This window comes from Physella acuta, unplaced genomic scaffold, assembly GCF_028476545.2.
Source record: "Physella acuta isolate Inbredline_101_S28 unplaced genomic scaffold, ASM2847654v3 ptg000607l, whole genome shotgun sequence".
Taxonomy (NCBI): Eukaryota; Metazoa; Mollusca; class Gastropoda; family Physidae; genus Physella; species Physella acuta.
The window spans coordinates 1,160,001-1,406,261 of NW_026732126.1; the positions used below are offsets into that span (position 1 = coordinate 1,160,001).

At 36.7% G+C, this 246,261-nt stretch overlaps 6 protein-coding genes and 1 long non-coding RNA gene across 9 annotated transcripts; all 7 read right to left on the reverse strand.

Annotated features, from left to right (window-relative positions):
- Nucleotides 1-3,222: 3,222 nt before the first annotated feature.
- On the reverse strand, nt 3,223-14,189 carry LOC131947772 (uncharacterized). The gene is made up of 22 exons (XM_059309072.1): nt 13,892-14,189; nt 13,407-13,466; nt 12,554-13,108; nt 11,697-11,959; nt 11,497-11,586; nt 11,163-11,323; nt 10,621-10,798; nt 10,300-10,409; nt 9,998-10,061; nt 8,772-8,866; nt 8,262-8,388; nt 7,855-7,957; nt 7,496-7,574; nt 7,175-7,305; nt 6,759-6,862; nt 5,947-6,096; nt 5,422-5,611; nt 5,083-5,267; nt 4,610-4,837; nt 4,177-4,291; nt 3,714-3,825; nt 3,223-3,415 (listed from the first exon to the last, which is right to left on the reverse strand). Exons 1-22 carry the CDS (start codon nt 14,172-14,174, stop codon nt 3,397-3,399), a joined length of 3,402 nt encoding a protein of 1,133 aa, XP_059165055.1. The 5' UTR covers nt 14,175-14,189; the 3' UTR covers nt 3,223-3,396.
- A 14,216-nt stretch (nt 14,190-28,405) lies between these two features.
- On the reverse strand, nt 28,406-73,346 carry LOC131947776 (uncharacterized). Its single transcript, XM_059309077.1, has 22 exons — nt 73,041-73,346; nt 72,557-72,616; nt 71,710-72,264; nt 70,856-71,118; nt 70,656-70,745; nt 70,322-70,482; nt 69,785-69,962; nt 69,464-69,573; nt 69,160-69,223; nt 68,713-68,807; nt 34,672-34,798; nt 34,261-34,363; nt 33,900-33,978; nt 33,594-33,724; nt 33,251-33,378; nt 32,385-32,534; nt 31,607-31,796; nt 31,272-31,456; nt 30,785-31,012; nt 30,339-30,453; nt 30,008-30,125; nt 28,406-29,680 (listed from the first exon to the last, which is right to left on the reverse strand). The coding sequence occupies exons 1-22, from the start codon at nt 73,321-73,323 to the stop codon at nt 29,638-29,640; spliced, it is 3,456 nt and encodes a 1,151-aa protein (XP_059165060.1). The 5' UTR covers nt 73,324-73,346; the 3' UTR covers nt 28,406-29,637.
- LOC131947777 (von Willebrand factor D and EGF domain-containing protein) lies at nt 62,841-64,830 on the reverse strand. Its single transcript, XM_059309079.1, has 5 exons — nt 64,488-64,830; nt 64,051-64,222; nt 63,587-63,701; nt 63,250-63,367; nt 62,841-62,924 (listed from the first exon to the last, which is right to left on the reverse strand). The coding sequence occupies exons 2-5, from the start codon at nt 64,216-64,218 to the stop codon at nt 62,906-62,908; spliced, it is 420 nt and encodes a 139-aa protein (XP_059165062.1). The 5' UTR covers nt 64,219-64,222; nt 64,488-64,830; the 3' UTR covers nt 62,841-62,905.
- Nucleotides 64,862-66,863, reverse strand: LOC131947778 (uncharacterized). The gene is made up of 3 exons (XR_009387922.1): nt 66,762-66,863; nt 65,893-66,042; nt 64,862-65,024 (listed from the first exon to the last, which is right to left on the reverse strand). It is a non-coding gene; the product is annotated as an uncharacterized LOC131947778 (long non-coding RNA).
- A 10,096-nt stretch (nt 73,347-83,442) lies between the features above and the next one.
- Nucleotides 83,443-121,755, reverse strand: LOC131947775 (uncharacterized). The gene is made up of 24 exons (XM_059309076.1): nt 121,563-121,755; nt 117,679-117,803; nt 116,567-117,127; nt 115,378-115,437; nt 114,542-115,093; nt 113,825-114,081; nt 113,624-113,713; nt 113,269-113,429; nt 112,732-112,909; nt 112,411-112,520; nt 110,557-110,620; nt 110,120-110,214; nt 109,634-109,760; nt 109,223-109,325; nt 108,862-108,940; nt 108,555-108,685; nt 108,212-108,339; nt 107,361-107,510; nt 106,668-106,857; nt 85,306-85,490; nt 84,855-85,082; nt 84,392-84,506; nt 84,059-84,176; nt 83,443-83,730 (listed from the first exon to the last, which is right to left on the reverse strand). The coding sequence occupies exons 2-24, from the start codon at nt 117,743-117,745 to the stop codon at nt 83,688-83,690; spliced, it is 3,792 nt and encodes a 1,263-aa protein (XP_059165059.1). The 5' UTR covers nt 117,746-117,803; nt 121,563-121,755; the 3' UTR covers nt 83,443-83,687.
- Nucleotides 103,292-195,427, reverse strand: LOC131947773 (von Willebrand factor D and EGF domain-containing protein). 3 transcript variants are annotated; one of them, XM_059309075.1, is made up of 24 exons: nt 195,421-195,427; nt 191,084-191,187; nt 189,758-190,327; nt 189,358-189,414; nt 188,624-189,175; nt 187,228-187,499; nt 187,059-187,142; nt 186,345-186,505; nt 185,165-185,342; nt 184,909-185,018; nt 183,984-184,047; nt 183,643-183,740; nt 182,851-182,971; nt 182,571-182,673; nt 182,375-182,453; nt 181,921-182,066; nt 181,519-181,601; nt 181,013-181,171; nt 179,641-179,830; nt 106,325-106,509; nt 105,838-106,065; nt 105,374-105,488; nt 105,040-105,157; nt 103,292-104,714 (listed from the first exon to the last, which is right to left on the reverse strand). In XM_059309075.1, exons 2-24 carry the CDS (start codon nt 191,154-191,156, stop codon nt 104,675-104,677), a joined length of 3,786 nt encoding a protein of 1,261 aa, XP_059165058.1. In that variant the 5' UTR covers nt 191,157-191,187; nt 195,421-195,427; the 3' UTR covers nt 103,292-104,674. The 3 variants fall into 3 exon arrangements, with proteins under 3 accessions (XP_059165058.1, XP_059165056.1, XP_059165057.1); XM_059309073.1 differs by lacking the exons at nt 103,292-104,714; nt 105,040-105,157; nt 105,374-105,488; nt 105,838-106,065; nt 106,325-106,509 and adding exons at nt 176,112-177,992; nt 178,207-178,321; nt 178,804-179,031; nt 179,279-179,463; XM_059309074.1 differs by lacking the exons at nt 103,292-104,714; nt 105,040-105,157; nt 105,374-105,488; ... (1 more) ...; nt 106,325-106,509; nt 195,421-195,427 and adding exons at nt 176,112-177,992; nt 178,207-178,321; nt 178,804-179,031; nt 179,279-179,463; nt 194,853-194,924.
- A 2,262-nt stretch (nt 195,428-197,689) lies between these two features.
- LOC131947791 (mucin-2) lies at nt 197,690-234,309 on the reverse strand. The gene is made up of 30 exons (XM_059309111.1): nt 234,260-234,309; nt 222,723-222,820; nt 222,236-222,349; nt 221,044-221,246; nt 219,995-220,142; nt 219,107-219,259; nt 218,476-218,621; nt 217,844-218,004; nt 217,176-217,323; nt 216,222-216,387; nt 214,537-214,683; nt 211,715-213,780; nt 211,527-211,616; nt 210,993-211,153; nt 210,273-210,474; nt 208,575-208,693; nt 207,917-207,980; nt 207,450-207,547; nt 207,102-207,228; nt 206,586-206,688; nt 204,533-204,620; nt 203,720-203,862; nt 203,179-203,264; nt 202,222-202,383; nt 201,948-202,137; nt 201,553-201,737; nt 200,664-200,894; nt 200,100-200,214; nt 199,486-199,639; nt 197,690-198,751 (listed from the first exon to the last, which is right to left on the reverse strand). The coding sequence occupies exons 2-30, from the start codon at nt 222,787-222,789 to the stop codon at nt 198,637-198,639; spliced, it is 5,952 nt and encodes a 1,983-aa protein (XP_059165094.1). The 5' UTR covers nt 222,790-222,820; nt 234,260-234,309; the 3' UTR covers nt 197,690-198,636.
- Between the last annotated feature and the right edge of the window lie 11,952 nt (nt 234,310-246,261).

Below are 246,261 nucleotides of genomic sequence, written 5' to 3' on the forward strand. Positions count from 1 at the left end.
CTTCCTAGATATCTAAATGTCATTCATTAGCCTCATAGAGCAAACACATGATGTGTCTTGTGTCTTTATTTCATGTACTTCCTAGATATCTAAATGTCATTCATTAGCCTCATAGAGCAAACAAATGATGTGTCTTGTGTATTAATTTAAAATAGTTGTTTACGTGTTGTCTCTACTTAACACAAGTATCAACTGCACTTGTAACAACAAAGAAACAAGTATAACCAATTATAGGACAACTGAAGTGCTTGTTAAGTGACTTATGAAGATTTATTTTGTTATTAATTGGGTTGCTTTTTAACCGTCCTATTATCACTCATGACATTTTTTAAATTACATATTTGTATGGTAGTCGGACCTTGGTGGAATTTACTCACTATCTCACTCCACCACATCCACACATCACTCCACCACATCCATACACCACACCACCAGATCCACACACCACCTTACCACATCCACACACCACCACACCACATCCACACACCACCCCCCATCCATACACTACCCCACCACATCCACATCTACACATCCCCACATCACCCTACTACATCCACACATCACCCTAACACATCCACACATCACCCTACTACATCCACACATCACCCTAGCACATCCAATAATCACCCCACAACACCACGCACCCCCTCCCACATATCACTGCACCACATCCACACATCACTCCACCACATCCACTAATCAATCCACTACTTCCACACATCACCTCACCCAATCCACCTTCCACCATACACCATTCACACATCATCCATTCCCGCATATCACTACATCAGTCACAAGCTCTACATAATCAGGGTCCACATAATAATGCACTTGAGTTTTTATCAAGTTAAAATCATTTATAATGCTAGGACTCTCAACAGATAGTATCGAGCAATTAAAAAAAAAATTTAATACTCGAACTTTGTGTTGGAAAAAACGAAACAATAAAGGCTCGTTTTCTGGAAAAATCCAGCTCGGTCAAACAACGACATAAACTCTATAAGGAAGTAAAACTATTGAAAGGGGGTGGGGGAGTAACAGGGAGTTAAGGGGAGGGGTAGAGTAACAGGGAGTTAAGGGGAGGGGTAGAGTAATAGGGAGTTAAGGGGAGGGGTAGAGTAACAGGGAGTTAAGGGGAGGGGTAGAGTAACATGGAGTTAGGGGGAGGGGTAGAGTAACAGGGAATTAGGGTGAGGGTTAGAATAACTGTTAGGTGAAGCCATAGAGTAACAATGAGTTAGTAGGCCTTGCAGAAGTGGTTGCTTTTGCCATGAAGGCTAATTTATCGTCGTTATTCCTTATCACGTAGACTACCTACTACAGCCTTTACCAGTCCGGGGTGGGGGAGAGAAGGAGTGGGATGAAAATTTTTGCGGGGGGGGGGATCTCTGTATCATTGGATTCAAATGTAAAACAATATTACATCTCATACTTACATTATCTTTCCAGTGGCGTAGCTAGGATTTCCGGGCACCTATGCAAAAATTACCAGTGGGCCCCTTCGTCAGCCGTTAAGTTACAATAGAGATGAACGAAGAGATCAACTGCTACTTACGATTGATAGTTTTAAATAATGTAAATATTCTGTACATTTTGTATTTTATATGTCCTGGTTATGTATTTATACTAAATTATTATGTTGGCCTACTACTGCTATTACCCCATTGTTTTGTAAAAATGTTACAGGCTTTTAGTTAATGTGTTGTTTTTGTAACCAAACACAGTAGCGACACAAGGCGGGGGCAGGGGTGCTGTATGCATCTGATGACAACATTTATGCCTGATACTTTGACAAAACATTTTAGAATTTACTAACAAAACTAAGCTGTATCAAGCTTAATAACAAAAGATTAGTGAGAGACAGAGGCGTAGCGACCCTTCCCGGCGCCCGGGGACATACTTTCAATTTGGCGCCCCCCTCGGGAGCAAATTTTCGATTTGCACCCCCCCCCCCCTTGAACTTTTCATTTGCACCCCCCCCCCCCTCAAACTTTCGATTTGCACCCCCCCTTGAACTTTTCATTTGCACCCCCCCTCAAACTTTCAATTTCGCGCCCCCCCCCTAAGGTCGGCGCCCGGGGACATATGTCCCCCCCCCCGCCCCCCCCCCCCCCTCGCTACGCCTCTGGTGAGAGAGGGGTGACACCCCACCGAAAATGCATTTTTTTATGTGGACGATGGTAACATCGCACAGGGTAACATCCGACCTTGTGACGCCACTTATCAAACACAATTTTTAAAAACATTTCACGTGATGGATTTAGATCTGGTTGTTTTTTTTTCAACATTTTAACTTTCTAAATGATAAAGATGTTCATTGAGATATATTCTAGTAGTTTATGTAAGTTCGATACCTGGATGGCTCCTGACACAATAGGCATATCAGTTCGGTTTAATCATCGAACGTAGAGGCCTACCGAGTCCCTTTGTGTAATATTCGTGTAATTGGTGTCATCCGTACGCCGGGAGTGTCGAAAGCCGCCACTGTTGCAGATTGACCTTTGTATCAGGTAGTACCCTTGACTCCGCGGGACGCGCAATCAACTGATCCTTTGATCTCAGGTAGCCGCTGGGTAACTCGGGACAACCAACCGTTACTACTGCTGTAGCGCTGGAAGACACCCCTTGTTCGATTTAGTAATCGATTTTAGTATCACTCCGTGTCCCTAGTGTATGGCGCTCATACGAATACCGGGTTACACAATAACTTTATCCATGGGGGATGGGGAAGCATTTGAAACTTCCTGTTTGCGGTGGGGTGTAGAAGCAGGTTAAATATATTTCCAATATAATTTTTTTTTCAATTTTTGTTCAAGGTTGGGTGGGGGGGGTTGCTTAGGAGAAATATCCAAAAGAAATCCTAATGATAGGTCAGTGCTTCTATACGTTAACAGCATTGATGTGATAGGTTAGTGCTAATCTAGTCAAGTGATATTTTTTCTACTTATTTGCCTTTTAGCTTAGGATTAAACAAGTTTAATCGAACAATCTGTTGAAAACCGTATTTTGATTAAAAAAGAAGTGTGTACAGATCACTCATAACACGAAGAATGGCATAATAATAAAAAATGAGAGAGACTAAAAGAAATGCTTTCTGAGAGCAAAATTTTGAATCACCTACCAAACTTTTTTATAGACAAGACATTATTTAAAGCTAACTAGGTATCGAATACAAAGGGTATTTAGACAAATGTAACTTTGGCATATTTAAAGTTATTATTACATTATATTTATTATAGATGTTGAATATACTGTGATTATTTATAAAAAAAATTACAAAAATTCAAATCCAAATAGAATCAATAAAAGGAAAATAATTTTGATATTAGTTCCAACTGTTACACTCCAGTACACAATTTAGATTGTAGTATTTTAGAAATTTGATTGGTAAGCATTCTATACTGATAGCCCTCCTCTGTTGAATATAAAAAATACATTTGTATCATAATTTGGTTCATTAAGTTTTAAAACATTTCCTTTAAAAACTACACTAGTTAATAACTAAATCCACATAGAAGTAGTTTAGGTTCCTAATAATGATTTATGAATTTTTTAAGGTATCAGCAAAGAAAGTTTTAATATATCTCAGGATTACAAATTATGACAAAATAATGTTACAACCCGCAGCATTTTAGAAAATTAAAAAAGTTTTTAAAAAGTATGATTTAAAATGTGACATTTTTTTCCTGTTTAAAAATTACCAAAGCCCTGACCTCTTTTTCTTACAGATCACTATGGTGATGACCAGGATGAGAACCAGCCCGACAACAGCACAAACAACGCTAATAGCGATAATGGCCCCTTGAGACAAGCCCTCATCACATGCTGAATTACAAGAAGATATTTTCAGAAGAACAGTATGTGCATTATTAGCATTGTTTTATCAATATTGATACAACAGAAATATTTTATATATATATATATATATATATATATATATATATATATATATATATATATATATATATATATATATATATATATATATATATATATAATGCACAATCTAAAAAATGCAATCAAATTATATTTTACAAATAAGTATATCTACATGTGTACGTATAATATTACAATTGCTTTCTAAATCTACTAAAAGTGCAATACTGTAATATTAAATATTAAAATAATAATATAAGTTATATATATCAAGTTCCTAGTCAAAAGTATCATGCTTACAAGTTTTCCTAGTCCACACAATGTTACTACTGTTAGGATCACAGAAATTACATGAGTCCCCGTTGTCTTCTTGTTGTTGTAAGTAACATTGTCCTTCTATCACACACACATTTGTCTAGGTTTTGGAATTTGCATAATAACACATTTTGTTAATATTAAAAATATGTTGTGTTTATAAACAGAAATTAGTTATAATTTTTTTAAACGTGAAATGTATTTTAAATTAATTTCAAATTAATGAGTGAAAAAAATTGTGAAATTTTAATCATGGCCTATTGCAAAAATAATTCAAATACACAAATTTTATAGTAACATTAAATAAGATTATCACCAAGAAATGGCAGATTAAAAATATTCAATTAAATGTCAATATATGATGAAATTGTAGAAATTTGAAACATTTTAATGTTGTTGAAGCTTTTTTTCTACTTACAATTATTTGACAGTCAACATCAGTTTTGTTATCATTGATGACACACGTCTGACAGCTGGAGTTGTGGACAACATGAAGGTAAACATTTTCGCTCTGACGGACGCCATCGTTTGTGACGGTGATGTAGGCGCTGCGTCGTGTAGGGAGTGTACATCCAACTTGGTACATGCTGATGTACTCTGCTCTCACTACAGCACTGCTCTCTGTTTTTCTTGCACGTGTGTCCACCTGTAGTTGAATAAAATTCCATTTATTTTTATTTGCTATGTTCTGAAAATAATTGCAGTACTATAGCACTGAGTAGATACATATTTTCCCAAAACATATATTAAAATATTCCTTCATGTCCTTATGGCATGAGTCTGTTGGACATCTCTGAGTTTACCCAACAACTCTGATGGGTACCGGATTTAATTTAAGGAAATTAAAGGCAACAGGGTATAGTGCAGAACACATTGTTTTGTTTTTCTTACCGCAGCAAAGTTTATATGGCAAGCAAGATTATCAGAAGATGTGAAAAAATCCCCATCTATCCTGACTGTTTCACAAGAAGATTCTTGAATATTACAAGTTTTCTCTGCTCCAAAAATGAGTGGCACAGTGTTGGGTCCAAACTGGCAACTTTCACCAAAGTAGCCGTCCTTACATCTGCAATAAGCTAAAAAAAACAATATACTGTAATTTAACTACAAGAAAATAAAATCTGCATTTAAGTGAATTCTTATCTTTAGTACAGTATTTTGAATGTTTGATTTTTTAATTTACCTATATGGCTACTAATCATAATTTAATAAATATTTAAGTCATATTACAGTTGTGACATTGTCCGTTATCCCCACAGTCCCTGACACACAGCTGGGTGACAATGGCTTGAGGAAGTACAGGTTCACCAGGTGTGTCACCTTCACCTGTCCATGAACTTTGGTTTTGTTCAGCTCGTGTGATACACTCCTCTGCCAGGTTGCTTACATGTGACACAGCCCAATCAAACAGTCCTGTGCTCTGTTGTTGATGAAATTTTAATTGATAACTTTTTTAAACTGCTAGAACTAACATGGGACACAGCCCAATCAAACAGTCCTGTGCTCTGTTGTTGATGAAATTTTAATTTATAACAATTTTAAACTTCTGGAACTAACATGTGACACAGCCCAATAAAATAGCACTCTGCTCTATACACAGGATTTAATAAAACAGGCATGTGCTCTGTACACAATTTACTTTGAACACATATTTGCAAATATGCAAATGAATTGAAATAAAAAATGAAAGAAAAAGCTTTTTTTTACTTTTGTTTTGATGTATAAAAGAATAAATAAATGCTTTCTTTTATTTACCACCAGATCATAAGCACAGTTGGTGACACTCTCCTTAACTCTGTCATCTGAAAGTTGATTTGTGCAGGCTTTGACTGTCCTACTATTCTTCAAGTAATCTGAACAGTTTCTTTCAGCCTCTTCTAATGTGTAGTTAACTGCACTTTTGCTCTTAGAAGGAAATCATATTTTTTAAAAAAAAAATGAAACACTAAATGTCATTTTATAATATTACTGTATTGAAATCTATTAACATTATTGTTATTATTTTTAAAATTATTATTTTTAAAGACTAAGAAAATATTTTGTTTCACTATAATAATAATAAATATACATTTTTAAAATTTAAATACAGCGATAGTTTGTCTTGTTCCTTTTTGTTTATAAAAACAATTGTTTATTAATAAAATGCAGACTAAATTCTTTTCTACTAGTCATGGTATAGTGACCCATATAGCTTTATTAGTTTGGTAAAGAAACATTTCTCTATGCTTACCAATAACAAATATTCCTGATTAGGGGGCTATACAAATTTGACCCATTTAGCTTAAGCTCACAAGTATGTATTATTGGTCATATTAAAAAATATATTCTCAAAGGGAGGCATTAAACTACTGCAAGCATATTCCAAAAATTAGTACCAGTTCATAAACCAAAATTCAATTAATTGTAAATTAACATTTCTACATTGGCCCTATAGATTTCCATTTGATTAGAAGGCACTGGTTTATAATATTTATTTAACATAAAATGGCAGAGAATTGGAAACCTCAAAATTTTATTTAGTGTTATTTAAAAGATTTGAAAATGCAATAGACAAAAGAAAAACTCACCCAAACAGAAGAGTTAGCAACTTGTCTTTTTTTCCTAGAAGCTTCTGGGGTACAACTGTTGCTAGTCTTGGATTGAAGCTTAAGAGCACTTGTTATATCATTATCTAATAGTGAAATAAAATACCAAAAACAAATTATAAAGTCCTAAAGATTTGGTTCATTTTGTGACAGCTATTTTGTGTACTGTTTATAATGTTAAGAAAGTGCAAGAACATGTTTTTTTAATAGGAGATAAACATCAAGAAACATCCATGCAGATTTCTTCCAGGCATCTCTTCGTGGGGGTGGAGCCCCCCCTCCCCCCCCCCCCCCCCCCCAGAGAAAAAAGTCTGGAAGAAACACTGCATCCATGCTAAGTTTACGTAACTGCTTTTAACATTAGTTTAGAACACTCTGGAAAAAATATTTAAATTTACTATCAGATGAGCATCTAGAAACATCCAATCCAGGCTTAGAGATGGGTGTAAAGCCTTGAGTACAGCTACTGTATGTTGCTGGTTCAGGATCTTGTTGTGCTGGCACACCACAGTAGATAGTTGTACTAGCTCTGTTAAAGGCACAGTTACAAGGTTTTGCTGAATCATGTATGTCGAAATGATTCAATTTAATCTTGTCTTTTAATTCCTTTTTATTGTCTGATTTTTCATAACATTTCATCTACTCTACTTTTTATAATTAATTTGATTGGGAAAACACTAAATTACTTTAAAGTAATAATTACATTTATTGGCACTAACCTCCAATGTGAGTTAAATGTGTCTTCATCCAAATTGCCCATATCATCATCTGTTCTACCATTAAAATTGCCACATAGACCTGTGACAACAATACATTTAGTAAAATATTATAACAAGAAAATAATCTCACATCACATCTGTGTTTTATATGTGACGATAAAATTAGTTTCCAGTTACTAGGATAAACTATTCAGTCAGGATTGTAAAATAATAAAAACACAGCCAAGCTTTATAATTTAACATAATTCAATATGAAACTTATATTTAATGTACAAAAAATATATATAATTAAAATATGACTAGTTAAGTAAGACTTTCAGACACACAGAATCATGTGGTTTAATAAAAATGTGTATCACCTTCTGTCTCATTAAAGTCAGATGGTGATGCTGTAATAAAAATGTTCATGAAAGTGTACATGCTAGGCATAACAGACACAACAGTTCCTGTTGGTAGAAGAACCTGAAACACATGTGCTCATTGGTTAATGCAAAATGTAATCATAATTTTAGACACAGAAAACAAATTTGCTACAATATAATAAATTAAGTATGTGCTATTCTAGTAAATCACCTGAACATATTTTATTATATTATGTTTATAGTTATTGAAATTAAATCATGATTTTAACATTACAAACAACAGCCTACATTATACTGTTTATAACTAATGAAACTAAATTGTTGATAATTCAAATAATAGTCAACATCATAGTGTTTATAGATAGCAATATTAAATTATGATTTTAATTGTTGACATAGCCTACATCATACTGTTGACCTCCACCAAGTTGTTTTATCTTAGTTCCAGGAGTCAACTCCCCATTGCGAATAATCTGGACATCCAGAGCTGCAGCATCTGACCGTAGATGGTTTTGTCTGACATCGCAAGAACTAAAATTCAAATAATTTTTTAAAAAGTAATTTGTTTTTTCGTGTAGAGGCCTAATTGAAAATGGTTTAAAATTGAGCGGAAACTTAAAAAAAAAACTAAACTTTATTTAACATCCAATTTTATAAAAAAACTTCAACAATATATATATTATTCAAGCTATTAATCTTTTTTTGCATAAATCTATATTTTTTCATTATAAATAAATAAAATTATTTTTCATGTTTTCCGTAGTTTAACTTTATTTATAACTTATAAGTAAGTAAAATAATGATAAATTTACAAAAGAGTTTTAAAATTGAAAACAGCACACTATTTGTTCAGGAAATGCAAAAAGTGAATATGCAATTCTTAATTTATGTTAAAATAAAAAATAAAAACTCACTTAAATACAATGACATCATCCCCTGACTGTATCGCAGTTTTACAGTTGCAAGTGGCAACTGGTGATGCTGAACATGGGCCGAAATTTACCTGAACCTGTTAGTTTAGATTTAACTGTTGTAACTTAATCAATTTAATCAAAAATGTGTTATTTTTTTTTTAATTTTTACTGGTGTATTTAATCTTTTTAATTGTAATAGAATTTTAAATATTTTTTAACTGTTTAGAAGTCTGCAAGCAGTTTTCAATATTGCCACACTTTTTGTACTAAATGTCAGCTGTGAAATGATAATTTTTACATTACTACTAGGCTTTCAAGAAACTAAGTATCAAATCCTGAATTAATTCTGTGACCTACTTAGGTCTAGTCATGTTTTATTTTTGGTTTGACTTTGTATAATACCTTATATGGATTGATGGTGCAACCACCGGGTTTTTTCCACTGTCTTATTAAGGGTGTCTAAGACTAAGAAATTTTCCATCAAGATCTGATTGATTGATTCAGATCAGATGACCACCCCAACCAATGGCTACAGGAGTTGAGGATAACCTCCCCTGTGGCCTAAGTCTTTAACTAGATCGCACACACGCGACACGAGGCAGTCCACCTTGATCAAGCGGTCTATTATGACCAGGCCGTCCATTTTGTCCGGCAATAGATTCTGACCATTTGAACGTGAGAGAACTTAAGTCCTGAGTGTGCTATGCTTTCTTAAGTTGTTTTAGTCTTCTAGTATAATATTACTTGTCGCCAAGTGATTCTTGAAGCTATAGCAGTGTTGTGTGACCTGTGGCTATTTTTATACAGTGTTAAAATCTGTGATAGTATTTTTTCTTACGCTTTGTAAGTTGGGTTTTGTTATTTTCTAAATTAAATATTTTATCTCGTTTAACTAAGTGTTCTGCCACAACTGTGTTCGCTTATTAAAGGTTGTATGCAGATTGAATGAGTTGTTAACTTCAATAGTATCACTAGTTTTCCCTAGACATCGAAATCGAGCCCTAGTGTGTTGTTGAGTTAGCGTTCATTCATTTAGGCTTTAAGTCATTTGCATATAACCCCGAAAAAAGAATCCGGGGGCGTTCACCATCTATCTGGCTGGTAGATAGGTAAACGTTACAATTCACTTAAATTAAGAAAATGCTAATTTATTTTCTGTATGTTTATCAGATATAAGTATATATTGAAATAGGATACAAGTTTATATCCTTTATAACATCTTTCACCTGATATGGAAGTGTCTTGTGTTTGTAGAGGATGAAGTCACCTGATAGGTGGTTGTCATAGTAACTGGGAAAATTGTAGGGTTAGTCAAAAATTAAATTTTAACGTAGGATAATAATGTAATACTATCACAATATTGTTAATAAAATCTTACTATTAAGTGCCAGAATCTAATTTAAAATAAAAAAAACAATTAGGCTACTAACATAGCTATGTAATATGTATGCATTGTGTCATAGCCTAAATTAAGAATTTATAGAATAGTATTCGTAATGTTAAATAAACATGTCCAGAAATTTAATACTTTTTATCAAAAGTTGAAATATGTGGATCATTGACAGAATAGCAGATATAAGTTCTGTCCTTATCAACAACAGTGGCTTGTATATCAACACAACTCTCCTGGGGGATTAGCTACAAGGTGAGAGAAACAATAAATTTATATATGTAGATCTACTTCTAAGTCATTCAAAAGCGAGTAAGTTAAAGCTAGAATTTTTGTAACCACTGATGCATTGATGTATAAAGCTTTTAGCTGTTATTAAAACATAAGTAGCATTCATAAGTTTCCCATTCTACAAACATTTAAAATTTAATTTATATCACGTTTATGATAGTGCCTTACATCACCACTGAATTTAATGTAGCTTTGTATGGTTAAATATCTGTCCCCATCTATGATTCTGTCTATTGTTGCCTTCACGGGAATAATGATTCCATCCTTCCAATCATCATGAGAAAATTTCTGGCCACAGCTTTTAGTTTCAAATACAACTTGAGGTATGATTTCAGTGTTAGAACAACTGGAATAACAGGAAAACGTCGTATACTGAGTTAGCTCCCTTCTAATTTAACTTTAAAAAATATCGCTATAATTACTGATCTGTCTTATAATTTATAACTACTTTAACGTTTATTTTCCAACGCTATTTTTGTAAATTGTAATATAAATTGAATAATATACTCTATGTTGACTGACCTCAGTCAACATGTTATAATTTGAAATATAATTTAAAATTGTAATTTTGAGTGCTGATGTACTTGTTTAGCTTTTTGTGACATTGTGTGACGGGGGGGGGGGGGAGAGAGGGGAGGTAAAACTCATCTTAAAAATGGTCTAAAAAAGCGTGAGATCAATAATGGATGACACCCTACAGTAAATCTTACTTGAGTTCATCACTGCCTGGAAGAATCTCTATGACGACCTCCACATCACACGGACTTCCTGGTCTAACAGTACAGTAAAGTTCTGGTGGTGCAGTCAATTTAAAAACCAGATTTACAGGAGCTTGACCTTCAACTAATCTTAAGGTAGTTTGTTGTGGACACTGTATTAAAAAATACATTGATTTGTAAAGAGCAGAAGAAATACTTCGTGCGTTATTACTACCAAACTTTTTTTATAAACATATCCTTCCATTTTCGAATCAAAGTATTTTGTATGGTTAAAAACGTTTCGTTAAAGCAAGAACAGTTATATTTCTCTACAGCTGCAACTTACCATGATGGATGGAGTGATAACATTGCTGCTTTCTTCGTGACAATTCTTTGATCCACTTGTCACATTTTGTACCACAGCCGAAAAGTAAATCTGAAAAAATAATAACAGTAGAAAAAGTCTTTCTGAAACATACTTTTCTTTCCCATATATTTTTAACGTTGCTATTATTATTTATCAGAAACAGTTTTTAAACTTTTTACCCTTTTGTTATACAAAGCTCGATTGACGTCAGTAAATGGAATAAGTCCCTCTTTTACTGATGAATTAATCTTCTTGTTGAGATGTTCAACTTCTCCCTCTACGTACAATGTAAACAAGATGTCCACACCTTCTGGTAGAAACTCTGACAGTGAGCAGACGAAATAGCCCTCACCAGATGGTTTGGTCCAGACGTCCAGTACCACGGCAGCAGGTTCTGGTGGACAATCTTTTCTTTCACTTCGTTTTTCCTTGACAGTTTTAACTTTTGAGAAACAAATATCATATCAATTATGCGCAGAGTTGTAATAAAATATACGAGCTGACCCGCGACGTAGTATACGTGAGGTGAGGATGAGGGTGGTGGCTAAGCTGCGTTGTGTTTTCTATGGTCTCCATGAAGAGAATTATATATATAGATATTTTTTTCTTTCAAACTAGAGTGGTTTTTGTTTTTGTTTACATTGGAAATGTTTGAATTAATCTGAGACTAACCCTTCATATGACGTGGTCACTGAAACAGGTGAAATCTAATTCCCCTGCCCATAGAACCTCAGGCTCCAAAGGTAAGTTTACTTTTTAATGGGACGGCGTGGTCGAATGGTAGTGCGTTTACATACTAGCCCGAAGGTCTGGAGTTTGGATCTCGGTCCGGACTGCAAGACGTCCCTCTGTCCATCTAATGCTTATGAATACCAGATTAACGTTGGGGAAAGTAAAGGCGGCCGGACATAGTGCTGACCACACCATCCCTTCATACGCCGAGGTCAAGAAACATACAAACTCTACTTCAAATAAAGACCTTTAGGGAAACAGAGAGCTTATATTCAATGAATGAAAACAGCTCTTAGCAACTTACACACAGCAGAAAAAACATTCTCCTTGAGGTCCTCAAGATCTGTAAAATCATTGACAGTAAATCTATTTTGGTCAACTGGTTTATTGGCGATAACATCCAACTGTGTGGTGTCCCTTAGACCAATGCCAACAACAAAGATATGAATGGCCTGTGTTCTAGCCGCATCAGATTCTGCCTGAATGTTTTGACTGTTGGAAACACCAGTTGTCAGTACTATGGCGATGTTATCAACTTCTAAACGATCCCCATTTGATTCAGTGAACATCTCTGTCCTCATTGTTCTAATGGCATCTGCTGTGTTGGTGTTGTCATTTGGTGGATAGGCTATGGCGTCTGTGTCATTGATGACGTCATGCTTAGTTATGTGCTTGTCAAGATGGAACTGGATATGACTGTTACTGCTTGTGACAACACCAATTCTAACATTTTCATTGTAAATATCGTCTTCATAGATGAAATCTTTGATGAATTTTTTCATCAGATCAAAGTTAGATTTGGACACACTGGAAGTGGCATCAAGTACAAACACTAGATCAAACCTGGTGTTCACACGTTCTGGTGAGATGAGAAGTCAAAGTGGATTGAAAACATACATTTTATACATCAACAATTGCCAATATTTTCAGTTTACTTATATTTATCGATGAATTTTTGTCTTTAGTCTAAATTCTAAACAAAGCTTAGCAGTCGTAAACTTATACTTCTCTGTATGCTTAAGTACAAAACATAAGCAAATTACATTTTTTTTAAAAACGGCTATCTGAGTACAATAGTAAGAAACATTAAAATTTAGCATATTAAACTACTTTATACTTTGAAAGATGAGCTGTGTGAGATGGGACATTTCACTTACTGATCACAACTGGTTTAGGTGTTGTAGGTGCAGGTGTTGGGGCTTCTGTCACGTACAAACCTGGTCAAACATCATAGCACGTCAAAACATTATTTAACTACCTGTAAGTTAATTACCTTTACTGTTGTGTAATTCATTGATATTTTAAAAAGGACAGTGGTGAAGGCTTAACTGTAACCACCCCCTAATTTTTGTTTTACATATTTTGGTTGTGACGTCGTTTATATGCAACCCCTTATTACTATGACAAGCAAATACAGTCAGTATAGTTGGATATTGAATTATTCATGCTTAGTTTCTTTAGTTGGATGCTTATTCTTTTGGAAATCCTTTCAAGAGGGTATCACTCCCCAACATTCTCCTTTTCAATGCAACAAGTGTGTATAACTCGTTAACAATATACATTTAAATGTACTAATGAGACGTTACAGAAAATATACATTGTTATGTACTAATTCGATGTTGTAGGAATTCATACTACTTACATATGGCGCTAAACAGTTTTTCTCTCAGACTTTTGAGTAAAGAATAATTTTCAACTTCAAATCTAAAATCATCAACGGGCGTGCTTGCGATCTTATTTAATTCTTCAGTAATGCCTGCGCCAACACCAATAGCATAGATCTGAATGCCTTGGGCTTTGGCAGCCTCAGCCTCTGGGATTGTCCTTTCACTGTTGGTGTTAGACTGACCATCTGTGATGACCACAGCAATGTTGGTGACATTGGGACGATCTCCGTGCTCTGGAGAGAACATTGTGGTTCTCATTGTTCTTAGACCATCAGCAGTGTTGGTGTAGCCTGTGATATAAGGGATGGCGGAGATGGCTTGAAACAGTTCAGCTTTGGTTTTGTACTTGTCCAAGTGGAACTGGATTGTATCTGCACTACTGAAGATGACGACTCCGACCCTGACATTGCCGTTGTCAATGTCAGCCTCAGCAAGCAGGTCTTTCATGAACTCTATCCCCAGCTTGTAGTTCGATGCTCCGATACTGCTAGACGAATCGACCACAAAGATCATGTCCATCTTCACGTTCTCACAGCCTGGGATAGAATGACATTGAATGTAGATAAGACATAGTGTGTGCCGAGACATGTGTGTTATCATTCTAATTGTAATGTATTGAAAACATATAAGGAAGATAACTCTGTCCTGCGCAAAAATAGTTTCTTTAGTTTTGCCTTTAAGAAGACTCGATAATGGTGTTGCTAATCAAGTGGTACTGATACACAGTTTTGTATGCGGTTTTCTTTTCTGATATTTCGATCTGAGATAGGGACAACTGAAACGTCCAGAGAAGGTGAGGAGGGGAAGAGAGATAGAAAGAGAGAGAGCAGCAATTTGAAAAATCGTTAAAGTTCATACTTTCTATTTAAATTTGACTTTTTTTAAAAATCAATTTCGTCGGTGGTGGAGGAGGTGGGGGGGGGGGGAGGGAAGAGCAGTGATTATAATTTGATTACAACTTTGAAGACAATATCAAAGAATAAAAAACTAACTTAATCTAATATTGGAGAAGTCGTGTGCGCTGTCTCAATGTTGCACTAATTTATATATCGGCTTGGATTTTTTTTTAAATAGAAGAATCCCTACAAACCATCAACTTGTGTCTGAAGGCTACACAGGGCAGCAAGTACAAGCAACACGGGGCGTGTCTTCATCTTGGGTTTGTTTTATTAACCGACTGGCACATACAAGCTGTTGTGGGAATGGTTTTATCTGTGAAATTATGGAAATACATACAACAAACTATATATATATATGTGAGCGGCTGGAGTGTGTTTATCTGTTATTATAATTATTTGTAACTAAGAAGGCGAATGTCGCTTTTTATGTTCCTTTGAGGATTGTTGTGGTCTTTAGTTAAGTAGTCCGCTATTATGGCGCTGATATGATTTTTATTTTAAAATGATTGATAGCCTGGTTATTGTGTCTTGCTTATATTTTGATGTTATTATTTATGCAAACTTTGTTTTGGAGTGTGGCTCCACTTTGCTTTATATCCTGAATGTAAGTTACTGATTATTGTATTAGGGACTATTTTCTTGTGCGTAGCATTGGTTTCTTTGTTCGTAGTATTGGTTTCTTTGTTCGTGAATGTGGTGTGTCGAAATGGAGGGACATTCTGCTGGAATGTCGAGGCCTGTGTGTTGAAGAGTTTCTGTGTCACGTTTATGTGGTGTATGGTAACGTAGGGTTATTTTTATAGTGTTTTATTATGTTTTCCATATTTTTGTTTGCTTATTTTGTATACAAAGTGACTATATACTAGATCTATTTAGTCTTGACTTTGAGAAGTTGCAAGGTTCGTTTTATCCAGACCACGTGGTAGCACGATGGCCTGGGTTTAGTCATGGATTATTGTAGATTTTACTTTCATTTATGAGAGCCTCTTGTTTAGGCTGACAATTGTGTCAGCTTACTGCTTTGTATATAACTTTTCTTTGTAAAGTAATTAATTTATTTGTTTTCCTTTTTCTAGGACGAAGTCCGAAATTGGGTGTTTTGTTTGATGTAAAAAGTTTGTTTCGTTTGGTTCTGTTTTGTCAGTTTTTATCTGTTCTTTTTTTATAACTTTTGGTTCCATATTTTGTTGAATAAATTTTATACTAGTCATTCTTGGTAAATAAATTTTATTAACTGTAAAAGTTTTTGTTTTATTTTAGTAGCTTATTATTTAGACTAAGGTTAGGGTTTAACCACTGTGGGTTCTACCACGGTTGCACTGACCGGACAGATTAGTTAGTTAAGCCTAGAAGGGTAGATTTTAGGTATCCCCCCCTAGCAGGGCTTACAAATTGGTAGCACGAGTGGGGTCAGTGCTTTAGTCTAGTTAAATTTTTGTTTTTTTTGCTAGGGCTAGGTGTAGCTTAGTTAAATTTTTTTCTTGATAGGCCCTTTATGGAACCATATGTGTTTAATTTTTGTTTAGTGTAGGAATCGTTTGTTGTTTAAAACACCCAATTCGGACGAGATGGCGGAGGTGGCACCAACCATCATCATCGTTCCACCCAGGGAGATCCTCATCAGGAAGTTTCATGGGGACAGCCATGGCTATGAGGTGGACCGGTTCATCAAAGAGGTCCAGTCCCTCTGGAGGGCCAGGGGAAACCTCTCAGTAGAAGAGAGGAAGGACCTCCTCTGGCAGTACCTGGGGGAAGCGGTGAGAGAGGAGCTGAGCTGCAGGGGTGATGACCTGCAGCATGACCCAGAAGCCACCCTCAGGCTCCTCAGAGAGGTGTACGGCGAGAAGAGGAGAGTACCGCAGCTAATGGCCCAGTTTCAGATGGTTGTACAGGGCCAACACGAGTCGGTGAGGGCCTACTCGCACCGACTGCACAGGGCCTTCAAGACCCTGGTTACGAGGCAGAGTGCCCTGCAGGTCCCACAGACTGATGCAGGGTTTCTTCGAGACCAGTTTGTGGAAAACCTGAGCCAGGCCACAGTCAGACGCCAACTGCACGAGCTGATTTTCCGGGACCCTAAGATCCCCTTCCTGGCCATACGGGATGCGGCCATTCGATGGTCTGGAGACGAGGACCCTCTTGCTGAACCTGCCTACGTGGCAGCAATAAATGCCAGTCTGATTGAAAAATGTTCGTTTAGGTCCAAGCTGGAGGACAAAGTCAACAGGCTCACCGAGCAGCTTGCTGCTCTGCTGAAGCACTTTACGCGGGACCCCAAATTTTCCAATGTGCGCCAAGCACCTCGCAAGCGCACGGAGGTCCAATCAAAGGGCTGCTATAACTGTCACCAGAGGGGTCACCTCGCCCGTCATTGCCATATGGCAAAGAAATATGAGACCAAAGGGAATCAAGCGACACCGAAGGTATGGCGAGGGGACAAGGTCCTACGCCCCCGCGAAAGGACTCTGGTGCCTGCCAAGGGTGTACCAACCATTCAGGCGACGGAAGGAGACCCCAGAATGAAGGACGACAAGGTGGTACAGCCATTAGACCAACCTTTTCACCCAGATCCGTCAGTGGTATCAGGCCCAACATCCTGCCTACGCGCCAGCATAACCAGTGTAAAGGTGGACCAATCTGAGGAACTAGAGGCAATGGTTCCACCTAACCCATCCTTAATTAATGCACCGGGTGGTGGTGCTGGGGCATGCCCCCAGACAGAGTCAGGCAAGAAGGACAAACTGGTCAAAAAGGCACCTGTAGCTGAACTGGCCATAGGCGACCTGGTCCTTCTGAGACAACCCCCACTAGGCAGACGCAAAAAGGCAGACCTGGACGGCCCGACAGTTTATGTCGTGGTCGAATTACCTCCGATCACCGGCGGGTGTTACACCATTAAAAAGAAAGATGGCCCTTCTGGCACCCGCCGGGTGGCCAGCACACAGATTAGGAGATATGTGCCTCCCAAGGCTCAACCGCCCTCCCCAAGGCCGGTCAAAGTTGTACCGCCGGCTGCTACAGCCACATCGTCTGATTTTTTTGCAAAATTTTGTTTTTTGTAAAATTTATGATTGTGCCCTGTGGGCTGATTTTTTTGCAAGTTCTTTTGCAAAATTGTGTTTTGCTGAAATTGTGATTGTGCCCTGTGGGCTGGTTTTTTTGCAAAGTTTTTGTTTTTGTAAAATTATGATTGTGCCCTGTGGGCTGATTTTTTTCAGGTTTGTTTGCTTGCGGTGACCGCAAGCTTTAAGGGGCGTGTATGTGAGCGGCTGGAGTGTGTTTATCTGTTATTATAATTATTTGTAACTAAGAAGGCGAATGTCGCTTTTTATGTTCCTTTGAGGATTGTTGTGGTCTTTAGTTAAGTAGTCCGCTATTATGGCGCTGATATGATTTTTATTTTAAAATGATTGATAGCCTGGTTATTGTGTCTTGCTTATATTTTGATGTTATTATTTATGCAAACTTTGTTTTGGAGTGTGGCTCCACTTTGCTTTATATCCTGAATGTAAGTTACTGATTATTGTATTAGGGACTATTTTCTTGTGCGTAGCATTGGTTTCTTTGTTCGTAGTATTGGTTTCTTTGTTCGTGAATGTGGTGTGTCGAAATGGAGGGACATTCTGCTGGAATGTCGAGGCCTGTGTGTTGAAGAGTTTCTGTGTCACGTTTATGTGGTGTATGGTAACGTAGGGTTATTTTTATAGTGTTTTATTATGTTTTCCATATTTTTGTTTGCTTATTTTGTATACAAAGTGACTATATACTAGATCTATTTAGTCTTGACTTTGAGAAGTTGCAAGGTTCGTTTTATCCAGACCACGTGGTAGCACGATGGCCTGGGTTTAGTCATGGATTATTGTAGATTTTACTTTCATTTATGAGAGCCTCTTGTTTAGGCTGACAATTGTGTCAGCTTACTGCTTTGTATATAACTTTTCTTTGTAAAGTAATTAATTTATTTGTTTTCCTTTTTCTAGGACGAAGTCCGAAATTGGGTGTTTTGTTTGATGTAAAAAGTTTGTTTCGTTTGGTTCTGTTTTGTCAGTTTTTATCTGTTCTTTTTTTATAACTTTTGGTTCCATATTTTGTTGAATAAATTTTATACTAGTCATTCTTGGTAAATAAATTTTATTAACTGTAAAAGTTTTTGTTTTATTTTAGTAGCTTATTATTTAGACTAAGGTTAGGGTTTAACCACTGTGGGTTCTACCACGGTTGCACTGACCGGACAGATTAGTTAGTTAAGCCTAGAAGGGTAGATTTTAGGTATCCCCCCCTAGCAGGGCTTACATATATATATATATATATATATATATATATATATATATATATATATATATATATATATATATATATATATATATATATATATATATTATACACATATTGTATCTTGCTAAGTTCACCGTCCAGGACAAATTTGTTTGGCCCCCGTTCCACGAAACATTTATTTTTTATACTAGGCATACTGCCTAGCTTCGCTTAGGTTTTCAATAAAATATGAGAATTTGATTGATAATTAATTAGTGATTGGCTGATATGTGGAACGCTTACTTATAAATAGTAATGCTTATTTTTAGAGAAATCGTTTTTGTTGTTGTTTGTTGTTTATAGTCCGATTTTAGAAAAAAAAGGAATGTTCGTAATTTATAATCCTAAAGTTAATTAGAAAAACAGAGGTTCCCTGAACAGTATAACCCATAATTAAAATACATTTACATTTAAAATTAATTTTACATTTAATTAGAGTACACACCTTAATTTAAAATTTAATTTTTTACTAAAATGAATGCTATACTTCTTGATTTTCTGTTTATGTTTAAAATAGTATACACGTGTTTGAAAAATAATTATTTTAAAAAGTTACCTCCCTTGATATTTTACCGAATGACGTAGTCTTTGTTTACTTTGTTTTAACAAACAGTTGCTATGCTTATAGAAGAAAATACGGCTTCTGGACAAATCTATCGACAATAATATTTTTTTTCGAAAGGAATATCGTATTTTTGTTACCCTCCATGGTCGGTCTACGGCCTCATAAAATATCAGGGGGATCGTACGGCATTTTTATATATAGCTCATATAAGAAAAATTTCACTCGTGGTCACTTTTTAGCCCTCACCTTGCAAGCAGAGGCTAACCGATAGTTTATCCAAAAGGCCGATTCATTTACTCAGCTCTATGCAAAAACTGAGCCAGATGTACAGAGCCAAATTTCCAAAACGCTGTATTGAAAAAGAGTCATCGTTTTTCAGAAAATTAACAATGTTTATAAAGGGAAAATTCGGACCGGTCAGTTCTAAAGGTCTTCCGGAGTTTTCCATAACATATCATAGTTTGTTTTTTTTTGCCACCCCCGAGGGTCGGTCCGACCTCAGGAGTTATGAAGAGGTTCCTACGTGGGAATTTGTTTTCGATATATAGCTCATATAAGGCGCCGGTCAGTCGAGGTCAGTTTTGACCCCCTGTTCGTGGACTTTTCGTCCAACCGGCACAGACCCTCGTGTTCTATCGCCCCAAGGCAGGTTCCTGGAAAATTTGAAGCGCGTGCGGCGCCGGAAAGTGCCCTGTCGGGCACCCGACAACTTTGCTTTATATATATAGACGAGCTGATCCTTCCTCCCCCCTCCCGCCAAGTAAAAGCAGCCGTTTACTGACAAAGAAACGATCAATCGGAAATTGTTACCTCCCCTTCGTTACAAATCGTTTAGTACTAAATTATCTGCCCCTAATAGCCGCCACTAACCCGGCTCTACGATTGTAAACTTTCGGGGTGAACCAAAGCTCACCTCACAGGTGGGGATGGGGGTGGTGGCTAAGTTGAGTGGTGTTTTCTCCATGAAGAGAATTATATATACGAGCCGACCCACGGCGTATCATATGCCGCTTTTTAGTTGTTTTGTTTTTTACTTTTCAGTTATACATAATTTGTGAATTCGACACTACTAACGCTGCCACTGAAACTATTTCTTTAAAACGCTATAAGTAGCTCGTTAAGAACGATAACCCCCCCCCCCCCCCTCCTTCCCCCCCCCCCTCCGTTAAAGTAAACTCCACTTAGTTACCCCCCCCCCACGTTGAAAATTGTTTCAAACTAAATTATCTGCCCCTAATTGTCCTCACCAAACCCGGCTCTATTTGTTAACATTTAGAGCTCACCAGACCATGTAGGGATGGGGTTGGTAGTGAGCGCGTTTACAGCTTGTTTTCTAGCGTCTTCCAGAAGAGAATTAATACTAATAGTTTCGCTGTCTGTCTATCTGACAAGAACGCTCTGTCTGACAAGAACGCTCTAGAGAAAACACAAGGAAATTAAAAACATGCATAGTATTTCGAAAAACGAAGTATGACGTCGACACATTTAGCACAGAGTAGAAAATAATCTCAAACCGGAGAGTAAACATTGAATAAAAAGGAAATTTTGTCTTATCTAAGTGGTTTGCGTGAATAGTTTCTTTCATACAATTCTTCGGGTAGGGGCGAAGCCACACCCCCGCGTAAGAACGTCTGAGCCCCCCCCCCCCCTCCCTAACTCAAAAGAAATTTCTTCATCGATACTCTATAATAAAATTACCGCCTAATTAAAGTGTCTAATCTAAAAAGTGGTTTTCTTGCAATTTCTTTAATGCAATTCTTCGGGTAGTGGCTAAGCGCGACACCAGTGTTTCTTTCAGACTATTTCCTCCCCGGAGAGGGGTGGAAGTACTTGAAATTTTCGGGGGCGGTATAGAATTTTCTGGGAGGGGGCGGACACTGGAAAAAGTATATAATTATATTTCGTTGAATGGGACGGTAGACATGTTTTTTTGGGAGTGGGGGGTGGGGGTGGGGGTGGTGTGTGTGTGTAGGGGGGTGGGGTGGGGTGGTTTCCTCATCGATACTCTATAATAAAATTACCGCCTAATTAATGTGTCTAATCTAAAAAAGTGGTTTTCTCGCAATTTCTTTAATGCAATTCTTCGCGTAGTGGCTAAGCGCAACACCAGTGTTTCTTTCAGACTTTTTCCTCCCCGGAGAGGGGTGGGGGTACTTGAAATTTTCGGGGGCGGGGGGTAGAATTTTCGGGGAGGGGGCGGACACTGGAAAAAGTATGTAATTATATTTCGTTGAATGGGACGGTAGACATGTTTTTTTTGGGGAGTGGGGGTGGGGTGGGTGGGTGGGGCTGGGGTGGGGGTGGGGGTGGGGTGTGTGGGGTGGGTGGGGGGGTAGGGTTGGGGGTTGGGGGTAGGTGTGTGTGGGGGTTGGTTGGTTTTAGTTTAGAGAAAAGAGACAGCACTATCAACCTAGCGCCCGGTGTATCCTTCCTCAACGGGCCATTTTTCTCGTTATATATATATAGATAGATATATAGATTTACATCATGTTGTAGTAATGATTTCATTTAAATTCAGTCCCAAACCTCTTAACTATAGACGAGTACATAGTTTATTTCGCCTCAATTTTGTCTAGAATTATATTTGCCTAAAAATAAACTAGAAGAAACTGCTGCCCCGAGTTAGCTATAAAATCTTATAATTATAATATGGCTCCACGTATGATTGCACATTGGATGGGTCAGATGTTGCCCATGTAACAGCCTCCCCCCCCCCCCCCCACACACACCCGGTTCCTATCCACACAGTTTATAGACCCAACACAGGACGTTGCTTATACAAATTGGAATTAACTATAAAATGGGTCTACGACAAATTTACGAAAGACACTTGCCAGAATGCCGTTTGCCCGAAGGCCGATTTCCCGAATGGACACTTGCCCGAATGCGACAAATGCTCGAAAGGACACTTGCTGAATGGGACGAATGCCCGAATGAACACTTGCCCGAATGCGACAAATGCTCGAAAGCCACTTCGGGAAAACGTTCCCTATAAAATAACTATATTTTTTTTTAAATATAGAGAAAGCAAGCAAACAAAAAAAGAAAGAAAAACAAACCTTTTCTGCTACAAATTATCCTTTTAAAGATGTCCAATCTAGTCGAGTCTTGAATCTCTGTCCTTTAAATACTTCGATGCGACGACTATAGCAATAGTTGACTTTTTGATCGTTTCATCAGACTGAAGGTTGTGGGTATTTTGGTGTTTTATCTAGACTACCGTCAACCAATCGTCTCGTGTTGAACCTTCCTCAGCTTTCCATCCGGGTTGTTTTATTCCAGCTCTGAATACATTGTTTATGCGTTACAGACATTTCAAAAATGAAGTTCGTGACACGCAATAAACAAGGTAGACGTAAATGTGATCGTGATTTAAATTTGTGTACTTGGGAATCAATTAGGCTATGTAGAATAGTTTTCTTTTTATAAATACATCCGGATTTTAAAACTTGAGCTGTTATTTTAGTAGCCATACCATTGTCCTGCTTCATTTTTTAGGAGCACAATTTAGGGTTTATTTTATGGACTGTGCGAGGGGCAACTGGTTCTTTATTTTGTTGTTGTTGTTGTTGCTCAAAGATTTAACCAAAACATCTGATATAAGTATGCGTCAAACGCTTTCTTAAAGAATTTTATTTTTATGTCCCAGAGTTTCTTCAAGCTCTGCTCCCCCTCCCCCGAACGAAATATAATTTATATAGAAAACATATACTTTCACCAGTGTCCACTCCCCTCCCGAAAAATGTAGTCCACCCCCACCCCACGAGAAAAAAGTCTGGAAGAAACAATGGCATATCCACTTCCTATTTCTACTACTCTTAGCGGCTTTCTCCTGGCGGCTGCAACGTCCGATCGTAACCACCCCTCCCCCACACATCAATGTTAACAAAAAAATACTTATGTTCATTGAACTCTAAACTAGACTTATGACTAGCTTGAAAAACAAATAGGCCGATCTGTAAAACCGATTGCTTTTCTATAAATGTTGTACACAGCACATCTAAGAATTATTATTATTTTTTTTATTATTATGTTGATTTTCTTATTTTTAGTTTATTTAAAAGTTTCTCATTTTAGGTTTTTTATTATTACTTTATTATTAAATACATTTAGAATGTGTTTTCCCCCCACTTAAGTAGACTACTAAACTGCGACTAGTTTACCCCTAGCTCCAGCAGCGCAATTCTACCACAAACAACTTCCTATTTACCCGCACACCGCTTAAGTTTTTAGTATTGAGTTTTTAACAGTAATTTCTCTTTTACTTTAACGCTGGAATTCCCGTCGTGCCACATTAGGACCTGGCCATGGAAATCTAGGCCAAGGCCATGGCCCTTATGGGATAAGACCTAGGTCACAGTTGTTAGACGGCGCAAATATTGAGAAACAAAACATCATGGGCCCTTATGGGATAAGACCTAGGTCACAGTTGTTAGACCGGGCGCAAATATTGAGAAACAAAACATAAACACCCAACTATTTACTTCACATAAGATATTATATATATAGATATATATATATATATATATATAAATATATAATATATATATATATATTATATATATATATATATACATATTATATATATACGTATACGTACACGTACCCACACACATACACATACACACACACACATACACACACCGCACATACACATACACATACACATACACATACACATACACATACACATACACATACACATACACATACACATACACATACACATACACATACACATACACATACACATACACATACACATACACATACACATACACATACACATACACATACACATACACATACACATACACATACACATACACATACACATACACATACACATACACATACACATACACATACACATACACATACACATACACAAACACAAACACAAACACATACACATACACATACACATACACATACACATACACATACACATACACATACACATACACATACACATACACATACACATACACATACACATACACATACACATACACATACACATACACATACACATACACATACACATACACATACACATACACATACACACACACACACATACACATACACACACACACACACATACACATACACATACACATACACATACACATACACATACACATACACATACACATACACATACACATACACATACACATACACATACACATACACATACACATACACATACACATACACATACACATACACATACACATACACATACACATACACATACACATACACATACACATACACATACACATACACATACACATACACATACACATACACATACACATACACATACACATACACATACACATACACATACACATACACATACACATACACATACACATACACATACACAAACACAAATACATACACATACACATACACATACACATACACATACACATACGCATACGCATACGCATACGCATACGCATACGCATACGCATACGCATACGCATACGCATACGCATACGCATACGCATACGCATACGCATACGCATACGCATACGCATACGCATACGCATACGCATACGCATACGCATACGCATACGCATACGCATACACATACACATTTCACATTTGACAACTCGGATAAAAGGATTTATACAAACAAACAACAGGACACCAATAATCTTCTTTCTCATGTCTTTTTTTTTCTAATTCCCTTTTATGTTCTGTCTACAATCATTTCCATGTATTCACTAAATACATTTCTCAATACATTTCTTACAAATTATTATCGCAATTTTTTTTGTCTCGCCAACTGTATTTCTCCTCTTCACTCTCCTATCCCTGTCTCTCTCTATCTTGTTGCTTTCCTTGTGTTCCTCTAACTCCTCCCCTCCTCTTCTATACCTCCCTCCTCCCCTACAAGTCTCCCCACAGATAAACCGGTTAGACGACAAGATTACTTAACAACTCGATAGATAGGCGAGGTTTTTTTTTTCGATGAACATTCACAGAATATCTGTTTCCCCAGAAAAGCGACATTAAGGGTATGTTGCTAGAATAGACATGTCAGGCGTTCACAGCTAGGTGTGAAGAAATTTGTTATATGTATGGGATTCATATATATTTACCACGAAAAGATGTGCCTGTAATTTACACAATTTTGAAATTGCAAGTTCCTAAAATAACTGGGGACAGCTGTCGTTTTGGGGATCTAAGGACACGGGTGGGGTCTAACAATCCCCATCCAGAATATATCACTGGCTGTTGATGTTTAACCTCCACATAGCAGTCTGATTTCTGTACTTCTTTTCCGTATTCTACAGCGTTAAGTTATATGCTAAAGATTCGCAAAATGTAGATCTAGGTTTTAGTTTTAATTAACGGTCAATTCTTTATGGAAAAAAATGAGCCTAGCGGAGATTTATTATATGGCTTAGGACTTAGCTCTTTGCAAAAGTTAAGATTTTAAGTACTGAGAATATGACCAGTGATGTTTGTGAGATGTAGTTTAAGCTGAAGCTGAGCACCGCGTGGTCGGATTGTAGAATGTACGACTGCTAACTCTCAACATCCAGAGCATGAAATAGTAGGACAATGTTGAGTCCACCCTGCCTTGATGGGTACCTGACTTGTGTTAGGGAAAGTAATGGCGGCTAGCCATAGTACTGACAACACTATACTATTAATATCTGGCAGTTATTCTGTAATCTTTACAGCACATGTGTTTTTGTATCTAATTCTTTTGGTTCACTCAGATAACTTATATAAAAATTCTTGTATGATGAGATTTGATGGCGATTCGCAACTCTCTTTTTTTTCCTTTTCAAGTGCTCCGTCATTCACGCTAAGGTATAATGCGTTTACATACAACAACCCGGAACTAGCGCCATTTCATTTTAGAGGCAATATGGGATTGGCTGACTGCTGTTTTGAAAACACCGACATACATTTAGTGGGGGGCGGACTAAAATTTCTGGATAGGCGAACACTGGGATAACCCCCCCCCCCCCTTACCTCCGAGGAGATGCCTCAAAGAAACTCGGTTCAAAACTGTGGTGCGGTTGGGTCGAATAGTAATTTTTCTGGTTTGAATCCTTATCTGGTCAGTGAATCCACGTATTTTTTGGCTACTGTACTCGAGTCGCGAGAAGTAGAAACTCTAGGCATAGTGCGACCCATTGCATGGGCCTTCAGGTTTGAAGGGATGTTTAGCTTCACCTTATACACCACACGATGAGTTTCAAAAATCGATAACTTTTTTGTGTGGGCACATAGGCTACAGTAATCTAGTAGTAGAGAAACATAATGTTTCTGCTTATTATTTCCCTTTGACTGCTTAGCTTGCGGGGAAAGTTTCGAATGTTCAATTCAATATTTTTTAAAAGCGTATGCAAAGTTATTAAAATAAATGTTATCTAATCACTTGATTGTAAGGTGTTTTTTTTTTTTGACTTTACTAAAGATTGGATGTATTTTGTGTTTTAACATTTTTGTTATTAATTAAAAACAATTTTCCTAAAAATGCCAAAAACATTTTTTTTTCAATCTCCCAAAGAAAATATAAATTAATATGGCATAAGTAGATGTGGTTTCAAAAAATATAATTTTACAAATAGGTGCATCAGTCGGAAAAAAAACATATACATAAAATTAAAGCTGCTAAAAGTAAAGGAAATTATATGTGAGTTTTCACAAATATTTAGGGTTTGTATATACAATTCACCTCTAGCAGGACTCGTAGATCTAGGTGTTATTGTTGGTTTGGTCTGAGATTATTTGTCTATGGTAACATGTGTTATTGAATGATGTTCTGTACAGAACGACACCATTTTTTTTGTACACTTGACAAAATGTAACGTGTTTGGAAACTTTTTTTGTAACACTATTATACAATCTTTACAGTTTATTGAACTTGTTCAATAAACTGTATAAACAATAAACTTGTTCAATAAACTGTATAAACAATAAACTTGTTCAATAAATTTCATATTGTTCGATATTTTACAATAGCTTCTATTATCCTAAAAAGGACTATACCTACATCTCTAAATTTTGAAGTTTTTCTTGGACGATGAGCATGATATCCACTGCATGCATACTGGTATGACACGGGTCTTACATTTTGTTTAATTTGACAAACCATGCTGTTCTTTTTATAAACCTCTCACTAGGGCATGGGACGTTATTGCATTTTTACTGCGAGGAACGCATCGCGAGGGAAACAGACTGGAATCCCCTGACCCCTCCCCCCCCCCCCCTCATCCACCTTCCCGTCACTCTCAGTAAAATATCTCTAGAAAATTAAAATTCAAGATTGGCACTCCTTTTCTAAATATTGAAACTGTATTGAGAGATTTTCTATAAAAATCTTTACACCCAAGCCAATGTGGACCATGGTGCTTGTCGCGGAAATAAGGGAAAAAAAAAGAAATCCACATAAAAAGCAACTTATATTTTCACAATTCTTTTGTTAAATAGTGTCATACAAAATGTGATGCTTTATATTGAAGGGTAAGTAGTTCATTGCTGTAATTCACTATTGCGTATTCCTTGGGCTACATAGTACAGAGAGTAGAGGGAAGTCTGATGATAAAACTCTGAGGAGGGGGGGGGGCGCGGTCACTGTATCTTTTGTAGGTTCAAGATCATTGTTACATTACCTTCATGTCAGGGCATGCTATCACTTAATAGCATTAACATAATAGACTGTGTTTCTTTCAGGCATTTTTCTCCGTGTGGGAAGGATAACTTGCAACTTCCTCTTGTGGGAGGGAGATGCGGTCGCTAACACTAGTTAGTCTTTTCAATACAATTTATTAACCGTTCCGACCAGGCCCTGCACTGGTATTTTAGAAAAAAATTTTTTAAGGAAAGCGAGGAAAAAGTTGAAAAGTGGTTATTGCCGTCACATTTTCTTAATGGTTTTTATTTTAAAGCGAAACAGTCAAAAATAAAAAGCAATTTTGGAAGCGGTAATTTTATATCAAGAAGACCTATTACATGAGCTGTGTCAAAACATGTACATCGTTCAATGATATAATATTAAAAATAGCCTACTTTTAAGAATACACAAAATGTAAAAATTGTGAAGTCCCTATCTTTGGCCTCTCTTCACCCCCAATCCACGCCTACCAGTTAACATGAGCTGTGTCAACACAAGTACATCGATCAATGATATAATATTACAAATAGCCTACTTTTAAGAATACACAAAATGTAAAATTGTGAAGTCCCTCTCGGTGACCTCTCCCACACCCATCCCACGCCTACCAGTTCACACATTGCTCTAAAATACAGTGTAAATATAGAATTTGTTAGACATCAATCTACATTTAAGTATAAAATAAACCTTAAGCATAGAGCACAAAATAGTACGCACCCTAGTACTCTAATGTTAATAAACAAAACTGGTATAATAAAGAATGAGAATAACTGAAAAGAAAATGTTTTCAGCGTAAGCACAATTTTAAATAATTTAGCAAATTTGTCTTGGGTCAAGAAATTATTTAAAAGTTGAAGTGTCAAATAAAAAAGTGGAGACTGTTTAGACACATATATTATTAAAATTATTATTTGATTATATTTATTATGAATTTGCATACAAGGATAGTCTTTTAAAGGCATAAAAACATTTACCAAATAAAATCAGTATATAATTTTTTTTTAAATTGTAAAAAAAAAATATTTTTGTTTTCATTTTTATTTTCAATTTGTCATTATCAATTTAAAAATTATTATTATATTATATTTATTATTTTTATTGCATACGTCTTTATAAAAATATAAAAATAATTAATAAAAAATTTTTGATTTTATTTTCGTTGCAAGGGCAAAACTTTACGATGATTCTTGCATACAACATATTATTATTTTTAAAACTGGTCAAAATTAATATATTGTTAAAAATGAATAAATAAAATTAAAACAATCGGTAAAAAGCTTTTTGATTTCATTTCACAGTAGAAGAAAAAGAAACAGCTGACTTCCCTGCTCTGTTGAATATAAAACATATTAAATTGATATTATATTTTTTTCTAATTAAAAAAAACAACATATTTTCAAAAATTAAATAAATAATTGCAATTCTCTTGAGCTAATAATTTCTAAATAAAGACTGAAATCGTTTCGGCTCAAAATTTTATTTTGTGAAAATGTTTTAGTATGAGCTTCAAAAACCTTCTAATAGATATCTCACTCCAATTTTGGATTAATTAATATTACATCTAGCAGAAATTCTAAAATATTTTGAAAAAGTTTTTATATAATATCAGTTTAATGGTAATGTTACATTGAACTCTAAAAATTGCCAAAATCCTCACCTCTTTTTCTTAAGGATAACTATGATGACGACTAGGATGAGAAGCAACCCAAAAACAGCACAACCAACACTGATGGCAATGATGGCCTTATTAGACAAGCCTTCCTTGCATGCTGAATCTATAAGAAGATAGAAACAGATAAATATGTTCCTTTTTTATATTGTTTAGCTAAATTGTTACATATATATTATGCGATCTAAAATAATGCAAACATATAATACTATTCATATATGTCTGTATCCTTATGTACATTGAAATCGCTTTTTTTTTACTTCTAAAGATATAATTTTATAATACTAACACTGTTTGTGATACTAAACAAAAGTGTTACCAGTTTTCCTGGTCCATACAGTGTTGCTGCTATCAAGATTACAGATGTTGCAAGAATCCACAGAGTCTTCTTGCTGTTGTAAGTAGCATTGTCCTTCTATCACACACACATTTGTCTAGGTTTTGGAATTTGCATAATTACACATTTTGTTAATATTAAAAATATGTTTATGTTCATAAACAGAAATCAAATATAAATTAATTAGTATATGTGGATGTGAACGTGAAATGATGACGTAATGTCAATTCAAAATGCATATAATATTTTATAGAAGCTTTCAAACTCTGACCATAGAGGGAACATTATTTGGCCAGATAGAATAACTTCATTGCCATAGATAAAAGCCACAAATAGCCTGTTAAAAAGATTCCAAAGAACGACAGTATTGGATATCATTGTGGGAATTCTGAATTGTATTAAAGTGTTTATGCTTTTTGTTAACTTACAATCATGTGACAGTCAACATCAGTTTTGTTGTCATTGATGACACAAGTCTGACAGCTGGAGTTGTGGACAACATGAAGGTAAACATTTTCACTCTGATGGACGCCATCGTTTGTGACGGTGATGTAGGCACTGCGTCGTGTAGGGAGTGTACATCCAACTTGGTAAATGCTGATGTACTCTGCTCTCACTACAGCACTGCTCTCTGTTTTTCTTGCACGTGTGTCCACCTTTAGTGAACAAAAAAGTCCATTTATTTATATTTGCCATGTTCTGAAAAAAAATGCAGTACTGTAGCACTGAGTAGATACATGTTTTCCAAAATTAATTAAAATATTCCTTCATGTCTCTATGGCATGAGTTTGTAGAATCCAGGCAGCTGGATATAGTGCAGACCACACTATTCACATGCTGAAGTCAAAGAAACAGGTGAACCCTATTTCATCTGCCAATGGACTGAATGGGTAGCTTTAATTTTGTTTTTCTTACCGCAGCAAAGTTTATATGGCAAGCAAGATTATCAGAAGATGTGAAAAAATCCCCATCTATCCTGACTGTTTCACAAGAAGATTCTTGAATATTACAAGTTTTCTCTGCTCCAAAAATAAGCGGCACAGTGTTGGGTCCAAACTGGCAACTTTCACCAAAGTAGCCGTCCTTACATCTGCAATAAGCTATAAAAAAACAATATACTGTAATTTAACTACAACAAAATAAAATCTTCATTTAAGTGAATTCTTATCTTTAGTACAGCTATTTTGAATGTTTTGGTTTTTTATATATGGCTACTGATCATAATTTAATAAATATTTAAGTCATATTACAGTTGACACAATGTCCGTTGTCCCCACAGTCCCTGACACACAGCTGGGTGACAATGGCTTGAGGAAGTACAGGTTCACCAGGTGTTTCACCTACACCTGTCCATGAACTTTGGTTTTGTTCAGCTCGTGTGATACACTCCTCTGCCAGGTTGCTTTCGTGTGACACAGCCCAATCAAACAGTCCTGTGCTCTGTTGTTGATGAAAATTTAATTTAGAACATTTTTAAAATGCTAGAACTAACATGGGACACAGCCCAATCAAACAGTCCTGTGCCTGTTGTTGATGAAATTTTAATTTATAACATTTTTAAACTGCTAGAACTAACATGGGACACAGCCCAATCAAACAGTCCTATGCTCTGTTGTTTAGGAAAATTTAATTTCTAACATTTTTAAACTGCTAGAACTAACATGGGACACAGCCCAATCAAACAGTCCTATGCTCTGTTGTTTAGGAAAATTTAATTTCTAACATTTTTAAACTGCTAGAACTAACATGTGACAAAGCCCAGTCAAACAGCCCTGTGCTCTGTTGTTGATGAAATTTTAATTTATAACATTTTTAAACTGCTAGAACTAACATGGGACACAGCCCAATCAAACAGTCCTATGCTCTGTTGTTTAGGAAAATTTAATTTCTAACATTTTTAAACTGCTAGAACTAACATGTGACAAAGCCGAGTCAAACAGCCCTGTGCTCTGTTGTTGATGAAATTTTAATTTATAACATTTTTAAACTGCTAGAACATTAGCATGAAAAAGAAATTGATATTTTTACCACCAGATCATAAGCACAGTTGGTGATACTCTCCTTAACTCTGTCATCTGAAAGTTGATTTGTGCAGGCTTTGACTGTACTGCTGTTCTTCAAGTAATCTGAACAGTTTCTCTCTGCTTCTGCAAATGTGTAGTTAACTGCACCTGTGGTCTAAGAATGATATACTTTTTAAACTAAATGAAACTCTAAATTTCATCTTAAAATATTGCTATATTAAAAAATATTATTTATTTTATTTTTTGTTTCACTATAATAATGTTAAATATACATTTGTTAAATATAAATTGTTTAGGCCTATCTTTAAGTATTTTCCACTTATACCTATAGGATCCGATATAAAAAAATCATTACAGAAATAGTTTGACTTGCTCCTTTTTGTTTATAAACACAACTGCTTCTTAATTAAAATGCAAGCTAACCTCTTTTCTTCTAGTCATGTTATGAGGATCCATATATGTATAGCTTTATTAGTTTGTTAAAGAGACTTTCCTCTAGACATACCAATAACAATTATTAATTTTTCTTCAGAAAAACTTATGATTAGGAGGCTATACAAAATGGACACATTTAGATTAAGCTCGAACATATGCATTATTGGTCAAATTAAAAAAAAATATAGGCCTACTCACAAAAGCATGCATTAAACTACTGCAAGCATATTCCAAAAATTAGTACCAGTTCATAAAACAAAATTCAATTAATTGTAAATTAACAATTCTACATTAGACCTATAGATTTACATTTTATTAGAAGGCGCTGGTTTATAATATTTATTTCATATAAAAAACCGGGACTTGGAAACCTCAAAGTTTTATTTAGTGTTATTAAAAAGATTTGAAAATGCAATAGACAAAAAAAAAACATACCCATTCAGAAGAGTTAGTAAGTTGTCTTTTTTTCCTAGAAGCTTCTGAGCCAGGGATGGGTCGTGGTACTGGGGTACAACTGCTGCTAGTCATGGATTGGAGCTTAAGAGCACTTGTTATATCATTATCTAATAGTGAAATAAAATACCAAAAACAAATTTTAAAGTCCTAAAGATTTGGTTCATTTTGTGACAGCTATTTTGTGTACTGTTTATAATGTTAAGAAAGTGCAGGAACAATTATTTTTTAATAGGAGATAAACATCGAGAAACATACATGCTTGGTTTACTTAACTGCTTTTAACATTAGTTTAGAACACTCAAGAAAAAATATTTATTTTTACTATCAGATGAGCATCTGGAAACATCCAGTCCAGGTTTAGAGATGGGTGTAAAGCCTTGAGTACAACTGCTGTATGTTGCTGGTTCAGGATCATTGTGTGCTGGCACACCACAGTAGATGGTTGTTTTGGCTCTGTTTAAAAAAAAACAGTTTTTTGTTGAATCATGTATGTCCAAATGATTCAGTTTAAACTTTTCTTTTAATTTCTTTTTAATATCACATTTTATATACTCAACTTTTAATAATTAATTTGATTGGGGAAAAACTACATTACTTTAAAGTAAAAATAACATTTATTTGCACTAACCTCCAATGCAAGTTAAATGTTTCTTCATTCAAATTGCCCATATCATCATCTGTTCTACCATTAAAATTGCCACATAGACCTGTGACAACAATACATTTAGTAAAATATTGTAGCAAGAAAATATCTCCCATCACATCTGTGTTTTATATGTGACGATAAAATTAGTTTCCAGAAACTAGGATAAACTATTCAGTCATAATTTCAAAATAATTAAAACACAGCCCAGCTTTATAATTAAACACAATTCAATATGAAACTTATATTTAATTTACAAAAAAATATAAAGATAATTAAAATATGACTAGTTAAAGTAAGACTTTCAGACACACAGAGGCATGTGGTTTGATAAAATGTGTATCACCTTCTGTCTCATTAAAGTCAGATGGTGATGCTGTAATAACAATGTTCATGAAGGTGTACATGCTAGGCATCACAGACACAACAGTTCCTGTTGGTAGAAGAACCTGAAACACATGTGCTCATTGATTAATGAAAATGTAATCATATTTTTAGACACAGAAAACAAATTTGCTACATTATAATAAATTCATTATGTGCTATTTTAGTAAATCACCTAAAATATTTTATTATATTATGTTTATAGTTACTGAAGTTAAATCATGATTTTAACATTACAAGCAATAGCCTTAAATATACTGTTTATTGATACTGAAATTAAATAATAATTTTTGATAATTCAAATAATAGTCAACATCATAGTGTTTATAGATAGCAATATTAAATTATTATTTTAATTGTTGAAATAGCCTACATCATACTGTTGACCTCCACCAAGTTGTTTTATCTTAGTTCCAGGAGTTAGCTCCCCATTTTGAATAATCTGGACATTCAGAGCTGCAGCATTGGACCGTAGACGGTTTTGTTTGGCATCACAAGAACTAAATTCAAATTATTATTTTTTTTTTAATTAATTTGTTTTTTGTGTAGAGGCCTAATTGAAAATGATTTAAAATTTAGTGGAAATTTTTAAAAAGTTAAACTTTAAAATCCAATTTTAGAAAAATTGTAACAATATATATATATATATATATATATATATATATATATATATATATATATATATATATATATATATATATATATACATATATAATTCAAGCTATTAACCTTTTATTTGCATAAATAATGATACATTTAAAGAATAGTTATAAAATTGAAAAAAGCACACTATTTTTTAGTAAATGCAAAAAGTGAATATGCAATTCTTAATTTATGTTAAAATAAAAAAATAAAAACTCACTTAAATACAATGACATCATCCCCTGACTGTATCGCAGTTTTACAGTTGCAGGTGGCAAGTGGTGATGCTGAGCATGGGCGGAAATTTACCTGAACCTGTTAGTTTAGATTTAGCTGTTGTAACTTAATTTAATCAAAAATGTGTTATTTTTTTTAACTGGTGTATTTAATCTTTTTAATTGTAATAGAATTTTAATATTTTTCAACTGTTTACAAGTTTGCAAGCAGCTTACGATATTGCCACACTTTTTGTACTAAATGTCAGCTGTCAAATGATAATTTTTACCCAACTACTAGGCTTTCAAGAAACTAAATATCAAATCATGAATTAATTCACTTGAATTAAGAAAATGCTAATTTTTTTTCTGCATGTTTATAGGATAAAAGTTTTATGTATTTAAATAGGATACAAGTGTAAATAATTTACAACATCTTTCACCTGATAAGGAAGTGTCTTGTGTTTGTAGAGAATGAAGTCACCTGATAGCTGGTTGTCATAGTAACTGGGAAAATGTAGGTTAAGTAAAAAATTAAATTTTAACGTAGGATAATAATGATGTTATACCATTACAATATTGTTTATAACATTTTACGGTGACAGGACAAATGATCTCAGACTAAATATCTCAGACAAAATATCTCACGGACAAATGATCTCAGGACAAATGATCTCAGGACAAATGATCTCAAGGACAAATGATCTCACGGACAAAAGATATCAGGACAAAATATATCACGACAAATGATACCATGGACAATTGATCTCAGAGAAAATATCTCAGACAAAATATCTCACCGCAAAATTGTAATAGTGTATTTGATAGTTGATGTGACTTTTTTTAATAGACTTTCATACGGTTTTGTTTACTATGTTAAATATTGTTTATAGGCCTATATACATTCGTCAGATTGCACTAAAGATTTTAAAATTGAGATTACTAATATAGTATTCGAGGTTAAAGAAATTTTTCAATAGACAGCGTAGGTGGGCTTGCCAAAAATGAGCAATCCTACCATGAAATAACAATAAAGACACTCATTCGTATCAAGGTGGCCGCCTGTTTTGATGGCAGAGACATGCCTTAAGGGAAAGACATCCGCCCTCCATGGACAATACAACTAGCATCAACAGTCAATAGTTATGTGTCGGTCACACCTTAGTGATCAGGCGACAATGCTTATTTAAACTACAGCGGTCATCACGGAGCTAAGTGTGTGTAGTGTGCATGCAAACAAAGCAGTATTAGTGGTGATTACTCAGCTATGGCCTCTTTTGTTATCTGGTGAATTTATAAAAGCCATTAGTGGAGCAGAAGGCAAAAAGATTTCGAAATGTGCAGTTAGAAAATGTCGCGCAAGAGTTCACATAGTATTAGAGAGGTGTGATCATACCTGCCAGCAAAGAAACGTAAACGTTATGTTTGTGTTGGTGATCCAATAAAAACAATAGTTTTTTGTTATGAAAATGAGGACCTATTCACATTTTAAAAAAAAATATTTCGCGTGTTTTTGAACATTAATGTTGTATAGCTACCGTTACTTTATTTGTTTACTGTACCTTTCAGGCTAAAGGTGTAATTTTGTTTCAATTTTTACTTTTTCAAATCAAATGCTATTACAAAGGTTAAGTTTAATAAATCTTTTGATGCTTTGTTAAGCTTAACAAATTCACTGTATTCACAATTTTCTTCGTAAAAAAGTAAACAAAACCATATTAACAGTCAATTTTTAAAAAAAAGTTCAATTCAACTAAAATCATCGTACATACTATTAAAATTTTGCTGTGAGATATTTTGTCTGAGATATTTTGTCTGAGATCATTTGTCTATGATATCATTTGTCCTGATATATTTTGTCCTGGTATCTTTTGTCCGTGAGATCATTTGTCCTTGAGATCATTTGTCCAGAGATCATTTGTCCTGAGATCATTTGTCCGTGAGATATTTTGTCTGAGATATTTTGTCTGAGATCATTTGTCCATGATATCATTTGTCCTGATATATTTTGTCCTGGTATCTTTTGTCCGTGAGATCATTTGTCCTTGAGATCATTTGTCCTGAGATCATTTGTCCTGAGATCATTTGTCCGTGAGATATTTTGTCTGAGATATTTTGTCTGAGATCATTTGTCCTGAGTACATTTGTTATTAAGTGCCAAAATCTACTTTAAAATACCAAAAAAAAAACAAATTATGATACTAACATAGCTATGTATGCAATGTGTCGTAGCTTAAATTCAGAATTTATGGAATAGTATTAGTAATATTAAATAAACTTGTTTCGAAATTTATTTACTTTTTATCAAAAGTTGAAATATGTGGATCATTGACAGAATAGCAGATATAAGTTCTGTCCTTATCAACAACAGTGGCTTGTATATCAGCACAACTCTCCTGGGGGATTAGCTACAAGATGACAGAAACAATAAATTTATGGATGTAGATCTACTTCTAAGTCATTCAAAAGCGATTAAGTTAAAGCTAGAATTTTTGTAACCACTGATGCATTGATGTATAAAGCTTTTAGCTGTTATTAAAACATAAGTAGCATTCATAACTTTCCCATTCTACAAACATTTAAAATTTAATTTATAAAACGTTTATGATAGTGCCTTACATCACCACTGAATTTAATGTAGCTTTGTATGGTTAAATATCTGTCCCCATCTATGATTCTGTCTATTGTTGCCTTCACGGGAATAATGATTCCATCCTTCCAATCATCATGAGAAAATTTCTGGCCACAGCTTTTAGTTTCAAATACAACTTGAGGTATGATTTCAGTGTTAGAACAACTGGAATAACAGGAAAACGTCGTATACTGAGTTAGCTCCCTTCTAATTTAACTTTAAAAAATATCGCTATAATTACTAATCTGTCTTATAATTTATAACTACTTTAACGTTTATTTTCCAACGCTATTTTTGTAAATTGTAATATAAATTGAATAATATACTCTATGTTGACTGACCTCAGTCAACATGTTATAATTTGAAATATAATTTAAAATTGTAATTTTGAGTGCTGATGTACTTGGTTGGCTTTTTGTGACATTGTGTGACGGAGGGGAGATGGGGGAGGTAAAACTCATCTTAAAACTCATCTTAAAACTCATCTTAAAAATGGTCTAAAAAGCGTGAGATCATTAATGGATGACACCCTACAGTAAATCTTACTTGAGTTCATCACTGCTTGGAATAATCTCTGTGACGACCTCCACATCACACGGACTTCCTGGTCTACTAGCACAGTAAAGTTCTGGTGGTGCAGTCAATTTAAAAACCAGATTTACAGGAGCTTGACCTTCAACTAATCTTAAGGTAGTTTGTTGTGGACACTGTATTAAAAAATACATTGATTTGTAAAGAGCAGAAGAAATACTTCGTGCGTTATTACTACCAAACTTTTTTTATAAACATATCCTTCCATTTTCGAATCAAAGTATTTTGTATGGTTAAAAACGTTTCGTTAAAGCAAGAACAGTTATATTTCTCTACAGCTGCAACTTACTATGATGGATGGAGTGATAACATTGCTGCTTTCTTCGTGACAATTCTTTGATCCACTTGTCACATCTTGTACCACAGCCGAACAGTAAGTCTGAAAATATAATAACAGTAGAAAAAGTCTTTCTGAAACATACTTTTCTTTCTCATATATTTTTAACGTTGCTATTATTATTTATCATAAACAGTTTTCAAACTTTTTACCCTTTTGTTATACAAAGCTCGATTGACGTCAGTAAATGGAATAAGTCCCTCTTTTACTGATGAATTTATCATCTTGTTGAGATGTTCAACTTCTCCCTCTACGTACAATGTAAACAAGATGTCCACACCTTCTGGTAGAAACTCTGACAGTGAGCAGACGAAATAGCCCTCACCAGATGGTTTGGTCCCGACCTCCAGTACCACGGCAGCAGGTTCTGGCGGACAATCTTTTCTTTCACTTCGTTTTTCATTGACAGTTTTTACTTGTGAGAAACAAATATATCAATTATGCGCAGAGTTGTAATAAAATATACGAGCTGACCCGCGACGTAGTATACGTGAGGTGAGGATGAGGGTGGTGGCTAAGCTGCGTTGTGTTTTCTATGGTCTCCATGAAGAGAATTATATATATAGATATTTTTTTCTTTCAAACTAGAGTGGTTTTTGTTTTTGTTTAAATTGGAAATGTTTGAATTAATCTGAGACTAACCCTTCATATGACGTGGACACTGAAACAGGTGAAATCCAATTCCCCTGCCCATAGAACCTCAGGCTCCAAAGGTTAGTTTACTTTTTAATGGAACGGCGTGGTCGAATGGTAGTGCGTTTACATACTAGCCCGAAGGTCTGGGGTTTGGATCTCGGTCCGGAATGCAGGACGTCCCTGTGTCCATCTAATGCTTATGAATACCAGATTACCGTTGGGGAAAGTAAATGCGGCTGGACATAGTGCTGACCACACCATCCCTTCATACGCCGAGGTTAAGAAACATACAAACTCTACTTCAAATAAAGAGCTTTAGGGAAACAGAGAGCTTATATTCAATGAATGAAAACAGCTCTTAGAAACTTACACACAGCAGAAAAAACATTCTCCTTGAGGTCCTCAAGATCTGTAAAATCATTGACAGTAAATCTATTTTGGTCAACTGGTTTATTGGCGATAACATCCAACTGTGTGGTGTCCGTTAGACCAATGCCAACAACAAAGATGTGAATGCCCTGTGTTCTGGCCGCATCAGATTCTGCCTGAATGTTTTGACTGTTGGAAACACCAGTTGTAAGTACTATGGCGATGTTATCAACATCTAAACGATCCCCATTTGATTCAGTGAACATTTCTGTCCTCATTGTTCTAATGGCATCTGCTGTGTTGGTGTTGTCATTTGGTGGATAGGCTATGGCGTCTGTGTCATTGATGATGTCATCTTTAGTTCTGTGTTTGTCAAGGTGGAACTGGATATGACTGTTACTGCTAGTGACAACACCAATTCTAACATTTTCATTGTAAATATCGTCTTCGTAGATGAAAACATTGATGAATTTTTTCATCAGATCAAAGTTAGATTTGGACACACTGGAAGTTGCATCAAGTACAAACACTAGATCAAACCTGGTGTTCACACGTCCTGGTGAGATGAGAAGTCAAAGTGGATTGAAAACATACATTTTATACATCAACAATTGCCAATATTGTTTAGTTTACTGATATTTATCGATGAATTTTTGTCTTTAGTCTAAAGTCTAAACAAAGCTTCGCAGTCGTAAACTTATACTTCTCTGTATGCTTAAGTACAAAACATAAGCAAATTACATTTTTTTAAAAACGACTATCTGAGTACAATAGTAAGAAACATTAAAATTTAGCATCTTAAAAATCCTATATACTTTGAAAGATGAGCAGTGTGAGATGGGACAATTCACTTACTGATCACAACTGGTTTAGGTGTTGTAGATGCAGGTGTTGGGGCTTCTGTCACGTACAAACCTGGTCAAACATCATAGCATGTCAAAACATTATTTAACTACATGAACGTTAATTACCTTTACTGTTGAGTAATTCATTGATATTTTAAAAGGGACAGTGGTGAAGGCCTAACTGTAACCACCCCCTAATTTTTGTTTTACATATTTTGGATGTGACGTCGTTTATATGCAACCCCTTAGTACTATGACAAGCAAATACAGTCAGTGTAGTTGGATATTGAATTATTCGTGCTTAGTTTCTTAGTTGGATGCCCATTCTTTTGGAAATCCTTTCAAGAGGGTATCCCTCCCCAACATTCTCCTTTTCAATGCAACAAGTGTGTATAACTCGTTTACAATATACATTTAAATGTACTAATGAGACGTTACAGACAATATACATTGTTATGTACTAATTCGACGTATTAGGAATTTATTCTACTTACATATGGCGCTAAACAGTTTTTCTCTCAGACTTTTGAGTAAAGAATAATTTTCAACTTTAAATCTAAAATCATCAACGGGCGTGCTTGCGATCTTATTTAATTCTTCGGTGATTCCTGCGCCAACACCAATAGCATAGATCTGAATGCCTTGGGCTTTGGCAGCCTCAGCCTCTGGGATTGTCCTTTCCCTGTTGGTGTTAGACTGACCATCTGTGATGACCACTGCAATGTTGGTGACATTAGGACGATCTCCGTGTGTAGGGCTGAACATTGTCGTCCTCATTGTTCTAAGACCATCAGCTGTGTTGGTGTAGCCTGATATATAAGGGATGGCAGAGATGGCTTGAAACAGTTCAGCTTTGGTTTTGTACTTGTCCAAATGGAACTGGATTGTATCTGCACTACTGAAGATGACGACTCCGACCCTGACATTGCCGTTGTCAATGTCGGCCGCAGCAAGCAGGTCTTTCATGAACTCTAACCCCAGCTTGTAGTTCGATGCTCCGATACTGCTAGACGAGTCAACCACAAAGATCATGTCCATCTTCACGTTCTCACAGCCTGGGATAGAATGACATTGAATGTAGATAAGACATAATGTGTGCCGAGACATGTGTGTTATCATTCTAATTGTAATGTATTGAAAACATATAAGGAAGATAACTCTGTCCTGCGCAAAAATAGTTTCTTTAGTTTTGCCTTTAAGAAGACTCGATAATGGTGTTGCTAATCACGTGGTACTGATACACAGTTGTGTATGCGGTTTTCTTCTCTGGTATTTCGATCTGAGATAGGGACAACTGAAACGTCCAGAGAAGGTGAGGAGGGCAAGGGAGATAGAAAGAGAGAGAGAGCAGCAATTTGAAAAATCGTTAAAGTTCATACTTTCTATTTAAATTTGACTTTTAAAAAAAATCAATTTCGTCGGTGGTGGAGGAGGTGGGGGGGGGGGGGGGGGGGGGAGGGAAGAGCAGTGATTATAATTTGATTACAACTTTGAAGACAATATCAAAGAATAAAAAAACTAACTTAATCTAATATTGGAGAAGTCGTGTGCGCTGTCTCAATGTTGCACTAATTTAAATATCGGCTTGGATTTTTTTTTTAAATAGAAGAATCCCTACAAACCATCAACTTGTGTCAGAAGGCTATACAGGGCAGCAAGTACAAGCAACACGGGGCGTGTCTTCATCTTGGGTTTGTTTTATTAACCGACTGGCACATACAAGCTGTTGTGGGAATGGTTTTATCTGTGAAATTATGGAAATACATACAACAAACTATATATATATATATATATATATATATATATATATATATATATATATATATATATATATATAAATATATATATATATATATATATATATATATATATATATATATATATATATATATTTATATATATATATATATATATATATATATATATATATATATATATTTATATATATATATATATTATACACATATTGTATCTTGCTAAGTTCACCGTCCAGGACAAATTTGTTTGGCCCCCGTTCCACGAAACATTTATTTTTTTATACTAGGCATACTGCCTAGCTTCGCTTAGGTTTTCAATAAAATATGAGAATTTGATTGCATAATTAATTAGTGATTGGCTGATATGTGGAACGCTTACTTTTAAATAGTAATGCTTATTTTTAGAGAAATCGTTTTTGTTGTTGTTTGTTGTTTATAGTCCGATTTTAGAAAAAAAAAGGAATGTTCGTAATTTATAATCCTAAAGTTAATAAGAAAAACAGAGGTTTCCTGAACAGTATAACCCATAATTTAAAATACATTTACATTTAAAATTAATTTTACATTTAATTAGAGTACACACCTTAATTTAAAATTTAATTTTTTACTAAAACGAATGCTATACTTCTTGATTTTCTGTTTATGTTTAAAAATAGTATACACGTGTTTGAAAAATAATTATTTTAAAAAGTTACCTCCCTTGTTATTTTACCGAATGACGTAGTCTTTGTTTATTTTGTTTTAACAAACAGTTGCTATGCTTATAGAAGTAAATACGGCTTCTGGACAAATCTATCGACCATAATATTTTTTTTCGAAAGGAATATCGTATTTTTGTTACCCTCCATGGTCGGTCTACGGCCTCATAAAATATCAGGGGGATCGTACGGCATTTTTATATATAGCTCATATAAGGAAAATTTCACTCGTGGTCACTTTTTAGCCCTCACCGTGCGAGGAGAGGCTAACCGATAGATTATCCAAAAGGCCGATTCATTTACTCAGCTCTATGCAAAAAATGAGCCAGATGTACAGAGCCAAATTTCCAAAACGCTGTATTGAAAAAGAGTCATCGTTTTTCAGAAAATTAACAATGTTTATATAGGGAAAATTCGGACCGGTCAGTTCTAAAGGTCTTCCGGAGTTTTCCGAAACATATCATGGTTTTTTTTGCCACCCCCGAGGGTCGGTCTACGACCTCAGGAGTTATGAAGAGGTTCCTATATGGGAATTTTTTTTCGATATATAGCTCATATAAGGCGCCGGTCAATCGAGGTCAGTTTGACCCCCTGCTCGTGGAATTTTCGTCCAACCGGCACAGACCCTCGTGTTCTATCGTCCCAAGGCAAGATCCTGCCAAATTTGAAGCAGCGCCGGAAAGTGCCCTATCGGGCACCCGACGACTTTGCTTTATATATATAGACGAGCTGATCCGCGACGTAGTACCTATACACCGCCAACCAATTATTTTATTTTTTGCTTATCAGCAATACATAATTTGTAAATTAAACACTACCCCCTCCCGCCCTCCCTCACCTCCCCCCCTCCCGCCAAGTAAAAGCAGCCGTTTACTGACAAAGAAACGATCAATCAGAAATTTTTACCTCCCCTTCGTTACAAATCGTTTAGTACTAAATTATCTGCCCCTAATAGCCGTCACTAACCCGGCTCTACGATTGTAAACATTCGGGGTGAACCGAACCACAGCTCACCTCACAGGTGGGGATGAGGGTGGTGGCTAAGTTGAGTGGTGTTTTCTCCATGAAGAGAATTATATATACGAGCCGACCCACGGCGTATCATATGCCGCTATTTAGTTGTTTTGTTTTCTACTTTTCAGTTATTCATAATTTGTGAATTCGACACTACCAATGCTGCCACTGAAACTATTTCTTTAAAACGCTATAAAAAGCTCGTTAAGAACGATAACCCCCCCCCCCCTCCTTCCCCCCCCCCCTCCGTTAAAGTAAACTCCACTTAGTTACCCCCCCCCCCCACGTTGAAAATTGTTTCAAACTAAATTATCTACCCCTAATTGTCCTCACCAAACCCGGCTCTGTTTGTTAACATTTAGAGTGAACCACAGCTCACCAGACCATATAGGGATGGGGTTGGTAGTGAGCGCGTTTACAGTTTGTTTTCTAGCGTCTTCCAGAAGAGAATTATATATATATATAGATAGATATATATATTTACATCATGTTGTAGTAATGATTTCATTGAAATTCAGTCCCAAACCTCTTAACTATAGACGAGTACATAGTTTATTTCGCCTCAATTTTGTCTAGAATTATATTTGCCTAAAAATAAACTAGAAGAAACTGCTGCCCCGAGTTAGCTATAAAATCTTATAATTATAATATGGCTCCACGGTCTAGCAGACCATTGGATGATTGCACATTGGATGGGTCAGATGTTGCCCATGTAACAGCCTCCCCATCCCCTCCACACACACACATCCGGTTCCTCTCCACACAGTTTATAGACCCAACACAGTGCTTATACAACTTGGAATTAACTATAAAATGGGTCTACGACAAATTTACGAAAGACACTTGCCAGAATGCCGTTTGCCCGAAGGCCGATTTCCCGAATGGACACTTGCCCGAATGCGACAAATGCTCGAAAGGACACTTGCTGAATGGGACGAATGCCCGAATGAACACTTGCCCGAATGCGACAAATGCTCGAAAGCCACTTCGGGAAAACGTCCCCTATAAAATAACTATAATTTTTTTTTAAATATAGAGAAAGCAAGCAAACAAAAAAAGAAAAACAAACCTTTTCTGCTTCAAATTATCCTTTTAAAGATGTCCAATCTAGTCGAGTCTTGAATCGCTGTCCTTTAAATACTTCGATGCGACGACTATAGCAATAGTTGACTTTTTGATCGTTTCATCAGACTGAAGGTTGTGGGTATTTTGGTGTTTTATCTAGACTACCGTCAACCAATCGTCTCGTGTTGTACCTTCCTTCGCTTTTCATCCGGGTTGTTTTATTCCAGCTCTGAATACATTGTTTATGCGTTACAGACAATTCAAAAATGAAGTTCGTGACACGCAATAAACAAGGTAGACGTAAATGTGATCGTGATTTAAATTTGTGTACTTGGGAATCAATTAGGCTATGTAGAATAGTTTTCTTTTTATAAATACATCCGGATTTTAAAACTTGAGCTGTTATTTTAGGAGCCATACCATTGTCCTGCTTCATTTTTTCCCACGTTTTCTTTAACTTGCTTTCTCTGTTTGTTTGTTTTTCCAATCAAATCTTGCGATCAAAATTTCTGGCACTTCCCAGTTAGCTAGCGCGCTGAAATTTTCAGGGAAGCTTTCTTTTGGATGACCATAGAATATTCAATTGTTATTATTACTAAATTGATCAATGGAAACATTTTATTGAGCATTTTAGACCGCTATATATAATTCTCCTCTGCGAGCCATTAGAAAAAAAACGAGCGACGCGTAGCTCGCCTCTCTCTTGCCGCGCGCAGTGACGCGAAACGATCCCACGTCGCGACAGGCTTAGGGGCAGATAATTTAGTTTGAACCGACTTTAAACTTACAGGAGGTAACTATTACCACTGGTGGTCAGTTTGGGGGAGACGATATGGTCGAGTGGTTGGGCACACGATTGCTATCCCACTCGACACGGGTTCAAATCTATGTGTTCTAGTCAGTAACCAGCCCTCGTCCTAACCGCTATCAACTAACCTCTGACAATCATTCACTTGCAATTGAGACCGAAGAAGAAAGGGTCTCTCGTTTTTTACGAGTTTTCTTTTTACGAGTTGTCTTCGTTTACCCAAAAAAAAGTGAAAAGATAAAATCGATAGCAAGATTTCAATGCAAACAAACAGACAAAGACTAAAAAGTAGAAAATAATAATCATTAAAAAAGTTTTTAAAAACCCACGTTTTCTGATTGAACTAAAAAGTAGAAAATAAATACTATACATCACAATAATGCAAGCGATCACTCTACTATAAGCGATGAAAAACGCGGGGCGCCGTGATTTTCTTACAGTTTCTAATACTGTTGAGTCTCTACAAGCTCCCTAATAAAAGTCAATAGTATTATCTAATCAATAGTAATATAAATTTTACTTCGGCGCCCCACGTTTTTCATCGCTTATAGTAGAGTGATCGCTTGCATTATTGTGATGTATAGTATTTATTTTCTACTTTTTAGTTCAATCAGAAAACGTGGGTTTTTTTAAACTTTTTTAATGATTATTATTAGGAGCACAATTTAGGGTTTATTTTATGGACTGTGCGAGGGGCAACTGGTTCTTTATTTTGTTGTTGTTGTTATTGCTCAAATATTTAACCAAAACATCTGATATAAGTATGCGTCAAACGCTTTCTTAAAGAATTTTATTTTTATGTCCCAGAGTTTCTTCAAGCTCTGCTCCCCCTCCCCCGAACGAAATATAATTTATATAGAAAACATATACTTTCACCAGTGTCCACTCCCCTCCCGAAAAATGTAGTCCACCCCACCCCCACCCCACGAGAAAAAAGTCTGGAAGAAACAATGGCATATCCACTTCCTATTTCTACTACTCTTAGCGGCTTTCCCCTGGCGGCTGCAAAGTACGATCGTAACCACCCCTCCCCCACACATCAATGTTAACAAAAAAATACTTATGTTCATTGAACTCTAAACCAGACGTATGACTAGCTTGAAAAACAAATAGGCCGATCTGTAAAACCGATTGCTTTTCTATAAATGTTGTACACAGCAGTAGTATATTAGGTCGCTTTTGGACCGATTTTTTGGCGGAGGTGGGGATGGTGAGGAACAATGACATATAGCAAAATACTCGGGAGCAGGATGTGGGGGTGGCGCAAAGACATATAGTAAAATACTCCCAGCCTGGCGCCGCGGGCTGGTGAGGGTGGGTGAGCAGGATGCAGGGGTGGCGCAAAGACATATAGTAAAATACTACGCCAACTGGGGTTGGCGGAGGTGGTGGGGAAGTAGGTCACCTTTTGGTGACCTTGTGACGTAATCTTTGACCTTGTGACGTAATTAGTAACATTATGACGTAATCATTGACCTAGTTACTTAATCACTGACCTAGTTACGTAATTTTAATGCGTTTTTTAATGAGTTTTTTAAATTTTAATTAATTTTTTTGACCTAGTTACGTAATTTTAATGCGTTTTTAAGGAGTTTTTAAATTTTTAATTAATTTTTATTATCGAGTTACGTAATTTAATTACTTTGATTGTATTTTTATTTTGTTTAATTTGTTTGTTTACTTGTTGTTTAATTTAATTACTTTGTTTATATTGTGTAATTTTTTTATTAACGAGTTACGTAATTTGATTATTTGTTTACTTTTTAATTATTTTTATTTTGTTTATTTTTAATTTTATTTTATTTTATAATTAGTTAAATTATTATTAACTAGTTACGTAATTTGATTTTAATTTTTTTAAATTTTTAAAATTTTTTTAAATTATTATTTTTAAATTTTATTTTTAATTGTTGTTTACTTGTTGTTTAATTTAATTACTTTGTATAATTTATTTGTTTGAAATTCATTTTAATTAGTTTGCTGTTAATTATTGGCGACAGATGTTACCAAGCGGGTGGTGGTGGTGGTGGTGGTGGTGGTGGTGGTAAATTTGCTTAAGATTATAAACTTCAAGTTTTAAAAATCAACAACGTTATGGACCATTCAGCAACACAACGAACGGTTACCGAAAATAGAACATCCATTTAACCACATCTGTTACTTATCGATCCGTGATCCTTTGTTGACACGCGCTGCGCTTTTAATGGGAATGTATTGATCGCACCCACGGGACCATCGGGACAACGGGCGCGTTAATATTGATTCCACACACGGCCATCAAATGATGGTCCGCCTAATTAATTTGGTCATGCATCGTGGGTTTATGTCGACTACAAACATCCATTAGAGACACCTGTTACTCGCTAATGGCACCCGACACGTATCGATCCACATGCGATCCTTTGTTCTTGTCAACCACCGTACAAGGGCCAAGTTAATATTGATCGAACCCACTGACCATCAGTATGATGGTCCACCTATGTGTAATTTTTATTAACGAGTTACGTAATTTGATTTTAATTTTTTTAAATTTTTAAATTTTTAATTTTATTTTATAATTAGTTTAATTATTATTAACGAGTTACGTAATTTGATTTTAATTTTTTAAATTTTTTAAATTTTTTTTTTTTTTTTAAATTATTATTTTTAAATTTTATTTTTAATTGTTGTTTACTTGTTGTTTAATTTAATTACTTTGTATAATTTATTTGTTTGAAATTCATTTTAATTAGTTTGCTTTTAATTTCTTTGTTGTACGCCGTTTGAAATAAAAGACTAACACTAGCGTGTACTAGAAAGTGTCATTGTGTATAACATCCATTTAACCACAGCTGTTACTTATTAGCGACAGCTTGTACTTATCGATCCGCCCGTAATCCTCCCAGGCGCTCCCCTTGGTTGCTTAATAGCGGGCTCACTGAAGCGATCACAACAGGTAATTAATCGAAGCCATTAAGTCCCTCTCCGCGTTAAGTGTGGCGACAGCTGGTGCTGTAATTAGTCACGGCTCTCGGCTTTTTTCATTAGACTACAGCTGTACATGAACTATGTTCACATATCGTACGCCCGGTCATTCTTTGATCAAATTAAAAAAATTTTGTTTCCACATGTCCTGCGAACCGTCCCTTGCTATGTATGAAAGATTAATGGTTGTAACTATTCGCTTATAGCGAGGGTCAGCGAAAACAAAAATATATTTAAGGGTCGGAATTTTCTTTCAACCACCGTTAAGTCAGGTTTTGAGACGAAACGAAGTCTCGGTAGGTTCGTGTTTTTTTTAATGGGCGACAGGGCGACTTGGTGCGTTGGTACGTAGGTACGCGTGGGTAGACATGTTTTTTACAAGTCTGGAAAAGTAATTAAGTTTTTTATGACCGTTCCGATTTTCTTTTGATCTGACCACCATTTGACCACACTGAGCCAGATAAATTTAACAATTGTCGCAGCGGGGTTTATTTTAAGTGCACCCCAGTGCACGCTTGTTTACATTTTAAAAGACGTGTCGCGTGTCTTCCCCTTACGGCTTCCCTAATAGAGAAACGAGAGGAAAGACAACTGTTCTAAAATTAGAACAGCCTTGTCTACAGACACGAGTATCGTCCCTTGTGAAAAAATTCGCGTCAGAATCCTTAACTAAACAGTCAATTTCTTTAAAAAGTTAAAAAATAATTTAGGAAGACAAGGGTTAACAAAATATATATCTTAGTCTTGCAGCAGATTACCTTCCCATGTTCGCTTTAGTATTACAGTTTTCATCAATCTTCTTTTTGACTTGAACTTCTTTAATTTTTAAGAAAGTTTACTTATACATAATACATTACGTCTAATGACAATTTTTTATTTTTACCACTCAATGTATTTTCTTTTTCTATATCTTACATTGTCATCTTAATTTTTGATCACCTTAGGTGGTGGTAAGGTGGTAAGGTGGTGGTAAGGTGGTGGTAAGGTGGTGGTAAATTTGCTTAAGATTATAAACTTCAAGTTTTAAAAATCAACAACGTTATAGTACGTCGTGTCAAATGACACACCGTTAAAATGTCTACATTTAAATTTCACCAAAATAATGATGTATAAACTAAATATGATATGACGTTAGCATACATATCATTCAATCTAATCACTCTAAAGTACAAATCAATAATTTTTATTGATTAAGGGGATGGGTGAGTTATTTTTATCACTATTCGCCCTTCCCCTTCCCTTTGTCCGCAACCCCTTTTCCCCTTCTCCCATCCAACCTTGCGTCATCACACTAACCTCAATACCAACCGCTAGATACAAAGATCCGTACCACTACCCATTCTATTCCATTTAAGAGACAAAGGCTGTATGACAATCTTACATTTATCTACACTCAACTAATATCACAACCCCTAGACACTACTCCAACAGACTGGTCTATGTAACTTGTAGACACTACTCCTCGTTGAATAGCTCTTGCACCCTAGCCACCTATGTCTGCCGCCCTCGCCCCCGTCCCTAAACACCCGCTTGATAAACAGATCGTACCTCTACCCACACTATTACTTGGACAGACAAAGTAACAGACAAACTTGTATCTGTATTCAACTAATGTTACAAGTGACAACGTTCCCATCCAACTCCAAAATATGCCTGTACTAACTTTGAAACCACCCTCGGTGAAATCTTCACCGACCCTAGTATGGACTCTACACCTACCGATTCCAAAACATGCATGTTCCGAGTTCAAAACCAACCTTCACCGACACTAGTATGAACTCGGCTACCAACAATTCCAAAACATGCATGTTCCGAGTTCAAAACCAACCTTCACCGAGACTAGTATGAACTCGGCTACCAACAATTCCCAAACATGCATGTACCAACTTTCCAACCTGCCTCAGTGCTAACAAAATTCACCGACCCTAGTATGAACACAGCCCCTGTTCATTCTTAAACATCCATGTAACAACTCTGAAACCTGCCTCGGTGAAAACTTCACCGACCTTAGTTTAACTCTCCCTAACAATTCCAATGATGCATGTACGAACTTTGTAGCCTGCTTCGGTGAAAACACCCCCGTCCCTAGTATGAACTCGGTTACCAACAATTTCAAAACATACATGTTCCGAGTTCAAAACCAACCTTCACCGACACTAGTATGAACTCGGCTACCAACAATTCCTAAACATGCATGTACCAACTTTGCAACCTACCTCGGTGTTAACAAAAACTCCCCTGACCCTAGTATGGATTCTACACCTACCGATTTCAAACCATGCATGTTCCGAGTTCAAAACCAACCTTCACCGACACTAGTATGAACTCGGCTACCAACAATTCTTAAACATGCATGTACCAACTTTGCAACCTACCTCGGTGTTAACAAAAACTCCCCTGACCCTAGTATGGACTCTACACCGACCGATTCCAAAACATGCATGTGCCGAGTTCAAAACCAACCTTCACCGACCCTAGTATGGACTCTACACCTACCGATTCCAAAACATGCATGTTCCGAGTTCAAAACCAATCTTCACCGACACTAGTATGAACTCGGCTACCAACAATTCCTAAACATGCATGTACCAACTTTCCAACCTGCCTCAGTGCTAACAAAACTCCCCGACCCTAGTATGAACTCGACTGCCAACAATTCCTAAACATGGATGTTCCAACTTTGTAACCTGCCTCGGTGAAAACCACCGACCCTAGGATGGACTCTCTACCTATCAATTCTAAAACATGGATGTACCAACTTCGAAACATCCCTCTGTGTTAACAAAACTCCCCCGACCCTACTATAGACTCGACCCCTACCAATTCCAAAACATTCATGGTCTAGCTTCGAACCCTGCCTCGGTGAAAACGTCACCGACTTGTGTATAAAATCTGTCCCAACCAACTCCAAAACCTTCCCTGGGCACTCGAATAAAAATAACTCACCCATCCCCTTAATCAATAAAAATTATTGATTTGTACTTTAGAGTGATTAGATTGAATGATATGTATGCTAACGTCATATCATATTTAGTTTATACATCATTATTTTGGTGAAATTTAAATGTAGACATTTTAACGGTGTGTCATTTGACACGACGTACTATAACGTTGTTGATTTTTAAAACTTGAAGTTTATAATCTTAAGCAAATTTACCACCACCTTACCACCACCTTACCACCACCTTACCACCTTACCACCACCTAAGGTGATCAAAAATTAAGATGACAATGTAAGATATAGAAAAAGAAAATACATTGAGTGGTAAAAATAAAAAATTGTCATTAGACGTAATGTATTATGTATAAGTAAACTTTCTTAAAAATTAAAGAAGTTCAAGTCAAAAAGAAGATTGATGAAAACTGTAATACTAAAGCGAACATGGGAAGGTAATCTGCTGCAAGACTAAGATATATATTTTGTTAACCCTTGTCTTCCTAAATTATTTTTTAACTTTTTAAAGAAATTGACTGTTTAGTTAAGGATTCTGACGCGAATTTTTTCACAAGGGACGATACTCGTGTCTGTAGACAAGGCTGTTCTAATTTTAGAACAGTTGTCTTTCCTCTCGTTTCTCTATTAGGGAAGCCGTAAGGGGAAGACACGCGACACGTCTTTTAAAATGTAAACAAGCGTGCACTGGGGTGCACTTAAAATAAACCCCGCTGCGACAATTGTTAAATTTATCTGGCTCAGTGTGGTCAAATGGTGGTCAGATCAAAAGAAAATCGGAACGGTCATAAAAAACTTAATTACTTTTCCAGACTTGTAAAAAACATGTCTACCCACGCGTACCTACGTACCAACGCACCAAGTCGCCCTGTCGCCCATTAAAAAAAACACGAACCTACCGAGACTTCGTTTCGTCTCAAAACCTGACTTAACGGTGGTTGAAAGAAAATTCCGACCCTTAAATATATTTTTGTTTTCGCTGACCCTCGCTATAAGCGAATAGTTACAACCATTAATCTTTCATACATAGCAAGGGACGGTTCGCAGGACATGTGGAAACAAAATTTTTTTAATTTGATCAAAGAATGACCGGGCGTACGATATGTGAACATAGTTCATGTACAGCTGTAGTCTAATGAAAAAAGCCGAGAGCCGTGACTAATTACAGCACCAGCTGTCGCCACACTTAACGCGGAGAGGGACTTAATGGCTTCGATTAATTACCTGTTGTGATCGCTTCAGTGAGCCCGCTATTAAGCAACCAAGGGGAGCGCCTGGGAGGATTACGGGCGGATCGATAAGTACAAGCTGTCGCTAATAAGTAACAGCTGTGGTTAAATGGATGTTATACACAATGACACTTTCTAGTACACGCTAGTGTTAGTCTTTTATTTCAAACGGCGTACAACAAAGAAATTAAAAGCAAACTAATTAAAATGAATTTCAAACAAATAAATTATACAAAGTAATTAAATTAAACAACAAGTAAACAACAATTAAAAATAAAATTTAAAAATAATAATTTAAAAAAAAAAAAAAAAATTTAAAAAATTTAAAAAATTAAAATCAAATTACGTAACTCGTTAATAATAATTAAACTAATTATAAAATAAAATTAAAAATTTAAAAATTTAAAAAAATTAAAATCAAATTACGTAACTCGTTAATAAAAATTACACATAGGTGGACCATCATACTGATGGTCAGTGGGTTCGATCAATATTAACTTGGCCCTTGTACGGTGGTTGACAAGAACAAAGGATCGCATGTGGATCGATACGTGTCGGGTGCCATTAGCGAGTAACAGGTGTCTCTAATGGATGTTTGTAGTCGACATAAACCCACGATGCATGACCAAATTAATTAGGCGGACCATCATTTGATGGCCGTGTGTGGAATCAATATTAACGCGCCCGTTGTCCCGATGGTCCCGTGGGTGCGATCAATACATTCCCATTAAAAGCGCAGCGCGTGTCAACAAAGGATCACGGATCGATAAGTAACAGATGTGGTTAAATGGATGTTCTATTTTCGGTAACCGTTCGTTGTGTTGCTGAATGGTCCATAACGTTGTTGATTTTTAAAACTTGAAGTTTATAATCTTAAGCAAATTTACCACCACCACCACCACCACCACCACCACCACCCGCTTGGTAACATCTGTCGCCAATAATTAACAGCAAACTAATTAAAATGAATTTCAAACAAATAAATTATACAAAGTAATTAAATTAAACAACAAGTAAACAACAATTAAAAATAAAATTTAAAAATAATAATTTAAAAAATTTTTAAAAATTTAAAAAAATTAAAATCAAATTACGTAACTAGTTAATAATAATTTAACTAATTATAAAATAAAATAAAATTAAAAATAAACAAAATAAAAATAATTAAAAAGTAAACAAATAATCAAATTACGTAACTCGTTAATAAAAAAATTACACAATATAAACAAAGTAATTAAATTAAACAACAAGTAAACAAACAAATTAAACAAAATAAAAATACAATCAAAGTAATTAAATTACGTAACTCGATAATAAAAATTAATTAAAAATTTAAAAACTCCTTAAAAACGCATTAAAATTACGTAACTAGGTCAAAAAAATTAATTAAAATTTAAAAAACTCATTAAAAAACGCATTAAAATTACGTAACTAGGTCAATGATTACGTAACTAGGTCAATGATTACGTCATAATGTTACTAATTACGTCACAAGGTCAAAGATTACGTCACAAGGTCACCAAAAGGTGACCTACTTCCCCACCACCTCCGCCAACCCCAGTTGGCGTAGTATTTTACTATATGTCTTTGCGCCACCCCTGCATCCTGCTCACCCACCCTCACCAGCCCGCGGCGCCAGGCTGGGAGTATTTTACTATATGTCTTTGCGCCACCCCCACATCCTGCTCCCGAGTATTTTGCTATATGTCATTGTTCCTCACCATCCCCACCTCCGCCAAAAAATCGGTCCAAAAGCGACCTAATATACTACTCACAGCACATCTAAGAATTATTATTATTTTTTTATTATTATGTTGATTTTCTTATTTTTAGTTTATTTAAAAGTTTCTCATTTTAGGTTTTTTATTATTACTTTATTATTAAATACATTTAGAATGTGTTCCCCCCCCCCCCCCCCCCCCCACTTAAGTAGACTACTAAACTGCGACTAGTTTACCCCTAGCTCCAGCAGCGCAATTCTACCACAAACAACTTCCTATTTACCCGCACACCGCTTAAGTTTTAGTATTGAGATCTTAACAGTAAGTTCTCTTTTACTTTAATGCTGGAATTCCCGTCGTGCCACATTAGGACCTGGCCATGGAAATCTAGGCCAAGGCCATGGCCCTTATGGGATAAGACCTAGGTCACAGTAGTTAGACGGCGCAAATATTGAGAAACAAAACACAAACACCAACTATTTACTTCACTATATATATATATATATATATATATATATATATATATATATATATATATATATATATATATATATATATATATATATATATATATACATATATATATATACATATACATATATATATATACATATATATATATATATATACATATATATATATACACGTACACGTACACGTACACGTACACGTACACGTACACGTACACGTACACGTACACGTACACGTACACGTACACGTACACGTACACGTACACGTACACGTACACGTACACGTACACGTACACGTACACGTACACGTACACGTACACGTACACGTACACGTACACGTACACGTACACGTACACGTACACGTACACGTACACGTACACGTACACATACACATACACATACACATACACATACACATACACATACACATACACATACGCATACGCATACGCATACGCATACGCATACGCATACACATTTCACATTTGACAACATGGATAAAAGGATTTATACAAATTTGAAAACAACAACAGGGCACCAATAATTTTCTTTCTCATGTCTTTTTTTTTCTAATTCCCTTTTATGTCCTGTCTCCAATCATTTCCATGTATTCACTCAATACATTTCTCACAAATTATTATCTCAATTTATTTCTCTCGCCAACTGTATTTCTCCTCTTCACTCTCCTATCCCTGTCTCTCTCTATCTTGTAGCTTTTCCTTGTGTTCCCCTAACCCCACCCCTACTCTTCTATACCTCTCTCCTCCCCTACAAGTCTCCCCACAGATAAACCGGTTAGTCGACAAGATTACTTAACAACTCGATAGATAGGCGAGGTTTTTTTTTCGATGAACATTCACAGAATATCTGTTTCCCCAGAAAGGCGACATTAAGGGTATGTTGCTAGAATAGACATGTCAGGCGTTCACAGCTGCGTGTGAAGAAATTTTTTATAGGTATGGGATTCATATATATTTGCCACGAAAAGATGTGCCTGTAATTTATACAATTTTGAAATTGTAAGTCCCTAAAAGAACTGAAGACAGCTGTCGTTTTTGGGATCTAAGGACGGGGTGGGGTCTAACAATTCCCATCCAGAATATACCACTGGCTGTTGATGTTTAACCTCCATATAGCAGTCTGATTTCTGTACTTTTTTTTCTGTATTCTACAGCGTTAAGTTATATGCTAAAGATTCGCAAGACGTAGATCTAGGTTTTAATTAACGGTCAATTCTTTCTGGAAAAAAATGAGCCTAGCGGAGATTTATTATATGGCTTAGGGCTTAGCTCTTTACAAAAGTTAAGATTTTAAGTACTGAGAATATGACCAGTGATGTTTGTGAGATGTTGTTTAAGCTGAAGCTGAGCACCGTGTGGTCGGATTGTAGAATGTACGACTGCTAACTCTCAACATCTAGAGCATGAAACAGTAGGACAATGTTGAGTCCACCCAGCCTTGATGGGTACCTGACTTGTGTTAGGGAAAGTAATGGCGGCTAGCCATAGTACTGACAACACTATACTATTAATATCTGGCAGTTATTCTGTAATCTTAAACAGCACATGTGTTTTTGTATCTAATTCTTTTGGTTCACTCAGATTACTTATATACAAATTCTTGTATGACGAGAGTGATGGCGATTCGCAAATCTCTTTTTTTTTTCCTTTTCAAGTGCTCCGTCATTCACGCAAACGTATAATGCAGAGGCGTAGCGATGGGGGGCAGGGGGGTGCATATGTCCCCGGGCGCCAACCTTAGGGGGCGCCTAAATTGGTTGTAAAAACAAATTAAAATGTCATTTTAGCTGCATTTTTGCATTATACATAGTTTGAGGGAGAGGGGGGGTGCAAATCGAAAATTTGCTCCCGAGCTGGGCGCCAAATTGAAAGTATGTCCCCGGGCGCCGGGAAGGGTCGCTATGCCTCTGGTATAATGCGTTGACATACAACAACCCGGAACTAAAGCCATTTCATTTTAGAGGCAATATGGGATTGCCTGACTGCTGTTTTGAAAACACCGACATATATTAAGTGGGGGGGGGGGGGGGGCGGACTAAAATTTCCGGATAGGCGAACACTGGGATAAACCCCACCCCCCTACCCCCCGAAGAGATACCTGAAAGAAACTCGGTTCAAAACTGTGGTTCGGCTGGGTCGAATAGTAATTTTTCTGGTTTGAATCCTTATCTGGTCAGTGAATCCACGTATTTTTTGGCTACTGTACTCGAGTCGCGAGAAATAGAAACTCTAGGCATAGTGCGACCCATTGCATGGGCCTTCAGGTTTGAAGGGATGTTTAGCTTCACCTTATACACCACACGATGAGTTTCAAAAATCGATAACTTTTTTGTGTGTGCACATAGGCTACAGTAATCTAGTAGTTGAGAAACATAATGTTTCTGCTTATTATTTCCCTTTGACTGCTTAGCTTGCGGGGAAAGTTTCGAATGTTCAATTCAATATTTTTTAAAAGCGTATGCAAAGTTATTAAAATAAATGTTATCTAATCACTTGATTGTAAGGTGTTTTTTTTTTGACTTTACTAAAGATTGGACTTATTTTGTGTTTTAACATTTTTGTTATTAATTAAAAACAATTTTCCTAAAAATGCCAAAAACATTTTTTTTCAATCTCCCAAAGAAAATATAAATTAATATGGCATAAGTAGATGTGGTTTCAAAAAATATAATTTTACAAATAGGTGCATCAGTCGGAAAAAAACATATACATAAAATTAAAGCTGCTAAAAGTAAAGGAAATTATATGTGAGTTTTCACAAATGTTTAGGGTTTGTATATACAATTCACCTCTAGCAGGACTCGTAGATCTAGGTGTTATTGTTGGTTTGGTCTGAGATTATTTGTCTATGGTAACATGTGTTATTGAATGATGTTCTGTACAGAACGACACCATTTTTTAGTACACTTGACAAAATGTAACGTGTTTTGGAAACTTTTTTTGTAACACTATTATACAATCTTTACAGTTTATTGAACTTGTTCAATAAACTGTATAAACAATAAACTTGTTCAATAAACTGTATAAACAATAAACTTGTTCAATAAATTTCATATTGTTCGATATTTTACAATAGCTTCTATTATCCCAAAAAGGACTATACCTACATCTCTAAATTTTGAAGTTTTTCTTGGACGATGAGCATGATATCCACTGCATGCATACTGGTATGACATGGGTCTTACATTTTGTTTAATTTGACAAACCATGCTGTTCTTTTTATAAACCTCTCACTAGGGCAGGGGACGTTATTGCATTTTTACTGCGAGGAACGCATCGCGAGGGAAACAGACTGGAATCCCCTGACCCCTCCCCCCCCCCCCTCATCCACCTTCCCGTCACTCTCAGTAAAATATCTCTAGAAAATTAAAATTCAAGATTGGCACTCCTTTTCTAAATATTGAAACCGTATTGAAAGATTTTCTATAAAAATGTTTACACCCAAGCCAATGTGGACCATGGTGCTTGTCGCGGAAATAAGGAAAAAAAAAGAAATCCACATAAAAAGCAACTTATATTTTCACAATTCTTTTGTTAAATAGTGTCATACAAAATGTGATGCTTTATATTGAAGGGTAAGTAGTTCATTGCTGTAATTCACTATTGCGTATTCCTTGGGCTACATAGTACAGAGAGTAGAGGGAAGTCTGATGATAAAACTCTGAGGAGGGGGGGGGGGGGGGACGGACGGTCACTGTATCTTTTGTAGGTTCAAGATCATTGTTACATTACCTTCATGTCAGGGCATGCTATCACTTAATAGCATTAACATGATAGACTGTGTTTCTTTCAGGCATTTTTCTCCGTGTGGGAAGGATAACTTGCAACTTCCTCTTGTGGGAGGGAGGTGCGGTCGCTAACACTAGTTAGAGTCTTTTCAATTTAATCTATTAACCGTTCCGACCAGGCCCTGCACTGGCATTTTAGAAAACCTTTTTTTTTGAGGAAAGCGTAGCCCCCCCCCCCCCCCCCCCCCCCTCTTACCAGCGAGGAAAAAGTTGAAAAGTGGTTATAGCCGTCGTCTTTTCTTAATGGTTTTTTTTTACAGCTACATAATCAAAAATAAAAAGCAGTTAAATCAGTATACCGGCAAAGCTGTAATTTTATATCAAGTAGACCTATTACACGAGCTGTGTCAACACAAGTACATCGATCAATGATATAATATTACAAATAGCCTACTTTTAAGAATACACCAAATTTAAAAATTGTAAACTCCCTCTCTTTGGCCTCTCCTCCACCCCCATCCACACCTACCAGTTCACACATTGCTCTACAATACAGTGTAAATATAGAATTTGTTAGACATCAATCTACATTTACGTATCAAATAAACCTTAAGCATAGAGCACAAAATAGTACGTACCCTGGTACTCTAATGTTAACAAACAAAACTGGTATAATAAAAGATGAGAATAACTAAAAAGAAAATGATTTCAGCGTAAGCATAATTTTAAATAATTTAGCAAATTTGTCTTGGGGCAAGTAATTATTTAAAAGTTGAAGTGTCAAATAAAAAAGTTGAGGCTATTTAGACACATATATAGTGGTCGGCGTGGTGGAGTCGGTAAAGCCCATGGTTGCTAAACCGAAAAGTCTCGAGTTCGAACCCTCGGGCAGATGAGGCTCGTTAGCTGGGGACAGCCACTCCTCTAGGAGAGACAACTCCAAAATTAAACAACTGCTGCCTTGTAGTTTGTTCTTGGTTGGACAAAGGCTATGGAAGCAAATCCAAAAAGAAAAGCAGGCTGAAATCGGAGTTAATGGCCTCAATGGCGCATAGTTCAGAGTTTCTTTCAGGCATCTCTTTGGGGGGGGGCTTCATCCCCCCCCTTCCATCCCACCCCCCGAAATTTTTTTACCGCCCCCCCCCCCCCCCGAACGAAATGGAATTTATATAATTTATATAGAAAATATATACTTTTAACAGTGTCCACCCCCCCCCCCCCGAAGAAAGTTTACCGCACCCCCCCCCCCCCGAAGATTTCAAGTGTCCCCCCCGGAGAAAAAAGTCTGGAAGAAACACTGAACCAGTTGACACGTAACGCTAAATTATGATGGAGGCGTGGTCGAGTCGGCTAAAAGCTCATGGTTGATAAATTCGAACAAAGTCACGAGTTTAAACACACTGGCAGATAAATCTCGATCCCCTTCAACACTAATAATTAAGAACGAAGAAGAAGAAAAGAAGACACATATATTATTAAAATTATTATTTGATTATATTTATTATGAATCAGCATATAAGGATAGTCTTTTTAAAGGCATGAAAACATTTTACCAAATAAAATCAGTAAATTAATTTTTTTTTAAATTGTAAAAAAAAAAAGATTTTTGTTTTCATTTTCATTTTTAACTTGTCAATATCAATTTAAAAATTATTATTATATTACGAGAAAAATGGCCCGTTGAGGAAGGATACAATGGGCGCTAGGTTGATAGTGCTGTCTATTTTCTCCGTACTTTAATTTATACAAAATATAGTCATAGGCACATCAATAAACCATGCACCTAATCTCATTCATGACAAAAGTCGCATTTAGAGTTTCTTTCAGGCAACTCTACTTGGGATGAGGGGGCTTCGCCCCCCTCACCCCCCCCCCCCCCCACACACACACACACTCCAAAACATGTCTACCGTCCCATTCAACGAAATATAATTATATACTTTTTCCAGTGTCCGCCCCCTCCCAGATAATTCTACCCCCGCCCCCGAAAATTTCAAGTACCCACACCCCTCTCCGGGGAGGAAAAAGTCTGAAAGAAACACTGGTGTCGCGCTTAGCCACTACCCGAAGAATTGCATTAAAGAAATTGCAAGAAAACCACTTTTTAGATTAAACATATGAATTAGGCTGTAATTTTATTATAGAGTATCGACGACGACATTTCTTTTTAGTTGGGGGGGGGGGCGGCTTAGACGTTCTTTCTCGAGGGTGGGGGCTTCGCCCCTACCCGAAGAGGTGTATGAAAGAAACTCTTCACGCAAACCACTTAGATTAGAAAAAATTTCCTTTTTATTCAATGTTTACTCGAGAATCAATGACGTCATATTACTGTGTGCACTCTCCGGCTTGATATTATTTTCTACTCTATGCTCAATACGACGTCATATTTCGTTTTTCTAATTACTATGCATGTTTTTAATTTGCTTGTGTTTTCTCTAGAGCGTTCTTGTCAGATAGATAGATAGATAGATACACAGACAGCGAAACTATTAGTATTAACGAGAAAAATGGCCCGTTGAGGAAGAATACAACGGGCGCTAGGTTGATAGTGCTGTCTATTTTCTCGGTACTTTAATTTATACAAAATGTAGTCATAGGCATATCCCTAAACCATGCACCTATTCTCATTCATGACAAAAGTCGCACTTAGAGTTTCTTTCAGGCAACTCTACTTGGGAGGAGGGGGCTTCGCCTCCCTCCCCACCCCACACCCCCCCCCCCACACACACACTCCAAAACATGTCCCATTCAACGAAATATAATTATATACTTTTTCCAGTGTCCGCCCCCTCCCAGAAAATTCTACCCCCGCCCCCGAAAATTTCAAGTACCCACACTCCTCTCCGGGGAGGAAAAAGTCTGAAAGAAACACTGGTCGCATTTGTAGATCATACAAACTAAAGGAAGAATCTGGGCGGGCTTCGCCCCTACCGGAAGAGATGCTTGAAAAAAAAAACTGCACGCTACACACTTTTTAGATTAGAAAAAATTCCCCCCTCCGGGGAGGAAAAAGTCTGAAAGAAACACTGGTGTCGCACTTAGCCACTACCAGAAGAATTGCATTAAAGAAATTGCAACAAAACCACTTTTTAGATTAGACACATTAATTAGGCGGTAATTTTATTACAGAGTATCGATGAAGAAATTTCTTTTGAGTTGGGGAGGGGGGCGGCCTCAGACGTTCTTACGCGGGAATGTGGCTTCGCCCCTACCCGAAGATTTGTATGAATGAAACTCTTCACGCAAACCACTTTTAAGATTAGACAAAATTGCCTTTTTATTCAATGTTTACTAGAGAATTAATGACGTCATTTTACTGTGTGCATTCTCCGGCTTGATATTATTTTCTACTATATGAAGTCATATTTCGCTTTCGTTTAACTATGCATGTTTTTAAATTGCTTGTGTTTTCTCTATAGCGTTCTTGTCAGATAGATAGATAGATAGATAGATAGATAGATAGATAGATAGATAGATAGATAGATAGATAGATAGATAGATAGATAGATAGATAGATAGATAGATAGATAGATAGATAGATAGATAGATAGATAGATAGATAGATAGATAGATAGATAGATAGATAGATAGATAGATAGATAGATAGATAGATAGATACATAGACAGACAGCAAAACTATTATTATAGATATTTATTACTTTTTATTGCATACGTCTTAATAAAAATATGAAAATAATTCACAAAAACTCTTTTTGATTTTATTTTCGTTGTAAGGACAAAGATTTACGATGATTCTTGCATACAACAATATTATTTTTTTAAAACTGGTCAAAATTAAAATATTTTTAAAAATCAATAAATAAAATTAAAATAATCGCTGAAAAGCTTCTTGATTTCATTTCACTGTAGTAGAAAGAGAAACAGCCCAGATTTAATAGCAATAGTGAACATTCTATGCTGACTTCCCTGTTCTGTTGAATATAAAACAAATCCAATTGATATTATATTTTTTCTAATTTAAAAAAACATATTTTCAAAAATTAAATAAATCATTGCAATTCTCTTGAGCTAATAATTTCTAAATAAAGACTGAAATCGTTTCGGCTCAAAAATATTATTTTGTGAAAATTTTTTAGTATGAGCTTCAAAAACCTTCTAATAGATATCTCACTACAATTCTGGACCAATTGATATTACATCTAGCAGAAATTCTAAAATATTTTGAAAACGTTTTTATATAATATCAGTTTGATTGTAATGTTTACATTGAACTCTAAAAATTGCCTAAATCCTCACCTCCTTTTCTTAAGGATAACTATGATGACGACTAGGATGAGAAGTAACCCAAAAACAGCACAACCCACGCTGATGGCAATGATGGCTTCATTAGACAAGCCTTCCTTGCATGCTGAATCTACAAGAAGATAGAAACAGATGAATATGTTCCTTTTTTATATTGTTTAGCTAAATTTTTACATACATATTATGCGAACCAAAATAATGCAAACATATAATACTATTCAAACATATATGTCTGTATTCTTATGTACATTGAAATCGCTTTTTTTTTAATCTTCTAAAGATATAATTTTATAATACTAACACTGTTTGTGATACTAAACAAAAGTGTTACCAGTTTTCCTGGTCCATACAGTGTTGCTGCTATCAAGATTACAGATGTTGCAAGAATCCACTGAGTCTTCTTGCTGTTGTAAGTAACATTGTCCTTCTATTACACACACATTTGTCTAGGTTTTGGAATTTGCATAATAACACATTTTGTTAATATTAAAAATACGGTTATGTTTATAAACAGAAATCAAATATAAATTAATTAGTATATTTGGATGTGAACGCGAAATGATGACGTAATGCAAATTCAAAATGCCTATAATATTTTATAGAATATAATATATTTTATAGAAGCTTTCAATCTCTGACCATAGAGGGAACATTATTTTGCCAGATAGAATAACTTCATTGCCATAGATAAAAGCCACACATAGCATTTTAAAAAGATTCCAAAGAACGACAGTATAGGATATCATTGTGGGCATTCTGAATTTTATATAGTGTTTATGCTTTTTGTTCACTTACAATCATGTGACAGTCAACATCAGTTTTGTTGTCATTGATGACACAAGTCTGACAGCTGGAGTTGTGGACAACATGAAGGTAAACATTTTCACTCTGACGGACGCCATCGTTTGTGACGGTGATGTAGGCGCTGCGTCGTGTAGGGAGTGTACATCCAACTTGGTACATCCACCTGTAGTTGAAAAAAAATCCATTTACTTGCATTTGTCATGTTCTGAAAAAAGTTGCAGTACTGTAGCACTGAGCAGAGACATGTTTTCCCAAAACAAATATTAAAATATTCCTTCATTTCTCTAAGGCGTGAGTCTGTAGGACATCTATGAGTTTACCCGCCAGCTCTGACCACACTATCCACATGATGAGGTCAAAGAAACAGATGAACTCTACCAACATCTGCCAATGGACTGAATGGGTAGCTTTAATTTTGTTTTTCTTACCGCAGCAAAGTTTATATGGCAAGCAAGATTATCAGAAGATGTGAAAAAATCCCTATTTATCCTGACTGTTTCACAAGAAGATTCTTGAATATTACAAGTTTTCTCTGCTCCAAAAATAAGTGGCACAGTGTTTGGTCCAAACTGGCAACTTTCACCAAAGTAGCCGTCCTTACATCTGCAATAAGCTAAAAAAAAAACAATATACTGTAATTTAACTACAAGAAAATAAAATCTACATTTAAGTGAAATCTTATCTTTAGTACAGCTATTTTGAATGTTTGATTTTTTTTTTATTTACCTATATGCATACAAATCATAATTTAATTTAAAAAATTAAGTCATATTACAGTTGACACATTGCCCGTTGTCCCAGCAGTCCCTGACACACAGCTGGGTGACAATGGCTTGAGGAAGTACAGGTTCACCAGGTGTGTCACCTTCACCTGTCCATGAACTTTGGTTTTGTTCAGCTCGTGTGATACACTCCTCTGCCAGGTTGCTTACATGTGACACAGCCCAATCAAACAGTCCTGTGCTCTGTTGTTTATAAAAAAAATTATTTGATAACATTTTTAAACTGCTAGAACTATCATGTGACACAGCCCAATCAAATAGTCCTGTGCTCTGTTGTTGATGAAATCTTAATTTATTACATTTTTAAACTGCTAGAACTAACATGAGACACAGCCCAATTAAACAGTCATATGCTGTGAATAAACGATTTCTTTCAAAAACGTATTTCAAATTTTCCTAAAACATTTTTTTTTAAATTTGTCATTTACAGTAAATTACTAAAATTAATTATAAAAATTAGCATAAAAAAAGAAATTGCGGTAATCTATCGTTTTGGGTACGTAAAATCGCCCGCGGTTATTTATGTACGAAAACGTTACCTCATTGTCAAGGCTTTAACTTTAATAGAAGTATATTGTCATACTTTTGTGTCAAATATTATAGATGAATGAATAATAAACCTAAATCAATGGCTAAATATATCGATATAGGCCAGAAATTAACTTTAAACAGCAGTGTCTGAGAGCAAGATTTGCTATATAATTATATAAACAGCAGCCATTTGTAAAATAGAGTGACTTCCCCCTGAATCTGGCGCTAAAAGCTTATAAAAATAAAACTTAGACAAGATGGCTGCTATAGTAAATGAGCATGATTGCATCTGTTGGAAACATCGTTAGTCTTCATTTATTACGGAAAAGTTTTAATTCAATTGTTTAAAAACAGGTACATAAATGAATCAAGGAAACATTTTTGAATTTTTTAAAACATAAATCCTCCTCAAAATGTGAAATAATTATTAAAATTTAAGGAGTCACCTGTTTTTCACATTACAAATCGCGGGCGATTTTACGTACCCAAAACGATAGATTACCGAAATTGCTATTTTTACCACCAGATCAAAAGCACAGTTGGTGACACTCTGCTAAACTCTGTCATCTGAAAGTTGATTTGTGAAGGCTTTGACTGTCCTACTGTTCTTCAAGTAATCTGAACAGTTACTCTCGGCTTCTTCAAATGTGTAGTTAACTGCACTTGTGGTCTTAGAAGGAAATAATATATTTTAATTTGAATGAAACACTGAATTTCATCTTAAAATATTGCTGTATTCAAATCTATTAACAAACATTATTACTACTTTTAAAAGAATTATTTTAAAGATTAAGAAAATCTTTTGTTTCACTATAATAATAATAAACATAAATTTGTTACATTTAAATTGTTTACATTTACATATTCTCCATTTATATGATCCCATTTTTTAAAAACAATACAGAAATAGTTTGACTTGTTCCTTTTTATTTATAAAACAATTGTTTATTAATAAAATGCAAGCTAACTTCTTTTCTACTAGTCATGGTATAAGGACCCATATATGTATAGCTTTATTAGTTTGGGAAAGAAACATTTCTCTATGCTAACCAATAACAAATATTAATGATTAGGGGCTATACAAATTTCACCAATTTAGCTTAAAAGCTCACAAGTATGGATTATTGGTCATATTAAAAATATATTCCCAAAGGGAGGCATTAAGCTACTGCAAGCATATTCCAAAAATTAGTACCAGTTCATAAAACAAAATTCAATTAATTGTAAATTAACAATTCTACATTGGCCCTATAGATTTCCATTTTATTATAAGGCACTGGTTTATAATATTTATTTTACATAAAATGCCAGAGACTTGGAAACCTCAAAATTGTATTAAGTGTTATTAAAAAGATTTGAAAATGTGATAGACAAAAAAAAACAACTCACCCCAACAGAAGTGTTAATAGATTCTCTTTTTTTCCTAGATATTTTTTGTGTAGGACTGGGTACTGGGTTACTACTGATGTTTGTTGATATGGATTGCAGCATAAGGGCACTTGTTATATCATTATCTAATAGTGAAATAAAATATCATAAAAATTGTTAAGTCCCAACAATTTGATTTAATTTTGTGACAGCCATTTTGTGTACTGTTTATAATGTAAGTTGTAAGTAATTTCAAGAAAAAATGTAAAAAAAATTTCAAGCAGATAAACATCTAGAAACATCCATGCTAGGTTTACTTAACTGCTTTTAAAATTTGTTTAGAACACTCAAGAAAAAATAGTTATTTTTACTATCAGATGAGCATCTAGAAACATCCAGTCCAGGTTTAGAGATGGGTGTAAAGCCTTGAGTACAGCTGCTGTATGTTGCTGGTTCAGGATATTTGTGTGCTGGCACACCAGAGTAGATGGTTGTACTAGCTCTGTTAAAGACACAGTTACAAGTTTTCGATGAATCACGATGTCTAAATGATTCAATTTAATCTTTTCTTTTAATTCCTTTTTAAAATCAGATCTTTTATAACATTTCATCTACTCTAAATTTTATAATTAATTTGATTGGGAAAAAATGACATTACTTTAAAGTAATAATAACATTTATTGGCACTAACCTCCAATGTGAGTTAAATGTGTCTTCATCCAAATTGCCCATATCATCATCTGTTCTACCATTAAAATTACCACATAGACCTGTGACAACAATACATCTAGTAAAATACTGTAACAAGAAAATATCTCACATCACATCTACGTTTTATTCGTGACGATAAAATTAGTTTCCAGTAACTATGATAAACTATTCAGTCATAATTTCAAAATAATAAAAACACAGCCCAGTTTTATAATTTAACATAATTCAATATGAAACTTATATTTAATGTACAAAAAATATTTATAATTAAAATACGACATGTTATATAAGACTTTAAGACACACAGAATCATGTGGTTTGATAAAAAATGTGTATCACCTTCTGTCTCATTAAAGTCAGATGGTGATGCTGTTATAAAGATGTTCATGAAGGTGTACATGCTTGGCATTACAGACACAACAGTTCCTGTTGGTAGAAGAACCTGAAACACATGTGCTCATTGGTTAATGCAAAATGTAATCATAGTTTTAGACACAGAAAACAAATTTGCTACAATATAATAAATTAAGTATGTGCTATTCTAGTAAATCACCTGAAAATATTTCATTATAATGTGTTTATAGTTACTGAAATTAAATCACGATTTTAACATTACAAGCAATAGCCTTAATTAATTTTACTGTTTATAGATACTGAAATTAAATCATAATTTTTGATAATTCAAATAATAGTCTATAGATAACAATATTTAATTATGATTTTAATTGTTCAAATAATTAATAGCCTACATCATACTGTTGACCTCCACCAAGTTGTTTTATCTTAGTTCCAGGAGTTAACTCCCCATTGCGAATAATCTGGACATCCAGAGCTGCAGCATCTAACCGTTGACGGTTTTGTTTGGCATAACAAGAACTAAAATTCAAATTATTTTTTTAAAAAGTCATTTGTTTTTCATGTAGAGATCTTATTGAATATGGTTTAAAATTGAGTGGAAACTTTAAAATAAAAACTTCAACTTTATTTAAAATCCAATGTTATAAAAACATCAACAATATATATATATATATATTATTCAAGCTATTAACCCTTTTTTTTTGCATAAAACTATATTTTTTCATTATAAATAAATAAAATTATTTTTCATGTTTTCCATAGTTTTACTTTATTTACAACTTACAATAATGATAAGTTTACAAAAGAGAGTTTAAAATTGAAAACAGCACACTATTTGTTTAGGAAATGCAAAAAGTGAATAGGCAATTCTTAATTTATGTTAAAATAAAAAATAAAAACTCACTTAAATACAATGACATCATCCCCTGACTGTATCGCAGTTTTACAGTTGCAGGTGGCAACTGGTGATGCTGAACATGGGCCGAAATTTACCTGAACCTGTTAGTTTAGATTTAACTGTTGTAACTTAATCAATTTAATCAAAAATGTGTTATTTTTTTTTATTTTTTACTGGTGTATTTAATCTTTTTAATTGTAAAAGAATTTTAAATATTTTTTAACTGTTTACAAGTCTGCAAGCAGTTTTCAATATTGCCACACTTTTTGTACTAAATGTCAGCTGTGAAATGATAATTTTTACATTACTACTAGGCTTTCAAGAAACTAAATATCAAATCCTGAATTAATTCACTTAAATTAAGAAAATGCTAATTTATTTTCTGTATGTTTATCAGATATAAGTATATATTGAAATAGGATACAAGTTTATATCCTTTATAACATCTTTCACCTGATATGGAAGTGTCTTGTGTTTGTAGAGGATGAAGTCACCTGATAGGTGGTTGTCATAGTAACTGGGAAAATTGTAGAGTTAGTCAAAAATTAAATTTTAACGTAGGATAATAATGTAATACTATCACAATATTGTTAATAAAATCTTACTATTAAGTGCCAGAATCTAATTTAAAATAAAAAAAAAACAATTAGGCTACTAACATAGCTATGTAATATGTATGCATTGTGTCATAGCCTAAATTAAGAATTGATAGAATAGTATTCGTAATATTAAATAAACCTGTCCAGAAATTTAATACTTTTTATCAAAAGTTGAAATATGTGGATCATTGACAGAATAGCAGATATAAGTTCTGTCCTTATCAACAACAGTGGCTTGTATATCAGCACAACTCTCCTGGGGGATTAGCTACAAGGTGAGAGAAACAATAAATTTATATATGTAGATCTACTTCTAAGTCATTCAAAAGCGAGTAAGTTAAAGCTAGAATTTTTGTAACCACTGATGCATTGACGTATAAAGCTTTTAGTTGTTATTAAAACATAAGTAGCATTCATAACTTTCCCATTCTACAAACATTTAAAATTTAATTTATAAAACGTTTATGATAGTGCCTTACATCACCACTGAATTTAATGTAGCTTTGTATGGTTAAATATCTGTCCCCATCTATGATCCTGTCTATTGTTGCCTTCACTGGAATGATGATTCCATCCTTCCAATTATGATGAGAAAATTTCTGGCCACAGCTTTTAGTTTCAAATACAACTTGGGGTATGATTTCAGTGTTAGAACAACTGGAATAACAGGAAAACGTCGTATACTGAGTTAGCTCCCTTCTAATTTAAATTTTTAAAAATATCGCTATAATTACTGATCTGTCTTAGAATTTTTAATTACTTTAACGTTTATTTTCCAACACTATTTTTGTAAATTGTAATATAAATTGAATAATATACTCTATGTTGACTGACCTCAGTCAACATGTTATAATTTGAAATATAATTTAAAATTGTAATTTTGAGTGCTGATGTACTTGGTTAGCTTTTTGTGACATTGTGTGACGGAAGGGAGATGGGGGAGGTAAAACTCATCTTAAAAATGGTCTAAAAAAGCGTGAGATCATTAATGGATGACACCCTACAGTAAATCTTACTTGAGTTCATCACTGCCTGGAAGAATCTCTATGACGACCTCCACATCACACGGACTTCCTGGTCTAACAGTACAGTAAAGTTCTGGTGGTGCAGTCAATTTAAAAACCAGATTTACAGGAGCTTGACCTTCAACTAATCTTAAGGTAGTTTGTTGTGGACACTGTATTAAAAAATACATTGATTTGTAAAGAGCAGAAGAAATACTTCGTGCGTTATTACTACCAAACTTTTTTTATAAACATATCCTTCCATTTTCGAATCAAAGTATTTTGTATGGTAAAAAACTTTTCGTTAAAGCAAGAACAGTTATATTTCTCTACAGCTGCAACTTACTATGATGGATGGAGTGATAACATTGCTGCTTTCTTCGTGACAATTCTTTGATCCACTTGTCACATTTTGTACCACAGCCGAACAGTAAATCTGAAAATATAATAACAGTAGAAAAAGTCTTTCTGAAACATACTTTTCTTTCACATATATTTTTAACGTTGCTATTATTATTTATCATAAACAGTTTTCAAACTTTTTACCCTTTTGTTATACAAAGCTCGATTGACGTCAGTAAATGGAATAAGTCCCTCTTTTACTGATGAATTAATCTTCTTGTTGAGATGTTCAACTTCTCCCTCTACGTGCAGTGTAAACAAGATGTCCACACCTTCTGGTAGAGGCTCTGACAGTGCGCAGACGAAATAGCCCTCACCAGATGGTTTGGTCCGGACGTCCAGTACCACGGCAGCAGGTTCTGGTGGACAATCTTTTCTTTCACTTCGTTTTTCATTGACAGTTTTTACTTGTGAGAAACAAATATATCAATTATGCGCAGAGTTGTAATAAAATATACGAGCTGACCCGCGACGTTGTATACGTGAGGTGAGGATGAGGGTGGTGGCTAAGCTGCGTTGTGTTTTCTATGGTCTCCATGAAGAGAATTATTGATATAGATATTTTTTTCTTTCAAACTAGAGTGGTTTTTGTTTTTGTTTACATTGGAAATGTTTGAATTAATCTGAGACTAACCCTTCATATGACGTGGTCACTGAAACAGGTGAAATCTAATTCCCCTGCCCATAGAACCTCAGGCTCCAAAGGTAAGTTTACTTTTTAATGGGACGGCGTGGTCGAATGGTAGTGCGTTTACATACTAGCCCGAAGGTCTGGAGTTTGGATCTCGGTCCGGACTGCAAGACGTCCCTCTGTCCATCTAATGCTTATGAATACCAGATTAACGTTGGGGAAAGTAAAGGCGGCCGGACATAGTGCTGACCACACCATCCCTTCATACGCCGAGGTAAAGAAACATACAAACTCTACTTCAAATAAAGACCTTTAGGGAAACAGAGAGCTTATATTCAATGAATGAAAACAGCTCTTAGCAACTTACAAACAGCAGAAAAAACATTCTCCTTGAGGTCCTCAAGATCTGTAAAATCATTGACAGTAAATCTATTTTGGTCAACTGGTTTATTGGCGATAACATCCAACTGTGTGGTGTCCCTTAGACCAATGCCAACAACAAAGATATGAATGGCCTGTGTTCTAGCCGCATCAGATTCTGCCTGAATGTTTTGACTGTTGGAAACACCAGTTGTCAGTACTATGGCGATGTTATCAACTTCTAAGCGATCCCCATTTGATTCAGTGAACATCTCTGTCCTCATTGTTCTAATGGCATCTGCTGTGTTGGTGTTGTCATTTGGTGGATAGGCTATGGCGTCTGTGTCATTGATGACGTCATCCTTAGTTATGTGCTTGTCAAGATGGAACTGGATATGACTGTTACTGCTTGTGACAACACCAATTCTAACATTTTCATTGTAAATATCGTCTTCATAGATGAAATCTTTGATGAATTTTTTCATCAGATCAAAGTTAGATTTGGACACACTGGAAGTGGCATCAAGTACAAACACTAGATCAAACCTGGTGTGAACACGTTCTGGTGAGATGAGAAGTCAAAGTGGATTGAAAACATACATTTTATACATCAACAATTGCCAATATTTTCAGTTTACTTATATTTATCGATGAATTTTTGTCTTTAGTCTAAATTCTAAACAAAGCTTAGCACTTATACTTCTCTGTATGCTTAAGTACAAAACATAAGCAAATTACTTTTTTTTTTTAAAAACGGCTATCTGAGTACAATAGTAAGAAACATTCAAATTTAGCATATTAAACTACTTTATACTTTGAAAGATGAGCTGTGTGAGATGGGACAATTCACTTACTGATCACAACTGGTTTAGGTGTTGTAGGTGCAGGTGTTGGGGCTTCTGTCACGTACAAACCTGGTCAAACATCATAGCACGTCAAAACATTATTTAACTACCTGTAAGTTAATTACCTTTACTGTTGTGTAATTCATTGATATTTTAAAAAGGACAGTGGTGAAGGCTTAACTGTAACCACCCCCTAATTTTTGTTTTACATATTTTGGTTGTGACGTCGTTTATATGCAACCCCTTAGTACTATGACAAGCAAATACAGTCAGTGTAGTTGGATATTGAATTATTCGTGCTTAGTTTCTTAGTTGGATGCCCATTCTTTTGGAAATCCTTTCAAGAGGGTATCCCTCCCCAACATTCTCCTTTTCAATGCAACAAGTGTGTATAACTCGTTTACAATATACATTTAAATGTACTAATGAGACGTTACAGACAATATACATTGTTATGTACTAATTCAAAGTATTAGGAATTTATTCTACTTACATATGGCGCTAAACAGTTTTTCTCTCAGACTTTTAAGTAAAGAATAATTTTCAACTTTGAATCTAAAATCATCAACGGGCGTGCTTGCGATTCTATTTAATTCTTCAGTAATGCCTGCGCCAACACCAATAGCATAGATCTGAATGCCTTGGGCTTTGGCAGCATCAGCCTCTGGGATTGTCCTTTCACTGTTTCTATTAGACTGACCATCTGTGATGACCACTGCAATGTTGGGGACATTAGGACGATCTCCGTGCTCAGGACTGAACATTGTCGTCCTCATTGTTCTAAGACCATCAGCTGTGTTAGTGTAGCCTGTGATATAAGGGATGGCGGAGATGGCTTGAAACAGTTCAGCTTTGGTTTTGTACTTGTCCAAGTGAAACTGGATTGTATCTGCACTACTGAAGATGACGACTCCGACCCTGACATTGCCGTTGTCAATGTCGGCCGCAGCAAGCAGGTCTTTCATGAACTCTATCCCCAGCTGGTAGTTCGATGCTCCGATACTGCTAGACGAGTCGACCACAAAGATCATGTCCATCTTCACATTATCACAGCCTGGGATAGAATGACATTGAATGTAGATAAGACATAATGTGTGCCGAGACATGTGTGTTATCATTCTAATTGTAATGTATTGAAAACATAGTTTCTTTAGTTTTGCCTTTAAGAAGACTCGATAATGGTGTTGCTAATCACGTGGTACTGATACACAGTTTTGTATGCGGTTTTCTTCTCTGATATTTCGATCTGAGATAGGGACAACTGAAACGTCCAGAGAAGGTGAGGAGGGCAAGGGAGATAGAAAGAGAGAGAGAGCAGCAATTTGAAAAATCGTTAAAGTTCATACTTTCTATTTAAATTTGACTTTTTAAAAAAATCAATTTCGTCGGTGGTGGAGGAGGTGGGGGGGGGGGGAGGGAAGAGCAGTGATTATAATTTGATTACAACTTTGAAGACAATATCAAAGAATAAAAAAACTAACTTAATCTAATATTGGAGAAGTCGTGTGCGCTGTCTCAATGTTGCACTAATTTAAATATCGGCTTGGATTTTTTTTAAATAGAAGAATCCCTACAAACCATCAACTTGTGTCTGAAGGCTACACAGGGCAGTAAGTACAAGCAACACTGGGTGTGTCTTCATCTTGGGTTTGTTTTATTAACCGACTGGCACATACAAGCTGTTGTGGGAATGGTTTTATCTGTGAAATTATGGAAATACATACAACAAACTATATATATATATATATATATATATATATATATATTATACACATATTGTATCTTGCTAAGTTCACCGTCCAGGACAAATTTGTTTGGCCCCCGTTCCACGAAACATTTATTTTTTTATACTAGGCATACTGCCTAGCTTCGCTTAGGTTTTCAATAAAATATGAGAATTTGATTGCATAATTAATTAGTGATTGGCTGATATGTGGAACGCTTACTTTTAAATAGTAATGCTTATTTTTAGAGAAATCGTTTTTGTTGTTGTTTGTTGTTTATAGTCCGATTTTAGAAAAAAAAGGAATGTTCGTAATTTATAATCCTAAAGTTAATTAGAACAACAGAGGTTTCCTGAACAGTATAACCCATAATTTAAAATACATTAACATATAAAATTAATTTTACATTTAATTAGAGTACACACCTTAATTTAAAATTTAATTTTTTACTAAAACGAATGCTATACATCTTGATTTTCTGTTTATGTTTAAAATAGTATACACGTGTTTGAAAAATAATTATTTTAAAAAGTTACCTCCCTTGTTATTTTACCGAATGACGTAGTCTTTGTTTATTTTGTTTTAACAGTTGCTATGCTTATAGAAGAAAATACGGCTTCTGGACAAATCTATCGACCATAATATTTTTTTTCGAAAGGAATATCATATTTTTGTTACCCTCCATGGTCGGTCTACGGCCTCATAAAATATCAGGGGGATCGTACGGCATTTTTATATATAGCTCATATAAGGAAAATTTCACTCGTGGTCACTTTTTAGCCCTCAAGGTGCGAGGAGAGGCTAACCGATAGTTTATCCAAAAGGCCGATTCATTTACTCAGCTCTATGCAAAAAATGAGCCAGATGTACAGAGCCAAATTTCCAAAACGCTGTATTGAAAAAGAGTCGTCGTTTTTCAGAAAATTAACAATGTTTATATAGGGAAAATTCGGACCGGTCAGTTCTAAAGGTCTTCCGGAGTTTTCCGAAACATATCATGTTTTTTTTGCCACCCCCTAGGGTCGGTCTACGACCTCAGGAGTTATGAAGAGGTTCCTATATGGGAATTTGTTTTCGATATATAGCTCATATAAGGCGCCGGTCAATCGAGGTCAGTTTGACCCCCTGTTCGTGGAATTTTCGTCCAACCGGCACAGACCCTCGTGTTCTATCGCCCCAAGGAAGGATCCTGCCAAATTTGAAACAGCGCCGGAAAGTGCCCTATCGGGCACACGACAACTTTGCTTTATATATATAGACGAGCTGATCCGCGACGTAGTACCTATACGCCGCCATCTAGTTATTTTATTTATTTCTTATCAGCAATACATAATTTGTGAATTAAACTCTACCCCCTCCCTCCCGCCCTCCCTCATCCTTCCCCCCTCCCGCCCAGTAAAAGCAGCAGTTTACTGACAAAGAAACGATCAATCAGAAATTGTTACCTCCCCTTCGTTACAAATCGTTTAGTACTAAATTATCTGCCCCTAATAGCCGTCACTAACCCGGCTCTACGATTGTAAACATTCGGGGTGAACCACAGCTCACCTCACAAGTGGGGATGAGGGTGGTGGCTAAGTTGAGTGGTGTTTTCTCCATGAAGAGAATTATATATTCGAGCCGACCCGCGGCGTATCATATGCTGCTATTTGGTTGTTTTGTTTTCTACTTTTCAGTTTTTCATAATTTGTGAATTCGACACTACCAACGCTGCCACTGAAAATATTTCTTTAAAACGCTATAAGTAGCTCGTTAAGGACGATACCCCCCTCCTCCTCCCCCCCCCCCTCCGTTAAAGTAAACTCCATTTAGTTACCCCCCCCCCCCCCCCCCACGTTGAAAATCGTTTCAAACTAAATTATCTGCCCCTAATTGTCCTCACCAAACTCGGCTCTGTTTGTTAACATTTAGAGCTCACCAGACCATGTAGGGATGGGGTTGGTAGTGAGCGCGTTTACAGCTTGTTTTCTAGCGTCTTCCAGAAGAGAATTATATATATATATAGATAGATATATAGATTTACATCATGTTGTAGTAATGATTTCATTGAAATTCAGTCCCAAACCTCTTAACTATAGACGAGTACATAGTTTATTTCGCCTCAATTTAGTCTAGAATTATATTTGCCTAAAAATAAACTAGAAGAAACTGCTGCCCCGAGTTAGCTATAAAATCTTATAATTAGCAGACCATGGGATGATTGCACATTGGATTGGTCAGATGTTGCCCATGTAACAGCCTCCCCCTCCCCTCCACACACACACATCCGGTTCCTCTCCACACAGTTTATAGACAGTGCTTATACAACTTGGAATTAACTATAAAATGGGTCTACGACAAATTTACGAAAGACACTTGCCAGAATGCCGTTTGCCCGAAGGCCGATTTCCCGAATGGACACTTGCCCGAATGCGACAAATGCTCGAAAGCCACTTCGGGAAAACGTCCCCTATAAAATAACTATATTTTTTTTTAAATATAGAGAAAGCAAGCAAACAAAAAAAAGAAAGAAAAACAAACCTTTTCTGCTACAAATTATCCTTTTAAAGATGTCCAATCTAGTCGAGTCTTGAATCGCTGTCCTTTAAATACTTCGATGCGACGACTATAGCAATAGTTGACTTTTTGATCGTTTCATCAGACTGAAGGTTGTGGGTATTTTGGTGTTTTATAGGGACAACCGTCGACCAATCGTCTCGTGTTGTACCTTCCTTCGCTTTTCATCCGGGTTGTTTTATTCCAGCTCTGAATACATTGTTTATGCGTTACAGACAATTCAAAAATGAAGTTCGTGACACGCAATAAACAAGGTAGACGTAAATGTGATCGTGATTTAAATTTGTGTACTTGGGAATCAATTAGGCTATGTAGAATATTTTTCTTTTTATAAATACATCCGGATTTTAAAACTTGAGAGGTTATTTTAGTAGCCATACCATTGTCCTGCTTCATTTTTTAAGAGCACAATTTAGGGTTTATTTTATGGACTGTGCGAGGGGCAACTGGTTCTTTATTTTGTTGTTGTTGTTGTTGCTCAAAGATTTAACCAAAACATCTGATATAAGTATGCGTCAAACGCTTTCTTAAAGAATTTTATTTTTATGTCCCAGAGTTTCTTCAAGCTCTGCTCCCCCTCCCCCGAACGAAATATAATTTATATAGAAAACATATACTTTCACCAGTGTCCACTCCCCTCCCGAAAAATGTAGTCCACCCCACCCCACGAGAAAAAAGTCTGGAAGAAACAATGGCATATCCACTTCCTATTTCTACTACTCTTAGCGGCTTTCTCATGGCGGCTGCAAAGTCCTATCGTAACCATCCCTCCCCCACACATCAATGTTAACAAAAATTATGTTCATTGAACTCTAAACCAGACTTATGACTAGCTTGAAAAACAAATAGGCCGATCTGTAAAACCGATTGCTTTTCTATAAATGTTGTACACAGCACATATAAGAATTATTATTATTTTTTGCGCAATTTCCATTCTGGAGAATTGCGTTTATTAACTCGTCTTTTCTGGGAATGGATGGATGTGTGTTCGCAGCTTTAAGTCGTATCTCCTCCTCAACGAAGCAATATCGAGGACTAGTTTGAAAGCAAATTTGTTAAGCAAGTTCCGAGGATGATAGTGGGCCAAAAACATTCCCGGAATTCCTTCCTGGATTTCACGGAAAAGCCAAAAAACCTCAAAAAAATGCAGTTTTTGGCCTATATCTCGGCAAACAGACCACTTAGCGACGTGAAACATTTACCAATCGATTCCTGCCATAATTTAGAACAATATTGCCGAAGAAAGTTTCCAAAAATATCCTTTCGTTCGGTCACAAATTTTAAAATTACATAAACACCTACAAACCGATCGTTCTCCTAGCTTGAACGCACCCCATCATTATACGCCAGAGCTATTTTTAGATAACATAAGGAAATTACGCTAAAATTGTCACTAGACTTTTTAATTCACTTGTTTTTATTATTATGTTGATTTTCTTATTTTTAGTTTATTTAAAAGTTTCTTATTTTAGGTTTTTTATGCTTACTATATTATTAAATACATTTAGAATCTGTTTTTCACCCACTTAAGTAGACTACTAAATTGCGACTAGATTACCCCCTAGCTCCAGCAGCGCAATTCTACAACAAACAACTTCCTATTTACCCGCACACCGCTTAAGTTTTAGTATTGAGATCTTAACAGTAATTTCTCTTTTACTTTTACGCTGGAATTCCCGTCGTGCCACATTAGGACCTGGCCATGGAAATCTAGGCCAAGGCCATGGCCCTTATGGGATAAGACCTAGGTCACAGTTGTTAGACGGCGCAAATATTGAGAAACAAAACATAAACACCAACTATTTACTTCACTATAGATATTATATATATATATATATATATATATATATATATATATATATATATATATATATATATATATATATATATATATACATATATATATATATACGTACACGTACACGTACACGTACACGTACACGTACACGCACACGCACATACACATACACATACACATACACACACACATACACATACACATACACATACACATACACATACACATACACATACACATACACACACACACACACACATACACATACACACACACATACACATACACATACACATACACATACACATACACATACACATACACATACACATACACATACACATACACATACACATACACATACACATACACATACACATACACATACACATACACATACACATACACATACACATACACATACACATACACATACACATACACATACACATACACATACACATACACATACACATACACATACACATACACATACACATACACATATACAAACACAAACACAAATACATACACATACACATACACATACACATACACATACGCATACGCATACGCATACGCATACGCATACGCATACGCATACGCATACGCATACGCATACGCATACGCATACGCATACGCATACGCATACGCATACGCATACGCATACGCATACGCATACGCATACGCATACGCATACGCATACGCATACGCATACGCATACGCATACACATACACATTTCACATTTGACAACTCGGATAAAAGGATTTATACAAACAAACAACAGGACACCAATAATCTTCTTTCTCATGTCTTTTTTTTTCTAATTCCCTTTTATGTTCTGTCTACAATCATTTCCATGTATTCACTAAATACATTTCTCAATACATTTCTTACAAATTATTATCGCAATTTTTTTTGTCTCGCCAACTGTATTTCTCCTCTTCACTCTCCTATCCCTGTCTCTCTCTATCTTGTTGCTTTCCTTGTGTTCCTCTAACTCCTCCCCTCCTCTTCTATACCTCCCTCCTCCCCTACAAGTCTCCCCACAGATAAACCGGTTAGACGACAAGATTACTTAACAACTCGATAGATAGGCGAGGTTTTTTTTTTCGATGAACATTCACAGAATATCTGTTTCCCCAGAAAAGCGACATTAAGGGTATGTTGCTAGAATAGACATGTCAGGCGTTCACAGCTAGGTGTGAAGAAATTTGTTATATGTATGGGATTCATATATATTTACCACGAAAAGATGTGCCTGTAATTTACACAATTTTGAAATTGCAAGTTCCTAAAATAACTGGGGACAGCTGTCGTTTTGGGGATCTAAGGACACGGGTGGGGGTCTAACAATCCCCATCCAGAATATACCACTGGCTGTTGATGTTTAACCTCCACATAGCAGTCTGATTTCTGTACTTCTTTTCCGTATTCTACAGCGTTAAGTTATATGCTAAAGATTCGCAAAATGTAGATCTAGGTTTTAGTTTTAATTAACGGTCAATTCTTTATGGAAAAAAATGAGCCTAGCGGAGATTTATTATATGGCTTAGGACTTAGCTCTTTGCAAAAGTTAAGATTTTAAGTACTGAGAATATGACCAGTGATGTTTGTGAGATGTGGTTTAAGCTGAAGCTGAGCACCGCGTGGTCGGATTGTAGAATGTACGACTGCTAACTCTCAACATCCAGAGCATGAAATAGTAGGACAATGTTGAGTCCACCCTGCCTTGATGGGTACCTGACTTGTGTTAGGGAAAGTAATGGCGGCTAGCCATAGTACTGACAACACTATACTATTAATATCTGGCAGTTATTCTGTAATCTTTACAGCACATGTGTTTTTGTATCTAATTCTTTTGGTTCACTCAGATAACTTATATAAAAATTCTTGTATGATGAGATTTGATGGCGATTCGCAACTCTCTTTTTTTTCCTTTTCAAGTGCTCCGTCATTCACGCTAAGGTATAATGCGTTGACATACAACAACCCGGAACTAGCGCCATTTCATTTTAGAGGCAATATGGGATTGGCTGACTGCTGTTTTGAAAACACCGACATACATTTAGTGGGGGGCGGACTAAAATTTCTGGATAGGCGAACACTGGGATAACCCCCCCCCCCCTACCTCCGAGGAGATGCCGCAAAGAAACTCGGTTCAAAACTGTGGTGCGGTTGGGTCGAATAGTAATTTTTCTGGTTTGAATCCTTATCTGGTCAGTGAATCCACGTATTTTTTGGCTACTGTACTCGAGTCGCGAGAAGTAGAAACTCTAGGCATAGTGCGACCCATTGCTTGGGCCTTCAGGTTTGAAGGGATGTTTAGCTTCACCTTATACACCACACGATGAGTTTCAAAAATCGATAACTTTTTTGTGTGGGCACATAGGCTACAGTAATCTAGTAGTAGAGAAACATAATGTTTCTGCTTATTATTTCCCTTTGACTGCTTAGCTTGCGGGGAAAGTTTCGAATGTTCAATTCAATATTTTTTAAAAGCGTATGCAAAGTTATTAAAATAAATGTTATCTAATCACTTGATTGTAAGGTGTTTTTTTTTTTTTTGACTTTACTAAAGATTGGATGTATTTTGTGTTTTAACATTTTTGTTATTAATTAAAAACAATTTTCCTAAAAATGCCAAAAACATTTTTTTTCAATCTCCCAAAGAAAATATAAATTAATATGGCATAAGTAGATGTGGTTTCAAAAAATATAATTTTACAAATAGGTGCATCAGTCGGAAAAAAACATATACATAAAATTAAAGCTGCTAAAAGTAAAGGAAATTATATGTGAGTTTTCACAAATATTTAGGGTTTGTATATACAATTCACCTCTAGCAGGACTCGTAGATCTAGGTGTTATTGTTGGTTTGGTCTGAGATTATTTGTCTATGGTAACATGTGTTATTGAATGATGTTCTGTACAGAACGACACCATTTTTTTTGTACACTTGACAAAATGTAACGTGTTTGGAAACTTTTTTTGTAACACTATTATACAATCTTTACAGTTTATTGAACTTGTTCAATAAACTGTATAAACAATAAACTTGTTCAATAAACTGTATAAACAATAAACTTGTTCAATAAATTTCATATTGTTCGATATTTTACAATAGCTTCTATTATCCTAAAAAGGACTATACCTACATCTCTAAATTTTGAAGTTTTTCTTGGACGATGAGCATGATATCCACTGCATGCATACTGGTATGACACGGGTCTTACATTTTGTTTAATTTGACAAACCATGCTGTTCTTTTTATAAACCTCTCACTAGGGCAGGGGACGTTATTGCATTTTTACTGCGAGGAACGCATCGCGAGGGAAACAGACTGGAATCCCCTGACCCCTCCCCCCCCCCCTCATCCACCTTCCCGTCACTCTCAGTAAAATATCTCTAGAAAATTAAAATTCAAGATTGGCACTCCTTTTCTAAATATTGAAACTGTATTGAGAGATTTTCTATAAAAATCTTTACACCCAAGCCAATGTGGACCATGGTGCTTGTCGCGGAAATAAGGGAAAAAAAAAGAAATCCACATAAAAAGCAACTTATATTTTCACAATTCTTTTGTTAAATAGTGTCATACAAAATGTGATGCTTTATATTGAAGGGTAAGTAGTTCATTGCTGTAATTCACTATTGCGTATTCCTTGGGCTACATAGTACAGAGAGTAGAGGGAAGTCTGATGATAAAACTCTGAGGAGGGGGGGGCGGTCACTGTATCTTTTGTAGGTTCAAGATCATTGTTACATTACCTTCATGTCAGGGCATGCTATCACTTAATAGCATTAACATAATAGACTGTGTTTCTTTCAGGCATTTTTCTCCGTGTGGGAAGGATAACTTGCAACTTCCTCTTGTGGGAGGGAGATGCGGTCGCTAACACTAGTTAGTCTTTTCAATACAATTTATTAACCGTTCCGACCAGGCCCTGCACTGGTATTTTAGAAAAAAAAATTTTAAGGAAAGCGAGGAAAAAGTTGAAAAGTGGTTATTGCCGTCACATTTTCTTAATGGTTTTTATTTTAAAGCGAAACAGTCAAAAATAAAAAGCAATTTTGGAAGCGGTAATTTTATATCAAGAAGACCTATTACATGAGCTGTGTCAAAACATGTACATCGTTCAATGATATAATATTAAAAATAGCCTACTTTTAAGAATACACAAAATGTAAAAATTGTGAAGTCCCTATCTTTGGCCTCTCTTCACCCCCAATCCACGCCTACCAGTTAACATGAGCTGTGTCAACACAAGTACATCGATCAATGATATAATATTACAAATAGCCTACTTTTAAGAATACACAAAATGTAAAATTGTGAAGTCCCTCTCGGTGACCTCTCCCACACCCATCCCACGCCTACCAGTTCACACATTGCTCTAAAATACAGTGTAAATATAGAATTTGTTAGACATCAATCTACATTTAAGTATAAAATGAACCTTAAGCATAGAGCACAAAATAGTACGCACCCTAGTACTCTAATGTTAATAAACAAAACTGGTATAATAAAGAATGAGAATAACTGAAAAGAAAATGTTTTCAGCGTAAGCACAATTTTAAATAATTTAGCAAATTTGTCTTGGGTCAAGAAATTATTTAAAAGTTGAAGTGTCAAATAAAAAAGTGGAGACTGTTTAGACACATATATTATTAAAATTATTATTTGATTATATTTATTATGAATTTGCATACAAGGATAGTCTTTTAAAGGCATAAAAACATTTACCAAATAAAATCAGTATATAATTTGTTTTTAAATTGTAAAAAAAAAAATATTTTTGTTTTCATTTTTATTTTCAATTTGTCATTATCAATTTAAAAATTATTATTATATTATATTTATTATTTTTATTGCATACGTCTTTATAAAAATATAAAAATAATTAATAAAAAATTTTTGATTTTATTTTCGTTGCAAGGGCAAAACTTTACGATGATTCTTGCATACAACATATTATTATTTTTAAAACTGGTCAAAATTAATATATTGTTAAAAATGAATAAATAAAATTAAAACAATCGGTAAAAAGCTTTTTGATTTCATTTCACAGTAGAAGAAAAAGAAACAGCTGACTTCCCTGCTCTGTTGAATATAAAACATATTAAATTGATATTATATTTTTTTCTAATTAAAAAAAACAACATATTTTCAAAAATTAAATAAATAATTGCAATTCTCTTGAGCTAATAATTTCTAAATAAAGACTGAAATCGTTTCGGCTCAAAATTTTATTTTGTGAAAATGTTTTAGTATGAGCTTCAAAAACCTTCTAATAGATATCTCACTCCAATTTTGGATTAATTAATATTACATCTAGCAGAAATTCTAAAATATTTTGAAAAAGTTTTTATATAATATCAGTTTAATGGTAATGTTTACATTGAACTCTAAAAATTGCCAAAATCCTCACCTCTTTTTCTTAAGGATAACTATGATGACGACTAGGATGAGAAGCAACCCAAAAACAGCACAACCAGTGCTGATGGCAATGATGGCTTCATTAGACAAGCCTTCCTTGCATGCTGAATCTACAAGAAGTTAGAAACAGATAAATATGTTCCTTTTTTATATTGTTTAGCTAAATTGTTACATATATATTATGCAAACCAAAATAATGCAAACATATAATACTATTCAAACATATTTCTCTGTATCTTTATGTACATTGAAATCGCTTTTTTAACTCCTAAAGATATAACTTTATAATACTAACACTGTTTGTGATACTAAACAAAAGTGTTACCTGTTTTCCTGGTCCATACAGTGTTGCTGCTATCAAGATTACAGATGTTGCAAGAATCCACTGAGTCTTCTTGCTGTTGTAAGTAACATTGTCCTTTTATCACACACACATTTGTCTAGGTTTTGGAATTTGCATAATAACACATTTTGTTAATTTTAAAAATATGTAGTGTTTATAAATAGAAATTAAATATAAATTAATTAGTATATGTGGATGTGAACGTGAAATGATGACGTAATGCAAATTCAAAATGGCCATAATATTTTATAGAATATAAAATATTTTATAGTAGCTTTCAAACTCTGACCATAGAGGGAACATTATTTGGCCAGATAGAATAACTTCATTGCCAAAGATAAAAGCCACAAATGGCATGTTAAAAAGATTCCAAAGAACGACAGTATATGATATCATTGTGGGAATTCTGAATGTTATATAGTGTTTATGCTTTTTGTTAACTTACAATAATGTGACAGTCAACATCAGTTTTGTTGTCATTGATGACACAAGTCTGACAGCTGGAGTTGTGGACAACATGAAGGTAAACATTTTCACTCTGATGGACGCCATCGTTTGTGACGGTGATGTAGGCACTGCGTCGTGTAGGGAGTGTACATCCAACTTGGTACATGCTGATGTACTCTGCTCTCACTACAGCACTGCTCTCTGTTTTTCTAGCACGTGTATCCACCTTTAGTTGAAAAAATGCAATTATTTTTATTTGCTATGTTCTGAAAATAATTGACAAAAAGTAAATACCAGTTTTTTCTCAAAACTTTTTGAAAAAAAAGTATTAAAATGTTCCTTTCTTTTTCTACAGCATGAGCCCATGAGTAATAGAAACAGCTGAACTCTACTTTATCTGGCCATGGATCGCTAGTTCGAATCGTTTTTTTAACTTGTTTTTTTCTTACCGCAGCAAAGTTTATATGGCAAGCAAGATTATCAGAAGATGTGAAAAAATCCCCATCTATCCTGACTGTTTCACAAGAAGATTCTTGAATATTACAAGTTTTGTCTGCTCCAAAAATAAGTGGCACAGTGTTGGGTCCAAACTGGCAACTTTCACCAAAGTAGCCGTCCTTACATCTGCAATAAGCTAAAAAAAACAATATACTGTAATTTAACTACAAGAAAATAAAATCTGCATTTAAGTGAATTCTTATCTTTAGTACAGTATTTTGAATGTTTGATTTTTTAATTTACCTATATGGCTACTAATCATAATTTAATAAATATTTAAGTCATATTACAGTTGTGACATTGCCCGTTGTCCCCACAGTCCCTGACACACAGCTGGGTGACAATGGCTTGAGGAAGTACAGGTTCACCAGGTGTGTCACCTTCACCTGTCCATGAACTTTGGTTTTGTTCAGCTCGTGTGATACACTCCTCTGCCAGGTTGCTTACATGTGCCACAGCCCAATCAAACAGTCCTGTGCTCTGTTGTTGATGAAATTTTAATTGATAACATTTTTAAACTGCTAGAACTAACATGGGACACAGCCCAATCAAACATTCCTGTGCTCTGTTGTTGATGAAATTTTAATTTATAACAATTTTAAACTTCTGGAACTAACATGTGACACAGCCCAATAAAATAGCACTCTGCTCTATACACAGGATTTAATAAAACAGGCATGTGCTCTGTACACAATTTACTTTGAACACATATTTGCAAATATGCAAATGAATTGACATAAAAAATGAAAGAAAACGCTTTTTTTTACTTTTGTTTTGATGTATAAAAGAATAAATAAATGTTTTCTTTTATTTACCACCAGATCATAAGCACAGTTGGTGACACTCTCCTTAACTCTGTCATCTGAAAGTTGATTTGTGCAGGCTTTGACTGTCCTACTATTCTTCAAGTAATCTGAACAGTTTCTTTCAGCCTCTTCTAATGTGTAGTTAACTGCACTTTTGCTCTTAGAAGGAAATCATATTTTTTAAAAAAAATGAAACACTGAATGTCATTTTATAATATTACTGTATTGAAATCTATTAACATTATTATTATTATTTTTAAAATTATTATTTTTAAAGACTAAGAAAATATTTTGTTTCACTATAATAATAATAAATATACATTTTTAAAATTTAAATACAGCGAAAGTTTGTCTTGTTCCTTTTTGTTTATAAAAACAATTGTTTATTAATAAAATGCAGACTAAATTCTTTTCTACTAGTCATGGTATAGTGACCCATATAGCTTTATTAGGTTGGTAAAGAAACATTTCTCTATGCTTACCAATAACAAATATTCCTGATTAGGGGGCTATACAAATTTAACATAAAATGCCAGAGACTTGGAAACCTCAAAATTTTATTTAGTGTTATTTAAAAGATTTGAAAATGCAATAGACAAAAGAAAAACTCACCCAAACAGAAGAGTTAGCAACTTGTCTTTTTTTCCTAGAAGCTTCTGGGGTACAACTGTTACTAGTCTTGGATTGAAGCTTAAGTGCACTTGTTATATCATTATCTAATAGTGAAATAAAATACCAAAAACAAATTATAAAGTCCTAAAGATTTGGTTCATTTTGTGACAGCTATTTTGTGTACTGTTTATAATGTTTAGAAAGTGCAAGAACATGTTTTTTTAATAGGAGATAAACATCAAGAAACATCCATGCAGATTTCTTCCAGGCATCTCTTCGTGGGGGTGAAGCCCCCCCCCCCCCCCCCAGAGAAAAAAGTCTGGAAGAAACACTGCATCCATGCTAGGTTTACTTAACTGCTTTTAACATTAGTTTAGAACACTCAGGAAAAAATATTTAAATTTACTTTCAGATGAGCATCTGGAAACATCCAATCCAGGCTTAGAGATGGATGTAAAGCCTTGAGTACAGCTACTGTATGTTGCTGGTTCAGGATCTTGTTGTGCTGGCACACCACAGTAGATGGTTGTACTAGCTCTGTTAAAGACACAGTCACAAGTATTTGCTGAATCATGTATGTCTAAATGATTCAATTTAATCTTGTCTTTTAATTCCTTTTTATCGTCAGATCTTTTATAACATTTCATCTACTCTACTTTTTATAATTAATTTGATTGGTAAAAAACTAAATTACTTTAAAGTAATAATAACATTTATTGGCACTAACCTCCAATGTGAGTTAAATGTGTCCTCATTCAAATTGCCCATATCATCATCTGTTCTACCATTAAAATTGCCACATAGACCTGTGACAACAATACATTTAGTAAAATATTGTAACAAGAAAATATCTCCCATTACATCTGTGTTTTATATGTGACGATAAAATTAGTTTCCAGTTACTAGGATAAACTATTCAGTCAGGATTTTAAAATAATAAAAACACAGCCAAGCTTTATAATTTAACATAATTCAATATGAAACTTATATTTAATGTACAAAAAATATATATAATTAAAATATGACTAGTTAAGTAAGACTTTAAGACACACAGAGGCATGTGGTTTGATAAAATGTGTATCACCTTCTGTCTCATTAAAGTCAGATGGTGATGCTGTTATAAAGATGTTCATGAAAGTGTACATGCTAGGCATAACAGACACAACAGTTCCTGTTGGTAGAAGAACCTGAAACACATGTGCTCATTGGTTAATGCAAAATGTAATCATAATTTTAGACACAGAAAACAAATTTGCTACAATATAATAAATTAAGTATGTGCTATTCTAGTAAATCACCTGAAAATATTTTATTATATTATGTTTATAGTTACTGAAATTAAATCATAATTTTAACATTACAAACAATAGCCTACATTATACTGTTTATAACTAATGAAACTAAATCATAATTGTTGATAATTCAAATAATAGTCAACATCATTGTTTTTATAGATAGCAATATTAAATTATGATTTTAATTGTTGAAATAGCCTACATCATACTGTTGACCTCCACCAAGTTGTTTTATCTTAGTTCCAGGAGTTAGCTCCCCATTGCGAATAATCTGGACATCCAGAGCTGCAGCATCTGACCGTAGATGGTTTTGTCTGACATCGCAAGAACTAAAATTCAAATAATTTTTTAAAAAGTAATTTGTTTTTTCGTGTAGAGGCCTAATTGAAAATGGTTTAAAATTGAGCGGAAACTTTAAAAAAAAACTAAACTTTATTTAACATCCAATTTTATAAAAAACTTCAACAATATGTATATTATTCAAGCTATTAACCTTTTTTTTTTTGCATAAAACTATATTTTTTCATTATAAATAAATAAAATTATTTTTCATGTTTTCCATAGTTTTACTTTTTTTATAACTTATAAGTGAGTACAATAATGATAAGTTTACAAAAGAGTTTTAAAATTGAAAACAGCACACTATTTGTTTAGGAAATGCAAAAAGTAAATATGCAATTATTAATTTATTTTAAAATAAAAAAATAAAAACTCACTTAAATACAATGACATCATCCCCTGACTGTATCGCAGTTTTACAGTTGCAGGTGGCAACTGGTGATGCTGAACAAGGGCGGAAATTTACCTGAACCTGTTAGTTTAGATTTAGCTGTTGTAACTTAATCAATTTAATCAAAAATGTATTATTTTTTTAAATTTTGTAATGGTGTATTTAATCTTTTTAATTGTAATAGAATTTTAATATTTTTTAACGGTTTACAAGTTTGCAAGCAGCTTTCGATATTGCCATACTTTTTGTACTAAATGTCAGCTGTCAAATGATAATTTTTACCCAACTACTAGCCTTTCAAGAAACTAAATATCAAATCCTGAATTAATTCACTTAAATTAAGAAATCGCTAATTTATTTTCTGCTTGTTTATAGGATAAAAGTTGTATGTATTTAAATACGATACAAGTGTAAATAATTTACAACATCTTTCACCTGATAAGGAAGTGTCTTGTGTTTGTAGAGAATGAAGTCACCTGATAGGTGGTTGTCATAGTAACTGGAAAAATGTAGGTTAAGTCAAAAATTAAATTTTAACTTAGGATTATAATGATGTTATACTATTACAAGATTCTTTACAAAATTTTACTACTACGTGCCACAATCTACTTTAAAATACCAAAAATTAATTATGATATTAACATAGCTATGTATACAATGTGTCATAGCCAATATTCAGAATGTATGCCAATTTTTGGAATAGTATTCGTGATATTAAATAAACCTGTTCAGAAATGTAATTACTTTTTATCAAAAGTTGAAATATGTGGATCATTGACAGAATAGCAGATATAAGTTCTGTCCTTATCAATAACAGTGGCTTGTATATCAGCACAACTCTCCTGGGGGATTAGCTACAAGGTGAGAGAAACAATAAATTTATGGATGTAGATCTACTTCTAAGTCATTCAAAAGCGATTAAGTTAAAGCTAGAATTTTTGTAACCACTGATGCATTGATGTATAAAGCTTTTAGTTGTTATTAAAACATAAGTAGCATTCATAACTTTCCCATTCTACAAACATTTAAAATTTAATTTATAAAACGTTTATGATAGTGCCTTACATAACCACTGAATTTAATGTAGCTTTGTATGGTTAAATATCTGTCCCCATCTATGATTCTGTCTATTGTTGCCTTCACGGGAATAATGATTCCATCCTTCCAATCATCATGAGAAAATTTCTGGCCACAGCTTTTAGTTTCAAATACAACTTGAGGTATGATTTCAGTGTTAGAACAACTGGAATAACAGGAAAACGTCGTATACTGAGTTAGCTCCCTTCTAATTTAACTTTTAAAAAATATCGCTATAATTACTAATCTGTCTTATAATTTATAACTACTTTAACGTTTATTTTCCAACGCTATTTTTGTAAATTGTAATATAAATTGAATAATATACTCTATGTTGACTGACCTCAGTCAACATGTTATAATTTGAAATATAATTTAAAATTGTAATTTTGAGTGCTGATGTACTTGGTTGGCTTTTTGTGACATTGTGTGACGGAGGGGAGATGGGGGAGGTAAAACTCATCTTAAAACTCATCTTAAAACTCATCTTAAAAATGGTCTAAAAAGCGTGAGATCATTAATGGATGACACCCTACAATAAATCTTACTTGAGTTCATCACTGCTTGGAATAATCTCTGTGACGACCTCCACATCACACGGACTTCCTGGTCTACTAGCACAGTAAAGTTCTGGTGGTGCAGTCAATTTAAAAACCAGATTTACAGGAGCTTGACCTTCAACTAATCTTAAGGTAGTTTGTTGTGGACACTGTATTAAAAAATACATTGATTTGTAAAGAGCAGAAGAAATACTTCGTGCGTTATTACTACCAAACTTTTTTTATAAACATATCCTTCCATTTTCGAATCAAAGTATTTTGTATGGTTAAAAACGTTTCGTTAAAGCAAGAACAGTTATATTTCTCTACAGCTGCAACTTACTATGATGGATGGAGTGATAACATTGCTGCTTTCTTCGTGACAATTCTTTGATCCACTTGTCACATCTTGTACCACAGCCGAACAGTAAATCTGAAAATATAATAACAGTAGAAAAAGTCTTTCTGAAACATACTTTTCTTTCTCATATATTTTTAACGTTGCTATTATTATTTATCATAAACAGTTTTCAAACTTTTTACCCTTTTGTTATACAAAGCTCGATTGACGTCAGTAAATGGAATAAGTCCCTCTTTTACTGATGAATTTATCATCTTGTTGAGATGTTCAACTTCTCCCTCTACGTACAATGTAAACAAGATGTCCACACCTTCTGGTAGAAACTCTGACAGTGAGCAGACGAAATAGCCCTCACCAGATGGTTCGGTCCGGACGTCCAGTACCACGGCAGCAGGTTCTGGCGGACAATCTTTTCTTTCACTTCGTTTTTCATTGACAGTTTTTACTTGTGAGAAACAAATATATCAATTATGCGCAGAGTTGTAATAAAATATACGAGCTGACCCGCGACGTAGTATACGTGAGGTGAGGATGAGGGTGGTGGCTAAGCTGCGTTGTGTTTTCTATGGTCTCCATGAAGAGAATTATATATATAGATATTTTTTTCTTTCAAACTAGAGTGGTTTTTGTTTTTGTTTAAATTGGAAATGTTTGAATTAATCTGAGACTAACCCTTCATATGACGTGGACACTGAAACAGGTGAAATCCAATTCCCCTGCCCATAGAACCTCAGGCTCCAAAGGTTAGTTTACTTTTTAATGGAACGGCGTGGTCGAATGGTAGTGCGTTTACATACTAGCCCGAAGGTCTGGGGTTTGGATCTCGGTCCGGAATGCAGGACGTCCCTGTGTCCATCTAATGCTTATGAATACCAGATTACCGTTGGGGAAAGTAAATGCGGCTGGACATAGTGCTGACCACACCATCCCTTCATACGCCGAGGTTAAGAAACATACAAACTCTACTTCAAATAAAGAGCTTTAGGGAAACAGAGAGCTTATATTCAATGAATGAAAACAGCTCTTAGAAACTTACACACAGCAGAAAAAACATTCTCCTTGAGGTCCTCAAGATCTGTAAAATCATTGACAGTAAATATATTTTGGTCAACTGGTTTATTGGCGATAACATCCAACTGAGTAGTGTCCCTTAGACCAATGCCAACAACAAAGATGTGAATGCCCTGTGTTCTGGCCGCGTCAGATTCTGCCTGAATGTTTTGACTGTTGGAAACACCAGTTGTAAGTACTATGGCGATGTTATCAACATCTAAACGATCCCCATTTGATTCAGTGAACATTTCTGTCCTCATTGTTCTAATGGCATCTGCTGTGTTGGTGTTGTCATTTGGTGGATAGGCTATGGCGTCTGTGTCATTGATGATGTCATCTTTAGTTCTGTGTTTGTCAAGGTGGAACTGGATATGACTGTTACTGCTAGTGACAACACCAATTCTAACATTTTCATTGTAAATATCGTCTTCGTAGATGAAAACATTGATGAATTTTATCATCAGATCAAAGTTAGATTTGGACACACTGGAAGTGGCATCAAGTACAAACACTAGATCAAACCTGGTGTTCACACGTCCTGGTGAGATGAGAAGTCAAAGTGGATTGAAAACATACATTTTATACATCAACAATTGCCAATATTGTTTAGTTTACTGATATTTATCGATGAATTTTTGTCTTTAGTCTAAAGTCTAAACAAAGCTTCGCAGTCGTAAACTTATACTTCTCTGTATGCTTAAGTACAAAACATAAGCAAATTACATTTTTTTAAAAACGACTATCTGAGTACAATAGTAAGAAACATTAAAATTTAGCATCTTAAAAATCCTATATACTTTGAAAGATGAGCAGTGTGAGATGGGACAATTCACTTACTGATCACAACTGGTTTAGGTGTTGTAGATGCAGGTGTTGGGGCTTCTGTCACGTACAAACCTGGTCAAACATCATAGCATGTCAAAACATTATTTAACTACATGAACGTTAATTACCTTTACTGTTGAGTAATTCATTGATATTTTAAAAGGGACAGTGGTGAAGGCCTAACTGTAACCACCCCCTAATTTTTGTTTTACATATTTTGGATGTGACGTCGTTTATATGCAACCCCTTAGTACTATGACAAGCAAATACAGTCAGTGTAGTTGGATATTGAATTATTCGTGCTTAGTTTCTTAGTTGGATGCCCATTCTTTTGGAAATCCTTTCAAGAGGGTATCCCTCCCCAACATTCTCCTTTTCAATGCAACAAGTGTGTATAACTCGTTTATAATATACATTTAAATGTACTAATGAGACGTTACAGACAATATACATTGTTATGTACTAATTCGACGTATTAGGAATTTATTCTACTTACATATGGCGCTAAACAGTTTTTCTCTCAGACTTTTGAGTAAAGAATAATTTTCAACTTTAAATCTAAAATCATCAACGGGCGTGCTTGCGATCTTATTTAATTCTTCGGTGATTCCTGCGCCAACACCAATAGCATAGATCTGAATGCCTTGGGCTTTGGCAGCCTCAGCCTCTGGGATTGTCCTTTCACTGTTGGTGTTAGACTGACCATCTGTGATGACCACTGCAATGTTGGTGACATTAGGACGATCTCCGTGTGCAGGGCTGAACATTGTCGTCCTCATTGTTCTAAGACCATCAGCAGTGTTAGTGTAGCCTGTGATATAAGGGATGGCAGAGATGGCTTGAAACAGTTCAGCTTTGGTTTTGTACTTGTCCAAGTGGAACTGGATTGTATCTGCACTACTGAAGATGACGACTCCGACCCTGACATTGCCGTTGTCAATGTCGGCCGCAGCAAGCAGGTCTTTCATGAACTCTAACCCCAGCTTGTAGTTCGATGCTCCGATACTGCTAGACGAGTCGACCACAAAGATCATGTCCATTTTCACATTATCACAGCCTGGGATAGAATGACATTGAATGTAGATAAGACATAGTGTGAGTCGAGACATGTGTGTTATCATTCTAATTGTAATGTATTGAAAACATATAAGGAAGATAACTCTGTCCTGCGCAAAAATAGTTTCTTTAGTTTTGCCTTTAAGAAGACTCGATAATGGTGTTGCTAATCACGTGGTACTGATACACAGTTTTGTAAGCGGTTTTCTTCTCTGATATTTCGATCTGAGATAGGGACAACTGAAACGTCCAGAGAAGGTGAGGAGGGGAAGGGAGATAGAAAGAGAGAGAGAGAGCAGCAATTTGAAAAATCGTTAAAGTTCATACTTTCTATTTAAATTTGACTTTTTAAAAAAATCAATTTCGTCGGTGTTGGAGGAGGTGGGAGGGGGGGGGGGGGGAAGGGAAGAGCAGTGATTATAATTTGATTACAACTTTGAAGACAATATCAAAGAATAAAAAAACTAACTTAATCTAATATTGGAGAAGTCGTGTGCGCTGTCTCAATGTTGCACTAATTTAAATATCGGCTTGGATTTTTTTTTAAATAGAAGAATCCCTACAAACCATCAACTTGTGTCTGAAGGCTACACAGGGCAGCAAGTACAAGCAACACGGGGCGTGTCTTCATCTTGGGTTTGTTTTATTAACCGACTGGCACATACAAGCTGTTGTGGGAATGATTTTATCTGTGAAATTATGAAAATACATACAACAAACTATATATATATATATATATATATATATATATATATATATATATATATATATATATATATATATTATACACATATTGCATCTTGCTTAATTCACCGTCCAGGACAAATTTGTTTGGCCCCCGTTCCACGAAACAATTGTTTTTTATACTAGGCATACTGCCTAGCTTTGCTTAGATTTTCAAAAACATGAGAATTTGATTGCATAATTAATTAGTGATTGGCTGATATGCGGAACGCTTACTTTTAAATAGTAATGCTTATTTTTAGAGAAATCGTTTTTGTTGTTGTTTGTTGTTTATAGTCCGATTTTAGAAAAAAAAGGAATGTTCGTAATTTATAATCCTAAAGTTAATTAGAACAACAGAGGTTTCCTGAACAGTATAACCCATAATTTAAAATACATTAACATATAAAATTAATTTTACATTTAATTAGAGTACACACCTTAATTTAAAATTTAATTTTTTACTAAAATGAATGCTATAAGGCCTACTTCTTGATTTTCTGTTTATGTTTAAAATAGTATACACGTGTTTGAAAAATAATTATTTTAAAAAGTTACCTCCCTTGATATTTTACCGAATGACGTAGTCTTTGTTTACTTTGTTTTAACAAACAGTTGCTATGCTTATAGAAAAAAAATACGGCTTCTGGACAAATCTATCGACCATAATATTTTTTTCGAAAGGAATATCGTATTTTTGTTACCCTCCATGGCCGGTCTACGGCCTCATAAAATATCAGGGGGATCGTACGGCATTTTTATATATAGCTCATATAAGGAAAATTTCACTCGTGGTCACTTTTTAGCCCTCATCGTGCGAGCAGAGGCTAACCGATAGTTTATCCAAAAGGCCGATTCATTTACTCAGCTCTATGCAAAAAATGAGCCAGATGTACAGAGCCAAATTTCCAAAACGCTGTATTGAAAAAGAGTCGTCGTTTTTCAGAAAATTAACAATGTTTATATAGGGAAAATTCGGACCGGTCAGTTCTAAAGGTTTTCCGAAACATATCATGGTTTTTTTTGCCACCCCCTAGGGTCGGTCTACGACCTCAGGAGTTATGAAGAGGTTCCTATATGGGAATTTTTTTTCGATATATAACTCATATAAGGCGCCGGTCAATCGAGGTCACTTTGACCCCCTGTTCGTGGAATTTTCGTCCAACCGGCACAGACCCTCGTGTTCTATCGCCCCAAGGCAGGATCCTGCCAAATTTGAAACAGCGCCGGAAAGTGCCCTGTCGGGCACCCGACAACTTTCCTTTATATATATAGACGAGCTGATCAGCGACGTATTACCTATACGCCGCCATCTAGTTATTTTATTTTTTGCTTATCAGCAATACATAATTTGTGAATTAAACACTACCCCCTCCCTCCCGCCCTCCCTCACCCCCAGCCCCCCCCCCTCCCGCCAAGTAAAAGCAGCCGTTTACTGACAAAGAAACGATCAATCAGAAATTGTTACCTCCCCTTCGTTACAAATCGCTTAGTACTAAATTATCTGCTCCTAATAGCCGTCACTAACCCGGCTCTACGATTGTAAACATTCGGGGTGAACCACAGCTCTCCTCACAGGTGGGGTTGAGGGTGGTGGCTAAGTTGAGTGGTGTTTTCTCCATGAAGAGAATTATATATTCGAGCCGACCCGCGGCGTATCATATGCCGCTATTTAGTTGTTTTGTTTTCTACTTTTCAGTTATTCATAATTTGTGAATTCGACACTACCAACGCTGCCACTGAAAATATTTCTTTAAAACGCTATAAGTAGCTCGTTAAGGACGCTAACCCCCCCCCCCCCCTCCTTTCCTCCTCCCCCCCCCCCCCCCTCCGCACGTTGAAAATCGTTTCAAACTAAATTATCTGCCCCTGATTGTCCTCACCAAACCCGGCTCTGTTTGTTAATATTTAGAGCTCACCAGACCATGTAGGGATGGGGTTGGTAGTGAGCGCGTTTACAGCTTGTTTTCTAGCGTCTTCCAGAAGAGAATTATATATATATATATAGATAGATAGATATATAGATTTACATCATGTTGTAGTAATGATTACATTGAAATTCAGTCCCAAACCTCTTAACTATAGACGAGTACATAGTTTATTTCGCCTCAATTTTGTCTAGAATTATATTTGCCTAAAAATAAATAGAAGAAAATGCTGCCCCGAATTAGCTATAAAATCTTATAATTATAATATGGCTCCACGGTCTAGCAGACCATTGGATGATTGCACATTGAATGGGTCGGATGTTGCCCATGTAACAGCCTCCCCCTCCACTCCACACACACATACATCCGGTTCCTCTCCACACAGTTTATAGACCCAACACAGTGCTTATACAACTTGGAATTAACTATAAAATGGGTCTGCGACAAATTTACGAAAGACACTTGCCAGAATGCCGTTTGCCCGAAGGCCGATTTCCCGAATGGACACTTGCCCGAATGCGACAAATGCTCGAAAGGACACTTGCTGAATGGGACGAATGCCCGAATGAACACTTGCCCGAATGCGACAAATGCTCGAAAGCCACTTCGGGAAAACGTCCAGCTCCCCTATAAAATAACTATAATTTTTTTTTAAATATAGAGAAAGCAAGCAAACAAAAAAAGAAAGAAAAACAAACCTTTTCTGCTACAAATAATCCTTTTAAAGATGTCCAATCTAGTCGAGTCTTGAATCGCTGTCCTTTAAATACTTCGATGCGACGACTATAGCAATAGTTGACTTTTTGATCGTTTCATCAGACTGAATGTTGTGGGTATTTTGGTGTTTTATAGGGACAACCGTCGACCAATCGTCTCGTGTTGTACCTTCCTTCGCTTTTCATCCGGGTTGTTTTATTCCAGCTCTGAATACATTGTTTATGCGTTACAGACAATTCAAAAATGAAGTTCGTGACACGCAATAAACAAGGTAGACGTAAATGTGATCGTGATTTAAATTTGTGTACTTGGGAATCAATTAGGCTATGTAGAATATTTTTCTTTTTATAAATACATCCGGATTTTAAAACTTGAGCGGTTATTTTAGTAGCCATACCATTGTCCTGCTTCATTTTTTAGGAGCACAATTTAGGGTTTATTTTATGGACTGTGCGAGGGGCAACTGGTTCTTTATTTTGTTGTTGTTGTTGTTGCTCAAAGATTTAACCAAAACATCTGATATAAGTATGCGTCAAACGCTTTCTTAAAGAATTTTTTTTTTATGTCCCAGAGTTTCTTCAAGCTCTGCTCCCCCTCCTCCGAACGAAATATAATTTATATAGAAAACATATACTTTCACCAGTGTCCACTCCCCTCCCGAAAAATGTAGTCCACCCCACCCCCACCCCACGAGAAAAAAGTCTGGAAGAAACAATGGCATATCCACTTCCTATTTCTACTACTCTTAGCGGCTTTCTCATGGCGGCTGCAAAGTCCTATCGTAACCATCCCTCCCCCACACATCAATGTTAAAAAAAATTATGTTCATTGAACTCTAAACCAGACTTATGACTAGCTTGAAAAACAAATTGGCCGATCTGTAAAACCGATTGCTTTTCTATAAATGTTGTACACAGCACATATAAGAATTATTATTATTTTTTGCGCAATTTCCATTCTGGAGAATTGCGTTTATTAACTCGTCTTTTCTGGGAATGGATGGATGTGTGTTCGCAGCTTTAAGTCGTATCTCCTCCTCAACGAAGCAATATCGAGGACTAGTTTCAAAAGCAAATTTGTTAAGCAAGTTCCGAGGATGATAGTGGGCTAAAAACATTCCGGAATTCCTTCCTGGATTTCACGGAAAAGCCAAAAAACCTCAAAAAAATGCAGTTTTTGGCCTATATCTCGGCAACCAGACCACTTAGCGACTTGAAACATTTACCAATCGATTCCTGCCATAATTTAGAACAATATTGCCGAAGAAAGTTTCCAAAAATATCCTTTCGTTCGGTCACAAATTTTAAAATTACATAAACACCTACAAACCGATCGTTCTCCTAGCTTGAACGCACGCCATCATTATACGCCAGAGCTATTTTTAGATAACATAAGGAAATTGCGCTGAAATTGTCACTAGACTTTTTAATTCACTTGTTTTTATTTTTATGTTGATTTTCTTATTTTTAGTTTATTTAAAAGTTTCTTATTTTAGGTTTTTTATGCTTACTATATTATTAAATACATTTAGAATCTGTTTTTCACCCACTTAAGTAGACTACTAAATTGCGACTAGATTACCCCCTAGCTCCAGCAGCGCAATTCTACAACAAACAACTTCCTATTTACCCGCACACCGCTTAAGTTTTAGTATTGAGATCTTAACAGTAATTTCTCTTTTACTTTAACGCTGGAATTCCCGTCGTGCCACATTAGGACCTGGCCATGGAAATCTAGGCCAAGGCCATGGCCCTTATGGGATAAGACCTAGGTCACAGTAGTTAGACGGCGCAAATATTGAGAAACAAAACATAAACACCAACTATTTACTTCACTATAGATATTATATATATATATATATATATATATATATATATATATATATATATATATATATATATATATATATATATATATATATATATATATATACATATATATATATATACGTACACGTACACGTACACGTACACGCACACGCACACGCACATGCACATACACATACACACACACACACATACACATACACACACACACACATACACATACACATACACATACACATACACATACACATACACAAACACATACACATACACATACACATACAAATACACATACACATACACATACACATACACATACACATACACATACACATACACATACACATACACATACACATACACATACACATACACATACACATACACATACACATACACATACACATACACATACACATACACATACACATACACATGCACATGCACATGCACATGCACATGCACATGCACATACACATACACATACACATACACATACACATACACATACACATACACATACACATACACATACACATACACATACACATACACATACACATACACATACACATACACATACACATACACATACACATACACATACACATACGCATACGCATACGCATACGCATACGCATACACATACACATTTCACATTTGACAACTCGGATAAAAGGATTTATACAAACAAACAACAGGACACCAATAATCTTCTTTCTCATGTCTTTTTTTTTCTAATTCCCTTTTATGTTCTGTCTACAATCATTTCCATGTATTCACTAAATACATTTCTCAATACATTTCTTACAAATTATTATCGCAATTTTTTTCTTTCGCCAACTGTATTTCTCCTCTTCACTCTCCTATCCCTGTCTCTCTCTATCTTGTTGCTTTCCTTGTGTTCCTCTAACTCCTCCCCTCCTCTTCTATACCTCCCTCCTCCCCTACAAGTCTCCCCACAGATAAACCGGTTAGACGACAAGATTACTTAACAACTCGATAGATAGGCGAGGTTTTTTTTTTCGATGAACATTCACAGAATATCTGTTTCCCCAGAAAAGCGACATTAAGGGTATGTTGCTAGAATAGACATGTCAGGCGTTCACAGCTAGGTGTGAAGAAATTTGTTATATGTATGGGATTCATATATATTTGCCACGAAAAGATGTGCCTGTAATTTACACAATTTTTAAATTGCAAGTTCCTAAAATAACTGGGGACAGCTGTCGTTTTGGGGATCTAAGGACACGGGTGGGGTCTAACCATCCCCATCCAGAATATACCACTGGCTGTTGATGTTTAACCTCCACATAGCAGTCTGATTTCTGTACTTCTTTTCCGTATTCTACAGCGTTAAGTTATATGCTAAAGATTCGCAAAATGTAGTTCTAGGTTTTAGTTTTAATTAACGGTCAATTCTTTATGGAAAAAAAATGAGCCTAGCGGAGATTTATTATATGGCTTAGGACTTAGCTCTTTGCAAAAGTTAAGATTTTAAGTACTGAGAATATGACCAGTGATGTTTGTGAGATGTTGTTTAAGCTGAAGCTGAGCACCGCGTGGTCGGATTGTAGAATGTACGACTGCTAACTCTCAACATCCAGAGCATGAAATAGTAGGACAATGTTGAGTCCACCCTGCCTTGATGGGTACCTGACTCGTGTTAGGGAAAGTAATGGCGGCTAGCCATAGTACTGACAACACTATACTATTAATATCTGGCAGTTATTCTGTAATCTTTACAGCACATGTGTTTTTGTATCTAATTCTTTTGGTTCACTCAGATAACTTATATAAAAATTCTTGTATGATGAGATTTGATGGCGATTCGCAACTCTCTTTTTTTTCCTTTTCAAGTGCTCCGTCATTCACGCTAAGGTATGATGCGTTTACATACAACAACCCGGAACTAGTGCATTTTATTTTAGAGGCAATATGGGATTGGCTGACTGCTGTTTTGAAAACACCGACATACATTTAGTGGGGGGCGGACTAAAATTTCCGGATAGGCGAACACTGGGATAACCTCCCCCCCCCCCCCCCCCACACCCGAAAGAAACTCGGTTCAAAACTGTGGTGCGGCTGGGTCGAATAGTAATTTTTCTAGTTTGAATCCTTATCTGGTCAGTGAATCCACATATTTTTTGGCCATTGTACTCGAGTCGTGAGAAATAGAAACGGCTAGGCATAGCGCTGACCCATTACATGGGCCTTCAGGTTTGAAAGAGTGTTTAGCTTCACCTTATACACCACACGATGAGTTTCAAAAATCGATAACTTTTTTGTGTGGGCACATAGGCTAGAGTAGTCTAGTAGTAGAGAAGCATAGTGTTTCTGCTTATTATTTCCCTTTGACTGCTTTAATAGCTTGCGGGGAAAGTTTCGAATGTTCAATTCAATATTTCTTAAAAGCGTATGCAAAGTTATTAAAATAAATGTTATCTAATCACTTGATTCTGAGGTTTTTTTTAGACTTTACTAAAAATTGGACTTATTTTGTGTTTTAACATTTTTGTTATTAATTAAAAACAATTTTCTTAAAAAATGCCAAAATCATTTTTTTTCAATCTCCCTATGAAAATAATAAATTAATATGGTTTAAGTAGATGTGGTTTCAAAAAATATAATTTTGCTGTTAATATTTACAAATAGGTGCATTAGTCGGAAATAAATTATTTAAATTATTTGTCTATGATAACATGTGTTATTGAAGGATGTTCTGTACAGAACGACACCATTTTTACTTTCTCGTATATACGAAGTATAGAGAAAGTCTTGTAATCGTGCAAAAAAAATCGAGATTTTTACAAATCTCGACGTTTTACACCTCACTGATACGGAAAAACATAATTTTGCAATCTTGTCCGAATGTGTCAATCTCTATGTGTGTGTGTGTAAACACGATCGGTTTCAACTTTTGAGCGATTTCCAATAACCAGAAGTACTTTGAATTTTTCAAAAGCCTATAACGTGAGTACTATTTCAGATAGATGAATGAAATTTCACATGTAAGTAAAAGATCTAATCCTCTACCTTCTGTTAAATTTTGAGTAATTTCCGTTGAACGGAAGTAGTAATTTACGCTATTTCCGATTTCTCAAAAAACGCTTGTAAATTTATAAAGTACTAATAATATTCCGCACTATTATGCACATTTTGTTTTGGCGTTCACTTGGTGCACAATTCTTTTTTCTATGAGATTCTCTTCTATTTTAAAAAGCTTAAGTATTTAAAATTGATTAAAAATCATAACTATATCCCGAGTTCTCATCCCCTGTTGTTTTATATATGAATATTCGAAAAAGTTTAGGGGAGATCACTCCCGGTTTATTTTACATCATTTTTTGTACACTTGATAAAATGTAACGTGCTTTGGAAAAAAAAAATGTGTAACACTATTATACAATCTTTACAGTTTATTAAACTTGTTCAATAAACTGTATAAACAATAAACTTGTTCAATAAATTTTAATATTGTTCGATATTTTACAATAGCTTCTATTATCCCAAAAATGACTATAGGCCTACATCTCTAAATTTTGAAGTTTTTTCTAGGACGATGAGCATGATCATTGATATCCACTTTATGCACGCTGGTATGACATGGGTCTTACATTTTGTTTAATTTGACAAACTTCATGCTGTCCTTTTTATACACCCCTCACTATGGCAGAGGACATTATTGCATTTTTACTGCGAGGAACGCATCACGAGGGAAACAGAATGGAATCCCCTGACACCCCCCCCCCCCTCACACACCCACCCGCCTTCCCGTCACTCTCAATAAAATATCTCTCAAAAAAAATAATTCAAGATTGGCACTCCTTTTCTAAATATTGAAACTGTATTGAGAGATTTTATATAAAAACGTTTACACCCTAGCCAATGTGGAACATAGTGCTTGTCGCGTCAATAAGGAAAAAAGAACAAAATCCACATGATAAGCAACTTATCAATGCTTTTGTTAAATAATGTCATACAAAATGTAATGTTTTATATTAAGTTTATATATTGCTGTAATTCCCTTTTGCGTATTCCTTAGGCTACATAGTACAGAGAGTATAGGGCAGGGGCGGAACTACAGTGCCGCCAGACCCCGCAGTGCGGGGGGGCCCAGGGCAGTTTAGGGGCCCACATCCGACCGACCTTAATTTATATATATATATGGTAGAGGTGTAGCAAGGGGGGGGGTGCAAATCGAAAGTTTGAGGGGGGTGCAAATCGAAATTTGAGGGGGGGGGGGGTGCAAATCGAAAGTTTGAGGGGGGGTGCAAATCGAAAGTTTGAGGGGGGGTGCAAATCGAAAGTTTGAGGGGGGGTGCAAATCGAAAGTTTGAGGGGGGTGTGCAAATCGAAAGTTTGAGGGGGGGGGGGTGTAAATCGAAAGTTTGTCCCCGGTCTACGGGAAGGGTCGCTACGCCTCTGCCATATGGGGGCCCAAAAGAATTTTTTGCGGGGTGGCCCTATTTTTCTAGTTCCGCCACTGGTATAGGGAAGTCTGATGATAAAACTCTGTAGGTTCAAGCTCATTGTTACATTACCTTCATGTCAGGGCATGCTATCACTTAATAGCATTAACATGATAGACTGTGTTTCTTTAGACATTTTTCTCTGTGGGTGAAGGATAACTTGCAACTTCCTGTTGTGGGAGGGAGATGCGGTCGCTATTACTAGTTAGAGTCTTTTCAATTTAATCTATTAACCGTTCCGACCAGGCCCTGCACTGGCATTTTAGAAAACCTTTTTTTTTAGGAAAGCGTAGCCCCCCCCCCCTCTCTTACCAGCGAGGAAAAAGTTGGAAAGTGGTTATTGCCGTCGTGTTTTCTTAATGGTTTTTTTTTACAGCTACATAATCAAAAATAAAAAGCAGTTAAATCAGTATGCCGGCAAAGCTGTAATTTTATATCAAGTAGACCTATTACACGAGCGGTGTCAACACAAGTACATCGATCAATGATATAATATTACAAATAGCCTACTTTTAAGAATACACAAAATTTAAAAATTGTGAAGTCCCTCTCTTTGGCCTCTCCTCCACCCCCATCCCACGCCTACCAGTTCACACATCGCTCTACAATACAGCATAAATATAGAATTTGTTAGACATTAATATACATTTACGTATAAAATAAACCTTAAGCATAGAGAACAAAATAGTACGCACCCTAGTACTCTAATGTTAACAAACAAAACTGGTATAATAAAGAATGAGAATAACTGAAAAAAAAATGATTTCATCGTAAGCATAATTTTAAATAATTTAGCACATTTGTCTTGGAGCAAGTAATTATTTAAAAGTTGAAGTGTCAAATAAAAAAAATTGAGGCTATTTAGACACATATATTATTAAAATTATTATTTGATTATATTTATTATGAATTTGCATAAAAGGATAGTCTTTTTAAAGGCATGAAAACATTTTACCAAATAAAATCAGTAAATAATTTTTTTTTAAAATTGTAAAAAAATATATTTCATTTTCAATTTGCCATTATCAATTTAAAAATTATTATTATATTATATTTATTATTGTTATTGCATACGTCTGTATACAAATATGAAAATAATTCATAAAAATCTTTTTGATTTTATTTTTGTTGTAAGGGCAAAGATTTACGATGATTCTTGCATACAACAATATTTTTTTTTCAAAACTGTTCAAAATTAAAATATTTTTAAAAATCAATAAATAAAATTAAAACAAATCGGTAAAAAGCTTTTTGATTTCATTCCACTGTAGAAGAAAAAGAAACAGCCCAGCCCAGAGATTTAATAGCAATGGTGAACATTGTATGCTGACTTCCCTGCTCTGTTGAATATAAAACAAATCCAATTAATATTATATTTTTTTCTGATTTAAAAAAACATATTTTCAAAAATTAAATAAATAATTGCAATTCTCTTGAGCTAATAATTTCTAAATAAAGACTGAAATCGTTTCGGCTCAAAATATTACTTTGTGAGATTTTTTTAGTATGAGCTTCAAAAACCTTCTAATAGATATCTCACTACAATTCTGGACCAATTAATATTACATCTAGCAGAAATTCTAAAATATTTTGAATTTTTTAAAATATAATATCAGTTTATTTGTAATGTTTACATTGAACTCTAAAAATTGCCAATATCCTCACCTCCTTTTCTTAATCATAACTATGATGACGACAAAGATGAGAAGCAACCCAAAAACAGCACAACCAACGCTGATGGCAATGATGGCTTCATTAGAGAAGACTTCCTTGCATGCTGAATCTACAAGAAAATAGAAACAGATGAATATGTTCCTTTTTAATATTGTTTAGCTAAATTGTTACATATATATTATGCGAACCAAAATAATGCAAACACATAATGCAATTCAAACATATTTCTCTGTATCCTTATGTACATTGAAATCGCTTTTTTTAACTTCTAAAGATATAACTTTATAATACTAACACTGTTTGTAATACTAAACAAAAGTGTTACCAGTTTTCCTTGTCCATACAATGTTGCTACTGTTAGGATCACAGAAATTACATGAGTCCCCATTGTCTTCTTGCTGTTGGAAGTAACATTGTCCTTCTATCACACACACATTTGTCTAGGTTTTGGAATTTGCATAATAACACATTTTGTTAATATTAAAAATACGGTTATGTTCATAAACAGAAATTAAATATAAATTAATTAGTATATTTGGATGTGAACGTGAAATGGTGACGTAATGCAAATTCAAAATGCCTATAATATTTTATAGAATATAAAATATTTTATAGAAGCTTTCAAACTCTGACCATAGAGGGAACATTATTTTGCCAGATAAAATAACTTCATTGCCAAAGATAAAAGGCACAAATAGCATGTTAAAAAGATTCCAAAGAACGACAGTGTAGGATATCATTGTGGAAATTCTGAATTTTATATAGTGTTTATGTTTTTTGTTAACTTACAATCATGTGACAGTCCACATCAGTTTTGTTGTCATTGATGACACAAGTCTGACAGCTGGAGTTGTGGACAACATGAAGGTAAACATTTTCACTCTGACGGACGCCATCGTTTGTGACAGTTATGTAGGCGCTGCGTCGTGTAGGGAGTGTACATCCAACTTGGTACATGCTGATGTACTCTGCTCTCACTACAGCACTGCTCTCTGTTTTTCTTGCACGTGTGTCCACCTGTAGTGAACAAAAAAGTCCATTTATTTATATTTGCTATGTTCTGAAAAAAATTGCAGTACTGTAGCACTGAGTAGATACATGTTTTCCAAAATTAATTAAAATATTCCTTCATGTCTCTATGGCATGAGTTTGTAGAATCCAGGCCTCTGGAGATAGTGCAGACCACACTATTCACATGCTGAAGTCAAAGAAACAGGTGAACTCTATTTCATCTGTCAATGGACTGAATGGGTAGCTTTAATTTTGTTTTTCTTACCGCAGCAAAGTTTATATGGCAAGCAAGATTATCAGAAGATGTGAAAAAATCCCCATCTATCCTGACTGCTTCACAAGAAGATTCTTGAATATTACAAGTTTTGTCTGCTCCAAAAATAAGTGGCACGGTGTTTGGTCCAAACTGGCAACTTTCACCAAAGTAGCCATTCTTACATCGGCAAAAAGCTGAAAAGAAAATGATATACCTTAATTTAACCACAAGAAAATAAAATCTGCATTTAAGTGAATTCTTATCTTTAGTACAGCTATTTTGAATGTTTTTTTTTTTAAATTTACCTATATGGCTACTGATCATAATTTAATAAATATTTAAGTCATATTACAGTTGTGACATTGTCCGTTGTCCCCACAGTCCCTGACACACAGCTGGGTGACAATGGCTTGAGGAAGTACAGGTTCACCAGGTGTTTCACCTACACCTGTCCATGAACTTTGGTTTTGTTCAGCTCGTGTGATACACTCCTCTGCCAGGTTGCTTTCGTGTGACACAGCCCAATCAAACAGTCCTGTGCTCTGTTGTTGATGAAAATTTAATTTAGAACATTTTTAAAATGCTAGAACTAACATGTGACACAGCCCAATCAAACAGTCCTGTGCCTGTTGTTGATGAAATTTTAATTTATAACATTTTTAAACTGCTAGAACTAACATGGGACACAGCCCAATCAAACAGTCCTATGCTCTGTTGTTTAGGAAAATTTAATTTCTAACATTTTTAAACTGCTAGAACTAACATGTGACAAAGCCCAATCAAACAGCCCTGTGCTCTGTTGTTGATGAAATTTTAATTTATAACATTTTTAAACTGCTAGAACTAACATGGGACACAGCCCAATCAAACAGTCCTATGCTCTGTTGTTTAGGAAAATTTAATTTCTAACATTTTTAAACTGCTAGAACTAACATGTGACAAAGCCCAGTCAAACAGCCCTGTGCTCTGTTGTTGATGAAATTTTAATTTATAACATTTTTAAACTGCTAGAACATTAGCATGAAAAAGAAATTGATATTTTTACCACCAGATCATAAGCACAGTTGGTGATACTCTCCTTAACTCTGTCATCTGAAAGTTGATTTGTGCAGGCTTTGACTGTACTGCTGTTCTTCAAGTAATCTGAACAGTTTCTCTCTGCTTCTGCAAATGTGTAGTTAACTGCACCTGTGGTCTAAGAATGATATACTTTTTAAACTAAATGAAACTCTAAATTTCATCTTAAAATATTGCTATATTAAAAAATATTATTTATTTTATTTTTTGTTTCACTATAATAATGTTAAATATACATTTGTTAAATATAAATTGTTTAGGCCTATCTTTAAGTATTTTCCACTTATACCTATAGGATCCAATATAAAAAAATCATTACAGAAATAGTTTGACTTGCTCCTTTTTGTTTATAAACACAACTGTTTCTTAATTAAAATGCAAGCTAACCTCTTTTCTTCTAGTCGTGTTATGAGGATCCATATATGTATAGCTTTATTAGTTTGTTAAAGAGACTTTCCTCTAGACATACCAATAACAATTATTAATTTTTCTTCAGAAAAACTTATGATTAGGAGGCTATACAAATTGGACACATTTAGATTAAGCTCGAACATATGCATTATTGGTCAAATTAAAAAAAAATATAGGCCTACTCACAAAAGCATTCATTAAAATACTGCAAGCATATTCCAAAAATTAGTACCAGTTCATAAAACAAAATTCAATTAATTGTAAATTAACAATTCTACATTAGACCTATAGATTTACATTTTATTAGAAGGCGCTGGTTTATAATATTTATTTCATATAAGAAACCTCAAAATTTTATTTAGTGTTATTAAAAAGATTTGAAAATGCAATAGACAAAAAAAAACATACCCATTCAGAAGAGTTAGTAAGTTGTCTTTTTTTCCTAGAAGCTCCTGAGCCAGGGATGGGTCGTGGTACTGGGGTACAACTGCTGCTAGTCATGGATTGGAGCTTAAGAGCACTTGTTATATCATTATCTAATAGTGAAATAAAATACCAAAAACAAATTATAAAGTCCTAAAGATTTGGTTCATTTTGTGACAGCTATTTTGTGTACTGTTTATAATGTTAAGAAAGTGCAGGAACAATTATTTTTTAATAGGAGATAAACATCGAGAAACATACATGCTTGGTTTACTTAACTGCTTTTAACGTTAGTTTAGAACACTCAAGAAAAAATATTTATTTTTACTATCAGATGAGCATCTGGAAACATCCAGTCCAGGTTTAGAGATGGGTGTAAAGCCTTGAGTACAACTGCTGTATGTTGCTGGTTCAGGATCATTGTGTGCTGGCACACCACAGTAGATGGTTGTTTTGGCTCTGTTTAAAAAAAAAACAGTTTTTTGTTGAATCATGTATGTCCAAATGATTCAGTTTAAACTTTTCTTTTAATTTCTTTTTAATATCTCATTTTATATACTCAACTTTTAATAATTAATTTGATTGGGGAAAAACTACATTACTTTAAAGTAAAAATAACATTTATTTGCACTAACCTCCAATGCAAGTTAAATGTGTCTTCATTCAAATTGCCCATATCATCATCTGTTCTACCATTAAAATTGCCACATAGACCTGTGACAACAATACATTTAGTAAAATATTGTAGCAAGAAAATATCTCACATCACATCTGTGTTTTATATGTGATGATAAAATTAGTTTCCAGAAACTAGGATAAACTATTCAGTCATGATTTCAAAATAATTAAAACACAGCCCAGCTTTATAATTAAACACAATTCAATATGAAACTTATATTTAATTTACAAAAAAATATAAAGATAATTAAAATATGACTAGTTAAAGTAAGACTTTCAGACACACAGAGGCATGTGGTTTGATAAAATGTGTATCACCTTCTGTCTCATTAAAGTCAGATGGTGATGCTGTAATAAAAATGTTCATGAAGGTGTACATGCTAGGCATCACAGACACAACAGTTCCTGTTGGTAGAAGAACCTGAAACACATGTGCTCATTGATTAATGAAAATGTAATCATATTTTTAGACACAGAAAACAAATTTGCTACATTATAATAAATTTATTTTGTGCTATTTTAGTAAATCACCTAAAATATTTTATTATATTATGTTTATAGTTACTGAAGTTAAATCATGATTTTAACATTACAAGCAATAGCCTTAAATATACTGTTTATTGATACTGAAATTAAATAATAATTTTTGATAATTCAAAAAATAGTCAACATCATAGTGTTTATAGATAGCAATATTAAATTATTATTTTAATTGTTGAAATAGCCTACATCATACTGTTGACCTCCACCAAGTTGTTTTATCTTAGTTCCAGGAGTTAGCTCCCCATTTTGAATAATCTGGACATTCAGAGCTGCAGCATTGGACCGTAGACGGTTTTGTTTGGCATCACAAGAACTAAATTCAAATTATTATTTTTTTTTAATTAATTTGTTTTTTGTGTAGAGGCCTAATTGAAAATGATTTAAAATTTAGTGGAAATTTTTAAAAAGTTAAACTTTAAAATCCAATTTTAGAAAAATTGTAACAATATATATATATATATATATATATATATATATATATATATATATATATATATATATATATATATATATATACATATATAATTCAAGCTATTAACCTTTTATTTGCATAAATAATGATAAATTTAAAGAATAGTTATAAAATTGAAAAAAGCACACTATTTTTTAGTAAATGCAAAAAGTGAATATGCAATTCTTAATTTATGTTAAAATAAAAAAATAAAAACTCACTTAAATACAATGACATCATCCCCTGACTGTATCGCAGTTTTACAGTTGCAGGTGGCAAGTGGTGATGCTGAGCATGGGCGGAAATTTACCTGAACCTGTTAGTTTAGATTTAGCTGTTGTAACTTAATTTAATCAAAAATGTGTTATTTTTTTTAACTGGTGTATTTAATCTTTTTAATTGTAATAGAATTTTAATATTTTTCAACTGTTTACAAGTTTGCAAGCAGCTTACGATATTGCCACACTTTTTGTACTAAATGTCAGCTGTCAAATGATAATTTTTACCCAACTACTAGGCTTTCAAGAAACTAAATATCAAATCATGAATTAATTCACTTGAATTAAGAAAATGCTAATTTTTTTCTGCATGTTTATAGGATAAAAGTTTTATGTATTTAAATAGGATACAAGTGTAAATAATTTACAACATCTTTCACCTGATAAGGAAGTGTCTTGTGTTTGTAGAGAATGAAGTCACCTGATAGCTGGTTGTCATAGTAACTGGGAAAATGTAGGTTAAGTAAAAAATTAAATTTTAACGTAGGATAATAATGATGTTATACCATTACAATATTGTTTATAACATTTTACGGTGACAGGACAAATGATCTCAGACAAAATATCTCAGACAAAATATCTCACGGACAAATGATCTCAGGACAAATGATCTCAGGACAAATGATCTCAAGGACAAATGATCTCACGGACAAAAGATATCAGGACAAAATATATCACGACAAATGATACCATGGACAATTGATCTCAGACAAAATATCTCAGACAAAATATCTCACCGCAAAATTGTAATAGTGTATTTGATAGTTGATGTGACTTTTTTTAATAGACTTTCATACGGTTTTGTTTACTATGTTAAATATTGTTTATAGGCCTATATACATTCGTCAGATTGCACTAAAGATTTTAAAATTGAGATTACTAATATAGTATTCGAGGTTAAAGAAATTTTTCAATAGACAGCGTAGGTGGGCTTGCCAAAAATGAGCAATCCTACCATGAAATAACAATAAAGACACTCATTCGTATCAAGGTGGCCGCCTGTTTTGATGGCAGAGACATGCCTTAAGGGAAAGACATCCGCCCTCCATGGACAATACAACTAGCATCAACAGTCAATAGTTATGTGTCGGTCACACCTTAGTGATCAGGCGACAATGCTTATTTAAACTACAGCGGTCATCACGGAGCTAAGTGTGTGTAGTGTGCATGCAAACAAAGCAGTATTAGTGGTGATTACTCAGCTATGGCCTCTTTTGTTATCTGGTGAATTTATAAAAGCCATTAGTGGAGCAGCAGGCAAAAAGATTTCGAAATGTGCAGTTAGAAAATGTCGCGCAAGAGTTCACATAGTATTAGAGAGGTGTGATCATACCTGCCAGCAAAGAAACGTAAACGTTATGTTTGTGTTGGTGATCCAATAAAAACAATAGTTTTTTGTTATGAAAATGAGGACCTATTCACATTTTTAAAAAAAATATTTCGCGTGTTTTTGAACATTAATGTTGTATAGCTACCGTTACTTTATTTGTTTACTGTACCTTTCAGGCTAAAGGAGTAATTTTGTTTCAATTTTTACTTTTTCAAATCAAATGCTATTACAAAGGTTAAGTTTAATAAATCTTTTGATGCTTTGTTAAGCGTAACAAATTCACTGTATTCACAATTTTCTTCGTAAAAAAGTAAACAAAACCATATTAACCGTCAATTTTTAAAAAAAAGTTCAATTCAACTAAAATCATCGTACATACTATTAAAATTTTGCTGTGAGATATTTTGTCTGAGATATTTTGTCTGAGATCATTTGTCTATGATATCATTTGTCCTGATATATTTTGTCCTGGTATCTTTTGTCCGTGAGATCATTTGTCCTTGAGATCATTTGTCCTGAGATCATTTGTCCTGAGATCATTTGTCCGTGAGATATTTTGTCTGAGATATTTTGTCTGAGATCATTTGTCCATGATATCATTTGTCCTGATATATTTTGTCCTGGTATCTTTTGTCCGTGAGATCATTTGTCCTTGAGATCATTTGTCCTGAGATCATTTGTCCTGAGATCATTTGTCCGTGAGATATTTTGTCTGAGATATTTTGTCTGAGATCATTTGTCCTGAGTACATTTGTTATTAAGTGCCAAAATCTACTTTAAAATACCAAAAAAAAACTAATTATGATACTAACATAGCTATGTATGCAATGTGTCGTAGCTTAAATTCAGAATTTATGGAATAGTATTAGTAATATTAAATAAACTTGTTTCGAAATTTATTTACTTTTTATCAAAAGTTGAAATATGTGGATCATTGACAGAATAGCAGATATAAGTTCTGTCCTTATCAACAACAGTGGCTTGTATATCAGCACAACTCTCCTGGGGGGTCAGCTACAAGATGACAGAAACAATAAATTTATGGATGTAGATCTACTTCTAAGTCATTCAAAAGCGATTAAGTTAAAGCTAGAATTTTTATAACCACTGATGCATTGATGTATAAAGCTTTTAGTTGTTATTAAAACATAAGTAGCATTCATAACTTTCCCATTCTACAAACATTTAAAATTTAATTTATAAAACGTTTATGATAGTGCCTTACATAACCACTGAATTTAATGTAGCTTTGTATGGTTAAATATCTGTCCCCATCTATGATCCTGTCTATTGTTGCCTTCACTGGAATGATGATTCCATCCTTCCAATTATGATGAGAAAATTTCTGGCCACAGCTTTTAGTTTCAAATACAACTTGGGGTATGATTTCAGTGTTAGAACAACTGGAATAACAGGAAAACGTCGTATACTGAGTTAGCTCCCTTCTAATTTAAATTTTTAAAAATATCGCTATAATTACTGATCTGTCTTAGAATTTTTAATTACTTTAACGTTTATTTTCCAACACTATTTTTGTAAATTGTAATATAAATTGATTAACATGCTCTATGTTGACAGTCCTCAGTCAATATGTTATAATTTGAAATATAATTTAAAATTGTAATTTTGAGTGCTGATGTACTTGGTTGGCTTTTTGTGACATTGTGTGACGGAGGGGAGATGGGGGAGGTAAAACTCATCTTAAAAATGGTCTAAAAAAGTGTGAGATCATTAATGGATGACACCCTGCAGTAAATCTTACTTGAGTTCATCACTGCCTGGAAGAATCTCTATGACGACCTCCACATCACACGGACTTCCTGGTCTAACAGTACAGTAAAGTTCTGGTGGAGCAGTCAGTTTAAAAACCAGATTTACAGGACCTTGACCTTCAACTAATCTTAAGGTAGTTTGTTGTGGACACTAGATGAAATAAAACACTGATTTGTAAAAAGCTAAGCAAATACTTTTTGTTTTAATACTACTAATAAATGTTTAAATTTGTTAGGTGAATATAATTACATTATTTTTTTATTTGCACCAAAATACTTATTTCCTCTATTTACATAGTTTCGTTAAAATAACAAAAGTGGTATTTTTCTAAAGCTGTAACTTACTATGACCGATGGTATGATAACATTGCTGCTTTCTTCGTGACAATTTTTTGATCCACTTGTCACATTTTTTACCGCAGCCGAACAGTAAATCTGAAAAATAATAAAAATATAGAAAAAGTCTTTCTGAAACATACGTTTCTTTCACATATATTTTTAATGTTGTTATAATCATTTATCAGAAACAGTTTTCAAACTTTTTACCCTTTTCTTATACAAAGCTCGTTTAACATCAGTAAATGGAAAAAGTCCCTCAGATGAATTGATGTTTTTGTTGAAAGGTCTAACTTTTCTCTCTACGTGCAATGTAAACAAGATGTCCACACCTGCTGGTAGAAGCTCTGACAGTGAGCAGACGAAATAGCCCTCACCAAATGGTTTGGTCCGGACGTTCAGTTCCACAGCAGCAGGTTCTGGCGGACAATCTTTTCTTTCACTTCGTTTTTCCTTGACAGTTTTTACTTTTGAGAAACAAATATCGTATCAATTATGCGCAGAGTTGTAATAAAATAGAGTGGGGTTTACCTTAGAAAGCTTTAAATTAATCTGAGAGTATCCCTTCATATGTTCTGGTAATTGAAAAAGGTGAAACCTAATTCACCTGCCCATAGAACGTCAGGCTTCAAAGGTAAGTTTACTTTTTAATGGGACGGCGTGGTCGATTGGTAGTGCGTTCACATACTAGCCTGCAGGTCTCGAGTTTGGATCTCGGTCCGGACTGCAGGACGTCCCTGTGTCCATCTAATGCTTATGAATACCAGATTAACGTTGGGGAAAGTAAAGGCGGCTGGACATAGTGCTGACCACACCATCCCTTCATACACCGAGGTCAAGAAACATACAAACTCTACTTCAACTAAACACCTTTAGAGAAAAGAGAGCTTTATAGTCAATAGGTGAAAACAGCTCTTAGAAACTTACACACAGAAGAAAAAACATTCTCCTTTAGGTCCTCAAGATCTGTAAAATCATTGACAGTAAATCTATTTTGGTCAACTGGTTTGTTGGCGATAACATCCAACTGTGTGGTGTCCCTTAGACCAATGCCAACAACAAAGATGTGAATGCCCTGTGTTCTGGCCGCATCAGATTCTGCCTGAATGTTTTGGCTGTTGGAAACACCAGTTGTCAGTACTATGGCGATGTTATCAACATCTAAACGATCCCCATTTGACTCATTGAACATGGCTGTCCTCATTGTTCTAATGGCATCTGCCGTGTCAGTGTCATTTGGTGGATAGGCTATGGCGTCAATGTCATTTATGACGTCATCTTTAGTTCCATGTTTGTCAAGGTGGAACTGGATATGACTGTTACTACTAGTGACAACACCAATTCTAACATTTTCATTGTAAATATCGTCTTCGTAGATGAAATCTTTGATGAATGTTTTCATCAGATCAAAGTTAGATTTGGACACACTGGAAGTGGCATCAAGTACAAACACTAGATCAAACCTGGTGTGCACACGTCCTGGTGAGATGAGAAGTCAAAGTGCATTAAAAACATACATTGTATACACCATCAATCGCCAATATTAACGTATACTTAGAGACGCATTTTTTTGTCTATAATCTAAACAAAGCTTCACATTTGTAAACTTATGCTTTTCTCTATTCTTAATTATAGAAGATAAGCGAATAACCATTTTTTTTAAAAACAGGGTGAGTACAATATTAAGGTACATTTAAAGTTAGCATATTAAACTACTTTATACTTTGAAAGACTAGCGGCATGAGATGGGACATTTCACTTACTGATCACAACTGGTTTAGGTGTTGTAGGTGCAGGTGTTGGGGCTTCTGTCACGTACAAACCTGGTAACATTAGTCACAACATCATATATGTCAAAACATCATTGTTTAAGATGTACGATAAATACCTCTACTGGTGTAATTGTAACTAAGTCAAGTCACTTTTACATATAAGGCTGTAGACATATGCTTTGAAAACTTTATCTATAGCAGCTATATTAATTGGTTTGTTTGATTGCATTATATGCTATAAATTATTCATTTACTCAACTTAACGGTGTCATTTCTTTTCATTTTGGTACTTATGTGTATGTATGTAGGTCTAGGACTTCCTCCGACACTACCTTCCCCTGTCAATTACCCTTACCTCAGGTAATTACCCCCCCCCCCTTCCCCACTAAGCTGAAGAACACTAACCATAACCCCAAACCTAGACCCTATAGCTAACCCAAACCCCAATCCTAACCCCAACTCTAAACCTAGCCGTAACCTTAACCCTAGCCCGCCATAAACCAAACTCTAACCCAAACCCTGACCCTAACGTAACCCAAATTGCTAAGGGGAGTAGCGTCGGGGGGGGGGGTGGCGGGGGGGGTAATGTTCTTCTCCTTATGTCTATACTATGACAAGCTTGTATGTGTATGTAGGGGTAATTCAAAAACACCATCACGCCTTTTAAACGATTTTTATCTGCCCTTACTCGTAGATACACATCGTCACAAAAAACAAGGCACCACACTAAATGTCATCACGCCTCAGCCTACTAACCCCTCCCCAATAAGAAAAATAACATATTTCGGTTTTAATAAACTTTATTACTTCCTAAAATATTTACTAAGCTCTGTCAACATTGAGTATATTGATCGATTGTATTACAATCTACACATCGTCACAACAGTCACTGCCCCCTCCCCCCATTCCCCCCACTCCCCTACGTTTGTGACGTCGATAATGTAGACCCTCTTAGTACTATGACAGCCAATATAGTAAGATATGAAACTATTCGTATTTAGTTTTTTTAGTTGAATGCGCATGTTTTTGGAAATCATGTAAAGAGGAGATCACTCCCACAACTTTCTCCATTGTTACGTCCATGTTGTGTATAACTCGTAAACAGGGGTATTTTTTTAAAAGTATTACAATATTAATTTTTATGTACTAATTCGACATTATAGGAATTTATTCTACTTACACATGACGTTAAACAGTTTTTCCCTAAGACTTTTGAGTAAAGTATAATTTTGTACTTTAAACATAAAATCATCAACGGGCGTGCTTGCGATCTTATTTAATTCTTCGGTGATTCCTGCGCCAACACCAATAGCATAGATCTGAATGCCTTGGGCTTTGGCAGCCTCAGCCTCTGGGATTGTCCTTTCCCTGTTGATGTAAGACTGACCACCTGTGATGACCACTGCAATGTTGGGGACATTGGGGCGATCTCCGTGCTCAGGACTAAACATTGTCGTCCTCATTGTTCTTAGACCATCAGCAGTGTTGGTGCCCCTTGCGATATAAGGGATGGCAGAGATGGCTTGAAACAATTCAGCTTTGGTTTTATAGCTATCCAAGTGGAACAGGATTCTATCTGCACTACTAAAAATGACGACACCGACCCTAACATTGCCGTTGTCAATGTCGGCCTCAGCAAGCAGGTCTTTCATGAACTCTAACCCCAGCGTGTAGTTAGATGCTCCAATGCTTCCAGACGAGTCGACCACAAAGATCATGTCCATCTTCACGTTATCACAGCCTGGGATAGAATGACATTGAATGTAGATAAGACATAGTGTGTGTCGAGGAATGTAGATAAGACATAATGTGTGTCGAGACATGTGTGTTATCATTCTAATTGTAATGTATTGAAAACATATAAGGAAGATAACTCTGTCCTGCGCAGAAATAGTTTCTTTAGTTTTGCCCTTTAAGAAGATATTTTTCTCCGAGACAGGGACAATTGAAGCGTCCTAAAAAAGGTGGAGGGGGGGGGGAGGAGAGAGATAGAAAGAGAGAGAGAGAGAGAGACAGAGAGAGAGCAGCAATTTGAAAAATTGTTAAAGTTCATACTTTCTATTTCAATTTGACTTTATTTATCAATTTCATCGGTGGTGGAGGAGGTGGGGGTGGGGGGGGGGGGGGTAAGAGAAGAGCAGTGACTATAGCTTGATTACAACTTTGAAGACGATATCAAAGAATACAAAAACTAACTTAATCTAATCTTGGAGAAGTCGTGTGTGCTGTCTCAATGTTGCATTAGTTTAAATATCCTTTTGAATTATTAAAAATAGAGAAAACCCTACAAACCACCATAAGCTTGTGTCTGAAGGCTACACAGGGCAGCAAGTACAAGCAACACTGGGTGTGTCTTCATCTTGGGTTTGTTTTATTAACCGACTGGCACATACAAGCTGTTGTGTGAATGGTTTTATCTGTGAAATATTGAAAATTCATACAACAAACTATATATATATATATATATATATATATATATATATATATATATATATATATATATATATATATATATAATACACATATTGTATCTTGCTTAATTCACCGTCCAGGACAAATTGGTTTGGCCCCCGTTACACGAAACACTTATTTTTTTATACTAGACATACTGCCTAGCTTTGCTTAGATTTTCAAAAACATATGAGAATTTGAATGCATAATTAATTAGTTATTGCTGATATATGGAGCGTTTACGTTTCAACAATTTTTTTTTCTTTTTTTTTTTTTTTTTTTGCCTCAGACACGTAATTTATAGCGTCAGTTGTGTGTTCGCTTTAGTATTACAGTTTTCATCATCGGCTTGTGAGGACTGATAAGGACTGATACAGATTTACAATAGTAATATTTCTTTCTTACTTGTAGCCTGCTTTCATTCATTTAAGATGGTTTAATTATACATATATCTAATACAAAACGTCTAAATATAAAGAAAAAATTAAAATTAAAAACCAACCTGAAACTGAAAATGCAAATGTGTAATTAAATGATGATTCAAGGGATTTTTTTTTCTCGGCGTGGTGGGCTGAGGGGACGAGGGGGGGGGGGGGGGAGAGGGGGAATTTTTTTTTTTTTAAAGAAGAGCTGAAATGAATTTGGGATTACAGAGAATTAAAATGATACAAATTTTAAGCAATCGGAAAAGCAATGTTATTACAATGAGACACGTAAAAACAAACACTCTTCCCTTTCAAACATCTATATCTATACAGTCCTCAATTAGTTTTTTTTTCCTTTTTATTTTTTTATTAATTCAATTGTTTTAAACATTTAAATCAGTAATAATTATTTATTTGATAGATTTTACACAGCATCAAAGACATGAACATCAATTGCATATATAATAATCAAATGGAGAAAATAAAATGGCATAAGAACTAGACTAAAATAAGGTGTGCAAACTAGGTTTCTCTTGACTGCTTAGTTTACTGTGCTTTGTCCTTAGCTGAGGAGTCAAAAGTTCACATTGTAGCCACGCATGGACAGAAATAGAAACGACCGTGGAAGAAGTGTCTCTGCAGTACACATACTGATCTATCATTCCAAAACTTTCCATGACATAAAATTGACCCTTGGCAAAGAGGGCACGCTACCTTGAAAAATCCGCCAGTCCGGTTGAGTGGGGGGGGGGGGGGGGGGGGAAGTGTGTGTGTGTTACGTTTCAACAATAATGCTTATTTTAGAGAAATTGTTTTTGTTGTTGTTAGTTGTTTATAGTCCGATTTTTTTTAAAAAAAAAGGAATGTTCGTTATTTATAATCCTAAAGGTAATTAGAACAGTAGAACTCATAATTTAAATTACATTTACTTTTAAAATTAATTTTTACATTTAATTAGAATACACACCTTAATTCAAAATTTAATGTTTTACTAAAACGAATGCTATACTTCGTGATTTTCTGTTTATAATTAAAATAGTATACACGTGTTTGAAAAAATAATTATTTTAAAAAGCTACCTCCCTTGACATTTTAACGAAAACGTAGTCTTTGTTTACTTTGTTTTAACAAACAGTTGCTATGCTTGTGGTGATGTAATGTGTATGAAAGGTGAATACGTGGGACGGATCACTGCGTGTGTGTATGTATCATGTAGTGAGACGCGAGGCCGGGTGTGTTGACGTGTATGTTGTTGTACGGAGTGAACGAGGGTACAAGGGAAGCGACTGATCGGGTGACAGCGGCTGTGTTGTGTTGCGAGAGAAAGGTGGTGTGTAGATTGCGGAGGACAGTTGAAGGTTGAGTGTGAAAGCAAGGAAGTTGATTTCCGGACTGGAGGCACGGGAGATAGAGAAATAAAGAATACTGTAATAGCCTCAGTCGTGTTGTGCTTTTCTTTGAGATTCCTGACACTCTCACAATGCTTATAGAAGAAAATACGGCTTCTGGACAAATCTATCGACCATAATAAATTTTTTTCCAAAAGGAATATCGAATTTTTGTTACCCTCCATGGTCGGTCTAAGGCCTCGCAAAAAATCAGGGGGATCGTACGGCATTTTTTTAAAATATAAAGCTCATAAAAGGAAAATTTCACTCGTGGTCACTTTATAGCCCTCGCCGTGCGAGCAGGGGCTGACAGATAGTTTATCCATAAAGCCGATTCATTTACTCAGCTCTATGCAAAAAAAAATGAGCCAGATGTACAGAGCCAAATTTCCAAAACACTGTTTTGAAAAGAGTCATCGTTTTTCAGAAAATTGACAATGTTTATATAGGGAAAATTCGGACCGGTCAGTTCTAAAGGTCTTCCGGAGTTTTCCGGAACATATCATAGTTTATTTTTGCCACCCCCGAGGGTCGGTCTACGACCTCAGGAGTTATGAAGAGGTTCCTACGTGGGAATTTGTTTTCGATATATCGCTCATATAAGGCGCCGGTCAGTCGAGGTCAGTTTTGACCCCCTGTTCGTGGACTTTTCGTCCAACCGGCACAGGCCCTCGTGTTCTATCACCCCAAGGCAGGATCCTGGAAAATTTGAAGCGCGTGCGGCGCCGGAAAGTGCTCTGTCGGGCACCCGACAACTTTGCCCTATATATATAGACGTGCTGACACGCGACGTAGTATACGCCGCCATCTAGTTGTTTTATTTTCTGCTTATCAGCAATACATAATTTGTGAATTCAACACTACCCCCTCCCGCCCTCCCTCATCCTTCCCCCCTCCCGCCCAGTAAAAGCAGCCGTTTACTGACAAAGAAACGATCAATCAGAAATTGTTACCTCCCCTTCGTTTCAAATCGTTTAGTACTAAATTATCTGCCCCTAATAGCCGTCACTAACCCGGCTCTACGATTGTAAACATTCGGGGTGAACCACAGCTCACCTGACAGGTAGGGATGAGCGTGGTGGCTAAGCTGCGTGGTGTTTTCTCCATGAAGAGAATTATTTATACGAGCCGACCCGCGGCGTATCATATGCCGCTATTTAGTTGTTTTATTTTCTACTTTTCAGTACTTCATAATTTGTGAATTCGACAGTACCAATGCTGCCACTGAAAATATTTGCTTTAAAACACTATCAGTATGTCGTTAAGGACTATACCCCCCCCCTCCTTTCCCCTAATCCCTACCCTACCACCACCCCCCCCCCCCCACCACTCGCGAAAGTAGCCTACTCTTAGTTACCTCCCCTAGTTTAAAATCGTTTCAAACTAAATTATCTGCCCCTAATAGCACTAAACCCGACTCTACGACTGTAAACATTTAGCGTGAACCACAGCTCACCAGACCATGTGGGGTGGAGGTGTTAGGGATATGCCTAGAGATAAGAAAATGCTGCCCAGAGTTAGCTATAAAATCTAATAATTATAATATGGCTCCGCGGTATAGCAGGCCATTGGATGATTGCACATTGGATAAGTTACATGTTGCCCATGTAACAGCCCCCCCCCCCACACACACACCCGGTTCCTCTCCACACAGTTTATAGACCCAACACAGGACGTTGCTTATACAACTTGGAATTAACTATAAAATGGGTCTACGACAAAGTCCCGAAAGACACTTACCCGAATGTCGTTTGCCCGAAGGCCGATTTCCCGAATGAATACTTGCCCGAATGCGACAAATGCCCGAAAGCCACTTCGGGAAAACTTCCGGCTCCCCTTATAAAATAACTATAATATTTTTTGCTTAAATATAGAGAAAGCAAGCAAACAAAAAAAAGAAAGAAAAACAAACCTTTTTGCCACAAATAATGCTTTTAAAGATGTCCAATCTAGTCGAGTCTTGTATGGCTGTCCTTTAAATACTTCGATGTGACGACTATAGCAATAGTTGACTGTGGTTATTTCATCAGACTGAATGTTGTGGGTATTTTGGTGTTTTATAGGGACAACCGTCGACCAATCGTCTCGTGTTGAACCTTCCTCAGCTTTTCATCCGGGTTGTTTTATTCCAGCTCTGAATACATTGTTTACGCGTTACAGACAATTAAAAGTTCAAGTTCGTGAGACGCAATAAACAAGGTAGACGTTAATGTGATCGTGATTGAAATTTGTGTACTTGGAAATCAATCAGGCTATGTAGAATAGTTTTCTTGTTTTGAATGCCTCCGGGTTTTAAACCTTGAGCTGTTATTCTGGGAGCCATATCATTGTCTGGCTTCATTTTTAAGGAGCACAATAATAATTTAAGGTTTATTTTATGGACTGGGCGAGGAGCAACTGGTTCTTTTTTGTTGTTGTTGTTGTTGTTGTTGTTGATCAAAGATTTAACCAAAACAACTGATATAAGTATACGTCGAACGCTTTCTTAAGATGTTTATATTTATGTCCCAGAATCTCTTCAAGGCTCTGCTCCCCTCCCCCAAACGAAATGTAATGTATATAGAAAGCATATACTTTCATTAGTGTCTGCTCCCTACCCGAAAAATATGGTCCACCCCACTCCCACCCCCGTCCCCCGAAAATAGCAAGTGCCCCCCCCCCACCCACCCCACGAGAGGGGAGTCTGGAAGAAACACTGGTATGTCCAATTCCTATTTATACTACTACTAGGCACACTGCCTAGCTTCGCTTAGGTTTTCAAGAACATTTGAGAATTTGAATACTTAATTATTTAGTGACGGCTGAGGTGACTAGTGCATAAATTTAAACAGTAACGCTAATTTTAGAGAAAATGTTGTTGTTCTTTGTTGTTTAAAGTCCATTTTCAGAGAAAATATTGGAAAGTTCGAAAAGTATGACTAAATGGGAATTAGAGCTACAGAGGTTCCATGAACAGTATATCTCATAATTTATATTACACTAGCCGTCCCGGTCAGGCCCTGCTCTGGCTTCTGTGAAAAACCTTTCTGTTAAAGACCATCACCTGTGTGTTTAGTAATCATCATAAACCCGGCATTGCCCACCCAAACCACAACCAACCAAAACCAAAACAACAAAACGCAAACATAACGCTAACACAATTACAATTACAAACGAAAACAAAAACAACAAACCCAACAACAACCACAAACACCAATACAAACACAAAGAAAAAACAAACAAAAAAGCAAACGAAAACAAAAACCTAACAACAAACCCAACCACAACCACAAACACCAATACCAACCAATAACAACACAAAAAAAAAACGAAAAAGCAAACAAAAACAAACCAAATCCAAACGCAAAACCAACCAAAAACACAAATACAAACCCAAACAAAAAAACACAAACAAAAACGAAAAAAGAAAGAACAAAAACGAACCAAATCAAACCGCAACCACTAACGCAAACCCAACGGAATCGCCTGTTTTAGCTTAATAAACGACTATAGTACCCCAACTTATTCATAGTCTTTTGCACTCACTTAAACGAACGCGCCTGTTTCAATTTAATGAACAATTTTAATACTCCAAGCTTATCCGTAAAATACCTACAACATTTGCACTCGTTCAATCCCCGCTAATTATGTAATTGTTTTTTTTCCCAACACCAAAACAAAGTAATAAAAAGTAAATTCTTTTCCACTAATGCCATGGTTTTATAAAGGGAAGTAACTGTGTTTTCCTAATTTATCAAAGGGAAGTAAGTGTTATAGGACTAAATAAAAACATAATTAGAATTTTTGTAAAAGATGATATTTTTTTAAAACTTGTGTTTAATGAATATGCCGACAATTATTACTATCAGTTTGAAAAATGAAAATTATTTCCCAACACTTTCAATAGTAATTTTTTAACTCATAAATTTAGACAAATGCGCACGATAATAGTCTAACACTTTAATCCATTAAAGTATGTCAACGACAAACATATTTATTTTTACATACAGAATTGAGCTTTATATATTAGATTGACTTTTAAAATTAATTAACTTATTTCAATTACTGATACGTACCTTATTAACAACGTAATTTTTTACAGAAACAAATGCTATACTTCGTCATTTTCAGTTTATGTTTAAAATAGTATACAATTGTTTGAAACATAATTATTTTTAAAAAGTTACCTCCCTTGAAACTTGAACAAATGAAGTATGTCTTTGTTTATTTTCTCACAAACAATTGTTTATAAGAAAATACGTCTCTGGACAAATCTATCGTCCCACTTGGTTTTTTTTTCGACGAGAAATAATGTTTCTTTGTTATCCTCCGGGGTCGGTCTACGATCTCACAAAATATTAGGGAGATCGTTCGTCAACTTATTTATATATATTTTATAAAATGAGAATTTCACTCGCGGTCACTTTTTAGCCCTCGTCGAGTGCTTTGAGTCTGACCAACAGTTTTTCCATACAGCCTATAGAGGTGCATGCAAAAAAAATGGCCAGACAAATAGAGGTTGAGTATCCTAAAATTTATGTTGAAATTACCCTGTTTTTCCCATAAAATACAAAGATTATATAGGGAATTACGATTGGTCATTTTTGACCCATTTCAAGATTGTTCCCGGACATGGCGAGTTTTTTGTGACATCCCTAGGTGTTCTCCTACCACATCATAAAATATCAAGGGTGGTCGTTCGGTAAGAAAGTTTTTCGTTATATAGCTCAAATAGGAGATTTTCACTCGCGGTCATGTTTTAGCCCTCGTCGAGGGTTTGAGTCAAACCGACAGATTTGCCTAAAGCACAAGCTATTTACCTAGGAGCATGCTAAAAATTAGCCAGATATACTGAGTTTAAGTACCCTAAATTCCGCGTTGAAATGATCCTCAGTATTTCCCATATAATACAAAGATTATAAAGGAAAATACGACTGGGCAGTTTTGACCCATTTGCAGATTTTTCCCAGATATACCGAGTTTTTTATCACACCCCTAGGTGTTCTCCTACCACCTCACAAAATATCAAGGGGGGTCGTTCGGCAAGAACGTTATAGCTCAAATAAGATTTTCAATCGTGGTCATCTTTTAGCCCTCGTCGAGGGTTTTGATTCAAACCGACAAATTTCCTAAAAGGCCAAGCCATTTACCTAAGAGCATGCAAAAAATGAGCCAGATATACTAACATCCGCTTTGAAATGACCCTGTTTTTTTTTCTATAAAATACAAAGATTATATAGAGAAATACAACTGGTCAGTTTTGACCCCTTTACGAAGTTTTTCTAAATGAGCCGAGTTTTTGGTGACATCCCTATGTGTTCTCCTACCACGTCACAAAATATCAAGGGGGGTCGTTCGGCAAGATTTGTTTTTGTTATATAGCTCAAATAAAGAGATTTTCACTCGCGGTCATGTTGTAGCCCTGGTCGAGGGCTTTGAGTCAAACCGACAGTTTTCTCTAAAGGCCAAGCCATTTACCTAGGAGCATGCAAAAAATTAGCCAGATATACAGAGTTTAAGTACCCTAAAATCCGCTTTGAAATGACCCTCGGTTTTTCCCATAAAATACAAAGAGTATATAGAGAAATACAACTGGTCAGTTTTGACCCATTTCCCGATTTTTCCCGGACATGACGAGTTTTTTTTTCGACATCCCTATGCGTTCTCCTACCACCTCACAAAATTTCAAGGGGGGGGGGGGTCGTCGGGCAAACGTTTTTATATATTATTTTCGGGCTTTGACCGTAACATATATATATATATGTTACGGTCAAAGCCCGAAGTCGGCCAATGCTAGGATTGGCCGGCCAATCCGCGCATTGGCCAATATCGCCTCCCATAGGTCGGTCAAAGTCTGAAACTTTGCTTGATTTCGGCCTTTGGCCGGCCAATCCGCAGACTGGCCATGGTCGACCGGCCAATCCGCGCATTGGCCAATATCGCCTCCCATAGAAGATCATCTGGACGACCGGCCAAAGTCCGAATTAGAAGATCATGAGCAGATTTTGGGTTTTTTTTTATGCCGTAAGGATCATGAAATTAAGTCTTTATTGATTATTAATTAAAGTAAATGACAGAAACATTCAAATTTTTTATTGTACTATAGTCTCAATCTATCAATTTCATCATTTGTTAAAACAAGTTGAACTTCATTTAGAATTACATAGCAGCTTGTTATTTTTACACTTGCAGCGATTTGTAGTGCACTTAGTTGTGCAATTGCAGCGAGTGTAGCCTTGGCCCCCAGTCAATAATTGTGAAGATGCGATGGTTCGTAGTGATTTTTCCTCAGTGCCAGCTGCAATGACGCTTCGGGGATCACCGTGATCTCTGTTAACATCTGGAAAACGGATGCATACATGGTCACCCACTTCACCATCTTAAAATTTTGTATTTGATGTTTTAAGCATCTTAGTACCTTGAGTTTGCAAGCCAGTATGAGCTGCTGATCTGTGTCCCATGATGTCTTGTTTGTTGTGACACAATCTGCAGGTAATGTTCCCTCCGTACCCTTCGTCTGCTTCATTGGGTATTCCACACATAGCATGGACATCGTTGCCACAGGATCCAAAAGAATGAGCTGCACTAAAATGTTTTTCACAAACTATATAGAATCTGTTGGCCACGTTCCGCCACGGCAGCATATGTGTTAACTGAGGATGTCGTTGCATTTATGGCAACCTCCATTTCTTGTTCAATGTTCTCAAGATCTTCCTCAGTAATTATTTTATCGAGAGCCCATATATGGAAACTAACATGGATTTACATTTTTTTCTTTTGACATCCATCTGCTATGTTTGTCTCATGGTCTGACGGCCCTTTTGATCCATGTCGCCTTGCATATAGAATGCTATACAAACAAGAGCTAAACAATACGTTACAATGAAAACGCACCCAGAATAATGAAAATGCGATCACAACTTAGTCTGGATAGAACATTGGCCAGGACATCCCGGCCAGTGCGCGCATTGGCCAGCCAATGTACGAAATACGATCTTAGTGCTAAGTTTTTCGGGCTTTGGCCAAGAGAGCCGGCCAATGCGCGGATTGGCCGGCCAATCCGAGCTTTGGCCGCACTTCGGGCTTTGACCGTAACATATATATATATATATATATATATATATATATATATATATATATATATATATATATATATATATATATATATATATATATATATATATATATATATATATATTCGCCACAAAAAGATGTGCCTGTAATTTATACAATTTTGAAATTGTAAGTCCCTAAAATAACTGGGGACACCTGTCGTTTTGGGGATTTATGGAAGGGGTGGGGTCTAACAATCCCCATCCAGAATATACCACTGGCTGTTGATGTTTAACCTCCACATCAGAGTTTCCTCCAGACATCTCTTCGGGGGGGGGGGCGAAAAAATTCTACCTCCTCCCGAACGAAATGAAATTTATATAATTTATATAGAAAATATATACTTTTAACAGTGTCCACCCCCCCCCCCCCCACGAAGAAAGTCTACCGCCCCCCTGAAACTGAAAATTTCAAGTGCCCCCCCCCCCCCCCCAGGAGAAAAAAGTCTGGAAGAAACACTGCTCCACATAGCAGTCTGATTTCTGTACTGTTTTCCGTATTCTACAGCGTTAAGTTATATGCTAAAGTTTCGCAAAATGTAGATCTAGGTTTTAATTAACGGTCAATTCTTTCTGGAAAAAGATGTTCCTAGTGGACATTTATTATATGGCATAGCTCCGTACTAACGTTAAGATTTTAAATACTGAGAATATGACCAGTGGTGATTGTGAGATGTTGTTTAAGCAAAAGCTGAGCACTGCGTGGTCGGATGGTAGAATGCACGACTGCTAACTCGTAAGTCGCGAGTGTGGATCCCGAGCATGAGTCAGTAGGACGATGATGAAGTCCACCCAGCCTTAATGGGTACCTAACTCGTGTTAGGGAAAGTAATGGCGGCTGTCCGTACAGACAACACTATACCTACACATACCGAGGTCACAGAGATCGGTAAACTATACTTTTAAAAAACTTGTGGTAATGCTTTAGGATAATTAATTAATTTCATAAACATGATACTGCGTAATACAATGGAGGAGAACCCTAAATTCACATTCTTATTCAATGAACTTTTTTTAAATATTAAAATATGGCAGTTATTCTGTAATCTTTATAGCGCATGTGTGTTTGTATGTAATTCGTTTGGTTCACTCAGATAGCATATCAAAATTCGTGTATGCAGTAGCGTAGCTACCGTAAAGCTAGCGTAAGCAAGGCATAGGGGCCCGAGGCAAATAGTGGCCCTTTTCCCTCTTTAAAAAAAAAATTTCCATTGAAATTTTAATATTTGTTTTATGTAGATAATTTTAAAAGGAAAATGAAGTACAGTTTCTTTTCTTCTCTAGAAAAATTAAAAGTTCCAAAAAGTCACTCAGTCCTATCTTACTGCACCGACGGTGGCATTCAATGTTTTTTTTTTTCCCAGACATTTTTCTAGCAGGGTACCTGAAAGAAACTCTTAAATTTAGGAAGGTTTCTGGCATTACATTTTTATTTTATTTCGGATGTCGGGGACCCAGCAGTAAGGCCGTGCGGTTTGCCACCCAGATTTTTCCATCGTCTTAGCATCTGGGGTCTGTTGATTGGGTGTCCGGTGCAGCAGGTCAGCGTTACCACTTAATTAGCGGGCAAATTGGAGAGGCGCTTCAACCGGCACCCCGGCGGTCGTGTAACCCGATGAATAAGAATGTCCTCCATTGCATCAGCAGTAGTAAAAGTTGGTCGCCTCAAGACAGCCAGCGGCTCCCTGAGTGCAAGGAATCCGTTGATTGCGAGTCCTGCATGGGTACTGCTCAGTGGCGTCGCTAGGTCGGGTTTCACCCGGTGCGGCACTTCGTGGTGTCACCCCCCCCCCCCATCAAGAAACAAAGTGTATATATATATATGTATATATATATATATATATATATATATATATATATATATATATATATATATATATATATATACAAATTTATATATATATATGTATATATAGACTGTGTGTGTTGGCATAATATAATTTAAATATATGCCGCATACGTGCACATGTATGTGTATACGTTTCATGACTGCAGACTTAATAGTAACGATGTTTATCGTAAGGTAAAGTCCAAGGATGGTATAGTCCAGTGATGGTGACTTTCTGTTCTGGTAAAGTCCCAGGATAGTATAGTCCAGTGATGGTGACTTTCTGCTCTGGTAAAGTCCCCGGATGGTGGCGAAGACAATAGGTAGTTGGTGTTGGTGTATAACAATGGCCTGTTTGTGCCCTCACACAGTAGGTTGGTGGTGCCCTCACACAGTAGGTTGGTGGTGCCCTCACACAGTAGGTTGGTGGTGCCCTCACACAGGTAGTTTGGTGGTGCCCTCACACACAGTAGGTTGGTGGTGCCCTCACACAGTAGGTTGGTGGTGCCCTCACACAGTAGGTTTGTGGTGCCCTCACACAGTAGGTTGGTGGTGCCCTCACACAGTAGGTTGGTGGTGCCCTCACACAGTAGGTTGGTGGTGCCCTCACACAGGTAGTTTGGTGGTGCCCTCACACACAGTAGGTTGGTGGTGCCCTCACACAGTAGGTTGGTGATGCCCTCACACAGTAGGTTGGTGGTGCCCTCACACAGTAGGTTGGTGGTGCCCTCACACAGTAGGTTGGTGGTGCCCTCACACAGTAGGTGGTGATGCCCTCACACAGTAGTTTGGTGGTGCCCTCACACAGTAGGTTGGTGGTGCCCTCACACAGTAGGTTGGTGGTGCCCTCACACAGTAGGTGGTGATGCCCTCACACAGAAGTTTGGTGGTGCCCTCACACAGTAGGTTGGTGCTGCCCTCACACAGTAGGTTGGTGGTGCCCTCACACAGTAGGTTGGTGGTGCCCTCACACAGTAGGTTGGTGCTGCCCTCACACAGTAGGTTGGTGGTGCCCTCACACAGTAGGTTGGTGGTGCCCTCACACAGTAGGTTGGTGGTGCCCTCACACAGTAGGTTGGTGGTGCCCTCACACAGTAGGTTGGTGGTGCCCTCACACAGGTAGTTTGGTGGTGCCCTCACACACAGTAGGTTGGTGGTGCCCTCACACAGTAGGTTGGTGATGCCCTCACACAGTAGGTTGGTGGTGCCCTCACACAGTAGGTTGGTGGTGCCCTCACACAGTAGGTTGGTGGTGCCCTCACACAGTAGGTGGTGATGCCCTCACACAGTAGTTTGGTGGTGCCCTCACACAGTAGGTTGGTGGTGCCCTCACACAGTAGGTTGGTGGTGCCCTCACACAGTAGGTGGTGATGCCCTCACACAGAAGTTTGGTGGTGCCCTCACACAGTAGGTTGGTGCTGCCCTCACACAGTAGGTTGGTGGTGCCCTCACACAGTAGGTTGGTGGTGCCCTCACACAGTAGGTTGGTGGTGCCCTCACACAGTAGGTTGGTGGTGCCCTCACACAGTAGGTTGGTGGTGCCCTCACACAGTAGGTGGTGATGCCCTCACACAGTAGTTTGATGGTGCCCTCACACAGTAGGTTAGTGCTGCCCTCACACAGTAGGTTGGTGGTGCCCTCACACAGTAGGTTGGTGGTGCCCTCACACAGTAGGTTGGTGGTGCCCTCACACAGTAGGTTGGTGGTGCCCTCACACAGTAGGTGGTGATGCCCTCACACAGTAGGTTGGTGGTGCCCTCACACAGTAGGTCGGTGGTGCCCTCACACAGTAGGTTTGTGGTGCCATCACACAGTAGGTTGGTGGTGCCCTCACACAGTAGGTTGGTGGTGCCCTCACACAGTAGGTTGGTGGTGCCCTCACACAGTAGGTGGTGATGCCCTCACACAGTAGGTTGGTGGCGCCCTCACACAGTAGGTTGGTGGTGCCCTCACACAGTAGGTTGGTGGTGCCCTCACACAGTAGGTTGGTGGTGCCCTCACACAGTAGGTCGGTGGTGCCCTCACACAGTAGGTTTGTGGTGCCCTCACACAGTAGGTTGGTGGTGCCCTCACACAGGTAGTTTGGTGGTGCCCTCACACACAGTAGGTTGGTGGTGCCCTCACACAGTAGGTTTGTGGTGCCCTCACACAGTAGGTTGGTGGTGCCCTCACACAGTAGGTTGGTGGTGCCCTCACACAGGTAGGTTGGTGGTGCCCTCACACAGTAGGTTGGTGGTGCCCTCACACAGTAGGTTGGTGGTGCCCTCACACAGTAGGTTGGTGGTGCCCTCACACAGTAGGTCGGTGGTGCCCTCACACAGTAGGTTTGTGGTGCCCTCACACAGTAGGTTGTAGGTGCCCTCACACAGGTAGTTTGGTGGTGCCCTCACACACAGTAGGTTGGTGGTGCCCTCACACAGTAGGTTTGTGGTGCCCTCACACAGTAGGTTGGTGGTGCCCTCACACAGTAGTTGGTGGTGCCCTCACACAGGTAGGTTGGTGGTGCCCTCACACAGTAGGTTGGTGGTGCCCTCACACACAGTAGGTTGGTGGTGCCCTCACACAGTAGGTTGGTGGTGCCCTCACACAGTAGGTTGGTGGTGCCCTCACACAGTAGGTTGGTGGTGCCCTCACACAGTAGGTGGTGATGCCCTCACACAGTAGTTTGGTGGTGCCCTCACACAGTAGGTTGGTGGTGCCCTCACACAGTAGGTTGGTGGTGCCCTCACACAGTAGGTGGTGATGCCCTCACACAGAAGTTTGGTGGTGCCCTCACACAGTAGGTTGGTGCTGCCCTCACACAGTAGGTTGGTGGTGCCCTCACACAGTAGGTTGGTGGTGCCCTCACACAGTAGGTTGGTGGTGCCCTCACACAGTAGGTTGGTGGTGCCCTCACACAGTAGGTTGGTGGTGCCCTCACACAGTAGGTGGTGATGCCCTCACACAGAAGTTTGGTGGTGCCCTCACACAGTAGGTTGGTGCTGCCCTCACACAGTAGGTTGGTGGTGCCCTCACACAGTAGGTTTGTGGTGCCCTCACACAGTAGGTTGGTGGTGCCCTCACACAGTAGGTTGGTGGTGCCCTCACACAGTAGGTCGGTGGTGCCCTCACACAGTAGGTTGGTGGTGCCCTCACACAGTAGGTTAGTGCTGCCCTCACACAGTAGGTTGGTGGTGCCCTCACACAGTAGGTTGGTGGTGCCCTCACACAGTAGGTTGGTGGTGCCCTCACAAAGTAGGTTGGTGGTGCCCTCACACAGTAGGTGGTGATGCCCTCACACAGTAGGTTGGTGGTGCCCTCACACAGTAGGTCGGTGGTGCCCTCACACAGTAGGTTTGTGGTGCCATCACACAGTAGGTTGGTGGTGCCCTCACACAGTAGGTTGGTGGTGCCCTCACACAGTAGGTTGGTGGTGCCCTCACACAGTAGGTGGTGATGCCCTCACACAGTAGGTTGGTGGTGCCCTCACACAGTAGGTCGGTGGTGCCCTCACACAGTAGGTTGGTGGTGCCCTCACACAGTAGGTTGGTGGTGCCCTCACACAGTAGGTGGTGATGCCCTCACACAGTAGGTTGGTGGCGCCCTCACACAGTAGGTTGGTGATGCCCTCACACAGTAGGTGGTGATGCCCTCACACAGTAGGTTGGTGGTGCCCTCACACAGTAGGTTTGTGGTGCCCTCACACAGTAGGTTGGTGGTGCCCCCTCACACAGTAGGTTGGTGGTGCCCTCACACAGTAGGTTTGTGGTGCCATCACACAGTAGGTTGGTGGTGCCCTTACACAGTAGGTGGTGATGCCCTCACACAGTAGGTTGGTGGTGCCCTCACACAGTAGGTTGGTGGTGCCCTCACACAGTAGGTCGGTGGTGCCCTCACACAGTAGGTTTGTGGTGCCATCACACAGTAGGTTGGTGGTGCCCTCACACAGTAGGTTGGTGGTGCCCTCACACAGTAGGTGGTGATGCCCTCACACAGTAGTTTGGTGGTGCCCTCACACAGTAGGTTGGTGGTGCCCTCACACAGTAGGTTGGTGGTGCCCTCACACAGTAGATGGTGATGCCCTCACACAGAAGTTTGGTGGTGCCCTCACACAGTAGGTTGGTGCTGCCCTCACACAGTAGGTTGGTGGTGCCCTCACACAGTAGGTTGGTGGTGCCCTCACACAGTAGGTTGGTGGTGCCCTCACACAGTAGGTTGGTGGTGCCCTCACACAGTAGGTTGGTGGTGCCCTCACACAGTAGGTGGTGATGCCCTCACACAGTAGTTTGATGGTGCCCTCACACAGTAGGTTAGTGCTGCCCTCACACAGTAGGTTGGTGGTGCCCTCACACAGTAGGTTGGTGGTGCCCTCACACAGTAGGTTGGTGGTGCCCTCACACAGTAGGTTGGTGGTGCCCTCACACAGTAGGTGGTGATGCCCTCACACAGTAGGTTGGTGGTGCCCTCACACAGTAGGTCGGTGGTGCCCTCACACAGTAGGTTTGTGGTGCCATCACACAGTAGGTTGGTGGTGCCCTCACACAGTAGGTTGGTGGTGCCCTCACACAGTAGGTTGGTGGTGCCCTCACACAGTAGGTGGTGATGCCCTCACACAGTAGGTTGGTGGCGCCCTCACACAGTAGGTTGGTGGTGCCCTCACACAGTAGGTTGGTGGTGCCCTCACACAGTAGGTTGGTGGTGCCCTCACACAGTAGGTCGGTGATGCCCTCACACAGTAGGTTTGTGGTGCCCTCACACAGTAGGTTGGTGGTGCCCTCACACAGGTAGTTTGGTGGTGCCCTCACACACAGTAGGTTGGTGGTGCCCTCACACAGTAGGTTTGTGGTGCCCTCACACAGTAGGTTGGTGGTGCCCTCACACAGTAGGTTGGTGGTGCCCTCACACAGGTAGGTTGGTGGTGCCCTCACACAGTAGGTTGGTGGTGCCCTCACACAGTAGGTTGGTGGTGCCCTCACACAGTAGGTTGGTGGTGCCCTCACACAGTAGGTCGGTGGTGCCCTCACACAGTAGGTTTGTGGTGCCCTCACACAGTAGGTTGGTGGTGCCCTCACACAGGTAGTTTGGTGGTGCCCTCACACACAGTAGGTTGGTGGTGCCCTCACACAGTAGGTTTGTGGTGCCCTCACACAGTAGGTTGGTGGTGCCCTCACACAGTAGGTTGGTGGTGCCCTCACACAGGTAGGTTGGTGGTGCCCTCACACAGTAGGTGGTGATGCCCTCACACAGTAGTTTGGTGGTGCCCTCACACAGTAGGTTGGTGGTGCCCTCACACAGTAGGTTGGTGGTGCCCTCACACAGTAGGTGGTGATGCCCTCACACAGAAGTTTGGTGGTGCCCTCACACAGTAGGTTGGTGCTGCCCTCACACAGTAGGTTGGTGGTGCCCTCACACAGTAGGTTGGTGGTGCCCTCACACAGTAGGTTGGTGGTGCCCTCACACAGTAGGTTGGTGGTGCCCTCACACAGTAGGTTGGTGGTGCCCTCACACAGTAGGTGGTGATGCCCTCACACAGAAGTTTGGTGGTGCCCTCACACAGTAGGTTGGTGCTGCCCTCACACAGTAGGTTGGTGGTGCCCTCACACAGTAGGTTGGTGGTGCCCTCACACAGTAGGTTGGTGGTGCCCTCACACAGTAGGTTGGTGGTGCCCTCACACAGTAGGTCGGTGGTGCCCTCACACAGTAGGTTGGTGGTGCCCTCACACAGTAGGTTAGTGCTGCCCTCACACAGTAGGTTGGTGGTGCCCTCACACAGTAGGTTGGTGGTGCCCTCACACAGTAGGTTGGTGGTGCCCTCACACAGTAGGTTGGTGGTGCCCTCACACAGTAGGTGGTGATGCCCTCACACAGTAGGTTGGTGGTGCCCTCACACAGTAGGTCGGTGGTGCCCTCACACAGTAGGTTTGTGGTGCCATCACACAGTAGGTTGGTGGTGCCCTCACACAGTAGGTTGGTGGTGCCCTCACACAGTAGGTTGGTGGTGCCCTCACACAGTAGGTGGTGATGCCCTCACACAGTAGGTTGGTGGTGCCCTCACACAGTAGGTCGGTGGAGCCCTCACACAGTAGGTTGGTGGTGCCCTCACACAGTAGGTTGTTGCTGCCCTCACACAGTAGGTGGTGATGCCCTCACACAGTAGGTTGGTGGCGCCCTCACACAGTAGGTTGGTGATGCCCTCACACAGTAGGTGGTGATGCCCTCACACAGTAGGTTGGTGGTGCCCTCACACAGTAGGTTTGTGGTGCCCTCACACAGTAGGTTGGTGGTGCCCCCTCACACAGTAGGTTGGTGGTGCCCTCACACAGTAGGTTTGTGGTGCCATCACACAGTAGGTTGGTGGTGCCCTTACACAGTAGGTGGTGATGCCCTCACACAGTAGGTTGGTGGTGCCCTCACACAGTAGGTTGGTGGTGCCCTCACACAGTAGGTCGGTGGTGCCCTCACACAGTAGGTTTGTGGTGCCATCACACAGTAGGTTGGTGGTGCCCTCACACAGTAGGTTTGTGGTGCCATCACACAGTAGGTTGGTGGTGCCCTTACACAGTAGGTGGTGATGCCCTCACACAGTAGGTTGGTGGTGCCCTCACACAGTAGGTGGTGATGCCCTCACACAGTAGGTTGGTGGTGCCCTCACACAGTAGGTTGGCGGTGCCCTCAGACAGTAGGTTGGTAGTGCCTTCTGTTGCAGACCGGACTACGATGTTGCCGTCCGGTTGCTTAGTCGCCGGCCGATTACGTTGCTGACACTGGCTCGGGCGCTAGTCAATAAGGCCGTCGTTGTCTAGGGGTATTTAATTATTTTACCCGAGTCAGCTACAGTAAAGTAATCAACGGAACAGGAGACCTTCTTAGTTTGTGCTGTTTATTAATTCGCTGAATGCCTGTTCTGCTGAGCGAGGCTTCCCCTAACCGCTAACGTCGGGAGCACTTGTGCGAGAGAGAGAGAGAGAGAGAGACTAACTAACCTGCCTGTATTTATACCCCTGTTCTAACCCCCTAGCTATTCCCCCGGGACAATGAGCTCAAAATTTGTGACCTAACAAATTATCCCCCCTGGCGCTAACAACCCTGGCTACTGGTCAGTATAAAGGCTACTGTTGTCCTGTCAGAGTGGTCAGTCTCTTTGAACGTGTCACCTATACAGTCCATCCCTACTGTGTACCCTGTAATTATATAGTGAATAGGTGTTTGTGGAATTCTGACCCAACATACTCCCCATACCCAGAGCAAATTGGGCTTTGCTCTATTTGCCTAAAACTAAATACTAAACTACTATTGTAAATTTGCCTTCGCCCAGCAGATGATATATACATTCAACTAAACTGTGTATACATACATTACAATATACATAATAATATATAATGCATATATAGAAAAAAAAATATTAAAGAAAACAAACAAAACAAGCAAAGCTTAAAACAAAATCTACAACAGCAATTACCACATTTGATGAAAAAAAAAGAAATATATAGTCTATTTATACATATGTTGCAACCAACGTTCAATAGCTCACGCACCCACTCATTCACGCAAAATTAACTTCCTTGGAGCCAAGTAGAACAATTATAGAATTTCAAGTGTACTTGCATACTTTTTGTTTCTATTGCTATTAGTGACAACACATAGCGAGTCTAGCACTCACGCTTTCAAAATCCACCCTCTATTACTCATTCTCTCAATTCCCTTGATAGCATGTCAGCTACTATATTCTCTTTTCCTGGTATATGCTCTTTAGTAAACATAAATTCTTGTAACAATAGAGACCATTGAGTTAATCTAGAGTTGCTGTAACTACAGTTATTTAAATACTTCAAAGCTCGTTGGTCCGTTTGGAGTGTAAAGTGTACGTTGTTTAAGTACAGTGCTAACTTCCCCACTGCCCAGGTAATGGCCAAACATTCCCTCTCAATTGTTGAGTACCTCGTCTCTCGCGGTAGCAACTTCCTGCTGACATATTTGACGGGCCGTAGCACCCCATCTTTAGCCTGCAGTAGCACTGCGCCGATGCCGCGTGCTGAGGCGTCCGTCCTGTGTATAAACGGTTGGTCAATATCGGGCAGGACAAGGACAGGCTCTGAATTTAAGTGCTCCTTTATCAGCCCAAGAGCCCTGTTGCACTTCTCTGTCCAAACAACTTTCTCTGGTTTATCCCCCGCCAAAAGGTCAGTCAGCACCGCCTTAAGATTGCTGAAGTTGGGGATAAATTTGGAGTAATAGCTAATAAGGCCTACAAGTTGCCTCACTTGTCTCTTAGTTCTTGGGATGGCAATGATTAGAATTTTATCTATTTTACTTCTCTGAGGTGCCATTACTCCACTTCCCACTATATGACCGAGGAAACTTACCTGTTCAAATCATAGTTCTATTTTTGACGGTTTTACAGTTAATCTCGCTTCCCTTAATCTCCTAAATACTGCCTCTAAGCTTTTAACGTGTTCCCCCCAGCTGTCACTATAAATGCATATGTCGTCAAATAATGATACTACGTTCTCTAAACCTTTCAGAACTAAACGCATTAATCTGGCGAAGCTTGCAGGAGCGGTAGACAGACCAAAAGGGAGGTAATTAAAATGGTAAAGTCCCCGAGTCCCCAGATGTTGCAGACCGGACTACGATGTTGCCGTCCGGTTGTTTAGTCGCCGGCCGAATACGTTGCTGACACTGGCTCGGGCGCTAGTCAATAAGGCCGTCGTTGTCTAGGGGTATTTAATTATTTTACCCGAGTCAGCTACAGTAAAGTAATCAACGGAACAGGAGACCTTCTTAGTTTGTGCTGTTTATTAATTCGCTGAATGCCTGTTCTGCAGAGCGAGGCTTCCCCTAACCGCTAACGTCGGGAGCGCTTGTGCGAGAGAGAGAGAGAGAGAGAGACTAACTAACCTGCCTGTATTTATACCCCTGTTCTAACCCCCTAGCTATTCCCACGGGACAATGAGCTCAAAACTTGTGACCTAACAAATTATCCCCCCTCGCGCTAACAACTCTGGCTTCTGGTCAGTATAAAGGCTACTATTGTCCTGTCAGAGCAGTCAGTCTCTTTGAAAGGTTGAGGGGGGTGCAAATCGAAAGTTTGAGCGGGGGGGGGGGGTGCAAATCGAAAATCGAAAGTTTGAGGAGGGTGCAAATCGAAATCTGGTCGGGTTAGTAGTCTAGCAGTTTAGCGCTCAACCGCTAGGACACGCCGTCTGCTACTGTGTTTGGTTTCTTAAAAAAAATTAACTGTAAGCCTGTAACGTTTTTACAAAACTAATATAAATTAGTGGCGTAGTGAGGTCGGGTATCACCGGGTGCGGCACTTAATGGTGTCACCCCCAGAGGCGTAGCGACCCTTCCCGGGGACAAACTTTCAATTTTTGATTTGCACACCCCCCTCCAACTTTCGATTTGCACCTCTTAAAAGACTATTTAACACTCGAATTAATCACTCAAGTGGAATTATCATTTTTCTCTATATATTTTGCTATTTTTCGCCTTGGTGTCACCCCTCCCCCCTAAATGGTGTCACCCAGTGGGTTTGACCTGGAGACTTTTTTGAATTTATCAACCATGATCTTTTTGCCGACTCGACCACGCCTCCAACACATTTAAGGATACGTGTCAACTGGTTATGCGCCATTGAGGCCATTGACTCCGATTTCAGCCTGCTTTTCTTTTTGGATTTGCTTCCATAGCCGTTGTCCAACCAAAAACAAGCTACAAGGCAGCAGTTGTGGTGATTTTAGAGTTGTCTCTCCTAGAAGAGTGACTGTCCCCAGCTAACGAGCCCGAGGGTTGGAACTCTAGACTTTGCGGTTTAGTGTCCATGAGCTTTACCGACTCGTTCACGCCGACCCCTGGTATAAATACACAATCAGGACGTATAAAATACATAATGTAGAGAATATTTATATTATTGAAAACCCTCTATCTTTGGTAACATTTGATTCCTTCGTTTAACTCCCTTTGTAGCCTGACGGCTGACGAAAGGGACCCACTGATAATTTTTGCATAGGGGCCCAAAGATCCTATCTACGTCACTGCTTGTATGACGAGATTTGATACTTTTTTTTTACTTTCCATTTCAAGTGTTCAGTCGTTAATGCCGAAGTATTATGCGTTGACATACAAAAACCCGGAACTAGTGTTCTTTTATGATAGAGACAATAACGGATTGGCTGGCTGCAGTCTTAAAAACACTGACATATATTTAGTGGAGAAAAAAAAAGACATTTTTCTTTGGGGTGGGATGGGGGAGGGGGGGGGGGGGCACTTGAAATTCTCGGGAAAGGGGGCGGACTAAAATTTCTGGGGAGGCGAATAATGGGATAACCCCCTACTCCGAAGAGATGCCTGAAAGAAACTCTGTTCAAGACGTGGTCGAATAGTAGAACAAACTACATTTATTTTTATCTCGGGTTAATTTTTCTAGTTTGAATCCTTATCTGGTCAGTGAATCCAGAGGCGTAGCTAGGGGAGGGTGGGTGGGGCGGTCGCCCCGTGCGCCGACCTTAAGGGGGCGCCAAAAGGGGTAGCGAAATTAATTTGAAAGTTCATTTTAAGCTGAAGTATCGAATTATACACTGTCAAAGCTACGGAAAAAAAGAACTACAAGGCTTCACACACTGATTTAACAACTTTGTGACACCGAAATAGAAATTGTTTCAGGATAGTAACTGGTAAGAAGCGCCACAAACCTCTCCAAATGGGGGGGGGGGGGGGGCACTTTTTCACAGCAGGAATAACTATATATAGAAATAGGGGGGGGGGCGCAAAATTGATAGTCCGCCCCGGGCGCCTGATTAGGTCCCTACGCCTCTGGGTGAATCCACGTATTTTTATGGCTACTGTACTCGAGTTGTGAGAAAAAGAAATGGCTAGGCAGAGTGCTTACCCCTTGTATGGTCCGTAAGGTTGAAGGAGTGTTTAGCTTCACCATATACACCACACAATGAGTTTCAAAAATCGATACATTTTTAGCGTGGGCACATAGGCTAGAGTAGTCTAGTAGTAGAGAAACATAATGTTTCTGCTTATTATTTCCCTTTGACTGCTTAGCTTGCGGGGAAAGTTTCGAATGTTCAATTCAATATTTTTTAAAAGGGTATGGAAAGTTATTTTACTAAAATAAATATTATCTAATCACTTGATTGTGAGGTTTTGTTGGACTTTACTTATAATTGGACGTATTTTGTGTTTTAACATTTTTTAAACAATTTTCTTAAAAAATGTGAAAAAACATTTTTTTTCAATCTCCCAATGAAAATATAAATAAATATGGCATAAATAGATTTAAGTCATGTGGTTTCAAAAAATATGATTTTACTTTAAATATTTACAAAAGTAAATTATATGTGAGCTGTCACAAATGTTTAGGGTTTGTATGTACCATTAACCTCTAGCAGGATTCGTAGATGTAGGTGTTAGGGTCTGTCTGAGATTATTTGTCTATTGTAACATTTTTCATCGAACCTATCGCAATGATGTTCTTTACAGAACGACGCCATTATTACAACATTTTTGTACACTTGACAAAATGTAACGCGCTTTGGAAAAAAAGAATTTGTAACACTATTATACAATCTTTACAGTTTATTGACTTGTTCCATAATAAATTTCATATTGTTCGATATTTTACAATAACTTCCATAATCCAAAAAGGACTATAGGCCTACATCTCTAAATATTGAAGGTTTTCCAGGACGATGAGCATAATATTCACTTCATGCACGCTGGTATGTAATGGGTCTTACATTTTGTTTAATTTGACAAACTTCATGCTGTCCTTTTTATAAACCCCTCACTAGGGCAGTGGACGTTATAGCATTTTTACTGCGAGGAACGCATTGCGTGGGAAACAGACTGGAATTCCCTGACTCACCCTCCCCCCCCCCCCCCACCACCACCACCCTCCTCGTCACTCTCCTTCGCTCTCGAAAAATAAAGTTCAAGATTGGCACTCCTTTTCTAAATATTGAAACTGTATTGAAAGATTTTCTATAAAAATGTTTACACTCAAGCCAATGTGGACCATGGTGCTTGTCGCGGAAGAAAGTAAAAAAAGAACAAAATCCACATGATAAGCAACTTATATTTACACATTGCTTTTGTTAAATAATGTCATACAAAAAGTGATGCTTTTTATTGAAGGGTACGTAGTTCATTGCTGTAATTCCCTTTTGCGTATTTCTTAGGCTAGAGTAGAGGGAAGTCTGATGATAAAACTTAATAGCATTAACTTGATAGACTGTGTTTCTTTAGACATTTTTCTCCGTGTGGGTAGGATAACTTGCAACTTCCTGTTGTGGGAGGGAGGTGCGGTCGCTAACACAAGATAAAGTCTTTTTAATATAATTTATTAACCATTCTGACCAGGCCCTGCACTGGCCTAGAAAAACATTTTTTGAGGAAAGCATAGCCCCCTCCCCCCCCCCCCTACCAGCGAGGAAAAAGTTGAAAAGTGGTTATAGCCGTCGCCTTTTCTTAATGGTTTTTATTTTAAAGCGAAACAATAAAAAATAAAAAGCAGTTAAATCAGTATGCCGGTAATTTTTGAAGCAGTAATTTTATATCAAGTAGACCTATTTTACGACCTGTGTCAACACAAGTGCTTCGATCAATGATATAATATTACAAATAGCCTACTTTTAAGAATACACAAAATGTAAAATTGTGAAGTCCCTCTCGGTGACCTCTCCCACACCCATCCCACGCCTACCAGTTCACACATTGCTCTACAATACAGTATAAATATAGAATTTGTTAGACATCAATCTACATTTATGTATAAAATAAACCTTAAGCATATAGCACAATATAGTACGTACCATGGTACTCTGATGTTAACACAAAAAAATCTGGTATAAAAAAATGAGAATAAATGAAAAGAAAATGTTTTCAGCGTAAGCAAAATTTTTAAAAATTTAGCACATTTGTCTTGGGTCAAGTAATTATTTAAAAGTTGAAGTTTCAAATAAAGAAGTTGGGGCTATTTAGACACATATTTAACTAAAATTATTATTTGATTATATTTATTATGAATTTGGATATAAGTATAGTCTTTTTAAAGGCATGAAAAGATGTTATCAATTAAAATAAGCAAATTAAATTTAATGAATTTGTAAAATATTTTTGTTTTCATTTTCATTTTTTCATTTTCAATTTAAAAAGTATTATTATATTATATTTATTATTTTTATTGCATACGTCTTTATAAAAATATGAAAATAATTTATTAAAATTTTTGCGTTTATTTTTGTTGTAAGGGCAAAGTTAAAAATAGTGTTTTAAAAGCATTTTTACGATGATTGTCGCATGCAACAATATTATTCATAAAAACTGGTCAAAATAAAAATATAAAAAAACAGTAAATAAAATCAAAACAATCGGTAAAAAGCTTTTTGATTTCATTTCCCTGTAGTAGAAAAAGAAACAGCCCAGCCCAGAGATTTAATAGCAATGGTGAACATTCTATGCTGACTTCCCTGCTCTGTTGAATATAAAACAAATACAATTGATATTATATTTTATTCTAATTTTAAAAACATAATTCCAAAAATTAAATAAATAATTGCAATTCTCTTGAGCTAAACATTTCTAAATAAAGACTGAACTCGTTTCGGCTCAAAATATTACTTTGTGAAAAGTTTTTAGTATGAGCTTCAAAAACCTTGTAATAGATATCTCACTACAATTCTGGACCAATTAATATTACATCTAGCAGAAATTCTAAAATATTTTGAAAAAGTTTTTATATAATATCAGTTTAATTGTAATGTTTACATTGAACTCTAAAAATTGCCAAAATCCTCACCTTCTTTTCTTAAGGATAACTATGATGACGACAAGGATGAGAAGCAACCCAAAAACAGCACAACCAACGCTGATAGCAATGATGGCTACATTAGACAATCCTTCCTTGTATGCTGAATCTACAAGAAGATAGAAACAGATAAATATGTTCCTTTTTTATATTGTTTAGCTAAATTGTTACATATATATTATGCAAACCAAAATAATGCAAACATATAATACTATTCAAACACATTTCTATGTATCTTTATGTACATTGAAATCGCTTTTTTAACTCCTAAAGATATAATTTTATAATACTAACACTGTTTGTGATACTAAACAAAAGTGTTACCAGTTTTCCTGGTCCATACTGTGTTGCTGCTGTCAAGATTACAGATGTTGCAAGAATCCACAGAATCTTCTTGCTGTTGTACGTAGCATTGTCCTTCTATCACACACACATTTGTCTAGGTTTTGGAATTTGCATAATAACACATTTTATTAATTTTAAAAATATGTTGTGTTTATAAATAGAAATTAAAAATAAATTAATTAGTATATGTGGATGTGAACGTGAAATGATGGCGTAATGCAAATTCAAAATGCCTATAATATTTTATAGAATATAAAATATTTTATAGAAGCTTTCAAACTCTGACCATAGAGGGAACATTATTTGTCCAGATAGAATAACTTCATTGCCATAGATAAAAGCCACAAATAGCATGTTAAAAAGATTCCAAAGAACGACAGTATATGATATCATTGTGGGAATTCTGAATTTTATATAGTGTTTATGATTTTTGTTAACTTACAATAATGTGACAGTCAACATCAGTTTTGTTGTCATTGATGACACAAGTCTGACAGCTGGAGTTGTGGACAACATGAAGGTAAACATTTTCACTCTGATGTACGCCATCGTTTGTGACGGTGATGTTGGCACTGCGTCGTGTAGGGAGTGTACAGAAAAAGTCTTGTAATCGTGCAAAAAAAAATCGAGATGTTTACAAATCTCGACGTTTTACATCTCACTGATACGGAAAAACATAATTTTGCAATCTTGTCCGTATGTATGTGTGTCTGTCTGTGTGTCTGTGTGTGTGTGTGTGTGTAAACACGATAAATTGAGTACCGTTACAGCTAGGTTGATGAAATTTCATACATAAGTATTTTATCAAAATCGTAGAACCATATCAACTTTTGAGCGATTTCCGATAACCGGAAGTGGTACTTTTTCTACTTTGAATTTTTCAAAAGCCTATAACTTGAGTACTATTTCAGATAGATAAATAAAATTTCACATGTAAGTAAAAGATCTAATTTTCTACCTTCGGTCGAATTTTGAGTAATTTTCGTTGAGTGGAAGTACTAATTTACGCTATTTCCGATTTCTAAAAAACGCATGTAAATTTATAAATTACTAGCCGTCCCGGCCAGGCCCTGCTCTGGCTTCTGTGAAAAACCTTTCTGTTAAAGACCATTACCTGTGTGTTTAATAATCATCATAAACCCGGCATTGCCCACCCAAACCACAACCAACCAAAACAACAAAACGCAAACATAACGCTAACACAATTACAAATACAAACGAAAACAAAAACCTAACAACAAACCCAACCACAACCACAAACACCAATACAAACACAAAGAAAAAACAAACAAAAAAGCAAACAAAAACAAAAACCTAACAACAAACCCAACCACAACCACAAACACCAATACCAACACAAAAAACAACGAAAAAGCAAACGAAAACAAACCAAATCCAAACGCAAAACCAACCAAAAACACAAATACAAACCCAAACAAAAAAACACAAACAGAAACGAAAAAAGAAAGAACAAAAACGAACCAAATCAAAACGCAACCACTAACGCAAACCCACCTAAACACAAAGAAAACACTAACGCGAACATAAACGCCCGGGGCGGAATCACCTGTTTTAGCTTAATGAACGACTATAGTACCCCAACTTATTCATAGTCTTTTGCACTCACTTAAACGAACGCGCCTGTTTCAATTTAATGAACAATTTTAATACTCCAAGCTTATCCGTAAAATACCTACAACATTTGCACTTGATCAATCCCCGCTGATTATGTAATTATTATTTTTTTCCCAACACCAAAACAAAGTAATTAAAAAGTAAATTATTTTCCACAAAAAGCAATGGTTTTATAAAGGGAAGTTATTTTGTTTTCCTAATTTATCAAAGGGAAGTAAGTGCTATAGGACTAAATAAAGACATAATTAGAATTTTTGTAAAAGATGATATTTTTTTAAAAACTTGTGTTTAATGAACATGCCGACAATTATTACTATAATTTGAAAAATGAAAATTATTTCCCAACACTTTCAATAGTAATTTTTTAACTCATAAATTTAGACAAATGCGCACGATAATTTTCTAACACTTAAATTCATCCAATTCCAACGACAAACATATGCATTACATACAGAACTGAGCTTTATATATTAGACTAATAAAATTGCGCACTATCATGCACATCTTTATTTGGCGTTCACTTGGTGTGCATTTTTTTGTCTACGAGATTTTATTCTATTTTTAAAACTTTAAGAATTTAAAATGGATTAAAAATCATGTCTATAGCCCGAGTTCCCATCCCCTGTTATTTTATATAAGAATATTCGAGAAAGTTTTGGGGAGATCAGTCCCGGTTTATTTACATAGAAAAGAAACTCGTAGAAAACAGCATTGCTTACCATTGCGTGTTGAGCATATTTTAATATTAAATAAAAAATCTGTTGAGATAGGGACGATATGCTTTGGAAAACTTCTTATTGTAAACTTTTTCTTGAAAAATGTAGTATACATTCTCAAATGCCTTTTTCAAAAAAATAATAATAATTTTATATCTTTTGTCCTTAAAAAATGCATATTGTTCCTTTTTTCATCGTCAATGCTTAACCACCTCATATTGTCCCAGGAGTATTGAAGTATTAGAACAATATTTTTTTCTTTGCTGATTACTTCCCAATTGATTTTTGTTTCACTATGAGAAAATTTATTTGGGATAATTTTTATCTCATTGAACAAATTATGTGCATGCTAACCTAAGTTAATAAAGCTAGAGATGTTGCTTCTAGGTGCTTTGGGGACTATTTCGACAGACACATTTCTTTTACTTTAACAATCACTATCATTTTTGTAGCCTTGTATGTAAGCTTTGTACACGTATTTACTAAATTAAAGCTGATATAATGTGTACATTTACCACACCTATTTTCTCTACCTGGTCAATGTATTCACTATTTTAGTATAAGAATTTATTACACTAGCACTCCTCACAAACACTAAAAGTGACAGAAATTTATTTTATATAATGTAAGATCGCTTCATTTACATTTTGATTATTGTTGCATCTTAATGTCTTCTCTTTCTTTCTGATTTACGTTTAATTATGTTGCAGCTGTTTCGCGTGTAATTGCTTTGGATTTGACTGCAACATTCTCTCCATCTGCCAGTGTGGTTAAAGACAGTAATGTCAGCTTACAGTGTAGTTGGAGGGCTGATGTCAGAGAAACAGATTTTCAACTAACAATTCATTTTAACTCTGGATCGGGTAGGAAGGTTTTTTCCGCCAATGTGTCAAAACTTCCTGTAGACACATCTGCACGTAATTTAACAAGTTATACGATGATCATTCACAATACACAGTGTATGAGTGAGGGAAACTATAACTGCAAAATTATTTACCGCAGTACTGACACAGGCTTTACTAATGTTAAAGATAATTCTCAAGTTCTCTACATTAAAGGTAACTGTATTGATTTTATTTAGCTCTTGTTCAATGTAGGTGGATCATATATGTAACAATTTATTTTGCTTAAAAAAGGTCATGAACAAGAAATGGATCGATAGAGCTGACCGTATGTTTGCATCAATCAGCTTACGTGTTTAATGTTAATTTTACAAACGTTAAAAAAACAAAAAATTGTTTTAAATACATTTTCACTTTTAAATAATATTATCTTTATTTCACTGTTTCTAAATAAAATATATGGGTTATGAAAACGTAATTTAAACAGTGTAATACCAAAATCCAGCCTGGCATAAAAAAAAATCCACTTTCGCACTACTATTCTTCTCCCAAACGTATGCTTTGATATTTTTTCCAACTCCTTGGAATTTTTTCCTTTAGGATCCCTGCCGTAAATTTTATTAAATATAATTTGAGTAGCTCCTGTAAAGAAAAGCAAGGCATATCAACAACTAAGGTATCACACGTAAGAGTCATTTTTGAGACTAAAAAATATATAATTTAAATAGTAAAAATAAATAATTAAATGGTCGGTTTTTTTAAAAGTTATTCGAGTTTGCATACGAGTCGAAGGCTAGGTCTATAATATACACACACACACACATACACATACACATATATATATATATATATACAATTATATATATATATATATATATATATATATATATATATATATATATATATATGTATAATTGTATATTTGTATAATTGTATATATATATATATATATATATATATATATATATATATATATATATATATATATATATATATATATATATATATATATATATATATATATATATATATATATATATATATATATATATAAAATTGTATATGTATATATATATATATATATATATATATATATATATATATATATATATATATATATATATATATATATATATATATATATATATATATATATATAAATATATATATATATATATATATATATATATATATATATGTGTGTATGTATAATTGTATAATTGTATAATTGTATAAAAATATATATATATATATATATATATATATATATATATATATATATATATATATATATATATATATATATATATATGTTTAATTGTATAATTGTATAATTGTATAATTGTATAATTATATATATATATATATATATATATATATATATATATATATATATGTTACGGTCAAAGCCCGAAGTGCGGCCAAAGCGCGGATTGGCCGGCCAATCCGCGCATTGGCCGGCTCTCTTGGCCAAAGCCCGAAGAACGTAGCATTAAGATCGTATTTCGTACATTGGCCGGCTAATGCGCGCACTGGCCGGGACGTACTGGCCAAAGTCCTAAGCGCTTCAACTTGACAGCGTATTTTGTACATTGGCCGGCCAATGCGCGCACTGGCCGGGATGTCCTGGCCAATGTTCTATCTAGACTAAGTTGTGATCGCATTTTCATTATTCTGGGTGCGTTTTTATTGAGAGTAACATATTGTTTAGCTCTTGTTTGTATAGCATTCTATATGCAAGGCGACATGGATCAAAAGGGCCGTCAGACCATGAGACAGACATAGCAGATGGCTTTCAAAAGAAAAAACATGTAAATCCATGTTAGTTTCCATGTATGGGCTCTGGATAAAATAGTTAATGAGGAAGATCTTGAGAACATTGAACAAGAAATGGAGGTTGCCATAAATGCAACGACATCCTCAGCTAACACATCTACTACCGTGGCGGAACGCCCAGACCAGTTGCGTGACAATAATGTGGCCAACAGATTCTATATAGTTTGTGAAAAACATTGTAGTGCAGCTCATTCTTTTGGATCCTGTGGCAACGATGTCCATGCTATTTGTGGAATACCCAATGAAGCAGACGAAGGGTACGGAGGGAACATTACCTGCAGATTGTGTCACAACAAACAAGACATCATGGAACACAGATCAGCAGCTCATACTGGCTTGCAAACTCAAGGTGCTAAGATGCTTAAAACATCAAATACAAAATTTAAAGATGGTGAAGTGGGTGACAATGTACGCATCCGTTTTCCAGATGTTGACAGAAGTCACGGTGATCCCCGAAGCGTGATTGCAGTTGTCATGAGCGTCGAGGGCGGTTTCTACACATTAGGAACGGAACATGGTGTTCTAAAACAACTGTAAGCTAGAAGTGAGTTTTCAATTCTTCACGAAAAACTGCTCTTATAGTCGTCAGTTGGCACTGAGGAAAAATTACTACGAACCATCGCATCTTCACAATCATTGACTGGGGGCCAACGCTACACTCGCTGCAATTGCACAACTAAGTGCACAACAAATCGCTGCAAGTGTAAAAATAACAAGCTGCTATGTAATTCTAAATGCAATAAAAGTTCAACTTGTTGTAACAAATGATGATATTGATAGATTGAGACTATAGTACAATAAAAAATTTGAATGTTTCTGTCATTTACTTTAATTAATAATCAATAAAGACTTAATTTCATGATCCTTACGGCATAAAAAAAAAAAACCTGCTCATGATCTTCTAATTCGGACTTTGGCCGGTCGTCCCTAGCCAGATGATTTTCTAATTAAGACTTTGGCCGGTCCACCATGGCCAGTCCGCGGATTGGCCGGCCAAAGGCCGAAATCAAGCAAAGTTTCGGACTTTGACCGACCTATGGGAGGCGATATTGGCCAATGCGCGGATTGGCCGGCCAATCCTAGCATTGGCTGACTTCGGGCTTTGACTGTAACATATATATATATATATATATATATATATATATATATATATATATATATATATATATATATATATATATATATATATATATATACTAGGCATACTGCCTAGCTTCGCTTAGGTTTTCAAAAAAAAATAAGGAATTGAATAATTAATTAATAGGTGATTGGCTGCTATCTTAAATGCTTAGGGCCTAAATTTATACAGTGGAGTAAATTCATGGTGCAGAGATATTGATGGAATATTCGCAAACTTATCACTCGCATGGTTATTAGAACTGCAAGGGTTTTCTCAATAGTATCAATCAAATATTATAATAAATTAATTTCGCAATTAATTTTTACAATTTCAGTACAATGCAAAACTTAATTTATAACAAAATATTTATTTAAAACAATGCTATATTTTATGTTTTTTGTTTTTTTCTTGAAAAGAGAATACCAATTTTTTAAAAATTATTACATTAAAAAGTTACTTCCCCTGTTCATAGACCAAATGACCAAATCTCGTATAATGAGAATTTCACTCGCTGTCACTTTTTAGCCCTCGTCGAGGGCTTTGAGTGAAACCGACAGTTTTCCCTAAAGGTCAAGCCATTTACCTAAGAGCATGCAAAAAATTAGCCACATGTAAAGACGGTAAGTGCCCTCAAATCCGTTTTGAAATCACCCTCTGTTTTTCCCATAAAATACAAAGATTATATAGGGAAATACGACTGGTCAGTTTTGACCCATTTAACGAATTTTCCCGGACATGGCGAGTTTTTTGTGACACCCCAAGGCGTTCTCCTACCACCTCACAAAATTTCAAGGGGGGTCGTCGGAGGAAAATTTTTTTCGTAATAGAGCTCATATAAAGAGAATTTCACTCGCGGTCACTTTTTAGCCCTCGTCGAGGGCTTTGAGTGAAACCGACAGTTTTCCCTAAAGGTCAAGCCATTTACCTAAGAGCATGCAAAAAATTAGCCACATGTAAAGACGGTAAGTGCCCTCAAATCCGTTTTGAAATCACCCTCTGTTTTCCCATAAAATACAAAGATTATATTGGGAAATACGAGTGGTCAGTTTTGACCCATTTAACGAATTTTCCCGGACATGGCGAGCTTTTTGTGACACCCCAAGGCGTTCTCCTACCACCTCACAAAATTTCAAGGGGGGTCGTCGGAGGAAATTTTTTTTCGTAATAGAGCTCATATAAAGAGAATTTCACTCGCGGTCACTTTTTAGCCCTCGTCGAGGGCTTTGAGTGAAACCGACAGTTTTCCCTAAAGGTCAAGCCATTTACCTAAGAGCATGCAAAAAATTAGCCAGATGTAAAGACGGTAAGTGCCCTCAAATCCGTTTTGAAATCACCCTCTGTTTTTCCCATAAAATACAAAGATTATATAGGGAAATACGACTGGTCAGTTTTGACCCATTTAACGAATTTTCAAGAACATGGCGAGTTTTTTGTGACACCCCAAGGCGTTCTCCTACCACCTCACAAAATTTCAAGGGGGGTCGTCGGAGGAAAATTTTTTTCGTAATAGAGCTCATATAAAGAGAATTTCACTCGCGGTCACTTTTTAGCCCTCGTCGAGGGCTTTGAGTGAAACCGACAGTTTTCCCTAAAGGTCAAGCCATTTACCTAAGAGCATGCAAAAAATTAGCCACATGTAAAGACGGTAAGTGCCCTCAAATCCGTTTTGAAATCACCCTCTGTTTTTCCAATAAAATACAAAGATTATATTGGGAAATACGACTGGTCAGTTTTGACCCATTTAACGAATTTTCCCGGACATGGCGAGTTTTTTGTGACACCCCAAGGCGTTCTCCTACCACCTCACAAAATTTCAAGGGGGGTCGTCGGAGGAAAACTTTTTTCGTAATAGAGCTCATATAAAGAGAATTTCACTCGCGGTCACTTTTTAGCCCTCGTCGAGGGCTTTGAGTGAAACCGACAGTTTTCCCTAAAGGTCAAGCCATTTACCTAAGAGCATGCAAAAAATTAGCCACATGTAAAGACGGTAAGTGCCCTCAAATCCGTTTTGAAATCACCCTCTGTTTTTCCCATAAAATACAAAGATTATATTGGGAAATACGAGTGGTCAGTTTTGACCCATTTAACGAATTTTCCCGGACATGGCGAGTTTTTTGTGACACCCCAAGGCGTTCTCCTACCACCTCACAAAATTTCAAGGGGGGTCGTCGGAGGAAATTTTTTTTCGTAATAAAGCTCATATAAAGAGAATTTCACTAGCGGTCACCTTTTAGCCCTCGTCGAGGGCTTTGAGTGAAACCGACAGTTTTCCCTAAAGGTCAAGCCATTTACCTAAGAGCATGCAAAAAATTAGCCAGATGTAATAACGGTAAGTGCCCTCAAATCCGTTTTGAAATCACCCTCTGTTTTTCCCATAAAATACAAAGATTATATTGGGAAATACGACTGGTCAGTTTTGACCCATTTAACGAATTTTCCCGGACATGGCGAGTTTTTTGTGACACCCCAAGGCGTTCTCCTACCACCTCACAAAATTTCAAGGGGGGTCGTCGGAGGAAATTTTTTTTCGTAATAGAGCTCATATAAAGAGAATTTCACTAGCGGTCACCTTTTAGCCCTCGTCGAGGGCTTTGAGTGAAACCGACAGTTTTCCCTAAAGGTCAAGCCATTTACCTAAGAGCATGCAAAAAATTAGCCACATGTAAAGACGGTAAGTGCCCTCAAATCCGTTTTGAAATCACCCTCTGTTTTTCCCATAAAATACAAAGATTATATAGGGAAATACGACTGGTCAGTTTTGACCCATTTAACGAATTTTCCCGAACATGGCGAGTTTTTTGTGACACCCCAAGGCGTTCTCCTACCACCTCACAAAATTTCAAGGGGGGTCGTCGGAGGAAAATTTTTTTCGTAATAGAGCTCATATAAAGAGAATTTCACTCGCGGTCACTTTTTAGCCCTCGTCGAGGGCTTTGAGTGAAACCGACAGTTTTCCCTAAAGGTCAAGCCATTTACCTAAGAGCATGCAAAAAATTAGCCACATGTAAAGACGGTAAGTGCCCTCAAATCCGTTTTGAAATCACCCTCTGTTTTTCCCATAAAATACAAAGATTATATTGGGAAATACGACTGGTCAGTTTTGACCCATTTAACGAATTTTCCCGGACATGGCGAGTTTTTTGTGACACCCCAAGGCGTTCTCCAACCACCTCACAAAATTTCAAGGGGGGTCGTCGGAGGAAAACTTTTTTCGTAATAGAGCTCATATAAAGAGAATTTCACTCGCGGTCACTTTTTAGCCCTCGTCGAGGGCTTTGAGTGAAACCGACAGTTTTCCCTAAAGGTCAAGCCATTTACCTAAGAGCATGCAAAAAATTAGCCACATGTAAAGACGGTAAGTGCCCTCAAATCCGTTTTGAAATCACCCTCTGTTTTTCCCATAAAATACAAAGATTATATTGGGAAATACGAGTGGTCAGTTTTGACCCATTTAACGAATTTTCCCGGACATGGCGAGTTTTTTGTGACACCCCAAGGCGTTCTCCTACCACCTCACAAAATTTCAAGGGGGGTCGTCGGAGGAAATTTTTTTTCGTAATAGAGCTCATATAAAGAGAATTTCACTAGCGGTCACCTTTTAGCCCTCGTCGAGGGCTTTGAGTGAAACCGACAGTTTTCCCTAAAGGTCAAGCCATTTACCTAAGAGCATGCAAAAAATTAGCCAGATGTAATAACGGTAAGTGCCCTCAAATCCGTTTTGAAATCACCCTCTGTTTTTCCCATAAAATACAAAGATTATATTGGGAAATACGAGTGGTCAGTTTTGACCCATTTAACGAATTTTCCCGGACATGGCGAGTTTTTTGTGACACCCCAAGGCGTTCTCCTACCACCTCACAAAATTTCAAGGGGGGTCGTCGGAGGAAATTTTTTTTCGTAATAGAGCTCATATAAAGAGAATTTCACTAGCGGTCACCTTTTAGCCCTCGTCGAGGGCTTTGAGTGAAACCGACAGTTTTCCCTAAAGGTCAAGCCATTTACCTAAGAGCATGCAAAAAATTAGCCAGATGTAAAGACGGTAAGTGCCCTCAAATCCGTTTTGAAATCACCCTCTGTTTTTCCCATAAAATACAAAGATTATATAGGGAAATACGACTGGTCAGTTTTGACCCATTTAACGAATTTTCCCGAACATGGCGAGTTTTTTGTGACACCCCAAGGCGTTCTCCTACCACCTCACAAAATTTCAAGGGGGGTCGTCGAAGGAAAATTTTTTTCGTAATAGAGCTCATATAAAGAGAATTTCACTCGCGGTCACTTTTTAGCCCTCGTCGAGGGCTTTGAGTGAAACCGACAGTTTTCCCTAAAGGTCAAGCCATTTACCTAAGAGCATGCAAACAATTAGCCAGATGTAAAGACGGTAAGTGCCCTCAAATCCGTTTTGAAATCACCCTCTGTTTTTCCCATAAAATACAAAGATTATATAGGGAAATACGACTGGTCAGTTTTGACCCATTTAACGAATTTTCCCGAACATGGCGAGTTTTTTGTGACACCCCAAGGCGTTCTCCTACCACCTCACAAAATTTCAAGGGGGGTCGTCGGAGGAAAATTTTTTTCGTAATAGAGCTCATATAAAGAGAATTTCACTCGCGGTCACTTTTTAGCCCTCGTCGAGGGCTTTGAGTGAAATCGACAGTTTTCCCTAAAGGTCAAGCCATTTACCTAAGAGCATGCAAAAAATTAGCCACATGTAAAGACGGTAAGTGCCCTCAAATCCGTTTTGAAATCACCCTCTGTTTTTCCCATAAAATACAAAGATTATATAGGGAAATACGACTGGTCAGTTTTGACCCATTTAACGAATTTTCCCGGACATGGCGAGTTTTTTGTGACACCCCAAGGCGTTCTCCTACCACCTCACAAAATTTCAAGGGGGGTCGTCGGAGGAAAACTTTTTTCGTAATAGAGCTCATATAAAGAGAATTTCACTCGCGGTCCCTTTTTAGCCCTCGTCGAGGGCTTTGAGTGAAACCGACAGTTTTCCCTAAAGGTCAAGCCATTTACCTAAGAGCATGCAAAAAATTAGCCACATGTAAAGACGGTAAGTGCCCTCAAATCCGTTTTGAAATCACCCTCTGTTTTTCCCATAAAATACAAAGATTATATTGGGAAATACGAGTGGTCAGTTTTGACCCATTTAACGAATTTTCCCGGACATGGCGAGTTTTTTGTGACACCCCAAGGCGTTCTCCTACCACCTCACAAAATTTCAAGGGGGGTCGTCGGAGGAAATTTTTTTTCGTAATAGAGCTCATATAAAGAGAATTTCACTAGCGGTCACCTTTTAGCCCTCGTCGAGGGCTTTGAGTGAAACCGACAGTTTTCCCTAAAGGTCAAGCCATTTACCTAAGAGCATGCAAAAAATTAGCCAGATGTAAAGACGGTAAGTGCCCTCAAATCCGTTTTGAAATCACCCTCTGTTTTTCCCATAAAATACAAAGATCATATTGGGAAATACGAGTGGTCAGTTTTGACCCATTTAACGAATTTTCCCGGACATGGCGAGTTTTTTGTGACACCCCAAGGCGTTCTCCTACCACCTCACAAAATTTCAAGGGGGGTCGTCGGAGGAAATTTTTTTTCGTAATAGAGCTCATATAAAGAGAATTTCACTAGCGGTCACCTTTTAGCCCTCGTCGAGGGCTTTGAGTGAAACCGACAGTTTTCCCTAAAGGTCAAGCCATTTACCTAAGAGCATGCAAAAAATTAGCCAGATGTAAAGACGGTAAGTGCCCTCAAATCCGTTTTGAAATCACCCTCTGTTTTTCCCATAAAATACAAAGATTATATAGGGAAATACGACTGGTCAGTTTTGACCCATTTAACGAATTTTCCCGAACATGGCGAGTTTTTTGTGACACCCCAAGGCGTTCTCCTACCACCTCACAAAATTTCAAGGGGGGTCGTCGAAGGAAAATTTTTTTCGTAATAGAGCTCATATAAAGAGAATTTCACTCGCGGTCACTTTTTAGCCCTCGTCGAGGGCTTTGAGTGAAACCGACAGTTTTCCCTAAAGGTCAAGCCATTTACCTAAGAGCATGCAAACAATTAGCCAGATGTAAAGACGGTAAGTGCCCTCAAATCCGTTTTGAAATCACCCTCTGTTTTTCCCATAAAATACAAAGATTATATAGGGAAATACGACTGGTCAGTTTTGACCCATTTAACGAATTTTCCCGAACATGGCGAGTTTTTTGTGACACCCCAAGGCGTTCTCCTACCACCTCACAAAATTTCAAGGGGGGTCGTCGGAGGAAATTTTTTTTCGTAATAGAGCTCATATAAAGAGAATTTCACTCGCGGTCACTTTTTAGCCCTCGTCGAGGGCTTTGAGTGAAACCGACAGTTTTCCCTAAAGGTCAAGCCATTTACCTAAGAGCATGCAAAAAATTAGCCACATGTAAAGACGGTAAGTGCCCTCAAATCCGTTTTGAAATCACCCTCTGTTTTTCCCATAAAATACAAAGATTATATAGGGAAATACGACTGGTCAGTTTTGACCCATTTAACGAATTTTCCCGGACATGGCGAGTTTTTTGTGACACCCCAAGGCGTTCTCCTACCACCTCACAAAATTTCAAGGGGGGTCGTCGAAGGAAAATTTTTTTCGTAATAGAGCTCATATAAAGAGAATTTCACTCGCGGTCACTTTTTAGCCCTCGTCGAGGGCTTTGAGTGAAACCGACAGTTTTCCCTAAAGGTCAAGCCATTTACCTAAGAGCATGCAAACAATTAGCCAGATGTAAAGACGGTAAGTGCCCTCAAATCCGTTTTGAAATCACCCTCTGTTTTTCCCATAAAATACAAAGATTATATAGGGAAATACGACTGGTCAGTTTTGACCCATTTAACGAATTTTCCCGAACATGGCGAGTTTTTTGTGACACCCCAAGGCGTTCTCCTACCACCTCACAAAATTTCAAGGGGGGTCGTCGGAGGAAAATTTTTTTCGTAATAGAGCTCATATAAAGAGAATTTCACTCGCGGTCACTTTTTAGCCCTCGTGGAGGGCTTTGAGTGAAACCGACAGTTTTCCCTAAAGGTCAAGCCATTTACCTAAGAGCATGCAAAAAATTAGCCACATGTAAAGACGGTAAGTGCCCTCAAATCCGTTTTGAAATCACCCTCTGTTTTTCCCATAAAATACAAAGATTATATAGGGAAATACGACTGGTCAGTTTTGACCCATTTAACGAATTTTCCCGGACATGGCGAGTTTTTTGTGACACCCCAAGGCGTTCTCCTACCACCTCACAAAATTTCAAGGGGGGTCGTCGGAGGAAAACTTTTTTCGTAATAGAGCTCATATAAAGAGAATTTCACTCGCGGTCCCTTTTTAGCCCTCGTCGAGGGCTTTGAGTGAAACCGACAGTTTTCCCTAAAGGTCAAGCCATTTACCTAAGAGCATGCAAAAAATTAGCCACATGTAAAGACGGTAAGTGCCCTCAAATCCGTTTTGAAATCACCCTCTGTTTTTCCCATAAAATACAAAGATTATATAGGGAAATACGACTGGTCAGTTTTGACCCATTTAACGAATTTTCCCGGACATGGCGAGTTTTTTGTGACACCCCAAGGCGTTCTCCTACCACCTCACAAAATTTCAAGGGGGGTCGTCGGAGGAAATTTTTTTTCGTAATAGAGCTCATATAAAGAGAATTTCACTAGCGGTCACCTTTTAGCCCTCGTCGAGGGCTTTGAGTGAAACCGACAGTTTTCCCTAAAGGTCAAGCCATTTACCTAAGAGCATGCAAAAAATTAGCCAGATGTAAAGACGGTAAGTGCCCTCAAATCCGTTTTGAAATCACCCTCTGTTTTTCCCATAAAATACAAAGATTATATTGGGAAATACGAGTGGTCAGTTTTGACCCATTTAACGAATTTTCCCGGACATGGCGAGTTTTTTGTGACACCCCAAGGCGTTCTCCTACCACCTCACAAAATTTCAAGGGGGGTCGTCGGAGGAAATTTTTTTTCGTAATAGAGCTCATATAAAGAGAATTTCACTAGCGGTCACCTTTTAGCCCTCGTCGAGGGCTTTGAGTGAAACCGACAGTTTTCCCTAAAGGTCAAGCCATTTACCTAAGAGCATGCAAAAAATTAGCCAGATGTAAAGACGGTAAGTGCCCTCAAATCCGTTTTGAAATCACCCTCTGTTTTTCCCATAAAATACAAAGATTATATAGGGAAATACGACTGGTCAGTTTTGACCCATTTAACGAATTTTCCCGAACATGGCGAGTTTTTTGTGACACCCCAAGGCGTTCTCCTACCACCTCACAAAATTTCAAGGGGGGTCGTCGAAGGAAAAATTTTTTCGTAATAGAGCTCATATAAAGAGAATTTCACTCGCGGTCACTTTTTAGCCCTCGTCGAGGGCTTTGAGTGAAACCGACAGTTTTCCCTAAAGGTCAAGCCATTTACCTAAGAGCATGCAAACAATTAGCCAGATGTAAAGACGGTAAGTGCCCTCAAATCCGTTTTGAAATCACCCTCTGTTTTTCCCATAAAATACAAAGATTATATAGGGAAATACGACTGGTCAGTTTTGACCCATTTAACGAATTTTCCCGAACATGGCGAGTTTTTTTGTGACACCCCAAGGCGTTCTCCTACCACCTCACAAAATTTCAAGGGGGGTCGTCGGAGGAAATTTTTTTTCGTAATAGAGCTCATATAAAGAGAATTTCACTCGCGGTCACTTTTTGTCCCTCGTCGAGGGCTTTGAGTGAAACCGACAGTTTTCCCTAAAGGTCAAGCCATTTACCTAAGAGCATGCAAAAAATTAGCCACATGTAAAGACGGTAAGTGCCCTCAAATCCGTTTTGAAATCACCCTCTGTTTTTCCCATAAAATACAAAGATTATATAGGGAAATACGACTGGTCAGTTTTGACCCATTTAACGAATTTTCCCGGACATGGCGAGTTTTTTGTGACACCCCAAGGCGTTCTCCTACCACCTCACAAAATTTCAAGGGGGGTCGTCGGAGGAAATTTTTTTTCGTAATAGAGCTCATATAAAGAGAATTTCACTAGCGGTCACCTTTTAGCCCTCGTCGAGGGCTTTGAGTGAAACCGACAGTTTTCCCTAAAGGTCAAGCCATTTACCTAAGAGCATGCAAAAAATTAGCCAGATGTAAAGACGGTAAGTGCCCTCAAATCCGTTTTGAAATCACCCTCTGTTTTTCCCATAAAATACAAAGATTATATAGGGAAATACGACTGGTCAGTTTTGACCCATTTAACGAATTTTCCCGAACATGGCGAGTTTTTTGTGACACCCCAAGGCGTTCTCCTACCACCTCACAAAATTTCAAGGGGGGTCGTCGAAGGAAAATTTTTTTCGTAATAGAGCTCATATAAAGAGAATTTCACTCGCGGTCACTTTTTAGCCCTCGTCGAGGGCTTTGAGTGAAACCGACAGTTTTCCCTAAAGGTCAAGCCATTTACCTAAGAGCATGCAAAAAATTAGCCACATGTAAAGACGGTAAGTGCCCTCAAATCCGTTTTGAAATCACCCTCTGTTTTTCCCATAAAATACAAAGATTATATAGGGAAATACGACTGGTCAGTTTTGACCCATTTAACGAATTTTCCCGAACATGGCGAGTTTTTTGTGACACCCCAAGGCGTTCTCCTACCACCTCACAAAATTTCAAGGGGGGTCGTCGGAGGAAATTTTTTTTCGTAATAGAGCTCATATAAAGAGAATTTCACTCGCGGTCACTTTTTAGCCCTCGTCGAGGGCTTTGAGTGAAACCGACAGTTTTCCCTAAAGGTCAAGCCATTTACCTAAGAGCATGCAAAAAATTAGCCACATGTAAAGACGGTAAGTGCCCTCAAATCCGTTTTGAAATCACCCTCTGTTTTTCCCATAAAATACAAAGATTATATAGGGAAATACGACTGGTCAGTTTTGACCCATTTAACGAATTTTCCCGGACATGGCGAGTTTTTTGTGACACCCCAAGGCGTTCTCCTACCACCTCACAAAATTTCAAGGGGGGTCGTCGGAGGAAATTTGTTTCGTAATATAGCCCATATAAGGCGCCGGTCAGTCGAGGTCAGTTTTGACCCCTTCTCCGTAGACTTTTCGGCCAACCGTCACCGGCCCTCGTGTTCTATCGCCCCAAGGCACCATCGTGCCAAATTTGACGCGCCTGCGGCGCCGGGAAGTGCCCTAACGGGCACTTGACCACTTTGCTTTATATATATAGATATATATATATATATATATATATATATATATATATATATATATATATATATATATATATAATTGTATATATATATATATATATATATATATATATATATATATATATATATATATATATATATATATACAATTATACAATTATACATACACACACATATATATATATATATATTTTTATATTATATTTTTATATTTATATGAGTGAAATTCTCTTTATATGAGCTCTATTACGAAAAAAAATTTCCTCCGACGACCCCCCTTGATATTTTGTGAGGTGGTAGAAGAACACCTAGGAGTTTCACAAAAAACCCGGCATATCTGGGAAAACTTCGTAAAGCGGTCAAAACTGACCAGTTGTATTTCCCTATATAATCTTTGTATTTTATGGGAAAAACAGAGGGTCATTTCAAGGCAGACTTTAGGGTACTTAAGCTCAGTATATCTGGCTAATGTTTTGCATGCTCCTAGGTCAATGGCTTGACCTTTAGGGAAAACTGTCGGTTACACTCAAAGCCCTCGACGAGGGCTAAAAAGTGACCGCGAGTGAAATTCTCTTTATATGAGCTCTATTACGAAAAAAAATTTCCTCCGACGACCCCCCTTGATATTTTGTGAGGTGGTAGAAGAACACCTAGGGGTTTCATAAAAAACTCGGCAATTCTGGGAAAACTTCGTAAAGCGGTCAAAACTGACCAGTTGTATTTCCCTATATAATCTTTGTATTTTATGGGAAAAACAGGGAAATTTTAACACAATTTTTAGGTTACTTAATGTCTGTACATCATGCTAAGTTTTTGCATACACTACTATAGATGACTAGGCCGTATGGAAAAACTGTTGGTCAGACTCAAAGCCCTCGACGAGGGCTAAAAGATGATCTTGAGTGAAATTCTCCTTATATGAGATATATATATATATATATATATATATATATATAAAAATAAATTGACGAACGATCCCCTTAATATTATGTGACGTCGTAGACCGACCATTGAGGGTAACAAAAAAACTTTATTCCCGTCGGAAACAGCCATTATAGTCGTTAAATATGTTCATATAACGTAATTTCTTATATAAGCAAACAATATAAGTAAACAATGACATACGTCATACGTTCAGTTTTCAAGGGAGGTAACGTTTTTAAAATTATTATTTTTCAAATAATTGTATACTATTTTAAACAGAAACAGAAAATGACGAAGTATAGCATTTGTTTTAGTACAAAATTAAGTTGTTAATTTAGTTAAGTATGCTAATTAAATAAATTAATTAATTTCTAAAGGCAATGTAATATAAACTATGAGATATACTGTTCATGAAACCTGTGTAGTTCTAATTCCATTTTAGTTATACATTGCGTACTTTCCAATAATATTTACGAATCTGCATGTAAATGACTAACAAAAACATTTTTTCTAAAGTTAGCATTACTGTTTAAATTAAACTTATTAAACTTATTAAAGCACTCCACACCCAATCCATCGCTAAATAATTAAGTATTCAAATTCTCAAATGCCTTTTAAAAACCTAAGCGAAGCTAGGCAGTATGCCTAGTATATATATATATATATATATATATATATATATATATATATATATATATATATATATATATATATATATATACTAGCTGCATCCCGTGCTCCGCCACGGTAAATCTTTTTAAAATATACCAACTTTGGAACAGAACAAAACAAACAAAAACACAACACAAACACAAACACAAACAAAACACAACCACAACCACAACACAACCACATTACAACCACAACACAATCACAACACAACCACAACCACAACCACAACACAACCACAAAACAACCACAACACAACCACAACCACAACACAACCACAACACAACCACAACCACAACCACAACACAACCACAACCACAACACACGGTAAATCTTTTTTAAATGTACCAAGTTGGGAACAGTACAAAACTATATACAACACAAACGAACGCAAAGAAAAAACAAAAACAAAAAAACAAACACAACACTCAACATTTCCACCCTCCCCCCCCCCCCCCTCTTGCTACGCCTCTGTTATAAAACCCCTAGCTTTTCCGCAAATAAATTAAAGGCAGTATTTAGAATATCCGTGTTTTACTGACCATATTGCACTTTATAAATTCATGCATTTTTTTCAGTACTTTTAAAAATTTACAATAAAGTTTCATGACTAAAACCATTGCGCACCTAATGAACGTGATGACTTAATATAGTAATGGAGAATAGTTGATTAAAAATTATAATTAGTAAACAATACATTCAGTGAATAAAATAAATAAAAGATAGCCTTTTATCAATCAATGCTAATAATAATATTCCAACAATAATGTACTCTTACACGTCTGCATAAATTGCATTCACAGTTTGCTAATTATATTATTCCAACAATTATTCCGTCTTGCAGATTTTGTATTCACATTTTTAGCGTGAGTTCAATTTATCTTTGAATTACCTCCATTGGCAAAATTACTAAGCAGTTTAATTAGATTTTTCTACCGTACTGTTATTATGTTATTAATATGTATCCACTTTTTCTGGGAATATTAACGAAAACGATATTTGACATTGATCCTTTTAATATGTTTTAGCAATGTGCGTGTATTTAATATTCTCTTTACGTTATGCAAAATTGTACAAACAGTGGAAATGATAAAATAGCTCTATGCCGTTATATAAACAAACCCTACTCTATTACTTATAATTAGACACTGCGGTGCACTGACATGCACAGCATGGTGCGATGGTTACTTTTATGGTTTCAAAATCTATAGCGATGACAGACTGACACACGCTCAGCCCGCTTATATTATAGATATATATATATATATACTAGCCGTCCCGGCCAGGCCCTGCTCTGGCTTCTGTGAAAAACCTTTCTGTTAAAGACCATTACATGTGTGTTTAGTAATCATCATAAACCCGGCATTGCCCACCCAAACCACAACCAACCAAACCCAAAACAACAAAACGCAAACATAACGCTAACACAATTACAAATACAAACGAAAACAAAAACCTAACAACAAACCCAACCACAACCACAAACACCAATACAAACACAAAGAAAAAACAAACAAAAAAGCAAACGAAAACAAAAACCTAACAACAAACCCAACCACAACCACAAACACCAATACCAACACAAAAAACAAGGAAAAAGCAAACGAAAACAAACCAAATCCAAACGCAAAACCAACCAAAAACACAAATACAAACCCAAACACAAACAAAAACGAAAAAAGAAAGAACAAAAACGAACCAAATCAAAACGCAACCACTAACGCAAACCCACCTAAACACAAAGAAAACACTAACGCGAACATAAACGCCCGGGGCGGAATCACCTGTTTTAGCTTAATGAACGACTATAGTACCCCAACTTATTCATAGTCTTTTGCACTCACTTAAACGAACGCGCCTGTTTCAATTTAATGAACAATTATAATACTCCAAGCTTATCCGTAAAATACCTACAACATTTGCACTTGATCAATCCCCGCTGATTATGTAATTATTATTTTTTTCCCAACACCAAAACAAAGTAATTAAAAAGTAAATTCTTTTCAACTAATGCAATGGTTTTATAAAGGGAAATAATTGTGTTTTGCCTAATTTATCAAAGGGAAGTAAGTGCTATAGGAATAAATAAAGACATAATTAGAATTTTTGTAAAAGATGATATTTTTTTTAAAACTTGTGTTTAATGAACATGCCGACAATTATTACTATCAGTTTGAAAAATGAAAATTATTTCCCAACACTTTCAACAGTAATTTTTTAACTCATAAATTTAGACTGTGAGCACGGTAAATATTCTAACACTTAAATCCATAGAAGTATGTCAACGACAAACATATGTATTTTTACATACAGAACTGAGCTTTATATATTAGATATATATATATATATATATATATATATATATATATATATATATATATATATATATATATATATATATATATATATATATGCATTTTAGTGTTTAAAAAAATTAAATTATAGTTTGTTTTAAAACTATTAGTACAATGTTTTAAAAATAATTCTTTATTCTTATTAACACAACACCATGTTCTTCTAAAATATTTGTTTAAAACACTGGTCTATATCGTACGACCTGTCCCTTCTTGCAGTTCTTCGTCGGCTTTCAGGCTCGCAAATAATTTCTCAACAGTTCAGCTGGCTACACCTGTTTATTCCCAAACATCTTCTCGTACAAGCCTAGATATTTCACCAACGAACGATGTTACAGAACAAAGCAATTTTCCTGACACATCAACATTCAATACAGAACACATTATAATCAGGACACATATTTTATTTTCTTTATAGTTCCACCAAGGTCTCCAGCCTTTACTACAGTACCACAGAATGGAGTCCCTGAAGGATCTTTTATAAATGTCAAGTGCAATGCTAATGTTGGCCGGCCAGGCAAGGGTTCGATAAAGTGGAGGTATTACAATAATGGAGCTGAGACTACCACAATCGTAAATGCACAAGTTACAGATACTCAGTGTATGTTATATTTGAATACTAATTGTTGCTTAACATTTAGTGTATGGTTTTATTTTGGTTTTGATGAAAGCTTTCAGAAGTAGAAAACTCGTTAAATGTATTTTTTTCGTTAACTTTAGTAACATTGCAAACACTGATGCGTGTTTAAAGAGATAATTTATATCTTCTGAAAATATTTGCTTCGTTGTATACAATCTCCAATAGATAAGTACTTGGTTAAAGATCGATTGGATCCATATTTACTTGTTTAATTGCTTATTTTGATTCAGCCATATTTTTTTTGGTCTAATTGACCATGTTGATGTGTTTGATTTGCCAAATCATCCCTTTTTTGTCTAGCGACCCTGATGTCAGGTGATGACCCCTGTACAGAACGCTGGGAGAGTAGAATAAGTCTAATGGCCGACAGAACCTTCCAGAACCTAAGCCTGGCCTGCTATGTTGTGAACACAGACTTCCCAGTGACACAACCTGGATGTACCAGTGATAACTTCTGTATTCAGACAGGTCCCATCTCCATATTTTGTAAGGATTTTTTAAACAAGCAATTTCATCGATATACTATAATAGACTTAGTGTAATCAGATACCATACTCAAACTATTTGAGGAAATGTGTAACCAGACGAATAAATACAAACACAATACATGTAACGGTATGGATTACAAGTAACTATTATAGGTAAAAGGGCGTGGCTTATGTTCTAACAGGCTGAGTTTAAACTGAGAAGCGATACAATGGCGATTACTAGTTGATGCCTCGTGCGCCGATGCGCTGGGTGAAGTGATGAGCACATATTAAATGCATTCAAGTTATGACCCTTATAACAACTCGTTCTGACTTAATATGTATTCAAGTTTTAAGTGAATCCACCTATAATTGCTCGATTACTGTGAGTTTGTATTCACACAATTTAATATATATATATATATATAATTGCTAACGTAAGACGATCTTGTACTGCCAGTTTACACAACTTGGTGAGAAAATATACTACAAAACATTTTCCGACTGGGATGAGGTCATTTGCTAAGTACCTTAAGTAAAACAAACCTCTTACTACAACAATACATTCGCCAAACACTTTTTTTACCTCCCTTTATCTTGAAACTGCCATGATTGTATAAAGTCGTTTGTTCACAAAGTTGATTAAACGTGAGGGGTCGGCGTGGTCGAGTCGGTAAAGCTCATGGTTGCTAAACCGAAAGGTCTCGAGTTCGAACCCTCGGGCAGATGAGGCTCGTTAGCTGGGGACAGCCATTCTTCTAGGAGAGGCAACTCCAAAATTAAACAACTGCTGCCTTGTAGTTTGTTCTTGGTTGGACAAAGGCTATGGAAGCAAATCCAAAAAGAAAAGAAGGCTGAAATCGGAGTCAATGGCCTCAATAGCGCATAACCAGTTGACACGTAACGCTTAATTGTGTTAGAGGCGTGGTCGAGTCGGCAAAAAGCTCATGGTTGATAAATTCGAACAAAAGTCTCGAGTTCAAACCCACTGGCAGATAAATCTCGATCCCCTTCACCACTAATAATTAAGAACGAAGAAGAAGAAGAAGAAGATTAAACGTGTACTTTTTTCTGAGTCAGCCGCTAGCATGTGGTTTCCGCAATGCCAAACACGACTACTCGAAGTTTGATGGGAGTTTCTTGAAGTTTTTGTATTTGTATAAATTATGAATCTGTTGCCACTGTTGTGTTCGTTAAAAATAAGTCAGTAAAAGGCAGTTTATTGCTGTTTATTGCAGTGGCGTAGCCAGGATCGTCTCAAGGGGGGTTCCAATTTTTACCCGGGGACAAACTTTCGATTTGCACCCCCCCCCCTCAAACTTTCGATTTGCACCCCCCCCCCATCAAACTTTCGATTTGCACCCCCCCCCCCCTCAAACTTTCGATTTACACACACCCCCCCCCCCCCCTCAAACTTTCGATTTGCACACACCCCCCCCCCCTCAAACTTTCGATTTGTACCCCCCCTCCAACTTTCGATTTGCACCCCCCCCCCTCATACTTTTTATATATACCGAGGGGTCTATGGGGGGGGAGTTATTACCCCCCCTAACCCCCCCCCCCCTCCTGCCTACGCCACTGGTTTATTGTTGTCAATATCAAATCTTTTATTTCAGCGAATAAAACTGATTATTGTTTCAAGTTGAAGTAGCAGGCATTTCTATTTAGTTCAAAATCGATTTTGAAATAAAAAGAATTTTTCTAAAAAAAGAATTGATTACATCCTTTTGTTAATTTAAACTTTAAACTACAAATATCACTATTTGGCTCAAACATTAAAAATATGCTGGCTATCTTCTCTCCTGTAATTTATTTTAATTGTGCAGACGGTGTATCTGACATTACAGTCAACAGTGCTCCCCAGTCTATGAGCTATGAAGGTGGTACAACAACACTCACCTGTTATGCTGATGGTAATCCTAAACCCAGCTAAACCTGGACTAAAAAAGGATGACGTGAGCAGGACATTAACTGGCATACAGGATGGAGATGTCTCTAAAATTGTTCTGGCTAATCTCAGACTAGACCTGGATGATGGCACATACAAGTAAGTTAAGTAAATTTTCTTCCATATGGTAAGTCCAAAAAGAAAATAGTAATTATTTTATTGTATGGTACAGCATGACCTTGTATTAAGGCAAGATCAACAGTTCTATTTTTTATTGTCGTGTTGAATTATTTAGTTTAGTCTAACTCCCTCCCGCAACCTAATACCTACGTATTCTATTCATTAGCTGCACAGCTTCGAATGTTGTAGTGGGTACACTATACACAATAAGCCGGGAGGTTAATGTGAATGTCGGTAAGCATGAATATATTTACATTGATCTATATACTACTAAAAGTCAAGTTTGTTTACATGTTTGAATATTTATTTGTTTGTTTGCCTGATCGAAAATTGTGATATGTTCGACTCTATCTGGAAAGCTGTAAAATGGTATGCAGGTAGAGAATAATTTTTTAATGCAGACAGACTGTTAATCACACATTTATTTAAAGACGTTAATTAATTTATTGATTTATTCCTACGCAGAATAACCCATTTTTTTTTAAAATGTTAAAACCTTGACTAAACTTTGTGGGAATAGTGACGTCACAGGTTTTTGTTTACTCTTTAGTACAATAAAATGGCGGCGTCTTTTGAAGAAAATTGTGTTCCCATTCAAAAGTTTAACGCGTTCTAAATCTAATTTTCTGTCGGTCATAACTTTAACAATACGTCCGTTTGCTGTATTTATTACGTCCCAACACTTATATCAATTTTCAACTGTCTTTTTCATTTAGTTTTACGATAAATTTCTCTAGATCTAAAGATCAGCTATCGAAGGAAATTTATGAATCTAGCCTAGATCTAGATCTAGATCTAGCCTAGATGTAGGTCACTAGGTTTCTATGTAAATTCTAGATCTAGACTTAATGTAAATTCTACATCTAGAATCTATTTCAGGCCTTAATTATTTTATATAAATCTTTGTTTGGCTTATTTAAGATAAAATTTAATTTGAAAGTTAGTACTACTAGACTTATTTTTAGATCTAGATCTAGAATCTATACGCCGTAAATCAAGTTGCATAAGGAGATACATAGTATAGTATAAAAATTCACTTGTGACGTCACGAGTAAATAGCTAAAATGGTAGCGTAGTCAGCTCTCATGCAGGAGGCACGGGTTCTAGACCAATATGTCAATGAAATTTTTTTTTTCAATTTTTTTTTTTAGATGTGAATGATAACGTTGCCTATCTGAACTTGGCAAGATACAGGGCAGGTGAAGTAGAGTTCATCTGTTTCTTTGTCCTAAGCATATGAAAGGATAGTGTGGTCAGATACATGCTCGGCTGGAATTGTTTTTTAAACGATAGAAACATGTTGTCTGAGACTTGGCAGGACACTGGGCAGGTGAAGTAGAGTTGAGTAGGTCACCTGTGACGTCAGTTTATGAAGGGATAGTCCGAAATCGGTGTTTTCGGTGTTTTTAAAAGATAAAAAACATATATTTGAATGTGGGGTCAGTTTTTTGTGACGATAAGTGACACTGCAGTAGCGTACCGAGGAGGGGGGGGGGGGGACGGTAGGGGAGGGGAGGCGGGGGGTGGGGAGGGGAGGCGGGGGGTGGGGGGGGAAGGGGAGGCGGGGGGTGGGGAGGGGGAAGGGGGGGGCATATGTTGGGGCGCCAAAATGGTTTGGAAAAATAAATTGATAGGTTGAGGGGGGTTCAAATCGAAAGTTTGAGTGGGGGGGGGGTGCACATCAAAAGTTTGAGGGGGGGGGGGTTTCAAATCGAAAACTTTGTCCCCGGGCGCCGGGAAGGGTCGCTATGCCTCTGAGTGACAGAAGTGATGTTTTTTGATGGATGACCCCCGAAACCCACAGTTCTCCAACGGATGACGGGTATTCTAGTTTGCTTTAAAAATTAGCAAAACGCAATGAATTTTCAATGTGATTGTTTTCGTTCCACCATTTCTATTCTGCCGCAAGTCATGTTGGTACGTGTACTAATAAATACTTACATAATAATATAATTAAAATCATAGTCACACTTAATTGTTTTTTTTTAATTTGTCTAGTGGCTACGACTACAACTTATCGTACAACAAAAACATCAACAGCCTCAGGTTTTTCCACCAATGTGACCAAAGCTGTGATAGCTGATACCAGTCAAACAAGTGAGTACATTTCTGTATTATTAGAAGTACTAAAAGTTTTTTAAGTCATGTTGGTAGGCCTACATGTTATAGTAAACACTTACATAATATTAAACGTTAAATTTCTAGTAATACGTGTTTGTGTTTTTGTAACTTTTCTAGTGGCTACGAGTACTGCCTCAGGGATCTCAACCAATGTCACCGCATATGTGATAGCTGATACCAGTCCAAGCAGTGAGTACTTTTCTGAATTGTTAGTGTTACTAAATGTTTTTGTAGTTTAGGAAACAGTGACTGCAATATGAAAATAACACTATTAGATTGTTTAGCTTTGTTAAGAGTAAAACATAGAAAAAGGTTTTACCATAAAATTATCGATTTTAATTAATGTATAATGTCTTGTAAATTTTAAAGTTATTCTATGGTGTTTGTGTGAGCGGGTGAATGGATTATTTTTTTATTATTTTATTTGTTGCGAATCTGGGAGTGCATGGTGGTCCAATGGGGAACGGCACGGAGTCCCCTTCCGCTCGAAGCGGTCAGTATAAATTGACAGCTCGGAGTGATTTTCTTCCTTTTTTGACCCTCGGCGAGATGTAGGTCGGGTCAGGTTTCTGCGTGGCGCACCGCACGCGTGGAGTGAGGTTGCTTGTGCAACTTGGCTGGGTGTTTTGTTATATATGAATTGTTTTGTTTGGTGTAAAAAGTTTGTTGTGTACGTATTGTGTTCTACGTAATGTATTGTACGTAGTGGTTTTACGTAGTGTTTTGTTTGGTGTGGACTTATGGATGTCGAGAATGGATGAAGGGAGGTTTCTGTGTGTCAGGGCCTGGACCATCCTAGACATCATAAGTCGGCGCAACACCAGCAAATGGTCAAACGTAATGTTTTGTTTGATGTAAAAAGTTTGTTTCGTTTGGTTCTGTTTTGTGTCAGTTTTTATCTATTCTTTTTTTATAACTTTTGGTTCCATGCAATAAATTTTATTAAATTGTTAAAAGTTTTTGTTTTATTTTAGTAGCTTATTATTTAGACTAAGGTTAGGGTTTAACCACTGTGGGTTCTACCACGGTTGCACTGACCGGACAGATTAGTTAGTTAAGCCTAGAAGGGTAGATTTAAGGTATCCCCCCCCCTAGCAGGGCTTACAAATTGGTAGCACGAGTGGGGTCAGTGCTTTAGTCTAGTTAAATTTTTGTTTTTTTGATAGGGCTAAGTGTAGCTTAGATAAATTTTTTGTTTTGATAGGCCCTTTTTGGAACCATATGTGTTTAGTTTGTGTGTAGTGTAGGGATTGTTTGTTGTTTAAATACCCAGTCAGGTTGGCGGAGAGATGTGCATTGGTGAGCCTCTAGTGTGCTAGGCGGGACAAGGCGCGGTGTGTGGCGCGTGATCTGGTGTGTGAGGCAGACCTACCAGCGAGAGGCCTACAGCGAAAACCCCTTGACCCACAAAGAGGGCTACTGGACACCCGCCCCACAGGTGTGTCGAAGCGGAGGCACGATCGCTGGGGGCGGGCAACAGCACGAGAGCCAGTGGGGCAAGGCGGTTGCGTCACCACCTGGCCCAACCAAGCGGACGCTCCCCACCAACGAGAGGCCAGTGACGTCAATTCCTTGACCCACAAAGAGGGCTACTGGACACCCGCCCCACAGGTGTGTCGAAGCGGAGGCACGATCATTGGGGGCGGGTAACAGTCGGAGAGCCAGTGGGTCAAGGCGGTTGCATCATCTCCGGACCAAACAAGCGGACGTTTTACCGGTGGTCTTACGCTGAGGCCAGAACCAGAACACGGTGTGTTGTGTAGTGGACCCAGGTGGACGGGATGGACAGGCAATGTGTGCCATTAGTAGCGGGCGGGTCTAGCCTGACCCTCCCCCCTTGTCCTTCCGGATGAACGACCGACAGGGCTAGTAGCGCGGATCAGCCCTCAGTAAAGGGAACACTATCTTGGTGCCTTGAGTTTTTTTTAGGGAACACAGAGACGCAAGATTAATGTTATTGTAAATTGTTTCTTTTTTTTTGCATTCAAGCTTATAGGCTTGGTGTAAGAGATGGGTGCATTTTTTATTTTAAGATTGTTATATGCATTTTTTTGTCTTACAGGGACTGTAAGATTTTTAAAAGGGGTGAATGTGAGCGGGTGAATGGATTATTTTTTTATTATTTTATTTGTTGCGAATCTGGGAGTGCATGGTGGTCCAATGGGGAACGGCACGGAGTCCCCTTCCGCTCGAAGCGGTCAGTATAAATTGACCGCTCGGAGTGATTTTCTTCCTTTTTTGACCCTCGGCGAGATGTAGGTCGGGTCAGGTTTCTGCGTGGCGCACCGCACGCGTGGAGTGAGGTTGCTTGTGCAACTTGGCTGGGTGTTTTGTTATATATGAATTGTTTTGTTTGGTGTAAAAAGTTTGTTGTGTACGTATTGTGTTCTACGTAATGTATTGTACGTAGTGGTTTTACGTAGTGTTTTGTTTGGTGTGGACTTATGGATGTCGAGAATGGATGAAGGGAGGTTTCTGTGTGTCAGGGCCTGGACCATCCTAGACATCATAAGTCGGCGCAACACCAGCAAATGGTCAAACGTAATGTTTTGTTTGATGTAAAAAGTTTGTTTCGTTTGGTTCTGTTTTGTGTCAGTTTTTATCTATTCTTTTTTTATAACTTTTGGTTCCATGCAATAAATTTTATTAAATTGTTAAAAGTTTTTGTTTTATTTTAGTAGCTTATTATTTAGACTAAGGTTAGGGTTTAACCACTGTGGGTTCTACCACGGTTGCACTGACCGGACAGATTAGTTAGTTAAGCCTAGAAGGGTAGAATTAAGGTATCCCCCCCCCTAGCAGGGCTTACATTTGTGATTTGATAAATACGCATATCTTAAAAATAAGCTAACGACCGGTCTAAAAAGGAATGTAGATTAGTTAGTGTATTTTGGTTTAAAAGTGTTGATAAAAAATTGTTAAATGTGAATCTTTTATTAAACTTTTTGAACATTATATTTGTCTCAGGTGATCAATTTCGGCATAATCATAGGCACTATAGCGGCACTTTTTGTGATTGTTTTAGTCTTATTCATTGTGTGGTATTGCATTAAAAAAGAAAGGTAGGTAGCTGGCTAAAAGATATTTCAATTGCTTTTACACATATACGCCACTTATAATTTATTTTTCATCAAAGACTTTATTTCCGATAACTTTTGCATCATTTCATTTAGGTGGACGTAAAGTTCTTAAATAACTTTGACTTCGATTTATGCCAACTTTTGATTTAGAGAAACACACTTCCATTTTTTATTAACTTATTTTCTTAACTTTGTTTTATATTTTAGGTAAATGAATAAAAGAATAATTTCCAACCAAGAACACACAAAAACCGTAAACGATTAAGGAGTATTACTATTATCCTTTAAAGAACTAAACATGTGACAGGATAGAAAGTCAAACAAGACATCTGTTTATAGGGGAACATTTCTGAATCGAAGGACAATAATCGGATTTGAATACATAGCCTCCAAAAAACATTTTCATAATGACAACTTAAAATAGCAGCAATCCTAGACTTTTAATGTTTAACGGTTGTTGTTTTTTTTCATTAGAATGAATGACTGTTACATGTAGATCGTAAAGAAAAATTTATACATTAAAATATTGCTTTTATAGATATGTATCTATACATTTACAATACTGATTTCTTGTGTAATATGCTCTTTTTAATCGTAGGCTCAATTACCTTATGTACATCTAGTAGATCATATGGTTATATTGTTAACATGTATAGAAATGAATTAATTTATATGTGTCATTGGGATTGCAGGAAAGGTGTATTAATTTTTTTTTTATAAATTCGGATGATCTCTAAAATGTTTACTTTTAAAACCACATAATATCTGAGTGAATATTATAAAAACATGTGACACTTTAATGTAGGTGGTGTAAAACGTGCCAGAATATTGCTCAAAGCCGCTGCAATTTGGACAAAAAATAAATAGTCTAAAGTTACCTACCCAACTTGTGCTACGTTTAGTGGGATCCCAATGTCTAACGAAGAATTTTGTTTTGTTATCATTTACTGAAGTAAGAGCCGGATTAAACAATTTATTATTCTTGTTGTAATTAAAAAGAAAAATAAGTTTACCAATACCTTCATTACATTCCTTACGTTATTTTATTGATTGTCTTATTTAATGCACTTTTGTGCAGCGACACCTATGTTTGACAGAGCTGCCTAGTTTTTATTCTATGTCCTCGTTAATAAACTTCATTAACGTTCGAAAACAAATAAAAATAACCAGCTCGTTATTAATGAAATTGTTGTTTTTTTTTTTTCAAATTTTCACAAACGATGAATTTATCCGATTTGTTAAAGCAATAATTGAGATTTGAATTTTTTTAAAAATATTTTTTAAGTGTTTCAGCGGATCAGCATGAGAACAAATTATACGATAAATAATTATAAAATACTATTTTAAAAAGTAAACACTATCTATATATATATTTCACTTCCTGGAGACCATAGAAAACACTAAGCTGTAAGCGCTCCTAGCAGCCCTCTCTCTTCCTCTCTAGGCATATCCCTACCACCCCCACCCCCAAATGGTCTGGTGAGCTGTGGTTCACGCTAAATGTTTACATTCGTAGGGCCGGGTTTAATGACGGCTATTAGGGTCAGATAATTTAGTTTGAAACGATTTTAAACTTAGAGGAGGTAACTTAGAGAGGTTGCTTTCACGGGGGGGGGGGGGTGTAGGGTAGGGTTGGGGGAAAAGAGGGTGGGGGGGGGGGTTATCGTCCTTAACAAGCTACTGATCGTGTTTTAAGGAAAATATTTTCAGTGGCAGCATTGTTACAGTCGAATTCACAAATTACGAATTACCGAAAAGTGGAAAATAAAACAACTTCTTCTTCTTCGTTCTTAATTATTAGTGTTGAAGGGGATCGAGATTTATCTGCCAGTGGGGTTGAACTCGAGACTGTTCGAATTTATCAACCATGAGCTTTTTGCCGACTCGACCACGCCTCCAACACAATTAAGATTTACATGTCAACTGGTTATGCGCCATTGATGCCATTGACTCCGATTTCAGCCTGCTTTTCTTTTTGGATTTGCTTCCATAGCCTTTGTCCAACCAAGAACAAACTACAAGGCAGCAGTTGTTTAATTTTGGAGTTGTCTCTCCTAGAAGAGTGGCTGTCCCCAGCTAACAAGCCTCATCTGCCCGAGGGTTCGAACTCGAGACTTTTCGGTTTAGCAACCATGAGCTTTTACCGACTCGATCACGCCGACCCCAATAAAACAACTAAATAGCGGCATATGATACGCCGCGGGTCGGCTCGTAAAATATAATTATATTATAGTAAAGTGATAAAAATGTATTTGCACCTAGCGATCAATTGCGCATATAAAGTACAGTTCATAAGTTTCTTGACCTCAGCATATGAAGGGAAAGCACTTTGCCCACCCGACTCACTTTCCTACCTACTAGAACCCGGATTCGAGACATTCGTGTTAGCAGCCTAGCGTTCTACCGCTTAGGCTACCCCGTCCAATATATCAAATATAAAAACATTTGTTTTTAAATAGTATTGTGTCGACCACGTTTGCAAAAAAAAAAAAAAAAATCGCAAAAAAATGTATGATTGTTGGTCGTCTAATCTGGTTTTCCTTTATTTGATAAATAGATAAAGGAAATGGATAATTCGTACCCCAAGAAAAATAATTATTGTAAAAAAAAAATTCAAGCCGTGGATGGGGTGGGGCAGTGTATTTTTGATGTAGAAAGTTGTGCTGTGTTGATTGGTGTACTGCGAGTGTCGTGTGTGTAGTAATGTAGGTTCAGTTATATGGGTAATTATTGGTGTGTGTTATGCGATAAGAGGTTGGTTGTGGATTTATGAGATTAGTGTTGTGAGGTGTGGTTAGTCTTCTGGAATGTGGATTTTAATGTGGTTCATGTTTCGTGTAGAGGTGTTATGGTGTCTTTGTTCTGGAGCAGGAAGGTGTATGAATTTGTCTACTGCGTGTGTTTTATGTCTAGTGACGTTGTGCGTGTATGGTGAGTAGTGTGTAGGCATGTGAGGTTTAATTGTTATTTTTAATGGTTTTTGCCTCGGCCACTCCAGGTACAACAGTCAGAAGTTGGGTATCTATTCAAGTAAACATCCTCCGTAACACAGTTCGCGTGAAGGTTACTTCGACACTGTGTCCAGAAAAACACGGAAGCGCCCACCCCAAAACCTAGCTGTTTGTCCTCGGGGGGGGGGGGGGGGCGTGGCTAATTAATCTCTGATGATACTCAAGGGATTGATTATACGCGGACTTAAGAAAAACATTTATTTATTTTTCATTTACCAAAACACGAACCTCATGAAGTTTGGTAATAACTGGTACTATTTTCCTCATTTCCTGTTTATTGATTGCCAAGCATCCAGATATATACTGTAATAACGTTCAGCACGGTAAGATTTTTTAATTTAAAAATGTTCATACTACTGAATTAAAATATGTTATACATGAACGTAAATTATTTCCAAGCGTAGCCTAGATTTTGATTTGTTTTCGGTTTAATATTGGAGGCTTTTTGAAAATCTCGTCAATCAAATAACGTTTATGTTTAGAAATCGCTTTGGTTTTTAATAAGTCTAAAACGAGGATTTTTTTAAACCAGCTTTTATTTAACAAGATTCGTTATGCTTTTACCATAATTTGTCAAAAGTTAAGATCGAAATTTCAACCAATTCTACCGAAACAATTGGTTTCCAACTTAGGTAGGTCAAGACTCAAAATAAAATGCAATGTGACTTGACATTTGACATAATTAAATGTGTAAGTAATTTTTAAATAATAAATTAAAACTTGCGATACAACGTAGGCTATTAATTATTAATGTTATTAACACTATTCGGCGCGTTTATTTGGTGCGCAAATATTTTTAGCCACACTTAAAAGTATCACAACAAAATGTTTAAATAAAAAACTTGGGGTAAGTTTTTTATATGCATTAAATAAAGGGAGAAAATAACAAGAATTTCTTTAATATAATTAACTGTTCACGAGATCTAAATAAATTTGGTATCCAGGATCTTAAAATCTCGAGTTATTGACATGGCAGCATATAAAAAAAATTAAAATCTGTTTGGCGTACCTATTTTATAAATCTAAAATCTATATTTAAAAATGCTATTTTGAAAAATTCGGCGTTTTACACAATTTACACCTTACTGAGTCGGAAAAACTTAGTTTTGCAATCTTGTCTTTATGTGTGTGTGTGAATACGCCAACTTCAGCACCGTTTCAGTTAGATGAAATTTCATAAATAAGTATAAATCGTATAATTAAAACTACTTTAATTTTTTTGGTGACATCTGATATCCGGAAGTGGTTTTTTACTCTATTCCCGTTATCTAAAATACCGATAACTTCTTTGCCGTTTCTATTAGGTAGACGAAATTAGATATTATTCGCTGCGTTTTGTCAATTAATGACGGAATTGGTAGTTTACCATGTTATCTTGTCAACACGAGACATCAACCATGTTTCAATACATTATTTTTATATTAAATGAACAATAAAACAGAATAAGTCTGGCAAATTTAGTACATGTTTATTACTGTAAACAAATTTGGAGAAAAAAAATCCAAGATTTATATGTAGTTTTTCCATGTATAAAAAAACAACATGAAATTTCACTTCCCATCTCATGGGTTAACAATTTGAAAACTTTCTGGAATTACATTAAAAAAATAAATTTAAACAAGAATTCTATTTAAAAAAGCGGGGGTGATCTCCCCTAAACTTTCTCAAGCATTCTTATATAACACTAAGGGGGGGGGGGGGGGGGGGTGGAAACTCCAGTACAATCAGGATATAGACATTTTTACAATCTTTTATTTAACTTGGCTCCTCTGTCTGTGTGTCTATCTGTCTGTTGTGCATTGTACATCGTGGATAGAAATTGCCGAGCGAAATTTTTAACTTGGCACGTGGGTCAAAAACCGATGACAATGCAATCTGACATCAAATTTGACTTTATGTGATGCCTAATTAGTTTTTTACAAATTAATTAAAACTTTTCATATAAAGTACTTTTTACCGCGCTATTATAAGCGCATTTTCATGTTCATTAAAAAGTATTAAAAAGTTTAAAATAATGAAAAAAAATTGCATAAAAAAACGTTATAATAACAAGCGTGTATGTATAATGCACTAAAAACATTGTCTTAGAAATACGAATGAGGAGATGGAGTTAGCTGGGTCACGTCCTTCGCGTGAACAGAAGACTCCCGAACATAGCGCTGAAATGGACTCTGGGAACATGGAGGAGAGAGATGAAAAAAAGAAGTGCAGGCTACTGGCAAGACCTGGCGTGAACTGAAGTGGCTCGCCCAGATGGAATGGAATGCCCTATACTCCAGGAGTGACTAGGATTAAGCAAGTAACAACCAGACGGTGCCATTTTTTATTCCCTCAAATATGCCAGAGAAAAAGCTTAAGTTTTCTAACAACATTGAAAAATATGACAAGCCATGGGTTCTTCTGAGGAACTGAGCTTGTACACAACATTGATGTATGAAGTTTTAAAATTTCAAGGGTTTATTCTAGTACGTCAATGACTTGTAGTTTTTCAAAAGGCACACAGAAAATGAAATAAATGCATACATTTCCATTATGGCTAAAAATACCAGAAAATAACATGTATCTATTATGTTAAAAATATAAAATTTTAAGGCAGATAAAAAACACTGAAAGTTGAGAAAAAACATTTAACATACCAAGCCACAACCATTTATCACTTGTGTAAATTTATTATATTAAATGTAGGCAAAGTTTTATATAAAAATATATTTTAAAATTAAATTTTAAAAGTTTAGATTTTAAATAAACAGCATAATGTTGACCACAAAGGTATATAGAGGAATGTTTTAGAATAGTTCAACACGTTAAGTTTTTTCATAGATTTCCACTAAATAAAAATCTTTTAAAGCAATTATTTTACCAGAAGTAAATCTCCAGTAAACATTCAAGTTAGCCATTTTACAGTCCCACAAAAAAAAATATTATATTCAAATAAGGCATTGTTTAAATATGGCATTTTATAACAATAAAGCAATCTATTTTGTTGTATAAAAGGATGTATAATGTAATAACAGCCCACAAATACCAAAAACCCATGTAGCTATACTCATCACTAAAGTCAAAGATTCAAACTGAGTGCCATAAACATTAAAAAAATACAAACAAAAAAATACAACCTAAATACATAATCTCTGTTTAAAAAAAGACTAGTCCAGAAGAAGACATTTTACATTCAAGACAATATCAAGAAGGTTATTTTTAGATTTTTAAATGAGTATGTAATTTATGGATTCTGATAATTGCTATCAGAAATGTCAATGAATTGTTTGTAGGTGATTGATAAAAATGCACCAAGCTGCTTTATTTAGTGTGTTAAGTTCTAGTGAACAGGTTTCTGAATGCCTGGCTCTGGTATGTGAGACCCTAGATTTTTTAAATCTTTTCTTCAGAGGCCTCTGTGTCTTTGAGAGAGACCTTCACGTACTGATCACTTACTGCTGTTGTCTCTGTGCTCCAGGTGAAACATTTCTTTCTCCTATAAACGTAGTACACAGCAATGACAACAGCCAACACAATCAGAACAGAGAACACTGTGATCAGGATGATTGCTGTTTTAGAAAGGCTGTCACTGCAATCTAAAAGAAGAAAAAAATCATATTAAAAATTATTTGTTTTGATGCACTATTTGTTTTTCGAATACATATAAAAAAAATAACATTGATCTGTGTTAGTTTTGTATCATTTTTAAAATAAAATTAAGTTTTTAAAATAATTTAAAACCTAAATATGGGATACTGTTTATGAGACACTATCATATATACAAGCATGATAAGACCATGCCACATATACCAGTTTTTCTAGTCCATATGTGTATGTTACTGTTGGCATCACAGATGTTACAAGAATCATCAGGGTCTTCTTCATTTTGAAAATAACATTGTCCATCTATTGCACATGTGCTGTTCTGTTATAAAAAGAAATGTAACAATTTGTCAACATAATGTTTGTTTTACAGATATAAGTGGTAAACTAATAAGACGCGTATTATTTCAGTTAATTTTACTTTTAAAAAAGTATTCACTATAATAATAAATATATTTATGGCAATTGACATAAAACTTTAATATCTTTCAGAATTTTTAATGATAATTACACCTGATTTTATCATTTAAAAAAGAATAAATGCAGAATATATGAAATAGCTGGGAAATTGAAAAACGTATTTTTGTATCATGGCCCTCATAAGTTTATAAAAAATATTTTCAAGCGAAAAAGTTTATTCTTTAAAGAACTAACATATCTATGAGTAATTTATAGATAAAGAATAGTTTTCTCAAAATTTCTGAATACTTTTTTGTTATGACAATTTCTTTAATTTTCATTTCTTTCCAAGCTGTTCATGAATTCATATTCTTACAAGGGGAAGTAATTTAATTTTTAACTTACTGCTACAGTACAATGCACATCAGTTTTGTTGTCATTGATGACACAAGTCTGACAGCTGGAGTTGTGGACAACATGAAGGTAAACATTTTCACTCTGACGGACGCCATCGTTTGTGACGGTGATGTAGGCACTGCGTCGTGTAGGGAGTGTACATCTAACTTGGTACATGCTGATGTACTCTGCTCTCACTACAGCACTGCTCTCTGTTTTTCTTGCTGTTGTGTCAATCTGTTCAAGTACAACAAACATGTGCAGAGAATACAGCAGAAATACAACAGGTAGCTAAATAACTAACAGCATATTGTTTTGTAATAACGAAAAAGATCTAGCTGTCTTAAATATCTTTAATAAATAAAACCTCGAGAAATCTAACAGATCTATATTTTAATGAAAATTACTAATAATAGGTTTGTAAAATTAAAAATTTAAAACTAGAAAAATATTTAAAATAAATGGAATGCAGTATTTTTCTTACTGAGGCAAAGTTTAATTTGCAAGAGAACTTTTCTGATGAGCTGAAGTAATCTCCAGATAGTAACACAGTCTTACAATTTGTTTCTTCTATGTCACAAGTTTTTTCTGCTCCAAAAATATATGGTACAGTATCTGGTCCAAACTGGCAACTTTCTCCAAAATAGCCGTTCTCACATTTACAAAACACTGGAAATGTTTCATAACATTTTCTTGAAGGTGATACAAAGTGTTATGAGAAATAAAAAAAATATTTTCATATTTTAGTTAATAAAAGTTAGAAACTAATTAAATAAATAGAATATTAGAAGTAAATTTCAGCTAACCAGTAAAAAAAAATGTCAACTACAGATAAAGAAAACTTACAGTTGACACAATGTCCGTTGTCCCCACAGTCCCTGACACACAGCTGGGTGACAATGGCTTGAGGAAATACAGGTTCACCAGGTGTGTCACCTTCACCTGTCCATGAACTTTGGTTTTGTTCAGCTCGTGTGATACACTCCTCTGCCAGGTTGCTTACATGTGACACAGCCCAATCAAACAGTCCTGTGCTCTGTTGTTGATGAAATTTTTTAATTTATAACATTTTTAAACTGCTAGAACTAACATGTGACACAGCCCAATCAAATAGTTCTGTGCTCTGTTGTTGATGAAATTTTTTAATTTAGAACATTTTTAAACTGCTAGAACTAACATGGGACACAGCCCAATCAAACAGTCCTATGCTCTGTTGTTGATGAAATTTTATTTTATAACATTTTTAAACTGCTAGAACTAACATGGGACACAGCCCAATCAAACAGTAATATGCTCTGTTGTTTAGGAAATTTTAATTGATAACATTTTTAAACTGCTAGAACTAACACGTGACACAGCCCAATCAAACAGTCCTGTGCTCTGTTGTTTATAAAAAAAAAAAATTATTTTAATATAACATTTTTAAACTGCTAGAACTAACATGTGACACAGCCCAATCAAACAGTCCTGTGCTCTGTTGTTGATGAAATTTTAATTTATATCACTTTTTAAACTGCCAGAACTAACATGTGTCTTGGGAATGAATGGGAAAAATGGGTGGTGATGAGAACCAAAATGAATGTTAAAGTATTTAGTGCCAAGTTAGGCTGTCAGTCAGGTTTAGCAACAGTGGATATTAAGCCATTGACATGAGGTTTTCCAGTTGCAAGTCTGGACATGTCTCCAAATGCACACAGTGGTATCCCACCTTTCTTGCCCCCTTCTATATCCCACCTTTTATGCCCACCATTCTTGTGTCATCTTTCATGTACGTCTCCTTGTTTTTCTTAGTATTTGAAAATGTGTTTTTACAACTTATAACTACTAACCTAAATTTGATAATTATTTTTACAAAATTTAAACAACTATAATTTTAAAAGTTTCAAAAACTGATAGACTGCACTTGCATCTGTTTCATAGTCTACAGTAAAAGAATTAAGAAAGATAGTCATCATCCATCATTATCTTCATAATTTGTGTGCCTATTAAAATCAGGTAAGTAAATACCTAGTATTTGCGCCTACAGTGCAGTGAACATACTCAAATATACAGCCCCCCACCATATAACATCCTCTACCTTAAGACTATTAATTCACTATACAAATAACTCATCTCTCATCGCCAATTATCATATTATAACAAGTATCTGAGACTGGAGTGTGTTAACACAACAAATCTAAAACTAACTTATTTCTCACACAAACAATGCCAGGCTTACCATTAGATCATAAGCACATTCAGACACACTTTGTGTAACTCTTTCTTTAGAGAGCTGCTCAGTGCATGCTTTAACCACTGCACTAGACTCCAGGTAACCAGAACAGTTTAGCTGGGCTTCAGTCAATGTCATCTTTGTTGGGCTTGGATTTGGTACAGACTGGGTGAGACAATTCAATGTAGTTACACATTATGGTGATGATCAACAATTATGTTGTAAATTTGAAAAAAATAATTCAAAGCATCAATATCTAAAATAAAATTTGACTTCATTACGTCCCGTTATTAGCTGAATTTTTTTTGAGATATCTAATTGTCAATTTCAATTGAAGAGTTAAAGAATAGGCTGATCGTATTCCGGGAAGTAATGTGATGAAATTTGAATCTAAAACTAATTTTGTTTTGTACTGGTAAAATAAAATTAACTTAAAATTAAGTTTTATAGGAACTAATTTGCTTAAATTAAAATTTGTGTTGTCTAGTTTGTTATTGTTTCTAAAGACTTACTGCCTGTCTTTTTCTCCTTGTCAGTTGTTTACATGTGGTCTCAGAATTCTTAAAAACTGGGATCTTCTTAGTTATTTCATTGGCTGTGATGAAGAAATAATAACAGGAAAGAAGTTATTCTACAAAATACAACTAAAGATATTCCTAAAATAATGTAGAGTGTTTTATTTAAATGTAAATAGTTGTTGTAACTGATTGTCATTAGAAATTTTACTTTCTTCATTAGAATGTCATATAAGGTGTACACAATTTTTTTATAAAGATTTTAGTTCTTAACATGTACCAACCAATATTTTCTAAAGCCAATTCTTTCTTACAATTAGATGTTAATCAACATTACACATCCCAATTATTTTCTTATAATCAGACAGAAATCATTATAACACAGTAAACTTTTCTTACAATCAACATCTGACGATGAGCACCGAAACACATCCACATCTGAGCTGAGAACTGGATGAGAATCTCCAGTACAGCTACTGTAGGCAGACTGGACAGCTGAATCATTGGACAGGACACTCACACCACAGAAAATTGTTTTTGTAGCCCTGGTAAATAAAAACAACATTTTAATACAAATTTTTAAAAATTTCTAACTGTACAAATACCCTGACATAAAACATGGTTCACTCAGAAGTGTAATTCATGCTCAGTGTTTTCAATCAAGTAAACTAACAATGAAATGTCTTACTGGCAGCACATAAAAAAATAATTCTAACTTCATTTTCAAGAATTTTATTTATTAAGTTCATATTTAAAAATAAAGTAAAATAAAATATAAGTAAAATTAAATCAAAGATGAAAAAATTAAAAATGTGTATGTTAAAAAGAAAACTACTCTCTGATTTCCACTCACTTCCACTTGATGTTAAAGTTGTCTACTGAAAGATTATCTACATCATCATCTTTAACACCATTAAAATTTCCACACATGCCTAATCAATGTAAAAAAAGATGAATATAAGTAGCATAAAATAAAATTAGATGCAAAAAATAGAATAATTTTAAATGAGGTGTACAATAAAAATACAAAATGTAAAATTGTGAATTACCTTCTACCATTTTAAAATCTGCGGGTGAAGCTGTGATAAAAACATTCATGAAGGTAGCCTGACTGGGCATGACAGTTACAACTGTTCCAGTAGGGAGCTGGACCTATCATCAGGAAATAGAGGATTTTGTCTCTATAGACATTTTTATCCTTAATTTATAAAACAGGATGAAAAAAAAATAGTGTTGGAGAATATTAAGAATGAAGTAAATTATCACCAGTAAATTATAATTTACAATGTAAATGTTCAGTAATAGATCAAATTAATTATTATAGCCTACTTCATATTGCTGGCCGCCACCCAGTTGTCTAACTTTAGTGCCAGGAGTTAACTCCCCATCAGAAAAAATCTTTATGTCCATGGCTGTTGCATCCTGTCTGACAGTCTTTGCATCACAGGAGCTGTAATATGAGATCAAAGGGGTTCTTTTACACAAGAGAATCAGATATGAGATCAAGGGGGTTCTTTTACACAAGAGCATCAGATATGAGATCATGGGGGTTCTTTTACACAAGAGCATCAGATATGAGATCAAGGGGGTTCTTTTACACAAGAGCATCAGATATGAGATCAAGGGGGTTCTTTTACACAAGAGCATCAGATATGAGATCAAGGGGGTTCTTTTACACAAGAGCATCAGATATGAGATCAAGGGGGTTCTTTTACACAAGAGCATCAGATATGAGATCAAGGGGGTTCTTTTACACAAGAGCATCAGATATGAGATCAAAAGGACAACAATTTTATATGTAAAACCTACCAGCACTTAAATGCGAATGATATGCTATAAATTAACCATTACTTAACAGAGTTCATGCAAAGGGAAATAGCATAATTTTCATTATATTTCAAAATATATAATATAGCATAGCAACATTTTTATTAAAAAAAATTTGTCTTGAAACATTTGTTTCTGAAATCTTTTAAACTTACATTACAATATTTTATCCTGAGATTTTTATTGTGGAACTCAAAATACACAAGCAATGTCTAATGTGAATCCATAAGTTTTTCAAGTATAAATGTACTATTTATATTAATAGGTAGATAAAAATAACTACTGAAAACTTACTTGAAAACAATGACACTACTGCCCGACTGAATTGCAGCTGCACAATTACATGTGGCTGTTTGCAGATGTGGCACACATGGCCGATAGTCCACATTTACCTGCAGTATTAATAATTGTGGTCATTTGTTATTATTTTTAGTGGAATCTAGGTTAATTACTGCTTAAGTTATAATGTCAAATGTGTATATGTTATGACTGAGCTCTCAATAAAATTTATATATAGTTTTCTGTACATTTTTTCTGTTAAAGCGCTTATGAATACTGATAAAATATTTGGACAAAAAAAATGTGATGCTGTTAATATTTAAATCTCAAAGGTTATGTGAAACTTGAAAATTCACCTGATAAGGTAGATTTTTGTGCTTATATAGAATGAATTCCCCCTCAAGCTGGTTGTCATAGTTACTAAATAACACAATAATTTGTATTCAAAAAGTTATCAGTTAAGTGTGACAAAATCAGACACAATAAAAACAGATTAAAATACTGATTTTTTTAAAAATCAGGTAGAAAAAAAGTGCAATGTAACAGCATATTTTAAATACTGACTAATTGATTAACAAGATGAACATTAATTTAGATTTTATTGAAAATCAATAAGTAACTAAATTTCAGACCACAGACTAACAGACATAAAAAAATTCATAAAAAAGTTTTAATGACAAGCTTTCATATAATAATAATGCACTAAAAGGAGAAAATAATGATTTTCTTTAAATATAATATTGAGCTGCTAGTTAAATTATTTAAAAGAAAAGCATGGGTCATTATATTATGCACTGATTACTTTCACTAGAATGTAAGATGTGACCCACACTTTTATTTTATAGCTTCAGAGAAATTTTTCGTTTAGAAGTGGTCGAAACCTCACTCGCTAATTTTAAATCCAAGGCAATAAAAGCAAGACAGACAGAGGAAGCGCATTAAAAAACCTTGTTAAAACTCATTGATCTTATTGATTAAATATAAATCTATTTATGGTTTCAAAATGTTAAGTGTAAAAAGTCAATTACAATTTTCAAAAAATTAAAAAAAAAAATTTTTTTTAAAGTTTTTAAAAAATCAAATTTTTTTTTTAATAACAAGTTTTTATATAATTAAGCACTTAAAGGTAGAAAATAAATATTTTTCTTTAAATATATTATAATGCACCATTATTTAAATAAATATTTTTAAAAAGCCCAGGTCGCTTCCTAAATTTTGGCACAGGTATTCAATAATATTTCTTATTAAAAGTCAACTAATATTTTCTTGCAACCAACTTACTATTTATCAAATGTTGCAATATGTGGATCATTGACGGAATAGCAATTGGAAGCTTTGTCCCTATCAACAACAGTGGCCTGTATATCAGGACAACTCTCCTCTGTGTTTTCCTGCAGGAAATTTGTTTTAACAATCAGAGTCTTGGTTACAGCTATTCTGGTTTGACAATAAAAACCATGCAACAGGATAATAGGTGATGATTGTTAAAATCTTGGTCCGTCTATTAAAAATGTGAAGTGATGGTAATGGAGCTTACCAAACCAGTGAATTTGACAGTAGTTTGTATTGTAACAACTCTATCCCCATCCAGGATTCTATCAATGTTGGCCTTGACTGGGATGGTTATACCATTTTTCCAGTTTGATCTAGTGAACTTCAGGGTACATTTATCTATTCCAAATACAATCTGAGGGATTATTTCATCTTTAGAGCACCTGCAATTTTTTAAAGATGTTCTTTTTAAAATGTAGTGTGTGTATAGTGTAAGAAGAAAAGATTTGCCTTCATGTATTAATCAAGCAAGAAGTAAGAATACACACTTAGGTATGGAGCTGATAGAGTTCAAGATTATATTGAATGTGGTTATGTAAGTATTATGAAGTACACACTAATCCCAGCTTGCTTTACTCTCCCTAACACTAAGCCCAGCTTGCTTTACTCTCCCTAACACTAAGCCCAGCTTGCTTTAGTCTCCCTAACACTAAGCCCACCTTGCTTTACTCTCTCTAACACTAAGCCCAGCTTGTTTTACTCTCCCTAACACTAAGCCCAGCTTGTTTTACTCTCCCTAACACTAAGCCCAGCTTGCTTTAGCCTCCCTAACTCAAGTCTGGTACCTATCAGAGTTAAATATATTCAGGGCTGTCCTGCATACTTTAGCCTAAGAACTGAACTTAAAGGTTAGGGCTAACAATTGTTTGCTCTACCCACTTGACCATGTCATCCCATACCCAAGCAAATATAATCTCATCTTTTTCTGCTAGTGCTTAATACTCATGAGGTAGATGAGGTGATTTCAATGACCTCAGCACACAGTGGATAACGAGGTCAGCACTATGCTCGGATGGTACCAATCAGAGCTGGGTGGACTCAGACAAACCCCACTGACTCAAGACTGGGATACAAGCTCCAAACAATCATGAGTTTTACCATTCAACCAAGCCTGATCTTAAGAAAATATGATGGGTATGACTAAATCTAGTGAAGTTATTTGACACTGACCTTAGTTCATTATCCTGTAGTGTTGATAACCACCTCTAGTTCACACTGATCTTAGTTCATTATTCTGTACAACAGTGTTGATAACCACCTCTAGTTCACACTGACCTTAGTTCATTATTCTGTACAACAGTGTTGATAACCACCTCTAGTTCACACTGACCTTAGTTCATTATTCTGTACAACAGTGTTGATAACCACCTCTAGTTCACACTGACCTTAGTTCATTATTCTGTACAACAGTGTTGATAACCACCTCTAGTTCACACTGACCTCCATCTTTACCAACACAGAAGAAAGCCGGTGGAGCTGTGAGCTTGACCAGTACATTCTGATAACCTTGACCCTCAACTAACTTGATCTGTGTTGGTGCAGGGCACTAGACAAGTGTGAAAACAAGTTCCTTATTTTAAGGACTGAAACTTTTAAACAATAAACAAATTCTAAAAACAAACATTGTGTGTGGTTTATAATCCCAAAATGTTAATTTTAATCAGTTATAGAATTATACTAAATAATTATGTATAACCATGAATTTAACCTGTTAAATATAATATTTTAGAAGATATCTTTTCTAATTTCAATTAAATAAATGTGTTAGCAAAATGTAGCGTTTAGAGTTGCAATACCCTTTAGCCGCAATGCAAAGATATCACATAATATCAAATGTCTATATTTATCATTGTAATCTAAACCCAAGGGTAATAATTTAAATAAAATCTAAAAGTGATTAAGATTAACGACTACATCTGCCAATAACAAAGTTTATATTTCAAATATTGTGATATTTCAAACTGAACAAATTTATTGCTATTTATAAAAGATATTTAGTTGCTCACAAACTTTGTACCATATTTCTTAAGCTGCTCCTAATAAAAATAGCAAGTGGAATGACTTCTCTTCCTTTAGAGTTTATAGCGTATATCACTTACCATAATAGCAGGTGAAATAACATTGCTGCCTTTAGTGTGACACCATTCCCCTTTGAGAAATCTTACTTCTCCAATACAGTAAATCTATAGAATGGATAAAAACATGTATGAGAAATGTTATCAATATTAACTTTTAAAAATGATGAATTTAACTGTCTTTGATTTTTACCTTTTTATCAAATAAGCTTTTATCTTCTCCACTTAATTCACTTAAGGGTATTGTCCAAGTTCGCTCAGGAGAATTAACCACTTGTGCAGCATTTGTTTCTTCACCAAACACTGTAATGAAGAATCTAATCTGAACTTTATCTGGAGGATGTTCAGCTAAGGAGCAAGAGATTTTTCCAATTCCCTGTATATCAGTTGCTACTTCAAGATGAACAGAAGTGGGCTCAAGTGGACAGTTGTCTAAATTCTTTTTATTTTCCAGCATCTGGGTTACTGGAAAATAAACACGAAATAAATATTTTGATAAATTACTTAAAAACTCTGGTTTTGATAGATATAAAATAAGAGATAAGAGCTGGATATTTTGCCATAAACAGTTTCCATAAACCACAAAATTCGTGCCAATCACAGTGTTAACAGAAATTTTTAAAGCTTAGCTAAAAATAAACAACTTGAACTGGGCAATAAAATAATACAGATAAATAAAACAATTATTAAAAACCTTTATAATAATTGCACTGAAAATAAAACGAACTTGTATTTTTTAATAAAAGCTTTAGTCTCTCATGAGATCTTATATGTTTCAGCGATCAATGCTTTTTTTTTTTAAAATAAAAGCATATTAGTTTTATTTTCTTATTTCCTGTGCATTAAAATCTTGTTTTTAAAAAGGTATTTATTTTTGTTTTATTTTTCACTTTTTAGTAATATGTTCTAAATTAAGTTGACACAATTAAGTAGGCCACAACTAAAAATATTTGTGTTAAAACCCCTTATTGCAATCTTTTAAAGACAATTATCTGCTTGTTGTCTTGGGCAGGACAGCGGCCAACCATGACCAAACAGTTCACAGTCAAAGGCCAGCTGATAGAGCAATCACTAGTATTTAATCATGTTATCTCAACCTTAGTTTCAAAATCTTTACAATAATTTTTAACATGATTTAACATAACTGATTTAACATGTAATAAAATTAAAAAATAGAAATTCTTGCATTGTCATCAAAGACAAAAAATGTAACTGGAAAGTTTGAATAAAACTGCTGCATTAGAAAGATACGATTCGAAATTGAGTTACAAAATTTGCCAATAGCCACAAACAGACACTGTGAACTAAATAAAAGCTTATAAAACGACAGTAATCAATATAACTATAGCAGGGTAACTTAACAATTATATATTTAATATAATATAAATATAAGCTTTATAAGAGCAACCCCAACCTAAATCCTTTGGTACAAGTCAACCAACAGTAATCACTGATCAGATATGTATTGTGTAGATACAGGATTAGCAATCATTGTAAAAAAAATTATTGATTATTTTTACGGGTGAACTTTTGAGGTAATTTGTTTTAAAACTATAGTATTAATTAACAATCTGAAAAAAAAAACTTACACACAGCAGAAAAAACATTCTCCTTAAGGTCCTCAAGATCTGTAAAATCTTTGACAGTAAATCTATTTTGGTCCAATGGTTTATTGGCGATAACATCCAACTGTGTGGTGTCCCTTAGACCAATGCCAACAACAAAGATATGAATGCCCTGTGTTCTGGCCGCGTCAGATTCTGCCTGAATGTTTTGACTGTTGGAAACACCAGTTGTAAGTACTATGGCGATGTTATCAACATCTAAACGATCCCCATTTGACTCATTGAACATGGCTGTCATTGTTCTAATGGCATCTGCTGTGTTGGTGTTGTCATTTGGTGGATAGGCTATGGCGTCTGTGTCATTGATGATGTCATCTTTAGTTCTGTGTTTGTCAAGATGGAACTGGATATGACTGTTACTGCTTGTGACAACACCAATTCTAACATTTTCATTGTAAATATCGTCTGCATAGATGAAATCTTTGATGAATTTTATCATCAGATCAAAGTTAGATTTAGACACACTGGAAATGGCATCAAGTACAAACACTAGATCAAACCTGGTGTTCACACGTCCTGGAGAAAAAACAAATTCAGCAAATAAGAAAAAAATTTCAAAATAGAAAAAATTTGGAATTTATATTTAAGTTTAGCTCATTATTAAGTTTGAGTGTAAAGTAAATTTTAACAACCAAAACTGCAATTTAAAAGAAAATTGTAAACTAGGTGGAAACTAGTCTATTTGAAATTAAGCTTACTAATCACAACCGGTTTTGGTGTAGTAGGTATTTTTGTAACTGGTGGTAATGCCGCACCTGATGGGAAAAAATATGTAATATCCAATATTTATTTGAGAAACTTACAAATACTCAATTTGAGCAAAATTTTGTTAAAAAGTAGTGTGAAGATGTTTAACTAATTATGTATTTTTCACTACCATTACTCATTTTGAGTAACAGGAAAACTTAAACCATTAACTAAGACAAACTAATCATAAAAGGTTGAATTAAGAAAAATGTTAAGGGTATTATTATTTTTATTAAACCCAGATTGAAGACTTACAATACTGGAATTAAATCTAATAATATTTCTTTTTTTAAACAAATGCTACAACTACAACAGACAAAAATATGCAATGTTTTGTAATGTAATACTTACAAATAGCAGAAAAAAGTTTCTGCTTTAAATCTTTCAGCTGTTTATAATCTTGAACTGTAAATCTAAAATCATCTACAGGTTTACTTGCAATGTTGTTAAGTTCCTCAGTGATTCCTGCGCCAACACCAATAGCATAGATCTGAATGCCTTGGTCTTTAGCAGCCTCAGCCTCTGGGATTGTCCTTTCCCTGTTGGTGTTAGACTGACCATCTGTGATGACCACAGCAATGTTGGGGACATTAGGACGATCTCCGTGTGCAGGACTGAACATTGTCGTCCTCATTGTTCTTAGACCATCAGCAGTGTTGGTCCAGCCTGAGATGTAAGGGATGGCAGAGATGGCTTGAAACAGTTCAGCTTTGGTTTTGTACTTGTCCAAGTGGAACTGGATATAGGCTGCATTACTGAAGACTACAGCACCGACCCTGACATTGCCGTTGTCAATGTCAGCCACAAGCAACAGGTCCTTCATAAAATCTCTTCCCAGCTGGTAGTTGCTTTCTCCCACACTTGTGGAAGAGTCTATCACAAAGACCAGATCAATTTTCGAATCTTCACAGCTTATTAAATCTAAAAATTAACAATGAAATAGTACAAAGTTAAGCAGATGACAATTAGCAGGTTTATGAACTGGTGATACAAGGAAAATAGATAAAACAATAAAAAGATTAGTACTAATACATGCCAGTGAAACCTGAATACTTACAGTATCAACAGAAATATATTGCCCAACGTGGATAAGCCAACAAAGGGATATATGACACACAAACAACTTACAATAGGTGCAGAATTAATTTTTAAAAAAAGGAAAACTATGATGCTTAGGTCATCTATAAAAAATGCCAAACAGAAGAAGGGTGAATGCAGCGTATAACAAAAACCACAAATGTTTAAGGCCAAAAGGCAGGCAAAGGGTTTAGGATGTGGAGACTGACCTACTCTACAGCCCATCTATGGGTTTTAGAGACACAGGGATGAATGTGTTGGCCAATATGGTAAATATTTCAGGTGGAAAATTTTCTTCAATGGGAAGAAAAAAATTAGAATTAAGATGTCTGTAATTTTGGTTTAAAGTTAATGCCTGTAATTAAAGCAATTCCTTAAAGTAAATCACATTTTTTTTTTTTGCAATAATATTAAACAACAAAGTAATAAAATAGTAAATAGACCTGTGTGATACTTGCTAGCATTTAATTATAAGTTTAAAGACTATCAATTATAAAAGCTATAATTCTTCCTTAATAAAGTTCTCTTAAAAATAAAACCATCACTAAAATACCTTTGAAAAAAGTTTTTTTTAAATATACAAAATATTTTTAAAAATACCTTCTGAATAAGTCTTTGAGAAGAAACCTTGCAAAATAAGCAAAAATACTAATCTCAAAGTCAAAGTCTCCATTATTATTAAAACTGCTGTGAGCAATCCCAAGCTGAAAAGTATTTAAAAGAAATCATTAGGTCTAAATAATCTAACTTTAATTTAAAAAGTACCCTGAATTATATAGGTCCACAGTTCACCCAATGTCCGAAGACTCTTTAACACCCCCCCCCCCCCAGCCTCATTTATAAACAACCCTTCATGTCTTTCTTATCCTACAACAAGTGGCGTAGCGAGGTCGGGTGTGGCACTTAATGGTGTCACCAACCCCCGTAAAAAAAAAAAAAAATATATATATATATATATATATATATATATATATATATATATATATATATATATATATATATATATATATATATATATATATATATATATATATATATATATATATAGTAGGCATACTGTCTAGCTTTGCTTAAGTTTTAAAAAATTGGAGAAATTGAATGATTAATTAATTGGTGATTAGCTGTTATGTGGAGTGCTTAGGGCCTAAGCTTATACTGTTTTAGTAAATTTAAGTCATGCAACAATTGGTGGAGAATTCGCCAACGTATTACTCCCTAGGTTATTAGAACTGCAAAGGCTTCATTAAAAGTGTAAATCAAATAATATATTTAATTCAATTTTGGAATTAACTTTTACAAATCAGTAAAATACATAACTAATTTATTACGAAATATCTATTTAAACTAATGCTATGTCTTGTGATGTTTGTTTTTTCTTTAAAATAGTAAAAACATTTTTAGAAATTATTACTTAAAAAGTTACCTCCCCCGTACACATACCAAATTACGTAGTCTTTGTGTACTTTTTACAAACAATTGTTTATATATGAAAATATGGTATCTAGACAAATCTAAAAACCCTAAGGAGTTTATCCAAAAGGGAATAATGTATTTTTGTTACCCTCCAGGGTCGGTCTACGACCTCACAAAATATCAAAGGGTGGGGGGTCATTCGTCAAAAGTTTTTTTTCCATAATATAGCTCATATAAGGTCAGTCAAGGTCAGTTTTGATCCTCTCTTTATGGACTTTGCGGTCAACCGGTAGCCCCCGTGTTCTATTTCCTGCCAAATTTGAATTTATATAAGTAAGTATGTGTATACTTATTCACAATTTTTTTTAATGTTTTTAATTTTTTTATCTCCCCTCCCCCATACATCAACATATAAGTTATTACGATACTCAACCTAACCGTTTACCGCAGGCAAATTTTTAATCGTTGAGTTGATGTAACTCTCCCTACCTCCTCGTCACCCCCACGGTGATTGCTTTTAACTGTGCTAAGATAATACTAACGATTTTTTAATACTAACGATTTTTATCTATAGGCGGTTATAAATACAGCTTGATGTAGCATGTTTTCTCTATCATGAGCAGGTTTATGTCATGGTGTCACACATCCCCCCCCCCCCTTCCACCCTTGTCGGGATTTGTCAAATTTGCTCTTAAAAGATTATTTGACACTCTAACTAACCACTTTTTTAAGTGGAATTATCATTTTTCTCAATATATTTTGCTATTTTTTGCCTTGGTGTCACCCCCCTAAATGGTGTCACCCGGTGCTGTCCGCACCCCCTACCCCCCCCCCTTGCTATGCCCCTGCCTACAACTAGGTCTAGACAAAAAAAAACACGGGACAATACTATACAAAATAGCTAAATTTTGCATATTACACAGCAATATGCTTCTTCTTCATTTAGATGATTACAGGCCCATAACTATACCAACATTGCAAACAAATAGCCCCATATATAAAAAATTCTGAGTGGGGTGATTTAGGGTCAGATCTCAGAATACATGTTAGTACTAAGTGCAGTCTTGTAAATTGTGTCTGGTATTTGTTGGGGGCCATGCCATAAGGGCAAGTCCCAGAAGCTGACTTTGATTTTGTGTAACATTTGTTGTCTCATCCTATTATAGCCAGATCTTAATCAGAAGATTATTCATTGATCAGCCATAGCTTCAATCAGTCTTGTAAAAAAAAACCACATTTACTACAGTTTTTGTTATGCCCAAGAGTAATGCCTACCACCATTTGTCACTGTTATCACTACTTTCAAATTGAATTATAACTGGTAATGACAGTTCATACTTTATCTTACCCGAACCCTCAATTCTTCCAAAGTAGCAAATTTATCTTAACCCTAAAACTTAACCTAACCCTAACTTCTACTTCTATGTATGCATTTTATTGTAGTTTAAGGATTTGTATAAAGTACTAAAAATATTATAATAATAGTGTTATTGGCTGTCGTTCCTACCCCAGGCGACCAAAAGTATGAACAGTCATACTTAAAAAGAGGAATTTGGAGGCAAAGAGAGGAACATGCTCGTGAATTCTACTTTGTTAATGCCAAAAATAATTAAAATTATAAAAAAGCCAAACAGCAGTACTAGTAATTAGCTTTTTGTAAAGTTTTAATATAGATCTAGTTAATATGCTGCTGGTCTTGTTCTATTTACTGCTTATTTAAGCTTAATTTTCTTTTAAAAAACATGTACCCCCCTCCCCACTCAAATAAAACCATAACTTCAGCTGTTGTAACCACTATGGTTTGATTTAAACCTAGTTGATGCTACAACAATCTTAAAGTATTTAGAATTGTTTGATTAGCTCTCCAAACTCATGTCATATGTTAATACTATCTATGTTGGTATGCAGAGGTCACAAAAACAGGTGAACTCTACTTCATCTCACCCAGGAACTGACAGGTTTGAAAGGGTAACTAGACTAGGTAAGGGGCAACATACACCTAAAAGATTTAGTGTACATATGCTGTTTTTACTTTCTCTTATACAGTATAGAGGAAGTATTGTAATCGTGCAAAAAATAAAAATCAAGATTTCCAAAGATCTCGAGTTTAGTCATTTTGACCATATGTCTGTGTGTGTGTGTTTGTGTCTGTGAGCACGATAACTTGAGTACAGTTACAGCCAGGTTGATGAAATTTTATATATATTATATATAAAGTTTGTTGTTCTGTATATACTTTTCAGCAATTTCCGGAACTGGAACTTATTCTACTTTTGGTTTTTCAGAAGCCTATAACTTGAGTACTGTTTCAGATAGATAAATGCAATTTCATATGTATGTAAAACGTCTAAATATTTGCCTTCTGACAAAATTTTGAGTAATTTCCATGTACTGGAAGTAGTACTTTTCGCTATTTCCGATTTCTCAAAAAACGCATATAAATTTATAAAGTACTAATATTCCGCACTATTATATACACACACTGTTTGCTGTTCACTTGATGCGAAATTCTTCTCTTTACCATATTCTATTCTATTTTTAAAAGTTTAAGTAAGTAAAATTTGCTTAAAAATCATGTCTATATCCAGAGTTGCCATCCCCCCAGGTTTATACAAGGATATTTGAGAAAGATTAGGGGAGATCACTCCGCTTTATTTTTAGTGTAGTGTTGTAGTAGACTTTGGTACTCAAATTTAACGTAGAAGAAAACCATCATAAAATTTATGGTATCTAGGCCCTAAAATAAATTAAAAAGGCTTTTAAAATAGTAAATATAAATGTAGGCCTATTGCCTAATTGTCAAAATTGATATTAAATGTAGCATTTACTCTATTTCATGTTATGCCATGCCATTGGCCTAATTAACAATTAGGCTATTATTATTATTATTATTATTAGCCTAGGCCCCTGTAATAATAACTTGGCATGTACTTTAGTAAGGCTAACTAAAAATTACCTAGAGATTCTAAGCCAAACTACAACAGCAGCATAATTCAATATATAATATGGGGGCCTTTTTCATTATGTCAGGCCAGCCTAATTTTTACTTTATCTAGTTCCTTAACGCCCTAAACCTACAAATATTTATTAACCATTCGCAGTGGCCTAAAAAAAAAACCTCTGATAATTTAATGGCCTAAGTAGTAGGCCTATTAATATTGCTTAACTTTACATTATAAATGCTAGTCCAACTAGTCAGTACTAGATTACTTTGGGCTACACTAGTTACTAGATTTAGATAAATAAACTGAATAAATTAAGTTAAATGAGTCATTAGCCATTAGGGCTTAGGGCTTAGACCCTGCCTTTATTACTATTACTTATTAGGGCCCTAAAGTAGTAGTAACTTAAGTATCGTTCTGCTAGCAGCTAGTGATTCAACAAGCGTCCATGGATTCGCGCAAATTGACCTTATTTTTAACTATAGATCTAGGTTAGTCGGAATGCATGCTAGATCTAGATCTAGTAGTAACACGCAGTTTAATATGGATCAAGGCAAGATCTACTGGAAGTAGGTCGCTTACCTGTAGCCTGAATCATCCGTCTACCTGTTTAATGAACAATTTCTAGGAAAATTTAACTTGCCGATTTGGGTCTCAATTTAAAAACCACCAGAGCTAGATCTAGTCTAGAATCTAGGCCCAGTGGCATTTTTATTATGCCTAGCTAATCTAGCTATTGAAATATTAAATATTATTGTAAACTACGTGCAACTCTTGGGTAGTGTGTTTACAAGTTATTGTTTGTAAATCTTTCACAAAATAATAACACTCTTTTCCATATATTCATATATTTTTATCTCATTTGGCATCAAATGTATTTGAAAAAAACAGCGCTTTATTCATTTGTTGTTCGGTGAACATTCTAATCTACTCTTCGTTTCTTGCCAGCCAATTTTATAATTACTTCACTAAGTGAAGCTATTTGTCAATATCTAGATTTTTAATATTATGCATAGGCCTAATTAATAGATATAGATTTAGACTTGGCCTAAAATATTTTCTCAGCCAACTATTGTACCGCACTGTAGCAGTAGCGACGGTGGGGCACTTCGCATCGGGCGGGATTTATTTTTTAAACTGCTGACTCGTTTTCTAAATAACACAGGTTTAATTTATAATATTTAGGCCATAGACAGAAGCGGAATCGGATATTTGTTTAAAATTTCTCAAAGTAAATTTTAATACGTTATTAGCCGACCAACGAGTGAAAAAAAATGTAATACATTCTGACTGGCATGGTAGATCTAATTACTAATAATTAAAGACAAATTATTGTTGTTTGAATTGGGTCTATTTATAATATTTTAGCCTGCTGTGGCAAGTCATCACCAGTGTTTCTTTTCTAGACTTTTTTCTCCGGGGGGCACTTAGAATTTTTGGGGGGCGAACTAAAATTTCTGGGGGTGCGGACACTGTTAAAATAAATATTTACCAAACAAATTCCGAATAGATGCCTGGAAGAAACTCTGGTCATCAATCATCTTTCAAAAACTTAATTAATTACAGTTTATAAATTCTAACCTATTCGATGAGGATACCATGTCACCTGCCCCCCGCCCTCGATGGTAAGCCTTTATTATGGTTCTTAGTAAAGAGAACGTTCTACTTTTATCAGCGGTGTAGGGATGGGGGTGAGGGGGAAGGGAGGGGGGATCAGAGGCGTAGCGACCTTTCCCGGCGCCCGGGGACAAACTTTTCGATTTGCACCCCCCCCCCCCCTCAAACTTTCGATTTGCACCCCCCCTCAACCTTTCAATTTATTTTTCCAACCCATTTTGGCGCCCCCTAAGGTCGGCGCCCGGGGACATATGTTCCCCCCCCCCCCCTCGCTACGCTACTGGGGGGGATAATCGTCTTTCACGATAGTGATTTAAAGCAAATATATTTTCAGTCACAGCAATGCCAGTGTCGAATTCACAAAGTATGAATTACTGAAAATAAAATAACTAAATAGCGGAGTGTGCTACGCCGCGGGTCGGCTCGTAATAATTGTTCTGCTTTGACATGCTCAAAAAAAAAAACCCGGACTACTCACTTCTATTGTCGCTGGTGCTTATTTGCCAAGTTTGTTTCACTTATACTCAATAAACAATTGTTTATAGGCTACAACCCTTTGAAGTTGAAATGGTGATATTAAAACCAATTTCTATTCCGTTTGAAGCTGGAGAGAGATATGACTTAACTCGCCTGTGTCAACGGTGGTGAGTGCAGCGCAGCGTAACAGTGTGACTCTGTGTGAGTGTGTATGTATGTATATGTGTGTGTGGATGTATAACGTGTTAGGGCAAAGTACAAAGAACACAGTGCCAAACACGGGACCTCAATTATTATGTGTAATATCAGTGAGAGCTGAGGATGGGACCAGGTCACCGTGACCGACTATCAGATTGTGAATAACGATTGGGACAACTAGCGGGTGTCTGGGACTGGTGGGGGAGGGGGGAGGGGGGGTTACAGGAACCTGCACAGTTAAGCTGGCAGACATTGTGTGGTACAACATTTATACTGTTAAAGAGTACAAAATATATATTGTTATACTCAGTTGCTACAAACGATGACACAAAGACCAAGACACACATGTTTTATGTCATGTAGGGCTTATGTGTACTAGGATTCTAAGACCACATACGACTTATTTTATCTATACGTGCAGACCACATACATGTTTTATGCCATGTAGGGCTTATATGTGCTAGTACTCTAAGACCACACACGTTGTATTTTATCCATACGTGCAGGCCACATACCTGTTTTATGTTATTTGCTTTATAAACCCACACAAGGAACTACAGTATTTTAGCTCTAGATGCTACTTTTATTTTGTCCAAAACATTTTCAACCTAAGTAACAAGTGTTTATTAAATCAACATCTACATTCATATCAATTTTTTTAAATTATGTTTTTTTTAAAATGCTTCTAAAATTCCACAACATATAGTATAAAACAAATTCTTGTCTTCTAATAAAATAAATAATATATTTCATTGGCAAAAGTAATTATTTGTTTTATTAAATTAGTCTGCTTTAGTTTATTTTGGGTTAAGCAGATTTACTTAGAAAAATTAAGATAAGGGAATGTCTTCTTAAGTAGAAACTTTGTCAACTGTTTGATGTCAGTAAATTAGGTCTTGTTTCTGAGCTTTGGGGATTCAATAGATTGGGTCTTATCTTTGTAACGCTATTCTGTTATTTTGTCTGAATGAAAACTATGTTATAAACTAGTATTCCTATAAACTCAAGTTGGTGGTGTAAAAAATAAAAATACTGAAGTATCTGTATCTTAACTTATGGGATGTTAAAAGTAAAACAAAAATTACAAGAAATTATACAGCTTTCTTAACAAAGTAAAAGTAAATAAATAGAAATTAAGATGTATGCAAAACTATATCACTAATGCTTATAACATGCAAATACAATAATATGCGGTGTTTTATTTTTAGCTATACATTTTAAATTGCATAGAAACCGGGGAATGATTTGTTTTGTAGATCACAGAAGCATTGGTTGAAAGGTGTCTTTTATAAAGATATAAAAAATATATTTGTAGAAGTTATCACGGAAATAATTTGAATAGAAAACAATAGTCTTTGGGCATAGCTCAACAAAAACAACAGGCAATCACTGTAGAAATAGCAGTATAAAATGTTGAATAGACTATAGCCAATGTGATGCGTGTATTTCCTCCTTGTGTGGAGAGCTTCAGCTGTTGGGTGAGGTGGGGTTGTAGAAGGCCAGTCCTTAGGGATCTCTGCTGGCGCCGCCCATGTCCACCACTGCTGCTGTGTTGATGGCGCGCTGTCTGCTGGAGTCGTACGTCGTGTCCTCACCTAGCGCCCGGAGTATCTTCTTCTTCCTGTGGTCAAGTTGTACACCATTGTTTAAAAACTCTTATGGGGTCGTCCGGAAATGACGTCAATAATTTTTAATGAGTTTTACCTCCGCTTTCATTGTCACACAGAAAAGTAAGCCACCCCTCCCCCCGACCAACCATATCCAATGACGTCATATTTTAACATATTCCACCTCCCCCCCCCCCCCCTCAAAAAAGATGTTTTCAAATTAGAAATGCAGGAAAAATTCAATTTCAAACATTACTTCTTAAAATGCAAAAATGTGACGTCACACTTCCCCCTCCCCTCGTAATATTCATAACTAAAGTCTGACCACCCCCCGGAGTGTGACGTCAGTTATGGACGTTCCAATCTATCACCTAAATGGACACCCACAGTAGAGTTCATGCTGGTGACAACACCCCTCACCAAACCTTTAAATTACTAATGTGGTTCTTGTCATAGCATTAGTACTAGCAGCTTCACAAGGTGGTGGGGGGGGGGGGGGAGAAAGGGGAGGGTTTTTTTTTTTACTGCCCACACCAGATGACAATAGAGAGATAAAATGTGGGGGGAGATGCCAAAATAAAAAGATACACTTAACAAGATAATCCACTTCGTCTATAAACATGAATCTATCAACTTAGTAAACTCAGATTCATCTTTATACACTGAAACGGGGCTTACCACTACATTGTCTGTAATTCTAATTGTAATGTTTTTGTAATGTTGAGATAAACCAATCCTTTAGACTTACCTGGACACCTTACGTTTAATCAAGACTATAGCAGTGACCAACACAGCAAGGCCGAGCACTCCACAGATGACCCCCAGCACAATGACAGCTGTGTCGTTACTCTCGGGCTCGGCTGTGGGGGACAGGGGGACGGCGGTCACGTAGCAGGCTGGGTCTGAAAATAGATTGACTCATTACTGTACTACTGTCTGGTACATCATCACCATTCTTATATGGGGCACATAGCATCATCAATATTCTTATCTGGGGCAGATCGTGTCATCACCATTCTTATATGGGGCAGATGGTGTCATCGCCATTATTATCTGGGGCACATCGCATTATCACCATTCTCATCTATGGCACATAGTAGCATCTCCATTATTATCTGAGGTTCATCTTTCTATCTCTATTATCATCTAGAACACAAAAAGTCATTTACACTACTGTCTTCACATGGCTTATCTCCATTATAGAACACCACGACACACACGTTTTGAAATCATGTCTCCGTATACATCTAATGATTTGTTATCGGTTTATTGTCTTACTGTGCCAGCAAGTAAACATAGATTCGTTTACGGGAATCTGACATCTGAAAGTAGAACGGTATAATCCCAATGGGCTAAAATTACCTGAAACTTTAGTCCAGCTGTTGGTGCTCTGGTCTGGGTCACACCTGTAGCATTTATCGTCAGGGAACTGTTCATGACGTACATAACACTGACCGTCAATGACGCACGTCCCTGCCTGGTAATTGAACAATGGGAAAGTGGTAGCATTCATGATGAAAAATGTTCAACACGCAATATATCAAATTTATCTATCAATTAGCTAGTTTATTTTTTTGTATAGCTGTTTCTGATTCTAAATGAATGAGTAATGCTCTTTGGGGTGTCCATGATTGACGCCATGAACCTCCTCCCCCTATTGGAACACAATCACAAATCCCACTAAAATATATTAACCACTCACCCCAGCACCAAATTAACCACATTTTTAAGGTAAATAAACATGTTGTATTTATGTTTGTTTTAAAGAAATACGAAATATATCTACATCACCAGTCTCCAACCCCCACTTCACCATGGAGCACATAGTCGAAAAGTCTAAACCCCATCCTCCCACCTTCACCCTAGGAGTGTTGCATAATTTGACCCCCCCCCCCAAAAAAAAAACAAACAAAAAAAAACCCTTACTTTCCAAGTACAGTTGGCATCATTGCCCCTTTCAATCAGCTCACAATCCTGGCATGTAGCCTTGCTGACAATGTGCAAGTAGCTCTGGTCACTGGCCAGATTTTTGTTGAGCACCGTGATGCGAGCACTACGTGCTACCCTGCCTGGTTGGCTACAGCCTATCTGGTACATGCTGATGTACTCAGCGGTCACCATGACCTCCTCATTTGTGTCAGTCACCTTGTCGCCCAACTAGACAAGCAAAAAAATAGTAGTATAAAGATTTAATATAGAGTCAGAAAGTATATGTAAATCAAACACATATTAATATATATTAATATATTAAAGCAAAATACGGACCTAAACACAAACTACATCTATAATGATAAGATACTGCTGAACATAAAGTACTTTATTCATAATCACAGTAATAATATTGCATTGTAAAGCTAAATGGATAACGATAAACAAATAAGTAGTTATAAACCTAATAACTACTAATCTTAAGTTAACCTGATACATCACCCACTAAACTGACAGTTAACCTGATACATCACCCACTAAACTGACGGTTAACCTGATCCATCACTCACTAAAACTGACAGTTAACCTGATACATCACCCACTAAACTGACAGTTAACCTGATACATCACCCACTAAACTGACGGTTAACCTGATCCATCACTCACTAAAACTGACAGTTAAACCTGATACATCACCCACTAAACTGACAGTTAACCTGATACATCACCCACTAAAACTGACAGTTAACCTGATACATCACCCACTAAACTGACAGTTAACCTGATCCATCACTCACTAAACTGACGGTTAACCTGATCCATCACTCACTAAACTGACGGTTAACCTGAGATATCACCCACTAACTATACAGCTAACACGACTTACCGTTACGTATCTAAACCTGCAGGTAAGATGCTGTGACGGGACAAAGTTTTCACCTTCAACGGTGACAGAAAGACAGGTGGATGTCGTGACATCACAAGTTTCGACAGATGGATAAACTGTAGGTTTGGTATCAGGTGCAATATCGCATTGGGCTCCGGTATAATTGTTCAGGCACACACAGATGGCTGTTGGTACAGAGTTTGTTTACAAATTAAGTAAAATTTAGGGTCTATTAGAACTGATAACGTTTTAATTACACAATCTCTCGCTCTATCCCCCCCTCTCTCTGTTATATGTGTGTTACATAATAATTTATCCCTGTTCAAAATATCTCAAAGCAAATTATTTCTGGGCAAAATTTCTGAGGACAGATTATCTCAGAGCCAATTCCTTACAGTTGACGCACGTTCCATTAGCGCCACAGTTCTGCGTGCACAGACCGCTGGCGATACTCTCAGGCATTCTAGGCTGACCAGGTACCGTGGAGTTACCGTCCCAGGCCGTCTCGTTCTGGGCAGCCGTTGCCATACACTCCTCTCCGATGTTGCTGATGTGTGACATCGCCCACAGCACATCGCCAGTTTCCTGTTGACCAAACGAACGTAAGTAGATGACGTAATTAAAACCACAAGATTGGCGCTGCTGTTAATTGATGAACTTTAAACCCACCTGCAGATCTTCAGCACAGCTGTTTATGCTCTCCGTGACGTTGGAACTGTCCAGATGGTCAGCGCAGGCCTGTAGTGTGGAACTGTTGAAGACGGCGTTGTTGCAGTAGTCAAGTGCTTCATCAAACGTGAATTCCCTGGGGCCAGACGCGTCTAGGAAGGTCTGGTCAACATAAGCGTGAGTACAGTTACTTTTATTCATATAGGAATGTGGTTTTTTTATGTCAAGAAAATTGTAATAATACAGCTCTACTTAAATAGGTGAGACTGGGTTGTGTTTTTACAAAATTTACAAATCCTTCTTAAATTTTATTACAGCATTGTACACGAATAATTATGTGTTCTTTAATAGTAACAAGTTCAGATATAAACTACACTGTATTTCAATACGCTTGTTAAAACTGTTGGCTGCTGCCATTGAGCATGATGTTTGAAGAGGTTGTAAAAGCTGACAGACAATAGCCCATTTAACCCAGCCTCTACAGACATAAGCCAGTGTAACCCAGCCTCTAATGTCATAAGCCCATTTAACCCAGCCTCTACAGACATAAGCCCATTTAACCCAGCCTCTACAGACATAAGCCCATTTAACCAAGTCTCTACAGACATAAGCCCATTTAACCCAGCCTCTACAGACATAAGCCCATTTAACCCAGCCTCTACAGACATAAGCCCATTTAACCCAGCCTCTACAGACATAAGCCCATTTAACCCAGCCTCTACAGACATAAGCCCATTTAACCCAGCCTCTAATGTCATAAGCCCATTTAACCCAGCCTCTACAGACATAAGCCCATTTAACCCAGCCTCTAATGTCATAAGCCCATTTAACCCAGCCTCTACAGACATAAGCCCATTTAACTAGGCTTCTATAGACATAAGCCCATTCAACCCAGCCTCTAGAGGCATAAGCCCATTTTACCCAGCCTCTACAGCCTGCACTACAGCCTACACTTACCGTGACACTCCGTCTGGCCCGTGACTGGGACTGTCTGATCTGTGGGGGTTTGGCCAGACGAACCAGGGACTCGGTCACGTCATTGGCTGGTGATAGAGATCGATAACAATTCAATGATTGATTTGGAGTTTGTAAAAAAAATGTACCAAATTGATTTGAAAACATTTGCAGCAATTCGCTCTTCACCTAGTACATTTAAAAATGTAGTTAATTAAAGGCTAGCAATTATGTTTAACTTCGAAACTAACTGAGACAGCACAAACGTCAAGCTGATAGACTATTTGAAACAAACATAAAGCTTAGCGCATACACCAGTTAAAACAATACTAACGTTTAGCTCCTAGACCAACTAAAACATTACTAACGGCTAACTAGACCAAATAGAACAATACTAACGATTAGCTCCTAGTCAACCTAGACCAGTTAAAACAATACTAACGATTAGCTCCTAGACCAGTTAAAACAATACTAACGATTAGCTCCTAGATCAGTTAAAACAATACTAACGGTTAGCTCCTAGATCAGTTAAAACAATACTAACGGTTAGCTCCTAGTCCCGTACACTTGAAGACATCCAGACCCGCGTCACAAACAGGTTGTTGACCTGCTATACACATACAATATGTCGGCTGCTGGCTGGTGTTGGTGATTGCTTGGACGCCGTTGAAGATGGTATCTGTGCGGCTGGAACAGATTAAATGACATGTTGTTTTTTTTTATATGCCATCACTTTCCTTTCAGTAGAGTTTCCAGTCCAGTATATCTATTAGCTTATGCGCCCTAGGTTAGTGTGTAAATAAAAGCCTTGTCTAAGTATGGACTGACAATGTCTGCAGAGGCGTAGCGACCCTTCCCGGCGCCCGGGGACATACTGTCAATTTGGCGCCCCCTTAGGAGCAAACTTTCGATTTGCACCCCCCCCCCCCCTCGAAATTTTCATTTGCACCCCCCCCCCCTCAAACTTTCAATTTGGCGCCCCCCTAAGGTCGGCGCCCGGGGACATATGTCCCCCCCCCGCCCCCCCCCCCTCGCTACGCTACTGAATGTCTGACAACGTCTACAGTACTAATGAGAGCAATTTAATATGATATCCCAGCGCGGGAGAATCTGCAACAATCACTATGTGGTTGAAAGTAGAGCGTTCAATTATTATGCTCGAGGTTATTTTACGTCTCAGCTTTTAATTAGTACCCAATCAATAGAAAAAAAAATCAGCAGTGCAAAAGTGTTGGCAATCCCTTCATATACCGAGGATAAAAAGACTGAGATATATTTGATATTATCGTCCAAACTTATACACCAAATCTGAAACATTTAAATCATATTTTCAATGAAGAATAAACAACGAGCTTACAGCCATTTCCTGTTGAAGTCATCAGGTCTATTTGTCGGGACATAGTCCAAGTCGTCCAATCTGTTTCCGTTATAACTTCCACACAACCCTAGTAAGAAATAATTTTTTAAAAGTTCGCGTGAAGTAGACGCTTTTGATCAATAACTAAAATACGTAGGCTTTAACCAATTAAAAAAAATTATGGGATACACATTCACAGGTATTTTAAAACTTGGATTTGTCAAATTTTCCGAATATGTTAGGTATTTCCTCGATTATGAATTGTAATTTAGTATACAATCATATACAACACATTAATTTCGCAAACATCACAACTTGATGCCACTCAAAATCATATCACTACATTTAGTGTCACACACTATCTTTTGCAACACTTCTTAAATTCACATACAATTAAATTATCTACAACATCTTAATGCCACACCCAATTATCTAACACACACCACCATACCACACAAAATCATCTACACACTATCATACCACACACAATCATCTAAACACTACCATACCACACACAATCATCTACCACACACTCAATCATCTACCACACACCACCATCTACCACAAACCACCATCTTCAACAAACTCAATCATCTACCAGACACTCAATCATCTACCACACACTCAATCATCTACCACACACCACCTTCTACCACACACCGCCTTCTACCACACACCATCTACCACACACTACCATACAACACACAACCATACCACTCACCACCATACCACACACCACCATCTACTACACACAACCATCTACCACACACCATCATCTACCACACACCACCTTCTACCACACACCACATTCTACCACACACCATCTACCACACACTACCATACAACACACAACCATACCACACACCACCATACCACACACCACCATCTACCACACACCATCATCTACCACACAACACCATCTACCACACACTCAATCATCTACCACACACCATCATCTACCACACACTCAATCATCTACCACACACCACCTTCTACCACACAACACCTTCTACCACACACTCAATCATCTACCACACACCATCATCTACCACACAACACCATCTACCACACACTCAATCATCTACCACACACCACCATACCACACACCACCATCTACCACACACCATCTACCACACACTACCATACAACACACAACCATACCACACACCACCATACTACACGCCACCATCTACCACACACAACCATCTACCACACATCACCATCTACCACACACCACCATCTACCACACACTCAATCATCTACCACACACCACCATACCACACACCACCATCCACCACACACCACCATACCACACACCATCTACCACACACCACCATACCACACACCACCATCCACCACACACCACCATACCACACACCATCTACCACACACCACCATACCAAACACCACCATCCACCACACACCACCATACCACACACCACTATCTACCACACATCACCATATACCACACACCACTATACCACACACCACCATAGCACACACCACCATACCACATCCAACCATCTACCACACACCACCATACCACACACCACTATAGCACACACCACCATACCACATCCAACCATCTACCACACACCACCATCTACCACACACCACCATACCACACACTACCATCTACCACACACCACCATCTACCACACACCACCATACCACACACCACCATCCACCACACATCACCATACCACACACCACCATCCACCATCCACCACACACCACCATACCACACACCACCATACCACACACCACAATACCACACCCCACCACCATCTACCACACACCACCATCCACCATCCACCACACACCACCATACCACACACCACCATACCACACACCACAATACCACACCCCACCACCATCTACCACACACCACCATACCACACACCACCATCTACCACACTTCACCATCTACCACACACCACCACACCATACCACACACCACACCACCATACCACACCACACACCACCATCTACCACACACCACACCACCACACCACACACCACCATACCACACTAACTAACACGACGAGCCTACCTTCAGTTTTCTGCCAGTCAGCTGATGATGCATGGACGTGGATGTTCATGAAAGGTTTCCTGGTGGCGACTAGAGTCACTTTGGTGCCGATGGGCAGTACAACCTGAGGGGGTGGTCAGGTTATTAGATCAGTTGGTGACAGCAATGTAACACAGAATGAGGTACAGTATGTATGATGTAGTCAAGATTTTATATTAGTTGGGGACAGCAATAGAACACAATGTATTTTAGCATACATGATGTATTCAGGATATTAGATTAGATGACCCCAACATAACACACAGTGGGGTACAGCATGCATGGTGGAGTCAATATATAGATTACTTGAAAACAAAAGAAACAATTAAATCTTTGTAAACTTTAAATCAGAATTTGTCAGATAGAAAACACACACAATTAAAAAGCGATTTTCATTACATATTTTTAATCGAAATTTATGATTTTTTCTTTAAAAACCATTACTCCCATATTTCACATATATAAATACCATACGTCCTACTCATGTGTTGGCCTCACCTCATATTTCTGCCCAACTCCCAGTCGATATATTCTGGTTTTGAAATCAAAATCTCCATTCTTAAAGACTTCTACACCAATGACACTGTTCCCTGAATTTCCCGCGTTCTGTCGAATGTCGCATGTGCTGAAACCAACATAGCAATATATTCACAACATAAACAGAAAAAATATGTTAGCAATTGTTTTTCATGATAAAAGTTGAAAATTTAAAAACTTTAAGAATTTCAGGATATTTAATGTTTCCAATAGAAGTTTTAATATTTACCTCGTTTGATTTAAATTATGTTTGAAATCAAATTAAAATAACTATCTCTATTATTATTATTTTTTAAATAAAGAACTTACTTGAAGACAATGACGTCATCACCGCTACGAATAGCAGCGCCACAGTTGCAGGTCACTCGGTTATTTCCGGCTGAGCACGGTCTGTAGAGGGCTCGAACCTAAACCAGTGGTTAACGCTCTTAGATTTACACATTTATTTTGTTGGCTTACATCAGCAGAGAAATAATAGTTATGTGACTACTTGAAGAGAGGGTTTCTTTCATATATTTTTCTCTGGGGAGGTGGTGCACTTGAAACTTCTAGGGGTAGGGAAGGAGGGCAATTGTAAATTTCCGGGCGGGGGGGGGGGGGGTGGTAGGTGGGGTGGGGGAAATTGGTTAAAGCTCTATGTCAATTATTATTTTTCATTACGTCCGAGGTGGGGGGGGGGGTCATGTGCCTCTCCGGAGAGATGTCTTAAAGAAACTCTGCTAAAAGTGGAGTTAAAGTCTTCAAACAACTGATAACTAAAAAAAAAAGAGTTATACCTCATAAGGCAGGGTAGTGTGTCTGTACATGATAAACTCCCCTGGAATGTGGTTGTTGTATTTTCTACAGTCAGGAACAAAAAAAAATCACAGCATTAAGCAGGGACCAATATTAAAACATAACTAACAAACATTGTAATCGTATTCGGCTTTGTTGTCGAAAAATACAATCAGAGTTTAGAGTTTATCCCATGTTTTAAACTATTAAATAAAAAAAAACACCTGTTAGCGTTAACAAATTACGATTGAAATGTTTTAAAAGATTAGATGTGAAGAAACGCTGGGGTAAAGTAGACTGGACTTGGTCAAATGACCAAGTGACCAATTCCCATATTTTTTAAAATTTTTAAAATAGAGAAAATCAACTTGGCAAAATAGATTTAGATTTTAAAAAGGGACATAACTACTTTGCTGTGCATTTGTTCAAACTTGAAGTTATCTCTCTTGTATGACAATCCGTGAGAAAGAAGAAAATCGTTACAGTGTTATTTGTTTAGGAATATTTTCGAATTTGTTCGTATGCAACAAAAATATTTGCACAAAGGTAAAAAAAACACTACTGGTGTATAATTTATCCACAGTTTCTGTAACCAATGGTCGATTAATTTTTTTTAAATAGTCCAAATCAAACAGGATGCTATAAAAATGGTTCTCTTACGCTTGATCAAATGACGTCATATGGGGGTCGTTGATGGAGCCACACCCACATGGCTTGTCGTTGTCTATGATGGTGATCTCTGTCTGGCCACACGCCACCTCGTAGATCTGCTGGCTCGTCTGAAACATTGGTAGTCAGGGGTTAGCTGTCCTTGGCTCTACAGTCTTAATCTCTACTTACTGTGCCTACAATCTTAAGCTCTACTTACTGTACATGCAATCTTAAGCTCTACCTACTGTATCTACAATCTTTAGCTCTACTTTTTGTACCTACAATTTTTAGCTCTACTTACTGTGCCTACAATCTTTAGCTCTACTTTTTGTACCTACAATCTTTAGCTCTACTTACAGTGCCTACAATCTTTAGCTCTACTTACTGTGCCTACAATCTTTAGCTCTACTTACTGTACCTACAATCTTTAGCTCTACTTACTGTGTCTACAATCTTTAGCTCTACTTACTGTACCTACAATATTTAGCTTTACTTACTATACCTACAAATTTTAGCTCTACTTACAGTGCCTATAATCTTTAGCTCTACTTACTGTACCTACAATCTTTAGCTCTACTTATTATACCTACAAATTGTTATGTTAGCTCTACTTACTGTACCTACAATCTTTAGCCCTACTTACTGTACCTACAATCTTTAGCTCTACTTACTGTACCTACAATCTTTAGCTCTACTTACTGTACCTACAATCTTAAGCTCTACTTACTGTGTCTACAATCTTTAGCTCTATTGACTGTACCTACAATCTTTAGCTCTACTTACTGTGCCAACAATCTTTAGCTCTACTTACTGTACCTACAATCTTTAGCTCTACTTACTGTGTCTACAATCTTTAGCTCTATTGACTGTACCTACAATCTTTAGCTCTACTTACTGTGCCAACAATCTTTAGCTCTACTTACTGTACCTACAATCTTTAGCTCTACTTACTGTACCTACAATCTTTAGCTCTACTTACTGTACCTACAATCTTTAGCTCTACTTACTGTGCCAACAATCTTTAGCTCTACTTACTGTACCTACAATCTTTAGCTCTTCTTACTGTACCTACAATCTTTAGCTCTACTTACTGTGCCTACAATCTTTAGCTCTACTTACTGTGCCAACAATCTTTAGCTCTACTTACTCTACCTACAATCTTTATCTCTACTTACTGTACCTACAATCTTTAGCTCTACTTACTGTGCCAACAATCTTTAGCTCTACTTACTGTACCTACAATCTTTAGCTCTACTTACTGTACCTACAATCTTTAGCTCTACTTATTGTGCCAACAATCTTTAGCTCTACTTACTGTGCCTACAATCTTTAGCTCTACTCACTGTACCTACAATCTTTAGCCCTACTTACTGTGCCAACAATCTTTAGCTCTACTTACTGTACCTACAATCTTTAGCTCTACTTACTGTACCTACAATCTTTAGCTCTACTTATTGTGCCAACAATCTTTAGCTCTACTTACTGTGCCTACAATCTTTAGCTCTACTCACTGTACCTACAATCTTTAGCCCTACTTACTGTGCCTACAATCTTTAGCTCTACTTACTGTACCTACAATCTTTAGCTCTACTTACTGTGCCTACAATCTTTAGCTCTACTTACTGTGCCTACAATCTTTAGCTCTACTTACTGTGCCTACAATCTTTAGCTCTACTTACTGTGCCAACAATCTTTAGCTCTACTTACTGTGCCAACAATCCTAACTTTGATGCGGATTGTCCTCTTCCTGTTACCATCAATGACACCATCAATGGTGGCCTTGATGGGGATGGAGACACCAAACTGCCAGTTGGTGTTGGAGATCTCCACACCACAATTTCTGTTGCTGCCTTCACCCACCACCCCCACCCCTATCACAGCCTGGGGTATACTCTGGGTCTGGGAACACCTGAACAGAGTTAAATTGGAAGAGTTTGATAAAAGAACATTAGATATATGGTTCACTTAATGGGGTTTTGTTTTTGATAATATACATCACACAAAATATGCAAAGTGAACTATGTGCATGTACACATATACATATATACATTTGAATATATACATATGCATATATACAACATAGTTGTATAGTCAAGGTGATATCTGTATCGTGGCGGCTTTCAATGAAAAGCGAAGATCCAGGTTTATTTTTTGCTTTATAACCATTTTAAATAGAAGGTCAGTTGCCGTGGAGACCTTTGGAGACCTTTGTCCACAGTCCCAGACCTATCTCTACGATCTCAGACCTTTCTCTACGATCATACAGACATCTTTCTACAATCTCAGACCTTTCTCCACAGTCCCAGACCTATCTCTACGATCTCAGAGCTATTTCAACATCCACCAAACATTTGTCAATGGTCTCACACATCTCACTTTTTACAACATTCATTGTTCTACAAACACTAAAGATTTTGATAACGTTACTTTAAGTCCTGGTTGTGGCCGAGGATCTCTGTGATAACTTCCACCCTACAGCCGCCGTTCTGCTGGGGTTTACACAACAAGGCTGGGGGTACCGTGACGGCTAGTTGGAGGGTGAACACGCCGCTGCCTTCTGACACGGTGATTGGTGTGTTTGGTGGGCACTGTAAAGATAGACTACTTTTAGTGGGGATTGTTTGTGTGTGGTTGGTGGGCACTTTAAAGATAGGCTAGTTTTAGTGGAAAATGTGTGTGTGTAAAGATTGGCTAGTTTAAGTGAATCATCTTTGTGTGTGTGGTAGTTGGGCACTATTGTAGTCTAGTTTTAGGAAACATTTATTGCGTGTTTAGGGTTACTGTAAAGATAATCTAGTTTTAGTGAAACATATGTGTGTGTGTGTGTTTAGTGGTCATTGTAATGATAGTCTAGTTTTAGGGTAAAAATACATAAGTATTAGAAAACATTTAGAACATCAGTTGTTAGTTTATTGTTATATGCTAATGCCCCCATAAGAGTATCCAAACAAAAACTCCTACCTGAATAGCAGGAACAATGGTGTTACTGACAACACTGTTGCACCACACGGCACTGTTGTCCAGGTATTTAGACTCGGCCGTACAGGTAATCTATCGGTTAAAGAAAAATGACAATTGTAAATAGCAAAATAATTTCTTTGAAAGTACGACGAATATATATGTCTGAGTTCATGCTAGTTTGTATTTACCCTAGCGTTCAGAAGGTCGATGCCAATCTCCGTGATTAAAATGGAGGCGGAGGTGTCAGGGGCTTCAATGTACTTGGTCCAGTTGCTAGAGACGCCATTGACGTACCAGGTAAACTTGATGGTGACGCCCACGCCTGGAGGCTGGGGTACGGAGCAGGTCAAGGAGCCTTGACCGTTGGCGTTGACAGTTGAGGTTAGGGTTACTGTTGGGGTGATGGGTGGGCAGGGTGGTCTTGTTGTGGGTTGGGGTGTTGGGGCTGGTGTTGTTGTGGTGGTAGTGGGTGTTGTGGGTTGTGGTGTGGTAGGTTCTGGTGTTGGTGTTGTTGGTTCTGGTGTTGTAGGTTGGGGTGTTGTGGGTTGCGGTGTGGTAGGTTCTCGTGTTGGTGTTGTAGGTTCTGGTGTTGTAGGTTCTGGTGTTGTAGGTTGGGGTGTGGTAGGTTCTCGTGTTGGTGTTGTAGGTTGCTGTGTGGTAGGTTCTGGTGTTGATGTGGTAGGTTCTAGTGTTGGTGTTGTAGGTTGCTGTGTGGTAGGTTCTGGAGTTGGTGTTGTAGGTTGCGGTGTGGTAGGTTCTGGAGTTGGCGTTGTAGGTTGCGGTGTGGTAGGTTCTGGAGTTGGTGTTGTAGGTTGCGTTGTGGTAGGAAATGGTGTTGGTGTTGTAGGTTGCGGTGTGGTAGGTTCTGGAGTTGGCGTTGTAGGTTGCGGTGTGGTAGGTTCTGGAGTTGGTGTTGTAGGTTGCGTTGTGGTAGGTTCTGGTGTAAGTGTTGTAGGTTCTGGTGTTGTAGGTTGGTGTGTGGTAGGTTCTGGTGTTGGTGTTGTAGGTTGCGGTGTGGTAGGTTCTGGTGTTGGTGTTGTAGGTTCTGATGTTGTAGGTTGCGGTGTGGTAGGTTCTGGAGTTGGTGTTGTAGGTTCTGATGTTGTAGGTTGCGGTGTGGTAGGTCCTGGTGTTGGTGTTGTAGGTTCTGGTGTTGGTGTGGTAGGTCCTGGTGTTGGTGTTGTAGGTTGCTGTGTGGTAGGTTCTGGAGTTGGTGTTGTAGGTTCTGGTGTTGGTGTGGTAGGTCCTGGTGTTGGTGTTGTAGGTTGCTGTGTGGTAGGTTCTGGAGTTGGTGTTGTAGGTTCTGGTGTTGGTGTTGTAGGTTGCGGTGTGGTAGGTTCTGGTGTTGGTGTTGTAGGTTGCTGTGTGGTAGGTTCTGGAGTTGGTGTTGTAGGTTGCTGTGTGGTAGGTTCTGGAGTTGGTGTTGTAGGTTGCGGTGTGGTAGGTTCTGGTGTTGGTGTTGTAGGTTGCGGTGTGGTAGGTTCTGGTGTTGGAGTGGTAGGTTCTGGTGTTGGTGTTGTAGGTTGCGGTGTGGTAGGTTCTGGTGTTGGAGTGGTAGGTTCTGGTGTTGGTGTTGTAGGTTGCGGTGTGGTAGGTTCTGGTGTTGGTGTTGTAGGTTGCGGTGTGGTAGGTTCTGGTGTTGGAGTGGTAGGTTCTGGTGTTGGTGTTGTAGGTTGCGGTGTGGTAGGTTCTGGTGTTGGTGTTGTAGGTTGCGGTGTGGTAGGTTCTGGAGTTGGTGTTGAAAGTTCTGGTGTTGTAGGTTGCTGTGTGGTAGGTTCTGGAGTTGGTGTTGAAAGTTCTGGTGTTGTAGGTTGCGGTGTGGTAGGTTCTGGATTTGGTGTTGTAGGTTCTGGTGTTGTAGGTTGCGGTTTTGTAGGTTCTGGAGTTGGTGTTGTAGGTTGCGGTGTGGTAGGTTCTGGAGTTGGTGTTGTAGGTTCTGGTGTTGTAGTTTGGGATGTTGTAGGTCCCGGTGTTGGTGTTGTAGGTTGGGGTGTGGTAGGTCCTGGTGGTGGTGTTGTAGGTTCTGGTGTTGTAGGTTGTGGTTTTGTAGGTTCTGGTGTTGGTGTTGTAGGTTCTGGTGTTGTTGGCTCTGGTGTATTGCCAGTATCTGGTTTTATTTCAGTAGCTGATGGTGATGTTGTTGGCCTCTGAGTTACAGACGTAGTATCTGGATCTCTTGTCGTTTGCGGTAGGTCGGTGGTCAAGTTTGGATCTTCGGTTACAATCGTCGGTACTTCCCATGTTGAGCACTGGTCTTAATTAAGATATAGGTAGAACATTTTATTAAAAACCAAACCGCCAACAAACTAAAACATTTTATTCAGAAGCAAACATTTTTTTTGTGTAAGAGTAAATGAATTTATCGATTATCGTAAACAAATTATGAATTTGATGTTTGATTTGTGGATATGTACATAAGTTTTTGAATGCTTTAACTGTAAAAGATAAATGCATAATGTGCTGCAAAAAAAACCAAGTTAATAAAAAGTCTAGTGACAATTTAAGCGCAATTTCCTTATGTTATCTAAAAATAGATAGTGATCAAGTTTGGGTGCATTCAAGCTAGGAGAACGATCGGTTTGTAGTTGTTTATGTAATTTTAAAAATTTTTGTGACCGAACGAAAGGATATTTTTGAAAACTTTCTTCGGCAATATTGTTCTAAATTATGGCAGGAATCGATTGGTAAATGTTTCAAGTCGCTAAGTGGTCTGGTTGCCGAGATATGGGCCAAAAACTGCATTTTTTCGAGGTTTTTCTTTGCTTTTCCGGGAAATCCAGGAAGGAATTCCGGGAATTTTTTTGGCCTATGTTTATCCTCGGAACTTGCTTAACATATTTGCTTTTGGAACTAGTCCTCGATATTGCTTCGTTGAGGAGGAGATACGACTTAAAGCTGCGGACACGCTGCGGACACATCCATCCATCCATCCAGAAATGACGAGTTAATAATCGCAATCCCCCAGTATGGAAATTGCGCTAAAAAATCAGGGTAGATAACTCTAACTTACCATCTGGAACACAACCAGCGGGACAGGTGAACGCAGTGGTGTGGACACTGTCCAGTGTTGTAGCACTGTCCTCGGTGGTAAGCTCAGCAACTGTTGTAGGACTATAGGTTGTTGTGGTTGTGGTTGTAGTTGTGGGTTTTGTCGTACCTGCAGAGAAGCAACTTTTATTGACAAACAAAACTATCTGTAACACGGGCTTAGAAGTTTTACCCAAACACTTATTGACGCGTCTAAAATATTTGTGTGTTATGTCTTGGCATTGTATACACGTGTCTCATGTAAGTCAAATATGAAAAAAACCTAAAAGTGTATAAATAATGGACACAAAAGAATCTTGATAAAATTGCAATATTTATTAACATAAATCACAATATAAATAATGTAAGTCTGATTACAAAATCGCATATTAGCAAAGACGAATATTGAAAAATAATATTCATTGAGCTTAGTTGTCAGAAATTGTTTTGAACGTTATATTTTTTTTAAATCAAACCAAACACAACATCAATGGAACTTAAAAACACAAGTAGCTAGCTATAATATAAAGCTGACTGGAAACTTGCATACACATCAGCTGTGGCCAAACAATTTATTAATTTTTGATATAGCTGTAGCACTTTTGGTGGGGGATGGTGGGGGAGTGTAGGTATATTGGCTAACTAGACATAGATTTTCCGTAAATAATACTGTCTAGATGAACGTAATGATTTGAATATTGTTGGCCAATGAGATAAAAGTGTGGGTGCCAATGAGATAAAGTGTGGGTGCCAATGAGATAAAGTGTGAGTACCAATGTGATAAAGTGTGGGTAACCAATGAGATAAAGTGTGGGTGTCAATGAGATAAAGTGTGGGTGCCAGTGAGATAACGTGTGGGTACCAATGTGATAAAGTGTGGGTACCAATGAGATAAAGTGTGGGTACCAATGTGATAACGTGTGGGTACCAATGAGATAAAGTGTGGGTACCAATGTGATAAAATGTGGGTACCAATGAGATAAAGTGTGGGCACCAATGTGATAAAATGTGGGTACCAATGAGATAAAGTGTGGGCACCAATGTGATAAAGTGTGGGTACCAATGAGATAAAGTGTGGGCACCAATGTGATAAAGTGTGGGTACCAATGAGATAAAGTGTGGGTACCAATGTGATAAAATGTGGGTACCAATGAGATAAAGTGTGGGCACCAATGTGATAAAATGTGGGTACCAATGAGATAAAGTGTGGGCACCAATGTGATAAAGTGTGGGTACCAATGAGATAAAGTGTGGGTACCAATGTGATAAAATGTGGGTACCAATGAGATAAAGTGTGGGCACCAATGTGATAAAATGTGGGTACCAATGTGATAAAGTGTGGGCACCAATGTGATAAAGTGTGGGTACCAATGAGATAAAGTGTGGGTACAAATGTTGTACAGCGCCTTACTACTAGTGAACAAAGGAAATACTTTTACGTAATATGTTGATAAAAACTTGTGTACATTTTGCGTTGCAATGCCCAGGTATTTTATCGTTTTTTCAACGGATGGGAGCACATAACGGGAGAACAAGACGGATGACATGACGGATGACATGACGGATGACATGACGGATGGAAGGACATAACGAGAGAACAAGACGGATGACATGACGGATGACATGACGGAGGACGTGACGGATAGGAGGACATATCGGAGGACTTACATGTGCAGTCGACGATGTTGTTGTTGACCAGTATGAGGATGTGTACCAACCAGATCTTGATGGAGCTGATGATGGAGTGGGCGTGACTACCACCAAAGATCAGACTATTGGTCACTGACACGCTAGTCACGTGATTGATTGACGTGGTCGTCTCGGCTACCAACACCTGGAACAAAGCCAATTATATCAGAAGCTTTAGTATGGTTACACCTGTATCAGAGGGCTTTATTATTGTTATACCTGTACCAGAGGGCTTCCAGACTTTTTTCCGTGGAGGGTGGGGGCAATTGATATTTTCGAAGGGGGGGGGGGGCACTGGTAAAAGTATATATTTACTATATAAATTCCATATCGTTCGGGGGGGGGGGGGTGGCTGTAGACTCTTTTCGCTGGGGGAAGGGGGGGGGGTGTTGTGCGTTTTCTAAATTTACCAAGTGTGGGATTATTGGGATAATTTCGACAATTATCTTCTCTAGGATTTATTTTGAACGAGCGGAGTATGTCTTGTTAATTATGTCTTTAAAACGGTAATTATGATTGCTAATTTCCTTTTAAAAAATAAAACATCAATACTAATGAGTAGTCACAATGATTGTCGATATTATACGACAACTTTGACCTTTAGTGACCAAGCCTACGCCATTGACCAATGTGAAGAAACTACTGATCGCCCCCCTATCCCCCCGAAATTTTTTTACCGCCCCCCCCCCCCCCCCCCCCCGAACGAAATGAAATCTATATAATTTATATAGAAAATATATACTTTTAACAGTGTCCGCCCCCCCCCCCCCAAAGAAAGTCTACCACCCCCCCCCCCCGAAAATTTCAAGTACCCCCCGGAGAAAAAAGTCTGAAGAAACACTGAATACGAGATAGTCACGTATTCGACTAAAATGACTAAATGCGTAGAAACCAATGTCTTGACTAAAACCCGAGCAACCACGTGATACTCACGTTGTTGATGACCAGTTTGAGCGAGGTGTCCAGGCTCCAGGAGACGTAGACGCTGACAAACTCGAGTGACCAGTTGATGGTGTCACGTGGTACGGACAGGTACCAGGACTGGTTTGTAGTGGACACCACGATATGGATCATCCCGAATCTGATGCAGACATATATAAGCTCAATTAGTATTCCGTTATATTTATTGTCTCATGGTTTACTCTTAAATGAAACTAAAGTACCCCAGCCACCACCCAGATCACAGCCATACACTACCTGTAGCCACCAACCACTACCTTTAACTGACCACTACCTGTAACTGACGACTACATGTAACTGACCACTACCTGTAACTGATCAATACATGAAACTGACCACTACCTGTAACTGACCAATACCAGTAACTGACCACTACCTGTAACTGACCACTTCCTGTAACTGACCACTACCCAGATGACAGCCATAGACTACCTGCGGCCACCAACCACTACCTGTAGCTGACCACTACCAGTAACTGACTACTACCTGTAACTGACCAGATGACAGTCATAGACTACCTGTAGCCACCAACCACTACCAGTAACTGACCACTACCTGTACTGACCACTACCAGTAGCTGACCACTACCCAGATGACAACCATAGACCATCTGTAGCCACCAACCTGTAACCTGGTCTCACCTGTACACCATGGTGACACCTGGCTGATCAGGCTTATCTCCCCCACTGGTGAAGATGATGCTATTCTCTACAATGGACACGACCTTGATGGTCACGTGAATGGTCAAACCCTGGGTGCACGCGCTGGGGTTAGTCAGACATGAGTCGTTTGAAACTGGAATCTAAAATAAGAGACCCAATGTTTACACGACCATTACGATTGATTAAATTGAAAGTACATTGGTAGGTTTTATTAAATGTGCATGTATGTAAGCTACCTAACCTCCCTCAAAACAACCAATGTTATTTATGTAGGTTACATTGAAATATAATATCAAACTTGTTTACAATTAAGTAATTTCTTGATCATAGAAGTAGAGTTCATATGTTTCTTGACGTCAGCGTATGGCCTTTACTTTCCCCAAAATAAGTCGGATCTCGGTGGACATAAACGTCCTACCGTCCCGAGATCCTAACTCGAGACCTTACGCTAGTAGCCGAACGCTCTACCAATCGACCACGCCGTCCCACTTGGTTGACTTGGCACAGTGATGTGATACGGTAACTCGCGTCCATATTGTGTAGACTATCGTAACTTCGCCAGTCAATTTAGTGTGCACGTTGACCTCAGAGATCTGTGATAAAGTACTCACCACAATAGCCTGCTCTGGTTTGCTAAGCTCCACCCCCTCCGGCCCCACTTCCGGCTTCCCCTCGAGGGTAAGATTCCAGCCATCGGACACAACACTGTCTTGCGTGATGTTGATCAGGCTCCAGGACGGACCAGTGTATGCTGGCACTGTAGTTGATAATTGTGTATTGATGTAATTAAACTAATATAGTGCACAAAGTACTATTGTTGTAAAACAATACTAACTGAAAAAGTTTAAATTAGCTGGCATAGATTACAGTGTTCCGAAATTCGTGTATAGTAACTCAATATGAATGTTTAGAGGAGCAGTATTTTAAAATAAATTTAATTAAACATTTAAATATTCACAAAACAAATATTTTCGAATTAACATAAATAAATGAAACATCAATGAATTTTTTTATATTATTCAAATATTTAGTAATTTAACGCAATTATAAATGAAGTTTTATCTAAACATCATAAAAGTATCTAAAAATTATACTAAACAGCGATTTTGAATCATTTTACAGCGTCTTTCCAATTAACAAAAAATATAAAGAAACTTATAAACTATGTCAGTAAAATAAAAAAATAAATTAAAATACGACTGGAACCTTCAGAGGGATAACAGATGGAAATCTATAGCCTACCTGTTGTTGGAACTGTTGTAGTAGTTGTTGTTGTTGTTGTCGTTGTAGGAACTGTTGTAGTTGTTGTTGTCGTTGTCGTTGTAGGAACTGTTGTAGTTGTTGTTGTCGTCGTTGTAGAAGTTGTAGTTGGTGTTGTGGTACCCTCAGTCGTAGCTAGAAACATAAGAAGGATGAGCGAATTAAGCAAACAAAACTACATGACTCTTCTGGTTCAATCTTAACACAACAGATATCAGATACAGTGTTTCTTTCAGACTTTTTACTCAGACATTATGTTATGTATGTTACAGTATTAAGGTGTAACATTCGACGTTAGAACTAAAATTAAATTAAACGTCTTATGTTTTGTTCAACTATCTAGTGGTACACATGTACAGAAAAAAATGCAATAGCGTTTGATTTGAACCTTTCTCTGTATATGGCGTTGTAAACTACTACGTGCTAAACAGTGTTTTCACTAAATTCTCTACTTTAAAGCTACACTAGAGCAGTGGGGTCACAAGGTCGGTGACACCATCCAAAGGGGTGACACCAAAACAAAATATACCTAATTTTAATGAGAAAATATGTTTTTCCCGTTAATTTAACAGCGTATTAGTTGTGTTTACTTTGTTAGACATAGAGTGACAACGGACGGAAAAAACACCAGTGTCTATGGTTTTGGTATATGATACATGTTGCCGTTAGCGGAGGTGGGGGGGGGGGGTATTTCACCAGGATCACGCGACCTAGAGACGCCACTGCAATACAGTGTATGATGCATTTACTGCGACGATACACTGAATTCTGTTATATATACAATTGTGCAATACAAAAAAACTTGTGTTGCATTAAATACTGTAAAACATTGTATCTTGTACAAAACGACACAAAAACCAAGGGTCTTACTTGCTGGTACACACTCCAGGAGTTCCAAACGAAAACATGGCGCCTTTACAAACGTCTTGGGCACGATTCTCACCATGTCTGTGTTAATGGATGGACTAAAGGCCATGTTGCTGCTCACTACAGTGTTGTTGTCTAAGGCTGATTGATTCTTAAAGATAAAAAGACGGTATTTGTCTTTTTACGTCTAGGTTAAATAAATATTTTAGCAAACATTGATCTAGCTATACAAATCAAACATTTAGAAAATAATTTAAATGGTTTAAAACAAATTGCTCTCTCGTTTTATAAAAATGCATTTTTAACGTAAAACAGCGGCAAACATAATTTAACACATTATTTCTTGTTTTCATTTATTATTTATTTATCTCTCTATTAATTTTTAAACATAATACGCCTACAAGTTGCATAGCCGTTATTATAAATATTTCTCTGTAAAATAAAATAAAAATAGTTGAATTTATTATTTTTATATTAATTTTTTTTAGAGTTTTGGTTTGTGTCTTGTATAATAAAGTATTATTTTCACTTGGACACATTGAAACAAATAATTCACGCTGGAGACGCTTTCAATACATAGGCCTTTATCAATGCTATGTGAACTCGAATTAAGATATTTGTGTAGTTTTAAAAAATAACGAATATGTTTTTGTTTAATAGACTGTTGCACAGGTGGACTGGCCCACCGGTCTACCGGGAAAAGTCCAGGTGATTCCCAATTAAAATATCTCGGTAGGCGACCAGGAACGTTGTAATAATCATCTGTTAAAATAATGTTGGTATTTTATCATTCCTTAATACCAGCCTCAAATGCAGGGTTGATGGAGAAAAATTGCACAGCGAAAATTTCAATCCGGGATATGGAACACTTTTTAAAAATTTCTCAGGCCTCTTGGACACAGCCAGTCCACACCTGGACTATCAGTGTATACACCTCTGATAGTTTTAGTAACTAGCGAGATTTTAATTATTTGACTTTTTAATCATTGATTCATTAACAAATCATGAATTCTTTAAAAAGTAAAACTAAGTAATAACATATATGCATCTACCTGGACAATTAAATACACAACGCCATTTATTCTCAGGTAAAGATCAAACGCCTGCATGAAATACTCGGTGTAAAATCCTGGTCGGTTGCCGCCGCTGTGCCGCTGTAACATGAGCCCTCCTATGGGCGTCACCTTGTCCAGGCGGATCTCCACCGAGGGGTTTTTGTCATCAGGGTCTGGACACCAGGCGTTACCGTACGATTCTGGTACAGAGAGTAGACAATGTGAATAGTGGCAGGTGTTGGCATAGTTGGGATTTTAACAAACATAAACGGTTGGGAAATACATGGAGCTATGACAAGTATCGAGTTCGAATACAGGTCCAAGTCAGTAGAACGTCTCTGAGTCCACCCAGCTTTGATGGGTACCTAACTCGTGTTAGGGAAAGTGAAGTTGGCTGGGGATAGTGCTGACCACACCTTCCCTTCATATGCCGAGGTCAAGAAACATATGAACTCTACTTCAGCTGCCCAATGGATCTTTAGGTCTAAAGAGAGTCTGTATGACAACCAGCTGACGTCTACACTGTGCTGATAGTCCTGCAACCTGAGTCAATGTCGACATGCCCATATATGGCTTAAGTCCCCGCGCTTGGTTACCGCGTTCGGGTCGGTATGACGTATCTGAGTCTACTCAGCTCTAACGTGTGCCTGACTCGAGTTGGAAATGTAAAGCTATGAGTTAACTAGATAATCATCTAATTTGCCAAGAGACACCCTACTGTGTCCGTTCCATAGAGCCTTAATTCCGAATGAATATTTAGCATTGTTATTCTTTATTTTACTTAATGCCCACTTTGACGTTTCCGTGGCAAATTCCCACTGTTAAATGAAACTGTTAATTTATTTCGTAAAAATGTTTTGCCGTGTTATGTAAACAACTAGTCAATTATCAGTCGAGGTAACTCTCCCATTACCAGGCAGGGTAATTCTCGTTGACGAATCTGCCGTCTGATTAGTTTCTTTGATGGGATTTCACGGCTTGTTTATTTATCACATCATCTCTTATCTTTCACGGTTCAAAGTATCTAACGCTTTTTATAAATTTTTATCCTACGAGCCTTGATGTTAAGCGGATCTTTTCAATAGCGAGTATTTTAAAATCACATTATATAACCAATATACATAGTAAGTATTTTAAAATCATATTATATAACCAATATACTTGTAGTAAATTAAAAAAAAACAACAACCTTCGCAGCATCCATATCGTATTTGTTCTTTTCCGTGAACTTTGTCGTTTGATGACGTCACGATGTTGTTTATCGGAACTTTGTTAGGGTCGGCAACTCCGTAAGGAAAACAAACTACAGGTAGAAAAATTTGTAAGAAACACATTAGTGAAGTTTAAATGGAAAGTGGAGATCTACAAGAGATCAATCTTTAATTAATAAACTAAAATTATGTGTTATATTTTATAAAAGTTAAAGTGACATAACAAGGGTAAGCAAAAATATCATATTTTCTTTTTAAATAAACGATAGCTTTGACACAATAAATATTCGGAAATCTAAAAAAATGTTTAAAATAATGAGTCAAAGAGATAATTGTAATTCCTTCCCGCCCCCACCCTATCCCTTCATACCCTCTTACGTAATTTGTAGTATATTTTAGCTTACACGGTGTATTAAGAGTAAGTTTAAAGTCAATGACCGAACTAAACCTATCAGCAGACGTTACCTTGAGCATAAGTCTGGCTGGCTAGGGCTAGCATTAGAAGAATGGTCTGAAGTGTTTTTTTTTCCATGGCTTAATGGCTCTCACTGGAGATGAAGTTTCTGGTTTTTTGGAAAAAATTAGAAAGTATTTTTTTTTAAAACAAATTTAGAACATTTTGTCAAATGTCTTTAATTTTTCACCAGATAAATAGTCACACGTCTGTGTTTATAGAACACTATGAATATTTACTCACCTCAATCTATAAAATACTATCGATATTTACACACCTCACTCTATAAAATATCGATATTTACACCCACCAATCTATAAAATACTATCGATATTTACACAACTCACTCTATAAATCACCAACAAGATTTAATAGTTACGTTTCTTTTTCAATGAAATATAAAGGCGAGGGCACATTCTAAAGACTGTTAAATCTCTTGAGCCCTAGAACTATTTTTACACCTGAGGTATTTTTATGGGACGGTGTGTCCTAGCGGTATGTCGCTAAACTGATAAGTCTTGAGTTCGAATCCGGGTTCATGTCAGTAGAACGTCCATGGGGCCACCCAGCTCTGATAGGTATCTGAATCACGTTATGAAAAATTAAGGCGGCTGGGCAAAGTGCTGACCCCATTATCCATTCATATGCCGAGTACACTGAAACAGATGAACTCTACTTCATCTGTCTTGGGCATGAACGGGAAAAGAAGATGATGAAGATATGTTTGATTACTATTTTACGATTACAATAGAAATCATTGGTCAATAGTCATTTATCTAATAGAGATCTCCCCCATATATATTAGAAGTATCATAAGTAATGGCAGATATTATTTTATCCTGCTGTCGTGATGGTCATTGTCTAGTGTGACTACCTTAAACCAATCAGGTATGTAATGACTCCACGGGTTCCAGATCTACCTGACCTGAGGTCACTTGGAACTGTTTCACCTAGCACGCGAGAAAATGTTCACCTGCTTGACCTTACCATCCACACCAAGGCAATAGATCATGCCCCGACGGCGACAGTAGATCATGCCCGACGGTAACAATAGATCATCTCCCGACGGTTACAATAGATCATGCCCCGACGGTGACAATAGATCATGCCCCGACGGTAACAATAGATCATGTCCCGACGGTAACAATAGATCATGTCCCGACAGTGACAATAGATCATGTCCCGACAGTGACAACATGAAAACTATGCCTCGCCTAGGCGGAGATGACACCCCCTACCCCACCCACCAGTTTTAATTTACAACCGTAGCCTCGTAACCAGTGTTACACAGTACAAGGGACCTGGTAAATTTACAACTATTTACATAACAATACGTTTGATAAAAAATGGAGAAAAGACAAGGGATTGGGGGAGAGCCAATATACGGAGAAGGAATGGGGGGGGGGGGTGTGGATATAGGTAACTGAGTGTGTGTGGGTTGGATGGGGAAGGGGGGGGGGCTGACATATATCGTTATTAACTAGCCGTGTCAGAGCTAGAAGATAAGCCAGTAGGCTACAGTTATTTAAACCCACATTCATCTACTTGAGAATGTTAAAAAATGTAAGTAGGTGGACGGCCGTTACCAGATAAGGAAACAATAAATTTAATTCATTACAAATCCATTATGGGTGTGGTGCAACATAAAACTATCAAAACCGAATTTTTAAAAAAAATCTTGGGGTATTTGAGTTGATTGTTTGACCTACATTCCTCTTATATAGAACACTCAATCGTTTAATGTACGCAATGATGAGTTCAAAAAGAAACTTTGCTAAGCCATGCTGTGACCATAATGGGGCCACTTGTTTGACGTGGGATTACAATGCCATCAGCGTACCCAGCAGATAAGCTGCGCTGTTTAAAGTTCACGGTCCAGTTAGTGAAAAGTAAATGTTTACACTTGTGAGAAAGCGCTGATAAATGTTTGTTAGCTGAGAGAATATTGGCCGAACAGAAGGGGAGACAAATCTTCGGGCCAGGGGAGACAACTCTTTGATATTGTGATAACTTTCGACGATAGGAAAAAGCGACTAACCTATTGTACACTCTATTTTAAGTGTAAATGGACTTGATCAGAGTTTTGTAACCCACAGCATCCCCCCGTTCCCCCACCCTTTCATGCAACAACAGCTTGAGGTGATTTTAATATGATAATATACGACCTGCTTTCATAGATAAAAACTTAAGTAATAAGCTATTTTTTGTATTTATTTTACAACATAGCTGTTATAAAGATACGAATTCTGTATATAAAATATCATGGGTTGGTGTATCAAGAGAATTAGCTACATTTTTATATATCAATTTTACCTTAGATAGCTCTGATATAGTTTTAGAATGTATTTTTTAAGGTTTTGATATATTTTGGAGCTAATTTTGAAAGTTCTGACAGGTCCTTTTTTTCACATTTGTCATAATTTAAATTTATTTTAAATCAATCATTGAGCGGGAATTGTGGGATGTCTATAAATGCAAGGGTGGGGGACGACGTACGGACGAGGGGCAGGGGTGGGGGACGACGTACGGACGAGGGCCAGGGGTGGGGGACGACGTACGGACGAGGGGCAGGGGTGGTGGACGGCGTACGGACGAGGGGCAGGGGTGGGGGACGACGTACGGACGAGGGGCAGGGGTGGGGGACGGCGTACGGACGAGGGGCAGGGGTGGGGGACGACGTACGGACGAGGGCCAGGGGTGGGGGACGACGTACGGACGAGGGGCAGGGGTGGTGGACGGCGTACGGACGAGGGCCAGGGGTGGGGGACGACGTACGGACGAGGGGCAAGGGTGGGGGACGACGTACGGACGAGGGGCAAGGGTGGGGGACGACGTACGGACGAGGGGCAGGGGTGGTGGACGGCGTACGGACGAGGGCCAGGGGTGGGGGACGACGTACGGACGAGGGGCAAGGGTGGGGGACGACGTACGGACGAGGGGCAGGGGTGGTGGACGGCGTACGGACGAGGGGCAGGGGTGGGGGACGACGTACGGACGAGGGCCAGGGGTGGGGGACGACGTACGGACGAGGGGCAAGGGTGGGGGACGACGTACGGACGAGGGGCAGGGGTGGTGGACGGCGTACGGACGAGGGGCAGGGGTGGTGGACGGCGTACGGACGAGGGGCAGGGGTGGTGGACGGCGTACGGACGAGGGGCAGGGGTGGTGGACGGCGTACGGACATGGGGCAGGGGTGGTGGACGGCGTACGGACGAGGGGCAGGGGTGGTGGACGGCGTACGGACGAGGGGCAGGGGTGGTGGACGACGTACGGACGAGGGGCAGGGGTGGGGGACGACGTACGGACGAGGGGCAGGGAAATATTTAGTGAGAGGTTGGTCAGATGTTAATTATAAATTTACCCTTTAGCTATTAAGTCTAGCAGCGTTTGCCATTTAAAAATTGTCTAAGCGCCGAATATTGAATAATTTTCTAATGATCAAACGGTATCCTTTTAACTTCCTACATTTTTTAAAATTTGAAAAAATATGGGATGCTTGTTAGAATTTTTGCTAACAAGATTTTGAAAATTTATAAAATTTTAAAATATCTGCACGCTGCTGAACCTACTTCATCTTAGCCCTTAGCCTTGAAAAGTATATGTAGTCATACTAAATTTGAAAAAAATCTTTTAGAAAAATATGGCAAGCGATAAAATTATATTTACATTTTAAAAACTTAAAGCTGTTTGAGAACTATCAATTACACTCGTTTTCAAATTTTTGTATTGAATATAAGCCGTTGAAAATTCCGTTCAGAATTATTTTATCAACTCAAATATTTAAAAAAAAAACGCTTGGTTGAAAAATATGCTTTCTGGTAAGAAACATTTGGAATCAGCTTTTCAAGTCTGTTGTCAGATTGAAGTGGATTTCTTTAAACATTTAAATTTTGCATGTCAACATGGTATTCGTCATAGAGCCCGATGACTTGTACTTCAAACTGCTTTTCTTTCTGGATTTGCTTCCATAGCTTTTTTGTTCTGCCAGAACTATCTGCAAGGCAGCAGTTGTTTAATTTTTTTTTTACACGTTTAAGCACCTAGCTGTGCTGTTTTTCCCCAGCTAATGAGCATTATCTGCCGAACTCAGGGCTTTTGGAGCTAGCAACAACACGCTAACCTACCCGACCACGCCGTTTCCCTACTGAAGCTATACACTGTTTTCTATGTGCTTCATTTAGTTATTTGTTGATTCAATTCATTTGGACATCTATTAAATACCTCTAGCTTTTAGTTGACACCCCTCCCTCCACTCTCATCGTCACACACCACCTGACATATGTCAGACCCCCCTCCACCCCTCCCCATATGACGTCACAAGTCACTCCACCTCCACGTCAAAAACAGCTATTTCCTTCTACATAATTAATTCAGCTGGTCACACTAAAGTACAATCGAAATTTGTCAAGTTAAAGTACATCAGTATTTTGTCAAGATTCGTACATTACTATTTTTCAAAGGCGAAATAAAAGCAAAGATCCAATTTAAAAATTACTTTTTAAAACGCCAAAGAGTGACAGCTAACTATATCAACCCACCCCTGCGTCATACGTCGCACTAAAGTGCGACACCACATCAGCCTGTCAGTGTTGATTCTGCTAAATGATACTGTATTTAGTAGATTAAAGTGTTAAATTTTCAGACCGTGAACGTAATCTACAAGTTTTACTCATAAACATTGATAATAGGTGATGTGTTTTCAGACTTTTAGGCTCCATATACTGTTGTGATAAATAAAACATCCCCCCTCAATAAAATAGCTATTCCTCATATAGCTGGGACAATTGCAGCGTTGATACTACGTTATAATTATTTATTTGATAGATTTATGTCTTTATCTGCGGCTGACCGAGGTGTCGAGCTGTTATAAACGTTACTGACAGAGAATAAACATAAACAGCTCCTCTACACGGCCAAAAATGTCTTGTAAAGGAGGGACCAGTTACTGTCCCTTTTGGGGCGTGAGGTTGGATAGGACACTATGATTGGGGTGGGGGGGGGGGGGTGGGTGGGTTAGTAGTTGATGGTCAGGTCGCAGTTAAATGGTGGTGTTGGATGGGGGGGAGGGGTAATTGTGTTGTTGGATAAGATGGGGGCTGTTGGCACGGTGTGTTGCATAGGGGGGTGTTAGGTGGGTGTTGTTGGATGTGGGGGGGGGGGGGGTGATTGTGTTGTTAGATTGGGGGGGGGGGTGTTTGCAGGGTGTTTTTGTATGGGGGCTTTTGACTAAATGTGTTGCATAGAGGCGTGTTAGATGGGTGTTGTTGGATAGGGGGGGACGACTACTAGATCTAGCAGCGCACCGCCAAATGAATAAATATATCTTCTTCATCATGGTCTTTTGTTTACTTTCTGAGCTGTGTCTGTGTGTTATCAAAAACTGACGTCAGAATCGTCTGCTTGTGATCTCCAGAGAGTCTACCAAAAAAAAAGTTATTCTAGGAACTGTCAAGGAGACGTATCCGTATCTTCTGAGTTCAACTGTACCCCACGTTACACACATATCACCAGCTCGTATGTGGTACCGTGTGACGTATTATGGAAAGTTGAGCAGAAAATATGTCAACAACAAGCAGGTGATTGTGTGGGTGGGTCACGTGACTTGTAATCTGCTGACGCTGCAACACTGTGACACGGCTGGTCACGGTGACATAAAGGGGCCGTAACTTCTGATCGTTGAGAATAGTTATGAGTTATGTCCCCTGTGATCCTGTTAATTTGACAGCTGACCAAGAGGGTCAAGTTTTTGGTCAAGTTTTTGGTCACTTGCCCATTCACAAGAATAACAATTTCCATTTTGATCAAGTTTTGCCATACACCGCCATGAAAACAGAAACGCCGTTTCGATTTTATGATTGTATGTTTTCAAAATTCGTTATTATGAGCTCCATATTGCCGTAATTAAACTAGATAAACTTATTATAATACTAGCCGTCCCGGCCAGGCCCTGCTCTGGCTTCTGTGAAAAACCTTTCTGTTAAAGACCATTACCTGTGTGAAACGCAAACATAACGCTAGCACAACTACAAATACAAACGAAAACAAAAACCTAACAACAAACCCAACCACAACCACAAACACCAATACAAACACAAAGAAAAAACAAACAAAAAAGCAAACGAAAACAAAAACCTAACAACAAACCCAACCAAAAACACCAATACCAACAAAAAAAAAAAAAACAACGAAAAGCAAACGAAAACAAACCAAATCCAAACGCAAAACCAACCAAAAACACAAATACAAACCCAAACAAAAAAAAAACACAAACAAAAACGAAAAAAGAAAGAACAAAAACGAACCAAATCAAAACGCAACCACTAACGCAAACCCACCTAAACACAAAGAAAACACTAACGCGAACATAAACGCCCGGGGCGGAATCACCTGTTTTAGCTTAATGAACGACTATAGTACCCCAACTTATTCATAGTCTTTTGCACTCACTTAAACGAACGCGCCTGTTTCAATTTAATGAACAATTTTAATACTCCAAGCTTATCCGTAAAATACCTACAACATTTGCACTTGATCAATCCCCACTAATTATGTAATTATTTTTTTTCCCAACACCAAAACAAAGTAATAAAAAGTAAATTAATGCAAAGTAAATGCAATGGTTTTATAAAGGGAAGTAATTGTGTTTTCCTAATTTATCAAAGGGAAGTAAATGCTATAGGACTAAATAAAGACATAATTAGAATTTTTGTAAAAGATGATATTTTTTTAAAACTTGTGTTTAATGAACACGCCGACAATTGTTACTTTAATTTGAAAAATGAAAATTATTTCCCAACACTTTCAATAGTAATTTTTTAACTCATAAATTTAGAGAAATGCGCACGATAATATTATAACACTTTAATCCATCGAAGACCAGCGACAAACATATGCATTACATACAGAACTGAGCTTTATATATATAGATTTTATACTGATAAGTAGCATTTACTCCATAATGTGAGATTTAGAGTTTACGGATATTGTAGAAAATTCGATGAGTTTCGGGTTAATAAAATGTAGCTTATATAAGAAACAGCGATTTATAATTGGATTCTGTCACCTTGGAATAGGGCAGAACAAAATATTTGTTGCTTTGACAAGAACTTTATTAAGTAAACTTGAATTCAAACAATTCGATACAAATGATACCTGATACGTTTTATGTGGTCCATTTGGTAATTTTATCGCCGAATATACAATCACTAATGTTAATTAATTAATCTTAGCAAATTTAGTTTTTAGTTTTTTACTAAAATTAAACGCAAGTTTTAGAAATGTGGGTATCAAAACAAAATTTCTACAAAATTTTAAACTTAATTTTAAAAATTAAAAATAAATTAACTAATTCAAACTAAATTGAATAATTTAGCTGTCTGAACTATTGAGAGCTTTCTTATTTTGATGAACGGCGAATAAAGTGCTCACGTTTTTACATTTTCAAACGTCGTAGCGGAGCATGCAATCGTCATCACATATTCTAATTAATTAACAATAATTTTACGTGGGGGGGTGGCTTTAAATAATTGACATCATACATTTTAGCGGTTTCATTTAAAATTACATTTCCATTTGCTCTATCGGCCATTAGTAACTTTTTAACACAACAACCTATTTTTATCTGAATATTTAAAAACAGGGTCATCCAGGGAGACTTCAGTAAATGGGAAATAACTCGGGTCGATGTTAAAACGCCGCGACCATCTGAGGTCTAAGAGACGTCAGCCGGCCTGCCCATCACGATATATTATTTAGCTGGAGTCTCCAGTGGCTGTCTGACGGGGGTCTAGAATAGTCTAGATCAGTTCACAACTTTTTCTACAGCGTATGGACTTGGGTTGTGTTCCGGGGAGCCTTCTGGTAATTTGCTGTTCCAGAGGGGGTGGTGGGGGGGAGGCGATAAACCTTTATGTATATATCGCTTCCCCAGTACCAGACTGTTCTAACTCCAGCTTTCGCTTTTTGCTATTGTTATATTTATTTTTAAAATGTATACATTTAGTTTAAAATCCTCCAGAATACCAATGTAAAAAGTAGTTAAAACTATTCAGTTCAGAGGAAGCAATATACATATATATATATATATATATATATATATATATATATATATATATATATATATATATATATATATATATATATATATATATATATATATATATATATTAAAATATAGATAGATTTTTTTATCCATCCCTAGCTACTCTGGCCTATGTCATTCGACAGTGCAGTTTGTTGGTAAAACGTCGTAGCAGTTAACATAGAATTAGATAATTGGCTAGCATACACTTAAATACGCTTAAATAGTGTAAACAAACAAGGCAATAATATATATCAAACTTTTTGCACCGATAGCCCCACCCATACTTCGAGTCGAGGTTTAGGCCAGACTGATGTTTGGATTACTGTGGCTTATTTCTGTCATAAGTAAAAGTTGGTCTGATAATTAGACGACGGGTCTGGCGTGGACTCTAATTTCATTCTTTTAACCCTCTGATGTTGACGGAAATTCCCCAAGTTCCGTAACTCCTGTATCCGCCCGTGTGAATTTTTGGACATGCGCACTCAATGCTATCGCATTTTGCAAAATTATGTTTTCTAATAACGTCGCTAGACTTACATTTTAACATGGGAAATCTAAAACGGTTTTTAAAAAAAAATCGAAATTTTGTATATATGCAGCAGAATCTTTTATGTAATGAATATTGGAAAAAGGATTTTTTTCAATTTTAAAATGCTTACAAAAGATGTCTATTTTTGTTGATTACGTTACTACCAATGTCCTAACGAGCAAATCATCATCAATAAAATGCTGTAGTGGTGATGGCTATAATTAAGGCGTGGCGAAGAGGTCTTTACTTATGATTTCATAATCAGCTAGGTTTGACGTATCTGTGTACTGGTTCAAAGTGAAATCAATGTTTGAAGAAAAATATATTTCAAGTCTTTTATTTATCGACAAGCCGACTTCTTTAAAAACTTAAATTTGAAAGCGATGTTTTGCTTATTGTATATTGTATATCTTATCTTATTTTCGCTTTGTTTTATTACAAAGAAGAGTACGATGAAAACCACGCCTAACCTCATTTGATTAAACAAATTAGGCCTATTCATTACTAATAAGTTCCAATAATATTTATGTTTGAATGATGATTTCCGTAGTATTATTTCACCCACAAGCACAGATTTTTATGCTATTTGTTGACCATATAGAAGTTTAAAAGCTTGGATGGAATTAGCGAAACAATATATCGTTTATAATCCAAGTTTTTGTTTAACTTCACAAAATAACAGTGAGTGGGTACTATAATGTCTTGAAAGTCTGTGGTTTGTAGACGCTGGGTGGGGTATGTTGCCGTTGGAATCTGGTGTCAGCGTAGACACCATAGTAGACACCATAGTAGACACCACAACATACATAATAACGGACACCATAATAGACATCTTAATATACACCACAATAGACACCAAAACAGAAATTACTTCAAAATAGATAGCTAAATGAATACCATACTACACTACATAATAGCTACAAAAATAACACCGTAATAGCCACACAAATAACACCAGCTGAAACCTTAATAATTCTACAGTAATTTAGCTACTAAATTACTTGAGGTGGAGGTGTTCCATTTAGTTTAAATCTAATTTCAACCGGAAAGAAAGGTGCAATTATAGTCAAGTGATCCACAGTTGCTGGTTAACGCAAGTGTCATAACTCTCTAAGCCTCTAGAAAGATTGTTTTTCTGTTTTCATAGTTGAGCAACAACAGGCACAAATGTATATGGGTCGCGATGGTCTATGTAGCTGGAACTTTCTTATACACGTATAGAGGGGGGGGGGGGGGGGTAATACGTATAGAGGTGGTGGATGTGGGAGTGAGGTTAAGTGACAGGAGAAGTAAACTGTTGGAAAAGGTTGAAAATGGTAACATTCATAGTAAATAACACAATAGGTGTGTTTAAATTTGTTTATGCATAGGCGGATCTTGGTGGGTATAGGGGGAGTGGAGCTCAAACTTCAAAGACATGTTTTGAAAATAATTAGGAGAAAATGTAAGACTATTAAAAAAATCGACATATTATTTGTAACTTTTATAACATTTTATATAAAATGTTCAATTCTTTAAGTACATTTTCATGAATTTTAACCTTCCCCCATACAGAAACACAACACTACATATTTAGATCCAAAAGTCACGAGTTTGTTTGATGTCCCCGAGTCTACCCAGTCATTACGATACCTGACGTTAGGGAAAGTAACGGCGGCTGGGTATAATGCTGACCACACGATCACTTCATTTGCCGAGGTCACAGAAACATGTGAACTTTACTTCACCTACCAAATGGACCGTAGGTTTGAATGGTTGGTTGACATATTTTTAGGGAAACAGATAAGATTCTCCCCCCCCCCCCCCCAACGCGCTGGTAGGCTAAAGCGAGTACCTCACTATATGGCCCTAACAGACACCTTTACACTTTATGAAGCTTAGTCAAGCCGTCACGGAAACAAAGACATTATTTATTCAACACGGAATAGAGGCACAGACATAAAATATTAAGTAAATAAAAATACAGATATAAAGTCATAAAGTCAAGCAGAGACAAAGCCATACGCTTAAAATTATCAGTGTTTGGATAAAAATACCAAAACCAGCATATCTTTCAGACAAAAATAAAATAATGTGGGATGATTAGTATAAAACGTATACAAAAACCAGATATCTTTCAAACAAAAGCCTTTTGTCTAGTGTAAACTGTTAAAATTTGGACTTGATTGAGATAAAACTTATACAAAACCAGATTATCTTTCAAACAAAAGCCTTATGTCTAGTGTAAACGATTAAAATTTGGACTTGATTAAGATAAAACTTCTACAAAACCAGATGATCTTTCAAACAAAAGCCTTATGTCTAGTATAAACGATTAAAATTGGGACTTGATTGAGATAAAACTTATACAAAACTACCACATTTTTCAGACAAAAGCCTTATGTCTAGTATAAACGATTAAAATTGGGACTTGATTGAGATAAAACTTATACAAAACTAGCACATTTTTCAGACAACATTGATGGGACGGAGTGGCCAGAGAGCTGGACTGCTAACCCGTAAGTCTCGAGTTCGAATCCGGGTTCAAGTCAGTAGACCGTCACTGAGTCCACCCAACTCTGATGGGTACCTAACTCACGTTAGGGTAAATAAAGGCGGCTGGGCATAGTGTTGACCACACTATTTCTTCATATTCTAAGGTCACAGAAACAGGTGAACTCTAATCCACCTGCCCCGTAGACCGTCAAGTCTAAAAGGGAACATTAGTTTTTTACTTTCAGACAACAAAAGCCTTTTTGTCTAGTGAAAACGATGAAAATTTGGGCTTGATTAAGATAAAACCTAAGCCAGCATAACCTTCAGACAACAAAAGCCTTTTGTCTAGTGAAAACGATGAAAATTGGGGGCTTGATTAAGATAAAACCTAGAAAAACCTCAGCAAAACCTTCAGACAACAAAAGCCTCTGACTGATGTAAATAATTCTAATGTGACTTACTTGATATCCCCAAGCTTGGGCAGACCTATCTTTTGTAGACTGTACTAAAATCATCAAGCTTGATAGAGCTTATATACCCGTACTCTAGTAATACATCTGCAAGTGTCCCCCTACCTTCTTCACCCCCCCCCCTCCCCAAACCCTAACCCCGTGGGTGGGTTGGGCCTTCCGAAAACCGTTGATAATCTCGGTCGGCTCCAGAAATTCTTTGGAGCATTATGGGTAAAAAAACTGCGTTGTAAATCTAAACAGTTGTTTAAAAACCAGGTCATAAAGTTGGCGTTATTTTGGCGAAACAATGCATCAGGCTTCGGATGTGGGTGTTGTGGGGTTGTGTGGTGGTACCTAGTTGTAAATCAGTGTTGTGGTGTACAATCATCGGCTGAAAATAGAATCAAATATCGTGTCCGGGGTCAATATGTAAGTCGTAGAGCTACTAGAGAAGCGGCGATACCCCGAAGTGAAAGTGTAGCAGAAATTGGCACGGCAATTTGAGTTTACTGTATATTGAAACAACAAGCAGTAAAACTGTATGGTGTTGATTCTATTTAACTGTGAGATGAGGGTATGGGAAGAGGGGGGGGGGAGGTTATGACGTGGGTGTGGCTGTTAAACGAAAGTTTTTCGTGTCAGTCTTTGTTTACTAGGGTGGATAGATCGATGTCAAATTCAACAGTTTATTGGAGAAAAATTTCTCTAGAATCTATACGATAATCAAGGTAGATACTTGCTAGGTGAGGCAGAACCAGGTCTTTAGTCGAGGTGGTCATCACAGTAGCAACTGGGTAGGTCAAACAGGAACCTATTTCCTGGTGCCTGATCTGGTTTTTTAATGCAGTAAATATATGTAATCAACGTACGACTAACGATTTTTTTTAAATTAGAAAGACATGTTTTAATAGAATGACTATTTTAATGGAATAGTGTTAAGAGAAATTAATTGATAGCTAAAAATAAATGTAAAGCATATATATATATATATATATATATATATATATATATATATATATATATATATATATATATATATATATAAATATAAAGAGCCTACTTATATAGGTGTTAAGAAGATAGCTTATCAACTATTTACAATGCATCAGATGCCTTAAGAAAACGTTGCTCTGTATTTGTATACATTCTGACAGAAATACTGTAGCTGCCTTTAAAGATGCCGATGTAAACTCGTCTTTCCTAATGTAGAAAACCAGATTTTCTTCCAGGCATCTGTAAATGCAATTTATATAGAAAACATATACTTTTACCAGTGACCGCCCCAACGAAAATTTCAAGTGCTCCCCCTCCCCCGGAGAAAAGAAGTCTGGAAGAAACTGTAGAAAACAAGAGCCAATAAGTGTGTGAAATCTGTTTTGTTTGTCCGTATCTTCACGTCGCGACAGAGTTATTCATTCATTTTTTTAAACTCAAACTTTATTTGTCTATAGAGAGATCCAGCTTACATATGTCCATATACAACCAATACAATTCGTCAAACATTTTAGTAGGGTTCTTTAGCAAACACCTGACCAATTTCATTTAACTCAGTTATCTCGACAGTTATCTCACAATTTTCAACTGTTTAACAATAACTTTCACGGAATGACTGGTATAATTGTTGCAGACATTTTCATTCTTACAAAAATACTATTATCTTGATTACATATTCTAAACTATACGACTATTTGAACAAAGTGATATCGATTATCATTTAAGATTTAAAATCAAATAAATCAAAGTAAATGTATTCGATTTATTTAGCAAGTTCGGTATCAAATTACTTTGATATCCGTTTCTAATGTACACGTATAACAATCCCATCAAACAGACATTAAACCTACATGTAGGGGTCGGGTGTGGGTGGGGGGGGGGGCACATTGTGTCAACTTTCTTATCAGTTTGTCAGCCGAAAAGCTAACAATAGATCTATCCAATGGCTGCTCTCTCACGGCTTCAGATACACTGCACGCTACAGAGTGGTGAAAAACTTTTATATAGACCTTAGGTTTATTTATGTAAGCAAAATACGTTTTTTTTTGTTTACGATTTAGCGCAATGTTCGCAGTGTATTGTAGCCTATATATAATTTGTACCACAGTGGTAAAAGGTGACTGATGATTAACGTAAATCTAATTTCATTAGAAAAATAGACTACATTTTCCAGCTTAGATTTTAGACAAAGAAATAAGGTCACACCAAAAAGAAACGGCTTATATATATATATATTATATATATATATATATATATATATATATATATATATATATATATATATATATATATATATATATATCAGAGGCGTAGCGACCCTTCCCGGCGCCCGGGGACATACTTTAAATTTGGCGCCCCCTTGGGAGCAAATTTTCGATTTACACCCCCCCCCCTCAAACTTTCGATTTGTAACCCCCCCCCCCCTCGAACTTTTCATTTGCACTCCTCTCAAACTTTCAATTTGGCGCCCCCCCCCCTAAGGTCGGCGCCCGGGGACATATGTCCCCCGCCCCGCCCCCCCCCCCCCCTTGCTACGCTACTGATATATATATGTATATATATATATATGTATATATATATATATATATATATATATATATATATATATATATATATATATATATATATATATAGTGTATATAAAGTGATATATATTATACGTATATAATATATTTTAATATATATGGATTTATTTATTTAAAAATAAATATTTTTATATAAATTAGTATATAATTATAAACACACACGCACACACACACATACATATATATATATATATATATATATATATATATATATATATATATATATATATATATATATATATATATATATATATATATATATATATATATATATATATATATATTATTATTAATGTTATTATAATATATATTATTAATATATAATATAAATATATATATATATATATATATATATATATATATATATATATATATATATATTAATATATATAATTGTAATTTGTGTGTATGTGCTATAACAATCGTTTTCTAAACAACAAACTTTATCCATTAATCACATAGAATTCCAGATGTAGAATTCTTCGTTAAAGTTATTCTGAAATCGCTTTTGATTTTTAAAGTGACCGGCTTTATTGCCATAAAATCGCCTTTGATTTTAAAGCCACTTGTTTGTTTTAGCCATATATACGTCAAGAGTTCTGTATCTTTTCATCAACAAACTGAGACAAAAACTGAAAGTTGGACTGGCTGGAGGAGGTAATTCAATCACTCTTAGACACGTGAGACACGCGTTTCTTCTGAACATACAGGTGTCTGGATCCTCAGGTGTCTGAAAAGAAAGGTGTGCCAACATTTAATGACGTCTGAAAAACATTCAATGACGTCTGAAACATAGGTGCCCCAACATTGACGTCTAAAACACAGGTGTCCCAACATTTATTGACGTCTGAAACACAGGTGTCCCAACTTTCAATGACGTCTAAAACACAGGTGTCCCAACTTTCAATGACGTCTGAAACACAGGTGTCCCAACATTTATTGACGTCTGAAACACAGGTGCCCCAACATTGACGTCTGAAACACAGGTGTCCCAACATTTATTGACGTCTGAAACACAGGTATCCCAACTTTCAATGAGGTCTGAAACACAGGTGTCCCAACATTTATTGACGTCTGAAACACAGGTGTCCCAACATTTATTGACGTCTGAAACACAGGTGCCCCAACATTGACGTCTGAAACACAGGTGCCCCAACATTGACGTCTGAAACACAGGTGTCCCAACATTTATTGACGTCTGAAACACAGGTATCCCACATTCAATGACGTCTGAAACACAGGTATCCCACATTCAATGACGTCTGAAACACAGGAGTCCCAACATTTATTGACGTCTGAAACACAGGTGTCCCACATTCAATGACGTCTGAAACCCAGGTGTCTACTCAGGTTTCTAAGAGGAAAACAGATCGAAATAGAAAGCTTTTAATTCATTTTAAAATCCAATCTTGGCAAGAAAGCTTTGATTAGTGTTAAAGAACTGCGGCTAGCCAAGTGTACTGTAAAATGTTTACTAATTTAAAAAAGTAAAAACTCTTTTAATTTCAAAAGCTTTTCCAAATCATTCTTATCGGCAATAACTGTTTATTTTAAACCGTGTCAACACGACTGTCATAAATATTAAAACGTAATGTAAATTAAAACAACTTCAGAACGGAAAATACAACAAACGGTTTTAATTGCCAATAATCTTTATTCAGACCTCAGATCTATTTGTTTTCTATGGTCGTTAAAAATACACAGCTGTTTCATTACCTAAATTTATCGCTTTAATCTGATTTTAGAGACGTACACTTTCTTTACAAAATATTATTATAATTAGTTGTTTGACATAGTTAATTAATCTACATTGTAGATTTTGTTTACAATCCAGCTTTTAAACAACATTTATATTTCTATTTATACATGACCCTATAGTCTACAGTTGTGCAGTGTGTACTCACATTGAAAAAACCTTAACTCCACCGCGTAAATATATTGAATGAGCCGAGAGCTTGCAATAACGTCACTAGAAGCGCACGTAAAAAGGGGTTTTACTACACTCCATTCTCTGTACTAATCAAGTACGTTCACACCGATTGTTTTATCCCCCACTAACGTAATCTACTTTTTGCATGACAGACTTGATATTTTCTTTTTACTTCAGCAGCATCTGATTATGATAACTTCGTGTGTATTAAACGAGTTTCTCGTCCATGATTGTTGCAGATAAATGATTCTTTCTATGTGTTTAGTCGCAATATATCGCTATTCAAGTGAGAACAATTGAAATGCGAGTTCTACTTCATTACATTTCAGCGGAAATAAAGAATAATTAACATGAGGGCTAAGGAAGTGAGGTATATGGAAGTGAGGTATATGGAAGTGAGGTATATGGAAGTGAGGTATATGGAAGTGAGGTATATGGAAGTGAGGTATATGCAGGTGAGGTATATGGAAGTGAGGTATATGGAAGTGAGGTATATGGAAGTGAGGTATATGGAAGTGAGGTATATGGAGGTGAGGTACATTAAAGTGAGGTGTACTCAACATGATGAGGTACATGGAAGTGAGGTATACTCAAAACATTTTACCGTAGTACACTACAAAAATGTTTTTTTACACATCAACATGTTTCTGTTTTTAAAAAATTATATCTTCTTATGTTGAACTTGTACATGACGTCACTAGAGTCACATATTGTGGTAACTCTCACAGCCTAAACTTGTACTTGACGTCACTAGAGTCACATATTGTGGTACCTCTTACAGCCTAAACTTGTCCGTGACGTCACTAGAGTCACATATTGTGGTAACTCTCACAGCCTAAACGTGTACGTGACGTCACTAGAGTCACATATTGTGGTAACTCTCACAGCCTAAACTTGTACGTGACGTCACTAGAGTCACATATTGTGGTAACTCTTACAGCCTAAACGTGTACGTGACGTCACTAGAGTCACATATTGTGGTAACTCTTACAGCCTAAACTTGTACGTGACGTCACTAGAGTCACATATTGTGGTAACTCTCACAGCCTAAACTTGTACGTGACGTCACTAGAGTCACATATTGTGGTAACTCTTACAGCCTAAACTTGTACGTGACGTCACTAGAGTCACATATTGTGGTAACTCTTACAGCCTAAACTTGTACGTGACGTCACTAGAATCACATATTGTGGTAACTCTTACAGCCTAAACGTGTACGTGACGTCACTAGAATCACATATTGTGGTAACTCTTACAGCCTAAACGTGTACGTGACGTCACTAGATCCACATATTGTGGTAACTCTCACAGCCTAAACTTGTACGTGACGTCACTAGAGTCACATATTGTGGTAACTCTCACAGCCTAAACTTGTACGTGACGTCACTAGAGTCACATATTGTGGTAACTCTTACAGCCTAAACTGGTACGTGACGTCACTAGAGTCACATATTGTGGTAACTCTTACAGCCTAAACTTGTACGTGACGTCACTAGAGTCACATATTGTGGTAACTCTCACAGCCTAAACGTGTACGTGACGTCACTAGATCCACATATTGTGGTAACACTTACAGCCTAAACGTGTACGTGACGTCACTAGAGTCACATATTGTCGTAACCCTCACAGCCTAAACTTGTACGTGACGTCACTTGAGTCACATATTGTGGTAACTCTCACAGCCTAAACTTGTACGTGACGTCACTTGAGTCACATATTGTGGTAACTCTTACAGCCTAAAATGGTCCCCGCACTTTGAGTTCAATTATTGCTTATGAATAAATAAACCAGTTGGCAGTTAAAGACAAAGATATTCCCCCAAGTGTAGGGTAAACTCATTGTTTAGCCTTTTACCCTAAAGTATGTTAAACCAATTGTTCAACCATTCACCATAAGGTATGTTAAACCCTTTGTTTAACCTTTCACCCTAGCATATATTAAACATATTGTTTAACCGTTAACTATATAGTATGTTAAACCCATTGTTAAACCTTTCAATATAAAACAGTTTCTCTGACCAGAGCAGTTTGGTTGTGAATTTTTTAAATATTCTACAGAATGCGACTCAGCACGCCATGTAGATCTAGATAGACACATGATTGGGCTTATCAAGTCGATAGATACTCTGCAATCTGACTCTACCACCATTAGAGTATTAATAGGTGTGTTAGATTGTGCATGAATCAACAATCACAAAGACGTCAAGATGTTTTCGAGTCTTCTAGACCCAAGTTCACAATTAAACGCAGAAAGAAATATTAATTTAAGAAATAATCGCTACATTAAATATTGAAACTTTGTTATTGAATTCTTTGGAATATGTGAAACAGTCTGTCGTGATTTTTTTTTTTCAACTAAAGACCTTTGGTTGAAATATTACTTTGATTATGGTCATTTAAAATCATAAATAAACAGTATGAATAGGTCATAGACAAGGCAAAAAAAAAATAACATAAAGCTTGATAAAACGAAAAAAATAAACACAAAGAAAGAAGAAATATTGCAGATCAAACTATTTCTGAACAGTCTTAGAAAAGAAAGAGAAAAGTTTTTTTTTAAAAGACAGAAAAACACGGAAGCAGCGAGAAATAAAACGCAATTAAATTAAATCTTCTTCTTATTTTTTCGCGAAGACACGAGTCAATAAATCCTTTCTTAAGATTTTTTTTTCCAGATGGCATTTTATTTGAAAGCTCTCTTTGCTTTTCTGTGTTGCTCCAGAAAACTTTAGGAATTTTAGCTTGGTTTTCTGTGTAACCGCTGTGTAACTGCAGAAAATTTTACCAATTTTATCTTGGTTCTCTGTGTAAATGCAGAAAACTTTACCAATTTTATCTTGGCTCTCTGTGTAACTGCAGAAAACTTTTCGAATTTTATCTTGGTTCTCTGTGTAAATGCAGAAAACTTTTCGAATTTTATCTTGGCTCTCTGTGTAACTGCAGAAAACTTTTCGAATTTTATCTTGGTTCTCTGTGTAAATGCAGAAAACTTTACCAATTTTATCTTGGTTCTCTGTGTAACTGCAGAAAACTTTTCGAATTTTAACTTGGCTCTCTGTGTAAATGCAGAAAACTTTTCGAATGTTATCTTGGCTCTCTGTGTAACTGCAGAAAACTTTTCGAATGTTATCTTGGTTCTCTGTGTAAATGCAGAAAACTTTACCAATTTTATCTTGGTTCTCTGTGTAACTGCAGAAAACTTTTCGAATTTTATCTTGGCTTTCTGTGTAACTGCAGAAAACAACGAATTTTATCTTGGTTCTCTGTGTAAATGCAGGAATCTTTACCAATTTTAGCTTGGTTCTCTGTGTAAATGCAGGAATCTTTACCAATTTTAACTTGATTTTTATGCGAGTCCAGAAAAGCTTACGAATGTTAACTTGGTTAGAGGCGTAGCGACCCCTCCCGGCGCCCGGGGACATTTTTCTATTAGGCGCCCCCCCCCCCCCCCCCCGCCTCGTCAATTTTATTTTTAAATTATAATTCAAAATAGAAGCTAAATGAGCTTATTTTGGCGCCCCTGGCTACGCCTCTGCTTGGTTTTCTGTGAATCTACTTGAATACAAAACCCACTAAACTTACAAAAGACCAACCAATCGCAAAATTTACAAATCTGCAATGTCGTACTTTATACGAAACATCAATATTCAAGGAGCATTTCGAAATTTTCAAATTTTATTTAAATTATTTTCAGTTAAATTTTTATTTTGTTTACAGATGTAATTTTCAATTCAAAACAACCGCGCTATAGAAAACTCTTCTGTTTATTTTTAAAATTCGCTAAATTAATTCCAAAAGTATAAACTCGTCTTTTTATTTTCAAAAAATTAATTATCGAAATGGTTAGAAACAAAAACAATAAAAGTGCGAATCTGCACGTGAAGACTCAAGACAAGTGGTGTTTGTTAAACACGTGACCTGGGGAGTAGACCAGTAGAAAGATGTCTGACGAACGATGGTCTTATTTGGTGCTGATTGACGTCAATGTTCTAGTGGAGTACCAGGCTAACTTAACCTAAACTCTCCCCGAACATCTGGCTAACTTAGCCTAAACTACACAAATGTGTTCTCAAACACCAGGCTAACCTAGCCTAAACTAAACAAATGTCTCCCAAAATACCAGGCTAGCCTAGCCCAAACTACACAAATGTCTCAAGCCATTGCCTCATACTTGGAACCAGAAAAGTTTCTCCTCTAAGAGACAGCAGACTGACTACTGTATGGCTGCTGTGTTGTAACTTTGATTAAGGGAATGAACTGCTGTCACAAACTTCAAGAGTTCTACTTCTTTTTTCCTCCAAAGACGGTTTTTATGTAAGTGGGGATTGGGAGGTGGGTGGCATTTTTTAGGATACATTATTCAAAGGTTGAGTTGATTTTTTGTTTTTTGCTTTTTTTTTATTGTGTAAATAAAAATGAAAATGAAATTACAGACAAGCAATTTATTAAATAGAGGGAGACAAGGGCCAAGTTTAAGCTTACAGCTTTGGGCAACATTGATGTTTTCTGTCAGAAGCCATAGTTAATCTTTCAGCCAGAGGTCATACTTTAAGCTATCAGCTAGAGGTCATATCTATACCAGTGTTTACATTTCAGTTCTCAGAAATCCTGTTTAAGTTTTAAGCCAGAGGTCAGTGTTTACTTTCTTTCATATTTTTAGATAATTCTAGTGCTATTTCTTATAATAGTTCTTATATCTGTTGTTATAATCTCCCCATCAAGAGGTAACGCTAGAACACCAACTTGCTTGATTTGAGTGGTTGATTAAATAATGACAGATAATTCTTGCTTTAACCTATTTGTGTTCTTGTACAAAGAAATATTGATGGTCATGTCATTAGCAGCGCTCAAATGTTAAAATAGAGGATAATCGAATCATTAGATGGTCTGTGTTGTGATCGATATTTTAAATTTTAAGACAGTGGGGTTGATTTAGCCTTAATTAAAATACCAAAAAAAGATTTGTAGCCAAAAATGAACTATTAGGGATAAAAATAATTTTCGAAATAAATCATTAAAAAATTAATTAGACTTGTGAAAGGACATTATTTTAAATTAATTACGTGGTCTCTGTTGCGTCAATAGGGATTCGATATTAGAACATGGGTAGGTAAACACGAGGCTCATTAACAGCGGCGTCACATCGATATCTAATGACAGGTCGTTGATTAGTGGATAAATAGTGGTCGAATATCCGACCAGAGTAGTTACATAGTTGTTAAATATCTGACCAGTGTGGTCAAATATCTGACCAGTGTGGTCAAATATCTGACTGGTCAAATATCTGACCAGTGTGGTCAAATATCTGACCAGTGTGGTCAAATATCTGACCAGTGTGGTCAAATATCTGACCAGTGTGGTCAAATATCTGACCAGTGTGGTCAAATATCTGACCAGTGTGGTCAAATATCTGACTGGTCAAATATCTGACCAGTGTGGTCAAATATCTGACCAGTGTGGTCAAATATCTGACCAGTGTGGTCAAATATCTGACCAGTGTGGTCAAATATCTGACTGGTCAAATATCTGACCAGTGTGGTCAAATATCTGACCAGTGTGGTCAAATATCTGACCAGTGTGGTCAAATATCTGACCAGTGTGGTCAAATATCTGACCAGTGTGGTCAAATATCTGATCAGTGTAGTCAAATATCTGACCAGTGTGGTCAAATATCTGACCATTGTGGTCAAATATCTGACCAGTGTGGTCAAATATCTGACCAGTGTAGTCAAATATCTGACCAGTGTGGTCAAATATCTGACCATTGTGGTCAAATATCTGACCAGAGAAGTTAAATTGTGGTCAAATATCTGACCAGAGAAATTAACTAGTGGTCAAATAACTGATGTTATTACATAGTGGTCAAATATCTGACCAGTGTGGTCAAATATCTGACTAGTGTGGTCAAATATCTGACCAGAGAAATTAACTAGTGGTCAAATAACTGACCAGAGTAGTTACATAGTGGTCAAATATATGACCAATAGGACGGCAAGAGAAACCAAAGAGTTGTGACTAATTCCAGCGCCAGGGGCGAACTATCAATATTGTGCCTCTCCCATTTATTTAAAGTTATTCACTTCCGCAAAAAGAGCCCCCCCCCCTCTCGTGATTTTGAAATGTATTTACCAGTCCCTTAAAGTATTTTATTTTATTTTGGTGTCGATTTACTTTTAAATCAGCTAAATAACAGTCTATTATTTCTTGACTTCGAATGTAAAACTCAGTAAAGCAGCTAAGAATGACGCCGTTTTTCCCCCCCCCCCCCCTCCCCATAGGTCGGTGCCCCGGGGCGGCCTTCCCACCCGCCCTTCCCTAGCTACGCCACTGAGGGAAACTGATAGCAAAGGTAAAACTGGAGTACATTTCTTATAAGGTTGCCTGAGTGCAACGGAAATTACTCCAATTACATTTGTATTTGTACTCCCTCTCGCTTTCGCACATTGTAACAAGAAAATTTTAGAACAAGAAGGTCACCATGCGAAAGTTCGTCAAAAATTAGCAAGAAAATTTAAGAATAAATGTTCATCCAAAAATTAGCAAGAAAATGTAATAATAAATGTTCATCCAAAATTAACAAGAAAAGAATTGAAAGGTCAACATACAAAAGTTCATAAAACATTAACAAAAGACTTTGAGAACAGAAAAGTTACATTCCAAAAGAGTAAAAAATAAATCTGGAAAAAAAAATGTCAAGGACTCTACAATTTCTGACTGATTTTTAAAACGTTTCATAGAATATTTTAAGACGTATACAGTATTAATTTTTTTTTTGCTGAAATATTGCGCTATAAACAAGAGCACAACACAGAGGTGTAGACAATAGGAGCATATGAGCTAAGGAACTTTCACAAAAACTTGTTCAAGGCGCCTTTTTTGTCAATGTATTTTGTTTAGATAAACTCCATTAAGAATTAAAAGAAACATAGATCTGTATTTTTTAGGCAATTACAAGTTAGCGCTGTTTTACACCTCCTCCCCCCACCCGACTCTAAATAACGCCCATGACACAACCTCCCCCGCTGGTGATTATGCCCACGTTGTACTAATCCGTCTGCCTGCTGCTGTATGCCCACGTTGTACTAATCCGTCTGCCTGCTGCTGTATGCCCACGTTGTACTAATCCATATTCCTGTTGGTGTATGCCAATGGTACACTGGATGGATTAATAACGTAGCGGATCAGAATAATTGTGTGTGACTAGTTGGTTTTTTTTTCCTGGAGTGTACTGTTGGTAGAGAAAAAAAACAGGGCATTACTGTGTCATTAAGGTCAGACATGTTGAATTAAGGTCAGACGTTTTGACCTGGGTGCTCTGGATTTAATGGTAGCTGCAGCATGCTGGAGGACAGGAAGTGGTCAAGTGGTCAAGTGGTGTTCAGGAGAGTTCAGAAAGCCACATTGGGTTGTGCAACATTCGTCAGAGTTGAGTGTACGATTTCAGTTAGATGTTTTCATTTTCGGTCAGGGAAGACAACATCGTATTCAGCGGCTAATGTTATT

What these genes read in the sequence shown, in the direction of transcription:
- LOC131947772 (XM_059309072.1), bottom strand. Translation starts at nt 14,174, where the DNA reads ATGAGAACCACAATGTTCTCTCCAGAGCACGGAGATCGTCCCAATGTC. An exon ending in GAGCTTTGTATAACAAAAGG is followed by an intron (nt 11,587 to 11,696) that starts GTAAAAAGTTTA and finishes TTATTTTTTCAG; the next exon opens with ATTTACTTTTCGGCTGTGGT. An exon ending in ACATTTAACTCACATTGGAG is followed by an intron (nt 7,306 to 7,495) that starts GTTAGTGCCAAT and finishes TGCCTTTAACAG; the next exon opens with AGCTAGTACAACTATCTACT.
- LOC131947777 (XM_059309079.1), bottom strand. Translation starts at nt 64,218, where the DNA reads ATGTACCAAGTTGGATGTACACTCCCTACACGACGCAGCGCCTACATC. An exon ending in ATGTTGACTGTCACATGATT is followed by an intron (nt 63,702 to 64,050) that starts GTAAGTGAACAA and finishes TCCAAAACCTAG; the next exon opens with ACAAATGTGTGTGTAATAGA. An exon ending in TGTATGGACCAGGAAAACTG is followed by an intron (nt 63,368 to 63,586) that starts GTAACACTTTTG and finishes ATCTTCTTGTAG; the next exon opens with ATTCAGCATGCAAGGAAGGC.
- LOC131947776 (XM_059309077.1), bottom strand. Translation starts at nt 73,323, where the DNA reads ATGAGGACGACAATGTTCAGTCCTGAGCACGGAGATCGTCCTAATGTC. An exon ending in ACCTAAACCAGTTGTGATCA is followed by an intron (nt 72,265 to 72,556) that starts GTAAGTGAATTG and finishes TCATCTCACCAG; the next exon opens with AACGTGTTCACACCAGGTTT. An exon ending in TTCCAGATGCTCATCTGATA is followed by an intron (nt 33,379 to 33,593) that starts GTAAAAATAAAT and finishes TTTCACTATTAG; the next exon opens with ATAATGATATAACAAGTGCT.
- LOC131947775 (XM_059309076.1), bottom strand. Translation starts at nt 117,745, where the DNA reads ATGAAGACACACCCAGTGTTGCTTGTACTTGCTGCCCTGTGTAGCCTT. An exon ending in TTATCATACCATCGGTCATA is followed by an intron (nt 113,430 to 113,623) that starts GTAAGTTACAGC and finishes TATTTCATCTAG; the next exon opens with TGTCCACAACAAACTACCTT. An exon ending in ATTTCAACTTTTGATAAAAA is followed by an intron (nt 110,621 to 112,410) that starts GTAAATAAATTT and finishes ACATTTTCCCAG; the next exon opens with TTACTATGACAACCAGCTAT.
- LOC131947773 (XM_059309073.1), bottom strand. Translation starts at nt 191,156, where the DNA reads ATGGAGACTTTGACTTTGAGATTAGTATTTTTGCTTATTTTGCAAGGT. An exon ending in CTGTCAAATTCACTGGTTTG is followed by an intron (nt 185,019 to 185,164) that starts GTAAGCTCCATT and finishes AATTTCCTGCAG; the next exon opens with GAAAACACAGAGGAGAGTTG. An exon ending in AGATTTTAAAATGGTAGAAG is followed by an intron (nt 182,454 to 182,570) that starts GTAATTCACAAT and finishes TACATTGATTAG; the next exon opens with GCATGTGTGGAAATTTTAAT.
- LOC131947791 (XM_059309111.1), bottom strand. Translation starts at nt 222,789, where the DNA reads ATGGAAAAAAAAACACTTCAGACCATTCTTCTAATGCTAGCCCTAGCC. An exon ending in CCTGGAGTGTGTACCAGCAA is followed by an intron (nt 219,260 to 219,994) that starts GTAAGACCCTTG and finishes TTATGTTTCTAG; the next exon opens with CTACGACTGAGGGTACCACA. An exon ending in GACTTCAACAGGAAATGGCT is followed by an intron (nt 203,863 to 204,532) that starts GTAAGCTCGTTG and finishes AATCTGTTCCAG; the next exon opens with CCGCACAGATACCATCTTCA.